The sequence below is a fragment of the Schistocerca piceifrons genome, chromosome 1, assembly GCF_021461385.2.
Source record: "Schistocerca piceifrons isolate TAMUIC-IGC-003096 chromosome 1, iqSchPice1.1, whole genome shotgun sequence".
Classification (NCBI taxonomy): Eukaryota; Metazoa; Arthropoda; class Insecta; order Orthoptera; family Acrididae; genus Schistocerca; species Schistocerca piceifrons.
In genome coordinates this window covers 530,334,364-530,622,721 of record NC_060138.1, presented here as the reverse complement: position 1 = coordinate 530,622,721, position 288,358 = coordinate 530,334,364, and the positions used below count along the sequence as shown (strand labels likewise).

Sequence of the window (288,358 nt, the reverse complement as noted above, 5' to 3'; positions counted from 1 at the left end):
AAGGCCTCTTCAACTACCTGGTACAATGGGCGGCAGAGGACATAGACTTCCCTGGTGTATCATGCTGATGAAATCTTCTCAGGTTTCAACCCGAGTGGCTACGATGAAATTCCGCAGATGGAAGTCCGAGAAGATTTCGTCAATGGGCAGACGTGAATGTAGACTTCCCAGTGTATCATGCTGACGAAATCTCCTCTGACATCTTTCCGGGTGGCCACTTTGAAATTCCGCGGACATTACAAAGGATTCCGTCAGTGGGCGGCAGTGAATGTAGACTTTTCTGGTGTATTTTACTGACGAAATCTTCTTGGGCTACCCCCTCCCCCCTGGTGGCTAAGATGAAAATCTGTGTCCGAGAAGGTTTCGTGAATGGGCAGCACATTGGCGAATTGAATTCGGTGCTGCAAAATATCAAGTGGTACTACTATCGAAGAGACGACCATCGGGCTTAAGGAACACCAGCCTTTTCTGTGCACCTATACAATGGACGCAGCCAGTAAAATACGTAGGAGTTACCCATGATCGCCAACTGGCCTGAAGCCAAGACATTGAAAAGGTCTGCAAGAAAACCTCTTGCTCCTGGGGGCATTATACCCACTGATTAACGAAAACTTTATCTCCGTACCGCAGGTACAATCACAATCTAGTGGTACCTGTTGAGAGGCCAGACAAAAGTGTGTTTCATGAAAAGGGACAGCAGCCTTTTCAATAGTTTCAGGGGCAAGAGTCTGAATGAGTGACTGATCTGGCCTTGTAAGATGAACCAAAACGGCTTTGTTGTGCTGGTCCTGTAAACGGCTGAAAGCATGGGGAAACTACAGTTGTAACTTTTCACGAGCACTTGTAGCTCTACCGTACGGTTAAATGATGATGCTGTCCTCTTGGGTAAAATATTTCGGAGTAAAATAGTTTCCCATTCCGATCTCCAGACGGGGACTACTCAGCAGAATGTCGTAATCAGGAGAAACAAAACTGGCATTCTGCGGATCGGTGCGTCGAATAACGATACCTTAATCGGACAGGTAGGTCAGAAAATTTATAAAGAAAAATAGAGGGCTGAAGTCAGATATAGTGGGAATTAGTGAAGTTCGTTGGCAGGAGGAACAGGACTTCTGGTCAGATGAATACAGCGTTATAAATACAAAGTCAAATAGGGGAAATGCAGGAGTGCGTTTAAGAATGAATAAGAAAATAGGAAGCTACTATGAACAGAATAGGGAAACCATTATCGTAGTCAAGATAGACATGAAGCCCACACCTACCACAGAATTACAAATTTACATACAAACTAGCTCTGCTGTTGATGAAGAGATTGAAGAAGTACGTATGTGATGCAAAAGAAGTTATTCACATAGTTAAAGGTGACAGAAATTTAGTTGTGATGGGAGACTGTAATTCGATAGTAGGAAAAGGAAGATAAGGAAGAATAATAGATGAATATGGACTGGGGGAAATGAATGAAAGAGGAAGCCGTCTGGTAGAGTTTTGCACAGAACATAATTTAATCATCACTCACACTTGGTTTGAATACAATAAAAGAAGGTTGTACACGTGGAAGAGACCTGGAGATTTAGAAACCTGATTTTAAATTTTAAGACATTTCTAGGGGCGAATGTGGACATTGACCACAATTTATTGGCTATGAAATGTAGATTAAAACTGAAGAAATTGGAAAAAGGTAGGAAATTAAATAGATGGGACCTGGATAAGTTGAAATAATAACCAGAGGTCGCTGAGAGCGTCAGAGGGAGCATCGGGCAACGGTTGATTGGAACAGGTGAAAGGAATACAGTAGGAGACGAATTGGTAGCTTTAAGAGATGAAATAGTGAAGGCCGCAGAGGATCATATAGGTAAAAAGATAAGGCCTAGTTTAAATGGTTCAAATGACTCTGAGCACTATGGGACTTAACATCTCAGGTCATCAGTCCCTTAGAACTTAGAACTACTTAAACCTAACTAACCTAAGGACATCACACACATCCATGCCCGAGGCAGGATTCGAACCTGCGACCGTTCCAGACTGAAGCGCCTAGAACCGCTAGGCCACCAGCGGCCGGCTAAGGCCTAGTTTAAATCATTGGATAACACAAGAGGTATTTAGTTTAATTGATGAAATGAGAAAAGTTATAAAGACAGCTAATGAAGAAGGTGAAAGGGATACAAACGTCTAAAAAATGAAACTGACAGATTGCAAAATTGCTAAGCAAGAATGGTTAGAAAACAAATGTTACGATTTAGAAGCATATTTCACTAGGAGAAGATACATGCTGCCTACAGGAAAATTATAGAAGCTTTTGGAGAAAAGAGATGCAGCTGTATGGAAATGAAGAACTCAGATGATAAACCGGTCCTAAGAATAGATGGGAAAGCTGAAAGGTGGAAGGAGCTTAAAGAAGGTCTGGACAAGGGAGATGAATTTGAAAGCTATGTTATAGAAAGGGAGATGGACATATATAGAGATGAGACGAGAATGATACTGCGAGAAGAAATTGATAAAGCTGTGAAAGATATGAGTCGAAACAAGGGCCCGGGAGTAGACAACATTCAGTCAGAATAACTGATACCTGGAGAGAGCCAGCCATGACAATACTCTTCCATCCGGTGTGCAAGGTGTATGAGATACACGAAATACCCTCAAACTTCAAGAATAATATAATAACTCCAATTCCAAAGAAAACGGTTGCTGACAGTTCTAAAAATTACCTATCAGTTTAATAAATCGTGGTTGCAAGATAATAACGCGAATTCTTTAGAAAATAATGGAAAACCTGGTAGAAGCAAACCTCGGAGAAGATCAATTTCGATTACAGAGAAATGTGGGAATACTGACTATACGACTTATCTTAGAATATAGGTTAAGGAAAGCAAACCTACATTAGTAGCATTTTTAGACAGAGAGAAAGCTTTTTACAATGTTGACTAGAATACTCTCTTTCGAATTCTGAAAGTAGCAGTGGTAAAATACAGGGAGCAAAAGGCTATTTACAACTTGTGCAGAAACGAAAAGGCAGTAATGAGAGTCGTGGGGCATCAAAGGGAAGCAGTGGTTGAGAAAGTAGTGAGACAGGGTTGTAAGGTTTCCCCTATGTTGTTCAGTCTGAACACTGAACAAGCAGTAAAAGAAACCAAAGAAAAATTTGTAGTCGGAATTAAAGTTCAGGGAGAAGATACAAAAACAATGTTTGCTGACGACATTGTAATTCTGTCAAAGTCAGCGAAGGACTTGGAAGAGCAGTTGAACGGAATGGACAGTGTTTTGAAAAGAGGATATAAGATGAACTTCAACAGAAGCAAAACAAGAATAATGGGAAGTAGTCGAATTAAATCAGCGGATGCTAAGGGAATCAGATTAGGAAACGAGACTCTTAAGGTATTAGATGAGTTTTGCTGTCTGGGCAGCAAAAAAACTGATGATGGGCGAAGTAGGAAGAATACAAACGCAGGATGGAAATAACAAGAAAAGTATTTCTGGAGAAGAGAAATCTGTTAACATCGAATATAGATTTAAGTGTCAGGATGTCTTTTCTGAAAGAATTTGTATGGAGCGTAGCCATGTATGGACGTGAAACATTGACGCTAAACAGTTTGGACAAAAAAGAGTACAGAAGCACTCGAACTGTCTTGGTACGTAAAAATGATGAAAATTAGATGGACCAATCATGTAACTAATGAGGAAGTACTGAAGGAATTGGGGAAACTAGAAATTTGTTTCACAACTTGACCAAACGAAGGGATCGGTTGATAGGACATATTCTGAGATATCAAGGAATCACCAATTTATTATTTGCAGGAAGTGTGGGTCGTATTAATCGTAGATGGAGACCAGGAGATGAATACAGTAAGCAGATTCAGAAAAAAGTAGGTTGCAGTAGTTATTCAGAGATGATGTGGCTCACACAGGATAGAGTAGCATGGAGAGATGCATCAAATCAGTCTTCGAACTGAAGACCACAGCAACAACAATCTTTAGAAAAAGCTCTTCAAGTACAAAGGAAATACATCAGGCCCATCATAGGTTATGCCACCCTTTTTGAAATACAGCAATCAAATCACACCTGCAGAAGCTACAGCGCCAGTAAAATAAAGCTCGCAGGACGATACTCCATGTCCTGCTCGTCCGTCGTGATTTTAAGAGACTTCCTGCCTCGGTGGGATGTAGGCCTGTATTGCTGTTCCCACTGCTGCCCATGGTCTTCATTTCTTCTCGCTGCGGATTTTCTTCTGTGTGTCAGTGTTTTGGACTTCGTCTCTTCTTTTGCTGTTGGCGCGTGGTCGCTATTCGCGCACCGGGTCCGGCCAGGGTCTGGTCGGTTGCCAGTGCATCTGGTTTCCCAGGCCACAGACGAGTTGATTTTCGGACTGCTGCGTTGTCGCGTAGAATCGCGTTGCTGTGTGCCGGATGCGCTGTTTTAGAGGAGATATTTCGGCTAGTTGGTGAAGTTCCTTCGTGGAGATCCTCATCCTGCAGTTTTTTTTTTTTTTTTTAAATGGACTTGTAGTCCGGGGTGATAAGTTACAATACAGCATCACCGGTCTATTGCGGTCTAACTGTGTCGGTGAGGCAGTAAATTTCCACAGGGCAGTGACTGCGTCACTGCAATTCACTTTGGAGGTGTGGCGGTGGGACTTGTAGTCCCGTACCACCCTCTGACGGTGATAGTACTACATGAGTCAGGCAGAAAAATTTTGCCTAACATGGGCAGGTGAAGGTGTGGCAGTGGGACTTGTAGTCCCGTACCGGGGATGATGACGCGGTGAGACTCATCCTGCAGAACTTCCCTGCCCATTATTACTTGCACGACGCAGCGGAGTAACAGCGAGAGCTATGCAGGTTCCAGGAGCACGTGATGAATCTATGCGACAAGGCGAGAATCTCTGGCAGTATACTAATACATCACCTTGGACGAAGAAACAGAAATACTGACCGCCTTAACCAATCCTTGGCGCTGTTGGTTCGCCAATAGCCCCACCACAATATGACAACAAAGCCAAATGCCACATGACAATAGCAGGACACGTAAATACTGTAAGCTAAATAAATAAAAAATTTAACACCAGAACACTAGACAATATCGTAAGCTAAAATCTTTCACTACTCAGCAACTGGCCTAGTAGGCTAGAGAGAAGTAGTAAACGGAGGGACAGGGTTGGAGCAGCTAGTTGTGTTCTGATTAGCATTGCTGAGTCTCGATCATGGGGCTCCGGAATCAGTTCCCGGCTGGCTGGGGATTTCTTCCGCTCGAGACTGGTTGCGTGTACCGTCTTCATCTTCATCGACGCACAAGTCGCCGAAGTCGCGGCAAGAGTTGCACCAGGCGGCTGACCTTCCCAAAAAGCGACTCGCGGCGTTATATGCCGTAAGCACATTTCATTTCAGTCTTGCCTGTCGACAGTAATCGATATTTGATTTTTACACACTGTAACTGCAGACTTCTGCTTTGAATTTCAATGTAAACTAATTTTGCCAACCGTTGCCGCCCTATTTTTTTACTGTGTGTTCTCGAGTGAATAGCGTAATTTCGTTTACTCCCCTTGTGGGTGTAGTCTAGTGCTTTATAACTGTGCCTTTACTGATTTCCATAGGGGATCTGCCCGTGAAAAACGACCAAAACTTTGAAAAAAATTCTTCTCTGTAGTAAAGAGCATTTCATGCCGATTATAAAACCATATTGTGTGGGCATTTTCATTCTTTGTTTGTTCATAAAATTATTTTGAATGTAATAGTGCACAGATGCTACGCCACTCAGTCATTTTAATGTGTGTCATTACATGTGATGTGTTCTTCTGCTTACTTTTTTCAGGTTTTAGGTATGGATTGTAGACACAGATATATTGTTGAAGGCTCTGACTGCCGGAACTTATGAACAGGCGGATACAGAAGTCTGTGGTTTAGCACCAACCAGAGCTTATGGTGTATTTGTGTACTTCTCGTATTTGGAATTTGAAACATGTGCCATGTAGTTACCGATTTGTTGTTCTATTTCAGTGCAAGTGTTTTCTGTGTTAGAAACGCCGAGACTAAAGAAATTTAGCACGAAACAGAGGTTTTGAGGCAACAAGTTCAAAGCACCATCGAATAATACTCATCATTTTGTTCGACAGCTACCTACAGAAATTGGATATAGTGACATACAATACACTCACAAGCATTCGTTGCATTTATGGAGACAGTTAATCTTTAATAAAGAGATCTGACAAATAAAAATCTTTTTAGTAGATATTCCATGGTCTCTCTGAGTCCCAATGAGACCTTCAACAGCTGCCTAGGGGAACGAATACCAGAAACTGTATTTATCGAGCTTACAGTGTTGAACATTGGTATAATTTTTATTTTCGATGATGATGCAATTTCTAGGATTTATGTTTTGAAAAACTGGATATCCAGACTGGAAGCAATATGGTTTAATTCCTGTTACTGATTTGCCTTGAGTAACCGAAGAAGAGAGAGCTGTAGAAGCTGTTAACAACGAGGCCAGGATAAATAAAAGACTGAAGAGAAAGAGTATGGAGGACAAAGACATACGAGAGCAACAGTAATACGGAGCTTGAAGGTTCTGAAACTGTATAGTGATAAACTAATAAATTCGCAAATCTTCTTTTTCACTTTACCGGAAACCTGAATTTTTATCATTCAGGTATACTTTTCTTCTGAACGATTGAAGTTAAATTCACCAAAATTTGCACATATCTTTATAATTATAATGATCTTCTCTACTTTCCCTGCCTAATATTTTATGCAAATTATAAAATATAATGATTTGTGTGATTATTGATCTAATTTTTTTATTATATTTCTTGTAGTAAAATAAAATTTGTGTATTTTTCGCAGATTAGCATCAGAAGAGGATGTTGGAGGCATAACATACTTCCCTGAATGCTGTCTGTAGCCTGACTGTTTTTCTCAGCTGTGCAGTGGTACCAAAGTTAAACAGTGATCAACTTTTGAGTCTTTTATAAATATTGTTATCAACATCATAAATAATAAACACCTACCTCATTTTCTCATAAAGGATTTGACTAATGACCCTGATTGTTTGTACAAATTTTGAGCTTCTTTTGCATTATAAATCACTAAGATGTGAGGGGAAAGAGAATGTTGAAAACGCAATCCGTTCAAGGACGGGTCCTCTTAATTCGGCCTGGGTCGATATAACACTTCGCTGTTGGTGGGATTTGGAAAGGCCTCTCAGTTGTGCCACACTTACACAGATTGAGGACTAAATAACATTGCCACATACTGTGTAATAATAGCTAATCTTCAATTTTTTTACCAGTATGTTTACTTTCCGGAAAATCCTTCCAGATTACTTCGAGTTTGAAGTGCACGTGCGCGCCAACGGTGCGACACTACGATAAACACATCCATAAAAGTCTTTACTCCAGCCCTAGTGTCAAGTGCTTAGATAAGGCAAGGATATTAGGCCCGATTTGATCTCATTGTTACCAGGAGGTTAAGTCTCAGGTACATAAGGTTCGGATCGTTCCTAGCATAGCTTGGTCGTTGAATAAACTTCATCATCGCCAAGGATTAAATCTTTCGTTATCTGTCTCGCCCTCAAAAGTTTTTATCTACTCATCTCATCCTCGGCCACCCAACGGTTCTGCTTTCGGGTTTCCATTATTTTCTTGTTAAATTCTCGGAATTCTAGTTCATTCTTGTCATATATTCCCTCGATTTCTTTCCGTATCCTATTATTTCTTCCCTAAAGTTAAATATTTCTAGATCCGTTTTGATGTCTTCACGTCTCTTCCTATTCATGAAGGTATAGCTCGCCACGCTTGTAAGATGATTTATATTTCTTAATATATTTACTAAACTATTCAACCAAAGAGCGAAACAAGCCATCTGAAATCCGATGTGTCTGATGTCTGGAGTTGCTAACAGTCAATAAACACTACATCATGCGTTTTACAAAGTACCAATTGTAAAATATGTGTTTTAACACACTCCTTTCTAAGCATTTTCCTATACGTCACAATGTAGTAGTTTTACAGTTCACAATAAATGTTCGAATATTCCACCGTCAACTTCATTGCATTTGTGCACTCTTGGGGGAATATGTTGTGTTAGTTGTCTGGGTGCCTCTGCACTTTCCCTTTGAGGGCAGCAGTCGTCCATGATACGACCAAGCAGTTCATCTCGCCTATTCACCTTTCGTTTATACACCTCAGATTCCATCCAGCCCCATGAACAAAAATCTAATGGCATACAGTCAAGTGATATTGGTGGTTAGTTAACTGTACCACCACGACCAATCCATCGATTAGGGATGACACATACGTGCGCACCGCTAGCACAAAAACAAATCAACATTAAATGTGTTCTATCTCTAAAGCTATTCGAAACAGAGCATATGTCCATACAAAGCTGTTTTTTTTTTTCTTCATATGAGCATTGCTGTCGTTTCCCTAACTATTGACCATTCTTTCTGGGACACGTTGTAGACAGCATACTTGACGCTGTCTTCAACCTGCATAATTTTAGAAATTTCACCCGTCTTCCATTCAGAAAGTTGCTATTGACAATGCCATGCAGAAAGCGAAATTTTGAACTTTTAAAGCGCAGTCATTAACCGATCTGCTTATAATATAGCAGCCCAGACCCAAAATCTTGTTGACCTGTTCTGTTGTTTACTTGTTAGTTACTATTTTGAACTTAATTGGCTCTATAGCACTATCTTTGTTGTGACCGTTGTGGAATTAGAAGCATAACGTCCGCGAAACAAGACTGCACCACATTGATAACAGCAAGAGAATACCAAAGTCATGAAAACCAAAATCTTGGAATTAATAAAATAGAATCAAGTTCTCCTACTTCGTCTAATACCTTGAATTTGTTAAATACCCGTTACCTTCGTGTAAACGGCTCATCAAACGCAGAAGACGTTGTTGGACAGTGGAAACGATTGGTGACATAAGACTATAATAATATTTTGTTCCAGTGCAACGAAACGATTCGCATGATAATAACGGTGATAGCCAAACTTCGTAAGTATTATTAGATTGCAGGCTCGACTACTAGTAATGGAAATGTATAAACAACTGCGCGTTCATGATGCGCGATTTTTGTGTCAGGACACCAGCCGCTTCCAACGAATTAGACAGATGAAACATTAGCACAAGTTTTAACATTATTAGTAAAAAGGACCAGTAACATCACTAGAGAATGAAAATATAGTTAAGTTCATGTCTCTTATTATACGAGTAAGATTACAGAATATATAAGAAACCTGATCTTACAATATGGCGATCGGAACAACATGCATCAGCAAGAAATATCGTATTTCGCGTTCTCTAAAAAAAGGGGGGGGGGTGGTCGTAAGGTTCAAATGGTTCTGAGCACTATGGGACTTAACATCTATGGTCAGCAGTCCCCTAGAACTTAGAACTACTTAAACTTAGCTAACCTAAGGACAGCACACAACACCCAGCCATCACGAGGCAGAGAAAATCCCTGACCCCGCCGGGAATCGAACCCGGGAACCCGGGCGTAGGAAGCGAGAACGCTACCGCACGACCACTAGATGCGGGCTCAGTCGTAAGGCGGTAAGAGATATTAATTCATTATATGGGGATAAATTCTGTTTCAAGCATAATGTTTCCATCTCAGACTTAGTGAAGTATAATGATTCGTGCACCATGCGGGCACACTGGCCCTGACAGTAAACAGGCGTAGGGCTACCGCTTTGAACGGTGATTACGTCGAAAAATAGGATTTTGTAGCCATAAGAGTGGGGTATAATATGGTGTAGTGGAATTCTGAATAATACCAACGTGCTTTATAAAAAAGAGCTGCATTTACTTTTTGAATGCCCCTCGTGTGTTGTGTGTGTGTGTGCGTGTGTGTGTGTGTGTGTGTGTGTGAGAGAGAGAGAGAGAGAGAGAGAGAGAGAGAGAGAGAGAGAGAAAGAGTTCCACATCTCTTCCTAGACCACACGAGCGAAAAAGCGATTTCAACCAAACTTAGTACACGTATCCTTTACTGTCAGAGAACAATCGTTGTAGAGGTAAGGTGCAAATGGCTCTGAGCACTATGGGACTTTAACATCTGAGGTCATCAGTCCCCTGGACTTAGAACTACTTAAACCTAACTAACCTAAGGACATCACATACATCCAGGCCCGAGGCAGGATTCGAACCTGCAACCGTCGCAGCAGCGCGGTTCCGGAATCCGGACTGAAGCGCCAAGAGCCTCTCCACAGCGGCCGGCGTGGAGGTAAGAACCACCTACCTGACACAGTTCAGGAGATATGACATCATAAACAATGAGATGCGTGAAAAACTGCCTGATTGTAAATGACATTTAAATTTATTACTTCTTTTCTACTAACTCTATTCACTGTCAACACATTTTGCAGACAGTATTCGCGTATGCCGCTGAATGAATCTACATAGTTTTGTCACTGTATGATACTTGTATCAGGAGTTATGACGTCATAAACACTGAGATGTGAGGAAAATTGCGAAGCAGCTGGACCATTAGTACAGATACTTTTCGACGTCATATCTCTTAATTTGGATACTGTATTTCTACATTTATACATTATAAATATTTCTTTTTACGACTTTCTCCGAGATCGTGTGGGCTCAGGTCTTAGTAGCTCAGGGCCTTTGTTATCAGATCGAAAAAATAAGCTCAGATCATCTGACTTTTTGTATTTTGCTGATACATGCCTGCAGCCTTGGTACACTCTGAAATCCCCGTGCCACACTGCCGTAGCACGCCGCTACAAGAACCACATCAAAACTACTGGACAAGATCCTCCAATACGGCAGTCTCAGGTAGCACCTGCAGAAGGCAACGAGTTACGTGGCCGAAATATTGTGCCAGAGCGACACAAACATCCGGCAGTAGACCCGATTATTCCACATGTCAGATCTCGCCGAGAAATCCTGAAGAGTTACAATTTGTGCTCAGTTTTAAAAGAAAACTAGTTTTTCATGCATCTCAAAGTTTATGACGTCACACCTCCTAAACTATGTGTCGTATAATGATAGAATGTTTCAAGTACATTCAGTGATACGTTCTGCAAAATATGTTGCGGATAGATTAGTTGTAAGGAAGTAAGAAATAAAAACTCATGCCTGATGCTGAAGTTTTATAGCATGAACAGCGAAAAGGTAGTAAACGATAAACTTTTTTTCCCCTTTCGTTATTTTATGGGCGAGTCACCGAGAAAAAGTTTCGAAAAGGTTTGAAACTATGTGAAAAGTATGTTGGAGGTACCAAAGTGCTAATATTCTCAAAAACTAAATGGATACAATCTGGGTAATTTGTGCACGGCGAGTTAAGCTGCCTCAAGATGTACTGGTTGTCTCTCCAAGGAGTCGTCAGGCGCTTTTTCTCTGGTGTTTTGGTAGATGTTTGCAATTTAGTTTGTGTAGACGGAGACTGCTCATGACGTCTCTCATGCGACTCCCAGTGTCGACAGAAACTGCCGGTTTGTTGCCCATTACGAACAAAATGATTTTTAAAGCGGTACTTTACGTGCCAATTCGATAGACTGGTCCCAGATTAGTGTAACGTATTGTTCGTGTTATCGATGTATATTAACGGGGACAGTAAAACACGAGGAATAATAAGTACCCCAGCAGCGACAGCGCCGCCATGGCTCACACTGACTGCTATCACAATACAGCAGCGCTGCTCAGTGGCTGCTGGAGTACTGGTTTATTCCCCTTGTTTTACTGTCCCTGTTAACACGTATCGATAACACGAATATCGCACTAGACTAATTTGGGTCCGCGCTATCGAATGGGCATGTAAAATTCCGAATTAAAAATAATTTTGTTTGTAGTGGGGAACAACCTGACATTTTTCGCCCACTCTGGATGTCGCCTGGAAGACATGATGAGCACTATTTGTTTTTGTTGACTCCAGCTACGCCCTGTAAAACGAAAATGCAAATATCTGCTGACACACCAGAGAAAATGCGCTTGACAACTTTTAGGCGAGACAGCCTGTAGGTTTCTAACTGTAATACTTGCCTTACTGGCTCAGATGGCTCTGAGTACTATGGGACTTAACTTCTGAGGTCATCAGTCCCTTAGAACTTAGAACTACTTAAACCTAACTAACCTAAGGACATCATACACATCCTTGCCCAAGGCAGGATTCGAACCTGTGACCGTAGTTTAATGGCTCTGAGCACTATGCGACTCAACTTCTGAGGTCATCAGTCGCCTAGAACTTAGAACTAATTAAACCTAACTAACCCAAGGACATCACACACGTCCATGCCCGAGGCAGGATTCGAACCTGCGACCGCAGCGAACGCTCGGCTCGGCCGGTTGCGACCGTAATGATCGCGCGGTTCCAGACCGTAGCGCCTAGAACCTCTCGGCCATTACCATACTGTCTTGAATCTTTAACATGAGATTGTACTTAATAAGTAGGTTATGACGGCATTTTAACCCTTAAATTTAGTCATTAATTATATGAAATACAATAAAGATAAATTTTATTGCCCTGGAAGCCGTTTAATAACCTGAACATGGACTCTGCAGCGAGTTATTCGCTTAGTAATATCGACTGAAACCTCCCCTTAGAAAAATTTATGAATGATTGTGCTGATAAACCCCTTACGTTATTTGATTTTCAAACAGCTGAGCAAAACTGAACGTACTTAGACATTTCTCTCTTTACTTATTCTGATCATCATTAATCTGACACAAAATATTTTTAGCGTAACGCAATCTGACTTTCAATAATCCCTACAAAAGAATGACCCTGACTAACAATAACCTATACCTTTCATTAATCACTTACCTCACAAAAATCTTCGTTACTCGAACTACTGCAATACAGCGAGCGCCAATACTGCCAGCTAAATAAAAGATTGGCCGGCCGAGGTGGCCGAGCGGTTCTAGGCGTTACAGTCTGGAACCGCGCGACCGCTACGGTCGCAGGTTCGAATCCTGCCTCGGGCATGGATGTGTGTGATGTCCTTAGGTTAGTTAGGTTTAAGTAGTTCTTAGTTCTAGGGGACTGATGACCTTAGAAGTTAAGTCCCATAGTGCTCAGAGCCATTTGAACCATTTTTAAATAAAAGATTCTAACTACTGAAGGCACTAACTACTGATAGGCATAGTTACCAAATGAAAAATTTCGATAGAGAACAAACAATGTATTTAGCTTAATAGTGTTCAAAAGTCATAATATATATATCAGTTCATGACATCCAGCCTTACAAATTTACTGTCTCTGATGGACACACGTCCACATCATCCGCTCTCAAAACTCCGCCATTTCTCTCCCCACATCCACCACTGCTGGCGGCTCACCTCCAACTGCGCAACGCTACGCGCTGTTAACAGCCAACTGCCCAACACTACAATAGCGAATATTTCAACAATGCCAACCAGCCACAGACTGCACACAGCACAGCCAGTGGTTTTCATACAGAGCCCTACGTGGCGTTACCAACATAAAAACCTTAACAGCCTACTTACAAATGGCTCTGAGCACTATGCGACTTAACTTCTGAGGTCATCAGTCGCCTAGAACTTAGAACTAATTAAACCTAACTAACCTAAGGACATCACACACATCCATGCCCGAGGCAGGATTCGAACCTGCGCCCGTAGCGGCCTACTTACAAGATATATATGAACTTTGGGTACTATGCAGTGATCAGGCAATTTATAATCCATCGAGTGGTTCACCCAAGCAGGAGACGGATGATCTACTTCAAAGTGTTCCTCTGATCCTGTGTAGCGAGTCCAGTCGGTCTCAACACATCCTGTGAACTACGGCGCAGAAAAATTGTTTTCGTGGTTTTGCCAAATTTTTGGAGGCAAGATTCCAAAAACATGCAATAATTATTAAAAATTATACTACTATTAAATAAAAGCGTAGAGCGTTATTTATTGATCGAGCTTTGGTTTTGGGTTCAGCTGGTTCTGTTGTTACGTTGCTAACTCCAAGATGACCTGTTGGGAAATATGCAATACTCGGTATTCCATGAAACCCACCCTGCCTTAGCAGGGGCTGAGAACGAAGATTATGTTTGTGACTTGTGCAAACAGACGAGTGTAAAACATTTCAGCGTTACTACATAAACAAATAATTGTTTCAGAATTTTGTTTTCAAGTTAATAAACTTAACATATTTGCTATGGAATAAAATTTCTTGTTTTATCTTAGTGAAAGGTAATTCTTTCAAGAGCGTAAATCAAGAGCAATCTCAGAACTGTATTTTTTAGATATAAAATATATTTAGTTGCAAATTTATATGATTATCTACATTTTTAAAACCACGTTCCATATTTCTAAACTATTCGATACTGGCCTGCAAGTGTAACTTATTTTTAAAAATTTTTTGGGGTGTAAGTTTTCTTAAAATATGTAAAGAGAAATACAAATATTTATTGCCAAATAGTTGAAGTTTGTGATAAAGTGTATTTCAGGGCAAAGAATGAGTTCAATCTCGAGGTACACCCACAACAGGAAATGGTATTCTATAATATCCGAATTTCATCTAACATTTCCTCGAGGCTCCTCATACGGTGCAAGCTCAGAGTACACTGCAGGCATCACCCAGATATATCGTGCACGTGTGTTTCTATTGTGATTGTTTCTGTACCGACTGGAAAGTCACCCCTGACGTTGTTTATAAACATACACAGCTTTACAGTGGGTCCTACTTACAGGTAGAATGCCGCGCTCGAATGGATTGCAGCATTTCAGTTGAAAGTAAAGCACAAGTGGGGACACATTACAGACGTCTGTGGAACAGTCGGGTGAACATCCATCATGCCATGAAGAATAATCGCGACCGCATATTGGGTCCTCATCTTGACGCTCAAACGGCTTGTCAACCAGGGAAGTTGCTTAACGTGTGCGCCGGAGTCAAAGTGATGCGGTGCGGCCATGGGATCGTTTCCAATTGACAGGCAGTGTTGAGGATTTACAACGTACACACCGTCCAAGTTGGAGAGTGCACAAGATGATCGGTATCTACACGACTTTTGAGTCAAAGGAACCATGGCCTGAGTGCTCCGGAATGAATTGACCGACCGAAGAGGGTACGGAACGTCATGTACAGCATCAAACTGTCAGCAGACAATTGCAGCCGGCCGCTGTGGCCGAGCGGTTCTAGGCGCTTCAGTCCGAAACTGCGCTGCTGCAGCAGTTGCAGGTTCGAATCCTGCCTCGGGCATGGATGTGTGTGATGTCCTTAGGCTAGTTAGGTTTAAGTAGTTCTAAGTCTAGGGGCCTGTGACCTCAGATGTTAAGTCCCATAGTGCTTAGAGCCATTTGAACCATTTTTTAGACGATTGCATGATGCAAATTTCCATTCCCAACGACTACGGCGAGCACCACGTCATACCCCACAACACCACGGACTCCGCTGCAGATGCAAAGTGGACGCACCAGGTTTGGCGTGGGGTGTCGTTTACACATCAAATTCGGATCTGCCTGTACGCTGATAATCGCAGACATCGTGTTTGGGGACAATCCGATAATATGAACCATCTCCATCACTGTGTCCCACATCAACAACAAGGTGGTGGTAGAGTGATATTCTGAGGTGGTATTATATGTGACCACCGATCGCCTCTCATGATTGTTGAGAGCAATCCCACTGCTCTACGGTACAGGGACAAGATTTTGTAACCATTAATGGAAGCTTATCGCCAACGTTTCCGTGACAATCTTTTCTTGATGAGTGATAATTATGGAGCTCATTGTGCCTTCAGTATGCTAGATTTACGAGGATGGAATGGCCTGCATTTTCCTTGGACATTTACCTAATAGAACAGATGTGGGATCGACTGTAACCAGCTGATTTTGGACACCGACAACGACCACGTACTCTGCCCAGCTTACGCAGAATCGCCATTGAAGAGTGTGACAATTCTCAGATGATGTTTCTCCACTTCCCCTGTATCCATACATACATGCACACACTCATAATAAGAGTGTGTTTATGTTCAGAAAGGAAACATCCCAATCTCTCCCCCATACAGGCAATCAAAGAACTCACTGGCGAAAAATGAAAATTTGTACGAAGGCCAGGATTCGAAGCCAGGTGTCCTGCTTACTAGGCAGACGTACCAACCACCTACACAACATTGGCACAGTGGTTATATGACACTGCACGGGCTACCCAAGCACGTTTCGCCCTCACTCCAGATTCCCATTTGCTGCGCACAACCGTAGCGTCGCCTAGTCCTGATTCCTCTTTGCATGACGCGAAGCCGCGCAAGGGTTTGGACCAAGAGGGCTCTGCACTAAATGATCACATTAACCTTAACGGAGCATATATATCCATATGAGTAGTCCATAGTAGGCTATAATGTGATTTTTATTTAATCGTTCGATTAGCTAATACCGATTACTTATCATTGTCAAGCACCTGTAAAACCAGCATGAAAAAGCACTACTTGTCTGCATATATCGCCGTGTATAAATAACACTTTACACACCTCACATTAAGATAAAACAGTTCTGCAGAAATTTCTTACAACCACATGGTAACTGGCAGCATCAGGTAATTTGGACACTAGTAAGTTGTTTTCCAAATTACCAGCTGCTGTCAGTTACCATGTGGTTGTAAGTCAGACTATATTCATCCTGTGCATTTAGAATGACAGCACATAGTGACTTGCAATAAACTGCACACACAATTTCAAAACTTAATGATGCTTTTTCTCGCCCACTCTCCCAACAAAATGGCAAAAGCAAAAAAAAATGTTTATTGCTTAGCACCTTTTTGCAGTCCATACACTAAAGCCCCATATCAGTCATGAGCTTTTAATTTGTTACATATTTACTAAAACTCCAGTTGCAACACATTTTGCAGACAGTGGTCACAGATACCTGCAGAATATACCTTTGAACCACGCATAGTTCAAAATATGTGACGTTATAGACATTGTGAAAACGAAAGTGCAGAGGGAAAATACGTGGAGCTATGGGGGAAATATGTCTACAAATATGTGCGGAACATGTTAAATATATGTGACACGTGAGTGTGCAGGCAAAGCGAGGGTAAAAAGCTCGTTCAAAGCCCCTGCATCGATTTCAGCTAAACTTGGAATACATACTACTTACTGTCTGGAAAAAAGTATTTTGAGGGGAGGAAGCAGCATTCTTCTACTGCGGTGGGGGTGATGGAAAGACAAGGGTGGGGAAGGAGGAGATGGAGAGACAGACAGGAGGAAGGATGAGATGTACCTTGATGGGGAGGGGGAGCAAATGGACAAAGAAAGAGAGAGGTAGGCAGAAGTGAACAGAAAAAGGGAAGAGGAGGAGATGGATAATCAGAGGGGGAGGAGGAGCAGGACTCAGAAAGGGGGGGGGGGGAGCAGATGGACAATCAGGAATGAGGAAACGGAAACAGTAAGGAAAGAGGAGACGAGCTAAGAGATGGGGAGGACGGAAAGGGCAGAGAAGGAAAGTGGAGGAGATGATCATAGGGAGGGGGAAGCAGGAGATGGACAGAGGGAAAAGGAGTAGATGTGGCCGGGGGAGGGGGGAGCGAATGCGCAGAGAGAAGGAGAAGGAGAAGATGGACAGACAGAAGGAGGGGCGGGAAGCGATGGGTAGAGGGTGAGGGGTAGAGGAGGTGGACAGAGAGAGGGGCAGAACGAGGTGGACAGAGGTGGGGGACGAGGAGATGGACAGAGAGACGGGAAGGGGAAGATCGACTAATAGAACTGGAATAAATACATACCTGGGCATGCCATGATACTCAGCTAGTGTGTTATAAATCTTGGATATGGTGCTTTTGGAAACATCAAAAACTTCGGCTGCCTTGGTTACGGAAGCACCCACCATACGAGCGCCGACAACTTGCCCAGCTGCATACAACACATTTCTGGCCACAACTGAGACCTGCAACGTACTAAAGACGTTGCACAGATGCCTTTCGTAATCAGATACAAGAGGCCATCTGCATGTTTGGCTAGTACCCGCATTTATGTTCAAGCACGCATTTCTCACCGTGTTTCCATATTTTTTTCCACCTCTGTAAATATGACTCTTTGTACGAAGCGTTAACAAACAGCGCTGCTTTGAAGTCACTTAAGAGTCTCGGTTTGCTGTCGAAAATATGAGGAATACACTATCATAATCCGAGAGACATTTCTCTTTCAGACCCCCACCAACCGGCCCTTCTGCTTTATATCTCCTCACTTGTCACGTCACTGTTGAGGTCCTGGAGGCAGCTCTACGTCTGAGCTCCTGGATGCAGCTCATAGACAACCTCCATCCCTAGAGTTTCTGTCGATGTGTCGTCTTTCGAATCCCACCGCGATGTTATACTTTATCCAGTCACTTTGAAGATGTGTAGACAATTGAAGATTTTTGTCACATGGAGATTCTAGCCGCCCCGCTTTTGGAAATCAATCACCTTAATCGTTACCGCGTATGACGAAGCCTGACTCGAAGATTAGTTGTTACTAATGTTATCCCCACCACAACCAGATTCTTCTAATAAGTGGGTGTGTTGCAATAGCCCCACTGGCCTCTCCCACCGTAACCCGAAAAACAATAACTCCGAATTCAAATATCTAAGTTTAGCTTGCTTTTCGCCTACAATTGTTATATTAATCGTTATCGTATTGTAGTCAGGTATTTTTTTCACTATTTGGTTTAGTAAAACCTCATTAGTTATCCCATCCACCCAACTAATTTCCAGTGTTCTTTTGAGCAATATGTTTCAAAAGCTTCTATTCCCTTCTTCTATGAACGGACTTCTGCCACTTAAAGTTATATTCAACATTTACAAATTTCTCTTTTCCAGAAATACTTTCTTGCCATTGCCCGTCTGCATTTAATATTCCAGTTCTTTTGCTTCCCAAATAGCACAAACCATGTATATTAGTTTTAGTATGTCATTTCCCATTCTAATTCCCGCAGCATCACCTGAATAAATTATATTACTCTCTATTAGTCCTCTATTACGCTTTTTGACGTTCTTCCTATAGTCTCTTTTTAAGGCAACTCATCCGTCGAGTGCTTTGCCACCTCTGACAGAAACCTCAACATTTTAATCCCTTCTTTTTGAACTTCAATTCCTTTGGATTTATTTACTGCTTGCTCACTGAACAGATTGAAAAACACTGGGGGTACACCATAAACCTGTCTCACTCCCTTTTCAGCTGCTGTCTCCCATTCCACATTAACACATCTCTGCATATAAATCTAATTTGGTGCATTATGTGAAAACCTTACTGTGCATGCTACTCCAATAGCGAACAAAAGTTTTATTAATTCAGTCATATTTCGGAAACACGTTTAGCTGCGCTCACTCAAACGAAAATTTCTGAACCAGTTTCATATACAACCCTGGAAACGGAAAGGAAGGAATGAAAAGTATTTTTAGTTCATCAGTGTAATTCGTCTGTGGTATTCTGCATTTTTGTTGGTTATGAATCCTCTTAATTTGTTGTGTTCTCCAATTTAGTTATTTATCGTAGTCCATACTTATTTCTCTTCTGCGATGTGAAACTACCACATTTATCTTTGTTTACAGCAGCGTATTGTACATTTAGTTTGATATCTGGGAAAGTTAATGGGTTTTCTTGTGTCCTATTGGTTTCGTGTCATTTTATCAGCCGCAAAGAAGAGGAGAGTAGGGGGATAAAAAGAAACTGCGGAGAAAGATTGTCGTTTGACTTGAGCTTCTTTCAAAAAGAGAGCAGATCTTGACATCGGCAGATAGGATATTGGAGATGTCCGCGGCGCAAATCGCTGCTGACCTTTGACCTATGTGTGTGGTGAGCTCCGTCAGCCTCAGAGGAACGTCTTCCACGTATCGGCTTATTGTGTGTTAGTTCCAGGAATTCTCCGGGAGCTCTGTGACGTCTGTCGACGAAGGTACTGAAGCAATGATACCGGTAGTGTTTAAGTATCCAAGAACTTGGATTCCGCAAAAAATGGTTGTAAATAGCCGCGAACAGAGAATGCTTGCTGTATTGCATGTAGCTATGTATCTGATTAATTTTAACTTGAATTTACGCAGTGCAGTGGATACTGAAATATCAGCAGTGGCAGATTAATTTCAATTTGTTGATTTATTTGAATGCTTGGTGTCTGTTCCTTCGAAAGAACAGGCACCACGCAGATCCCGCAGCTGTAAAACTCTATACGTAAAGTGAAGGGGGATCGTTGCTGTCAGCTGCAGCGGGACACTAAGCGGAATCAACGGCGACAAGCGAAAGTGCGTACCGGACCGGGGTTCAAACTCGGGACCTCCTGCTTATTAGGCAGGTACGGTAAACACTGCGCCTTCAGGGACACAGCGTCATCCCAACAGCTAGGACTATCTCCGTACGCTTCACGGCCGATCCACACTTCCACTGAGCCCCACCTATCCGCCGTCCCTGTCCATTATACTCCCGTTCGATACTTAGAGATTCCCATCGTGAGGCGTACTGAGATAGTCCGTGCAGAAGAGATAGCGCTGTGTCCCAGCTGGCGTACCTGTTTGGTAAGCAGGACATCCCTGGGTTCGAATCCCGGTCCGGTAAACATTTTAGCTCGTCGCCGCCGATTCTGCTTAAGGTCCCCCTGCAGCTAATAGCAGTGATCCCCCTTCAGTTTACACAAAGTGTTTCACAGTTGCGGGATCTGCGTGGTGTCTGTTCTTTCGAAGGAACAGACACCAAGGTGTCTGTTCTTTCGCAGGAACAGACACCAAGCATTCAAATAATTGAAAAGCCTGGCTGGACAATGGATACAATTTCATCAGTGCGAGTGTACAAGTATGTGCGACCTCCTGTGGGAATCTCTAAGTAGCAAACGGCCGTGAGGCGCGTCACCAAAGTCCGTGCAGTTGCAATAACGCTGTGTCCGAGATGGCGTGGGGAGTGAGTCGTGTTTGGGTAGTTCAGTCGGTAGAGCACTTGCCCGCGAAAGGCAAAGGTTCCGAGTTCGAGTATCTGTCTAGAACACAGTTTCAATGTGCCAGGAAGTTTCATAAAAAGTATAGGTAAGGAAACACCAGCTAACTGAAGTTATTAGCAGGCACGGTAGCTCAGCGTGTTCGGTCAGAGGGTTAGCTACCCTCCGTAAGAAAAGACTGAGTGAAGGGATCAGCGAAGAACCTGAACGGATGTCATCGGACGTCCGCCTCGAACAAATTCAACAAACGATGTAGAACAAAAGGAGATATAAAAAAAGCGTGCTCGGTCAGAGAGCTGGATGCTCTCTGTAATAAAAAAACTGAGTAAAGGGATCAACACTGAACTTCAACGGATGTCATGTGACGTCCACTACTGCCAAATAAAACGAAAAAAAAGGATGGCGCAGTGGTTACCGTACCTGCCTAGTAAGGAGGAGATACCAGCTCAAATAACTTACGGGTTTGCTGCAGGGTGACGTCGTCGACCACCACCGATATTTCGACAGGAGCACACCCTGCCATTCTCAAGGCACAACTGCAAGGAGGAAGCAATGTGCAAGGGAATTTAATACCTCGGTTCACAGAGGAGAAACAAGGAAGATACTACACACAGAACAAGTAACCGCAGAGTCAACACATAACCAAAGATATCGATAGTGACAAGCCAGAATCTCCGTGTTGTTGTATTCCATAGGATGACGGGTGTCAAGGCAATGTTCTGCAATAGCGGATTTGCTCGGCTGTAGTAAGCGTGTGTGCGCTTATGTTCAATACACCGGTCTTCCACAGTCCTGACTGTCTGACCAATAAATGACATGCCACAACTGCAAGGAATACGAAAGACACCAGCCTTACGCAAACCAAGATCATCTTTTGCGGACGCCAACAGGGCCTTGATCTTAGAAGGTGGTCGAAAAACACATTTCACATCATATTTCCGCAAAATGCGGCCAATCCTGTTGCAGATGCTTCCTGCGCAAGGCAAAAAGGCTGTAGACTTACGTGCCACTTCGTTGATATCGTCACTCACCCGTTTCACAGAAGGCTGATGGCGCAAAAATGGTTCAAATGGCTCTGAGCACTATGGGACTCAACTGCTGAGGTCATTAGTCCCCTAGAACTTAGAACTAGTTAAACCTAACTAACCTAAGGACATCACAAACATCCATGCCCGAGGCAGGATTCGAACCTGCGACCGTAGCGGTCTTGCGGTTCCAGACTGCAGCGCCTTTAACCGCACGGCCACTTCGGCCGGCTCTGATGGCGCAACTCACGTTTGGTCTGCCTCGCACTATAACCATTCTGACGAAAGGTGACTTCGAGATGTGACAGCTCAGCTGCCAAATTTTCAGGGTCTGAGATAACGTGGGCCCTGTGAACCAAGGTACGAAGTACTCCTTCACGCTGAGCTGGATGGTGACAACTATCAGCTCTCAGGTACAAGTCAGTGTGAGTAGGCTTCCTATAAACAGAATGTCCCCACGTACCATCAGTCTTCCTTCTGACCAACTCATCAAGGAAGGGAGGCATCCATTCTTTTCCACCTCCATAGTGATCTGAATATTCGGGTGGATTGAATTCAGGTGTTCAAAAAACCGCTTTAAATTCTCACTACCATGAGGCCAAACAGCAAAAGTATCGTTTACATATCTGAAAAACACGCAGGTTTCAAGGTCGCTGACTCAAATGCGCGTTCCTCAAAGTCCTCCATGCAGTTGTACCTTGAGAATGGCAGGGTGTGCTCCTGTAGAAATATCAGCGGTGGTCGACGACGTCACCCGGCAGCAAACCCATAAGTTATTTGAACATTCAATTCGCCGGGAAAAGTTAAGGCCTTACAGGAGATACCAGGTTCGAATCCCGGTCCGGTACACATTTTTGCTCGCCGCCGCTGATCCCGCTTAATGTCCCGCTGCAGCTGATAGCAGCGATCTCCCTTCAGTTTACATATAGCAATTTCAATTTAATTCAAAATGTGGGTTTTGGAAAGTGACAGGCTTGTAGTAGTCATACTCTCAAACTAATTTACCCAACAATAAAGTGACCTTGAGCGCTAATGCAGTCTTCCTCAATTTCTCTCAACTCAGTATGAGGGTGTCAGTGTATTTACTAAAACGTACAGGGTAAGTCAGGAGGAGAGGTACATGTTTTGAGGGGTGATAATATTAGTGATGCTGAACAGAAAACGTCATATGCACGTATGTCATGTTCTTAACAGTTTCCGAGCAAACTGATGAAACCAATGGAGAACAGGACAAACGCAAGTGATGGTAAATGAAACATTATGATCTAATGTTTTGTTTATTCGGTACATTTTCTTATAAAAAGTTTTCAAAGAGTCCACCGGCAAATGGAATGCATTTTGCTCCTCATGCAGACGGCTGCTATGTTGCTGATCTGAGCGCATTCGTACGGCCCTTTACTGGAGCACACGCGTGTAACTATAATATTACTAGTTTTTAAAAAATATAGTATAATATTATATTTATCACTTTTGCTGGTGGCAGGCTTCTAAAATGGTAAAATTGTGCATAGAAAATTTTTACTTGTGGGTAATGAAATTATACATTCCGCCAACCAGCATCAGTTTACCGTCAGAGCAACGAGAACGTTTACCAACGGCATTGTTTGTAGGCCAGTGAGCGATCTAAAAGTTACGCAGTTTGCGTAATTACATTTCCCGAATACTGATAGAAAAGACAGGTAAAAGAGATCTCAAGGACGCTGAAATAAAAGTTTGATAAAGTAATAGCCGATTGAACACTAGCAGCATTCGGCTGTGGCCACCAAACAATTCGTCGGCAACTCTCCTTCGCTGCAGCCTGAAAAAGTTCTAAAATGCAGGAGAATAGTTTGATATGTGGAATTAATGAATAGGAAATTAGATTGTTAATTAAAACACGGATTTGGTAATTAAATTAGCATAATTATTTGGCCAAAAGTTACAGATACGAAAGCGACGCTTACACTTTGTGAAACAGCCATCGAAAACAAACGAGAGAGAGCGAGAGCTCATAGCTCCTTCTTTTATACGATCCAAAAACAAATTACGGCTACTGCCTTCAACCAGTAAAAAAATACATTCCTTACATTAAATTGTGACCTTTTCTCCTTACTTTATAGATTTATTTACCGAGAGAAATTTAATTCTTAATGTATTTTAGCCTTAATCAAACGACTGGAGCATGTTCTATTAATTATTCAAAAAAGCCACATTTCACTGCTCCCTTGAACACTTGTTTCTCATTTTGTCTCTAGAAATACAAAACCAGGTTCAAGGATCCTTTATTGTATGATTATATGATAGCGGAACAAACACTGGTAGCAGTTACTTCTGTAAAATATCTGGGAGTATGCGTGCGGAACGATTTGAAGTGGAATGATCATATAAAATTAATTGTTGGTAAGGCGGGTACCAGGTTGAGATTCATTGGGAGAGTGCTTATAAAATGTAGTCCATCAACAAAGGAGGTGGCTTACAAAACACTCGTTCGACCTATACTTGAGTATTGCTCATCAGTGTGGGATCCGTACCAGATCGGTCTGACGGAGGAGATAGAGAAGATCCAAAGAAGAGCGGCGCGTTTCGTCACAGGGTTATTTGGTAACCGTGATAGCGTTACGGAGATGTTTAATAAACTCAAGTGGCAGACTCTGCAAGAGAGGCGCTCTGCATCGCGGTGTAGCTTGCTCGCCAGGTTTCGAGAGGGTGCGTTTCTGGATGAGGTATCGAATATATTGCTTCCCCCTACTTATACCTCCCGAGGAGATCACGAATGTAAAATTAGAGAGATTAGAGCGCGCACGGAGGCTTTCAGACAGTCGTTCTTCCCGCGAACCATACGCGACTGGAACAGGAAAGGGAGGTAATGACAGTGGCACGTAAAGTGCCCTCCGCCACACACCGTTGGGTGGCTTGCGGAGTATCAATGTAGATGTAGATGTAGATGAACTGTGGTAAGATTAGTATGTATTGTGTTACTGAGGAGTAAATAAATATCATATTCCAACAGAATCATTAACAAAATACACTGTCCAGTTGGCAATTCTCTTAGAGAAAATTTTTGGTTGTACGTACACGTTAAATTTTGCTGTCCATGTGTACCTGTTTTTTAAAAGTTTGTTCAAATACATTTGTCTTTAAGAAAATGTTCATAAACTTTTAGTAAATATACATAAATACAGTACTACAGACACAAGTTAGGTCTGAGTTTGTTACCTCTTTTTCTTTTCAGGGATTTTTTCTTTTTTTTTTAATAAAAATGTTTACGCCTTTTGTCTGTAACTATGAAAGGCGCGCGGAGCGTCCGATTGACACTTCACACATTCTCGATTTGGCACGCTGTGTTGAGGAGGCGGGACCGTCGGCTCGTGTTGGGACCTCTGGCTATGATTTCAGGTAACCCGTTGCCCGTCTAGATGCCCATCGTAGCTGGAACGCCTGCGAACGGCTCTGGCGGCTGGCCACGCCCCCACTCCCACTTGCTCCATACACATGACGACCGGTTGCGGGCATTGATACATGAAAATCAAAGCAAAACAGTATCAGCTCTACTAAAATTAGTTCAATATCGCAGGCTGCCCCAGGGAAAAATTTGATTAGTACAATATTTTTCACTTTCATTATATTCTTCTTTGTGTATTTTTCTTGCGATCCAGGTCTATCTTTAGGGAACTTTAATTCTCACTAGTTTGTACTTGGCACCATTGTCTACAGATCATGGAGTATTTTCAAACAAAGTGAGTCGAGTTCTTCACCGTTGAGTTTGTAAACAAACTACTCATTTCTGCTTTTTAGTGTTCACCACAGCCATTTCATGAACGTCTCTGCAGAGTCACTGCTTAGAATTGTTACATATAAAAAATTTCACTCAGTGTATAATTGCAAAGTTTGTGTGCGGCGATAATTAGGCACGCTTTGACATGGTGCTTGTTTTTTACTTGTCCATTACCTTGCCAATGCTATAATATCTTTTACAAGTTCACTGAGTCACTTTTGTGTGCAACATGTGTGTACACATCGAAGACAAGTCATGCGCATCGGACTTCTCACTGCACTGGCTGGCTTGCAGTTCACAACTGTGAGTTTGAGATATGAACTGTTCACTTTATGTAACACTTGCTTACTTTATGTATTTTGGATTCCCAGAGTCACTTGATTGAGTGTCCTATTGCGACCATTGTCCATCAATTCACGTCACAATCTTCATTTATAAAAACACTCACAAATAAATGTTGTAGGGTGTCAATGGTCAAACCCGGGACTCCAGATGGCTGAGCTGAAGCCGGGAATGGCTCTGAGCACTATGGGACTCAACTTCTGAGGTCATTAGTCACCTAGAACTTAGAACTACTTAAACCTAACTAACCTAAGGACATCACACACATCCATGCCCGGGGCAAGATTCGAACCTGCGACCGTAGCGGTCTCACGGTTCCAGACTGCAGCGCCTAGAATCACACGGCCACTTCGGCCGGCTGAAGCCGGGACCCACAGCGCCATATTTCGCCAGGAGGCCGGGCAAGTTCAATAGTGTCAAGGGGTAGTGCAGAGTGATACGTCGGTATTTGGTAGCATTGCTTTATTCACATAATTTACGGTACTTCGATGGGTGCAGCATAGTGTAGGCGTGCCACCCACAGCGCTGTTCCTCGAGTCCATCTGGCTCAGCAGTTCCTGGTATGCCGACTCCACTGCTCCATCATCAAGGCCGCTCAGCTGGGAGTCGGCCACCCGCCGAGGTGTCACGTCTTGCGTCGCGTAGCTGCCCGTGATTCCGGAGACTGTCTCAGTCCCTGATCCCCGCCGCCCTCCGCCTCATATTGCATTTTGCTTGCTCTGTCTGACCATGGGACGAAGGTGGATGTGCTGGTTACCCGTGGCCCTCGGGCCGCCGCTGCTCCCAGGACAGGACTGGACTCGAACCTGCGCCCTCCTGGATGCTGTGCCGCAACTTGCCGCTAGTGGTGTTTGCCAGAAGGCAGCACCCGCCGCCGTCTCTGGCGCCGCTGCAGTGCTGTCGCGCCCCCCCGCAGTGTATGCCTCGCGCGGACCCCAGTACGTCAGGTGGGAAGCAAACGTGGCCCGTCCTGGACCCGCTGCAAACTGCTGTCACTGCCCTCCTTTAGACAGAGCCTACAGTCACCAAGTACCCGGCTGCCATTCCGTCCCACCCCCAGACTTCATTGCCGAACCGCGCCTTTGCCGAATTTTTAAGAAAATTCCCCGTTCCTGCGATTATGAGTAATACTAGCACAGCATAAATGAGACATTTTTTCTTATCCATACCAGTCTGTTCGTTTCCTGGATCGCATTTACTTCTTGTACAAATTAACTGACATAGTTTTTACATTTATCTATCTTACAAGTGGCGTACTTTAAATGAATGATGTGTCACTCGTGTTTTTTTATGTTAGCCATGTTTCTTAGAATGCATTGCTCATGGTCTGATGTTCACAAAATTCTTTCTTCCCTCTTTTTATATTTCATAGATTGAGTATCATTACCAAGGTTATCGTCATGTTACCATATACTGATGAAATAATCCCGTTATAGATACAGATCACCAACGAGCAAATCACAAACAAAATCCAAACAACACAGACCGCGATCACGAAATTAACACATGCCTCCGAAATTGCATGTGGCGAAAATCTAAACTCCTGCTGCACATAAACTCACATAACTCATGGTCTCACATCATTTAACATATAATGGATCACGCTGATGAAATAATGACAGTACACCTTTGCATAGCAATTTTCTAATTCAAAATAAAATTTGTATCAAGTCACATGAAATAGATAAGCAAGAGATTATCATACAGAAAATATTCACTTTCAAAACAAAACATCAGTCCGATAGCACCTTGTACTAGCTTCTGCTTGCCTTATATACTAGAAATGCTATCTTTCATGATGCTTACATAATAATATTTACAGTATGAGTGTAGTTATTACATGGCCTGGACATCTTTTTTTCAAAAATAATCAGCTCAGTTTAGTGTCACCCTATATAGCACAAGTGTAACCAGATAACGCACTCTGTTTACATATAGTTCACTATCAGGTTTAACTAATTGTCTTTACTTGGTAGTATTCAATATATAAGTTACCTCATATTTATTTTACATAAATTAATCTTAAGAAATGATTGCCACAAGATAACTAGTTACACTGAATATTACTGTCTCTTGCTCTATATACACTTAACTGCAGGTAACAGTTCATCTACTTATGGTTGCACTAGCCAACAAATTATGAAAACGTAACTTAAGTTCTCATGTGGCTGTTTTTATCGCTTTCCCTTATCCTATACTTTAAATGGCCTATACGGGAACATCTTCCATAATTAACTTGTCAAATATAATAGACAAAATACTTTGGCATCTCTCGGAATTCGGAAAGCTTCGGGGAAGATATCGAGAAATAATGCAAAGAATACTCAAGTTCCAGAAAAGTAAACCTTATCTTATACGGAGAAAAAGATTTCTGAAAATTAAACATATGTAAAGAAGAACTTAGCGTTCAAAACATGGGACAGAATGAGGACAAGTCCCAATTGGGAACGCTGTTGGGTGGTGAATATTAGAACAGCAACTTCACGCCGGTGCCAGTCTCTGCCGTAGCTCGTAGTTTTGAAGGGCAGTGTATTGCGTCATCGTGTGATGGGAACCGCCATCTGCCGGCGGACATTAATAATGGCCGCGGCCCAGACGTGTCGATATGGGTCAGGCTTGGCGGCGCTGGTTGAGATATTCTGAGCCCTAACGAGGCGCCACTTCATCAACCTCATCTTGTCCCTCGCTCTCTCCTGTGGTGCACTGCGTGACAACAGCACACGATTGCTGTCATTGTCACTTTCCAGGATTCGGCTTTCTCTAAACTTTTGTAAACCCGTGCTTCTAGCCCTGTCTGCCTTCTCGTTCGCCTCCTTCAATGTCCTAGTACTCGGTATCACACTTACATCAACGTCGTCACAGAGGAACTATTGCTGGGGACAGCAGCAAGATTAGGAGAACGTGGTAACGGAACGCGTCAGCTTTGACGAAACGTAAGCTATCTCGATACGATAAAAAATACAATTGAATTGCGCAGTGGATTACATTGTGCAAGGATTCCTTGGTAAATGTAGGGAAGAGATAAGCTATCCAGTATTAGAATCAGGATTCAGAAGAGTTTTGGAAGACTGAAAATCAAATAAGGCAGAAGGCATAGATTACGCTCCATCGTTGTTTCTAAAGTCATTGGTGTGGGGGGGGGGGGGGGGGGGGGAGCGGTAACAAAATGATTATTAACATTGGTGTGTAGAATGTATGAGACTGGCGATATACGATCAGACTTCCGGAAAAACATCATCTACACAGTTCCCACGGCTCCAAGAGCCAACAAATTCGAGAATTACCGCACAACCATCTTAACAGCTCATGCATTCGAGTTGCTGACAATAATATACAGAAGAATGGAAGAGAAAATTGAGGATGTGATAGATGACCATGAGTTTGGCTTTAGGAGAGGTGAAGGCGTCAGAGAAGCAATTCTGACGTTGTGGGTGATAATGGAAGCAAGACTAACGAAAAATCAAGACACGTTCATAGTATCTGTCGATGGAGAACGCCTTTGACAATGTAAAATAGTGTAAGATGTTCAAAATCCTAAGAAAAATAGTGATAAGCTGTAGGGGAACACAGGTAATATACAGCACGTACAAGAATCAAGGAGGAACAATGAGTGTGTAAGACCAAAAACGAAGTGCACGGATTAAAAAGGTGTAACACAGAGATGATGTCTTTCATCCCATCTGTTTAATGTGTGCGCCGAAGAAGCAATGATGTAAGTAAAAGTCAAGTTGAAAGGATTTCAGTGATAAAGATTCGCTGATGATATTGCTATCCTCAGTGAAAGCGAAAGAATTACAGGCTCTTTTGAATGGAATGGAGAGTCTGATCAGTACAGAATGTGGACTGAGAATGAATGAAAGAAGACGAAAGTAATGAGACGTAGAAGATATGAGAACAGCTACAAAGTTAACATCATATTTGGTGATCACAAACAGACGAAGTTACGGAATTCTGCTACTTAGGCAGCAAAATAATCTGACAGATGGTGCAAGGAGGACAAAAAAAGCAGAATCGCACTGGCAAAATGGGCATTCCTGGCCAAAAGAAGTCTGTTATATCAAACATATGTCTTAATTTGAGGAAGAAATTTCGGAGAATGTACGTTTGGAGCACAGAAGTGAATGGTAGTGGGAACTGTATGGCTGTGTGAAAACCGGAACAGAAGGGAACAGAAACGTCTGAATTGTGGTGCTAGACAAAGAATGTCGAAAATTCGGTGGACTGATAAATTAAGGAATGAGGAGGTTCTCCGCAGAATCAGTGAGGAAAGGAATACATAGAAAACACTGACAAGGAGAAGGGATGACAGGACATCTGTTAGGACATTAGGGAATAACTTTCCTAGTACCAGAGTAAGCAGCAGAGGGTAAAAACTGTGGAGGGAGTCAGAGACTGGGATGCATCCAACAAATAAATGAGTGCTGTTCTGATATGAAAAGGTTGGCACAGCACAGGAATTCATGGCGGGGCGCATCAAACCAGTCAGAAAACTGATGACTCAAAAATAAAAAAAAATGTGTCCATCATTCACTGCTCACCTACAGATATTACATTTGTGTATAGAAATATTTACATCGACGTAACAACGAAAAGTAGCAGGAAGAATGGGAGATTACAGGACTTAACGATCCGTCGACGACGAAGCCTTTAGAGTCGGAGCGCAAGATCGTATTGTGGAAGGAGAGAGAAGGAAATCGGCTGTACTTTATCCCAAGCGAGGGTTCCGGTATTTACCTTAAGTTATTCGGACTAATTTAAATCTGGATAACAGGACAGCGACTTCAACTGGTTTCATCTAGCATTGGAGTCCAGTGTCTTATCATTGCACCACTTCGCTCGGTCTGACAGCTAGGAGAGATAGGGAAACAATCTGCATCTACATTTATACTCTGTAAGCCTACCGTATGGTTCTTCGGGGAGGGAACTTGCACCAGTATTAGTTATTCCCTTTCCTGTTCCCGTTGCAAATGAGGCGATAGGAAAAGACTGCCTGTGCCCCTCCGTCCGAGCCCTGATATCCTTTATCCCGTCTTTGCGACCCTTACGCGAAATGTATGTTGGTCACAACAGAATCGTTCTGCTGTCACCCGCAAATTCCGGTTCTATGAATTTTCTCAGTAGTATTTTGCGAGAAAAGGTCGTCTTCCCTCAGGCATTCCTACCTGCGTTCACGAAGCGTCTCTGTAGTACTCTACTGTGGATCGAACCTACCGGTAATAAATCTAGCAGTACGCCTCTGAACTACTTCAATGTCTTCCTCTAAACCGAATGTGTGGGGTTCCCAAACACTCTACAAATACTCAAGAATGGGTTGCAGAAGTGTTCTATACACGGACTTGTTTCCTAGAATTCCCCCAATAAACCGGACTCTACCATTCGATTTCTTTATAATCGACCTCACGTGCTCGTAGCATTTCATGTTGCTTTGCAACGTCACGTCAAGATATTTAAGCCTAATCGACGTGATTGTCCAGCAGCTCATCACTAACACGTTCAGGGGATTGTTTTTCCTGCTAATCTGCACTGGCATACATTTTACTGCATTTAGAGCAAGCTGCCTTCGTCGCACCAAACAGAAATTCTTTCCAAGTCATCCTGCTTCCTCTTAAAGTCAGTCGACGACGACGCTTACCCGTACACCACAGCGTCGTCAGCTAGTCTGCAAGTAAATTTACCGGACCGTATGTTAGCATATGCAATTCGTATTGACAACCATTGTTTGCATGGAAATCGTTTCGTGTCCTGAGAGGGAGTGTGAAGGACACGTAGTTACGGTAACAGGCGTCTTACCTCAGTAGACTAGTTGCTGACTGGAAGATAGCGTGGGCTGCCTGTAGAACTCCAACTATACTGCTCGCCTGCGAGCTGTAAGTGGTACTGAGTGCGGAACTCCCTGAGGATGATCAAGGAATCAGAGTAGAAGTCTCTAGAAATCCCCTGTGCTGCACAACTTCAAAAGACTCTTCTGGCACTAACTCTCATCCCAACTACTCATTAACGGCCCATCGACAGCTCTAGGAAGACATCTCGGCAGCGACGCCTGGCGCTGAGGCTATTGGAAAATACGTAAGTCCGGTTTTTGGCACCATGGACATGGAGACGGTGTCTTCGGGTGTCTGTGGTGCCCTCCTCTACCATGGGTGCAGACGAGCTCCTTTTTATATCGCTCGAGTGCCTGCTACCCGAACTTCCCGAGCCACTGGTCACGTACACAGTACTCTTCCACCATCGTATGTGGTTATGTCTTGCAGATCCGTCCTGCTGTCGGCTCTAGTCTTCGGTCAGTCACGTAGTCAAGAGGGTACTCTCCCTGTTTGTCGCCAGGCACCGCGAGGGGGTCTTGGGTTGGTATCTTGTTCAAACGCTGTGGCAACATTTCCAGACCCCTTGGCTGGTCACAATGGGATAGTTCCTAACTTTTACACCAAAGCAAATGGCCCGTGAAAATTAGGTTTGCAACAATCAGGAAATAGAATAATTTGTAGACGATCTTACTACATTTATAATCAGATTTTACCGAACCAACGCGAAGAAAACCGTTTATTTTCTGGAACAAAAGGAGTCTGATTTGTGACTAACATTGCCTGAGCAAAGAAGTGAAGCACCTGGAAGGGAGGAGAGGTCGAAATGGAACTTCATGCGTTGGGAGGGTATGTGATATCATTCCACTGACGAAAATAACATCAAGTCAAATTTGCAAAGAACTTGGCATTATGAGCCCACTTATCAATATGACGTTGCACCCTCTCTGACATTACGCATACACTGAGTCAGTTGGCCAGTGCATCAGAAACCCGTTGTGTCCTCTCCTGAGGCAAGCTGGCGCACAGATGATGTAACTCGTCCTCGATAGCTTGGAAACTGGTACATAAAGGGGGTGGGCGTCCGAATTAGTCCCGTACATGTTATGTCAGGGACAGATTTAGAGATACGGCTGGCCACGAGACAGTTTCATGAAGACACGTCCCAAGGATGGATGATCATTACCCTGTTGAAAAATGATACTATGATATTGTCACATAAGTGGCAACGTGCAAGAACGCAGACCGTCCTTCACGTACCGATGTATCGACAAGAGTTTCCCTTATCACTATTAGGCTTGACTTGAAGTCATACCCCATGGCTTTTTAGACCATGGCGCCAGGAAGAACACCACTGTGCCTCTCCAAAACATGGACAAATGGGTTCTATCCCAAGGTTGCGGCCATACTGTCACTCTTTGTTGAACACAGTGAGACACCATTCATCAGCCGCCCAAGCTTCGTGGTTATGGCATCGCTCCAAACGCAGCCATTTGTGTTGCAGCGTTAATGGCAGTCTACGCATGGGACTTTGTGTACTGTCTGCCATCGGGTTCCCCTAAATGGCAGGCAGCACCGCATAACAGCCACGCGATGAGGGAAACAAACCAACAGCCAAACAGGCGAAGAAATCAGGTAAACACGCCGAAGATTCCAGTCGATTAATAGGAACCTTTCCTTGCAGAGGTCGCCACGACATATCCGGCCACGGAGTCCTACGCCGGGTTTCTATTGGCTCCAGCTCACTATATAGGCCCGGCCGGTCGAAGGCAGACCAGTCTTCGTCCGCTGCTAATGGCAACCGCTATAGCAGAGTCTCCGAGAAGATATCACCGAAGCCACTGTACTGCACCACCGATCGAAGTACCAGCCGACCGAGAGGAACCACATCTCCGGCTAGATCGACGGACGTCTACATCTATTGTACACCCAGCTATTGAATTGTAGCAGAAGTTACGTTCAATAAACTGTTGGAGAATACAACAGTGGCGACGAGGATGGGATTCGACAACCCAAAGAAGATGGAACCACAACAACAACAAGCACAACCACAACTGCAACAGCAGAATCTCAGTGCAGCAGGTACTGAATCAACTTTTTCAACAGTTCGCGATACTGCAGCAGCAACTGATTGCCGAAATTCAAAGTCTTCACCGTCCACCGACACCGCCAGCGTTCCTGGCATTTGATGAAGACGCTGAAGATTGGGAAACATACGAAAAGAGGATTCGTGAACATTTCCGGATTCATCAGGTATCCCAGGAAAATGATCAAAGAGCCTATTTTCGTTCTTGGAATGTCTCCCGTATGTACGTGCTCCTGACGAAACTCCAGCCACGTGTTGCTGACAGTCTTACCTTCACCGCAATATGTGAGTGTCTCACCTCCTACTATCGCCGCAGATATCACGTCATGGCAGCAAGAGTGGAATTTCACCAGAGTCGTAAGAAACCCAATCAGACGTACCGACAATGGGCTGCTGAACTACAAAGTCTCGCTCGGAAGTGCAACTTTGTCACCTGCAATTCCCGGGAATCTTACGCAGATGGTCCGGGATCACCTGATCCAAGCAGCCCCAGACGCGGCTTTTCGCCACGACGCCTTAAAGTTGGAGGACCCGTCGGTAGATCAAATCATAGAACTTGCATTCAAGTTTGAAGTTTTCACTGCAGCTGACCGCAGATTGGAAACGTGGGCCGACGTCGCAGCCATCCAAGAAAAGACTTCCGATGTCCAGCCGGACGTCGCGGCCATATACGCACCTTCACGCCGCATTCCCCAGCACAACACCCTGGCATCTTCTCGGCGTACAGAGAAGAAAAAAAGACGGTCGTTCCAGGAAGACAACCAGCAGCCGCCGCCGGGCCAGCAACGCCGCCGCAGGGAACCCCTGCGCCTTCTATCTTGTCTGGGATGCTACTCCCAGCATGAACGCGAGGATTGTCCTGACCGCTGTCGCCATTGCGGTCGGGACAGGCACCTTGCATCTGTCTGTCGCTCTGCCACGGCACCGATCTCCAGGCGCTCTGACACTGAGGCGTCCATGGACATCAACCAAGTTGTGTCTTCGGCGTCCCCCAAACTGTATATTGATGTCACCATATTTGGTAAGCCAGTTCGAATGCAGGTCGATAGAGGGGCTGCGGTATCCCTGCTCAATTACACTACCTACACCGTTTTAGGAGCAGCCTTCAACCGGCTCCTCGATGCCTCCTTATGTACAACAGAGAGGAAATCGCTTTGTTGGGGCAGTTCACGACGGTGGTTTCTTACAAATCTGTCTGTCGTACAATTTCTTTTCTGGTAGTCAACAGTTCCGATGCTGCCGATCTGTTTGGGTTGGATGCTTTCCAAATCGGATTCACAATCGACGATCATGTACATCCGGTTTCTCCACAGGTGCCGTTTCCCAAAGTTGACTCTCTCTGCACCGAATTCCAGGATCTCTTCTCCCCCGGCATCGGGTGCGCCAAGGGGTTTGCAGCAACCCTCCACCTCCGGCCGTCAGTCCGCCCTCGATACTTCTGGGCGAGGCAGGTCCCCGTCGCTCTCCAGCAGCTGCTGCATGAGGAATTGGACCGTCTGCAGCAGGAAGGGGTGCTACGGCCTGTTCAGTTCAGCCCCTGGGCCACGCCTCTTGTTATCGTTGTTATCGTCCAGAAGCCAGGCGGCGTCTCCGTCTCTGTGGGGACTTTTCGGCGACGATCAACCCCCAGCTCCAAGAGGACGACTTTCCGCTCCCTCGGCCTGATGATCTCTTCCGTAAATTGGCTGGTGGTCGTTACTTTACCAAAATTGATCTCGCTGAGGTGTACCTCCAGGTTCCTTTGGATGAAGGTTCTCAAGCCCTAACCATTCTGAATACGCCTGGCTACCTATTCCAAGTCATGCGCCTCATGTTTGGCCTGGCTAGCACCCCGGCCATTTTCCAACACTTCTTGGAACAACTTCTGTAGGACATTCCTGGTTGCACTCATTATCTCGACGAGATTGTCGTTACGGGCCCTACTGCTGCAGCCCATCTTACCAACTTGCGTCAGCTGTTTCTTCGCCTCCGCCAGGCTGGGCTAAAATGCAATAAGGAGAAGTGTTCCTTCTTTCAACCTTCTATTTCCTATTTACGACATGTTAGTTCACATAAAGGCATTTCTCCGTCATTCTCCTATGTGGACGCCATACACCACCTGCCTCCCCGATGGGACATCCATCAACTGAAATCCTTCCTTGGAAAAATATTGTATTACCGGAAGTTCCTTCCGTTGGCCGCTCAGGTGGTGGCCCCCTTATATTACTTATGCCACAAAAATGTCCCCTTCACTTGGTCCCCGGCCTGTCAGATGGCCTTTTCCACCCTCAAACGCCAGTTGCAACCAGCCTCCTGCCTGATGGCGTATGATCCGTCTCTGCCATTGCTCCTGGCCACAGACGCCTCTGATTACGGGGTCGGGGCTGTCCTCTCCCACAAGATTCCAGATGGGACAGAACATCCAGTGGCTTTTCTATCCAAGGCCCTAACTGCCACCCAGCTGAAGTACTCTCAGATCGAAAAGGATGTATTGGCTATCGTATTCGCCTGTTCCAAACTCATGCCTTTTTTGTATGGACAGGCCTTTCATATCGTCACTGACCACAAGCCCCTCCTCTCCCTGTTTTCCCTGGAGGCCCAGCTTCCTATGAAGACATATCAGAGGTTTCAATGATGGGCCCTGTTCCTCTCGCAATTCCGTTACACCTTGCATTTTAAGTCTACCTCCCAGTACGCCAACGCAGATGCTCTTTCCCGCCTTCCTCTTGGTCCCGACCCTGCGTTTGACTCTTCGGACGTCCTCGTGTTCCAAGTTCATGAAGCGATCCACGACACCCTGTGCGGATTTCCCATCATGGCCTCCACGGTGGCAATTGCTACCACACGTGACCCATTATTGCACTGTGTCCGCTCCTATGTTCAGCACGGGTGGCCCAGCTGTGCCCCCACCTGCGACCAGTAACACCTTCGGTTCTTTTTTTTCTATCTGCCATCAGCTGTCGGCGGTGGATGGTGTCCTATTGAGGGTAGAACCCACATCCACTCCACGTGTGGTTGTTCCCTAGCATCTACAGACCGAAGTCTTGCGTCTCTTACATCAAGGCCTTTGGGGAATTGCTCGCACCAAGGTGTTGGCCCGGGGTCACGTCTTTTGGTTCGGGCTTACCAGGGATGACACTCACATGGTTCAGAATTGCTCCACGTGTGCCCAACAGCTGTCCCGGCCCCCTCAAACCTTCGTCTCTTGGCCTAAGCCGGCGGGTCCCTGGGATCGCATTCATTTGGACTTCGCCGGCCCCTTCCTCAGCTACCATTGGCTTCTCATCACTGATGCCTTTTCACATTTTCCGTTCGTTATCCATTCTACCAGCACCACTTCGGAAGCGACCCTCGCTGCTCTCCAGAAAGTTCTTTCCTTGGAAGGGTTGCCGCTAACAATTGCTACCGATAATGGCCCTCAATTCCAGAGCCAGGAATTCGCGACGTTTTGTTCTGCCAATGGCATCCAACACATCCTCACTTCACCCTTTCACCCGCAATCGAACGGCGAGGCCGAGCACCTCATACGGACATTGGCTCCCATAGTCCAGCGGATCTTTTGCATGGCCAGCAACCTCGTACCCTCTTGCACCTCCTCCGGCCCAGACCCAAAAAACGGGTTCTGACTGCACAGGCTCCCTTTGTTCCGGGATCCCTCAACTGGGCGCGAGGTTTCAGCCTGAAAGCCGGATGGATTCAGGGGGTGATCGTCTGGCTGCGAGGCCATCAGCTCTTAGACATCCACATCACTGACAAAGTGGCCCTCTGGCACCGCAACCAACTCCGGCCCCGGTATCAGGGTTTCCTGACCGCCTCTTCTTTCCGGCAAGTCGCTCTGCCGCCTTCTTCCGGCTGGTCGGATGTGCTCCCTTCCACCCATGATCGGCGTGCAGGGGCGCCAGACCCCGTCCAGCAGCAACAGCCATCGTCTCCACACAGGCTGCAATCTCCACCGGCTCATCCGCTGGCCCGAATGGCTGCGCCATCCGCCATCGTTGACGATGCTCCCATACCCTTGGCACCACCGCCGCCGATGTCGCAGCCTAGCCAGCGACGCCCACACGGTCCACTTTCCGGGCAGCATCTCGCGGACGTCGATGAACCTATGCCCCTGGCGCCATCGCGGCCGGCTTCCCCGCCTCTTCCGCGACGCAGCTGCGCCCGTCTGGCTCCCCACACTGCGCCCTACTCTGCGGGGGCGAGTTTTCACCGCCTCCTCCACGAAGCCGCCAAGGCCGAGCAGGACGACGTCGCCCTCCTTTTCACCCCCAGGAAGGGAGGTGTGTACTGTCTGCCATCGGGTTCCTCTAAATGGCAGGCGGCACCGCATAACAGCCACACTATGAGGGAAACAAACCTACAGGCGAAGACATCAGGTAAACACGCCGAAGATTCCAGTCGATTAATAGGAACCTTTCCTTGCAGCGGTCGCCGCGACGCCACGGATTTCTACGCCGGGTTTCTATTGGCTCCAGCTCACTATATAGGCCCGGCCAGTCGAAGGCAGACCAGTCTTCGTCCGCTGCTAATAGCAACCGCTATAGCAGAGTCTCCGAGAAGACTGCACCGTCGATTGAAGTACCAGCCGACCGAGAGAAACCACATATCTGGCTAGATCGACGGACGTCTACATCTACTGTACAGCCAGCTATTGTATTGTAGAAGAAGTTACGTTCAATAAACTGTTGGAGAATACAACACTTTGATTCCCTAGTACGGCTGCTGCTAGACTCATACCAACGGTGGGGGATGAAGCAGCATGTTGCAGGGAGATCGTTAATTGTTCTCCGATGGCAAGCACAGATGTGAAGGAGCAACAATGCTCTAGGTGCACAATATGGCAATCCGATCCCGCTTATGGTGATCAAATGTAGACCGTAACCTTGACAACGAGATACCAATCCTCACGTTGCTATGCAGCCCAACATTGGGCCAGCGTTACATCTGAATGCTCCAAAAATCTAGGTATTGCTCGATTCGACCAGCTGTGCAAATGCATACTCACAAATGAGGCCCTTTTCTAAATCTTCCAGGTGCTGATAACGCTGTATCAGACAAGTGAGCGGAATCTCCGCGTACTTCTCAGTAATCTCTCAACATCTGACCTGCTGGCGCCCCTATCAGCTCTGGTAACAGCACTAAAAACGAACAACACTGACGCACTCTGGTGGCCATCTACCTGCCACAGAGAACTGCAACTCTAATCATTGTACAGACCTGGCGCTGGTGTGCGAAAGTGCGCTGCTACAGTCACATCCAATCATGTCTTATGGGTACTTCACATTTTTTGTTAGGCGGTGGGTATCAGTATGAATGAATGCATATTTGCACATAGAAGTTTCTCACGGAATAATTTTCTGTGATCCAAGTGTCCGTATATGCATATATATTTTCTCAGCTTTATATACAGGGTGTTCATTTTAAGGGGACTTTGTATATGAAATTCACTAAAATTTGAAATTTTCTGTTTTCTACTCCATAATGTACTTTGGACTTTTCTGAACATTTTGGTATATAATACATTAAAATCAGACAATTGTGAGACCTTCAAATAATATTTTGAACGTTGATGTGTGACTGTCAAATTTCGCAGCTACACGTATACTGCCACAGTTGAGCAGTCATATTTTCGGAACTGCACAGTCTAGAAGGCTGTGATGCCTACTGCTACGTCCCAAAAGCTGGCATTACGAATAAACAAATCGGTCCTTTGTTTCCGATACTAGTTTTCGTTGAAAGTAGTGTGGTTATCGGCTATTTTTGTAGTAAGCTAACTTCTATTGCTTTTTATACGTAATTAAAATGATTAAGCGTAAAAGTAACTTCAAGAAACGCAAATTTGCTGTTAACAGATACGTGAGACTGAATTTTCTTCTGAAGTACTTGAAAACACGTGTGCTAGTAGTGAAGGAAACCACAGTAAAGTTTCTGAAGTGACCACGCCCCCCCCCCCCCCCCCCCTGGTGCATCGAAAAGGAAAGTAACATATTTACTCATAAACGTCCTTTTCCTTTGGCGGTAATGGAGGCAATCAAACCTATTTAAAGAGATTTGGAAAATCCTGAGCTACTAAAGAAGTGTTTACATGGGAAGACTCAGACTGTGAATGAGTCCTTCAATAATGTTGTGTGGCGCTGTGTGCCTAAAAATGGATTTGTTGGCCTTATGACTCTAAAGTTAGCAGTGTCTGATGCTGTAATTATTTTTGATGGTGATAACTATGAAAGACTAAGTTCTGGAGAAGTTAGGGGTAAGATTTGGGCAGAACACAGTTAAAGGACTGTGGGAACTGGATGAGCTTCGTGCACGTGAAGCAGAGTTAGCTGCTCAACAAATGACAAAAGAAGCAAGAAAGAAAAGGAGGAGGCAAGCACTGGGCTGCTGCGACACTGAAGAGGACACAGACTACGGGTCAGGGCAATTCTAGTGCATAAAAGATGCAGAAATGTAACTCTGTATAAGAATTTATAATAAAAAAATTTTTAAACGTCAATATCTCTGAACTACATTTTTTGCAATAAATGACCCGTTTTCTAAAAACGTAATCGCGGTAGAGGCATGAAATTTTCACAGCATGCTGTGATATTCAACACATATGGAACTCGAATAATTAAAATATCCTGAGTTGTTTTGTTTTTATGTTCATTTATTCACAAAATTCTGTCAAACAATTGAAAGATAACATGCCCCACAATACTATTTTAGTAATAATTGTAATTCAGTGTATCTAGAAAGGTGCATTCAAAAATTACGGAAAACTGTAAGTAGGTGTCTTAAAAAGTTTTGAAGATAATGGGTCACAAAATTCTATAATTTAACATTGGCGGCATAGGACATACAATGTCCCTTTAACTGAACACCCCCGTCCCCCCGTGCGAGTGTGGAAGGGGCAACTTTGAAATCTTCAAACCTGCGAGGTTTGCAGAGATCAGTATTTCATAACTTCTAATTCGAAACCCCATTCGCAACATTGTATTCCTCTGACATATCGACCCGGGGGTACTCGATGCGCCACTGTGGCCGTGGCTCGAGGCGAAGACTAATCCATTTTTCAATTACAGTAAGTGTTCAGTCGTAGTACTGCCAACTTCAATACACTTAGCGACCCGCTTTTCAAATGATCGTACAGAGGACAGAGGCATAAATACGGGAATGTAAGCACAGGCGTTTCTGATGCGTTCGACCATGTACTCACGACCTGTTGACCCTTGCTGGTACACCTTATGTTTTACGTATCCTCACAGAAAGAAATACGGTGACGTCAAATCCGGCGACCTGGCGGGCCAATTAATAGGGCTCCTTTGCCGATCCACCGACCAATGTAAACGTAGTCTAATGCCTCCTGTGCTTCAATTGTTTATAAAGTGCTGCGTAACCGTCATGCTGAAGCCACATACGTTGTCAAACGTCCAGGACAACATTCTGCAGTAGTATAAAATGCATACCAATAAGTTTTTTCCCCCCTGATTCCACACCATACGCTAACCGACCAAAGACGCTGATGGTCAACACCCCAGTAATGCATGTTACGCTGATTAACGCTACCATGATTTGTGAATGTAGACTCATTGGAAAGTAGTACCGTGGCAAAGAACGTGGGGGTCGTAGGCCTTTGTTGATGTGCTCATTCACAAAACACTATCGGACTATGGAAGTGGGTTCCATGAAGTTCTTGATGCAGTGACACGTGGTATGGATGATATTTATGACGATGGAGTATTGTGACAATGCGACCTACTATAAAATTAATAAAATAAAATATTAATTATTTTATCTGTATGATTGTCTCTCCTATGAGTCGTCAGGTTTTAATTATTCGGTATCAGACGCTTGACAATGGCTTTTTCGTAAAGGCAATGTTACTCGTAGTTGACCGTGAAATAAAACTGAAATAATCGGACTTCGTAATTAAATCGTTTCCAAAGACTGCTGCGGTAGGTGCGGACTCATAATCTAAATCTCAATATTACAATAATTTGCCAGCCATGCCAAAACGTTGTACAGAGGTGATTGTCTACTAAACAAAAAAATTACACAGTTAGTTAAATCAGATATATTCAATGAATAAGCCTACAGTTCATAATCCTACTTACTTTTATAAATATAAATTCTTTACAGAATCGAGTGCCTAGTGTGGTTGCAACTCGCAGTAATTTTCTATAACATGAAATATGGCGGTGTGCCAGACAATAAACTAAAATACGTGCTTCTCGCACCACTTCAACCAGAGCTCTCTTTTCTTAATCAAACATACGAGTAACGTAATTGTGCTTTTGTTTTATCAGTGACACAGCGCTGCAGTTGTGTGCCATAGGCTTTATTTATTTGTCACTGATTATTTATTTAATTAATATCTCGCGTTTCCGAGGAAACTCACGCTCGGCATGCAAATGTGCCTTTATATTGCCCCCTGAATTGCGAGGCGAAAGGACACACCTGCAGGCGAGCAATTCACCTAAAGGCACAAGAAAATCTAAGTTATCTACAACTATTTACATGACCTACATTATACACATTATATACAAACTTTGAATGACGCTGGTGCGCCGTAAAAGTTCTTATGTTGGCAGATAGAGTGCGCGCATGCGCAGAAGCGTCTGTGTGACTGCCGTTATGTCGTACAGTTAGATCACGCGGCACAGTATTGCAGTTCATATTGTTCGTGTGCGCGCGTTTCTCAGTCGTTGCACAAAGAAAATATTCAACCAAGATTACATATGAAGACTACATTCTATGACAGGTAACTTAGTTTTAAATTTACAATATTCGTTATAACACAATACAACTTAGATTGTTGAATGTTCTTAGTTACATAGTATTGTTTTGAAATACTTCAAAGAAAAATGTCCGTATGTTTCAGGTGCGTTGACCTATACACATCGTGTCGTTATCGCAGTTCATATTCATCTGCTGCACAATAATTTTTTACAGGTTAGTATCGTCGTGGTAAAGTTTTTTGATCAGAGTAACATCGTTGTATAACAACGTGATTAATACATAAGCGTGTCCATTTCCTATTTCCATTATAGTCGTTGTGATGCAGTTCGTTGTGAGTCAAAGCATTGCTTATTACAGATCAGACGTGACCCGTCGAGTAATTGGTCCACGTGCAGTTCGTTTTTTACATTCCGTGGAAGCTTGGTTGCAGAACCTCGGACGGCACATCGCTGGCGTCGATCCTTGGACAGTCCAGGTAAGAGTGTCCGTCACATTTCGAGAACATTTCATTCCCTGAAGTTCCAACCAAAATTCTTCCACCCGTCGTGTTGTTTTCTGGACAGGCACTTTGTGTCCATTTAATCCAGTTAACATCTTGAAGTTGGGTACTGTAGTAATGTCACTAGACGATGCACGAATTATTCACTTCACATTTTCAGTTTTTTTTTTTTTTTGCTGAATATAGCTCACCTAAATGTTCGTAGTTATTAATCAATGAAATCGTTCATCGCGTTTACATAGGTACGATGCATAATGAATGGCATTAACCGTTTCCTTCACATAGGTTTCTGCGTAGTTGCAGAGTTAGTAATGTTCGTTAATGTCCGTGAACAGAGGTTCACTATGCAATGTCTTTTTGGCACTCGTTTTGTTCAAATTTTTACATGATACATCAGTTAAAAAAAATAAGTAATTATACATACACACGTCACATATTTTCTTAGCATAAACATAACACAGTTGCACATAAACATGTTTACATCATCATTACATAGCTATAGGTTATTACATTGTGTCACATTTGATTACATGAATTGCAGATATTTACGTCCTCTTTATCGGTTTTGTGATGTCATCTGAAATTAAGATAGGTTAGACACAACATTCATTACATCAGTAGGCAAGACCAGGCGTTTTCGCTACTCAATAAATATTCAAAATAGTAAGAGAGAGAAAATGTTCGATTCCTCGCGTTTTTTGCGTGTGTGTAGAGTGTCTGTGTGGCCTTGACTACTGATAGATGCTTTTCGTGTTGAGAGATGTGCGTCTAATCTATTTCTCAAAGTAAAAGATCGCTTCACAGATGACGTCTGTCAGTTCGTCAGGTGTCATACCAAGTCAGTGGTACCTACAATAACAAATGTTCCGTGAAAAATTAATATATCATTCACTGCTACGTAATCATAAATTTTATTTTGATATTCCGTCTTCGAGATGGAGGCGCGCGCTGAAAGAAAAGTTCTTCTGTCTTCAACTGCGACTCTGGAACGCTGAAATGAAAATTTCTATACTACTTATTATCTGTGTTGTAGCAACAGAGTTTTTCGAGTTGCTTAGCAATATTTTGATGGGTATGACTTTGACATTATTCAGCATGAAATGCTCTAAGATCTCGGTGTGCGTATAGCCCAATAATTTTGTTAGTTCTACGATGTTGTAACAGATACGCACCAGGGTGCGGTATGTTAACAATTATATAAGGTCCTTCATATAGCAGACGCCACTTAGCGTTGCGTCGTTTGAGTGCAACAGATTTATGATGAGTACGAAGTAGTACAAGCATTCCTACCTCGAATTTTTGTTTTCTTTTTATTATGTTTCTGTGATGTTTGTTTCGTATTTGTGCGTGATGTGTCAATGTAGTCAATACTTCTTTTATTTTCTGTTCAGGTGTGATTTCCTTGTCTGACAACTTAGGTAATGGTTCTATCCACTGATCGTTCTGTTTGCAATTGAACATGATCTCGTTAGGTGTGTAATTTGTATCGTAAATATTTAAGTTATTGTGTACGTCTTCGAAAAGACTTAGGTAGGACACCCAATTAGTATGTTTTGATGAAATATAGGTCCTCATGAAACGGTTTAATTCTCGGAAAAGTCTCTCGGTCGCGTTACATTGTGGACTAAACCTCTAAATAAATATACTTTTAATGTTATTGTCCTTCAAGAAATTTCTCCATTTGTACCCAGAATAGTATGCTGCATTATCTGATAGAATTGCTTTAGGTTTTCCCACGTGCGTCAGGTAATCACTTGAGAATCTTCGTATTATAGCACTTGCAGTGGCGGATTTTAAAGCATAAAGTTTAACATGTTTAGAAAATATATCGTAAAAAGCTAAGATATATTTGACGCCTCCAGAGCTTGCTGGATGCGGTCCACTGATGTCAGTACACAGAATTTCCAGGGGTTTATTAGGTAAAATAGAATGTAAATCTGTTTTTGTGGACAAATTCTGAGGTTTTGATTTTTGACATATGACACATGTTTTCAGTTCCCTGTAAATTTTTCTTCTCATATTGCTAAAATAACAGTATGTACTGAGCTTCGCTAAACACTTTTTTGTCCCATAATGACCCCATACTAAGTGTGTGTGCCAAATTAAATTACGTTCAGACTCTTTGGGAATGCATACACACCAGTTAGTAGCATTTGGATGTCGGCGGTAAAATAGCACATCATTGTGTAACTTGTAATACTTAGTCAAAGGATGATTGTGTTTTTCTACCAGTAATGTTATTATTTTATACCAGTGAGGATCAGATTTTTGTAATTCAGCCATGTTTCTGCACATATCAATATAATATTGGTGATACTGCTTGTCTTGCATTAAGAGAATCCTGTAGTCATTTATATTTTCTAAGTCACTGTTGGTATCATTCATACCTTGTGGAAGTCTAGACAAAGTGTCTGCAATGGTGTTGTCCTTACCTCTTATGTACTTAATTTCAAAAGAGTAGTTCTGAAGTGTAACTGCCCATCGTGATAGTCTAGGATGTACAAGTTTACAAGTTAACAAAAATGTCAGGGCCTTGTGATCGGTGTAAATTACTGTATGTTTTCCAAATAAATAATAATTGAATTTCTTGAATGCCCATACTATGGAAAGTGTTTCTAACTCAGTAGTGGAGTATGTACGCTCACATTCAGTTAGAGTGCGACTCGCAAACCCAATAATTCTTATCTGTTCCTCCTCTTTATTCTTTACAACTTGAAATAAGCAACAGCCCAAGCCAGTACGTGAAGCGTCACAAGTCATACAAAAATCTAAATTGAAATCTGGATGGCTCAATATGTTAGCATTAACTAAAGCATGTTTAATTGTATTAAAGTCATTCTGGCACTGTTCCGGCCAGATCCAAACTTGATTCTTTCTGAGTAGATTTAGCAGATGTTTACTGTTCAAAAGTGGTTGTGGCAAAAAACGTCTGAAAAATGAACATAGCCCAAGGAATGATTTTAACTGCTTTTTAGTTCGAGGGCTAGGAAAGTTTCTGATAGCATCTAATTTACTGGGATCCGGACGTATGCCCTGTGAATTAATGATATGTCCTAAATACTTTATCTCACTGCAACCAAACTTTGATTTTCTAAGATTGGCTGTGACTCCAGCTTGTGCAAATTTTTCTAAAATTCTTTGAAGTGTGTCAACGTGTTCATTCCAGGATTGTGTAGCTATCAGTATATCATCTACATAGTGTGTGACTGTCTCAACTAAATCGTCGCCAAGCACGGTATCCAGGGCTGTAATGAATACCCCAGAGCTGACATTCAGTCTGAAGGGTAGAACACAAAACTGATAGGTTCGCCCCCCGAACATAAATGCAGTATATTTCCGAGAATCAGGAGTGATACCCACCTGCCAAAACGAATTAGCGAGATCTATTGTGGAAAAATATTTTGCATCTAGAAATTTCTGTAATTGCTCTTCTAAATTTTCAGGTTTTGTGTGAACCGGTAAAATTATTTCATTAATAGCTCGTGCGTCTAAGACTAACCTAATGCTTCCATTTGATTTTTTGACAACAAGTAGAGGACTACAGTAAGGTGAGGTGGATGGTTCAATGACCTTCCAGTCTAACATTTGTTTTAATTCTTGCCACACAGCAGGTCGTTGAGATAACGGTACGTTATATGTCTTATGGTAGAAGATCTTGTGAGGCTTAACTTCAATCTTGTACACATACGTGTTGATAACACCTAATCGTTTGGTAAAAACTTGTAAATATTTGGATAACACTTCCTGTAGTTTTATACGTTCATGTACACTGAGAGCTGTAGCTTCACTTATCTTATGATCAAGCAATGTTTTCAAGTCCATTAGCTCTGTGTCAGATGAGTGTGTTTGCATGTCTTGAATGTCTTTGTCAAGTACTAACTGAACCTTGTACCCTGTACAGTATTTGTCATGCTTTAGAGTTCTCCTGTCCAAATCAATAATAATTACCCTGCTTTTATCATTTAAAATACATTTACCTTTGGAGAAGTCTATAATGCAGTCCTTCTCGCTCATAATATCTATTCCTAATATGCAATTAGTCACAAGGTTTTGTACAACCAGGAATGGCCATTGTACGGTTCCATTACCTATTTTAACGTTTACAAAAACTTGCTTCGTAACCCTACATGACTTATTACCTAGTGCAGTAGTTATTTTACAGTTTTGGGCAGGAAACTCAGGCACAGGTTCCAATTCACACATCTTTTTATAGAAATTAAAAGATAAAACGCTCACAGCTGCACCTGTATCTAGGATAATAGTAGTTGGAATCCCACCTACTACACCAGTAGTGGATGCTAAAACAATTTCATTTGTGTTTAAACGACATTGTGTACTGTCTTGTAAAAGTTCATCTGATATATTGTTATTGTGGTTGTATCTTATAAATAAAACAGGTAGTTTTTGTTTAGAATTACTCAGCATATCATTATTCTGTTGTTCAAGTGTGGTGTCAAATAACTGATTAACATTGAAGCCGCCCCCCAAGGATTCTTCAGCCACGACCTGGGGCAAAGTAGTGACTGTTTCTAGTTTGTTGGATTAGCATTTGTACTAGGTACTGACACAGATTGAGGTTGTGCATCAGGTGTCATTTCTATTATATTCACATTCGGATATTGCCCATCACGATCTCCAAACTTTTGCGGTTGTTGTTGCTGTTGCGCATTATAACTTACCTGTCGGTCGTAAGGTATGCTCCGATTTTGACCTGGTGGCTGCTGTGGTAAAGCAGAGTTTGAATGAAAGTACTGATCGTTACGAGTCCAACCTTGATGCTGTCTTGGCTCGTAGTTATTATTATTTCTATTTCTGTTTGTGTTTTTGTTATTACCTTTGTGTCCGTTGTTACCGTTGTAGTTATTACCGCGGTGCCTTTTGTATGGATTGCCGCATGAAATGTTATTACTGTTGTAACTATTGTTTGTATTGGAATACGCGTGTTGATTTTGATTTCCGTACTGAGACGGCATGTGAGTTTGCTGTTTTTGTTGTACCGCGTATCCAACTGTGGGCGCGCCAGAATTGTGTTGGCAAGCCTGCATGTTTTGCATACCACTAGTGTAAACATTGTGGCTGCTGTTTTGCCGCGCGAAGCGCTGATCTTCAAGTAACATGTCAACCGAATCTAAAGCTGTTAAAAAATAATCTGAATCGTCATCCGGGATATGTAGGAGTTTTTCTTTAATGTTGAAAGGCAATTTGGCCTTCAACGCACGGAGTATATCTCGCGTTGCGACTGGTTCATCTAAAAAGTGTCCCATGTTCAAGTATTTTTCAAAATATCTGCGTAAGTTACCATTTTTACTGTTAAAAGTTTCAGGTTCTAAAATTTGTCTTCTGAGTCGCTCCTGAACGGATTGCGACCAGAATTTGTTCAGAAAAGCACGCTCAAACTCACTGTACGTGGTACATACGTCAGCTTGACTGTATGCCCAGACAGCTGCATCGCCTTGGATGTAACCAACAATATATTAAATCTTTTTCCGGTCACTCCAAGTGCGTGGAAATGCGTTACTAAAAGATTTGAGAAAAATCACCGGATGAATGGTTCGTTTTTCTGGGATAAAAATCTGAAATTGCCTGTGTTTCATTAAGCTTTCGTCTTCCTTTGCATTATGATATGGATTTGTCCCACTGTAATTACTGCTATGTCCAGCTGGCGAGTAATTACGATAATGTTGCTGTGGTTTACCATGATAATAGCTTGTGTTTGTGTTTGCACATCGTGGTATGTGTTGTAGTCGTGGTGTGTTTTGTTCTTGTGTGTTTGTCGTGTGCGGTATGTGTGTGTCATACTCGAATGTATATTGGTTCCTGAACTGTGCATTTTGACTGATATTTTCGTTACATTCAGACTGTGGTCGATCGGTGAATTGTCTCATGGGTGCAGTGACGGATTGTACTGCGTCACTGATCAGCTGTTTGTTATTAGTAATGTATTGCGCTGCGGAGTCGTGCACAATTTTTGGTAAATTTTCACGTAAGCATCTATCAAAATGTTTGTCTTTGTTGACTACCCAATCATGAAATTCTTTATTAATATTTTGAAAATGAGCTGTGGCATCAGATTGTAAGATGTCAGTCAGGTGTTGTTCAACATTGTCAAATTTATTCTGTACGTCAGTAATTCGTTTTTCAAGGTTGTCATGTACTGAAGGATATGTTTGAATTTGTTCAGTAAGAACTTCACACGTGACATTAAGGTTTTTTACTTGTGTCTGTAAAAGTGCTACGTCAGTTGTAGTCTTTTCTTGTCTCGTATTAAGCTGGGAAAATTTAGTACTGAGTTCAGTCATCTGTTTGGTCAGTGTGGCGTCTATAAGTTCCACACGCTTACATAAAGTGTCATTACCTGTCTTGAGTGCTATGAGATCAGATTTGATTTCGTCATTTTGTGTCTTTAACTGTTCATTTTGCGTCTGTAAGGTTGCCATGTTTTCGGCGTTTTGTTTCATTAGCATTTGTAACATGTCGGCAATGTTTACCGTTTGCAAGGTCTCTGTCCCCACCGCGTCATTAGACGTGACGTCATGCATTAACATGGGCTCTGATTGAGACTTTGAAATTTTTGTGGTGGAAGGCCTATTGTCAAAATTTTCGTCAACACTTGCGTCAATGTTTGATGAATCGTCACTACCGGTTGCTGTCGTAAAGTCATTTTCTAACATTTGTCTCTCGTCCGAGTCGGATTGCGTCTGAATAGTACGTCTTTGCTGTTCCATTTTTGCGTATTGTTTTCTAGTTATTACCATGCCACACGTGATATATGTTTCAAGAAAATATTTGACACAGATTTTAAAATAAAATGCAGTTGAGCATGAATCGCTCGTAGCAACAATGGCTGTCTGTTAATTTAAAAATATAAACTGAATTTGAGATTATTGGTAATGGCTGCTGGCCATGTTACATGATCTCATACAGAAGTCGGCCATATTGTACACTCGTGTATTGGTATTGTTGCATACGTTATTGTTTAAGGAAAAGTACTGAGAATGAAATTTATCACTGAAACTGTTATGCGGAAAAGAAACACTACAGAATTTTACTGAAAAGCTAATACACTGAATTATACGTCTGGTCAAGCCTGCTAATGCAAAGATGCTGCGTCTTACCTTATTTTGCTAGAAACTTCTTTGCGTCTTCCCGCAAAATTTTATAATTGGCAAATATCTTCTGATTTTTGTTATTTCTCATATAGTCAAGTCCAGGTCCAGAAAGTTGATTTTTCACATGAAACAAAGAGAACAATGTAACAAATGACAAAATAACAAGTCCGACACGCAGTCGCCAATATAAAATTAATAAAATAAAATATTAATTATTTTATCTGTATGATTGTCTCTCCTATGAGTCGTCAGGTTTTAATTATTCGGTATCAGACGCTTGACAATGGCTTTTTCGTAAAGGCAATGTTACTCGTAGTTGACCGTGAAATAAAACTGAAATAATCGGACTTCGTAATTAAATCGTTTCCAAAGACTGCTGCGGTAGGTGCGGACTCATAATCTAAATCTCAATATTACAATAATTTGCCAGCCATGCCAAAACGTCGTACAGAGGTGATTGTCTACTAAACAAAAAAATTACACAGTTAGTTAAATCAGATATATTCAATGAATAAGCCTACAGTTCATAATCCTACTTACTTTTATAAATATAAATTCTTTACAGAATCGAGTGCCTAGTGTGGTTGCAACTCGCAGTAATTTTCTATAACATGAAATATGGCGGTGTGCCAGACAATAAACTAAAATACGTGCTTCTCGCACCACTTCAACCAGAGCTCTCTTTTCTTAATCAAACATACGAGTAACGTAATTGTGCTTTTGTTTTATCAGTGACACAGCGCTGCAGTTGTGTGCCATAGGCTTTATTTATTTGTCACTGATTATTTATTTAATTAATATCTCGCGTTTCCGAGGAAACTCACGCTCGGCATGCAAATGTGCCTTTATACTACGCACATACCGGAATCGCAGCGTAATTGCCGGGCGCATATCCGTAACACGTTTGCTTTGTTTCCTTTTGTCGGTCTGTACGCTGCCATCAGACAAAAAGGTGTTCACAACTTTGTAAAAGAACGAATGAGTGTGGGCTTTCTCTGGAAAACGGTCGGTATACAGGGCAACAGGATCCAGATCATTTCAGTTTTTCCACTTGCATGTCTGTTCTCTGATAGGTAGGTTTTCAGGCAATAAACACTGAGCAAGCATTGTAATGTTTAGAGCCGGTATCTGTTCTGCGTCTGCACGATACGTGAGCTCAGGTCGCATTGTACTGCCTGTTATGATACGTCATAGTTCACTAAACGGCCACGGTGACACGGTATTTCTGAGGAATACAATGTTGCGAATGGAGCTTCCAATTAGAAGTTATGAAATACTGGCCTGTCCTACCCGCGCAGCATGGAGGGGTTCTACGTGTCATTGGATATTCAAGGGCCATTCAGTAGCACGTCGTAAATTACGATCGTGTACTCATTTCTATTTCCATGATTACAGCGCGATCTGTGGCGAAACGAAGACCCCGAGAAAAACAAATTGGAGGTATAACCTTTTTTGATCCAATGTGCAGTTTTCGAGACATTTCAATGTCTTCAGCTAAAATGAAAACTCTGTATATTAAGATATTAGTGTTAAAGATTCCCTTAGATGAGTTGGTGAATGAAGGAATCTCAAAATAAACTCTCATTAAGAAATAAAGTTCGGCCATGAAGGCATAACGTAGCATTTCGCTTATTCCATGGTTAAACCAGATGTAATAAATAATAAAGATTAATTACAAGGTGCCGGGGAAGGGGTGTCCTGAAATTGGCACCCAGTAAAATTCGCACCCAGTGAAATTCGCACCTAGGAAAGATCGAAGAAAGGTTCTCTAATCTCTCCATCCGTTCTCCGCCTGGCAGGTAGAACCGCCGCTCGGCAGGTAGGAGAGCCGAAGGCGTTATTTTACGGCACTGTGTGTCCGCAATCTTGTTGCCAGCAATATTACTGCAGCGCGTCAACGCCCAGGCCATTTCCGTCTCACGTCTTGTCTGTATGTGTTTGCCTTTCACTCTCAGCCTCAATTCTTCTTCCTCATGAGACAGTGATGCTGTGTAAAATCACGTGAAACATCATTTTTTCGTTCTTGGAGATTAGATTCGTCTCATGAATTACACGAACCACTGCCCAAGAATACAGAAGCAGCTACAGGTATGTAATATTGGGCACGCGTTTTAGAGGATATGCAGTAGTGAACAGAATTTGTATTCTACATCGGTTATTAAGACGCCTGAACGTTTTTCAAGCTTCATCACGAGTTTTAAATGTGAATCAATTTGCCAGCTGTTATTATGTTATTGCGATGGTTGTATACATTTCTTTCCACGCCCTATAACTCTGGTCTACTACTTTAATAAATTTCATTGAGCCCTTCCACCAAAGCGTAGCAAATGCCATGTACCAAGAATCAAATCGATGAGAAATGAACTTTAAAGATATAAAATTTTTCAGTGCGTCGCATCTGGCATATCAAAAATGTGGAAGAAAAGACATTTTTAAACATATGCAACTATGTTGCCAATTAATTATTTAGTGTTGGTTGACTAGTTTCGGACTTCGCCCATTTTCAAAGCCACTTCTTGCACAGAACAAAATCTGTTATGAGTGGCTGCGTTGATGGTAGATAGTAAAAGTATCATAAATAACAGACACAGTCCCTTTGACTCTTCAGAGATGTCACTAAACCCACCCAAAAATGTAAACAACCATGCATGAGTAGCGCCTATTAGACGGAAGGGGTCCGATTGCCGATCAGATTCAGTCATTCCACCAGGAAAGAGGTACACGGCTTGTGTTGTCTATAGTTTAACCATGCCAAGACGGTCAATACCGCGGTTCGATCGCATGCGCATTGTTACTTTGTTGCCAGGAAGGGCTCCCAACAAGGGAAGTGTCCAGGCGTCTCGGAGTGAACCAAAGCGACGTTGTTCGGACATAGAGGAGATACAGAGAGACAGGAACTGTCGATGACATGCCTCGCTCAGGCCGCCCAAGGGCTACTACTGCAATGGATGACCGCTACCTATGGATTATGGCGCGAAGGAACCCTGACAGCAATGCCACCATGTTGAATAATGGTTTTAGTGTAGCCACAGGACGTCGTCTTACGACTCAAAATGTGCGCAATCTACATCTACATCTATATGGATACTCTGCAAATCACATTTAAGTGTCTGGCAGAGGGTTCATCGAAACACCTTCACAATTTTCTATTATTCCAATCTCGTATAGCGAGCGGAAAGAATGAACACCTATATCTTTCCGTACGAGCTCTGATTTCCCTTATTTTATCGTGGTGATCGTTTCGCCCTATGTAGGTCGGTGTCAGCAAAATATTTTCGCATTCGGAGGAGAACGTTGGTGATTGGAATTTCGTGAGAAGATTCCGTCGCAACTAGAAACGCCTTTCTTCTAATGATTTCCATCCCAAATCCCATATCATTTCTGTGACACTCTCTCTCATATTTCGCGATAATATAAAACGTGCTGCATGATGCGCAACTTCACTCCTGACGTCCATGGCCAGATCCATGTTTGCAGCCACGACACCATGCAGGGCGGTACAGATTAACCCAACAACATGCCGAATGGACCGCTCAGGATTGGCATCACGTTAACTTCACCGATGTGTGCCGCATATGCCTTCAACCGGACAATCGTCGAGACGTGTTTGGAGGCAACCCAGTCAGACTGAACGCCTTAGACACGCTGTCCAGAGAGTGCAGCTAGGTGGAGGTTCCCTGCTGTTTTGGGGTGGCGTTATGTGGGGCCGACGTACGCCGCTGTTGGTTATGGAGGGCGCCGTAACGGCTGTACGATAGGTGAATGCCGTCCTCCGACCGTTAGCATAACCCTATCGGCAGCATATTGGCGAGGCATTCGTCTTCATAGACGACATTTCGCGTCCTCATCGTGCACATCTTGTGAATGACTTTCTACAGGATAACGACATCACTCGGCTAGAGTGGACAGCATATTCTTCAGACATGAACCCTATCGGCCATGCATGGGATAAATTGAAAACGCTGTTTATGGACGACGTGAGCCTCCAACCACTCTGAGGGATCTACCCCGAATCGCCGTTGAGGAGTGGGACAATCTGGACTATCAGTGTCTTGATGAACTTGTGGATAGTATGCCACGACGAATACAGGCATGCATCAGTGCAAGAGGACGTGATCCTGGGTATTAGAGGTACCGGTGTCTACAGCAATCTGGACCACCACCTCTAAAGGTCTCGCTGTATGGTGGTACAACATGCAATGTGTGGTTTTCATGAGCAATAAAAAGGGCGGAAATGATGTTAATGTTGATCTCTATTCTGTACAGGTTCCGGAACTCTCTGAACCGAGGTGATGAAAAACGTTTTTTGATGTGTGTGTATATACTTGTGGTACCTTCATTACACAGCGTGAGGTGATCCACGTGACAACGATGTTTTATATACAGTGGAGAATTTGTTCTCATTGGGTTACGCTGGCTTATTTATTGCAGGCATTATCTCAATTTTTACTGAAACAGATTCGACACCAACATCATTTAAAAAGTGGACAAAACATGGCGATACAACTATTCTGACAGTTAAAGAAACGAATGTAATAAAGCCTACGTTGGACAGACGGACGTTTAGACGGACCTGGACGTGAAATGACCGAAATTTTCGAAAACATGTTTTTGTCACTATTTGAAAGGCAAATTTCTCCAGTTTCAAAAAATGTATTTTTTATCTATTTTTCAATTGTTGATTTGATCTTAAACGCTCTTTGAACAAATGTCTGCGAGCAAGCCACGCTCATGCGACAGGCAAGGAATATCACCATAAACATTCCTTGCCTGCTGCAGTCATGGAAACAATAAAGCCAATATACAGGGAACCTTGCAGATACAAAATTACTTAGCAGATGTTTACTTGGCCCTAATGAGAGTTTCAACGGCTGCGTTTGGCAAAGAGTACCAAAAGCAGTGTTCATTCGATTGACGGTACTCAGGTGTCATCGTTGCCGTCATCTGTTTCAGTGATGGTGTAATTAGCAATGGAAAAATTTGGCATGCAATCAAGAAATAATGTCAGCTGTACTGAATGCCAAATATTGTCAACAAGTAGTTGAAGAAGCTGAAAGGGTTGTGAAAGTCAGCACTAACGGCCCAGAGTAGGGAAAAGATTCCTGAAAAAGTCTACTGAGGGTGAAGAAGCAGCTGGTCAGCAAGAATAATGCTGCTGGAATTTTCTGAAAGAGGCATAAACTGAGAGAAAAACACTGAGAACAATCTTTTCTCATTTTCTCGAAACTACATTTTCAGGACTTTACGTAAATATATCTCTTAAATTATATCAGATAATTAAATAGCCTTCCTTGTACAACTTTAGTTAATGTCATTCAGTGTTGGTACAAAACTGCAACTTCCTTCGCATTGTAGGTCAAGAATAACATGCGATGAAAGCGAGGCGTAGATATGCTGCCCATTGAACTACAGATCCCTTTAAAACGAGATATACAGGATACATAAACAGAAGCGAAAATAACCTTTCAATTTTCAGCACTCACTGTAGGGAAGCAGCCTACTCACGCCATAGTAAATTCACATCAGTCTTTCCATTGTGTGCCAGCCAGTCCGCTGTGACTAGCTCTGACGTCATAAATGTTGCGCAATACTTTAAAAATCAAGTAAATAACCTAAAATGTTTCTAGCATGTCAGGAGTAATACTAAATTAATATGTGTTGAATATCAGTTCGATAACTTTAACCATTTTCGAAATTTGGATGCTTTTCTGTAAAAATCATTGGCGCAACAGAAAAGAGCTAGAGACTTAAAAATTTATATTTAGATTCCTCTTTCATAATAATTTAATAAAAACAGTACTTTGGATTTCACAAATTAAAATTTTAGTGGAAATTCATGATTTTCTGGTTTTTGTCTTAAAAATTAAGGAAGCAAGATAGATTAAGTAGGCTAATAAATAAGGCTAGGATATTTATATTTAAGTAGAATGGAGATCCGCTATAACCACGAAGATGTGAGAAGTCTCATTTGAATAACTATAAAACTAGAGCGATAGCGTATCTCCAAAGGGCAAGTTCAGAGCTCGCCTACTGCGTGTAGTGTAATTAAATTAATTCTCTCGCCCAAAATATTTAACTTAGCCACGTCAAACTTTCATTATGATTACTTATCTGTGTGCTGAATGTACATTTAAATTAAGAGCTTCATCGGCCATCAGCAAAAGAAGCTATGATTTATTCGGTAACTTAATGTGGTGCATTACTAGCCCAGCGGCTAGTCGGGAGAGCCGATTTGATCATGCGTTCCCTTAGCCGTCCGCACCGCGGTTTTATATATATGAACGCTGCGCGAGGAAGCAAGGCCCCAGTTCTCTCCAGATGCTGAATAGCACGCCATCTGTGTCGGGAGTCGCGTTGCGTCGGTATCATTGCTATAAACAGCCTCGGATGCCGTATAAGTTACTCGGGATACGCGTAACCATGAAATCATTTTCGAGTGAAGTGTTAATTCTGGGATGACTTTAATGACCTATCTTCAGTTTGCGTATGTCGTATTTTCACGTGCCGCCGCGGGACAGACATTCTACCATTATTTAGCGTGGTGTTTGATGTACATTATCATCAAATTATGGCGAGCATTCATTTAAACATTTAATTTGGACAGTTATAGTTGCATCAGCGCATTAGACTCTGAACTGCTCTGTTAGTCAGGTTGTGTGGATTCTTTTTTTTTTTTTTTTTTTCGTCTGTGACTTTCAGAATACAGAGAACATATTATTTCACGATCGTTTTTGAGTATGAATCCCAGACAATCTCCTAATTCCTCAGAGCTATAAGCTGTAGCCATAAGTGTATTTCTCAGGTGAAGTGGGCACTAGGAATTCTAATTACAGGCTTCACATTTTGCTAATCACTTTCTGGTTGCCAAAATTGTAGTTAGAGAGCCAGTGTTGAGAACGGCAAAACGACAGCATATACAACAGTAAATTTTCTAACCGCCACCCCACATATGGTTAAACGGCCGGGAAGTGTTTAAACATGCAAACATTTATATAACAATTAATTTTCTACCCACCGCACCACATATGGTGAAACGGCCGGGAAGAAAAAACAAACTGAGTAAAGTGAAAGTGATTTTTAAATAGTCGGATTCGGGAGTGAAATGCGACGCACAACTGAGTAATAGAACAGTGAAAGTGTTACGTGTGCATGTGGACGACGCAAGTGGATTAACAACGCATCTGGATTGACGGAGCTGGCATTGAGTCAAGCGGCGCTGCCAGCATCGCGAGAAGCCAGTTTCGCCGCACCGCAGTCATTCGCCGGAGCAGCCGGAGCCGCACCTGCAGTTGCAGGCCACGCAAACACACAACAGCCGTCGGAGTGCCGTCTGCAATTCAGCGCGCTGCGTCGCATCAGTAATCCTGGTATGCCGCGCCGGCAACGCCATACGTCGTGCAGAAGGAACTAAGTTAAGGTGAAAAGCTGTTAAAAATTTTACTAACCTGCACTAAAAGACTGTCGGCGATGGAACCGCCAAAAGAAACTGAGGTTAAACTTAAATCAGAACCTATGTCTGTTGAGGGAACTGTAAATCCAGACAACGGTTCAAGTGTAAATATGCATGAAAGTAGTAATGTTAAAGTGAAATATGAAGTATTGTCTCCTGGCAGTAGTGTAAAAAGGGGTAATGATTCAATAATAGAGACCCCTGTAGTAAAGCAGAAATTAGAAATTGTTAATTTAATGGATGACAGTTCATCTGATGAGTTAAAAACGAAACAATCATTAGAGGTAGCAGAGTTTAAAAAGGATAAGTTAGATATGACTGATCAATCAGAAGTTTCATTTAGTTTTGATGATTCTGGTATTGGAGCCAGTTTTTCGTCACCTGAGTGTGATAAAAAGCCAGCTAGTGAGCAACCCAGAGATACTAAGGCTATGGATTTAAATGTAATATTACAAGCAATAGCTGCCAGTAATGCAAAAATGACAGCTGAATTAAAGTCTGAGATTGTGGCCAGCCAAACAAATTTTAATAAACGGTTTGAGGCAATGGACAATAAATTAGAATCCAATAATGCTGAATTAAAGTATGAGATTGTGGCCAACCAAACTAATTTTAATAAACGTTTGGAGGTAATGGACGATACCTTGAAGGCTGGTTGCAATAAGTTGAAAGAGGATCTGGACAGTTTGAATTATAAAATTAGTTACAATCATGAGGATATTAAGAAAAAGGTTGCTCCACAATTTTCTGAAATGTATAAAACAGTAAAATCCGAAGTTGCTGAGGTTCGCAAAGACTTCCAAATGGAAGATGCGAAGCTGGAGCACAAGTTAACAGAAAAGATCGAGGCGGAGTCTGAACTGTGCTCAGATAGGTTTAAAGATGTTAATATAAAAGTAAACATATGTCAAGCAGAAGTAGACGCAATCAAAACTGATACTGCTCATATTGTGCAAAGAGTAGATAATGTTGAAATGAGAGTAGAAAATATCAGTACTAACATTGCCAACATTGAGAATAAAGTAGCTTCAGTAACTTCTGGTAATGGTAGTATACAACAAGTTGTAGCTGCAAACGCCGCTTTTATCGGGTGTCGGCAGTTCTTGCGGTTCGATCCAGATAAAAATATCCACCCGCTAGATTTCTGGAACGATTTTGAAGATGTGATTCCACCAACTTGGTCTGAACGAGAGAAAATCTCATTTATTAGAAGCCATTTAGCAGGTGACGCCATGCGTTGGTCAGCTGATGTTATGTTGAAGTGTAAAACATTAGCGGAATTTAAAACAGCTTTCATTAATGAGTATTGGTCTAGCAATAAGCAAAATGAAGTGTTGAGAGAATTTTGGAGTGGAAAACGCTTCAATGCAGGCAAGGAATCTATTAAAGAGTTTGCTAGTTCATGGATTTCACGTTTGTCACATTTGGCCGAAAAGCTAAAACCTGAAATAATAATATTAGGTCTTGAAGCCAAACTGCCATGGTATTGGCAAACTAGAATTATATCTGTCCCTAGAGACAATCTGGATCGTTTCATTGAGTATCTGGAACGTGTAGAACGTGTTGCTGCCAATGAGAAGCAAGCACGTAATAACAGAAATGCTAATAACACTAGTAGTAATTTTAAGAACGAGCAGAATGGCAATGTAAACATCAGAACAGTAGGTGTTCGCCATCCTAAGAGAGGTAGGAATTGGAGAAATAATTATCAGAACCAGCAAGGGCATCCAAATGATAGTAATTTTGTTCCGAACAGAATTATGCAGGTAAACAACAGTGCGAAAAGCAATGCTGTGCCAGTTAACTATAATGGAAATAAAGGAAACAGCAGTAGGCCGAGGCAGGAAAACTAGTACCCGTCTATGAGGACACTGGCGCTCACCAGGCGGTTACTATTCCTAAGCCAGTAATTACAATAATTGGTAAGACAGATCAGAATACTCAAACTGAACATGTGGATGAAGTGTCGGTAGCATCTAAGGATACAACAGAAATATTAGATCACTCACAGTATTTGATAGATACCGTGTTAGAGACGCTTTATAAGTGGGAAGAGAAAGAGAAGGCGCAGCAGTGTAACGATAGGGAGGAGCTACAAAATACTGAATTGTCAGGTGAAGAAGCAGAAGAAATTCATGCTTATATTTACGATGAGGATGATGTGCTCGTATCTAAAGTGCCTGTGCAGGATGTTGATACTGTACTAATAGATTTAGGAAAGGAGGTAAGTGAGAATGTAGAGGGTAGCCTGTTGGGGGTCGATGAACCCAGTTACTGTGACCAGTTGTCACTGGAGAAGGAACCCGACAATAATAGTAAAAGTGGTTTAGCTGTAACTAGTGTTATGCCCGGTCTGGGGGCGCAGAATCGCTCAGACTACAGTAATTTGGGTCATGTTCAGCAAACTAAATGTAATGAAGTCGTGCGGTGTTTCGATTTGAAATTAATAGACCGACTGGAAAAGGCAGCTGAAAATGTAATTCAGGAAACCCCTACACACTGTGATCTAAATGTAATGAAGACAGATGTCGATCACTTTACTTGGAGACAAATCCAAAAGGTACTATTAGATGAATTTGAGGAACCACCTGTACAACCTAGAATAAGCCACCCTATGATAATAGCGAATACGTTGTCTCTTAGACAGTGGAAGTGAGGTGAGTGCGATATCTCAGTCCTTCTTTGATGCATTACCTGGTAAAGACAAGCTTACAGTAATGAGGGTATCACGACTAAGAATAATTGGTGCTACTGGCAAGGTGTCAAAAACGGTAAAGCAAGAAGCCTTGCTTCCCTTTAACATTAATGGTAATTTAATTGATCATCCATGTTTAATTGTAAACAATCTCAGTATTGAGGTTTTAATTGGCATAGATTTCTTATCAAAATATCAGTGTGTTGTTGACTTTGAAAGAAGCCAGTTAAAAATGGCCTTGCCAATAACCAGAGTAATTACAGTACCTTTTAGTGATAACCATGTAGTAACTAATGATGAAACTTGGGAGCTGCCTATACAAGTTCTGAAAAATAGGAGACATTGGGACGAAGGTGTTAATCTTAGTACAAGTAAGCTAAACACAGAAGAAGAAGAAGCAATTATTTTGGATAAAATAGAAACTAAATTGCAGGAAATCGATAAAATTTCAGCCAATCAGAAGGACGAACTGAGACAGGTTCTAAAAAGGCATCATAAGGTATTTTCAGATCGACGTGGCGTGGTCAAAGGTTATGAATGAATTCTGTAGGGAGGAGGTTGTTCTATAACCTCTACACAGTGTGGCAGCTGTGCAGTCCCAGCTGTGTGAGATCTTCTTTCCTTTTCAGGTCTCACTCATTCTTCCTCTTTCCTGTCCACAAAAATTTCGACCCCTTCTTTCCAATATGAAAATTTTCTGAAACCAATGAATTCTGTCGGGAGGAGGTTGTTCAGTAATCTCTACACAGTGTGGCAGCTGTGCAGTCCCAGCTGTGTGAGATCTTCTTTCCCATTTCATATCTCACTCATTCTTCATCTTTCCTATCCACCTAAAATTTTCGACCCCTTCTTTCCAATACGAAAAGTTTCTGAAACCAATGAATGCTGTAGGGAAGAGGTTGTTCTGTAACCTCTACACAGTGTGGCAGCTGTGCAGTCCCAGCTGTGTGAGATCTTCTTTCCTTTTCAGGTCTCATTCATTCTTCATCTTTCCTATCCACAAAAATTTCGACTCTTCTTTCCAATACAAAAGATTTTCCATCATGACTATCATGCCATGAGTTCTGTAACCATTCAATCTACCGATTAGTGGAAAAATACCTAATGTGACAAACCTAACAGTGACGTAAACAGCAGAGAAGTATGACATAATTAATATGCAAAGGTATTTGAGTAACAAGTATGTATAGAACCCTGGTAATATTGTAAGTATAAAGTGTTGTTTTATTGGAAATGGTCCACCAACAGTAATTTAAAAAGATATACAAATTCGTGTACGAGCAGGATCTGAAGTGGCAGTGAAACCTATTGTATGCTGTAGAGCTAAGAGATTGCTTAGTGTTATGAAAAAATATGCAGATAAGTTGTAAGAATGAACTCACCTTGTGCAGCAAGGAATGGCAGTGTAATAGAATTGAGCAGTGTTTGTGGTTGACACGTGAAGGACACGTCCCTGAAGTATTTATAAGGTTGGAGCTGGCCATTATTTTGGTGTAGTGTGTGACAGGACACACCTACACGTATTGGGGTTATGAGTTGGAGGCGTGAATGCGACTATAGGTACCCTTATGTTAGATGAGACAGAGCAGCTCATGGTGTCCTATAGGTTTAAAGAATTTAGCATTACGCTCGTCCAAAATTCCTTGATGCACTTTAGTGGTAGGTCGAGAGGGACTACCTGTGGTTTCAGCGTCCGATCGAGTGGAAATGGATTGCCACGTGAGCAAACTAATCAGCTGCAATACACTATAGATATGAAATAAATGTGCTGTCCTATGTTTTAAATGTTAATACAGTGAATGTTAAATAAGTACATACACTAGCAACATATTTGAGTAACATAATGGCAGATGTGAAACATTATTTATAGCTCAGCATAAATACACTTCGATGAAGTAAGTACATAATTGCAACTGGCACAGCAGCACAGGACCAATAAATGGATTTAGTAGTCAACTAAACGTAGTGTGTTTTGAACACTCAGAATTGTACTGTTACCAAAAGTTACTCTCATGTACAAAGAAGCTGAGAAAACAACCACTAATCAAATATACTCATACTATCTCTAAGAATAAGGTAATCAAAGATGAGTCAGCTAAGTGAATAAAATACAGATTTGTCAGGAATGTACCGAGCATTGGTTCAGTGTTCCGGCCCAGAAATAATAGATTGAGATTAAATAAGATTTATGATTGTATGCCTTGAGCATAGATTTTCTCTAGTACGTGACTAACGGCGTTTTGAGCCATTTGTTTACCGATTTTATGACAGTCAAGTAACTGTGAGAGTAAAATTAAAAAGATTCTGTTAACTTTGTTCCAGTAACATATTGAAAGATAAAATGTATATATCCCCATTTCATTGTGACCCACCCTTAGATGTTAAGTGAACAGAGTCTGAGGCACTCTTTTTGTTTGTTCTACAGGACAAACCAGATAATGGCAGCCTGGTAGCTGCGTGAAAACGTGGAGTGACTTGGACACAACTCACAGTGACCCCTCCCCTTTCCCCATATAATTTAGAGTGAAGGACACACACCATAGCAACTTCCCCTCCTCTACCCTTGTGAATGGAAGTGTAGAACGCCAGCCAAAGTGGCTACAACCACGTGTGTAAAAATTATTTGTGAAATTTTCTTTCAGGTTTAGAAAAGACTGCTAAGATATAACCATCTGTTTATGTATCTTGAATAACTGTTATTTTCTTTGAATTTGTGTATGTAAAAATGTATTTAATGGATTTAAGATTCTCATAATTTTACATATTTTTATGTGTTTGTTTGTCTAAGGCAATATGTATGCCAAAGTGTTTAATTGATTTTGTTTAAATTTTAAGCGATAAAATTGTTTAAGAGGCAGTGAACATGCCAGTAATTTAAATAATTAAAGTAGGTAATCATATTTATATATGTTTAAAATTCAATTTTAATTTTTCATAGGGAGTTAAGCTGTGCTCTTGCTTCCCTTTTCGTAATTAAATTTTTTTTCGTTCATTAACATTCAAAAACAAAATATTTAAGTAGAGGGTGATGTAGGGAAGCAGCCTACTCACGCCATAGTAAATTCACATCAGTCTTTCCATTGTGTGCCAGCCAGTCCGCTGTAACTAGCTCTGACGTCATAAATGTTGTGCAATACTTTAAAAATCAAGTAACTAACCTAAAATGTTTCTAGCATGTCAGGAGTAATACTAAATTAATATGTGTTGAATATCAGTTCGATAACTTTAACCATTTTCGAAATTTGGATGTTTTTCTGTAAAAATCATTGGCACAACAGAAAAGAGCTAGAGACTTAAAAATTTATATTTAGATTCCACTTTCATAATAATTTAATAAAAACAGTACTTTGGATTTCACAAATTAAAATTTTAGTGGAAATTCATGATTTTCTGGTTTTTGTCTTAAAAATTAAGGAAGCAAGATAGATTAAGTAGGCTAATAAATAAGGCTAGGATGTTTCTATTTAAGTAGAATGGAGATCCGCCATAACCACAAAGATGTGAGAAGTTTCATCTGAATAACTATAAAACTAGAGCGATAGCGTATCTCCAAAGGGCAAGTTCAGAGCTCGCCTACTGCATGTAGTGTAATTAAATTAATTCTCCCGCCCAAAATATTTAACTTAGCCACGTCAAACTTTTATTATGATTACTTACCTGTGTGCTGAATGTACATTTAAATTAAGAGCTTCATCAGCCATCAGCAAAAGAAGCTATGATTTATTCGGTAACTTAATGTGGTGCATTACTAGCCCAGCGGCTAGTCGGGAGAGCCGATTTGATCAGGCGTTCCCTTAGCCGTCCGCACCGCGGTTTTATATATATGAACGCTGCGTGAGGAAGCAAGGCCCCAGTTCTCTCCAGACGCTGAATAGCACGCCATCTGTGTCGGGAGTCGCGTTGCGTCGGTATCATTGCTATAAACAGCCTCGGATGCTGTATTAAGTTACTCTGGATACGCGTAACCATGAAATCATTTTCGAGTGAAGTGTTAATTCTGGGATGACTTTAATGACCTATCTTCAGTTTGCGTATGTCGTATTTTCACGTGCCGCCGCGGGACAGACATTCTACCATTATTTAGCGTGGTGTTTGATGTACATTATCATCAAATTATGGCGAGCATTCATTTAAACATTTAATTTGGACAGTTATAGTTGCATCAGCGCACTAGACTCTGAACTGCTCTGTTAGTCAGGTTGTGTGGATTCTTTTTTTTTTTTCATCTGTGACTTTCAGAATACAGAGAACATATTATTTCACGATCGTTTTTGATTATGAATCCCAGACAATCTCCTAATTCCTCAGACCTATAAGCTGTAGCCATAAGTGTATTTCTTAGGTGAAGTGGGCACTAGGAATTCTAATTACATGCTTCACGTTTTGCTAATCACTTTCTGGTTGCCAAAATTGTAGTTAGAGAGTCAGTGTTGAGAACGGTAAAACAACAGCGTATACAACAGTAAATTTTCTAACCGCCGCCCCACATATGGTTAAACGGCCGGGAAGTGTTTAAACATTCAAACATTTATATAACAATTAATTTTCTACCCGCCGTCCCACAGCACACACTCCATTGACAATATCGAGAGAAATTTCACTACTTTACAGATGTCTTCAAAAGTCAATTGATGGACATGCTAGAAGAAATATCTGTACAAATCTACATTCATAAGACTAAGCTCCCAGAACAAATGGTAAACCAACAAATAGAATCGTGCAGCAGAAAATCACAGAAAATTTCCATAGAACCTTAATCAGCACATGAAAGGCACTCCACCATGCATTAATCATCAAATACGTGACTACAAACGATTTGTAGAAACTTTCATTAATCGCAATCTATACAATGAGAATTATAACTGCAGAATACTATTGTATGTAGATTTCACTGAAATACAAATTAAACAATATGTTTGCTTTTAAATAGAACTGAAAGGAAATGAAATATTTATTGTAAGACTGTGATGAGATAGAACATTGTTTTACATTGGATATAGTCATTGATCTTAATACAATCGTGAAGTAAATTGAACACATCAAAGATTATATAAGACATAATAAAATTCGTTGCATCAACATCTGTCAAAATTGTGATAGTATTTACGATAAATAAGCCAATGTGACATACAGTGTAATTCATTGAGGAACTTCACCACCGTATATAAAATATCGTTGTCACGTGAATCACATCATGCTGGGTAGTGAATTAAGGAAAATATGTATTATGCATATATGTTGACATAATACAGGAAGGTGTAACTACAATTCTGACATATTTTAACGCAGTTCTGAGATAAATGTAAGTGTTAGAACATAAATAGAACTGTCCACAGCAAACACATCCTAAATATAAAATACGTAAGTAGTTACCATATTAACCATACTATTACTGGTAAGCTACATTTCTTATCTAAATTCGACGCATCGACTCGTTAAAAATTTTATTCTCTGCAACAGGTGGCATCTGAAAATAGGCAAAGCTCGAAACCTGTCAGCCAAAACTAAATAACTAGCAGCTGTGGTGTAAACTTCTAAAAACGTAATTTTTTCATCTCTTGAAAGAGGAATATCAAAGAAAATTGAACGGTTGCAGATCGTATGTAGTAGCTAATAGGGGTATTGGTTTTATCATTTCTTGGACGAATTACTTTTAAACGATATATTCGAAATCGGATTTCAGCATTCTGGAAAAGGTATATTCCCAGTATTACTTAATAAGCTAAAGTTTCGGAAGCAGTTCGCCTGCTTTAAAAAAGAACGCATCCAGGATGCCTTATTTCTTTTTTTCTTGCTAATTTTTTTCCTTGTAGAATGCAAATCTAGGAGAGCTCCACTCACATCCATTATCTTTCTTTTGTTCATCACGAGGCCATAGCGTTGCTCATGTAAACACATTTGGTCCGGAAATGTTTTGCCGCAAACATTGCTGGGAAACAGTGGCCAGCAGTGTTGCCGTACATTTGGCTGTAATTCATGTGGCCATGATATTGCCAGACAACATTGCTGGCCTATATTGTCAGCAAACGCTAATTTTTATATTCCATGTAAACCTACTTTTACATGGTGTACAGGTGAAGGGGACTAGTGATGATCGAATAAGATTCGTAATGCTACATTACTAATTATGAGATGATCATTTTTTCTGTTACGTAATTTTTACTTAGCACATATCTTCCGATACTGCAATTGAAAACAGAAAAACCAATTTATAAACACGGAATTTAAAGATATAACCACTTCCACTTCATAAGGCATACTTTAAAACAAATATAAAGCAAAATATTGTCCATGGCTGTGGATGAGCATATGGTACATACATTAATACATACATTAACACATTAATCCTTGTTCCATGGATCATGAATACGACATTTTGTAATGATGTGGAATGTGTCACTTTAACATAAGTTTTCTTTACACAAAATAATTAATTATTCTTTTTACAGTTACTACTTCATATCTAAGAATTCCTCTATTGATTAGAAGGAGTTATCATTCAGTTATTCTTTTAATTTGCTTTTACATGTTGGTTGACTATCTGTCAGACTTGTAATACTATTTGGCAAATGACCAAATATTTTTGTGGTAGCATAATTCAGTCCTTTCTGTGACAAAGTGAGGTTTAATCCAGAATAGTGAATATAATCCTTTCTTCTATTGTTGTAGCTATGCACTTCGGTGTTATTTTTGAATTGGGATGGGTTATTAATTACAAATTTCATAAGTGAATCTATGTATTGCGACAGTACTGTGAATATCCCGAGTTCCTTAATTTTCTGCAAGGTGATCTGGGGTGGGCTCCAGCTACTATTCTTATTACATGCTTTTGTTCAATGAATACTTTCTCTCATAATGACGAATTGGACCAAAATATGATGCAATAGGAAAGCAGTGAATGAAAACAGGCATAACAGGCTAATTTAGTGATATGGTTATTATCAAAATTTGCAATCATCCTAATAGCATAAGTAGCTGAACCTAACCGTTTCAGCAAGTCATCGATGTGTTTCTTTCAATTCAATTTCTCATGAATGCTCACACCCAGAAATTATGAGTAGTCTGCCTTAGCAACAGACTTCCATTCATGGTCTATATTTATCAATGGTTTTATGCCATTTACTGCACAGAATTGTATAAACTGTGTTTTCTCAAAATTTAGTGAGAGTCCATTTGCGGAGAACCACTTAATAATTTTATGAAAGACATTATTTGCAATTTCCTCTGCTGATTCTTGCTTCTTGGGTGTAATTACTATACTTGTATCATCAGAAAAAAGGACTAGCTTCGAATCTTCATGAATATAGAATGGCAAGTCGTTAATACATATTAAGAACAATAAGTGACCCAAGATTGAACCCTGTGGAATACCATTCTTGATACCTCCCCAGTTAAAGGACTCTGCTGGTTTTTGCAGACTGTACTGCTAATTTCAACCCTCTGCATTCTTCCAGCTAAGTATGAATTAAACCATTTGTGCAGTGTCCCAGTCGTACCACAATACTTAAGCTTATCTAGAAGAATTTCATGAGGCATATAATCAAAAGCCATTGAGAGATCAGAAAATATCCCAATGGGTGATGTTTGATTATTCAGTGCATTTAATATTCGATCATTGAAAGCATGTATAGCATTTTCTGTTGAAAAGCCTTTCTGAAAAACAAATTGACATTTTGTTAGTACTTCATTTTTACAAATATGTGATGTTATTCTTGAATACATTACTTTTTCAAGGATTTGGGATAAATCTGTCAGAAGTGTGATTGGGCGGTAGTTGTTACCATCAGATCTATCCCCTTTTCTATGCAATGGTTTAACAATAGCGTATTTCAGTCTATCTGGAAAAATGCCCTGTTTCAATGAGCTACTACAAATGTGGCTGAGAATCCTACATATTCTACATCTACATCTACATTGATACTCCACAAGCCACCCAACGGTGTGTGGCGGAGGGTACTTTACGTGCCACTGTCATTACCTCCCTTTCCTGTTCCAGTCGCGTATGGTTCGCGGGAAGAACAACTGTCTGAAAGCCTCCGTGCGCGCTCTAATCTCTCTAATTTTACATTCGTGATCTCCTCGGGAGGTATAAGTAGGGGGAAGCAATATATTCGATACCTCATCCAGAAACGCACCCTCTCGAAACCTGGCGAGCAAGCTACACCGCGATGCAGAGCGCCTCTCTTGCAGAGTCTGCCACTTGAGTTTATTAAACATCTCCGTAACGCTATCACAGTTACCAAATAACCCTGTGACGAAATGCGCCGCTCTTCTTTGGATCTTCTCTATCTCCTCCGTCAGACCGATCTGGTACGGATCCCACACTGATGAGCAATACTCAAGTATAGGTCGAACGAGTGTTTTGTAAGCCACCTCCTTTGTTGATGGACTACATTTTCTAAGCACTCTCCCAATGAATCTCAACCTGGTACCCGCCTTACCAACAATTAATTTTATATGATCATTCCACTTCAAATCGTTCCGCACGCATACTCCCAGATATTTTACAGAAGTAACTGCTGCCAGTGTTTGTTCCGCTATCATATAATCATACAATAAAGGATCCTTCTTTCTATGTATTCGCAATACATTACATTTGTCTATGTTAAGGGTCAGTTGCCACTCCCTGCACCAAGTGCCTATCCGCTGCAGATCTTCCTGCATTTCGCTACAATTTTCTAATGCTGCAACTTCTCTGTATACTACAGCATCATCCGCGAAAAGCCGCATGGAACTTCCGACACTATCTACTAAGTCATTTATATATATTGTGAAAAGCAATGGTCCCATAACACTCCCCTGTGGCACGCCAGAGGTTACTTTAACGTCTGTAGACGTCTCTCCATTGATAACAACATGCTGTGTTCTGTTTGCTAAAAACTCTTCAATCCAGCCACACAGCTGGTCTGATATTCTGTAGGCTCTTACTTTGTTTATCAGGCGACAGTGCGGAACTGTATCGAACGCCTTCCGGAAGTCAAGAAAAGTAGCATCTACCTGGGAGCCTGTATCTAATATTTTCTGGGTCTCATGAACAAATAAGGCGAGTTGGGTCTCACACGATCGCTGTTTCCGGAATCCATGTTGATTCCTACATAGTAGATTCTGGGTTTCCAGAAATGACATGATACGCGAGCAAAAAACATGTTCTAAAATTCTACAACAGATCGACGTCAGAGATATAGGTCTATAGTTTTGCGCATCTGCTCGACGACCCTTCTTGAAGACTGGGACTATCTGTGCTCTTTTCCAATCATTTGGAACCCTCCGTTCCTCTAGAGACTTGCGGTACACGGCTGTTAGAAGGGGGGCAAGTTCTTTCGCGTACTCTGTGTAGAATCGAATTGGTATCCCGTCAGGTCCAGTGGACTTTCCCCTATTGAGTGATTCCAGTTGCTTTTCTATTCCTTGGGCACTTATTTCGATGTCAGCCATTTTTTCGTTTGTGCGAGGATTTAGAGAAGGAACTGCAGTGCGGTCTTGGGAACAAGCTTTTAGCACTCTGTCGGAAATGCCATCAATTCCATGTGAGCTTTTACTTTTGAGTGAATTTATTATTTTCCTAATTTCAGTAGGAGGGGTGGATTGAATTTCAATTTTATGAAATTGCATAGGTACTGCCTCTTCCATATATTGCCTTACATTTTCTAATGAATAGTTGGCTCCTATTTTCTCTAAAAACTTAAAAAATGATTATTAAATTTTTTTCTAATTCTAACTTCTTGTTAATAAACTTTTCATTGTGTTCAATAGAAATACAGTCTTCCTATGTTCTCATTTGCCCTGTTTCCATTTTCACAATATTCCAAATTGTTTTGATTCGATCATCAGATATGCTAATCTCAGACATAATGCACATACTTCTGAACTTTTTAATTTTTCTTAATACAGTGCAGTAGTTTTTATAATGTTTCACTGTTTCAGGATCATTACTCCTCCTAGCTATAAGATACATTTCCCTTTTCTGTTTACAAGATATTTTTATTCCTTTAGTAAGCCTGGGGTTTTTACATGGTTTATTACAACTATATTTCACTGTTTTCTTAGGGAAACTGTTTTCAAATATACTCACAAAGGTATCATGAAATAGGTTAAATTTTAAATTAGGTTCATGTTCCCTGTACACCTCATCCCAGTCTAACTGTTGCAAGCTTTCCCTAAAATTTTGAATTGTTAAATCGTTAATGCAATGCAGTATTTTGGAGGGCTGTTTTGCAATACTATATGGAGATATATCATATAACGCAACTAGCTGTGCATCATGATCAGACAGACCATTCTTAACAGGAAAAGTTTTTATTTGATTAAATTTATCTTGGTCTATGAAAACGTTATCTATTACTGTGCTGCTTTCCTGTACCACTCGAGTAGGAAACTCAATAACTGATGTCAAATTGGAAGAACCAAGTAATACTGCAAGGTGAAGCTTTCTATTGGGCTCTTTCAGAAAATTTACGTTGAAATCCCCACAAACAGTAATTTGCTTTTCTTTGTCTGACAGGCAGCACAACAAAGAATCCAAGGTTTTGAAAAATAGTTGAAAATTTCCCAATGCAGACCTATACAATTATAAAAGACCTACAATTATAAAAGTGGCATTATTTAGTTTAATCTCACATGCACATGCTTCTATATGTTGCACTACACAAAATTTTTAGTTTCCAAATTTTTCACACTATGACTGATTTTAACAACCAGGTGCGACAATAAAGTAATGAGACTGATGTGAAAAAATGTTGTTTACCGTTTTAGTCAAGTTTGCTGTTGCCTCCTTCAAAATAGATCCCTTCTGACTGCACATAATTTTTCCAGCGCTTCTGCCATTGATGGTAACATTTCTGGAACTCATCATCTGTAATATCCTCCAAGACCCTCGTCACAGATTTCTGGACATCTTGTGTTGTTTGAAAATGGTGTCCCTTCACCGCCATTTTGACTCTTGAAAATAGAAAAAAGTCGTACAGAGCGATGTCTGGTGAATAAGGTGGCTGTGGTAGTACTGAAATTTGTTTTGAGGTTAAAAATTGCTGTACTGAGAGAGCAGTATGGGATGGCCCATTATCGTGATGCAGAATCCAATTATCAGCAATGTTGGCACGGACATGAAGAACTCTTTTACAAAGTCTTTCTACAATTTCTTTGTAGTAATATTGATTAACTGTTTGTCCAGGAGGCACCCACTCTTTATGAACAATTCCTTTGGAATCAAAGAAGCACACAAGCATGCATTTCACTTTTGACTTTGACATGCGAGGTTTATTTTGGTTTGGGTGATCCCTTTGAGCACCATTGCGAACGCTGGCGTTCTGTCTCAGGATCGTACTGAAAAAAACCAACTTTCATCACCAATGATAACACAGCTCAACAATTCTGGATTGGTTTCCGTTTGCTCTAACAGATCGGCTGCCACATTTTTCCGTGTTTCTCGCTGTTGTGGTGTGAGAGTTTTGGGGACTATTTTTGCACAAATCTTTTTCATACCAAGATCTTCAGTAATTATTAGACGAACCGTTTCTCGATTCATGTACAGTTCTTCTGCAATCATTTTCACGGATAATCTTTGATCAGATCGTACTAGTTCACGCACCCTGGCCAAGTTGACACCAATCCGTGAGGTTGATTATCGTCCACTGCAGTCTTGATCTTCAACATTCGTTCTGCCTTCACTAAACATTTTATGCCAACGATAAACTTGAGCTCTTGACATAACCTCCTCTCTAAAAGCATTCTGAAGCTTACCGTAAGTTGTTGTCACATTTTCACCCAATTTAACGCAAAAAGAAATAGCATACCATTGCGCAGTATTATGCTGTTCCATTTCTGTGACGAGAGACACAAACACATGTTAACTTATTACACACAACTCACGACTGAGCAGTTGCATCAATGTGCTGCTTGGACTACAAGCAGCTTATAGACCACGGTCAAAGATATTGTGCCTACGCAAGCCTACAGGGTTGCCACATCTTGCAAAGAAAATCAGTCTCATTACTTTATTGTCGCACCTCGTATATGGCAACTCGTCATCTCTCCGTAGTGTCTCTACTTACATGTGCTGAAAGTTTGTATCCATCTACATTTACCATTTCCATACACATAATGTATCTAAGTTGTGTTGTTATACTAACTAAAAGTCCAGGGCTAGGCATGAATATAGGTGAAATTAGTTGTACACGGATTCTCGAGTCATACCTAGCACTACATATGCACACCCCTTGTACAGGGTGCTTTCATCTTCGCATATTATGGTATGTTATATGCTTTACATTATATATACATGATATAGCCATCCAAAGTTATGAAACATAATTTATTTTGTGTTTATTTTAAAGTATGCTTTTGACAAGTAGAAGAGATACGATTTTTAAATTATATGTTTGTAATTTTATATATATATATATATATATATATATATATATATATATATATATATATATATATATATATGTTTTACATTGTTTGTGGACATGGACGACGTTGGCCGATACAGGCCATATTGAAAATTTTGTGATTGCGTCAGAGAGAAAATAAAAAAAATATAAAACAGTCAATTGTGGTACTCCATACATGAAACATCATTTCTTATAGGAAGTGATAATGTTGTGTCAATGAGTTTTTCGTTATAAACAGACTCCCATCACGCTTTATGCAGGCTTTGGACTGGCTAAATGGCAAGAGAAAACTGTCATCTGGGCGTGTTTAAAATCATTTTTTATTTTTTATATTTCTTTATTTTTTGTATTTAATTTTTTAAGTTTTATATACTTAATTTTTAAATTTCTAAGTTACTATGAGTATTTACACGTTGTACATTCTTTTCATGTGTATCGTCCAACACTAACATTTGGCTTAATTCTAATTTTTGGACATAAGAGATTGCTTTCAAACAGGCCCTAATGTCACCATTCATCACGTTTCGTATAAGTTGTTTTCTTTCGTTTGCCTTCCATAATTAATTCCGACCTCGTTAACGCACATGCCGAGTTCTCTGCTTCGTCTTCATAGACTCGATCGCATCTTTAGTTTTAGGATTCAGTTTTCCGATAAGTTATTAATTTTGTCGTTCCAACCTTCTACATTGTTGGTGGTACGACGGTGCCGTGTGTAGCAGTTTCAAAGACTGATCAGGTTTTCGTTATTTTCCAACCATCTATCCATAAAACAGTCGGCAAAATGAGAAAGCTTGGCGATATCGGATTCTTGTGAATGTATCACGAGCCAGCCATCGCAAACATCTTCAGGTCGAAAGAATGCCAGAGCAGCAGGCTTGCGAATTTGCAGCCTTACTTCTTCGTTTTCTCTGTATTCACAAGTAAGTCCCAAGCCTTGCACTTTCCTCGAAAGAGATTTCTTCATATGGAAATAGCAGCCATGCACTTGAACCGACGGGATCACGACTTTTAGCGTAGAAATCGCAGCTGATTCGGAATCAACGGTGACATTATTAGGTTTCCATTCTAGTACATTATCTACATCATTGCGGAAAAAACTGATCTTTTCTTTTTTTTTGGTAAGAATACAAAAGCCACTGGATAGATGTTTGTTTCGTACTTTGAACTTCCGAAGTCTGCATGAATAGTATATATTTGTGAAAATTGCTTGCTGCAGCATTTGAAGGTCCCATCCATAAAAAGGTCTTGTTTAGTCTTTAAAGCCTCTCTTCCCGCTTTTCCGCTAAAATCTATGCTCCTGTATCCAAAGCTGTCATCGGTTAAAAGAAAACTGCTGCCGTCATTCATCGTTAGCAACTCTGCTTGAAGACCAACTTCTTGTCGTGTTTCTGGCTCTTTCTGATTGTAGTGTGATTTGGCTCGGTGTATTTATAACGTCCTCTTCGTTGCTTGCTGTTCTGTCATTATTTCGGAAGCAAAATCATGCCCTCGATTTTGCAAGTCGCCTACCTCTTCGGTATATATTTTAGAAATCGAAGTCTCCTCCTCTCGTGATCTCTTCTTCACCTGATACAACGTCTTTTTTACTTCTAAGCGAGTGTCATCCAGTGCCCCACATTGATGCTCGTCTGACGTAAGCACGATACAGCCTTTTGTCCTAAGCATTTCTCGACAATATGTTGTTCTACGTTTTGAACAGCGCCATATCACAGTCCCATCTGCTTTGGTTCCCTTTACGATGTACGAGTAACCACCATAGTGGGCACATGGTTTACCGTGGGTGGTTGTTGACAGTTCCATATCGAACGTATAAGCACACAGAGACACCAGGCGAACGAGCTGAACACTCCCAAATTTAGACTCACACAGACAGTGACTAACCAAGCGGTCAGCCACTTGAGTGAACGAGGACTTCCCGAGTGCAAGTAGGCCGTGCCGCACAGGGATCGTTTCCAGTGGATGACAACTCCGGGGGCGCAGGTGGGCTCTGCCTTGAGCAGGTAGCTTCCACCAAAACTGGGTGCGAATTTCACAATTGCTGGCTGGCTGCGATTTTCACTGGAGCGGTTTTCACATTTCAGGGGAATGTGTACACACGGGATGAGAATGAAGCAGTCAGCTTGCCTCACACTATCGTTCTGCAGTGAGAGTTAAGAAGCCACCCGAATAAATATTCCTTAAGTCAGAAATGCTTCTGAGGTTTCGTAAATGGCCACTTAGAACATCCGCTCCAGAAAAACATTGAGTAACTCCTTATTTTATTTAGTGGTAGCATAATTGCGAGGCCATTACGTCTCTGGTAGCAAACAGCCTTATTGGTGCTTGTTCGAGATCGACATCAACACGTCCAGTACTCAGCAACTGACACCAATATACACCTGATGTGCCTCTAGGCAAACGTACACTGGCCACTCAGTCGTATTCACCACTACAGCCCCAGTCACATCGCTGCATTGCCAAACAACTTCATTCAGGGACGAAACCCGGACTGCTTACCAATCACATACCAGCTGCCTCGCAGATCGGAACATTATTCCCCTACGTGGATATGCCCCCATCCCCCAACTCGTCCACGGTGATCGGATGGAGGAAAAAATCGAAAAGCATCGTCTACCACGTAAGGACAGACCTAACAAACGAGGATGTATCGATATTAATCACCACGAGGCAAGGATTATTGCCACACGCCAAAAATCAGACGTCGTCCTCCTAAATGGGAAGGTGGCTGACACAGCAGACACCTTTCAAGCAGTTTGTGAAATTTGTCCAGGTAAATGGAATTCATTATTTCTGTACCACAGGCTTACGATTATCTGAGGGCATCGTGGAGTATTCAACGGGAATTCTGTACTTCACGATCAGGGTTTGAAAGTTTGGCCCTTGTCTGAGAGCTGCGAAACTTGACTGGAAATTCGCTTGTACTTTTCAGTCGTTTCCGGATGGGGTACCTCACATCAGATTGATACATTTAGCCTTCGTCATCATCAATGACAGTTTGTAACACCATCATGAAATCACGTTTGTCAAGATACACACTTACATTACAGAATTAAACCAGAAACAACAACAACAATAGAAAATCACGAAGTAATATGATCATAAAGACTTCATTAAATCTCCATTATTACATAAAATGTTAGAAACGTCCAGCGCCTACTGTAATGCACGTTTTCAGGACTCCTGAACAGAATAAAGGGATTCCTTCGATATAATTGCTCATGTTGTAACAAAGAGATATTTTAAATCTTATTGGATCATAGGAACTTGTACACAGTCTTCATATTTAATTCATGCCAGGGAAAGAAGTCCACTGATGTGGAATCTGACGATGGTGTAAGCCAACTGATAACACCTTCACGTCCGATCCAGATACCAGGGAAGAGGGGGTGAGCGCTTTCCTAGCCATAAACGAGTAGTGAACCGGACGTCTGTCGTGCTAGGACGAAGTACATCTGCGTCTTCCACGTGTACTCCTAGGAGAGCCAGAATAACTTCGATAAGACAATTTATTTATCTGTTACCCATTAAGATTTCTTCAGTGGAGTAAGGATGTTGAACGTGTCTCAGCTAGTGCGTATTCCTAGCCGCCCAATTCAGCGAGTTTCTTACATTCAGTATTCCAGGATTTCCATGATTTGTAATCGGTGAAAAGAATTCCTCGAAGTAGGAACATACATTGACGTAAAAAAGTCACAACACCAAAAAATAATTAATACAAAGTAATGAAATTTCGGGAATACTTTTGTCTTGGTAACATATTTAAGTGATTGATGTTGCAAAATCACAGGTTAACGTAAGCGCGAGGTAAGCCACTGCAACTGTGGAATGCTGGTACATTAATAACCGGTGTAGCCGTCATAACATTGAATGTAAGCATGCAAATGTGCATACATTGCGTTTTTGAGGTACCAGGATGTCAGGTTGTAGTACGGAGTTCCATGGCTGTTGCACCTGGTCGGTCGATACGGGGATGGTTAATACTGTTTTGGATGACCCTGGATCTAGCGTCTGATGATGTGTCATATGTGCTCTGTTGGAGACAGATCTGGTGATCGAGCAGGTCGAGGAAACGTGACGACACTCTGTAGAGCATGTTGGGGTACAACAGTGGTATGTGGGCGGACGTTGTCCTGTTCGAAAACACCCTCTGGATTACTGTTTAGGAATGGCAGCACAACAGAACGAATGACTGGACTGACGTACAGACTTGTAGTCAGGGTGCGTGGGGTAACCACGAGAGTACTCCTGCTGCCATACCAAATCGCACTCCAGACCATAACTCCAGGTCTATGTCCAGTGTGTGTAGCACGCAGACAGGTTGCTTGCAGTTCCTCAACTAGCCTTCTTCTAACCAACATACGGTTACTACTGGCAGCGGGGCGGAATCAGCTGTCATCAGAAAACAGAGCAGAATTCCATTCTGTCCTCCAACGAGCTCTCGCTTGACACCACTGGAGTCGCAAATGGCCGTGGTTTAGGGTAAGTGGAGTGTACGCTACAGGACGTCTGTGGCTCGGAGCTGTCCTTGAAGTAATCGATTTCTAACAGTCCGTTGTTTCACTGTGGAGCCAGGTGCTGCTCAGACTGCTACTGCAAACGCAGTACGATGCACCAGAGCCATACGTCGAACACGATGGTATTCGCTCTTGATGTCCACAGCTCGTGCTCGAGCGACTAGCATTGCTTCCTCTGGATCACCGGTTCCCGGGTTCGATTCCCGGCCGGGTCGAAGATTTTCTCCGCCCGGGGGGTATTTGTGCTGACCTCATCGTTTGGGAAAATTGGCGTGACTGTACTGTGGAAATGTTGGCAATTTGTACGGTTGCTGATAACCGCACAGTTTCTAGTGCCACATGGCCGTCTGGAGCCCGGTTCTCGTACGACCGTACATTACCGTGACCACCGCTGCCAGTAATCATTTACAGAGGACACATTCCTGCCAGGTTATTGTGCAGTATCACAGAAGGAACATCCACCTTCTTGTTTCCTCATTACACGATCTCGTTCAAACACAATGAGGCGTTGTTAATGGCGTCTTTGTCCCCTTAAGCTTAAAGGCTTCCTTGACTAACGTCAACTCACCACATCCCATCTCAAAGGTAACTAACCTTCAGGACCGTTACAGCGTGTATTTAAAGCAAACCTCATTTGAATTTTTGCTGCTAGCGCCGCTTTTATGCCACTAGGGCGAAATTTGAATAGACATCATCTTTCAGAAGTAGAAACACGCTTACCAACTTTCGTGTATGTCGCACAACTCCTTCTTGGTGTTGTGATTTTTTTTTTCTGTCAGCGTATTATCATGAAGTCGAATGAGAAGCAAGTAACACAATTACATGCGGGGCACTTGCATGGCAGATTCCATGCGTTACTCGTGGTACGGATGGAATTTGCACGCAAAATGTGAATTACGCTCTGCCGACTTATTCCAGAGGTATTCGCTGTGTCTTTGAAGCTAATAAGTGGGTTCGGCAGAACATCCATTTCGTTCGCCCCTTTCATTGCAGGCTTGCTCACTGCGCTCTGCGTAGTATTCCCATGTCCTTCCAATAACAATTTTTTTGCACATTTGTTGCATTGTCAGTCTTCTCATTCGGGGTACCTTTTCGCGTACAACTCATATATTCCCTTCGAGTTGCCTCTGCTTTATTCGTAAAGAACTAGCACATCTAGTTTCTCCCGGTTTGTGAAGGACATTTCCTTTTTCAAATCAACCATCACCCGACATACGTGAACGACACAGACAGAATGAGAGCTGCATTTCCTGCGTGCTATTTCACGCCGGTATCGTGGCGCTGTAACGTGGTTCCCCCCCCCTCTTATCCGAACTGACCTTCCGTACAAGACAAAAATCGGTTTCATGTTCAATCAATAAATCCTAAGCTCTAAATATTGTAATTACGACGAAGCTAGTAATCGTATTTTAATGAGTGAATCGTCGTTGCAATCGCCTCTTTCAAAATTACTGCACTAGCTGCAAAAATTCCTATACCTCCATTTGAAAAAGCTAAGTTGGTACCGAAACCTATGTAATTAACATAGTTATGAAAAGGAACTGTACTTCATTTAGTGAGAAGTTTCTTATAGTAGAGTCAAAACAGAATCACGATAATCATTCTAAACCCTTTCGGAAGTGGGGAGAGCCGGCCACGACAAGTCTCTTCCAGCTGGTGTGCATGGTGTGTGAGACAGGCGAAATACTCTCAGACTTCAAGAATAATGCCATAATTTCAATTCCAAAGTAAGCAGGTGCTGACAGGTGTGGATATTACCGAACTATCACTATAATAAGTCGTGGAAGAATGGGAAAACTGGTAGAAATCGATGGCGAGGAAGATCTGTTTGGATTCGGGAGAAACGTAGAAACACGCAGAGGCCATACTGGCCCTACGACTTATCTTAGAAGATAGGTTAAGGGAAGGAAAAGCCTACGTTTGTAGCCTTTGTAGACTTAGGGAAAGAATACTGACTGGAATACTCCCTTTGAAATTCTGAAGGAGTATAACTAAAATACTGAGGCCAGAGGCTATTTATAGCTTGTACAGAAACCAGATGACAGTTATAAGAGTCGAGTGGTATGAAAATGGAAGTTAGTCTGTCCCCGATGTTGTTCAATCTGTACAGTGAACAAGCAGTGAAGAAAGCCAAAGAAAAATTTGAAGATGGAATTAAAGTTGAGGGAGATGGAATAAACACTTTGAGCTTTGATGATGACGTAATTGTATCAGGCACAGCAAATGGCTTGGAAGAGCAGCTAAACGGATCGGACGTTGTTCTTGAAAGGAAAATATAAAATGAACATCAATAAAAGCAAAACAAAGATAATGGAATGTAGTCGAATTAAATGAGGAGATAGTGCGGGAATTAGGTTAGGAAACGAGACACTTAAAACAGTAAACGAGTGTTGCTGATTTGGCAACAAAATAACTGACGATAACAGAAATAGAGTGAATATATATTGTAGACTGACAATGGCAAGGAAAGCCTTTCTGAAGAAGAGAAGTTTGTTATCAACGAATACAGATTTAAGTGTTAGAAAGTCTTTTCTTAAAGGAGTTGTTGGAGTGTAGCCATGCATAGAAGTAAAACACGGCCGATAAAAAGTATAGCCAAGAGGAGAATAGAAGCTTTGAAATGTGATCCTACAGCAGAATGCTAAAGATTAGGTCGGTATATCACGTAACTAATGAGGAAGTACTGAATAGAATTGGGGAGAAAAGAAATTTGTTGCGCAATCTGACTTGAAGAAGGGACTAGTTGATAGGACACATTCTGAAACGTCAAGGAATCACCAGTTTAGTACTGGAAAGAAGTGTAAGTGGTAAAAACAGTAGAGGGAGACAAAGAGCAGAATACAGTAAGAATATTCAGAAGGATGTAATATAAGTTGCAGTATTTATTCGGAGATGAGGAGGCTTGCACAGGATAGAGCAGCATGGAGAGCTGCATCAAACCAGTCCTCCGACTGAGGATCACAACAACAACAAAACAACAATAGCTTAGCTGGATCATGCTACATTTTGTTCAAAAATGTTCAAATGTGTGCGAATTCCTAAGGGACCAAACTGCTGAGGTCATCTGTGCCTAGAATTACAGAGTACTTAAACTAACTTGTGCTAAGAACAATAGACACCCCCATGCCAGAGGGAGGACTTGAACCTCCGGTGGGCGGGCCGCGCAATCCGTGACATGGCGCCTCTAACCGCGCGGCCACTCCACGCGGCTATATTTTGTCCGACTATCTCTATAAGAACCGGTATTCTATGAATAACTCCCATCACTATTCGAGTACATTCATTTACAATCAGCTCCGGGGATTCAGCTCGAATAAAAGTAATTAAAATGACAATTTCCTGTAAAGTCTTGTCATTTCTCTGTCATAATTGTTGCGTGTCGTGTGAAGGACGTCATTTGTTGCTGTTCGGACATGTTGAATTCGGATCGCAAGGATGGCGGCGCAGAATCATAGCTGAGACCTTGTAAGCAGCCATTTTACGGGTGCGAGATTGCCGTTTCGCGTGCGCTGATCCCTGGCGATTGCGAGTTCGTGCGCCGACCGCGGTATGGATCCTGTCGCTATCGCGCTGAGAACGAGGCGCCCAGAATCTGCGCGCAGTTCATCACCAGCAACGGCCATTCCGCGGAAGTGGCTCACTACATACAGCTACTGGCAGTTATTAAGCTGCTGCCGCGCTCAAAAATATGTACTGTATCTATCACGTAATCTTTTCTTGTAAGAAAGTTCATATTCCTTGCTCTCAGTAGCGTCTTTCGTACGGGAAATGAAACCGAAGGGAAAAAGCGAACAGTTTGTATCTAGTGTACAGTTTGCTAGAGTGACTCTTCACAAACACGATGTGCCATTTCAAGGACGTAGCAAAGATTGTGTCAAATGGGGGTCCACTCTTCGCAAACACAATGTACCATTACAAGGACGTAGCCACGATTTAGTCAAAAATGGTGTGGATCCGAGCTGTGAAAGAGGACCTTAACAAAACTCATATTTTTCAGTTAGTCTGAAAATTTCCATAAAGAAATGTAAGGAAGATCAGTTTCTGCAATAAAGAATGTCCCGACAGACAAATGGGAGCGACTAAACGAGAAGAATTTGGATTATTATTTATTTAACATAACTGATCTCAGATTTTTACGAAGCGGAGATACGATCTCCTTACTTAGGAGCGCTGTATTTTGGTAAACCACAAAGAAACATTCGTGCTCCAGTCTCCTTTCACCGTCCCAGGTCATTTTACGCACGTCTTCTTTCGTTCGTGCGCAAATTTTTTGCGGCATGGTGATTGTTACCGACAGCGCTTCTGGAATAAAGGCATCTCTGTGCGACAGAGAAGCTAGAACAATTTTTTGTGGCGAAACTACAAAGGACGTGGAATTATTCAAACTTACACTTTCGCAAATATCGTCATTTAAGTATGAATCTGCCGTTTCTTACAATGTAAGAAAGATCAGTTTCCGCGATAAAGAATGTACCGACAGACAAATGGGAGAGATTAAACGAGGAGAATTTGGATTCTTATTTATTTAACATGCGTATTTTAGAGCAGGGCGTCTCCGATAATATGTTCTCGGCTCGACTTACAATTCAGCTGTTTTCATTTAACCGAAGGAGCTGCATCTTTAAGAGAATTTGGAATCTGTCTGAAAAGAAAGGTATTCGGAAGGAACTGGTTGTGGACCATAGTAAGGGACCAACTCCGGAATTTGTCTAAACTGAAAAAAAGAAAACACAGATGACCATTTCCAAACCACTTCGCCTCCCGCATCCAAGCATTGCTAGCTCAACGGTTCAACACGCAGAGCGGCCCCATGTCAGTGGAAAAAACTGGCTGTTAAGCATTGTTTTAAAATAAAATAAAATGCACCACAACAAAAGACTGACCTTTCACCAGCTGTGACATAGTTACAAAAATGACTGTCTGGACGATGTGGCCTATCTACACCTTATCTTAGATCTATGTGACGATGCTGTGCTGTGTACATTTATATGTTTTGACGATGCCATTACGACCTTATCACTTTAGGACATGGTGTAGCAAAGATCTGAGGATGGTCATTACTGACTGAAATCGGTCATCGTCATATTGCGGTCAAAGACTGGAATAAAAAGCATTTGAAAAAAGGCTGAATTCTGACAGTGCACAGTTTTCCTCTAACTGTGCATCTTTAGTCATTTGACAGAGCATGAATGCTTGTATATTTTAAGCTTTAATTGTGCATAGGATTACTGGCTTCAGTTATTATACTATTACAATAGCGTAAATAGATTTTGGACGAAAGGGAGAGAAAGGGATGCAGGACGCAGTCATCTCGAACGAATTATACAGCCTCCTGAGAAAATCTTTTAGAAACGAACGAACTATAGAATGCACTGTCATCACATACTTCTTTCGTTGTCCACAAGCCCTCCTCATCGTTCCTTATTGTAACTGATTTTCGTAACTGAGCCTGGATGACCAGTTTGGGCGATATTTTATCATTTGGGCTACTAATGATCGAGTATTGAGCAAATATTTTGAAGCAACGCAACCATCGCCATTTGGACGATATTTTTGTTGAACAACTGATTTTTGGGTGACAAAGACACAGTATATTCACGTATACTTTCAATTTCATGTTATTTTCAGTTGTATTTCCCGCTCAACTGCCTTGTGAAATACTGAGATGTTGCAACCTCAGAGATGTGCCAGCCTCCAAATAACGACTCCAGTGCTATAGATACACGGACACATCGATAGATAGGTAGATAGAAAGTTAATTGAGGTCCTAAAATTTAACTGATTATAGCGCTAGCGGCCGAATCAGAACCGGTTTTCCTCTCCTTTTTTGTTACAAACCTATCCATAATTAAAAACTATCACAATAGTACAGAATACAAAAACAGTAAACAATAACACTTACAATAAATTCGACTGCATGTAAGAACTGAACTGATTAACAAAATAATAACTGAACTCAAGCAAGGTCAACAACTGACTTGACTAAAATAGGGATGGGCAATAGCCGATAGTACTATGAATTTATAGACAGTTTTAATCTATCGTTGACCTTGTTGACTATCGATACTGCGTATCCCTTTTTCGTCTTATGATTGAAAATTTGAGATTCTTCCAGTTTCACTGCACGGCAACTAGTACATGTGTAACTTTATTTCCTTTGGCTACGCCCTTAGCCATCGGTTTGTTGTATATGATTTTCTTCACACGACAACCAGTGACTTGTTAAATGTTTCTAGACTTTCCGCTTCTATAACGCAGAGTTAGTTCGTAAGCGTATTGACTTTCATTCTTCTGTTTCTCATGCACAGAGCGATATGTAACAGCTGTCACTCAGATCGTCTTTGTAAGTAAGAAAGTAGTCCTTCTGAGAAACATTGGTGTTATTTCCATTGTTACTGTCCACTGAAAGTAACGAACTTCATGCGTCTCCTCTATCATAATAGAAACCAAGTTCTATATCTTAGTTTGCGCCATCTTCAGAGTCTTCTCAGTTATATGACCTCATTCTAAAAAATCTTCTGACGTGAGGTTTATGGAACGTTTGCAACAACGTCACAAGACTGCCTTGGGACTTCTTTTAGGTGAGACGGACCATACTAGAGGGAGCATGAAGAACAGTATGTGTGTACCCCACTGAGCACCAAAGAGTCATACTCTCAATTTGTTGGAGGAGCTACAAATTTACAAGAACAAAAAGCTAGAAAAGAAAAGCAAGAGCCTGGAGAAGTGCGCAATGAAAATTACGATTTTGCAGCCAAAGCTTAATTTTGATTGTTGTTACTTAACACGTCTTTATCCCGTCCTTGGTCGTTTACGCAACTAACGCACATTACGTAACGCTAGACTCTGTTATGCTACACTCCTGGAAATGGAAAAACGAACACATTGACACCGGTGTGTCAGACCCACCATACTTGCTCCGGACACTGCGAGAGGGCTGTACAAGCAATGATCACACGCACGGCACAGCGGACACACCAGGAACCGCGGTGTTGGCCGTCGAATGGCGCTAGCTGCGCAGCATTTGTGCACCGCCGCCGTCAGTGTCAGCCAGTTTGCCGTGGCATACGGAGCTCCATCGCAGTCTTTAACACTGGTAGCATGCCGCGACAGCGTGGACGTGAACCGTATGTGCAGTTGACGGACTTTGAGCGAGGGCGTATAGTGGGCATGCGGGAGGCCGGGTGGACGTACCGCCGAATTGCTCAACACGTGGGGCGTGAGGTCTCCACAGTAAATCGATGTTGTCGCCAGTGGTCGGCGGAAGGTGCACGTGCCAGTCGACCTGGGACCAGACCGCAGCGACGCACGGATGCACGCCAAGACCGTAGGATCCTACGCAGTGCCGTAGGGGACCGCACCGCCACTTCCCAGCAAATTAGGGACACTGTTGCTCCTGGGGTATCGGCGAGGACCATTCGCAACCGTCTCCATGAAGCTGGGCTACGGTCCCGCACACCGTTAGGCCGTCTTCCGCTCACGCCCCAACATCGTGCAGCCCGCCTCCAGTGGTGTCGCGACAGGCGTGAATGGAGGGACGAATGGAGACGTGTCGTCTTCAGCGATGAGAGTCGCTTCTGCCTTGGTGCCAATGATGGTCGTATGCGTGTTTGGCGCCGTGCAGGTGAGCGCCACAATCAGGACTGCATACGACCGAGGCACACAGGGCCAACACCCGGCATCATGGTGTGGGGAGCGATCTCCTACACTGGCCGTACACCACTTGTGATCGTCGAGGGGACACTGAATAGTGCACGGTACATCCAAACCGTCATCGAACCCATCGTTCTACCATTCCTAGACCGGCAAGGGAACTTGCTGTTCCAACAGGACAATGCACGTCCGCATGTATCCCGTGCCACCCAACGTGCTCTAGAAGGTGTAAGTCAACTACCCTGGCCAGCAAGATCTCCTGATCTGTCCCCCATTGAGCATGTTTGGGACTGGATGAAGCGTCGTCTCACGCGGTCTGCACGTCCAGCACGAACGCTGGTCCAACTGAGGCGCCAGGTGGAAATTGCATGGCAAGCCGTTCCACAGGACTACATCCAGCATCTCTACGATCGTCTCCATGGGAGAATAGCAGCCTGCATTGCTGCGAAAGGTGGATATACACTGTACTAGTGCCAACATTGTGCATGCTCTGTTGCCTGTGTCTTTGTGCCTGTGGTTCTGTCAGTGTGATCATGTGATGTATCTGACCCCAGGAATGTGTCAATAAAGTTTCCCCTTCCTGGGACAATGAATTCACGGTGTTCTTATTTCAATTTCCAGGAGTGTATTTGTGTCTCCGTCCTTTTTCGATTGTCTCTTCCTTGTTTTGCAAGGTATTTCATTGGCGGTCTGATCTTACTAGCTGAAGGGCACAATGTTTTGTAATCCTCTTCCTGACGTGATGTAAGGCGAAGTACAAGGAACCCTCTGGCGTCTGTGTTCCTCCGGCTTTTTTTCTTTTTTTTTGTTATTTCATCCCCATCGACCCACGTGGGCGGGGATTGGGCTGGCAGATACAAAGACCAAAAACAATAAATTAAAAGGCCAGACATTTATAAGCGTTTTTAAAATTTGTGAAGATGAATTTATAGAAGGTTTTATACAGAAGACGCTTGATTTTCTCTGCATTAAATTTAAAACAAGAACGTGAAATGCAAGCAGTAAAGACACATTTAAAACACAACACTGTGATCTTAAAAATGAAGCACAGCACTGTCAGTAAAAGTTGAAGGACTTGCCCTGGGAAGAATCATCCGTTGTTGGAGGGGAAAATTTTAGGCCTTTAGTTGGATAGGAGGCTGTGGATATAAGGATGAAGGGGTGATGTGTAGTATCTATGGAGAAGGAGTGGGTGTTGGGGGGAGGAGTAGCTCAGGGTACCGGTAACACCATAACATGAAGCGGGAAAGAGAGTAGGGAAAGAAGAGGCGAAAGCGGCAGGAAAAGATGGGAAGGGAAGGAAAAGACAGCCCTAATTAGGATGAATGGGAGGGGTGAATTTATAGTTGGCGGGATAGGTACATAAGTTTGCGGAGTTCACAGTCTGGGAGTGGGAGGCGGTTGAAATTTCTTTAGGAGAGACTGTGAAGAGTGTGGATGTGTAGGGCTGGTGGAATGCGTCGGTATAGGCGCGGCAGCGTAATAGGAAATTACAAGAAAGAGAACAGGGCTATAGGAACCGAGTTTGCGGATGGTGTAGGATATACGAAGGTGTTAAATGTGAATGAGGAGATGTGAGAACATGATGAGATGGTAAAGGACCCCTCTGGTGGAAGGCAGACTGATATCAAAAGAAAGACGAAGTACACGACATTAGCAGATTTGGAGGGACGGATATAACTTAAGTCGAGTGGATACTCAAGTAACACTTGCATAGGAGAGAATGGTTCGTATCAAGGTTTTGTACATGTGGCAAATAATGGAAGGGTGTACTCCACAAGTACCCGCTAGTTAGTAGTTTTAATCTATTTTGGGCTTTCTGTTGGATGGTTAGTAGCTGAAGTTTCCATGTTAGTTGCCAGTTGAGGGCTAGTCCAAGGAATTTTAGTGTATTAGTTAGTTCTGTAGGTCAATTGTAAATGGCGATGGGAAGTCGTGGGGGCAAAAGCTGCGGGTTGTTCTTCGTGTAATTCTTGTTGGAAGGGGTGATTTTGAGGAGTCGTTGGTTGTATCAGGAGGTAATCTGATTGCATGGGTTTGGAGGTTTTTTTCGATTTTCTGGAGTGCAGGGTAGCAAACGAAAAAAAATGGTGTCTTCGACATATTGAAGGAGGTGGTCTGGTGGAGATGGTTTAGGCGTATCGGCATTGTAGAGGTGATTAAGGAGAGGAAAGTGTACGGAGCCTTGCGGCACACCTGCAGTGGGATTCCTCCGGTCAGTAGCTGCTTATACAGCACTCCGATGGCTGCGACAACAGATATCATTGATAACTTATTCAGATCTTAAATTTTGTTCGTTTGACTTGTTTGTATTATATATTTTTGTCATTTTTATGTGATTTTGTTAGATACTTAAAATTGTTACTTAGGTATCACATCACTGTTAATTGAAGTTACCCTCATAGTTTTACAGGATCATTTATTGCCACCCAGCCATTTACTTTTAGTAATTAAGAAATAATTAAGAAATAATAATCAGTCTTCATCGCAATTTTTTTTACTAGAAATTAAAAATCACATTTCAGTGTTAACCGGTTGCGATCATATTTAGCTCATCATCAGTCCACGTCTCATTAGATGATGAGCAGAGATGACGAGCGGAGCACTGTCAAGTGTCGGACGACACAGAAGTTGCCGAAGAAGTCTTTCAACACTTGTCACTTGTCATTTCAGACTTTCCAATCATACCGCTACTTTTTCCAATAATGTTTTCAAAGAATCTGTCAGGAAGTTTCAATGTTTTCAAAAATTACTAAATTATCACTTACATGTATTTCATACATATCTTTTATTGTTCCAACAGTTATAATAAATTCTAGTTCCAAAGTAGTTCTTTACCCAACAGTACGTTTTTTTCGTTACTGTACGTACAAATTTGGAAGATAAGTACACAGCAATAACACCTGAAAAGCTTACATCAAAAACATGTATTTTGTGTCGCAACTATACTCCAGTTTGCTATGAGCAGTAGCGTCATTCACATTGTGATTCTGCAGGCACTGTGGCATGGCCTGCGCTGTATTATTATACTTACTCCACGATGTCTAGCTAACGTTGTTTATATCTTATGACGATCCCAATTTGGCTACTCATACTAGGATAATATGAGGCACCTATTCAGGTATGTTTCATCACTTTTGAAGTTCATGTTTTATATGTAAACGAAATAAGTAACTTTTCAATATTTTGTAAACTTACCGGTTACAAGATATGTTTTGTTTAGCATCTGTACTCGTTTTCCCTTTCCTGACATCCCAGTATTGTCGTTAGGGGCCGAAATCGATGAACTGTTGACACAGTGTCTCTGATAGTTGGCTGGAGTTAACGAAAGAAATTCTTTACTTCTTGGGTCACTGTCCCTGTCCACAACTATAATCACAGCTTACTAGGGCATTCAATAAGAACATTAGAGAACACAAGTTCTGCTGCTCCTCCATCAGCCCCCTCTGTCTTGCCGTGTGCCACATTATCTCGTGGTATACATAAGTTTGCATTGTGTGTGTTTTGCTACGTTCTTCACTCAGAAGTACTTCAACAATTATTTCACTTGAGATCGAACTCAGTTGCGCCTTAAAGGGAACAGGTTAGTTATTCACATGACTGCATCTGATGATGGAAGCTAGATTTGCGAAACCAGTTGTAGAATTGAATACAATGAACTGCAGTGGCAGAGGTCAGTATATATTTTTTCTCTACGTTCTCATTGATATGCGTAATTATTTATTTATTGTGGTTCATTACATTGTCGTTTCGTCGTTGTCTCGAGTGCTAGCGAATACATTTGAAATGATAATTTTTATGGATGTCCATCTTATTGCATGGACGAGGGACTTCAGCTAATGATACATATGAGAAAAAGTACCACACCCGCTGTATCTTGAGAATCTCTTTATTCTATCAAACGACTAGTTTCAGCGGCGCATTACCGCCATCTTCAGGTCCCACCACTGCCAAAAGACTACTTGATTTCCTTGGCGCATTTATTGTGGGATCCTTGTTACTGACACACGTAGGCTAGCTTTCATCAGGAGTCTACTCGACGCCGTGTTGTCTACAATGTCACTCATGAAAAATTTTTACTTCTCTTGGTGATATCATTACATTTTACAACGTATAATGTAGCTTCTAAGAAAAGATACTAACAGTTTGTTTTCTCTTTTCTTGATACTACTATCCACATTCATTATGAGAAAAATGATTTTGTCTCTGGTGACTTTGTATGCGACGTGAGAGACACCACCATATACCACAAGTCTGAATCATCTTTCCAGGAGTTGCCAGGAGATCGAATTGCTATATAAAACGTAACGAGTGCAAGTGCAGATATTTCTGTTGGTGGCTGAGGATGGTGCACTGCACAACATTACACCAATATTTACGTCATTTGCAAACTAATAATTATAGCTATTACAAGTTGCATGTTTTTGGGTTGGTTGGTTCAAATGGCTCTGAGCACTATGGACTTAACTTCTGAGGTCATCAGTCCCATAGAACTTAGAACTACTTAAACTTAACTAACCTAAGGACATCACACACATCCATGCCCGAGGCAGGATTCGAACCTGCGACCGTAGCGATCGCGCGGTTCCAGACTGTAGCGCCTAGAACCGCTTGGTCACTCCGGCCTGCGTGAAATGGCAACCGCAATAAAAATCAGAAATGTTTTAATTGCAACAATTAGCTACACTGATCAGCAGAGTCACCTGGCGAGGAATGACTGCTAGTTAGACACGTGCCCAGTGCACTTAGTACCAGTGACCGTGCCTTCCTTGTTTAGAACAGGGAAGGCGCTCGATCTATCCGAATTTGACCGAGTACAGAATGTGATGGTCCACAGGCTCGGCACGAGCATTCCGGAACTGCATGACTTGTGTGTTCGAGGTGTGCTGTGGTGGGTGAGTGTCTTCAACATGTGGTGAAACCAAGGCGATACCAAGGCGAAACCACGTCCAGACGTCGTGCGATTGGGTGGTCACCTCCCATTACAAATGTCGGACGTCGTAGGCTGGGCAGACTGGTGAAACAGGATAGGAAGCGAACTGTGGTGAAACAACCATCAGACTTTAAAACTTGGCAGACTACAAGTGTGTTTGAACACATAGTGCACTCAACACTCCTAACGACTCACCTCCGCAGCCGGTGACCCACGCACATAAGTGTCAACGCCACGACATCATCAAATAAGACTAAAATGGGCACATGGCCATCTCTCATTTTTATGTTTTAATTTCAGTCAACTTGGAGAAGCTCTGCTCACACAAATATATAGTTAAAAAGGTAATAACACTGTACCTGCCATTTATTATTATTTTTTTGATTTACACGTCAAGTTCTGTAGGACCAAGTGAAGGAGCAAATCTCCAAGGTCATGGAACGTGTCAACACGTGATATTACAACATAAAAGTAATAACAGATAAAATAAAATATTTATGAACCCAAAAAAATCAAGCCATTAGTTTAAGTACACGCAATCAACAATATGACATAACAATCAGCTTAATTTTTCAAGGAACTCCTCTACAGAACAGAAGGAGTGACCCATGAGGAAACTCTTCAGTTTCGATTTGAAAGCACGTGGATTACTGCTAAGATTTTTGAATTCTTGTGGTAGCTTATTGAAAATGGATGTAGCAGTATACTACACATCTTTCTGCACAAGAGTTAAGAAGTCCGATCCAAATGCAGGCTGAATTTCAGCCTTGTATTAACTTAGTGAAAGCTGCTTATTCTTGGGAATAAGCTGATACTGTTAACAAGAAACGACAGTAAAGATTATATATATTGAGAGACCAATGTCAAAATACCCTGACTAGCGAACAAGGGTCGACAAGAGAGTCGCGAACTTACCCCACGTATTGCCCGAACCGCCCATTTCCTGAGCCAAAACTATCCTTTTAGAATGGGTAGAGTTACCCCAAAATATAATACCATACGACATAAGCGAATGAAAATAAACAAGGTAGACCAATTTTCGAGTCGAACAATCACTCACTTCAGATACCGTTCAAATAGTAAAAATGACAGTATTAAGTCTTTGAACAAGATACTGAACGTGAGATTTCCACGACAGTTTACTATCTATCTGAACACCTAGAAATTTGAACTGCTCAGTTCACTAATCATATGCCCATTCTGCGAAATTAAAACATCGGGTTTCGTTGAATTGTGTGTTAGAAGTTGTAAAAACTGAATCATTCTATGATTTAGCGTTAGTTTATTTTCTACAAGCCATGAACCTAGGTCATGCACTGCACTATTTGAAACCGAGCCAATGATGCACTCAACATCCTTTACTACCAAGCTAGTGTCATCAGCAAACAGAAGTAGTTTAGAGTTACCAATAATATTACAGGGCATATCATTGATATAAATAAGGAACAGGAGTGGCTCTAACACTGATCTCTGGAGCACCCCTCATCTGACTGTACCCCACTCAGATCCCACATCACAGCCCTTCTCAACAATGTGAATAATGACCTTTTGCTGTCTATTGTTAAAGTAAGAGGTGAACCAATTGTGAGCTACTCCACGTATTCCGTAATGGTCCAACTTCTGGAGCAATATTTTGTCATCAACACAAACGCCTTGGTTACATCAAAAACTATGCCTAGCATTCGAAACCTTTTGTTTAACCAATCCAGTACCTAACAGTGAACAGAAAATATAGCGTTTTCAGTTATTAAACGACTTTTAAAGCCGATCTGTACATTTGACAGCAAATTATGTGATATAAAATGATCAATTATCCTTACATACACAGCCTTTTCAATAACGTTCATAAACACTGATGGCATAGAAACAGGTCTAAAATTGTCTACGTTATACCGATCTCCTTTTTTATAAAGCGGGTTCACTACTGACTAGTTTAATCGTTCAGGAAACTGACTATTTGTAAAAGAAAAATTACAAGTATAGAGCTAACAGGTGCAGCACAGTACTTTATTATTCTACACTCCTGGAAATTGAAATAAGAACACCGTGAATTCATTGTCCCAGGAAGGGGAAACTTTATTGACACATTCCTGGGGTCAGATACATCACATGATCACACTGACAGAACCACAGGCACATAGACACAGGCAACAGAGCATGCACAATGTCGGCACTAGTACAGTGTATATCCACCTTTCGCAGCAATGCAGGCTGCTATTCTCCCATGGAGACGATCGTAGAGATGCTGGATGTAGTCCTGTGGAACGGTTTGCCATGCCATTTCCACCTGGCGCCTCAGTTGGACCAGCGTTCGTGCTGGACGTGCAGACCGCGTGAGACGACGCTTCATCCAGTCCCAAACATGCTCAATGGGGGACAGATCCGGAGATCTTGCTGGCCAGGGTAGTTGACTTACACCTTCTAGAGCACGTTGGGTGGCACGGGATACATGTGGACGTGCATTGTCCTGTTGGAACAGCAAGTTCCCTTGCCGGTCTAGGAATGGTAGAACGATGGGTTCGATGACGGTTTGGATGTACCGTGCACTATTCAGTGTCCCCTCGACGATCACCAGTGGTGTACGGCCAGTGTAGGAGATCGCTCCCCACACCATGATGCCGGGTGTTGGCCCTGTGTGCCTCGGTCGTGTGCAGTCCTGATTGTGGCGCTCACCTGGACGGCGCCAAACACGCATACGACCATCATCGGCACCAAGGCAGAAGCGACTCTTATCGCTGAAGACGCCACGTCTCCATTCGTCCCTCCATTCACGCCTGTCGCGACACCACTGGAGGCGGGCTGCACGATGTTGGGGCGTGAGCGGAAGACGGCCTAACGGTGTGCGGGACCGTAGCCCAGCTTCATGGAGACGGTTGCGAATGGTCCTCGCCGATACCCCAGGAGCAACAGTGTCCCTAATTTGCTGGGAAGTGGCGGTGCGGTCCCCTACGGCACTGCGTAGGATCCTACGGTCTTGGCGTGCATCCGTGCGTTGCTGCGGTCCGGTCCCAGGTCGACGGGCACGTGCACCTTCCGCCGACCACTGGCGACAACATCGATGTACTGTGGAGACCTCACGCCCCACGTGTTGAGCAATTCGGCGGTACGTCCACCCGGCCTCCCGCATGCCCACTATACGCCCTCGCTCAAAGTCCGTCAACTGCACATACGGTTCACGTCCACGCTGTCGCGGCATGCTACCAGTGTTAAAGACTGCGATGGAGCTCCGTATGCCACGGCAAACTGGCTGACACTGACGGCGGCGGTGCACAAATGCTGCGCAGCTAGCGCCATTCGACGGCCAACACCGCGGTTCCTGGTGTGTCCGCTGTGCCGTGCGTGTGATCATTGCTTGTACAGCCCTCTCGCAGTGTCCGGAGCAAGTATGGTGGGTCTGACACACCGGTGTCATGTGTTCTTTTTTCCATTTCCAGGAGTGTATTAGGCACCCCATCATATCCATGAGAGTCCTTAGTCTTCAGTGATTTAGTTATTGACTCAATCTCCCTCTTGTCTGAAGCAAATAGCAACATATTTACTTATACAGGGTGGTCCATTGATCGTGACTGGGCCAAATAACTCACGAAAAAAGCGTCAAACGAAGAAACTACAAAGAACGAAACTCGTCTGGCTTGAAGGGGGAAACTAGATGGCGCTATGGTTGGCCCGCTAGATTTCGCTGCCATAGGTCAAACGGATATCAACTGTGTTTTTTAAATAGGAACCCGAATTTTTTGTTACATATTCGTGTAGTACGTAAGGAAATATGAATGTTTTAGTTGGCCCACTTTTTTCGCTTTGTGATAGATGGCAGTGTAATAGTCACAAACATATGGCTCACAAGTTCAGACGAACAGTTGGTAACAGGTAGGTTTTTTAATTAAAATACAGAACGTAGATATGTTTGAACATTTTATTTCGGTTGTTCCAATGTGATACATGTACATTTGTGAACTTATCATTTCTGAGAACGCATGCTGTTACAGCATGATTACCGGTAAATACCACATTAATGCAATAAATGCTCAAAATGATGTCTGCCAACCTCAATGCATTTGGCAATACGTGTAACAATATTCATCTCAACAGCGAGTAGTTCGCCTTCCGTAATGTTCGCGCATGCATTGACAATGCGCTCACGCATGTTGTCAGGCGTTGTCGGTGGATCACGACAGCAAATATGTTTTAACTTTCCCCACAGAAAGAAATAAGGGGGCGTCAGATCCGGTGAACGTGTGGGCCATGGTATGGTTCTTCGACGACCAATCCACCTGTCATGAAATATGCTATTCAATACCGCTTCAACCGCACGCGAGCTATGTGCCGGACATCCATCATGTAGGAAGTACATAGCCATTCTGTCATGCAGTGAAACATCTTGTAGTAACATCGGTAGAACGTTACGTAGGAAATCAGCATACAATGCACCATTTAGATTGCCATCGATAAAATGGGGGCCAGTTATCCTTCCTCCCATAATGCCGCACCATACATTAACCTGCCAAGGTCGCTGATGTTCCACTTGTCGGAGCCATCGTGGATTTTCCGTTGCCCAATAGTGCATATTATGCCTGTTTACGCTACCGCTGTTGGTGAATGACGCTCCGTCGCTAAATAGAACGCGTGCATAAAATCTGTCATCGTCCCATAATTTCTCTTGTGCCCAGTATCAGAACTGTACACGACGTTCAAAGTCGTCGCCATGCAATTCCTGGTGCATAGAAATATGGTACAGGTGCAATCGATGTTGCTGTAGCACTCTCAACACCGACGTTTTTGAGATTCCCGATTCTCGCGCAATTTGTCTGCTACTGATGTGCGGATTAGCCGCGACAGCAGCTAAAACACCTACTTGGCCATCATCATTTGTTGCAGGTCGTGATTGACGTTTTACATGTGGCTGAACACTTCCTGTTTGCTTAAATAACGTAACTATCCTGCGAACGGTCCGGACACTTGGATGATGTCGTCCAGGATAGCGAGCAGCATACATAGCACACGCCCGTTGGGCATTTTGATCACAGTAGCCACACATCAACACGATATCGACCATTTCCGCAATTGGTAAACGGTCCATTTTAACACGGGTAATGTATCACGAAGCAAATACCGTCCGCACTGGCGGAATGTTACGTGATACCACGTACTAAAACGTCTGTGACTATTACAGCACCATCTGTCACAAAGCGAAAAAAGTGGTCCAACTAAAACATTCATATTTCTTTACGTAGTACACGAATATGTAATAAAAGTTGGGGGTTCCTATTAAAAAAAAAAAAACGCAGTTGATATCCGTTTGACCTACGACAGTGCCATCTAGCGGACCAACCATAGCGCCATCTGGTTTCCCCCTTCAAGCTAGACGAGTTTCGTTCTTTGTAGTTTTTTCGTTTGATGCTTATTTCGTGAGATATTTGGCCCGGTCACTATCAATGGACCAACCTGTATGCAACCAAAATTTATCCAAAGGCATAGCAAAACATTTTGACTTCAGTGTCCGGTCTGCTTTCAGATCTTCCAGTTCAGCTTGTAACTCTGAATCCAAATTATTCGGAATATGTTTTTCGGTTCCACGAATGTATCACAACCCAGTCAAAATCTTCAATACTTTCCCCAAAATGTGTTTTTGCAATTCTGCTGCAAGAGTACTAAATGTTCTTCATTTAGGTTCATGAACACTTTGTTACCGTCAGTAATGGATCATACAGTTGGGATCATCTCACACGATCCATTTTCAATTGTCTGTATCCACAAATTTAACTTATTAGTAAGTCCTTGAAATCATCCATTCTATATAACGATAATATTATATATTTTCGTTTCTACCTTGCACTTAAGTGCACTAAAATATCGGACATATATGCCGGCTTATATATCCATTAATCATCAACAGACTCATGCACCTCTGTGCTCAAAGATACAAGTACCTCATCTCTAAGTTCAAACATTAGCCTTAACATTTTACCCCGAGATAACCATCGTACTTCTGTAGGCATCGGAAGTGAAGTGTGTTGTGGATCCATGTATTGACACAAAACGTTGAAAAGCAGCATATTGAGTGACCAAAATTAGATGAGGTCCACGGCCTTTACTAATTAGTCCTTGACAATTTTCAGAGGAGACAGCGAAGATTTAGCAACAATGGCTTCGCGGTGAATGAGACAATAGTAGGTTCGTAAGTTGGGATTTACTTCATGTGCTTTAAGAACGAATCCTTTCACTGGGTCTGTCATAGAAGCGGCTCAGTCTGTAAAAACAATATCCCTTATTAATTCATTACGGATCAAATATTCATTAGTCACACGAAATATTTCTTCACCGGTTGCTCATTCAGGAAGTTCTTTGCCAAAACTAGAAATTACTTGCAATTACCTGTGTAGGACAGACGTTGTGTTCGACCGCTAGTATCGGTGGACTTGTCGATTTGAGGTGAGAAGTTACAACTGTTCTTTATTTCTGAGAATCACATACCACACACTAGGAGATGGAGGATGCTTTTTCACCACATCAAAAAATTCAATAAACTAAACAATTATCATCATATTGCCTCTGAACAACTTTCCCAAAGGGTTCAAATGGCTCTGAGCACTATGGGACTTAACTTCTGAAATCATCAGTCCGCTAGAACTTAGAACTACTTAAACTTAACTAACCTAAGGACATCACACACATTCATGCCCGAGGCAGGATTCGAACCTGCGACCGTAGCGGTCACGCGGTTCCAGACTAGCGCCTAGAATCGCTCGGCCACTCCGGCCGGTACAACCTCCCCTTCTTCACTATTTGCACTCGATTACAAACAACGAACTTATCCATATTGAAAAGAAAATTATTAACATTGAAATAGCAAATACTGGTGTAGCATTCAGAATATTCGCGCAATTGCAGAGCTCAGTTGCTATAATACTGAACTGAAATACTCAAGCAATGGAAAGCCCAGCATAGGACAACTACATTGACTGTGTTTTTGACTGACAATGTGTGGATCCTTTGGCAGCGAACGACAAGGGAAGTAAAGTTTAAGGACCAGATAGAAATGGAAAAAATATCAAAATAAGGTAATAAAAATATTAAGAGATGAACATTTTTGTTAATCCACGGAATTTTAGGAAAAAGCACACAGAGCAAGCCGTACACAAAAGATCTGGTGTTAAAAGGTACTCTCACCATAGCGGAACGGCCAATGCAGTGGTACAGGCGAGAAATTAATTAACGGAAGGAAATCAAATCTGCCTTGGTAGCTCCCCGCTCAATGGGAGGGGTTGCTAAGCGACGTAGCTTGGGTTCGATTCCGGGTGTCTCGGAGATTTTTGGTGGTCGGGGACTGAGTGTCGTGTTATTCTCAGGTTGATATAGTCATAATTGCAATTTCACTCTTGAGATTGCTAAATGAGCACATTCCAAATGAAAAGAAAGCATAACAACAATGTCGAGTGAATAAATTACATTTAATTTCTACGAAAATGTTAGATATCAGCAGGCTCTAAATAACTAAAGAGTAAAGAAACACCGGCTTACTTAAAATATAAGGAAGTAAATTACATTAAATTTATTTAAAAACATAAAAAATCACATTATGTCTAAAATCGAAATCCTTTAATTTCGTACTTTATGTTGACATCGCGACATTCAGCATGTGGCGGCACACCATTTGGGTAACTAAATGAGGCTGTAACTTCAACTTTTGCCCCGCTAAATAATGCACTGCTTACCGGCCGCGTGACAGCTATAACTATCACGGCGGAGATTCATGCACTTTTTCGGTGTTTTTTTTTCTTGATTCATATATAATTTGTGGCAAACTAATAGAGATATGGTTGTAGGCCATTGAGTATTATCTGTTCTTGGATCATCTAAGTTCTAAGACAAAGGTCGCGATGCGTCAAGTACACTCAATGAAAAAAGCGAACATATTCTCGGAAGTGTTCGCGAACGAGCAACTTTTGTAGGTTTCTGTTCGTCTTCGAATACTAACACAGTTGGCTGTTATTTAGCTTCCGGCTTATACGAACATATCCAAGTTTCGTCTCCTGTTACGAAGCTCTATACGCATTTTGCACTCGGACGAATTCTTTTAACATTTTGTACACCAATTGACAGGAGCCAGTTTTTGAACTTCGGTTAAATTATGAAGAAGCCACAGGGAACTGATCATCTTCATAGCTTTTTCATCTTGGTTCAGAATCGAATATACGGCAGTCTTTGATATAATTATCGTCTTGGCTCGAAATCGAATGTACTGCAGTCTTTGAAATGCCTAAAGGTGCGATTCCAATGCGTCAAAGGTTTCGTCGCCATTTAGATGAAGTTTAAGACCCAATAACTTCAGACAAAGTGGTGGTATAGTGGCTAGCATCGCAGCATTTACTTTTGCGTCTCATGTTCGAAATCCAATTATTGTTTTTATTTATTTTATTTTTTCACTGACCTATTAATGTCTGTGGAAGGTTGCTATACGAATATTCCTTAACACGTTGTGGGATACAAGATGGTTTTATTAATTGTAAAATTACAGCTGGGTTTCTCAATAAGTGTCATACATTTATTATATAACGTACTTGTAAACGTATTTTCAGGCGTTACAATTTTTTTTAATTTTAATATTCTTGTATTTCGTTCTATATCAGTTCTTAATTCCTATATTTTATCCTAATGTTTATTCATCAGGAAAATATGGTGCTTTCCGTGGATGATACCGATCGTAGAAACATTCGAAATATAGAAATTCCAAGCACCACGATCATCCCACGAAAGCAGATTTGTCACAGAGACATTTCTTGGTATGACTCTCACTCGGGAAACAAACATCCATAACACTGGTGAAGACCTTACGTGTTGGCAATAATTTCGTGGCAAATCCCGCTTAACGGAACAGTTTCAACTGATTATACGCTACAGGAAATTTACCGAAACCAATTCCAAATAACTTTTTCACTCATTTACTGTTATTTTTTAATTCAGTCACCAGATATACAGTTTTGAGACGAATACAGACAATGATATTTCAACATATATTGGAAAACGTAAGTGTAGTAATCTTCTACGGACATGGGTAGATAATTGAAAAACAAAAACATAAAAATAATGGGGTTTCGAACACGGGGCGTAGAACTAAGAAGCTCTGATGCAAGCCACTCTACTACCACTTCTAAAACTACAACTAAATTCCGCCCGAACAGGCCATGAAGGCCCAACGGTACCGACCGGCCGCCGTGTCATTCTCAGCCCACAGGTGTCACTGGATGCGGATATGGAAGGGCATGTGGTCAACACACCGCTCTCCCGGCCGTATATCAGTTAACGAGCCCGACCTACAGGCTGCTTCTCTATCAAATAGCTCCTCAGTTTGCCTCACAAGTGCACCCCGATTGCCAACAGCGCTCGGCTGACCGGATGGTCACCCATCCAAGTACTAGCCCAGCCCAACATCGGTGTTCTGACGGGAATCGGTGTTAACACTGCGGCTAGGCCGTTGGCCTGTAAACTGAAAGCCGGCCGTTGTGGCCGAGCGGTTCTAGGCGCTTCAGTCCGGATCCGCGCTGCTGCTGCGGTCGCAGGTTCGAATCCTGCCTCGGGCATGGATGTGTGTGATGTCCTTAGGTTAGTTAGATTGAAGTTGTTTCTAAGTCTAGTGGACTAATGACCTAAGATGTTAAGTCCCATAGTACTCAGAGCCATTTGAACCATTTGTACCTCTAAACTGATATGGATCTGCATTAAAGGATGATAGAAAGTAGGTAGAGTAATTGACTGAGAGGGGGGGGGGGGGGTTGTAACTAGGCAAGATTTAATGGTAGATGGATGTATTCTAGAGAGTGGGAGATGTGGCAGGTCATTTATCGTAGAGTACATTCTTTCCATTGTTGTGTCTGGCTGTATGGATTGTGTGGTATACCATGCGTTTGTACAATTACATGTTCTGGCTGTGGTGCCATGTAGCTGCAATCGTAAACAGCAAACCTCCCCATACCACAGTCAGCAGAGGACTTCCAATGCGTTTGTTATTAATTATGTCCACCAAATCAACGGAAAAACTATTTCAGGGCATTCCTCTAGCCGAACAAAGATGTATGCAAAGTACTCCATTTCTCTGTCACATCGTGGACATAAATCGTGTCTTTAGTTTCATAACTGCAGTGATTCTAAGCCACTGACAGAGCTTTGTGATGTACTGCAATCCCTGTGTATTCATTTGCTTGGCAGTTGTTGTGCGTGGAAGAGACTGTGTTCTCTTCACGGAGTTAGTGCTGCATGGCATGTAATTTCACGTGTCAAAAACAGTTACTATGCATTTGTCTATTTCCTCATGAGATGTCTTTGTTCTCCTCGTTAGCCACAGTCTAGGGGACTGTTTCCACAACGAACTTCAACTCTGCAGCGAAGTGTGCGCTGAAACTTTCTAGCAGATTAATACTGTGCACCAGACCGCGACTCGAATCTCGGACTTCTGTCTGTGGCGGGCAAGTGCTCTACATACTAAATTTTACTGAAAACAGCTTTGCTTACATATTAACTGATGAAAGAAAAATAAATTGGTAACACATCTTACAACAAACGCTGAATATAAATGATGATTTTTGTTACAGTTAGAGCGAAGTTCTTTCCACGTTACTCAGTTTCAATACACTTTAAGAATCCGCCTGCATAGTCTAACTGTGTACATAGAAAAGAGACATAGTCTCTTTCTCTAATATATTCGTGGGCAGAAACGTTCTACTGGGATGTCACTCTGCCAGCAGGGTGGCTGCCCATTCCCCTCCCCTTCCCTTCCTTTCCCCCCACCCTCTCCACCACAATGCTCACTTCTGTTGTAAGGTGTCAGGCAAATCCAACACCTTCCACGAAAACCCTGACATGATAAGCAAATCCAGTAGTATGTCACATAGCTTCGAATAAATCGTGACATTAAATTAACCAAAGTAATACGAGTAACGAGTGAGCAAATGGAATACCATAGACTAACACAAGAATGCCTAAATGCATGTCATACCCTCCCACTGTCAGACAGACGCAGTTCCGAGGGGAGAAACGAGAACAGAAGAAGAGAGCAGAACCGTGTTAAGCTAGAAGGCCCTACGATAAGGGACGGACTGGACACCCACGTTGCCAGCTAACCACTAGGACCACCCCAGCCGCAAGTTTTAGCCTGAGACTTTTTCGCGTCTCTGTTACGTCAGGACACCCCCCCCCCCCCCCCTCCCGCCCATGTTAAAAGCTAGAGCCCTCCAGAAGAACAGTATAGATCTTACGATAACACAAAAAGGGCCACCACACCACCTGCAAGTTTTAGCGTGAGACTTTTCCGCGTCTCTGTTACGTCAGGACCACCCCCCAGCCCATGTTAAAAGATAGAGCCCTCCAGAAGAACAGTATAGATCTTACGATAACGCTAAAAGGACCACACCAGCTGCAAGTTTTAGCGTGAGACTTTTTCGCGTATCTGTTACGTTGCAAACTTTAAAAACATTGCCCCACCACAAAAAGTATAACGTTTCTCATTGGACAGACAGAATTTTTGTAGGCGGAGCTTAAGGTTAACATTGAGACCCTGATTGGTCAGATGAAAACACAGACAGATAGATTTTTTAAACCAACTTCGGTAAATTGTAGTAAGGAGAAGTTACACTTATGGAAATTGAAATAAGAACACCGTGAATTCATTGTCCCAGGAAGGGGAAACTTTATTGACACATTCCTGGGGTCAGATACATCACATGATCACACTGACAGAACCACAGGCACATAGACACAGGCAACAAAGCATGCACAATGTCGGCACTAGTACAGTGTATATCCACCTTTCGCAGCAATGCAGGCTGCTAGTCTCCCATGGAGACGATCGTAGAGATGCTGGATGTAGTCCTGTGGAACGACTTGCCATGCCATTTCCACCTGGCGCCTCAGTTGGACCAGCGTTCGTGCTGGACGTGCAGACCGCGTGAGACGACGCTTCATCCAGTCCCAAACATGCTCAATGGGGGACAGATCCGGAGATCTTGCTGGCCAGGGTAGTTGATTTACACCTTCTAGAGCACGTTGGGTGGCACGGGATACATGTGGACGTGCATTGTCCTGTTGGAACAGCAAGTTCCCTTGCCGGTCTAGGAATGGTAGAACGATGGGTTCGATGACGGTTTGGATGTACCGTGCACTATTCAGTGTCCCCTCGACGATCACCAGTGGTGTACGGCCAGTGTAGGAGATCGCTCCCCACACAATGATGCCGGGTGTTGGCCCTGTGTGCCTCGGTCGTGTGCAGTCCTGATTGTGGCGCTCACCTGCACGGCGCCAAACACGCATACGACCATCATTGGCACCAAGGCAGAAGCGACTCTCATCGCTGAAGACGACACGTCTCCATTCGTCCCTCCATTCACGCCTGTCGCGACACCACTGGAGGCGGGCTGCACGATGTTGGGGCGTGAGCGGAAGACGGCCTAACGGTGTGCGGGACCGTAGCCCAGCTTCATGGAGACGGTTGCGAATGGTCCTCGCCGATACCCCAGGAGCAACAGTGTCCCTAATTTGCTGGGAAGTGGCGGTGCGGTCCCCTACGGCACTGCGTAGGATCCTACGGTCTTGGCGTGCATCCGTGCGTTGCTGCGGTCCGGTCCCAGGTCGACGGGCACGTGCACCTTCCGCCGACCACTGGCGACAACATCGATGTACTGTGGAGACCTCACGCCCCACGTGTTGAGCAATTCGGCGGTACGTCCACCCGGCCTCCCGCATGCCCACTGTACGCCCTCGCTCAAAGTCCGTCAACTGCACATACGGTTCACGTCCACGCTGTCGCGGCATGCTACCAGTGTTAAAGACTGCGATGGAGCTCCGTATGCCACGGCAAACTGGCTGACACTGACGGCGGCGGTGCACAAATGCTGCGCAGCTAGCGAAATTCGACGGCCAACACCGCGGTTCCTGGTGTGTCCGCTGTGCCGTGCGTGTGATCATTGCTTGTACAGCCCTCTCGCAGTGTCCAGAGCAAGTATGGTGGGTCTGACACACCGGTGTCAATGTGTTCTTTTTTCCATTTCCAGGAGTGTAGAAGGGAGTTGCTTCCGAGAGGGCGAGGTGAGCGGAGTTGTGCTGCCCGCCGCCCCTGACGAACACCAACAAGGTAATGAACGCACGCGATGCCGCATAACAGCGCATAAAACTTCACTCAGAACTGCAGAAGTCTCATCTGTTACACCCCCTTTTTTGCGTAATACTAGTGTCGATCGTCAATTAAAGCTCATGGTGTTCACATTTGCCACTTGAAGTAAAAATCTGAAATGCGATGATTTTTCTGTTATATAGTTATTGAGAAGCCACATCAGCCACTGTAATTTACGACAAGTTAGATAAGATCATCATCATCATCATCATTTAAGACATTATGCCTTTCAGTGTTCAGTCTGGAGCATAGTCCCCTTTATAAAATTCCTCCACGATCCCCTATTCCGTGCTAACATTGGTGCCTCTTATGATGTTAAGCCTATTACTTCAAAATCATTCCTAACCGAATCCAGGTACCTTCTCCTTGGTCTGCCCCGACTCCTCCTACCCTCTACTGCTGAACCCATGAGTCTGTTGGGTAACCTTGCTTCTTCCATGCGTGTAACATGACCCCACCATCTAAGCCTGTTCGCCCTGACTGCTACATCTATAGAGTTCACTCCCAGTTTTTCTTTGATTTCCTCATTGTTGACATCCTCCTACCATTGTTCCCATCTACTAGTACCTGCAATCATCCTAGCTACTTTCATATCCGTAATCTCAACCTTGTTGATGAGGTAACCTGAATCCACCCAACTTTCGCTCCCATACAACAAAGTTGGTCGAAACGGTGCACAGATAACTTAGTCTTGGTATTGACTTCCTTCTTGCAGAAGAGAGTAGATCGTAGCTGAGCGTTCACTGCATTAGCTTTGCTACACCTCGCTTCCAGTTCTTTCACTATGTTGCCATCCTGTGAGAATATGCATACTAAGTACTTGAAACTGTCCACCTGTTCTAACTTTGTTCCTCCTGTTTGGCACTCAATCCGTTTATATCTCTTTCCCACTGACATTACTTTCGTTTTGGAGATGCTAATCTTCATACCATAGTCGTTACATTTCTGATCTAGCTCTGAAATATTACTTTGCAAACTTTCAATCGAATCTGCCATCACAACTAAGTCATCAGCATATGCAAGACTGCTTATTTTGTGTTCACACATCTTAATCTCACCCAGCCAGTCTATTGTTTTCAACATATGATCCATATATAATATGAACAACAGTGGAGACAGGTTGCAGCCTTGTCTTACCCCTGAAACTACTCTGAACCATGAACTCAATTTACCGTCAACTCTAACTGCTGCCTGACTATCCATGTAAAGACCTTTAATTGCTTGCAAAAGTTTGTCTCCTATTCCATAATCTCGTAGAACAGACAATAACTTCCTCCTAGGAACCCGGTCATATGCCTTTTCTAGATGTATAAAGCATAGATACAATTCCCTGTTCCATTCATAACACTTCTCCATTATTTGCCGTAAGCTAAAGATCTGGTCCTGACAACCTCTAAGAGGCCTAAACCCACACTGATTTTCATCCAATTGGTCCTCAACTAATACTCGCACTTTCCTTTGATCAATGCCTGAGAAGATTTTACCCACAACGCTGATTAAAGAGATACCTCTGTAGTTGTTACAATCTTTTCTGTTTCCATGTTTAAAGATTGGTGTGATTACTGCTTTTGTCCAGTCTGATGGAACCTGTCCCGACTCCCAGGCCATTTCAATTATCCTGTGTAGCCATTTAAGACCTGACATTCCACTGTATTTGATGAGTTCCGACTTAATTTCATCCACCCCAGCTGCTTTATTGCACTGCAATCTATTGACCATTTTCACCACTTCCTCAAATGTGATCCTATTTCCATCCTCATTCCTATCCCATTGTACATCGAAATCTGAAACATTACTGATCGTATTTTCACCTACATTGAGCAACTCTTCAAAATATTCCCTCCATCTGCCCAAGGAATCCACAGGATTCACAAGCAGTTTTCCCGACCTGTCCAAAATACTTGTTATTTCCTTCTTACCTCCCTTTCGAAGACTGCTAATTACACTCCAGAATGGTTTTCCAGCAGCTTGACCCAAAGTCTCCAACCTGTTTCCAAAGTCTTCCCAAGATTTCTTCTTGGATGCTGCAATTATCTGTTTGGCTTTGTTTCTTTCTTCAACGTAACTTTATCTGCCTACCTGAGTTCTAGTATGTAGCCATTTTTGATACGCCTTCTTTTTCCTTTTACAGGCTGCCTTGACTGTGTCGTTCCACCAAGCTGTTTGTTTCATCCTACCTTTACACACTACTGTTCAAAAACATTCATTTGCCACTTCTAGTACTGTGTCCCTGTACCTTGACCATTCCTTTTCCAATGACTGTAATTGACTACATTCAACTAACTGGTACCTTTCTGAGATCATTGTTATGTACTTGTGCCTGATTTCCTTATCCTGAAGTTTCTCCACTCTTATCCTCCTACATATGGACCTGACATCCTGCACTTTCGGTCTCACAATACCAATTTCGCTGCAGATTAAATAATGATCAGTGTCATCAAAGAATCCCCTTAATACACGTGTGTCCCTCACAGCCTTCCTGAATTCCTGATCTGTTATTATATAGTCAATGACAGATCTGGTTCCCCTGCCTGCCCAAGTATACCGGTGAATGTTCTTATGTTTAAAAAAGGAGTTTGTGATTACTAAGCCCATACTGGCACAGAAATCCAAGAGTTGTTTCCCGTTCCTGTTGGCCTCCATATCCTCTCCAAATTTACCCATAACCTTTTCATACCCTTCTGTTCGATTTCCAATCCTGGCATTAAAATCACCCATGAGCAGAACACTGTCCTTGTCCTTTACTCTAACAACTACATCACTGAGTGGATCATAAAAACTATCCATCTTATCTTGATCTGTCCCTTCACAATGCGAATATACTGACACAATCCTGATTTTCTTGCTAGACACTGTCAAATCTATCCACATCAGTCGTTCGTTTACATACCTTATTGCAACTACGCTGGGTTCCATTTCTTTCCAGATGTAAAGCCCTACACCCCATTGTGCTATTCCTGCTTTGACTCCTGACAGGTAGACCTTGTATTCTCCCACTTCCTCTTCTTTCTCACACCTTACCCGAATGTCACTAACAGCCAAAACATCCAGCCCCATCTTACTTGCAGCCTCTGCCAGCTCTACCTTCTTCCCAGAGTAGCCCCCATTGATATTAATAGCTCCCCATCTCATTACCATTTGTTTGCCGAGTCGTATTTTAGGAGTCCCTGGTTTGTCAGTTAGAGGTGGGACTCCGTCACCTCCAAAGGTCCGAGGCATTTTGCTCTGATTGTTGCCAGCATCATATTTAAAGTACCGGGGAAGCAGGTTGCTAGCCTTACTTGCCCCGAGTCCCATTGAGTTTTACCCCTAACGGTTGAGGGACTAACCGGTGGATTTGGTAGTCTTTGCCGTATGAGCACAAAGGTGACCACAACTCAGAATATGTCCGAGATGCTCAGCCTTATTCCAAAGTAACTGGTATCCCGACTGTCGGGACCACTTACTTGGCCACTCATACGTTGCCCGTGGTTCATGAACTAGGACATGACTACAGGAACCCACACCATGAACCAGATAAGAAATTAAAGATAATTGAGGGTCACTGTAGACCATTTTGATAGTTTTCTCTCTTGTGAAACTTAATTTAAACCTAGATTATAGATGTGATATGGCATAGGTCATCTTTCGATCCATTGTAGAACTTGGAAACCCACTCAGGGAATATTCGTTCACATTTTTGTTGAACGCAGTTGGTTTTTACCATCCTGTATTAAAACATTTCCTTTTATCAATAGTGCAATTTATAAGCAATGTTTTGTGAGTAGAATAAAATTTCCAATGGTAAACTTAACTGCTTTTTCGACGTTATTTTACCAGCTAACTAAAAATAAGAAAGCCTTGAACCCCTTCCACTAAATTTAGTTAGTATTAAGATTCTTTTACAGTTAGTGTAGTGGAGCTGACGCTGAAATCATTAAGTATTTGGTTATATCATCGCTAGTCTCACTGAACTCTTCTGAACTCTACATGTCATGTGTGGTCTGACGTCTCCTTACCAGCAACAGGTCCCAGGTTCAAACTAGTCAATTCCCTAAAAAACACGCTCAGAGCGTCGTTGCGCGAAAGTGGTAGGGAGACACGATATAGAACAAACAGACACCACGCAAAATGCTAGACTGTCACTGTTTTCTTGTCTCTTACATCACAAATTTTATGTTTTCATACGGCAATCGGCCTTAGCTCTATCTTAAGGAGCTGTTACGATTTCAGTATTGTTAATTATATTTCGATGTACTGGCTGATTTGATGACGTGGTTTTGGCTTTCGACTCCTCTGTAGAACTGTTACAGACCGTCCTCCACTGTGTGCCAGCTACAAACACGAATCTGACTTCTTGAGGTGAGTTCTCAGGATACTCGTGACGGTGGCTGCAGCTTGGCTCCAGTGGATTTTCCGACCGTGGACTTGCAGGCCCGTGACGTCTACGTGGTGTTTCCGACTGCAAATACGAGAGTTGGAACTTAAATAGTGGCAACTATTTATTCACAACCGATACAAAAGAGTTACATGTTTGCACCTGTCACTGTCCTTCAGTGTGGTCATCAGTGTTGTGTAGAAGCCGTTGCCAGCGATGTGAAAGGCGTAGTACACCGTTAGCAGCAGAGCCTGTTCTGTTGATGCTGCGATTGGAGCGGTCTGCTGCCTGTCGAATCTCTGGAACAGTTCTGAAGCGAATGCCACGCAGTGGTTCCTTCATCTTCGGAATCAAATCAAAGTCACAAGGACTTAAGTCCGGGGAGTATTGTGGATGGTACAGTACTTCCCAGTCCTCTCGACTGAACGGAGCAGCCTCACAGCTTGCACTGTACGCGCCTGCGCATTGTCGTGCAGAATGATGGGTAGGTTGCGCAGAAAGAGTCGCCGCATCTTTCGCAAAGCTGGTCGCAGGTGATGCTCCAAAAACGAACAGTAATACTGTGCATTGACGGTCTGCCGTGGAGAAAATTAATGCGTTAGTATAACACCATCACATACGTAGACGAGAATCACCATAACTTTTGAAACGTCCCCTTTGGAAAATTAGTGAATTACTGTGCTGATAAACCTCTACGTTATTTGATTTTCAAACAGCTGAGCAAAACTGAACGTACGCAGACAATACTCTCTTTACTTATTCTGATCAACACTAAACTGGCACACAATATTTTTAGCTCAACGCAATCTGACTTTCAAAATCCCTACAAAAGAATGGCCCTGACTAACAATAACCTATACCTATCATGAATCATTTACCTCACAAAAATCTTCGTTACTCGAACTACTGCAGTACATCAAGCGCCACTACTGCCAGCTAAATAAAAGATTCTAACTACTGAAAGACACAGTTAGCAAATGAAAGATTTTGATGGAGAACAAACAATGTATTTACCTTAATAGTGTTCAAAAGTCATAATATATATATCAGTTCGTGACATCCAGTATTACAAATTTACTGTCTCTGATGGACACACGTCCAGATAAAAAAAAAAAAAGGTTCAAATGGCTCTGAGCACTATGGGACTTAACATCTGTGGTCATCAGTCCCCTAGAACTTAGAACTACTTAAACCTAACTAACCTAAGGACATCACACACATCCATGCCCGAGGCAGGATTCGAACCTGCGACCGTAGCACGTCCAGATCATCCGCTCTCAAAACTCCGCCATCTCTCTCGCCACATCCACCATTGCTGGTGGCTCACCTCCAACTGCGCAGCGCTACGCGCTGTTCACATCCAACTGCCCAACACTACAATGGCAAATATTCCAACAATGCAAACCAGCCACAGACTGCACACAGCACAGTCAGTGATTTCCATACAGAGAGCTACGTGACGTTACCAACATAAAAACCTAAACAGCCTACTTACACTTTAGACCGCTCCATTCGCACCATCAACAGAGCAGGCTCTGCTAACTGTATACTACGCCTTCTACATCGTTGCAGCGGGTTCTACACAACGCTGGTGACTACTTTGCAGGACAGTAACAGGTGCAAACATGTAACTCTTTTGTAGCGGTTGTGAATAAATAGTTGCCAGCATTTAAGTTCCAACCCTCGTATTTTCGCTATAGGTTTTTCCTACCGTTTTAGTAGTAACATCATCCCCTATCGTTTTATACAGACCAAGGACTGGTTAAGCACATAGTTAACATAGGCGTGTTTAAATGTCGCTTTTAATTTTATTTATTTTCCCTATTTTTTCTTACCACAACGTTACTGCAGCAAGTGATTAAACATGTTATCTCCTTTTCGAATTTTGATTTCTCATTCAATTTTTTTGTAAGAAAGCCAGAAATGTTAAACATCATCTTAAATCAACTGTGTCGTTACATATTTTTATAAAATCTTGTAACCTTCTGTCAAGATTTACGTATCTCTCTCTCTTTCTTTTTTAAATGGCAGGCCCACTGAACCTTTTGGGGTACCGTGCCTCATTCTGTTAATGCGGAACCGTTCTAGCATTTCATTGTCGTGCGTCTGTCCGTCTATCTGTCCGTCCGACTGTTATTAACTGTTTTTCTGAGGAATGAGTCGTCATATCAAGTTCAAATTTATGTCACATACTTAAGTCTATGGTCTGTTGACTGTGTTCAAATTTTAAGCTTCTAAGTTAATGCAATCAAACGATACCGCCATTCATGTCACATATTTTGATACTCGAACACTCACTCTGCAGGGCCCTGTAGATCACTTCCCGTTGACCAAGAATCACGAAATTTCGCAAGAATCAAGGTTTCACAGCACAAGTAAAGGGAAAAATCCGAAATTGTTAATTTATAATTACATCACACCAAAAAAATTCTTTTGTCATTTGTTATCCGACTTCGAACTTGAAATTAAACTATAGTTTTAGAATCCAAGGGGCCGATATCTTATCAGTATCAATATCGATAACAGGCAAAAATTGTCAATATACTCGTTCCCCGTAATGGATGAACTGTCTACGCACATAATTAAATTTGTATGGAACCCTCAGTGCGCGATTCCTACTCGCACTTGGTCAGTTTTTTTATTTCAAAAATAGCGTTTACTGCTTGCTCCTTCAGTTTGCCACAAAGTATACGATCGGAAGTTTTTGATTTACTAAGGAGTTTAGTTTCCGGTGCCGCTAGTTAAAAAACTTCCCACATTTCTATCCATTCATTGACCATATAGTCTACGAACTTTGTGACCTTTCCTCCTCCGGGCTCTTACTCAACTATTGCTATCCACTCTTCATCAACACTGTTAGTAGATTATGTGCAACCGCACACCACATGCGGAAAGAGACTCGGACTTCCTCTCTCTCCTTGTATTTCTCCATTAATATCAATTCTGTTGTTTCCTTCCACAGACATTGGTTGAGTAGAAAACAGCAGCAGAAAATGGATATTTTGGGGAACACTGGTTTCATAGTGTTAATTGTAACCATTTCAAATTCGAACCTGCAGCTTTGAGTGTCCGCCAACATATATTATTATTCAGTCCAGAATGAGAGCTAACATCCCAAAAATGTTCGAGCTCATATGCGGTTTCTCTTCGTCGAAATGTCTTGGCTCAAACTCGTCCAGGGATTGAACCGCACATGTCGCATTACACGCCCTAAATTAGACACTTGTGACCCTTTGGCTAAATTGTGTGGCTGATGGCAAGTTTGCGAAATACAATGTTAATATAACAGATAATAACAGTAATAATAATATCGGGAGCCAAATTAACGACCCATACATGGTGTAGGCCACACAGTCGCGATTTGGTTAGTACAATGTTTATTCAAAAAGCAAACTAATAGCGAAAGTGGTCGTATTTACAGTTACTGTTACACTCGAGCGCATATCCATTTTACACATTTCGATTATTCAGAATCTCATCGCGAATTAAAAGTAAAATACTCCACTTCGTTAACCACGCGAAACCTTAGAGTTCACAAGAGACGCGCGGCTGGTCACCGCTCAGAGACTCAGTCCCGCGATACCACACAACGCGAAATTTTCCAAGTCGTCTCACTTCCTAGCTACCTAAAGACCGACCGCCCGCTTTCGCCTCTCAATCCGAACTGTACCCTTTGGTGTCTCCAGCCAAACTGTCCGCTTTCGCGTCTGCACCAGCACTGCCCCTCTGCCCGTCCCCGGCCGCGCTTCCCGCGTGCCGAACGTATTCGCTCAACTGACTATTACAGTTCCCTTTCCTGTTCCCGTCCACCTTATTGGATACAGCTTATTCTACATTACTTTACATTTTAACATATTTAAATAATCAAAGCTTGACCAGTTTCACGTTGTAAATAAAGTAACAATAATATCCATTACATAATAAACGTTAAATTATTTTACTTAAAATCAATATGATTTCCTTCTTAGCTTTGAATACCACGGCCAGTAGCCTTGCAGCAATATGCTTTCTGATAAATAAATAAAGAACAAAAGTAGCTATTATGCACTAAACTTTACAACAAATATTCTATTATCTAATGATTCAATAAGGTGTAATGCTGTCATCGTTCAATGTGTGGAGGAAATGATGATCTGATGCTTAACTGAAAATACTGGTAATTTAAATTTACTATATCTTTTAAACAAATGAAGTTACATAGTTGAAATTTACAACATTTGTCACTTTAATGATGCACTTTATGAAATGTCGATCGTTAACATCGAACAAAGTGTTCAGATTTTAGCATTCACGTCTTTGTTACAAAACTTGTTAATTTCACTTTAACAGTAAATCCTAAACTATTATAGATATGATCAATATTCAAGTTTTATTGGGATCACCATGAAATTTTATGGAAGATGGTAGATTAAAGTTACTGAGGCTTCATTCCCTGCGTTACTACAGAATTAAATAGTTTTCATAAACGTTTCCCTTTATGGCTGAGCTTTGGTCCGCCATATTTAACACTGCTACGTCTCCTCGCCCACAAAAGCCTTCTACTGGGTTTCCCTATGACGCAGGTTCTCGTCTGTCTCACTCGCACACTACAGTGCTTAGGTCTCAATAGACAATAGACGCCGGCGACTTTCCCCATCTCGTGGTGGATCGGCGCCCTTGTGGCACACGGTCATGGACGACAGGGTTCGTTTCATAATGCCTGAAGGCTGACTCTTTCGGCCATATACTTAAATGAGAGCGAAATTCTCGTTAACTCACAAGAAGAAAGCCATTCATAAGTATTTAGAACGTTATCTGGGACAAATCCAGTAAAACAGGAAACACTTCCGTCTTCTCTTCTGTGCTTGCGATGTTAACGTGTACTGTGTACAGTTGATTGAACTGTTTCGAATCACTGTCAAATATCCTGTCTATAAGAACAGTTCCATTTTCACTCAGGATTTTCTTCCCTTCTTCGCTTCTTCACAACATAACATCAGGATTCTATTGTTAGGAACTGACCTAATGTTAATTTTCAAAGAAAACTGTTACCTTTAGTTAATTTCAAAATGTCTTCCCCCTCCTGCATCTCCAACTAAAACCAGGAGTTCTGGATCATTCCAGTATATCCTCTTCTTGCTGTACACAATCCAGTCTTGGAGTTCTCATAATTCTACATATACGTCTACCTGGATACTCTGCAAATAACATTTAAGTGCCTGCAGAGGCTTCATCGACGATTCTCTATTATTGTAATCTCGTACAGTTCCTGGTTCGCAGGAGAGCTTCTGTAAAGTTTGGAAGGTAGGAGACGAGGTACTGGCAGAAGTAAAGCTGTGAGGACGGGGCGTGAGTCGTGCTTGGGTAGCTCAGTCGGTAGAGCACTTGCCCGCGAAAGGCAGAGGTCCCGAGTTCGAGTCTCGGTCCGGCACACAGTTTTAATCTGCCAGGAAGTTTCATATCAGCGCATACTCCACTGCAGAGTGAAAATCTCATTCTGGAGCCTCAATTTGTTGATGCTCTGAGACAACTTACATTCATACCACGTACTCAATGACACAGAAAGTCCACCAAGTACAATGTTTAACGCCATACAATCTGGCGGCTGCTGTGTTGTGCTTGCGACGTAAAACGCTTTCGTATCGTATCGGCCACGTTCCTCTCCACGACGCAAAAATCTGACATGTCAGATTCTTTATTTCAGACTCCGCTGCGTAGCAGAATGTGGAATTCCACGCTGTGACGTCACCGGCGTCCACCAGGGATAATGAAACTACGTGGCGGTGGCTATAGACTCTATCTTACTGCAGAATGGTACCGTGTTTGAGGCGATGAAGCAATAGGAAAAGGCAATTTTCATGCCGCTGACTACGTCTCATACCTCGAATAAACGCGGGAGATAAAGAGGATTAATAACACGAGTCAACACAGCCTGCTACATGTTGTTCGGCACATATGGCTTACTCTAAACAATGTTACATTGTTAGGACCGCCGTTGAATGCGAAGTGCTGATATGATTACGCTAATTTCTATTAGAGGAGAGGCAGAGAAAGCAAGTAGTTGGCGTCCTTTTGTCAATTTTAATCGTACATTGTCCCACTGACGGCTTTCGAAGTGTCTCAGACATCAGAGACAAACTGCGCAGCGGATGCTGCATGCTTTTTTAGCGATATGTGGATGCTAATAATCTCTATCTCTCTCTCTCTCTCTCTCTCTCTGTGTGTGTGTGTGTGTGTGTGTGTGTTACAATACAGTCCGAGAAGTATTTTTTTCTTAAAACAACTCAATATGTCGTCCGTAACGGAACAAAATCGACAGATGTAAAGGCCATTTTCGGAGTACCCCAACAAAGAGTGATAGGACAGTTAAGCGTTTACAATGTATATAAACGATCTTATAGAAAGCGTCGGAAGCTCTTGACCACTGTTCACAGATAGGAAAGTAGCGACGCCAGAGGACAGTACCGATTTGCAGAATGACCTGCAGGATTGATGATTGGAGCACAGGCTCTAGGAGTTGGTCCTGAACGTAAATAAATGTAACATATCGAACGCACATAGGAAAAGAGAGCCACTACTGTACAACTACACTATTAATGAAAAACTGCTGGAGACAGAATGTCAGAACATACCGTAAAATATCTTGGAATAACTATTCACAGCGACCTTAAGTAGAATGACCAGATAAAACGTTTAGTAGGAAAAGTAGATGCGAGATTGAGATGCATAGGAAGAATCTTAAGAAACTGTAATTCATTCACGAAGGAAACGGCTTATAAGGCGCTTGTTCGACCGAGTTTTCAGTACTGCTCATAAATATAGTATTTTTGGTTCAAATGGCTCTGAGCAGTATGGGACTTAACTTCTAAGGTCATCAGTCCCCCTAGAACTTAGAACTACTTAAACCTAACTAACCTAAGGACATCACACACATCCATGCCCCAGGCAGGATTCGAACCTGCGACCGTAGCGGGCGCGCAGTTCCAGACTGTAGCGCCTGGAACCGCTCGCCCACTCCGGCCGGCTATTTTTACCAGACAGGACTGATAGAAGAGACAGAGATGGTCCAACGAAGAGCGGTACGTTTCATTACGGGTCCGTTAAGCCGACGAGAGAGCGTTACAGAAATTCTCAACAAACTCCAGTGGCAGACGTTACAAGAGAACCCTTGCGCATCTCGGAGACGTTTACTTTCGAGATTTAGAGAGAACGCTTTCCGAGAACAGTGGTACAACATATTACTTCCTTTCACATATATATCGCGAAAAGAGTACAACGAGAAAATTCGAGAAACTAGAGCTAATACAGTGGCTTACCGACAATAGTTCTTGCCACGCGACATTCGCGACTGCAATAGGACAGTTAGGGTGGGATCAGTTAGTGGTACTAGAAGTACCCTCGGCCACACACCGTCAGGTGGATTGCAGAGTATGATGTAGATGTAGGTGTACTATATGCGCCGTCTGAGCAGGAAGGCTGGAGACACTGAAAGTACACTTCGATTCGACTCTTTGCAAATGTGAACAGAGACTGAAAGCAACAACTAAATAAGGTCGTCAGTGCGGCGGTTCTCGTATTTATGGCACACTGGACTCGCATTCGGAAGGACTACGGTTCAATCCCGCGTCCGGCCATCCTGATTTAGGTTTTCCGTGATTTCCCTATATCACTTCAGGCAAATGCCGGGATGGTTCCTTTGAAAGGGCACGGCCGATTTCCTTCCCCATCCTTCCCTAACCCGAGCTTGTGCTCCGTCTCTAATGACCTCGTTGTCGATGGGACGTTAAACACTAATCTCCTCCTCCTCCTCGTATTTATGCTGAAAGACTGGGTTTATCACGTTCGGTGCCCACGCCTCGCTAGGCATGGTAGCCCGGGAAACGGCAGGTGGCCGATGCAACGCCTAGCGTGTAATGACTATCGGCGCCGTCTAGTCTTGTTTTGTTTACCCTCCGGATCGGATTTGCCTCAGTCCGTGTCCAGCACTGTGCATTGGACGTCGGTTGCGATTTAGCTGTTGGTTTCTCTCTCTACCATTCTGTGGTGAAGCTTGTGCAGATAGTGCATTTTTTTCAATTTATCTCTCTTTATGTATAAAATAATTATCTTCATCGTAACTACACAGAAATTTGGTTTTTATAGGCAGTCTCAAAACAAATTTTAATTTAGACTTATTTCAAATTTACCTTCAACAGAAAATAATTTCCACTTACGTTCAGTCCTGTCTATAAAAATGAAATTTGTGTGTAATTGCGATGAAAATAATTATTTTATATGTAAAGAACGATAAATCGAAAACAAATGCACTTATCTGCAAAAGTTTCACCACGGAATGGTGGAAAGATAAACTGACAGCCAAATCGCAACCGATGTTCACTGCACAATGTCCGGCACGGACTGGGGCGAATCCGACCAGCACAGTAAGCAAAACATAGACTAGACGGCGTCGATAGTCAGAACACACTATGCGTGGTGTAAGCCACCTGCCTTTGCCCAAGCTACCACGCCTGGTGGGGCGTGGGTACCGAACGTGTTAACTGCTATACATCCAACCTTCACACTAGACTCGGATTCGGGAGGACTACGGTTCAAACCTGCGTTCGGCCTTCCTGATTTAGGTTTTCCTTCATTTCCCTAAATCGTTTCAGCCAAATGTCGGAGTGGCACCTTTGAAAGAGCACGGCCGACTTCCTTCCCCATCCTTCCGTAATCCGATGGGACCGATGACCTCGCTGTTTGGTCGCCTCCCCCCAATCAACCAGCCAACCTTCAGATCCCGAACGCTAGTCTCTTAATATCAGCTTTTCTAAGTTCGCTTGTGTGAACCGACCGTAAAAGGGGCTTAACATAAAAATCCCCGTTTATCGAAACTTATTCAGTGCATAAAGTTCTACTGGCGCCCTAAAATTGAAATCCGATTGCCTTTCCTAGCCATCTTTCATACGACAGTAAACGTTACGCCGTTCCGTGCGCGAAACAGTTACAAAGAGCAGTCCCCTTTTATCCAAGGAATAAACAGTTCTGCCTGCAAGGCAAGTAGCGGACATTAAATAAAAATAAAATTTACACTGCACTGTATCTGATGCAAAATAATAATCTCGCAGTCACTCAGATCTCGCAGCCAAATGAAAGTCGTATCTCTGGACTCATTGCGTTGCTTATATTCTTCACGAAAAGCTAAAAATAATAGTGCAATAACTGCGCTTTTGTCCGCCCCCGGTAGCTGAGTGGTCAGAGCGACAGAATGTCAATCCTAAGAGCACGGGTTCGATTCCCGGCTGGGTCGGAGATTTTCTCCGCTCAGGGACTGGGTGTTGTCTTAATCATCAGCACTTCATCCCCATCGACGCGCAAGTCGCCGAAGTGGCGTCAAATCGAAAGACTTGCGCCCGGCGGTGACGAAGTTCATTCGATATGAATATCAACTCAAAATATTACTTCCGCCCGGCCTATTGTTCTGTCACCATACACCGCTCACACATCCTCCGTCCAACTACTACTGTCCCTGTTCGGTACCTCCTAGTCGTCGACAATATGTAACAAATATCTCAAAAACAATTAATAACAGGATTTCCTGTGACTTGCAATCCTTATACCATCACTCAGCAAACAGTTTTAGTGCACCATTTTAGTACCACGTTTAAAACTAATACTTAGCTGAGGGGTAAAACAGCGCATGTGCGGCGATTAATGTAGCGTTACAATAGCAGCAGGCGATTTTGGGATGAACTTATATGGTAGGTGTCCCGGCACTCCGGTTTGTCCCACATACACTACCTGAAAAAATAAAGGAAGAAAAACGGGACACACTCTATATGATGGGGAATTGACCACTAGGTCAGTGTAAAAGCTCGCGGGAGTGTTGTGTTGCCACTAGACAAGCAGTAACTGTACATTGGGTGGGTCACTGACTTCGAACGTGGACTAGTCATTGCTTGTCAGCTGACTAAGAAATCCACCGGGGACACTTCAATCCTTCTAAAGGTGCCCAAGACGTCTTTTGATGATATGACTGTGGAGTGAGAACTTTTAGGAACAACCACAGCTACACTAAGACCAGACAGACTGCTGACGGGCAGGGACCGTCCAGTAATTCGGAGGGTGGTTGTAGAAAGTTGCGTGAAATCAGAGGATGGTGTCCCCCGTGAGCTCCAAAGTTCTACCAGCAGTTCAACTAGCACACTGGCTGTGCGTGGCGAGTTAAAAGAAATGGGGCGCAGCTCCTCATAAGCCACGCGTTTCTGTAGCCAATGCTAAGCGACGCTTCAGGTGGTGTAAAGCGCGAAGCCACTGGCCAATAGGTGAGTGGAAACGAATGAATTAGATTGATGAATCACGTTGTACCCTACGGCAATGCGATGGAAGGGTTTGGCTTTGGCGAATGCCTGAAGACCGAACCTGCGAAAATGCGTTGTGTCAACAGTGAAGTACAGAAGAGTTACCGTATGGGCGTGGTTTTCGTAGTTAGGGTGCGGTCCCCTTATTGGGCGTAAGAAGACTCTAAATGTCAAACGATATTTTTAAGCATTGTGTGCTGTATGTAGTAGCGCAACAGTTCGAAGGCGTCGTCCATTGCATCAGCGTGGCAATGCTCCCTGGTATAAAGCAGCATTTGTGAGACAATTTGTGGACAATATTATTATTGAAATGCACTGGCTTTCCCACAGTTCCGACATGAACCCAATGGAACATCATACTGTAGTTTAAGACCCAACTACGAGGGCGGTTCAGAAAGTAACCTCCGATTGGTCACAGTGCGGGTTGTGGGGGGAGTAGCGACGCCATCTGTGCGTTCACGCACTCAACAGGTCAGTCGGCATCAAGCCGTGGTCGAGTGAACGTCGTACCTGCGCTAGTTTAGTTTTTGTGGCAGTTTGAAATGTGTGCTGCAATAGAAAACCCCGTCAAATGTGAGGTGCGTGCTGTCATAAGGTTTTTTACAGCCAAAGGATATTCTGCAGCAGCTATTCATCGTGAGCTTTGTGCCGTGTACGGACCAAGAGTTATTAGTGAAGGAGTTGTCCGTGAATGGGTACGTTTATTTAAAAGTGGACGAGAAAACGTTCATGATGAAGAGAGGAGTGGTAGACCATCATTGGTGACTGACGAACTCGTTCAGACAGTTGATGCAAAAGTTCGTGAAAATCGACGTTTCTCAATGTCGGAGTTGTCTACTGGTTTTCCACAGATTTCTAAGACTCTCTTGTACGAGATAGTGACAGCAAGATTGGGTTACCGTAAGTTCTGTGCACGATGGGTGCCCAAAATTCTTACCGACCACCACAAAACTCAAAGAATGGCCTCTGCATTAGACTTTCTGTCACGTTATGAGGACGAAGGAGAACCATTGTTAAACAGAATCGTGACCGGTGACAAAACCTGGATTAAGTACGTGAACCCTGAGACAAAAGAACAATCAAAGATGTGGGCATATTCAAATTCGCCTACCAAACCAAGAAAAGCCTCGCAAGATTTTTCTGCCAGAAAACTGATGGCAACGGTGTTTTGGGATGCCAAAGGGGTGTTGTTGGTTGAATTCGTGGAACGTGGTACGACCATTAATCAAGACGTGTACTGTGAAACAATAAAAAAGTTACGACGGGCTATACAGAACAAACGCCGTGGTATGCTGACTTCCGGTATCGTTTTTTTGCACGATAACGCCCATCCTCACTCTGCTCGCAGAACAACGGCCCTTCTTGAGTCCTTCAAGTGGGACGTTATCAATCATCCACCTTACAACCCAGACCTGGCGCCAAGTGATTATCACCTCTTCATGCATTTGAAGAAATGGCTCGGGTCACAGCGGTTTGATGACGACGAAGAGCTCAAAGATGCGGTCACAGGCTGGCTCCAGGCACAAGCGGGTGATTTTTATGCAGAAGGAATTTCAAAGCTTGTGAAGAGATATGATAAGTGCCTCAATCGCTATGGAGACTATGTAGAAAAATAGTGCAAAGATGTAGTTGTAAGATGTATATATTAAAATATTTTTATTTAACTTGGTGTATTTTTTTAAATCAACCAGAGGTTACTTTCTGAACGGCCCTCGTATTTAAATAGTAGTCCCACTGAACTTGTTACAATATGCTGGAATATTAATACGAACCTGTCACCATAATGCTAACATATTACCTATAGGACCTTTTAACAGTGTTGTTAAATTTCTTATGAACCCAGAATCTGTCAGTTATTTCTCTTACTTTCCTACTAAAAGTGAGTGCATTTATAGTTAATTTTAAGAGTTCAAAATGATTACAGTTTATGTATGCTTCAGGTACCAACAAGACCACATCAGTATTATATTTTCAATTAATATAATACTTAAAATAGTATGATTTTTTACGAGTGTGTATAACACCTGCCTTTCTACATAATACACTACAGTGTACTACTTTGTACCTACATTCATACTCATAAATTAAGGATAATGCTGATACATGGTGAAACAACGCTCTGTTGGGCAGTTTGCAGGTTCAAATCACCTCGGGGTATGACCATGCGGTGCATTTGACCTGCGGTCGTCGCACGATGACGCTGGCAGCAGTCCACATGCAGAGGTGTGTTGGTGCATGTCAGAGTACGGTGCAGCGAGTAAGTGTGCAGACGTTTTCAGACGTGCTAATGCTGACTGTGTGTTGACAAAAGCTTAAAGAACACATATTGATGACGTTATGAGTGGTAGAATACCAGGGCAACTGGAGGCTGGTCAAACACAACAGGTTGTAGCACGTGCCCTCTGCGTACCACAAAGCGTGATCTCAAGATTATGGCAACGATTCCAGCAGACAGGAAACGTTTCCAGGAGCTACAGTACGGGACGACCACAGTGTACAACACCAAAAGAAGACCGATATCTCACCATCAGTACCCGCAGGCAGCCATGGAGTACTGCAGGTAGCCTTGCTCGGGACCTTACCGCAGCCACTGGAACAGTTGTCTCCAGACACACAGTCTACAGACGACTGAACAGACGGTTTACTCGCTTATTCAGCCGGAGACCTGCAACGTGCATTCCACTGACCCCTGGTCACAGGAGAGCCCGTAAAGCCTGGTGTCAAGAACACAGTACATGGTCATTGGAACAGTAGTCCCAGGTTATATCCACGGACGAGTCCAGGTATAGTCTGAACAGTGATTCTCGCCGGGTTTTCATCTGGCGTAAACCAGGAACCAGATACCAACCCCTTAATGTCCTTGAAAGGGACCTGTATGGGAGGTCGTGGTTTGATGGCGTGGGGTGGGATTATGATTGGTGCACGTACACCCCTGCAAGTCTTTGACAGAGGAACTGTAACAGGTCAGGCGTATCGGAACGTCATTTTGCGCCAGTATGACCGCCTTTTCAGAGGTGCAGTGGGCTCACCTTCCTCCTGATGGATGATAACGCACGACCCTACCGAGATGCCATCGTGTAGGTGTACCATGAAACAGAAGATATCAGGCGAATGGAGTGGCCTGCCTGTTCTCCAGACCTAAACCGCATCGAGCACGTCTGGGATGCTCTCGGTCGACGTATCGCTGCACGTCTTCAAACCCCTAGGACACTTCAGGAGCTCCGACAGGCACTGGTGCAAGAATGGAAGGCTATACTCCAGCAGCTGCTCGACCACCTGATCCAGAGTATGTCAACCGGTTGTGCGGCCTGTGTACGTGTGCATGGTGATCATATCCCATTTGATGTCGGGGTACATGCGCAGGAAACAGTGGCGTTTTGTAACATATGTGTTTCGGGACGGTTTTCTCAACTTATCACCAATACCGTGGACTCACAGATCTGTGTCGTGTGTGTTCCCTATGTGCCTGTGCTATTAGCGCCAGTTTTGTGTAGTGCCACGTTGTGTGCTTGCCTCCCCCCTTCCCCCCAATCTAAAGTTAGCATCAATCTACCAGTCCCATAATTCATGGGGTGTTTTAATATTTTTATTAATTTTTAATTAATCCACCAATATTTTAATGCCTTTCTTATTCACCTTTTTTTAAAAATAAAGAATGTTGTTCCTGCGTATCGACAAGCGTCAGCACGAAGACGAAGATCGTAAGAGCAAAGAAGGCTAAGAGCAAAGAAGGCTGTGAGACGACGTCACCCAATATCCCGCTGACAAGGACCGCACCACGACAGGAGCGCCCTCTAGCAGAAGAGAATATAAGCGCCGCTCCTGCCAGCGACGGCCGCACAGTGTGAGCACAGTATTCACGCAGTACTAGGAGAGCACTACGATAGCAGTGAGGTGTGATCCATACCGCTTGCTTACATGGACTTTGCATGTCGCCCGTCGCTTGCAGTACCATTGTAAATTCCAAGTCAAGTACTATCTCCTTTATTGTAATAAAAACTATTAATGTGATATGTTTGAATTGTTGTACAGCATTCCGAGAACGCAGCATCCTTTAGCTACCCTATAAGCGACGAGTGGGCAGGACCCTACAATGTATTCACATGTAATTCCAAGAACAAACTGTATATGCCTCAGATTTCCATACATCAGCATTATTAAGACATCATCAGCGTAACGTTGGATAATAATGGTTATTTCCAGTATTTTGTATGTAATACTAAAATTCCTGATTGTGTGCACAGTGTAGTTCACCAACGTGTCACCTTGTTTACGGAACAAATTGTGCATACTTCAGATGTCCTCTTGATTAAAGTATCAAGATCAAATCAATATGAAAGTGAATGACTGATATGTAATATTGTAAGGTATGCTCAAGTAGATAGGCGGTATACCCGTGCACTATTACCCTCCGCACATTAATCCTTCCCACTCCCAAAACCCCAATGTTCTTTCTTAGGCAGCTGTATCATACAGCATGTTCATTTTAACTAAGGACATTGAAGTATCTCGAAAACTACACACCGGATCAATAGAAGTTATAATTCCAATCTGTTTGTCTCACAGGAGGACATCCAACGGTACCAAACACTGCCTGCTACAACACCCTATGCATGAGTGGCGGGAGGCAACTTTGGAATCCTCATTGGGAACCCCTGTTTCGTACTGCAGACTGCGATTGTATGGAAAAATCTACATACTTCTTTTCTGAAGAATTTTCTTCGTTCGCCACAGATAGCGTTGTAATCGGAGGAATAGAAATGGTATACATTCGTAATTTATGACACGCTGCTCAACGGCCATTGAATATCCAATGGCACTTGGGACCCCACATCCATGCTGCGAGGGTAGGGCAGGCCACAATTTCGTAACTCCTAATTGGAAACCCCATTCGCAACATTGGATTCCTCTGACATACTCGACGCGCCACCGTGGCCATGTAGCGAACTACGACGTATCATAACAGGCAGTACACTGCAAGTGGAATTCACGTATCGTAGAGACATAGAACAGATACCGGCTCTAAGCATTACAATTGTAACCTCCCCACAAAAATATATAATTAAATATTGTTTGGTTAATGATTCTAATTTTAGTGTAACCTCAGAACAAAACTGGTTCCCATTTAATGTACCCACAAAATTCTTTTCTCATTTAATATAAGCTCGAAACAGAAAAATTCCTAAACCTCGTAATAAAAAATAAATTCAGTAACCTGGTAAAATTTGGACGAGAGCAGTGCTGCGTCATGGCCCTGTAAGATCATTCTGAATAAAAAGCAAAAATTATCACCTCGATAAAGTCGGCAACTATCTGGTCTTACAATAGCTCGTTTCCGGCACAGCTCTGTGCAATGCTGGCCTATACATTTGTTATTTATGAAAGGAAGTAAATGATTTTTCTTTTGCAACAATCGGAATAATCATGCATTGAAAAAAAATTAAATTCTTTAAATTGAAATGAATGCTTGTTATTATTAGGACATTTTTAAAAGATATACATGGGAGTTTACATAATATTACTAGATATGCGCGAGGCTGTTTTTTTTTTACCTTATACAATAATACTCAGGCTCCGTCATCGCTGCACCGCAACCGGCCCAGCCAACATGATACACCAGACCAGACCAGAGCAGACACACGCACTGGCAACAACTTACTGCTACTGCTACACAGTTCGTACAGTCAACACTGCTCTTTGGTCAGCGATTCTCTTATACCTTGCATATCGCAGGCAGCGCATGAGCAATACATGGAAATTACATCTGCTCGGACCTCTTACATAAAATTACATCTGTATTACATCTGCTCGGACCTCTTACATAACCCTCCACTGGGGGGGGGGGGGGGGGGGCAAAAATTTGGCAGCGATGGTGAGCCAATTGGACTTGCAATGAGCAACAAATTTTTCTTAATTAACTAAGTTTACAGTCACAGAGTATATATATATATATATATATATATATATATATATATATATATATATATATATATATAAGTGCAGAACATGAAATGAAACAGAGTGCACATGCACTGACAAGGGGAGGCCGCCAATTGTGAAATTCAGATTCGATTCATGTTGCGCATAATAAAAGCTCATGGCCAGAGGTGTAATGTGGCAAAGCACCAAGATGCACTTCTCAGCCGTTGTCGAGAAAATCGACAGTTAAAAGAAATCGTTGCGGTGAAATACTTTCGACGATTAATACTTTTCTACAGCGTCGTGGCGCAGCGGTAAGCGCTCGGGTTCGTAACCCGAAGGTCGCCGGATCGAATTTCGCGCCATGCAATTTTTTTTTATTATTAGTTTTTTGTAATTCATATATATATATATATAAAGTATTAATGAATTGCTTATGCATGTTGGTGAAGGCGGATCGCTCTCCAACTGTACCGCCTCCATTTTTCCGTTTTTTTTAACAGGGTGTACCAAAGCTCTCCCGTCCGCACTGATTTTCGACAATGTTATAAGTTGCGCTAGGGACCGCATCTACCTTCTTTCGAAGTTAGCAGGCAACTACGCTGTTATGCGGCGGCTCGTTTCGGCCCATTCAACATCTGTCATTCAAGTGTAACGAACGAGTAACGGAGTTTATATTTCATACCTGCCACAGCAAATTTGTGTTCGTGGGGTCTCTATTCTAATTCGAACGTCTGACTTACGCTATACGTATTCGTTTCGGAATATCGTTTCTACGTCTTCCGTTAACTATACGTGGTTAACATTATGAAGACAATTAATAACATTTGTGAAATACAACTTTGTTTGCGGAAAACGTAATGATGTCGCCAGTTTTTCCACGACAAACGACTTTCAACAAATTATTATATGCATAATTGTTGCAACTGATTGCCGGGAATTATATATATATATATATATATATATTTGAATTATAAAAAACAAATACTAAAAAAAAAAGGTTGCATAGCGTGAGATTCGATCCGGCGACCTTCAGATTACGAACCCGACCGCTTACCGCTGCGCCACGACGCTGTAGAGAATTGTTAATCGTAGAGAGTATTTCACCGCAACGGTGTCTTTTAACTGTCGATTTTCTCGACAACGGCTGAGAAGTGCATCTTGGTGCTTTGCCACATTACACCTCTGGCCATGAGCTTTTATTATGCGCAATATGAATCGAATCTGAATTTCACAATTGGCGGCCTCCCCTTGTGAGTACAGAAGATATCAAGAAATCACAAAATGTATACGCAATGAGTACAGATCATATTAACAAATGACATAAAGTGCATACGCACTGTAGTACAGAACATACCTAGCAATGACAAAATGTATACGCAATGAGTACAAAACATATTAACAAATGACAGAAAGTGCATACGAACTGTAGTATAGAACATACCTAGCAATAACAAAATGTATACGCAATGAGTACAAAACATATTAACAAATGACATATAGTGCATACGCACTGTAGTATTTTTTTACCATTTTACAAGAACTAGGATAGGAAAGGGAAGGATTGCATCATGGTTGTAGCACAGTAGGTTGCACGTAGCTGCACTGAAAGTCCATATCTTTCTACAGAAGCACAACACCAAGTGAGACAATCTGAAAAAATGGTTCAAATGGTTCTGAGCACTATGGGACTTAACATCTGTGGTCATCAGTCCCCTAGAACTTAGAACTACTTAAACCTAACTAACCTAAGGACATCACACGCATCCATGCCCGAGGCAGGATTCGAACCTGCGACCGTAGCAGTCGCGCGGTTCCGGACTGAAGCGCCTAGAACCACGAGACCACCGTGGCCGGCGACAATCTGAAGTTCTCTTCCCTGAAGTATTAATCAGTGTAGCCAAGACACTGAAATGTCGTATGAATATTCAATGTTATCATTTTGGTAGTACATTAGGTACACCAAACAGTGGAACCATAATAACATCTCCATTGTTCAAGGTAGTGGACGCCATGATGTGTCAACACCACACTCTTTCACCAACGTAGAATTAGTGCAGAAACCAAATATAGTGCTCCATGATCATAAGGATAGACAGGACAAACGTACATTGCAGTAATTTCTGGTAATTAGGTCAGAAGATGAAGGACATTAAGTCTTATGCTAGTCATCATTGAGAATTACACTAGTCTATCAACCGATTTGAGTAATTGGTGGCACTCATTGCCTAGTTACTAAATATTTCTGTACTAAGTATGGAGTATTACAGAATATAATTCATAAGTCATCTGATGACAGTAAATATTGGCACTCATTGGCCAGTTACAAACCATTTAAAAGTGATCATTCAAAGCAAGAGTTAATTAATGGCATACCATTTACATAATTCATCTAATTATAGTAATCATTGGCAGTCTTTGGCCAGTTACGAACCACCAGAAGTCATCCTTCAAAACAGGAGCTAATGAGTGTAGCATCAAGCTACTGGTATTAATATGTAATAACATGTAGGTGACATGATACAAAATTAAAATAAGAAACAGTGGCATTCATTGGCCAGTTACTATACATATAGCAAGTATTGAATAGTACAAAACATTTTTCATCAGTCAAGTGACATACGACATATTTAAAATAATTATTGGCACTCATTGGCCAGTTACAAAGTATTCTTATATTTTTATAAAACCTTATTCAGTATTATTCAGAAGTTATCATTCAAAATGAGAGTTGATAATTGGCATAGCACTTATAGAGTATAACAAAAATATTATTTACAGAAATTATTGGCATAGTATTTATGCATTATTACAAAACATCATTCAGTATTACTTAGAACTCATCATTCAAGTGACATAGGAAATATTGAAAATGTAACACACTGTAACTATTACTCAAGGTCTGTGATTAGAAAACATCATTCAGTATTACTCAGAACTGATCATTCCAGTGACATAAGACATATTTAAAATGTAACACACTGTAACAATTATTCAAGGTCTATTTTTTTGTGCTAGCAATGCATTGCGTTGGGATCGATAATTAATTGTTGGCGCATGAAAATATTTGCTTTTGACTTATTGCTGCAAATGAGGATAGGTAACGTCATTCGTCATGAGTCAGCTGTAGCAAGGTTATGAAACAAGTAGAGTATATGTGGTCACATTCATGAATGACACACACAAATGGGTAAAAAAATGAAAGTACTAGAACAGGTTTAATGACTAACTGCTTATAGCACATTAATTTCATGAATAGCTTCTCCAAGAAAAAATACAAAATCGATAACTAAGCTGAAAGAAAAAACGCATATTATGCTGAAAAGTAGTGAACTTCGAATTAACAGGTAATGAAATGTGTACTCAATATGTATGTACTCTAGCTGTCCTTTCCAAAACCTTCAGTCATTATACCATGCAACATAAGGCGTACTGTCAAAACGAACTGCAACAAATACTTAAATAACTACATAGCATTTCTTAACTAACAGTAAATATATAAACTTCATCATAATCCTAAACTGCAAAGAAAAACTTAAAAGTGGTGTGTTTAGTGGCCATATAAAATTTATCACTATCATCACCTGTAAACAAAAACTTCATTATTCATATCACCATAACTTCATTATTATCATCACCTGCAAAGAAAAACTTCATTATTCATATTACCATATTCTTCATGACTATTCATCATCATTCATTATCATCTGCAAAAAGACACTTCATTATTCATTATTCATATTACCATTTACTTCATACAACTATTCATAGTATAGAGTTCCTTATTTCTAGCATATTTCATCACTAAAACTAAGATGTGTAGTTCTGTTTGACAGCCTGCATCAATCGCCTCGTATTCTGAAAGAAAAATAATTAGTTAAGACTGCTATCATACGATGTGTATAGTATATTCATGTTAATGTTTGATAATTCTGATCCATTTACCCTTCGTGACGAGGTATTGCGTCTTCTTTCGTTCATTCCGAAGGTGAAATTCCTATTTCATAGTAATCCAATGTGGTTTGTTTCATTTATTTCATTTACACGTTATTGCTTTCTCAAAATGATGAACAATGATTAATGTCTTGCATTTAAATCATATACCCATTAAATAAAAACTGGTTTCTAGTGAATTAATTAAGCATACAGCATAGCATGACGGAAAACGTAATATGTCAAAAACATAGACAGTGTGCAGGTGCAAAGATGTACAAAGAGTATCATAATGTAGTAGCAAAAAAAATGTAAAATAGTCACGACGTTGAGATATCATAAGGCAAAAATGTCAAAGTCAACTGGTGTTTGTTATATCTTAAAGATTTCATAGTGCATACAGACAAACAGGAAAACAATCATACATACATGAAAAATGGAAAATGTGCACGGTCTGATATATAACGACAAGAAATAACTTTCTTTGTGTTCAGCTTGTATGTTGTGTAGTTGATAGAGGCGAGAGTTGAAGACTTTAATGGAGAAAGACTTTGATAAAATTAATATGTCACTAGATAGAATTGCATAATTGTTCATAAAATGTATAAGTTTATCTGGAAAAATGTGCACGGTCTGATGTGTAACGACAAGAAGAGCGACCTGCTAACCTTACCTTGCTGGGCACTTGCCAAGAAAAAAATATAATAATCATCAGTAAGTGTTCATATATATAATTGCATTATTGGTCATATAAAAATCAGGAAAAGGCATTACAGTGTGATAAATCATAAAGTATGTTCATTCAATGAAGGGTTTAATATTGGAGACATGGTGATTGCCTTTACTTTTTCTGGTTCTCAGAGTTTCGACGTGTACTACATTGGGGTGACGAATGCTGCGAATTCTGTATGGACCTGCATATAGAAGCTCAAATTTACTACATCTATTCTTTCCTCTGTTGGATAAATAGTGTGTACGTACTAATATCTTCTGCCCAATGTGAAAGTCACGGCGTGTACAAACCTGTTTTTGCTGTCTTCTCCGGCGCTCTGCGGCACGTTTGATGTTGTTCAGCGCAATGTCAATTATTTCATGGTGTCGTAGTCGACGAGATGTAGGAAAGGATACTAATTCTTTAATTTTGTTAGGTGGTTCAACATTTTTCAGTATAACAGTCGGAGATAGCATAGTAGATTCATTTGGTATGGAATTAATTACATCCTGGAATGAGAGTATTTGTGTGTCCCAATCAATATGTCTTTTATGGCAGTATATTCTACACAGTTTACCAATTTCTTTCATTAATCGTTCACAAGGGTTCGAAGAAGCATGATACTTGGATGTACAGATCGGAGAAATGTTTCTTGTTCGTAACATACGTGTCCATATAGCAGATCGAAATTGTGGTCCATTGTCGGAAATTACTTTCAATACATGCCCTACATGAAATAAAAAATGTTTTACAAATGCTTTCGAAACAGATTTAGCAGTAGCTTTGCGTAACGGAGTGAAGGTAACAAGTTTTGAAGTGAGTTCAACAGTGACAAAGATGTAGCAAAAACCTCTATTAGTTCTTGGAATCGGACCAAAAATGTCTACAGCGGCCATGTGTCTCAATTTAACAGGTATAATGGGATGTAACGGAGGAGTATGTGAAGCCGTGTCTGACTTAGCTTTCTGGCAGATTTTACATGACACTAAAACTCGTCGAATACGTTTCTCCATGTTGGTAAAATAACAGTTCTGTCTTAGTATTAGAAAACATTTTCTGGCTCCATAATGTGCGTAACTTAAATGAGTATACCAAATTAATTTGTTAACAAGCTCGTCAGGAATGCATAGTAACCAGTTGTTGCTGTCAGGGTGAGAGCGGCGAAATAGAATATTAGTGCATACAGTGTAATGGTTTCTAATGGTAACATTATTCCTACCTTGCCAAAGGTGTTTCATTTCTTTCCATACGTTGTCTTTACTCTGCTGTTGTGCTATGTCTCGTAATGACGACGAAATGAAATTTTCAAATGGAACTTGTTGAATATACATGACGCTGAAATTTGCTTTGCAGAAGTTGGTTGCGATGTCTTGCTGATTGTTGCTAAGGGAACGGGATACTGCGTCTGCCACAATATTTTGTGTACCGGGAATGTGAAAAATTGTAAAATTAAATTCTTGTAAATAAAGTTTCCATCTGCTTAACCTGTCGTGTGTAAATTTTGCTGAAAGTAAAAACTGTATCGCTCTATGATCTGTGTAAACGGTAGTGTGTCTTCCATAAAGAAAATGCCTAAATCTCGTAAATGCCCATACAACACATAATGTTTCAAGTTCTGTCACAGAATAATTGCGTTCAGCAGGTGACAGAATGCGACTCGCAAAGGCGATGTTTTTAATTACCGTAGTACCATCTTCTTCAATTTCCTGAAAAATGTGTACGCCTAAAGCGGTGTTAGAACTGTCGGTGGCAATGGAAAAATTTCTGGTAAGATCTGGATGTGACAAAAGTGGTGCGTTCAACAAAGCTTCTTTCAAGTTCACAAATTCAGAATGTGCTTGGCTATACCAGGACCAAATAGTGTTTTTACCCGTCAATTGACATAATCTAGGGGTGTCTAAAGCAGAGTAATGAATAAATTTACGAAAAAAATTAATTAAACCCAAAAAGCTGCGTAGTTGTTTCTTCGTCGTAGGAACAGTAATGTCACGTAAAGCTTGAAGTTTTTCCGGGTCAGGCGCAATGCCTTCTGCTGAAATTACATGTCCAAGAAATTTTATAGAAGTTTTCCCAAAGTGCGATTTGCTGAGATTAACTGTGAGTCCTTGTGCACGAAAAGTTCGTAACAGTTGTTCAAGAATCAGATTGTGTTCAGACCAGTTAGCTTCTGCAATAAGAATGTCGTCTACATACGTGGTGATTCTGTCTTTAAGTTCTGTCGGAAGTATACTATTCAAACCGCGAATAAATGCTGCTGAAGAAATAGTTAAACCGAACGGTAATTTACAAAATTGATAACAGTCACCAAAACAGAGAAAAGCCGTGTACTTTCTGCAGTTCGGATGGAGCTGAATTTGCCAAAATCCCGATTTCAAATCTAATGTGGAATAAATAGCAGTACCATGAAATTTCTGTGCAAGTTCTTCTAGTGTCTGTGGGCGATCTGTTTCATTAATAATAATGTCGTTGATGTGACGCGAATCAAGTACGAGGCGAAGTGAACCATCCTTTTTCTTAACAATATGGAATGGGTTTATGTACGGATTAACTGCCGGTTCAATAATTCCTTGGTCAAGCATAGCTTGCAATTCTTTCTTAACTTGTTCTCTGTGAATATACGGAATGGGATAATGTTTGGCTTTAAATGAGTCGTGCTGTTTAACTTGAAATTCATACATAAAACCGGACATAGTACCAGGGACGTTGTCAAAAACTGGAGCTTGCTGTAAAAGAATTTTGCGCAGTTGCGTGCGTTCGTCGTCTGTATTTGCACTGCTCTGTTTAACTTTATCAGAAATCATTTGCATAACCTCATAGTCGGCTTCGTCTGGAGTATTATAGTTGTGTACGTACGTATCTGTGAACAATGTGGAATGACAGTCTATGTTACGTGATGCGGAAATGACCTCTTGCATGGGGGCTTAATTATTTAATTTTGAAAATAATTTTTTATTTTTTTGTAGCTGTAGGTCCGATTACGCTGTTTCGTAATCGGTTGGCCCTGACTAGTATTATTACGCTATCTGACTGCATAGAACAACAACAAAGAATGAAATGAAAATTTTCGTTAACACAGTTAATTAATTAAGTCCCCAGCATCTATAAAACCTACTAAACCAAAGCACAAGTGTAATTGTTCTGTGTGTGGGAGTGTGACTCAATGTACAAATCTGGCGCGGTTCTTCTTCAACAAGACAAGAATTTTTAAATACCAATTATACTGACGTGATAAAAGTAAATTAGAAATACCATAATTGCGTAAGGAAAGCAGAATTACACTCTAATACAACAACACAAGCCAGATGCTTTGTTGACTGAACCTGTAAAGACGCATTATTCAGGACATTGAAATAATGAAAAAAAAAGAAAAGTAGTTTGTTACCTTAATTTATATTGATGAAAAGCACTCTAAACATTACAATCTCTCCACACCGACTCGCTACTACCACGTCTCAACCAGAACTCTCCAATATCACATCTCAGCAAGCACTGCCTACTAGCACATCTCAACAAACACTCTACTACGAACTCTCCCCAAGAACTGACTACCACGAGTCTTCGACAGGCACTCACTACTACGAGCTCTCCCCAAGCACTGTGGAGGCGGCTGAATAATACTCTTTGGCGCAATCTCTGGCGCGGTGGCTCAGTGTAGCCACCTTTCATATGCCCCTCCTCCACAGGCCAGAATTTGATGGTATTTTTGCCAGCATTGGTGGTGAAAATACCACCAAATTCGTCCACAAAAATACAGACAAAAATAAAAGATAATATTAATACCTAAATATCACATAATTAGTTAAAATTTTGGCTTTGCACTGACATTTCATTAACCTAATATATAAAATACAGTAGGCAATACAAATTCTTTCATGCATGTGACTTTACACAATAGTTTACACAATACACAAAAAATCAGTTTATACAAATGTTCACATAACATGCTTTCCATAGTTCAAGAAACAAGTAGTTGACAGTTCCAGTAGTAGTACCCAGCAATGGTCAACAGGTGCAAATACCAACAAGTGACATCATTTTAGTAGAAGCAGTCCATCAGTGGCACCCAGCAATGTTGAACAGGTGCAGACAGCAAGAAGCAACATCATTTCAGTAGAAGCAGTCCATCAGTGGCACCCAGTAATGTTGAACCGGTGCAGACACCAACAAGTGACTTCATTTCAGTAGAAGCAGTCCATCAGTGGCACCCATCAATGTTGAGCAGGTGCAGACAGCAACAAGTGACATTAATTCAGTAGAAGCAGTTCATCAATGGCACCCAGCAATGTTGAACAGGTGGAGAAACCAACAAGTGACATTATTTCAGTACAAGCAGTCCATCAGTGGTACCCAGCAATGTTGAGTAGGTGCAGACACCAACAAGTGACATTATTTCAGTAGAAGCAGTTCCATCTGTGGCACCCAGCAATGTTGAGCAGGTGCAGACACCAACAAGTGCGTATTTGCTTTTAGGAACCTTTAATTGTCGGGTGCTATTAATAGTGTTCCATAGATTTCGTGTTTGTTTTGAATACAGTCAGAGAGAGTCCCTTTAGTCAGCCATAGTGCCAGTAGTGCTAGTGTTTGTTTTCAATTCAGTCCAGAGACAGGTAGTGCTATTTTCATTGTTTTCTACAAGAAATGCCTAGCAACCACAGTTTAGTTAATAAACAGCCGCCTTTAGTGAATTAGCAGTCTAGTTAAAGGTTGATTAACTCTCTTCAGTAAATTGATTCTTTAGGATGTGTGACTGCTGTGTACGGACGCAGGAGGAGCTGGCCAAGCTGGCCACTGTTCGCGAACAGCTGAGCGTGTTGATGGCCGCGGTCAGCCGTCTTCAAGCTGCTGCCTCGGAATGTAGCGGCAGTGGGGAGTCTGGTGCGTCGCAAGGTACACCGCAGGTGTTACATGCTTCACCCACTGTCCCTGCTGTCGAGACATCTTCGCGTGTACTGGGCGCGGTTGGGCCACCCTCTCCCCAAGGGGAGTGGCGGGTTCAGCGGCGTTCGCGGCGCACGAGGCGGAGGGTAAATGTGGAGGCTGGCCGTGTGGCATCGCCCGCTCTGCCTGTGAGTGGACATGTGGTCGCTCCTTCAGCAAGGTCCGAGCAGGCACACGAGGGGAGGGGTTTATTAGTTATTGGGAGCTCCAACGTTAGGCGGGTGATGGAGCCCCTTAGGGAAATAGCGGGAAGGTCGGGGAAGAAGGCCAGTGTTCATTCTGTCTGCTTGCCAGGGGGTCTCATCCGAGATGTGGAGGAGGCTCTGCCGGCGGCGATAGAGAGCACTGGGTGCACCCGACTGCAAATTGTTGCTCATGTCGGCACCAATGACTCCTGCCGTCTGGGTTCAGAGGTCATCCTCAGTTCGTACAGGCGGTTGGCGGAATTGGTGAAGGCGGAAAGCCTCGCTCGCAGGGTGAAATCAGAGCTAACTATTTGTAGTATCGTTCCCAGAACCGATCGTGGTCCTCTGGTTTGGAGCCGAGTGGAAGGCTTAAACCAGAGGCTCAGACGATTCTGCGGAGATCTGGGGTGCAAATTTCTCGACCTCCGCTATCGGGTGGAGAAATGTAGGGTCCCCCTGAATAGGTCAGGCGTGCACTACACGCCGGAAGCGGCTACAAGGGTAGCGGAGTACGTGTGGAGTGCACATGGGGGATTTTTAGGTTAGAGAATCCCCTCCCTAGGCCCGACAAGACGCCTCCTGAGACGCAGCAAGGTAGGAGTAGGCAAAATGCAACAGGGAATAACAATATTAATGTGCTAATAGTAAACTGCAGGAGCGTCTACAGAAAGGTCCCAGAACTGCTCTCATTAATAAACGGTCACAACGCCCATATAGTACTAGGGACAGAAAGTTGGCTGAAACCAGATGTAAATAGTAATGAAATCCTAAACTCAGATTGGAATGTATACCGCAGAGACAGGCTGGACAGTGAAGGGGGAGGCGTCTTTATAGCGATAAGAAGTGCAATAGTATCGAAGGAAATTGACGGAGATCCGAAATGAGAAATGATTTGGGTGAATGTCACGGTTAAAGCAGGCTCAGACATGGTAATTGGATGTCTCTATAGGCCCCCTGGCTCAGCAGCTGTTGTGGCTGAGCACCTGAAGGATAATTTGGAAAATATTTCGAGTAGATTTCCCCACCATGTTATAGTTCTGGGTGGAGATTTTAATTTGCCAGATATAGACTGGGAGACTCAGACGTTCATAACGGGTGGCAGGGACAAAGAGTCCAGGGAAATTTTTTTAAGTGCTTTATCTGAAAACTACCTTGAGCAGTTAAACAGAGAACCGACTCGTGGCGATAACATATTAGACCTTCTGGTGACAAACAGACCCGAACTATTTGAAAAAGTTAACGCAGAACAGGGAATCAGCGATCATAAAGCGGTTACGGCATCGATGATTTCAGCCGTAAATAGGAATATTAAAAAGGGTAGGAAGATTTTTCTGTTTAGAAAAAGTGACAAGAAGCAGATTTCAGAGTACCTGTTGGCTCAACACAAAAGTTTTGTCTCAAGTACAGATAGTGTTGAGGATCAGTGGACAAAGTTCAAAACAGTCGTACATAATGCGTTAGATGAGTATGTGCCAAGCAAGATCGTAAGAGATGGAAAAGAGCCACTGTGGTACAACAACCGAGTTAGAACACTGCTGCGGAAGCAAAGGAAACTTCACAGCAAACATAAACATAGCCAAAGCCTTGCAGACAAACAAAAATTACGCGAAGCGAAATGTAGTGTGAGGAGGGCTATGCGAGAGGCGTTCAATGAATTCGAAAGTAAAGTTCTATGTACTGACTTGGCAGAAAATCCTAAGAAATTTTGGTCTTATGTCAAAGCGGTAGGTGGATCAAAACAAAATGTCCAGACACTCTGTGACCAAAATGGTACTGTTACAGAGGATGACAGACTAAAGGCCGAAATACTAAATGTCTTTCCAATGTTGTTTCACAGAGGAAGATTGCACTGTAGTTCCTTCTCTAGATTGTCGCACAGATGAAAAAATGGTAGATATCGAAATAGACGACAGAGGGATAGAGAAACAATTAAAATCGCTCAAAAGAGGAAAGGCCTCTGGACCTGATGGGATACCAGTTCAATTTTACACAGAGTACGCGAAGGAACTTGCCCCCCTTCTTGCAGCGGTGTACCGTAGGTCTCTAGAAGAGCGTAGCGTTCCAAAGGATTGGAAAAGGGCACAGGTCATCCCCGTTTCAAGAAGGGACGTCGAGCAGATGTGCAGAACTATAGACCTATATCTCTAACGTCGATCAGTTGTAGAATTTTGGAACACGTATTGTGTTCGAGTATAATGACTTTTCTGGAGACTAGAAATCTACTCTGTAGGAATCAGCATGGGTTTCGAAAAAGATGGTCATGTGAAACCCAGCTCGCGCTATTCGTCCACGAGACTCAGAGGGCCATAGATACGGGTTCACAGGTAGATGCCGTGTTTCTTGACTTCCGCAAGGCGTTCGATACAGTTCCCCACAGTCGTTTAATGAACAAAGTAAGAGCATATGGACTATCAGACCAATTGTGTGATTGGATTGAGGAGTACCTAGATAACAGGACGCAGCATGTCATTCTCAATGGAGAGAAGTCTTCCGAAGTAAGAGTGATTTCAGGTGTGCCGCAGGGGAGTGTCATAGGACCGTTGCTATTCACAATATACATAAATGACCTTGTGGATGACATCGGAAGTTCACTGAGGCTTTTTGCGGATGATGCTGTGGTGTATCGAGAGGTTGTAACAATGGAAAATTGTACTGAAATGCAGGAGGATCTGCAGCGAATTAACGCATGGTGCAGGGAATGGCAATTGAATCTCAATGTAGACAAGTGTAATGTGCTGCGAATACACAGAAAGATAGATCCTTTATCATTTAGCTACAAAATAGCAGGTCAGCAACTGGAAGCAGTTAATACCATAAATTATCTGGGAGTACGTATTAGTAGTGATTTAAAATGGAATGATCATATAAAGTTGATCGTCGGTAAAGCAGATGCCAGACTGAGATTCATTGGAAGAATCGTAAGGAAATGCAATCCGAAAACAAAGGAAGTAGGCTACAGTACGCTTGTTCGCCCACTGCTTGAATACTGCTCAGCAGTGTGGGATCCGTACCAGATAGGGTTGATAGAAGATATAGAGAAGATCCAACGGAGAGCAGCGCGCTTCGTTACAGGATCATTTAGTAATCGCGAAAGCGTTATGGAGATGATAGATAAACTCCAGTGGAAGACTCTGCAGGAGAGACGCTCAGTAGCTCGGTACGGGCTTTTGTCAAAGTTTCGACAACATACCTTCACCGAAGAGTCAAGCAGTATATTGCTCCCTCCTACGTTTATCTCGCGAAGAGACCATGAGGATAAAATCAGAGAGATTAGAGCCCACACAGACGCATACCGACAATCCTTCTTTCCACGAACAATACGAGAATGGAATAGAAGGGAGAACCGATAGAGGTACTCAAGGTACCCTCCGCCACACACCGTCAGGTGGCTTGCGGAGTATGGATGTAGATGTAGATGTAAATTATCTCAGTAGAAGCAGTTCCATTAGTGGCACCCAGTAATGTTGAACAGGTGCAGACACCAACAAATGACTTCATTTCAATAGAAGCAGTTCATCAGTTGCACCCAGCAATGTTGAACAGGTGCAGACACCAACAAGTGACATTATTTCAGTAGAAGCAGTTCATCAGTGGCACCCAGTAATGTTGACAGGTGCAGACACCAACAAGTGACATTATTTCAGTAGAAGCAGTCCATCAGTGGCACCCAGCAATGTTGAGTAGGTGCAGACACCAACAAGTGAGTTTATTTCAGTAGAAGCAGTCCATCAGTTGTACCTAGCAATGATGAGCAGGTGTAGAGAGCAGTCCATGATATTTACTATCACTGATCACACTGTTCATCAGAGTTTACAAGCAGAAATTAAACATGTCCTAGTGGCACCAATCATGTAGAAAAAGTGCAAGTAACAGTCCATAATATTCACTATCCTAATCACACAGTTCATCAGCAGAAATTAAACATTTCTAAGTGGCACCCATTATGTTGAAAAAGTGCAGGTAACAGTCCATAATATTCACTATCACTGATCACACAGTTCAGGCATGAACAATAGTTTGAATCCACATACAAATGCTTTTACACTAAACATACAAATCATAACAAACACACAAATGATGTCAGATAATTGTCATATTAACTATTACAAATACACAAATATCAGTAAACCTATAATATTTATGGGTGTCAGTGCAAGCCACTACAAACAAATAAAATAATATTTAGGAGATAGGTGGGTAGGATTAGGAAAGGAAAACACACAAAACACACTCACTCATCTTTCATTCACATTAAGTACTACTGTGTAATTGAATAGTGTTAACTGTGTAAACGCAATTCTGTCAAAATTTCATGTTCATCATGTGTATCAAGTAGTAGTGGCAGCATTGTATAACAGTCAATAATGGTTAAGTCAACGTCATAGTCATCATGTCAAGACCAATGTTTGCCAAGCCAGATCAAATGTACTGTTGCTGAACAACTGTCAGTGAGCCAAGATATGCAATTACTTCCTCTCTCCAAAAAAAAAAAAAAAAAAAGTATATACTGCTTAGTGATTTAACAAAGTGTGTGTAGACAATCTTCCTTCTACTTTAGTGTTCTAGTCTGCTATCTTCATCCTCCCTGTTCCATATAGACCAACAAAAAAAATATGCTCCTCACTTACTTTACCTCTTATACACCAAAACTCCAATAATCATCAGCATCACATAATCTCAATACTTCAATAGTACCTCTTACGTCGATACATATAAAGCTTATCATCAATATCATTTACCTTACCTCTTGTCCACAAAAACTCCAATAATCATCAACTTCATATAATCTCAATACCTCAATAATACCTCTTCAATACGTCAACACATATAAACCTTATCGCCAATATCATTTCACTTCCATAACAACTCTTTCCTCTAGTCAGTCTCCTCGAACAAGTACAGATAAAATCCTAATGCAAACCTCATCATCCCATACAATCCGAAGACACACTGTCAACACACAACCTCTGTGTAATCCATCTGACCCAAATCTTCTACTCATTATGAATTATAAACAAAAGAAATGCATACATGACCTCTAACAGTCTTTAGTTCGAATAACTCTCAGTAATTAAGTACAATTACGGAATGTGAATGATCATAATATTTCACAGTGTGTACACCACTTCAAGAATTATGGCAAACAGAAGCAAACATGTGGAGTATTTCTTGTGTCAAGTGTCACTTCCTATTTCAATTGCTCACGAAAAATGCAGTGTAATCTGTCAATGGTCTAAACCTAGTTTCGGTATGTCATGTCGTTAGCTTCCTTCCTATTAGCATAAATTTATACAGCTTTCATAAAACCTCAGCTCATGTGACTTCTATGAAGTTTCTTGTACTAATGTCGTTCGTCGAATTATAGCAGTTCATTTTCTTATATTAAAAATATAAGGCGCTGAGCGTAAGCAAAACATGCAATAGCGAGTGAATATACCTGTAGAGAACAGAATGTCAACAAGTGGATGCAGCACAATTCTTACAACGAGGCTCTGCCAAGCGAACAATCTATAATTAATACAATAATGTGACCTAAACTCTATGTTCATACACAGTATATCAGCATTTCTATATACCAAATTAAAGAGTAGTTATGACAACAAAACAGAAATGTGTAAATATGCAATCCATAAGCAAGGCAGTAAACATATATCTTACGTAATAAACAGGTCATTAGCATCATATCAGCATAAGCAAATAAATGTTCATATGTCATCTTAATAAGTAAACATGAAGGCGCAAGCAGATAAATTACAAAGTATAACTTACATACCTAACCACATCAGCACAATAAATCAGGTGACAATTATAATTTAAATAAATAAGCACAGCAGGCACATAATTAAAAAATATGACATCAGTGAAAAAGCAGTGCAGCCAAGCGATGCATAATATACACAAGTTACAACCCAGTTCATTAATAATCATTGTCAAAATCAGTTAACGTACGCAAGCACGTCGCTTCACAAGTAATTTCATAGAACATGAAATTTAGCACAAAGTATGAATCACGTAATCGCGAGCAGCAAATTACGTCTAAAGTACGTACCTAAGTGGAAATATGTTACCTGAAAAATAAACTCAGTTTCTAGTTACCTTTTTAGTTTATTAGTTTCTTCTTGGAAATTACATTCTTTCTGAAATTTTCTCGATAGCAAGTCCTCTTAACGTCGGAGACACACAGAATTTACCTGAAGTTCTTAAATATTTTATAGAACCGTATCCTTAATTTATATTGATGAAAAGCACTCTAAACATTACAATCTCTCCACACCGACTCGCTACTACCACATCTCAACCAGAACTCTCCAATATCACATCTCAGCAAGCACTGCCTACTAGCACATCTCAACAAACACTCTACTACGAACTCTCCCCAAGAACTGACTACCACGAGTCCTCGACAGGCACTCACTACTACGAGCTCTCCCCAAGCACTGTGGAGGCGGCTGAATAATACTCTTTGGCGCAATCTCTGGCGCGGTGGCTCAGTGTAGCCACCTTTCACTCTGTACGATCAATTGTTTGTTCTTCTGCAGATAAAGAGTGCTGAAATTCTAGTGCCAGTTGTACATTTTCATCCTTTAACATTAAATAGGAATTTTGAAAGTCAATAATTGCGTCGTGTTGTACCAGAAAATTCGTACCTAAAATAACGTCAGTTGTCAATAAGGGAACAATCCAAAAATTTGAGTGAAATGTGTGACCTGCAATACCAAATGATAAATGTGTCTGTAATTTTACACCTACTCCTTTACCAGATACTGCTCCTTTTACTTTAGTTTTGCCTGATGGTAATATAGGATAGTTATTCTCTTTGTTACATTCGTTGAAAGTTTCCTCATTTATAACTGACATAGGTGATCCAGAATCGATTACTGCGGAAAATTTGGATGAGCCAATCTTTACTTCAGTGACAGGGTGTGAAATGGGTTTTTGAATAACTGGTCTTTCCTGCAAAAGAGTGTCTCGGATGTCGTCAAAAGTAATAACATTTTCGTGAACAAGATTCTGCGTGTCAAAAGTATTGCCTGCGTTGCTGGAAGATGCAACCTGTACTGCATCTAGTCAAATTCTATCTGACGTGCTATCAGTTGCGGGAGGATGCTGTGGCATTTCCACTATTTGTACTGTTCTGTTATTTCTTCCTGACGTATTACGTTCGGGATGATATCTACTGTCTGGTTCATTCATGATAATATGTTGTTGCGGATGATTTTGCTGCTGATAAGACCGACTGTTATTAAACGTATGTTGAAAATTGTGGCCATTATTTTTACGACTGTCATGATAGTCATTGCTATATGGCGCATTGCGATAGGAATTGAAATGATGTGTTTTCTGTACGTACTGGTTTCCTTGTTGCGGTGCGTTACTATTTGGTGGAGCCGATGCTATACGTGCACGCGGCGAAACATTAAAGCTTGGTTGACCTTGCAGACTGCATTGTTGGTTAGGTATGTTAACTGGCTGATTTTGTTGCTGTTATTGGGAAAAACCTCTATTGTTACTAAAATGTGTCTGCGATTGCTGAAAATTTTGTACATACTGATGATTAAAATTTTTTCACTTATTAAAATTATGCTGGTATTTCTTTTTATTTCGCGAGTGTCTAATGAAAACTGTCACTTTCGGTAAAACTTGTCATATCGGGTTTTCTTTACACGTTTCTAATCCTAGACAGGTCGATAGTTGAAGAGTTGTTCTGATAGATATAAAGGATAGTAAAAGAGAAGGCAGCAGTGCAGAAAACTAAAGATGAAACAGTACTACTATGGCTCGGGGCCCTGTGCCCGCTTCGGCACATATTCATCGAAGTGTAATGAATCCCCTGAGGTCAATTACGCGCTGCAAATAAATTTTAGTTTTTGTGTTACAGGCAATGGCGGTGAAAATTCAAAAGCAAATTGATGTATCCAGTCCAATTTTAGTTTCTGCATTACAGGCCAAGCTGGAGAAAATACAAAAGCAAATTGTCGTATCCAGTCCAAAGGATGTATTTGTGTTCTGTCATTTTTAAATACCTTAGATTTTTTTAGTGTGAGGACGTCATTTCTGAAAGTATTTGTTTGGAGTGTAGCCATGTATGGAAGTGAAACATGGACGATAAATAGTTTGGACATGAAGAGAATAGAAGCTTTCGAAATGTGGTGCTACAGAAGAATGCTGAAGATTAGATGGGTAGATCACATAACTAATGAGAAAGTATTGAACAGGATTGGGGAGAAGAGAAGTTTGTGGCACAACTTGACCAGAAGAAGGGATCGGTTGGTAGGACATGTTTTGAGGCATCAAGGGATCACCAATTTAGTATTGGAGGGCAGCGTGGAGGGTAAAAATCGTAGAGGGAGACCAAGAGATGAATACACTAAGCAGATTCAGAAGGATGTACGTTGCAGTAGGTACTGGGAGATGAAGAAGCTTGCACAGGATAGAGTAGCATAGAGAGCTACATCAAACCAGTCTCAGGACTGAAGACCACAACAACAACAGATTTTTTTACGGATAGAAAGTGCTTATAATCAACGTTATCGTCTCTGAATGTGTCAAGAGGTTCAGGATTGTATGAGAATCTATTTGTCTGTGACTGTTCTGAATCTAACTCACGTACTCTTTGTAAATTACCTAAATTATACTGGCTGTGTAAGTCTGACAAATGTTCGCAAAGTGGCGTATGCTGTGATGTGTTAAAGGCTGAAATATTTTTCATCTCCGTCACTTCGTGCTGTAAAGACGACAATTTTCTACGTAATGTATTATTGGACGAACTTATCTCACTGATCGTCTGCTGTAAATTTTGGAATTCGGGTGTTTGATTAAACGAAACTGGTGACGTATCGTCTGATTTGGTGTCATTACTACTTTCGATAACATCAATACGACTGGCCAATTCATCATATTTTTCATTCAGTATTTTTACCTGATCATCGTTTTTAGTATCGCAAGCATTAATTTGTTCTTGTATTTTACGCGTGGTTTTGCTTAATTTCTTAACGTCTGCTTTGATGGCATCGGGATCCTGTATTAGTTCTAATTGTTCAAGTCTGTCGGTCACTGTCTGAAAGTCTACTGTGTGTATGTCTGTTTTTGTTTTAAGGTCAGAGATTTCATCATGTAATTCAGTGTTCAACTGTTTGATAGCATTAATTTCGTCTGATACTGTAGCAATATTGTTGTCTACGTATGTTTTTGCTTTCGTAAACAATTTACGTTTATCTTCCTGTCTCTGTGCAGTAATTGTTTCCATGACTTGTCGCTTTACTTTATTCTGTTCCTGCATAAATTTACGGTAACGCGTTTCACTGTTTTGTAGGTGGTGATCAAAACCTTCGTCAATTTGGCTGTTCTGTTGGTCAAATTTCGCGTCTACTTTCGCATCCAGTGTACGTGAAAGTTCTTCTGACATTAATTTAAAGTCGTCGCGTAACTGTGTTGCGTTTTCAGAGCATTGTTTAGCGACTGCACTAATTTCGTCTCTAAGTAATTTAGTTGTGGCTGCATGTGTTTTACTCAATTCTTGAGCCACAGATCTAATTTCTTCACTACTGCTCCTAGCACAAGCCTTAATTTCCTCACATAATTGTTCTTTAGTATCATGACATTGCGCGGCAACGGCTGTAATCTGTTCACTAAGTTGTTTGTTCTGTTCATTAAGTTGTTTGAAATTGTTATCTTGCTTATCATTCGACTGTTTGGAATTGTTGTCTAGTTTTTCATTAAGTTGTTGTTTGAGATTTTCATTATTTTCATTAAGTTGTTGTCTGAGATTTTCATTGTTTTCATTAAGTTGTTGTTTGAGACTTTCATTAAGTTGTTCTTTGAAATTTTCATTAAGTTGTAGCAATAATGCCATAACTTGATCCATGCCAATATTACCTACTCTATTCTCTGTGCTGTTTGATAGCGTACCTGCAATTGTCACGTTTTGTGTAACCATTTGTCATTCTGTGATTCTCGAAAAGGTTTGCCAATCGGGTGTGCACTGTGGGTCACTACCTCGGAATCAAATAAATCTGACGTACTTTGAGTACATTGTTCACCTTTGTTAGAAACAATTATTTGTTCACAATTCAAATTTTGCAAACCGGGTGTGTCAAACTGAGCAGCGTTCATTGCATCGGAACGTGCCACGTCATCAATTGTTACATTTACTCTGGACATAATTAAATTTGTTTGCTCATCATTAGAATTAAAATCATTACTAGTGATCGGTACGCACTGACTGTCTGTAAATGGAGGACTATCATTAAGACACTGAGTGTTGCAAGTATTATCGGTCAAATTATTTGAGTCGGCTATTTCACTCATTGCACATCGCGATGTACTGTTAAGAGTTTATCGCGGCATTTTTCACAAATCAAAATTACGCACAAAAATGAAACAAAGGCAAAGCAAAAATGGAACAAATACAATTACAACAAAGAGCAATAAATCGCCGATGATCTGTGAAACAAAGAGTGACCCATTAGTAAATGCGTTGCGCCAGATGCAAACTACATTTAAGTAAATAAGAGCAGATATATGACTACTTCTCAGAGATACACAAAGAAATACGATCCTGGCCGGTTGTCGCCAAGTGTAACCTCCCCACAAAAATATATAATTAAATATTGTTTGGTTAATGATTCTAATTTTAGTGTAACCTCAGAACAAAACTGGTTCCCATTTAATGTACCCACAAAATTCTTTTCTTATTTAATATAAGCTCGAAACAGAAAAATTCCTGAACCTCGTAATAAAAAATAAATTCAGTAACCTGGTAAAATTTGGACGACAGCAGTGCTGCGTCATGGCCTTGTAAGATCATTCTGAATAAAAAGCAAAAATTATCACCTCGATAAAGTCGGCAACTATCTGGTCTTACAATAGCTCGTTTCCGGCACAGCTCTGTGCAATGCTGGCCTATACATTTGTTATTTATGAAAGGAAGCAAATGATTTTTCTTTCGCAACAATCGGAATGATCATGCATTGAAAAAAATATTAAATTCTTTAAATTGAAATGAATGCTTGTTATTATTAGGACATTTTTAAAAGATATACATGGGAGTTTACATAATATTACTAGATATGTGCGAGGCTGTTTTTTTTTTTACCTTATACAATAATACTCAGGCTCCGTCATCGCTGCACCGCGACCGGCCCAGCCAACATGATACACCAGACCAGACCAGAGCAGACACACACACTGGCAACAACTTACTGCTACTGCTACACAGTTCGTACAGTCAACACTGCTCTCTGGTCAGCGATTCTCTTATACCTTGCATATCGCAGGCAGCGCATGAGCAATACATGGAAATTACATCTGCTCGGACCTCTTACGTAAAATTACATCTGTATTACATCTGCTCGGACCTCTTACAATCCTTGTGCAGTGTTTATTGCCTGCGCGCCTACCTATCATTTGAGAGCCAGGAGTGCAAATAGACCATGAATGTTGCGACCACAGAAGAAAAAATTGAAATGATCCTGATTTACGGAGAATGTAGAAAAAATGTTGAGGTTGCTGTTGCCTTGTATGCCCAGCGTTTTCCAGAGAAAGCTCACTCTTGTTTGTTCTTTTACAAGGTTGTGAACGCCTTTGTCTGATGGCAGCGTGCAGACCTGCAGAAGGAAACGAGGCAAACGTGTTACAGGAAAAGCTAATGAAATACCTTTACCAGCAGCAGCACACCACAACCCACGGAAATTACACCGCGATGCCGGAATTCCCGTAGGTAGCATTGTCACAATATTGCATCGTTGTAAGTAGCGTCCATACCACGTGCCATTGTATGAAGAACTTCTAGGTGCCTATTTCCAAAACTGGTTAGTGTTTTGGAAAGGGCACATCAACAAACGCAGACGACTCCCATATTTTTTGCCGATTACTGTTTCCAGTGAGTCTACATTCACAAATCATGGTAGCGTTAACCGGCATAACATGCGTTACTTGAATGTAGACAGTTCCTACTAGTTACGGCAATTTTACCATCAGCATCCTTGGTCGATTAACGTACAGTGTGGCATCATGGGGAACAAACTCATTGGCCTGTATTATATCGGCGAGGAAGTTGAATGGACGTAAATATTAAACGTTCCTGGAACAGGAACTACCGGTACTACTGCAGGATGTTGCCCTGGACGCTCAGCAACGTATGTGGTTTCAGCATGACAGTTGCGCAGCACGTTACACAACTGTAGCACGAGAGGTATTAGACCGTGTTTACAATGGTCGGTGGGTCGACAGAGGTGGCCCTATTAATTGGTCTGGTAGGTCGCCGGGTTTGACGTCGCTGCTTTCTTTCTGTGGAGATATGTAAAAGATAGGTTTTACCCTAAAATAAGTTTTAACAGTAAGTGACAACAGTCCGTGAAGACCAGGTCGAGCGCAAGAAGAACGCCTGTGCTGGCATGCCCTCAAATATGCTTCTGTCCTGTGTACAGTCATTTGAAAAGCAGATCACTGATTGTATTGTAGTTGGCGGTACTACGTTTAAACACTTACTCTAATTGTAAAAACAGAGTAGTATTCGAGCCACGGCCTCAATGGCGTGTCGAGTAGTCCCCTGTTCGATGTGTTGGAGGAATACAATGTTGCGACTGGGGTTTACCATTAGAAGTTATGAAATACTGGTCTGTCCTATCCTCACAGCATGGAGTTGGGGTCCCACATGTTATTGGATATTCAAAGGCCAAAGAGTTGCATGTCTTAAATTACGATTGTGTACCCATTATCATTCCTCTAATTACAACGCCATCTGCAGGGAAACGAAGTAAATGTTTCAGAAGAAACTATGTTGATTTTGCAGTAGAATCGTAATCTTCAATGAAAACGGGGTTTCCCAATGAAGATTTCAAAGTTGCGCCATGCCACCCACTCACAGGGTGGTGTGGTGGATCAAGTGTGGTATCTGTGGATATCCGCCTCCGAGACAAACAAATTGGAATCATAACTTTTTTTTTGATCCGATGTGTAGTTTTCGAGACATTACAATGTATTCAGTTAAAATGAACAACATGAATACACCACTTACTTTGTAATTTCAGGGTCATATTGCCTGATGCTGACACCACAGAACTGTAATTGTATTTTAGCCGAGCCATATAGCTTATGTTAGACTTAATGTGCTACTTCTATCATGCACCTCTCATATGACCTTTCGTAATAGATCATAATTTTAGAATTTTAATAACTCCTAATAATTTCTGATGCATCCCATAATTCCTTATCTATAAAAGGAATATGTAGGTATGTCACCTTGAACAATCGTATAGAACCCATTATGTTTGGTTCAGATTTTGACATACGTTAAGTAGTAAGAATACATTAATATGTAATTAATAATTTTCATGTTATATTGCAGTGTATGGTTTAGCTACATAACATAGTGTACTAATGCAACGCCTTGGAAGTGTATAAAGAACATATTATGGTTGGTTCAGGTCTTCATATGTTATAACTAGTGGGAGTACATCAATATGAATTTAATGGACTTTTATATAATACTGAAGTACAGGGTGTCCCACTCAAAACTCCCTGATGTCAAGGACCCAGGAGAGAAAAACCACAGTAGATACAATGAAAAATGCACCACATTGTAGAACATCTCAAAGAATTTATATTCCCGCATTATAAGTGCCAAGTATCGTCGCCAGAGTGCAGTGTGGTAGCATGAAGTGAAAATGGCGACTCCACAGCAGCGAACGCAAGCAGTAGTGTGGTTTGCAGAAACAAAATCTCAGATTACTGGGCAAAGAAATTATCGTAGTGTGTATGAATGTGATCCACCTGATGTTAAAAAGGAAGTTTCTTGCAACAGGAAGGGTTCTGAAACATTCTGGTGGTGCATGTTACGAAGTTTCAGAAGAGACAGTGAAGGACATCAGACAAACGTTCCTCAGAAGCCCATGTAAGTCAGTTCGTCAAGCATCTAGGCAACTTGACGTACCTCGATCAACATTGCATCGTGTGGTTCACCAGCGTCTTCGTATGTGTGCTTACAAAGTGTAAATTCTGCAACATCCGACGCCGAACGGCAAACCAGGCGTGCAAAAATTTGCTGCTGATATGCTGCAGCGTATTGATATGGAGGCCAGCTTCCTGGAAAGATGTTTATTCTCAGATGATGCAACCTTTCATCTATCAAGAAGGGTTAATAGGCATAACATTCGGATTTGGGATTCGCAGAATCCGCACATTCTCATTGAAGATGTTCATGATAGCCCTAAACTAAACATCTTGTGCGGGCTAATGCACGACAGGATTGTTTGACTGTTATTCTTTGCAAAACAGACAGTGAATGGGTCAGTGTATCTGGACATGTTGGAGCAGTTTGTGTAGCTTCAGATTCAAGACTTGCAACCCAACATCGTTTTTCAACAAGATGGAGCTCCACCACATTGGTCAATGGCTTTTCGCAAGTTCCTGGATACGAAATTTCCCAATCGTTGGATCGGACACAGAGGACCCATTGATTGGCCACCACGATCAACCGACATAACGCTGCTTGATTTCTTCATGTGAAGATTCGTGAAGGATCGCATGTATGCGACCAAAGTGAACGATATTCATACGTCGCAACATCGTACCACTAATGTAATTGCAACAATAACAGAGGAAATGATATGACGAACTTGGCAAGAAATTGAATATAGACTCGATATTTTTCGTACTACAAATGGTTCACATGTAGAGGTGTATTGATGATAAATAAATAAATTCTTTGAGGTGCTTTACAGTGTGGTGCAGTTTTCATTGCCATATCTACTGTGGTTCCTTTCTTGGGCCTTTGAAATCAGGGAGGTTTGAGTGGTACACCCTATATATGGTCAGGTATAGAATGTAACTCACATATGTACCATACTGTGACTATCCCTACTACCTAGCCCCATGCACGTCCTCAAGTCTGTTCCATCCGTTAGCCACCTCAAAACCTCTCCCCCCCCCCCCATCCAACCCCCACAACACTCACACTCTGTCACTTGCCACTCACTCCTGCCCCCCCCCCCCCTCCACCTTTTGTGCTCCCTCTACTGAACAGCTGTGGGGACTATCATATTTTAGGAATATGTAGACAATATGATTGAGCGGTTCTGGCTCAAGAACTTTCAGTTTCTGAGTCTTGTGACTGTCCCGCCATTTCACATGGGTCGTGCAAGTTGTTGCACAGGGCTGACATCTTTTATGTAAGTGCCCATGAATTTTTTTTCTTTATTGTGATTTCATTCCCCTGCCACATATTGGTAGGGGAGGGTTGACAGCAGCACAATCTGCCACTCTTCAGTCAAGTGGCATTACAGTTAAAAAAGAGGCAACTATACATACAGAAGGCGATAAAAACGGGCCATAAGAACATAATAGGTGGAGAAATTGGAGGTTAAAAGATACACTGACATGGATACATTCATTGCAGGACAGTTAAAAGAAATCGACATAAATTTGAAAATCACAGCTGGCGATTCGTGGAGCACATATAATACACTGAAGCCACACACACAAGACAAAAGTTGGCCACAGTATTATAACACTCCAGAATGAAGACACTTTAAAACAACTGTAAAAGATGGAGCACACATGACAAAGAATAAAAGCTGCCAGGAGGGACTTGCTGAGGGAGAGGAGGCCTGAGAGGAGGGAAAAAGATGAGAGAGGAAGGTGCAGTGGAGGAGGGGGGCTAGAGAGGGTGGAACGAAAAGTAAAGGGGGGTCAGAGGGAGGGGACCAAGGAGCAGGAGACGGTGGGGTGGGAGGTGGAGAGGAAATGCAAGTCAGCAGAGAGTGTAGAGACACAGAAGGGGTGCACTGGAAAGAGAGGGCGTGTAGAAGGGAGGAAAAAACCGCTCAGCCAAAGGAAAGAGGAGGGGAGAGGGAGCCCTGAGGATTGTAAGGCGGGATGGTAGGGTTAGTATTGGTAGGAGGGGTAGATATCAGGGCAAAGCTCATTATTTGGGAGGGGTAGGTGTTGGCAGTTGTGTTGGGAAAGGCAGTGGAGAGTGTGGAGATTGAGAGAGGGCGGAATGGAATGGTCAAGGCGCGGCAGTAGGCTGGATGTAGAGAGGATAGGGGACACTAGGACTAGGAGGTAGGGGGATCGAGCCTGCAGGCAATGTACAGGGTGCAGATGTGGTTGAGGAAAAGGAGATGTAGGAATAGGTTGAGTTCTTAGAGTATCTGTGTGGGGGATGGGAGGTGGATATGGAAGGCGAGGCAGAGTGCATGGTGTTGACAGACTTTGAGGGCTTTATAGAATCTGGGAGGAGCGGAAATCCAGGGAACGCTAGCATAAAAAAGGATGGGGTGGATCAAGGATTTGTAGGTGTGAAGGATGGTGCAAGTATGCAGTCCCCATGTCCAGCTGGACAGGAGTTTCAGGAGGGAGAGTCTATTGTGGGCTTTGTGTTGGATTGTAAGGAGATGGGGAGTCCAGGTGGGGTGACAGTCGATGATGAGGTCAAGGTATTTCAGGGTAGGAGTGAGGTGAATAGGACGACCATAAATGGTGAGGTAAAAATCGATTATGATGATTGCCTGGTGCCTGTGAATCAGTAAATTATGAACTTATAATATCGCAGTTACACGATCGTTGTGAGTTCAGAATTTTATTGTGCATTAAAACAATTATATTTACACTCCGAGTATGGAATATTACAATTTATTGCTGTAACGAACATGTACTATAAGGACAGTTTCAGGCACTATAAGGACAGGTTAAGCATTCAGCTGAATAAAATTCCATCTTCCCTTTCCTGGTAATACCTATGGTGAAGCAAAGGTCATGTGGCTCACGCCATGGTGCCGCTTTGTTACGATCTCTGGCGCTGTTTTGAAATTATGTTAATGTCAGTTTGTAACCTGCCCCTCACTTATCGACCTTAATGACAGTGAAAAATTAAACTGCGTGCACCTAATGGAAATTTGGGAAAAGCAATCGTCACCGAAGATAATTTGTCGGTAAAGAGGGAGGAAAGGGTTACACCTTAATGAAAGTAAAAATGCAAATGAAATTGGTGGAAATTAATTTTGAGAAAAGGGTGAAATTAATAAAGAAAGTAAATGTGCGGTCGTCACGTTAACACTTAATTGGCGTTAATTAGGTATTTGAGATTTGGGGAAAATTACGGGCCCCAGTCCTATGGACAGCTACTATAATAACTGAAAATGAAAATTTATTGCACATATAATTAGCACTAAAAGCGTGGCAACTGAAGGTTGACACGTGTTGTGTGAAAACTGAAAGTTTGTCAGAAGTAATAAATTTCGCTACACTCTGACCTAATTTAGCAAAAGAATTAATAAAACCGGAAAATTGAAAGTTAGTTTAGTGACTGAAATTAATAGTGAGCTAAAATTCTGAAGCACTACGAAATTCAATAAAATAAGGTTAATCTTGGGCTACCTCAACAATCATTTCAAAAGCTACTTGAATCTACGCAATTTAGAAATAAGAGATTTAACTTTGAACTTGAATTTAATGATTCTGAACAATTAACAATAGTAAAATTTAGCACGTACCAAGCTGAGTTGTAGTCACAGGTAAGCTAAAATATGGTAACAAAACTCGCACTCATAATTTGTGCTTGTGTAATCTAAATATTGTAGCCAGCTATGAATACTTTAACTGAACTTTGAAATTAAAGCAGTGAAATGGAATAATATTACTTTAATGCTGGCGTTTGAATTTCAACGACACTCGGGTTCATTCCGGAAAAGGAAGGGACCCTGCTTGGTAATGCAATTGGGACAATGAGCAACAAATGTTCATGCCAAGTTGCTGTAACTATAGTTACGAGACTGGAACAGTTCGAAAAGCTGAGGTCTACCATACAGTTCTAAAACTTTACGTGCTTCCAGTCTTCCTTGTTGGTTGATTGAAGGTTTGAAGCCGTCGATCGAGGAGGTGGCGACAGTCACTCATTGTCGGCCGTCGCTGTTGCAGAAGCTGGATGTTGGCGCGCCTTTTTCTCGACACGGTCACCAGTCGAAACGGGCTCTTGATGTGCCCAGCTAATGTTTCCCGTTCGCGACACCGTGTCAGAAACTATCATAGCGAGTCGAGCGCAATTACATGCTGCCAAACCCCGAAAGCGCGGCAACTCGCGGGAGCGTCACACAACACACCTGCTCCACTGCACTACTCCAGCCAGACTCCACTCTGCCCGCGCTCCACACGTAGATCCTAAACACTTTGGTTCTCCACATGACCTATCGATGTATTAGTTCGATAGCATAGTTTCCCTAGGCAAGACCCAGCGTAAAAATACAAATAAAATTTACAAAACAAACCAATTATACATCGACATAAATGCATAAATATGTATATACAAATAGTAAAACAATTACTATATATAAAGACACAGAAATGTCATATCTTTATGTAACAAAATAAGGAAAAATCTATAGTACAATAGATGGAAATAGAAGGATATGCATTTGCGGCGTTACACGTGCCGCACATTGTCTGAGGATGTTCGTGTAATGTAAACAGACTCAGAAAATGTCCCAAAAAGGAAAAAAAACAGCGGAAATGCATATGCTCAAAACATCAAGAAAATTTAGCATTAGGCTAATTAACCATAAACCAATTTTAGACCATATAATTGAGTGGAGACACTCCTAATCTTATTCCACTCTGTCATCTTGCACAAAATAAAACAGGTTGACAACATATTAAAATTCATAGAAAACATAGAAAATGGTTTAGCTATTCTAAAATCATCAAAATTCCTAACAGTATCAAGAAATGGAATTCTATTTACAAAATTAACCAGAGTACATGGTCATAAAAAACGGGTATATCAAAATACGTAAATTAATAATTAATTGCATAGAATACACATTTTATATAACCTTTTCATAATTAATACTCTCGTCATGAGAGTCCACTTAACGCTAAACAAGAAAATAATATACAGCAGATCGACAAAAACATAAATATTGACAACAGAATTCTTTCACATAGGCTGTCCGGGAAGAAAAACAACTCCGCCTTCCGTACCCGCAAGTACAAAGAATGCCGACAGCGGCACAAGAGCCGACCGCGGCACAAGAGCCGACAGCGGCTCCGCCTCGCCAGTATTGTTGCGCCCGCCTGTGCGGCACGCTTGATCTCACTCACCCTTGTAACGGCATTTCCAGAACGTCTGTCACTGAATTCTTCCGAAAAACTCACTTCCGAGTAATCTCAAGGAGTCCATTAACACTATCACAGTGGATAACTCGGCACTGTCCATCATCACACGCATGTACTAGCCTGAAACTTAAAACAGCGTCTAAGTACATCGGCAATGACTAGTAAATCACATGTTTATGAATCTACTGTGACTCAGCTGAAAACTTAAACTACCAGCTTGGATTTTCCAATTGGTTACTAATCAGTTACTCTTAAATCATTTAATCAAAATTAATTACTTATTAATGACAACTTCTTTAACGACCTCTAGGTCAGGCAAAAGCATCGCAACATGGCACATCCTTAAATCTTACACTCTATATTTACATACTGTACAAATTACCCTTTCTGTGGTATTAATCAATCCATGGTTGGTACAATTTCAGGTCTACAATGTTCCTTATACCTAATAGCTTTCCAGAGTTTGGATACTCTAAGCAATAAGCATTTGTGTGAGGTGTACCAATGGCTTTATATGGTCCATTATAAACAAACTTAAATTTAGAGATTTCATTGTCTATCTCGCTCGATTTCTCATGAGCTTTTACAGGTACTAAGTCTTCGATTGCAAACTTAGCAAAACGCGTTTTAGCGTCATGACAACGTATGCGAGCATCGGCTTTTAGCTTCATTATTTCTCGCAAACGATCTTTTTTGACACCCATACTAATGTCAATCCGTGGAGGGAATTTGATTATCTCTTCCACAAGTCCCGGTTTGTCTGAAAACACACTCTTATTCCTCATTATTACTTCATACAGGCCTCGTCTTTGTTCGTGTGTTACGTTTGACACACCGTCTACAATACTTCCCAATTCACTTTCTACACTATTGTCAATGCCGAGATTCCTCACGTTACAGTAGTTCAAATTCATACCTACGTCAATGGCACCCGGCCAGTTAACAATGTGAATAGGCTGGTATTGCCTATGCACACCATCTCCTGCCTCGTCAAAACTAACTACTATTGTTTTATCTTGTGACGTACATGTCAAAGTTTTGCTTTCGCAATTAATCACTGCACGGTACTTTAATAGCCAATCTAACCCGATAATTACTTCCGTAATTAAGTCTGGCATGACGACAAACTCTTGTTCAAATCGTGCCCCACATATCTCGAAGTTGACAAAAATCTGTTTTATGACCGGTTTACTGGCCTTCCCAGTAGCACCGATAATTTTCACTCCTGTTACTGGCATAACTACGATACCAGGTCTGCGTTTCAGTAACTCAAATATTTTCCCAGATACAGTACTCAATTCTGCACCGGTGTCAATCAACACGTTTAGTTGTAGGCCGTGCATATTAACAGACACTACTATCTGTCTACACTTGTCCTCGACTGTTTCTTTATTTTCCCACAGTAAATCCTCGTCCATATCCAGGTCATTCCAAAAACAACCATCTGGCTTTGATCCAAAATCCGGCTTATCTGGCGGCTTTTTCAGCCTCTGTTCACATACAGTTTTAATTTCAACACGTTTGTCCTGAGGCTTAGTCTGTAGCTTCGCCTCCAATACCGAAACCTTTTCCTGTAACTCATCAACTAGTGACTGTTGCTTTGCTATCAATTCATTAATTGTCACCTTCGTTGATTCCTCTTTGGCCAGTTTGATCTCATCTGCCAATCTACCTGGAGGAATGTGCCCAGTAGTATCTGAAATTACTTCCTCTGGATCTGCGCAACCCACACTGCTACCGTCTGACCGTATAACGTCAGCTCTAACTTCATACACGCTGTAATCTACGTGCTTTTCTACCAATCGTGTCCGGCTATCAGTAAAATTTTCGTAATCCTTCTCCTTAATACTCTCGCAATGTTCCAACTGGAGGTTTGCGTCGGATGGGTCGGCTACTTCTATCACTACGACTTTCGGTAAGGTCTGCCGGTTAGGGCCAGAACTTTCCGTTACTACTTCAACATCTAACTCCTGCGGGGCGAAACACGACGAATCTTGCTCGTGCTCCGCATTAACATCAACTATTTCTGGTAAAGTCTGCTGGTTAGGGCCAGAACTTTCTATCACTTCACAAACACTATCTTCCTGCGGGACGAGACGCGGCAAATCCTGCCCACGCTCCCTATAAACACTTCTTCCGGACAGGCCCCCATAATCTCTTAGTTCGTCGTATAAGCGACCGAACTGCCTTAACCAGATCTCATCCCTCTCTGCATCCCCTCGCTCGATGACGGACGTGTTATCCGACATCTGATCTTCTCTCAACAATTGCGAATCATTCTTAAACTCAATCTCCCGTTCCGCTGTGGGTGTTACAGCTGCCACTTTATAATCGTTTTCCGGAACACTACTTAAATTGTTCTCACTGACAGTGAATGTATTTTCTACTGCCGTGTCTACAGCTGATCTACTACTCGTGGGCGCACTCCTTTCTCCTAACCCTGGCACACTCACCCGCCGTTGATTATTCCACATGGAATGTTCATAACGACGACACCTGGGTTTTCTCCTGTTATTGGGCCGCCAAAATTTCTCCACGCCCGGTCGGCCCCTCACCGGCGCGGCTAATGGTTTCCCTGTCTCGTCCCAGCAGATCCGCTCCCCGGATGCTGCTGAGGCGGCTGATCACACCCTCTGGCGTTATTACTATTTTGCGAAGCCCTTATCACGTTAGTATGATAATGGTTTCCATCATTCCTGTTATTATTTGCATTGTACCGATTGTTATTACGGTCCGAACCATTATTGCTATTGCTGCCATGGTTGCGGTATGCGTTATTCCCATGGTTCTCATTGTTGTGGTTGCTGTGGTACCCGTTGTTGTTACCACGGCCTCTACCACTGTCGCGACTATTGCGCCAATTGTCCTCGTCCTCAACTGTTTCCAGGAAATCATTGATTGTACTGTAATTGCTTCCTACGTAGCGTTTTGTATCATCTGGAAGCTTCTTGTCGAGTTCCCAGACTATTTCGGATTCCGTGCGGCGATCACGCAAATATTCCAACTTGCGGATCCAGCCCTCACAAAACTCCCTCATCGAGCCACGCGAATGCGCATCGAAAGGCCTCGATACGACAAATTCGCGCCAGACACTTTGTTGTTTTTACTCTGACCAATATTCAGCCAGAAACAAATTTTTAAACTCGTCAAAAGTCAGGTTCGTAATGTTGAGGTTTAAGCCCCAACGCTTGGCATCACCAGCCAACACGTCAATAACCGCATTAATTTTTCTCTCATTAGTCCATGATCTGGATAAAACTCTTTCACAATTTTTAATGAAATCCATCGCGTGTATACCGCCTTTTTTCAAGGAGTCGAACCGCTCCTCTTTCGTCAACAATTCCGAACTGTGTGCACAGATTGGCACATAGCTCTGTTTTTCGTCAAGTTTCTTTTCTAATTCCGAAACTCTCGTAATTACTTGGAAAATGGTTGTCGCAATCTTTTCCACTTCCCTCTTTTTCTCTTCGCAGGTATTTGCCTGCTTCCTCACTTTGGTATCTACTTCGGATACTAAAGCCTTTAAAGTTTCCACCTTCTTTTGATACTCTTTTTTCACTAATTGAATTTGTTCCGTCACCTTATTCTCGATGATCGGAGCAACTACTTCTCCTACACTTTTCTCGATTCTGCTAATTTCGGAATAAAAACGAGTATTTATGCTCGCAATTTCCGCCTGAACGCCTATCATTTCCTGTTTAAGATTACCGATTTCGGTATTAATCACAACAATATCTTGTTTGATTTTATCAACTTTTGTGTTAACAACTCCAACATTGTTGTTAACAACATTAATAGCTTTGTTCTGATTGTCTAGCTTCCGTTCAATTTTTTCAGACTGAGCTTCTTGCTTGGCAGACTGAGCTTCTTGCTTGGCAGCCTGAGCTTTAATTTCTGCCGATTGACTCTTGATTTCGTTAATCAAAACATTCAATAAATCAGTTAAAATCGCGGAAACTACCGGTTTTACTCGTACTTCCGTAGCGGCTTCCTCTTTAATTGTCCCCCCGTATTCGTCATCAAGGGGTTCAGATTTGATTTTCACTTCCGATTCCGAAACATTTTCTAAAGTTTGGAATTACATTTCTGCTCTTTGTTGCGTTTCGGCGGTCGCGTCTTTCATGCTAGCCGCCTGCCCCTGAACAATGGGCACCGCGGTGCGCGTTTCCCACTGTTCGACCGATTGTTCCGTATCCAAGTCTACCAAATTTTGGTAATTGTTGCCTTCACTCATTTTAATAATTTTCAATATAAATGCCAAATCTCAAATATAATTAGGATTACTCCCACTACGTACTCTCGCTGACGTAACGGCCTGTTCGTAACCAGTACTTTGTTACGAGATTTGCACAATGCAAAATTCGTGTCCAGAACAACCTCAAATCCGAAGATTGTCCCGTCACCAGGTCGCCACGTGTAACCTCCCCCTCACTTATCGACCTAAATGACTGTGAAAAATTAAACTGCGTGCACCTAATGGAAATTTGGGAAAGGCAATCGTCACGGAAGTTAATTTGTCGGTAAAGAGGGACGAAAGGGTTACATCTTAATGAAAGGAAAAATGCAAATGAAATTGGTGGAAATTAATTTTGAGAAAAGGGTAAAATTAACAAAGAAAGTAAATGTGCGGTCGTCACGTTAACAATTAATTGGCGTTAATTAGATATTTGAGATTTGGGAAAAATTACGGTCGCCAGACCTATGGACAACTACTATAATAACTGAAAAAGAAAGATTATTGCACATATAATTAGCACTAAAAGCGTGGCAGCTGAAGGTTGACACGTGTTGTGTGAAAACTGAAAGTTTGTCAGAAGTAATAAATTTCGCTACACTCTGACCTAATTTAGCAAAAGAATTAATAAAACCGGAAAATTGAAAGTTAATTTAGTGACTGAAATTAATAGTGAGCGAAAATTCTGAAGCACTACGAAATTCAATAAAATAAGGTTAATCTTGGGCTACCTCAACAATCATTTCAAAAGCTACTTGAATCTACGCAATTTAGAAATAAGAGATTTAACTTTGAACTTGAATTTAATGATTCTGAACAATTAACAATAGTAAAATTTAGCACGTACCAAGCTGAGTTGTAGTCACAGGTAAGCTAAAATATGGTAACAAAACTCGCACTCATAATTTGTGCTTGTGTAATCTAAATATTGTAGCCAGCTATGAATACTTTAACTGAACTTTGAAATTAAAGCAGTGAAATGGAATAATATTACTCTAATGCTGGCGTTTGAATTTCAACGACACTCGGGTTCATTCTGGAAAAGGAAGGGACCCTGCTTGGTAATGCAATTGGGACAATGAGCAACAAATGTTCACGCTAAGTTGCTGTAACTATAGTTACGAGAATGGAACAGTTCGAAAAGCTGCGGTCTACCATACAATTCTAAGACTTTACGTGCTTCCAGTCTTCCTTGTTGGTTGATTGAAGGTTTGAAGCCGTCGATCGAGGAGGTGGCGACAGTCACTCATTGTCGGCCGTCGCTGTTGCAGAAGCTGGACGTTGGCGCGCCTTCTTCTCGGCACGGTCGCCAGGCGAAACGGGCTCTTGATGTGCGCCAGCTAAAGCTTCCCGTCCGCGACACCGTGTCAGAAACTATCATAGCAAGTCGAGCGCAGTTACATGCTGTCCAACCCCGAAAGCGCGGCAACTCGCGGGAGCGTCACACAACACCTGCTCCACTGCCCTACCCCAGCCAGACTCCCTCTGCTCTGCCCGCGCTCCACGCGGCAGAGCTAACACTACCACAGATCCTAAACAGTTTGGTTCTCCACACGTCCTATCGATGTATTCTTCGATAGCATATTTTCCCTAGGCAAGACCTAGCGTAAAAATACAAATGTTGTTGTTGTGGTCTTCAGTCCTGAGACTGGTTTGATGCAGCTCTCCATGCTACCCTATCCTGTGCAAGCTTCTTCATCTCCCAATACTTACTGCAACCCACATCCTTCTGAATCTGCTTGGTGTATTCATCTCTTGGTCTCCCTCTACGATTTTTACCCTCCACGCTGCCCTCCAATGCTAAATTTGTGATCTCTTGATGCCTCAGAACATGTCCTCCTAATCGGTCCCTTCTTTTTGTCAAGTTGTGTCACATACTCCTCTTCTCCCCAGTTCTATTCAATACTTCATCATTAGTTATGTGATCTACCCAAGCATTCTTCTGTAGCTCCACATTTCGAAAGCTTCTATTTTCTTCTTGTCCAAACTATTTATCGTCCACGTTTCACTTCCATACATGGCTACACTCCATACAAATACTTTCAGAAACGACATCCTGACACTCAAATCTATACTCGATGTTAACAAATTTCTCTTCTTCAGAAACGCTTTCCTTGCCATTGCTAGTCTACATTTAATATCTTATCTGCTTCGACCATCACGAGTTATTTTGCTCCCCAAATAGCAAAACTCCTTTACTAATTTAAGTGTCTCATTTCCTAATCTAATTCCCTCAGCATCACCCGACTTAATTCGACTACATTCCACTTTCCTCGTTTTGCTTTTGTTGATGTTCATCTTATATCCTCCTTTCAAGACACTGTCCATTCCTTTCAACTGCTCTTCCAAGTCCTTTGCTGTCTCTGACAGAATTACAATGTCATCGGCGAACCTCAAAGTTTTTATTTCTTCTCCATGGATTTTAATACCTACTCCGAAATTTTCTTTTGTTTCCTTTACTGCTTGCTCAATATACAGATTGAATAACATCGGGGAGCGGCTACAACCCTGTCTTACTCCCTTTCCAACCACTGCTTCCCTTTCATGCCCCTCGACTCTTATAACTGCCATCTGGTTTCTGTACAAATTGTAAATAGCCTTGCGCTCCCTGTATTTTACCCCTGCCACCATTAGAATTTGAAAGAGATTATTCCAGTCAACATTGTCAAAAGCTTTCTCTAATTCTACAAATGCTAGAAACGTAGGTTTGCCTTTCCTTAATCTTTCTTCTAAGATAAGTCGTAAGGTCAGTATTGCCTCACGTGTTCCAATATTTCTACGGAATCCAAACTGATCTTCCCCGAGGTCGGCTTCTACCATTTTTTCCATTCGTCTCTAAAGAATTCGCGTTAGTATTTTGCAGCTGTGACTTATTAAACTGATAGTTCGGTAATTTTCACATTTGTCAACACCTGCTTTCTTTGGAATTGGAGCCGGCCGAAGTGGCCGTGCGGTTAAAGGCGTTGCAGTCTGGAACCGCAAGACCGCTACGGTCGCAGGTTCGAATCCTGCCTCGGGCATGGATGTTTGTGATGTCTTTAGGTTAGTTAGGTTTAACTACACTCCTGGAAATTGAAATAAGAACACCGTGAATTCATTGTCCCAGGAAGGGGAAACTTTATTGACACATTCCTGGGGTCAGATACATCACATGATCACACTGACAGAACCACAGGCACATAGACACAGGCAACAGAGCATGCACAATGTCGGCACTAGTACAGTGTATATCCACCTTTTGCAGCAATGCAGGCTGCTATTCTCCCATGGAGACGATCGTAGAGATGCTGGATGTAGTCCTGTGGAACGGCTTGTCATGCCATTTCCACCTGGCGCCTCAGTTGGACCAGCGATCGTGCTGGACGTGCAGATCGCGTGAGACGACGCTTCATCCACTCCCAAACATGCTCAATGGGGAACAGATCCGGAGATCTTGCTGGCCAGGGTAGTTGACTTACACCTTCTAGAGCACGTTGGGTGGCACGGGATACATGCGGACGTGCATTGTCCTGTTAGAACAGCAAGTTCCCTTGCCGGTCTAGGAATGGTAGAACGATGGGTTCGATGACGGTTTGGATGTACCGTGCACTATTCAGTGTCTCCTCGACGATCACCAGTGGTGTACGGGCAGTGTAGGAGATCGCTCCCCACACAATGATGCCGGGTGTTGGCCCTGTGTGCCTCGGTCGTATGCAGTCCTGATTGTGGCGCTCACCTGCACGGCGCCAAACACGCATACGACCATCATTGGCACCAAGGCAGAAACGACTCTCATCGCTGAAGACGAGACGTCTCCATTCGTCCCTCCATTCACGCCTGTCGCGACACCACTGGAGGCGGGCTGCACGATGTTGGGGCGTGAGCGGAAGACGGCCTAACGGTGTGCGGGACCGTAGCCCAGCTTCATGGAGACGGTTGCGAATGGTCCTCGCCGATACCCCAGGAGCAACAGTGTCCCTAATTTGCTGGGAAGTGGCGGTGCGGTCCCCTACGGCACTGCGTAGGATCCTACGGTCTTGGCGTGCATCCGTGCGTCGCTGCGGTCCGGTCCCAGGTCGACGGGCACGTGCACCTTCCGCCGACCACTGGCGACAACATCGATGTACTGTGGAGACCTCACGCCCCACGTGTTGAGCAATTCGGCGGTACGTCCACCCGGCCTCCCGCATGCCCACTATACGCCCTCGCTCAAAGTCCGTCAACTGCACATACGGTTCACGTCCACGCTGTCGCGGCATGCTACCAGTGTTAAAGACTGCGATGGAGCTCCGTATGCCACGGCAAACTGGCTGACACTGACGGCGGCGGTGCACAAATGCTGCGCAGCTAGCGCCATTCGACGGCCAACACCGCGGTTCCTGGTGTGTCCGCTGTGCCGTGAGTGTGATCATTGCTTGTACAGCCCTCTCGCAGTGTCCGGAGCAAGTATGGTGGGTCTGACACACCGGTGTCAATGTGTTCTTTTTTCCATTTCCAGGAGTGTAGTTCTAAGTTCTAGGGGACTAATGACCTCAGCAGTTGAGTCCCATAGTGCTCAAAGCCATTTTTGGAATTGGAATTATTATATGCTTCTTGAAGTCTGAGGGTATTTCGCCTGTCTCATACATCTTGCTCACCAGATGGTAGACTTTTGTCAGGACTGGCTCTTCCAAGGCCATCAGTAGTTCTAATGGAATGTTGTCTATTCCCGGGGCCTTGTTTCGACTCAGGTCTTTCAGAGCTCTGTCAAACTCTTCACGCAGTATCGTATTCCCATTTCATCTTCATCTACATCCTCTTCCATTTCCATAATATTGTCCTCAAGTACATCGCCCTTGTATAGACCCTCTATATACTCCTTCCACCTTTCTGCTTTCCCTTCTTTGCTTAGAACTGGGTTTCCATCTGAGCTCTTGATATTCATACAAGTCGTTCTCTGTTCTCCAAAGGTCTCTTTACTTTTCCTGCAGGCAATATCTGTCTTACCCCTAGTGAGATAAGCCTCTACATCCTTACATTTGCCCTCTAGCCATTCCTGCTTAGCCATTTTGCACTTCCTGTCGATCTTATTTTTGAGACGTCTGTACTCCTTTTTGCCTGCTTCATTTACTACATTTTTATTTTTTCTCATTTCATCAATTAAGTTCAATATTTCTTCTGTTACCCAAGGAGTTTTACTAGCCCTCGTCTTTTTACCTACTTTTGTTCCTCTGCTGCCATCACTACTTCACCCCTCAGAGCTACCCATTCTTCTTCTACTGTACTTCTTTCCCCCATTCCTGTCAATTGTTCCCTTATTCTTTCCCTGAAACTCTGTACAACCTCTGGTTTAGTCAGTTTATCCAGGTCCCATCTCCTTAAATTCCCACCTATTTGCAGTTTCTTCAGTTTTATTCTACAGTGCATAACCAATAGATTGTGGTCAGAGTCCACATCTGCCCCTGGAAATGTCTTACAATTTAAAACCTGGTTCCTAAATCTCTGTCTTATCATTATATAATCTATCTGAAACCTTTTAGTATCTCCAGGGTTCTTCCACGTAAACCTTCTTTCATGATTCTTGAACCAAGTGTTAGCTATGGTTAAGTTATGCTCTGTGCAAAATTCTACCAGGCGGCTTCCTCTTTCATTTCTCTCCCCCAATCCATATTCACCCACTATGTTTCCTTCTCTCCCTTTTCCTACTATCGAATTCCAGTCACCCATGACTATTAAATTTTCGTCTCCCTTCACTACCTGAATAATTTCTTTTATCTCATCATACATTTCTTCAATTTCTTCATCATCTGCAGAGCTAGTTGGCATATAAACTTGTACTACTGTAGTAGGCGTGTGCTTCGTCTCTATCTTGGCTACAATAATGCGTTCACTATGCTGTTTGTAGTAGCTTACCCGCACTCCTATTTTTTTATTCATTATTAAACCTACTCCTGCATTACCCCTATTTGATTTTGTGTTTATAACCCTGTATTCACCTGACCAAAAGTCTTGTTCCTCCTGCCACCGAACTTCCCTAATTCCCACTACATCTAACTTTAACCTATCTGTTATATCCTAGCCAGTAATGCCACCCGAGCCTGCTGCCAAAAGGTTGGCAGCATCAAAGTCCGGACGCCGTCCGCATAAGCAGCGCCAGCGAGACAGCAAATCGCCGCAAGTCTGCGCGCGCCACCGCTGGCTTCTGGGTTCTTAAGCGCTGGAGTCGCGAGCGCTAGGACAGTTCTGTATTCGCCGCTCAGTTGTATACTCGCCACCGAATTGTGTACTTGCTAGTCAGTTGTGTGTTCATCGCAGCAGAGTTGTTGTTTGTCGTCAGCCGACGCTGACCTAGCCGCTCCGACTCGAACTAGACAGATTTCTGTAGACACGGAGTTCACTATTGTGTTTCTGTATCTTCATCAATAAAGATAAGTACCGACTTTTATTTAATCAGAGTGTTTGGGTTTTCATCTTTCTGTTCACTGTTCCAGCGGACCGGTCGGCCCGCTATTAAAAGTGTGGCGGTGACTTCGTAAGCCGTTTCTACAGCGAATTGTTTGTCGCTACGAACACCGCCACAAAACTATCCATTTCCCTTTTTAAATTTTCTAACCTACCTACCCGGTTAAGGGATCTGACATTCCACGCTCCAATCCGTAGAACGCCAGTTTTCTTTCTCCTGATAACGACGTCCTCCTGAGTAGTCCCCGCCCGGAGATCCAAATAGGGGACTATTTTACCTCCGGAACATTTTACCCAAGAGGACGCCGTCATCATTTATCCATACAGTAAAGCTGCATGTCCTCGGGAAAAATTACGGCCGTAGTTTCCCCTTGCTTTCAGCCGTTCGCAGTACCAGCACAGCAAGGCCGTTTTGGTTAATGCTGCAAGGCCAGGTCAGTCAATCATCCAGACTGTTGCCCCTGCAACTACTGAAAAGGCTGCTGCCCCTCTTCAGGAACCACACGTTTGTCTGGCCTCTCAACAGATACCCCTCCGTTGTGGTTGCACCTACGATACGGCCATCTGTATCGCTGAGGCACGCAAGCCTCCCCACCAACGGCAAGGTCCATGGTTCATATTTACAAAACAAACCAATTATACATCGACATAAATGCATAAATAAATAAATAAATAAATATATATATATATATATATATATATATATATATATATATATATATATATATATATACAAACAGTAAAACAATTACTATATATAAAGATACAGAAATGTCATATCTTCAGGTAACAAAATAAGGAAAAATCTATAGTACATTAGATGGAAATAGAAGGAGATGCATTTCCGGCGTTACAAGTTGATGGACAGAAGTGACTAATGCAAGTGACATCAATGTAATGGCTGTTAAATACACCATACTGCGTGTTAATGGTTTTTCACTGTGCACAACGTCCGCGTTATTATGTATCTTCGATATGTATTCATATGCTACAATACAACAAAGGCTACAGTACAGTACAACAAAGGCCAGAAATATGCTTTTATGACGATGACATATAATGGACAAGTCAGACATTTTAATTGTTAGCATGCAGTCTTAGTAATAGTTCCAGGTACGTAATAACGAGTTGTTCCTATGCTCTGCACTGTATGATAAGTATGCTTTATTACTTTTCAGTTCAACGTTCACTTGAGAAAGGCTATAAAGCCGAAATCATGACAGTGTAAAATATATGAACAATTAACAATCAACTAGCGGAAATTCCTTGAGAAATAACTAAAGGAACACCTTTGGTATTAGTTACAACGCCGATTTCGCTCCAGACTCGAGAGCCCAACAACACTATCTTGTATGGTTTCGGCTCCTGAGAAAGGGGCTGCCATTTCTACATCTACAACTACATCTACATTTATACTCCGCAAGCCGCCCAACGGTGTGTGGCGGAGGGCACTTTACGTGCCACGGTCATTACCTCCCTTTTCTGTTCCAGTCGCGTATGGTTCGCGGGAAGAACGACTGTCTGAAAGCCTCCGTAAGCGCTCGAATCTCTCTAATTTTACATTCATGATCACCTCGGGAGGTATAAGTAGGGGGAAGCAATATATTCGATACCTCATCCAGAAACGCACCCTCTCGAAACCTGGCGAGCAAGCTACACCGCGATGCAGAGCGTCTCTCTTGCAGAGTCTGCCACTTGAGTTAGCTAAACATCTCCGTAACGCTATCACGGTTACCAAATAACCCTGTGACGAAACGCGCCGCTCTTCTTTGGATCTTCTCTATCTCCTCCGTCATCCCGATCTGGTACGGATCCCACACTGATGATCAATACTTAAGTATAGGTCGAACGAGTGTTTTGTAAGCCACCTCCTTTGTTGATGGACTACATTTTCTAAGGACTCTCCCAATGAATCTCAACCTGGCACCCGCCTTACCAACAATTAATTTTATATGATCATTCCACTTCAAATCGTTCCGCACGCATACTCCCAGATATTTTACAGAAGTAACTGCTACCAGTGTTTGTTCCGCTATCATATAATCATACAATAAAGGATCCTTCTTTCTATGTATTCGCAATACATTACATTTGTCTATGTTAAGGGTCAGTTGCCACTCCCTGCACCAAGTGCCTATCCGCTGCAGATCTTCCTGCATTTCGCAACAATTTTCTAATGCGGCAACTTCTCTGTATACTACAGCATCATCCGCGAAAAGCCGCATGGAACTTCCGACACTATCTACTAGGTCATTTATATATATTGTGAAAAGCAATGGTCCCATAACACTCCCCTGTGGCACGCCAGAAGTTACTTTAACGTCTGTAGACGTCTCCCCATTGATAACAACATGCTGTGTTCTGTTTGCTAAAAACTCTTCAATCCAGCCACACAGCTGGTCTGATATTCCGTAGGCTCTTACTTTGTTTATCAGGCGACAGTGCGGAACTGTATCGAACGCCTTCCGGAAGTCAAGGAAAATAGCATCTACCTGGGAGCCTGTATCTAATATTTTCTGGGTCTCATGAACAAATAAAGCGAGTTGGGTCTCACACGATCACTGTTTCCGGAATCCATGTTGATTCCTACAGAGTAGATTCTGGGTTTCCAAAAACAACATGATACTCGAGCAAAAAACATGTTCTAAAATTCTACAACAGATCGACGTCAGAGATATAGGTCTATAGTTTTGCGCATCTGCTCGACGACCCTTCTTGAAGACTGGGACTACCTGTGCTCTTTTCCAATCATTTGGAACCTTCTGTTCCTCTAGAGACTTGCGGTACACGGCTGTTAGAAGGGGGGCAAGTTCTTTCGCGTACTCTGTGTAGAATCGAATTGGTATCTCGTCAGGTCCAGTGGACTTTCCTCTGTTGAGTGATTCCAGTTGCTTTTCTATTCCTTATTTCGATGTCACCCATTTTTTCGTTTGTGTGAGGATTTAGAGAAGGAACTGCAGTGCCGTCTTCCTCTGTGAAACAGCTTTGGAAAAAGGTGTTTAGTATTTCAGCTTTACGTGTGTCATCCTCTGTTTCAATGCCATCATCGTCCCGGAGTGTCTGAATATGCTGTTTCGAGCCACTTACTGATTTAACGTAAGACCAGAACTTCCTATGATTTTCTGTCAAGTCGGTACATAGAATTTTACTTTCGAATTCACTGAACGCTTCACGCATAGCCCTCCTTACGCTAACTTTGACATCGTTTAGCTTCTGTTTGTCTGAGAGGATTTGGCTGCGTTTACACTTGAAGTGAAGCTCTCTTTGCTTTCACAGTAGTTTCCTAACTTTGTTGTTGAACCACGGTGTGTTTTTCCCGTCCCTCACAGTTTTACTCGGCACGTACCTGTCTAAAACGCATTTTACGATTGCCTTGAACTTTTTCCATAAACACTCAACATTGTCAGTGTCGGAACAGAAATTTTCGTTTTGATCTGTTAGGTAGTCTGAAATCTGCCTTCTATTACTCTTGCTAAACAGATAGACCTTCCTCCCTTTTTTTATATTCCTATTAACTTCCATATTCAGGGATGCTGCAACGGCCTTGTGATCACTGATTCCCTGTTCTGCACTTACAGAGCCGAAAAGTTCGGGTTTGTTTGTTATCAGTTGTTCCAAGATGTTATCTCCACGAGTCAGTTCTCTGTTTAATTGCTCGAGGTAATTTTCGGATAGTGCACTCAGTACAATGTCACTCGATGCTCTGTCCCCACCACCCGTCCTAAGCATTTGAGGTAAATTGAAATCTCCACCTAAGACTATAACATGCTGAGAAAATTTATGTGAAATGTATTCCAAATTTTCTCTCAGTTGTTCTGCCACTAATGCTGCTGAGTTGGGAGGTCGGTAATAGGAGCCAACTATTAACCTAGCTCGGTTGTTGAGTGTAACCTCCACCCATAAGACAGTCTGCACAGACAGTCAGACACGACGTTAAAAGTGTTCCCAGGAGAGTTCAAACCTTTATAAAGGTGATGGCGAATGTCCATTAATAAGTGTCTGGATACTTCTGATCAAAGAGTGTAGTGTTGTGTATAGGCATCCATTTAAATGTTAAGCTATAGTAGGTACAGCAAGAATAAATAAGGAAAATGATTATGATAGATCCTAAACCTCTTTCAGTAATTGGAACACAAAAAGGAAGGAAAAAAAATACAGCTACTTCTAAATCATTCTACGCAAGGTGGAGTGCGGCGGAGGGTACTTTTTGTACCACTATCTGGTCCCTCCAACCCTGTACCACTCGCGATTAGTGCGTGGAAAGAATGATTGTCGGTAAGCCTCTGTATTGCCTCTCATTTCTCAAATTTTCTCCTCGTGGTAAATACACGAGATGTATGTGGGGGGAAGTAATATGTTTCCCGACTCTTCCTCAGAAGTGCTGTCCCGATATTTCATAGTAAATCTCTCCGTGATGCACAGTGCCTCTCTTGTAACGTATGACAGTAGAGTTTCGTTAGAATCTCCGTAACGCTCTCTAGCCAGCTAAAGTTCCCGTGACGAAACGCGCCGCTCTTCGTTGGACCTTCTCTATCTCCTCTATCAGTCCTAGCTGATAGGGATCCCAGATAGATTAACAATACTCAAGAACCGGGCGAACAAGCGCCTTATAACCACTTCTTTCGTGGATGAGTTACATTTTCTTAAGATTCTTCCGATTAATCTGAGTCTGCTGTCTGCTTTTACCACTATATGTTTTATGTGGTCATCCCACTTAAGGTCGCTCTGGATGGTTACGCCTAGATACTTTACGGCAGACGTTGTCTCCAGCTGTTTGTCATCAATAGTGTAGCTGTACAGTAGTGGATTTCTTTTCCTATGTAAGCGCAATATGTTACATTTATTTATGTTCAGGGTCAACTGCCAGAGCCTGCACCATTCATCAGTTCTCTGCAGGTCTTCTGGCGTCGCTACTTTGGTATAGACAACTGCATCGTCTGCGAATAGCCTTAAAGAGCATCCGACGCTTTGTACTAGATCATTTGCATATATTGTAAACAGCTACGGTCCTATCACACTACCCTGTGGTACTCCGGATATTACCTTTACATCTGACGATTTAGTTCCGTTAAGAGCGACGGGTTGAGTTCTATTTGCAAGAAATCTTGAATACAATCGCAAGACTGCTCCGATACTCGGTAAGCTCGTATATTTTTTCATTAAACGAAAATGCGGGACGGTGTCAAATGGCTTACTGAAATCAAGGAACACGGCATCAGCCTGAGCGACGTTGCCTACTGCGCTGTAGCCCTCATGGAGGAACAGAGCAAGCTGAGTTTCGGAGGGTCCTTGTTTGCGGTATCCATGTTGATTTTTATAGAGGAGCTGTTCATTTTCCAAAAACGTCGTAATTCTTGGGCATAAAACATGTTCCATAATTCTACAACAGAATGACGTCAACGATATGGGTCTATAATTGTGTGGATCTGTCTCACGGCCTTTCTTAAAACCGGGAATGACCTGCTCTTTTTTCCATTCGTTGCTCAAGCGATCTACGATAAATTACTGTTAAAAAGGAGCAAGTTCTTTCATGTAATCTTTATAGAATCTTGTAGGTATCTCATCTGGTCGTGGCGCCTTTCCACTACTAAGCGATTGTAGCTGCTTTTCAATTCCGCGAACGGTTATCTCAGTATCTGTCATTTAGACGTTCGTACGACGATTGAAAGGAGGGACAGTGTTTCGATCTTCCGCTGTGAAACAACTTCGGGAGTCCAAATTCAGTATTTCTGCCTTCTCTCTGTTACCTTCCGTTTCTGTGCCGGTGTGGTCGCTGAGAGAATGAACAGATGATTTTGACCCACTTATTGATTTTACAGACGACCAAATTATCTTAGGTCGTTTGACAAAGTCTTATTTTCAAAATCATTGCTCTCCTTATGCTTATTTTCGCTTTGTTGAGCTTTAGTTTGTCAGCTAGGCTTTTACTTCTCTTGAAACTGGAATGACGTGCTCTTTGTTTACGTAGCGCTTTTCTCAAAAAATGGTTCAAATGACTCTGAGCACTATGGGACTTAACATCTATGGTCATCAGTCCCCTAGAACTTAGAACTACTTAAACCTAACTAACCTAAGGACAGCACACAACCCCCATTCATCACGAGGCAGAGAAAAGCCCTGACCCCGCCGGGAATCGAACCCGGAAACCCGGGCGTGGGAAGCGAGAACGCTACCGCACGACCACGAGCTGCGGACAGCGCTTTTCTAACACGGTTATTAAACCATGGTGGATCTTTCCCACTCCATAAAACCTTACTCGGAACATACTTGTCTAGAGCATGTTGAAAGATGCCTTTGATTTTTTTCCATTTGTTCTCCACATCTTTGTCCTCATCGTAGGCCGGTCGGAGTGGCCGTGCGGTTCTAGGCGCTACAGTCTGGAACCGAGCGACCGCTACGGTCGCAGATTCGAATCCTGCCTCGGGTATGGATGTGTGTGATGTCCTTAGGTTAGTTAGGTTTAATTAGTTCTAAGTTCTAGGCGACTGATGACCTCAGAAGTTAAGTCGCATAGTGCTCAGAGCCATCCTCATCACAGAATATTTGATGCCGGCTGCTGCGATATTCTGAAATTTGTATCCTATCACTCTTTCTGAGCAAATATACCATCCTACCTTTCTTAACATTCCTTGTATGACCCGTCGTCGCAGATGCTGTCACAGTCTTATGATCACTGATACCTTCCTCTACGTTAAATGATGCCACAAGTTCAGGTCTGCCTGTTGCCAGGAGGTGTAAGACGTTACCCTCACCAGTTGGTGCTCTAATTGTCTGCTCAAGGTAATTTTCGGACAAGACGTACAGAACAATGCCACGCGAATCCCTGTCTCTGGCACCAATTTCGAGGGCATAGCACTCCCGATCTGTACCTGGCAAGTTGAAGTCATTCCCTATTACAACGGCATTATCAGGAAAATTACTAATGATATTCTGCAAGTTCTGTCTGAAGTGCTCTACAACTACAGATCCTGACCCAGGTGGTGTATAAAAGCATCCGAACACCATTTTTGACCGTTCTTTTATACTCAGTTTCAACCAGATTAATTCACATTCGGAATCCGTGATCACCTCGCGGTGGTGTATAAAAGCATCCGAACACCATTTTTGACCGTTCTTTTATACTCAGTTTCAACCAGATTAATTCACATTCGGAATCCGTGATCAACTCGCTGGATTTTATCGAATATTTTACTGAAATAAACACGGCTCCACCATTGGCGACTAACTTAGGATTTCGTTGTCACTGACGTCTGGTTTCCACCAGCTTTCTGTTCCCAATATTATTTGTGCATTATAACCTTCAGTAAGCGATACTAATTCAGGGATCTTTGCTTGGATGCTCCTGCAGTTTACTAAAATCATATTAATATTTTCTATATCTGATGTTGGAGGACCAAGATTCTCTGAGGTCACTGTGGCTGATTTAACAGGCAAATCGTGTTTGATCCTAGGGGTGGGGTTCTCTAACCTAAAAAAAGCCCCATGTGCAGTCCACATGTACCCCGCTACGCTATTAGCCTCTTACTGCTTGTAGTGCACACCTGACCTATTAAGGGGAACCCTACAATTCTGCGCCCGACAGCGGAAGTCGAGAAATTCGCATCCGATACCGTCGCATAGTCGTCTGAGCCTCTGGTTTAGACCTTCCACTCTGCTCCGAACCAGAGGATCGCTATCCACTCAGGGTACGATGCTACAAATAGACAGCTTAACTTGCACCCCCGCGTGCGTTGCTATTTGCCTTCACTAAATCAGCCAGCCGCCGAAAGGAGCAGAGAATGGCCTCAGAACCCAAGCGGCAGTCGTCATTCGTGCCGACATGTGCCACTACATGCAGCCGATTGTACCCAGTGCGCTCGATAGCCACCGGTAGTGCCTCCTCCACGTCACGGATGAGACCTCCCGGCAAACATATCGAATGCATACTGGAATTCTCTCTCGCCTTGCCTGCTATCTCCCTGAGGCGCCCCATCACCCGCCACATTGGAGCTCCCAATGACAAGCATACCCACCTTCAGTACTTATCCTGACTGGGTAGGAAATTCGACCGCTCGCCGAACAGGAGAGGCATCCCGTGCTGGCTCACAGTTATCATCAACGCTGAGTAGCAGCTCGTACCTGTTGCTAAGACGGTGGGAGCCAGCCGCACGGCCTTCCGCCCAGTGACACGCGAACCCACCACTGTCTGCCACGGACATTGTCACAATGATTTGATTGAATGTAATTCGATATGTAGCCGTCCAGTATCGTTATTTAGATGGTGGTATAGAATTAATGAATTAATAAATAATTAGAGTCCCAGTCAGTCTGGTGCAGGTTTCGTAATTCATGATTTATTAATTGGATAAGTTTCTGAATCAATATGAGATTAAGTCATGTATTTGCGATTAGATTAGTGAAAATTACCACATGTTTGCTAGTTTTTTACGGTGGTTCTCTCGTCGTGTAGCACTTCTTTTCCCTTTTTTGTCCGGAAGTTATTATTTGGGGTCATCAGTCTTCCGACTGGTTTGATGCGGCCCGCCACGAATTCCTCTTCTGCGCCAACCGTTTTATCTCAGGGTAGCACTTGCAAACGACGTCCTCAATTATTTGCTGGGTGTATTATATGGGTCTGAGCACTATGGGACTTAACATCTGAGGTCATCAGTCCCCTAGAGCTTAGAACTACTTAAACCTAACTAACCTAAGGACATCACACAACACTCAGTCATCACGAGGCAGAGAAAATCCCTGACCCCGCCGGGAATCGAACCCGGGAACCCGGGCGCGGGAAGCGAGAACGCTACCGCACGACCACGAGCTGCGGACCCATGGAAGTCATTCACTCAGGTGTTAACACATGTCCTATCATCCTACTTCTCCTTATCAGTGTTTTCCACATATTCCTTTCCTCACCGATTCTGCACAGAATCTCTTCGTTCCTTCTCTTACTGTCCACCTTATTTTCAACATTCGTCTGTAGCACCACATCTCAAATGCATCGATTCTCTTCTGTTCGGGAATTTTCACAGTCCATGTTTCACTACCATAGACTGATGTACTCCACACGTATATTCTCAGAAATTTCTTCCTCAAATTAAGGCCTATGTTTGATACTAATAGACTTCTCTTGGCCAGGTATGCCATTTTTGCCATAGGTAGTCTGCTTTTGATGTCCTCCTTATTCTGTCCGTCATTGGTTATTTTTCTACCTAGATGGCAGAATTCCTTAACTTCGTCTGCTTCGTGGCCATCAATCCTGATGTTAGGTTTCTCGCTGTCCTCATTTGTTCTGCTTCTCATTACATTTCTTCGATTTACTCTCAGTCCATTTTCTGTACTCATTAGATTGTTCATTCCATTCAGCAGATCATGTAATTCTTCTTCAGTTTCACTCAGGATAGCAATGTCATCAGCGAATCATTGATATCCTTTCACCTTGAATTTTAATTCCACTCCTAAACCTTTCTTTTATTTTCATCACCGTTTCTTCGATTGAACAGTAGGGGCGAAAGACTACATCCCCTTTTAATGCGAGCATTTCGTTCTTAGTTGCTCTCGCTTGTTGTTGTACATATTGTATATTACCCGTCTCTCCCTATAGCTTACACCTGTTTTTCTCAGAATTTCGAAAATCTTGCACCAGTTTACGTTGTCGAATGCTTTTTCCAGGTCGACAAAGCCTATGAAAGTGTCTTGATTTTTCTTTACCGTTGCTTTCATAATCAACCGCAATGTCAGAATTGCCTCTCTCGTGCCTTTACCCCTCCTAAAACCAAACTGGTCGTCATCTAGCACATCCTCAATTTTCTTTTTCAGTCTTCAGTATATTATTCTTATCAGCAACTTGGATGCATGAGATGTTTAGTTGATTGTGCTATAATTCTCGCACTTGTCAGCTCTTGCAGTCTTCGGAATTGTGTGGATGATATTTTTCCGAAAGTAGATGGTATATCGCCAGACTCATACATTCTACACATTAACGTCAACAGTTGTTTTGTTGCCACTTCCCCAATGATTCTAGACATTCTGGTGGAATACTATCGATCCTTTCTGCCTTATTTGCCTTTATGTCCTCCAAAACTCTTTTAAATTCTGATTCTAATACTGGATCCCCTAGCTCTCCTAAATCTACTCCTCTTCCTTCTTCTATCGCATCAGACGGATCTTCCCCCTCACACAGTCTTTCAATGTAAGCGGAAGAACTCGTTGGGTAACCGCGACATTGCCCAGCCTTTTGCTGCGAGCGGAGTGATGTGCGGCACACCACGGAGGGACGTAGAGCAAGGGGCGTGTCGTGACAGCGAAGGCCGCGGGTCACACGACGCCGAGGGGGCGTGGCCGCGATCGATGGCCGCCACGCGGACGCCAACCGTCTGGCCTCGCAGCCCAACACGGCAGGCAGCTGGAGGTCGTCTTCTGTGGCGCAGCTCGCAGCTACCGACGCCACCCCCCCTGCATCCTTGCATCCGTGTTCCCTACCTGCCTCTGCAATTCTTATGACAACTGTCAGTAGGGCACCACACTACGTCGAATCGGAGATCAAATATCTCGCACCTCATCGTAATCGATTCCCAAAGTCTCACTTAACTAGTGTCTCAACTGTTCGTGTTATATCTCAATTCTCCAGAAATGGGTGCGTTAATAATATTAAGTTATTTACTGCTGGTATGACCACTCGAAGTTCATATGTAGGCTCATTCATGTTGTTTTAGTCTAACAGCCCACATGTCTTACTTGCCTTAGTAAAAACACCGTTTGCCGAATAATCCTCTTATTATTTTTCTATATCGTGACGTTTTGTAAACACTTCACATAATACTTGTTTTTCACAAAACAATTCCTACTCATCACAAAAAAAGTTGTGAGTCAACAAAGACATACTTTTTACGCCGACAAATGACAAGCAGTTTGCGCTTATGAGAGGTTACAGAAGAACTAAGACACAACTGGCAAAACGTCAGGACTCAGTTTGAATGGTTCTCAAAAACAATCTTTTAGAATGACAGATAAATTTATAAACAAAAAGAATTTATAGTAAATATACATATATTTAGAAGTGGAAATTTAAATGTTACAAAAAAAATAGCTTTATATTCTCAAATTAACTTTTCATGTAAAATGGAAGGTTCGAGATATTTCAGTGCCGTTTACTCTCCTATATTCAACTACATTTCACTACGGGGATTACTTTTATCGAAGTTTGCTCCGTAAATTCGATCAGAAAAAATGAATAAAAGGTAATGAAAAATAAATTATTATTTTTAATCTCTCGAACAGAATTTTGTTCGTGTCGACCAATATTAAATTTGACAATTTGTACTTAACAGAATGTATAAGAGAAAAACCAATGATGATTAACACAATTGATACGTACTTCCTTCTGTTACTGTTTATTCCAAAATAAGACAATAGCATGACGAATTTTAGCTACGAAATATTATGTTAACGTACGTTAAAAAGTCAGAACGGGAAAGATTACTCTCGTATTAAAGACAACATTGTTACCGCAGTTGTCCATATTTGTCTACTGATTCGTAAGTAAAAATGTATCGTGAACTGTAAAACTGAAACCATCAAATAGTGCCGGTCGAATATGGCATCAGTCTGCTCATATTGTTAAATTGCCATGTTTTCTCGTGTCTTACACCATCACTTCGTCAAGAATGATCGCCAACTTTTCTGTTGCTACTGCTCACCTATGCAACAAGCTAGCCTGCATTCCACGCAGAATTATATATCCCGTTTCATTTAAGAAAGGCGGTAGCGCTTCCTTCCACCAATATCATGAAAATTTCCCCAAAAATTAATGCATAGCATGTTTTCTCTCGACCGAAATGTAAAGCAAATGCTCCTATCTTCTCCCAATTAAGTTTCTTTATCCTCACGTTTCTGAGGCACATCATTTTTTTCGCCACCTACACTGTTCTTTTATTACGTACCTCTTTCTTTTCTTTTTCCACCCTCAAGCAACTTTACATCTCGTCCGCAGGTCATTTAGAGGGAGCATTAAGTTGTGCACCCAGAACTATGGGCACTCGTTTGAACACACCCTCGCATGTTAAGACCATTGCGCAACGAGTGGCTAATTGTGAGAAAGGAGTACTTGGTTCTGGTTTCCTGCAGACACATTTCTCTTGTGGTATAGATAACAGATGCTTCGCATGCTTCAGGTGAAACTGAGCGGCAACTGCCAGCGTACTCCAAAATTGAAGTACGAGGGACAGTACGATTCTTATGATCAAAACGACTAAATTGAATACAGAATCACCGTGAAATTCTGGCGCTATATGGACCAAATGCAATGTTGCGCCCAGCCATAGTGGAACAATCTGACAAAAACCGCACAGACATGGATAATGCTGATCGGTAAGGAAGGCTGTCGACATCGGCCGCAAACGACAATGTCGAGGTAATTGGGTAACTGATTCGCAGGCTTTCCAGTGATGAGGACGATCACCCATTAGTTTTCGAATGCATGGCCAAGCAGCAGATTTCTCTCGTAGAGAAACTTAATGATTGACAGAACGTTCCACATGCTTTCTAAATCTCACATCTAAAACTTTGAACATATCTAGCTTGCTAGCTTAAATTGATAGAAAGTTGATTTAAATTGTTTGACTGCAGGTTTTCGTTGAAATCGTTAGTGAAGGTAAAATATACTGAATTATTAGACCTAGTCATGTTACTCTTCAGTTTTTTCTCATACAATCGACGCTTTGACCTCTCTGTTGGGAACTTCTTCAGGATGTTCATGTGTTTTTGATTAACTGAACACTATCAAAGACCAGCGTCACGGTCACTTATTAAAGGGAGTTTCTTGCACTTGTTCACAAGAAGTTGGACTATGGGGTGACAGCCGGCTGCTGGTGGCCGAGCGGTTCTGGCGCTTCAGTGTGGAACCGCGCGACCGCTACGGTCGCAGGTTCGAATCCTGCCTCGGGCATGGATGTGTGTGTTGTCCTTAGGTTAGTTAGGTTTAAGTAGTTCTAAGTTCTAGGGGACTTATGACCTCAGCAGTTGACTCCCATAGTGCTCAGAGCCATTTGAACCATTTATGGGGTGACATTTTGCCGGCTGCTATTGGTGGACCATCGTTATTGGACAAGTAGCGGAACAGGGTCTATAAGAGAGGGGGAATGTTTGTCAAAAGATACCACCTCTCCCCACAGCTCAGCCCAGAGGCAAGCAGTGCTCAACATTTTGTTGTTGCGAGCCTTACGTGTTAATGAAAATAAAAGCCTGGAACCGCTACTGAACTCTTTTTAAAGGAAATACGAAAGGATAAGGTTTACCTACTCAAGGGCTTCTTGGTCGGGAATCGTAAGATCGAATCCCAGTCAGACAATGGAAATGTTTCAGTCTGCCTTTACGGTAACCTACACCTCTCATTGATGTGAAGTTACGCCAGGAACGACACTGGACGCTTTACACTTTAAACAGTAGGTCCCCTTTCCCGAGTAGGATTACTGCGATAGGTAAATGGCCCGCTAGTCTTCGAAGTAACGTCCAACAGAAAGAACTTGCGAACAGGCGACTTATTATCCCTCTTCAGGGACTCCCAGTCAGTCATGTTATACGAATTTACTTTTTAGCTACCCAATGAAGATAGTTCGTCATTAGCAGCCGGATGATTTTTACCCAATAACAGCATTTCTTCAGAACAAGCTCGGTAAAAGCACCATTTTATAAGTGAGCGTGACACAGGTCTTTGGTAGCTTTCAGCTAATTGTGAACACCAAAATTTCCTGAAGAAGTTACCGGCAGAGTAATCGAGAGGTCTACTGTATAGGAAGGAACTGAAGAGGTACGTGTGGCGACCTAGTTACGTAGACTAGAACATTTTAACTCAGTTGTTGAAACTGATTTATACATTGTTGATTTAAGTACAACAGCTCCATGGTAGAAAAAATTATCTATTTAAAAATTGACGCTCTGATAATAACTAAATGAACTATGTTCATAAATCTGAAGAAAGAGCAACATGTCTTACGTTTACCTGTTTAAATAAATACTCCGTTCACCTGTTACTCTGAAAGTTACGGAGAAGAACACCTTATCTGGAACACCCTGTGTATACATTTACACATAACCATACACATAAATAGGCAATGGCCTTGCCGCAGTGGATACACCGGTTTCCGTCAGATCACCGAAGTTAAGCCCTGTCGGGCGTGGCCGGCACTTGGATGGGTGACCATCCAGGCCGCCATGAGCTGTTGCCATTTTTCGGGGTGCACTCAGCTTCGTGATGGCAACTGAGGAGCTACGCGACCGAATAGTAGCGGCTAAGGTCAAAGAAAACCATCCTAACGACCGGGGGAGTGGTGTGCTGACCACACGCCCCTCCTATCCGTATCCTCAGCTGAGGATGATACGGCGGTCGGATGGTCCCAATGGGCCACTTGTGGCCTGAAGATGGAGTCCTATGCACCTAAGCATACACGTGTATACACATACGTCCATTCGTTTGTTCATTGCCCAACGTGTGTCGAGTTGACATGCTGGTAACGCAGCAACGAAAATCATTTTGCGGTCTCTGTTTGAGGAGATGCAATTCAGTTACAAAATCCACACATATATCCACATACATTTATATGGCGACATGCTAGCCATTTAAAGGTTTCTAATTGACTGTTTACGTTGTAGTAGAATTTCTATCTGATGCAGAATGAAATGCTTCCTACTATATTCCTCTCTCTCTCTCTCTCTCTCTCTCTCTCTCTCTCTCAAACACACACATTATATATATACCATGTGATCAAAAGCATCCGGACACCCCCAAAAATATACGTTTCTCATATTAGGTACATTGTGCTGCCACATACTACCAGGTACCCCATATCAGCAACCTGAGTAGTCATTAGGTATCGTGAGAGACCAGAATGGGACGCTCCGCGGAACTCACAGACTTCGAACATGGTCTGGTGATTGACTGTCACTTGTGTCATACGCCTGTACGCGAGATTTCTACACTCCTAAACATCCCTAGGTCCACTGTTTCCCATGTGATAGTGAAGTGGAAACGTGAAGGGACATGTACAGCACGAAAGCGTACAGGCCGACCTCATCTGTTGACTGACAGAGAACGTCGATAGTTGAAGAGGGTCGCAATGCGTAATAGGCTGACATCTATCCACACCATCACACAAGAATTCCGAACTGCATCAGGATCCACTGCGAGCACTATGACTGTTAGGTGGGAGGTGAGGAAACTGGGATTTCACAATCGAGCGGCTGCTCACAAGCCACACATCAGGCCGGTAAATGCCACACGACGCCTCGCTTGGTGTAAGGAGCGTAAACATTGGACGATTGAACAGTGGAAAAACATTTTGTTGAGTGACGAATCACGGTACACAATGTGGCGATCCAATGGCAGGGTGTGGATATGGCGAATGCCCGGTGAACGTCATCTGACACCGTGTGTAGTGCCAACAGTAAATTTCGGAGGCGGTAGTGCTAAGGTATGGTAGTGTTTTTCATGGAAGGGGTTAGCAGCCTTGTTTTATTGTGTGGCACTATCACAGCACAGGCCTACATTGATGTTTTAAGCACCTTCTTGCTTCCTACTGTTGAAGAGAAATTTGGGGATGGCGATTGCATCTTGCAACACGGTCGAGCACCAGTTCATAATTTACAGCCTGTGATGGAGTGTTTACACGACAATAACATACCTGTAATGGACTGGCCTGCACAGAGTCCTGACCTGAATCCTGTAGAACACCTTTGGAATGTTTTGGAACGCCGACTTTGAGCCAGGCCTCATCGACCGACATCGCTACTTCTCGTCAGTGCAGCACTGCGTGAAGAATGGGCTGCCATTCCCGAAGAAAGCTTCCCGCACCTGATTGAACGTATGCCTGCGAGAGTGGAAGCTGTCACAAGTCTAAGGGTGAGCCAGCACCATATTGAATTCCAGCATTACCGATGGAGGGCGTCACGAACTTGTAAGTCATTTTCAGCCAGGAGTCCGGATGGCCCTATGAGGATGCAGATTAGGTTTGCTTTAAATACGCGCTGTAACAGTTTTGTGCGTTACTTATCTTTGACATTGGGCGTAGTGAGTTAATGTTAGTCAAGAATGTCTTTAACCCTAGGATGCATGGTGCCAAAAACACACGTGAATGCATATGCAGGGCCTCCAAGGCCCTGCCCTAATTTAAAATTTTCCTCTTTTCATATAATCATTCTTTGGCGTTAAATTTATTTCTGTCAAATTTATTGTCATATTGAAAGATACCTAAGATACAGTAACAGGATCTGGTGGGCCTGATTAACATTTTATTAATAGTGAACTTTGATTCTGATTATAGTTACGAAAATGGAACAGTTTGAAAAGCTGAGGTCTGCCATACAGTTCTAAAACTTAACGTGATTCCAGTCTTCCTTGTTGGTTGATTGAAGGTTTGAAGCCGTCGATCGAGGAGGTGGCGACAGTCACTCATTGTCGGCCGTCGCTGTTGCAGAAGCTGGATGTTGGCGCGCCTTCTTCTCGACACGGTCGCCAGGCGAAGCGGGCTCTTGATGTGCGCCAGCTAATGCTTCCCGTCCGCGACACCGTGTCAGAAACTATCATAGCAAGTCGAGCGCAATTACATGCTGCCCAACCCCGAAAGCGCGGCAACTCGCGGGAGCGCCACACAACACACCTGCTCCACTCCACCACCCCAGCCAGACTCCCTCTGCTCTGCCCGCGCTCCACGCGGCAGAGCTAACACTACCAAAGATGCTAAACACGACCTATCGATGTATTCGTTCGATAGCATAGTTTTCCCTAGGCAAGACCCAGCGTAAAAATACAAATAATATTTACAAAACAAACCAATTATACATCACCATAAATGCATATACATATATACACTCCTGGAAATGGAAAAAAGAACACATTGACACCGGTGTGTCAGACCCACCATACTTGCTCCGGTCACTGCGAGAGGGCTGTACAAGCAATGATCACACGCACGGCACAGCGGACACACCAGGAACCGCGGTGTTGGCCGTCGAATGGCGCTAGCTGCGCAGCATTTGTGCACCGCCGCCGTCAGTGTCAGCCAGTTTGCCGTGGCATACGGAGCTCCATCGCAGTCTTTAACACTGGTAGCATGCCGCGACAGCGTGGACGTGAACCGTATGTGCAGTTGACGGACTTTGAGCGAGGGCGTATAGTGGGCATGCGGGAGGCCGGGTGGACGTACCGCCGAATTGATCAACACGTGGGGCGTGAGGTCTCCACAGTACATCGATGTTGTCGCCAGTGCTCGGCGGAAGGTGCACGTGCCCGTCGACCTGGGACCGGACCGCAGCGACGCACGGATGCACGCCAAGACCGTAGGATCCTACGCAGTGCCGTAGGGGACTGCACCGCCACTTCCCAGCAAATTAGGGACACTGTTGCTCCTGGGGTATCGGCGAGGACCATTCGCAACCGTCTCCATGAAGCTGGGCTACGGTCCCGCACACCGTTAGGCCGTCTTCCGCTCACGCCCCAACATCGTGCAGCCCGCCTCCAGTGGTGTCGCGACAGGCGTGAATGGAGGGACGAATGGAGACGTGTCGTCTTCAGCGATGAGAATCGCTTCTGCCTTGGTGCCAATGATGGTCGTATGCGTGTTTGGCGCCGTGCAGGTGAGCGCCACAATCAGGACTGCATACGACCGAGGCACACAGGGCCAACACCCGGCATCATGGTGTGGGGAGCGATCTCCTACACTGGCCGTACACCACTGGTGATCGTCGAGGGGACACTGAATAGTGCACGGTACATCCAAACCGACATAGAACCCATCGTTCTACCATTCCTAGACCGGCAAGGGAACTTGCTGTTCCAACAGGACAATGCACGTCCGCATGTATCCCGTGCCACCCAACGTGCTCTAGAAGGTGTAAGTCAACTACCCTGGCCAGCAAGATCTCCGGATCTGTCCCCCATTGAGCATGTTTGGGACTGGATGAAGCGTCGCTCACGCGGTCTGCACGTCCAGCACGAACGCTGGTCCAACTGAGGCGCCAGGTGGAAATGGCATGGCAAGCCGTTCCACAGGACTACATCCAGCATCTCTACGACCGTCTCCATGGGAGAATAGCAGCCTGCATTGCTGCGAAAGGTGGATATACACTGTACTAGTGCCGACATTGTGCATGCTCTGTTGCCTGTGTCTATGTGCCTGTGGTTCTGTCAGTGTGATCATGTGATGTATCTGACCCCAGGAATGTGTCAATAAAGTTTCCCCTTCCTGGGACAATGAATTCACGGTGTTCTTATTTCAATTTCCAGGAGTGTATATATATATATATATATATATATATATATATATATATATATATATATATATATACCAATAGTAAAACAATTACAATATATAAAGATACAGAAATGTCATAACTTGAGGTAACAAAACAAGGAAAAAAATTATAGTACAATAGATGGAAATAGGAGGACGTGCATTTCCGGCGTTACAAAATGTCGATAAGCTTGCTTAGGCAAGACGTTAACGATCAAATCGAAAGCAGTAACGAAAGAGTTACTGCTCAAATGATAAATGATTTACCACGTGGCAGACTGAGCTAGGTCCTTGAGAGATAGTGGAGGGTAAGATAATAGGTGACAAGATATTGAATAAAGTGGAATATCCTCCTAAGGGTTTTGAGGAGGTGGAAATAAGGGATTTAATAAATAAAAATTTGGCAGTACAAGCAGCTAAGCGAGCTAAACGCTTTCAGGTTAATCGGAAAGGACCAGAATGGAAACTTGAGGATTTACGAGGGTCACTCCAAAAGAAATGCACACTATTTTTTTTTTAAATCCATCTTTTATTCTACATGTTCGAAAGTTTTACAGTGTGTAGATACATCCTTTAGAGACAATATTTTGATTTCTCCACATAATTTCCATTCCTCTCAACTGTCTTATGCCATCTTGGAACCAGCGCATGTATACCCGCATGGTAAAATGGACCAACCTGTTGGAGCCACTGTCTGGCAGCGTGCACAAGGGAGTCATCATCTTCAAACCTTGTTCCACGAAAAGAGTCTTTCAGTTTCCTAAAGAGATGACAGTCACATGGAGCCAGGTCAGGACTGTAAGGCGGGGGTTTCAGTGTTGTCCATCTGAGTTTTGTGATCGCTTCCATGGTTTTTTGACTGACATGTGGCCGTGCATTGTCGTGCAGCAACAAAACATCCTGTTTTGCAGATGTGGTCGAAGACGACTCAGTCGAGCTTCAAGTTCCTTCAGTGTCGTCACATATGCATCAGAATTTATGGTGGTTCAATTGGCATGATGTCCACAAGCAAGAGTTCTTCAGAATCGAAAAACACCGTAGCCTTAACTTTTCCAGCAGAAGGTGTGGTTTTGAATTTTTTTTTTCCTTGGGTGAATTTGCATGATGCCACTCCATTGATTGCCTCTTCGTCTCTGGTGAAAAATGATGGAGCCATGTTTCATCATCTGTCGCAATTCTTCCAAGAAATTCATCTCCACCATTCTCGTACTATTCCAAAAGTTCGCTGCACACCGTTTCTCTTGTTTCTTTGTGAGCCACTGTCAACATCCTGGGAAACCACCTGGCACCAATCTTTTTTAACGCAACACTTTCAGTATTCTGCAAACACTTCCTTCCCCTATCCCAACGTAGTGTGACAATTCGTTCACTGTGATGCGTTTGTCAGCAGTCACCAATTCGTTAACTCTCTGTACATTGTCTGGAGTGTGTGCAGTACGAGGCGTACCACTGCAAGGACAATCCTCAATATTGCCGTGCCCACTTTCATCACGTAATCTGTTTGGCCACCGACTAACTGTACTGCGATCGACAGCAGCATCTCCATACATCTTTTTCAACATCTTGTGGATGTTTCCCACTGTCCTGTTTTCACAGCACAGGAATTCTATGATAGCACGTTGCTTCTGACGAACGTCAAGTGTAACAGCCATCTTGAAGACATGCGGTGACGGCGCCACTCACGGGAAGAGGTTGAACTAAGTTTGAGAACAAGCAGGAAGGATGTATCTACACACTGTAAAACTTTCACACATGCAGTATGAAAACTGTATTTTTACAAAAATAGAGTGCATTTCTTTTGGAGTGACCCTTGTATTTTTAGCCAGATATAATTTAAAAAGGAACAAAAGTTATAGACTTATCAAAAAATTCTTTTATTTATATGACGGTCCGTATGTGGTACATGAGGTTCCACACCATTCTACCGTAATTCTTGGAGATGCCGATACGAACAAAATATCAGGAAAATACCATGTTAGTGACTCAGACTACTGTTGGTAGTTTAAATTTAAAGGTGAACAAGATGATAAAGGAGAATTAGACAACCCTGGAGTATGTTTTTCTGTTGTAAGAAAGAATGATGTAACAAATGGTGCTAAGAAAATCCACGACAGTACACTGGAGAGATCGGGAAGCATATTAACTAATATTAGTCGATAATGAACTAGAATACAATAGAATAAGAGCGGCATTATCTTTAAGTGAGTTCTATGAAAAAAATTGTCGACGATGGCTAAAGGAAAGACTAAGAAAGAATAGATGGTACAGGAGTATTTGGAGTCTAAGGAGGAGGCAGCGCATGTTCATAATGAATCGACCAAAAAGGACGTAGAGCAAATGAATTTCAAACTGAAGGAAGAAGACCTCGAGCTTATCAGAAGAAGATGTCTGAGAATGGGTTGATAAATGCTATACTTGTATCGATGCCACAGGACACCCACTAATGAATTTTGGGCCTAGCTTATTATGTTATATGTTAAGAACATTTCGCTTCAGAATTCTAGTAGTTAGAATTGGTAGCTGTCTGTGGGAATACTGGTGATAGTTATATACTGAAAACATTGATTTGTAAGGTTAGAGAATGGCACTTGAGTAAGTTTGTGTAGATGGTTGAACCATCAAATATTTTATCCGATAATCTAAGAGGTGGGTAGTATCATTGCTGAAGTAATGGTCTAGTACTACGACGTTAGGGATGAACTCCATTTGGTACAATGTTTATAAATAGGTTAGCCTATCAATGCCTTCCGTAATGTATTAAATATCTGGACTAAGCTATTAAATATTAAGAACTATAAATAGAAAAATGATGAATAACTGAAAAGTATAGACGTCCCACGAGAGATATATAATAGAATTTCTTTAAGTATCTGTTCAAATAATGTTTATGTTAATCCTGAAGCTATTTTAATTGCTGGATAATAAGTTCACACTAGGAAGAGGGAAGACCATGGTGATCGGCGTAAGGATCTGATGCATCATTCTGAATACGCAGCAGCAATTTGAGCAACAGTTACAAATCGCTTGCTTCAAGGACAGCTCCCAGCCAGACGCCCTGTAGCGCACATTCCACTCACCTCAAACCGCCACCATTTGCAGCTTCAGTAGCGTCAAGCGAGAGCTCATTGGATGGCAGGATGGAAGTCCCGTGTGTTTTCTGATGAAAGCTGTTTCTGTCTCGGTGCCAGTGACTGCCGTGTGTTGGTAAGAAGGAGGCCAGTTGAGGGCCTGCAGCCAACCTGTCTGCATTGCAGACAAACTGGACCTACATCAAGAGGTATGGTCTGGGTGCGATTTCGTTTATATCAGGAGCATTCTAGTTGGCTGCAAATTTTTACGTCTGGTGATGAGACCTGTTATGCTGCCATTCTCGAACAGCATTCCAGGGGATGTTTCCCAACAGGATTATGCTCGCCCATGTATCCTGTTGCAGCCCAACAATCTCTGTAGTGTGTCGACATGCTGCCTTGGCTTGCTCGACTACCAGATCTGTCTCCAATCGAACACATATGGGACGTGATCGGATGACAACTCCTGCATCATCCACAATTAGAATTAACCGTCCCTGTATTGACCAGTCAAGTTCAACAGGCATGGGAGTCATCCCACAACTAACACGCTGCACCTGTGTGATACAATGCATGCTCGTTTACATGCCTGCATTCAACACTTTGGCGGCTATACCGGTTATTAATATATCAGCGTTTCACATTGGCATTGCCTTTTCTCGCGCTTACATTAATCTGTAAACGTTCAAAGTTAATCACTTAAATATGTTACCGAGACAATTGTATTGTCGAAATTTTATTACTCTACATAAGTTACTTTTTGTTGTTGGCTTTTTTTTTTCATTTGACTTCATATACAGGGTGTTTGGGTAGGAAAGGTCAATATTTTACACAGTGATAATATAAGTAACTCTGAACAAAAAATGCTATATTACGTACCACGTCTTTTACAAACATCTTTAACACTTGTCATTCAGATCTTGTATAGTTCACAGAACAAGTTCGAATATCCCACCATGAACGTCAATGCACTTTTGCACTCTAGCGATAGCATGTTGTGTTGCTTGTTCAATTCCCTGTGATTGGTTCCTAATCAACTCAGAAGCGTCCATGATGCGACGAAGCAGTACATCTCGTGTATTTACCTTCACTTTGTGCACCTCTGATTTCATCCAACGCCGGCCGTGCGGTTCTAGGCGCTTCAGTCTGGAACCGCGTGACCGCTGCGGTCGCAGGTTCGAATCCTGCCTCGGGCATGGATGTGTGTGATGTCTTTAGGTCGGTTAGATTTAAGTAGTTCTAAGTTCTAGGGGACTGATGACCACAGATGTTAAGTCCCATAGTGCTCAGAGCCATTTGAACCATTTTTTGATAGTAAATGGATCTATCAAAAGTTTGCAACGGCCTTATCGCAGTGGATACACCGGTTCCCGACAGAACAGCGAAGTTAGGCGCTGTCGGGTATGGCCGACACTTGAATGGGTGACCATCCGGTCGGCATGCGTTGTTGCCACTTTTAGGGGTGTACTGAGCCTCGTGATGCCAATTAAGGAGCTACTCGACCGAACAGTAGCGGCTTCGGTCAAAGAAAACGATCATAACAACCGGGAGAGCGGTGTGTGCTAACTACACGCCCCTCCTATCCGCGTCCTCATCTTAGGATGACACGGCAGTCGGGTGGTCCCGATGGGCCACTTGTGGCCTGAAGACGGAATGCTGTGCTTTGTCAAAAGGCTACCGATCATATCGCACCAAACATTTATGGCTACACGAACTTGGAAATTGCTATCCACTGAAGCGTGTGTATTCCCAACGATAATTATTGCGTGTGTTGTTTATTCTATGTCGTGAAAACTGGGCTTCGTCAGTGAATAGTATGCATGGAAGCAAATGGCTATTCTCAATTACCCAGTGACAGAATTGAAGTCGTTGGGCATTGTTGGCAACATGGAGATTTTTGACACGCCGTATGTGAAATGGATACAGGTGTTCCGCATGTAATGTTTCCCATACACGCGTCTGTGGGACGTTCATACGCAGGGACATTCTTCGTATGCTCGTACTGGGACTTCGCTCAACACTTGCGATGATTTCTTCGTGTTCTTGCAAAGTTTATTGACGTGCACGCTCGGACGAAAAACATCTACTTGGAAGAGAGCCTGTTGCACGCAAAGTGATAAAACGTTTGGCAAACCTGCGATCAGGTAATCGTCGAGTCGGAAAGCGCTTGTGGTATTCTTCTCTTGCGGCGGTAGAACTACCGTCGCAGAAGCCATAAACATACTCCACATCTTCGTATTCCTCATTACTGTAGATGGGTCGCATTGTTAGCAGTGCTTGTACGAAAACAGTTAACACCATACACTACACAGCTAACCGATCCGTCGCCGGTACACTACATGGCACATCTGCGCAAACAACGGGCGATTGCACTACGTACGTCAAATGACCATAATACGTGGTAGGTTGCATAAGGTAAACATGGCATGTACACGTACATTGTTTGCAAGAAAATCACGTTACGGTCCAGTTGTATTGCGTGTACGTTGTGCACATCAATTTTGTAGAATTAAAGTTCCTTTCAATACCATACCTCCCCAACGAAGCATTTGTGGACCCATGTTTATATAACATTTTTTGTTCAGACTTACCTATACTATCACTATTTAAAATGTTGTCCTTTCCTCCCCAAACACCCTGTATACAGACTTCATATGTACATATGCCCTATTCCAAACGGTTCTGAGATAGAACACATTTAATGTGCATTGAGGTGACATGGGATAGCGATATGCTCATATACAAATGGCGGGAGTATCATATACACAAGGTATAAAGGGGCAGTGCATTGGCGAAGCTATCATTTGTAAGGAGGTGATTCATGTGAAAATGTTGCCGACGTGATTATGGCTGTACGACGGGGATTAACAGATTTTGAACGCGGAATGATTATTGGAGCTAGACCCATGAGACACTGTGTTTCGGAAATCATTAGGGAATTCTATGTCCCCAGCTCCACAGCGTCAAGAGTGTACCTAGAATACCAAGTTTCAGGCATTACCTCTAACCAAGGACAACGCAGAGGCTGACGACCTTCACTTGAGTGAGAGCAGCGGCCTTTCCGTACAGTGTTCAAAAAATGTTCAAATGTGTGTGAGATCTTATGGGACTTAACTGCTAAGGTCATCAGTCCCTAAGCTTACACACAACATAACCTAAATTATCCTAAGGACAAACACCCACACCCATGCCCGAGGGAGGACTCGAACCTCCGCCAGGACCAGCTGTACAGTCCATGACTGCAGCGCCTGAGACCGCTCGGCTAGTCCCGCGCGGCTCCGTACAGTGCTAACAAACATACAACACTGCGTGGAATAATCGCAGAATCGATGTGGAACGTACGGTGAACGCATTCGTTAGGACAGTGCGACGAAATTTGGCGTTAATAGTGAGATGAGTTCCGATTTTAGTTGGTAAGAGTTGATGGTAGGGTTGGAGTGTGGCTCAGACCACCCGAAGCCATGGATACAAGTTATCAACAACGCACTCTGCAAACTGGTTGCGGCTCCTAAATGGTGAGAGCTGTGTCTACTTGGAATGGACAGGGTCCTCCTATCCAACTGAACCGTTCACTAACGGGAAATCGTTATGTTTGGCTATTTGGAGACCATTTGCTGCCAATTGTGAAAACATTTTTATGGGTGACGATGCGCCATGTCATCATGCCACAATTGTTTACGATTGGTTTGAAGATCATTCTGGACAATTTGAGCGAATGAGTTGGTCACCCACGTCGCCCGACACTAATCCCATTGAACATTTATGATACATAATCGAGAGGTCAATTGGTGCACGAGATCCTGCACCGGGAACACTTTCGCAGCTATGGACGGTTGTACAAACAACATAGCTCAGCTTAATGTAAAATTTGAAATTTTCCCGGCGAATCAACTGTTCAGCCGGTCGTCGTAAACTTCATTGCACGATGTTTCGGCTGGACAACTGCCAGCCATCTTCAGGTCAGCCGAACGAGGACTGTTGAAGACTTTTTTTTTCTTTATTGTGATTTCATTCCCCTGCCCCATATGGGCAGGGGAGGGCTGTCAGCGGCATTATCCGCCACTCTTCAGCCGAGTGACATGACAACTAATACAAGAATAAAATGTTACATATAAGACGATAAAAAAGGGGGACATAAAACAGAGTAAGGGGAGATAATGGAGGTAAAAATACACTGACATGGAGACGTTCATGGGGGGACAATTTAAAAAAGTCGACATAAAGTCAATAAACCCAGTTGGCGATTCGTAGAACACAAAAGGCGAAGACGTTCTCCGCTCCGTCTTATGTAGTGCGCTGATAGTAGCCTACTGCCGCGCATGCGTTGCAGTCACGGAGACAGAAGGGTCACACCGCCCAGCGACAGCGCCCTCGCTGGTGGAACTTCAATACTCAGCTACCGTCAGTATTGTCGCTGGCCACAGCTATCGAAGTCTTCCGGCGTCTTCGTCTCGATGAAATTTCGGAAATGACGGGATTCCATGCTTTATTCAATTGGTAACCACTGCCACGGGTCATTAGATTTCCCGCAATGCGTATTTCAACGGATTCTTTGATAATGGAGTCCCAAAAAGTTGTTGCTGTGGCCAAAATCGAAGTGTTTGTCGTACTCCATTGAATGTCCATTAGAAACTGCAGACTTACTGGGTTGTAGTAGGCGAGTGCAACGTTGATGTTCTGTACAACGTTCTTCCACTGTACGCGTTGTCTGTCCTATATAGGCCATACCACACTGACACGGTATTTTGTAAATTCCCGCCTTCCGCAGTAACAAATCATCCTTCACCGATCCCAGCAAATCCGAAATCTTAGAAGGCGGACGAAAAACCATTTTCACATGAAAATTATTAAGAATTCTCGCCATCTTGAAGAAGATATTTCCAACGAAGGGAAGAAAAGCTAGAGACTTGGCTAGCGCGTTCTCCTCTTTATCCACTTCCCGGTTCTTGGCTCTAGTCGAGAAGGCCCTGTTAATTTGCCGGGTCGAGTATCCATTGTCTCTGAACACCGTCCTTAAATGTGTAAGTTACTTAGGCAAATTCTCTGCATGCGACACCGTATGTGCCCTGTGCACAAGGGTTTTAAGTGTACTCATAGTCTGGGATGGGTGATGCCAACTTGAAGAATGCAGGTACAAATCAGTGTGAGTGGGCTTACGATTGACAGCATGTCTCACCGAGCCGTCACTCTTCCGTTTAACCATGAGAATATTCGATTTACTATGGAACTAGAGAAAGATGGCTGCCTTCCATTCCTGGGAGTTTTGGTTAAACTTACCATATCGGTCCACCTAATTTTCAACAATTGTCTGAAGCGCTACATCTCAAATGCTTCGATTCTCTTCTGTTCCAGTTTCCCACAGTCCACGTTTAACTGCCATACAATGCTGTGCTCCAAACATGCAGCCGTCCGGAGTGGCCGTGTGGTTCTAGGCGCTACAGTCTGGAGCCGAGCGACCGCTACCGTCGCCGGTTCGAATCCTGCCTCGGGCACGGATTTGTGTGATGTCCTTAGGTTAGTTAGGTTTAATTAGTTCTACGTTCTAGGCGGCTGATGACCTCAGAAGTAAAGTCGCATAGTGCTCAGAGCCATTTGAACCATTTTGAACCAAACGTGTACTCCCAGAAACTTCTTTCTCAAAATAAGGCCTGTCTCTTGCATACTGAGAGTGAAATGCATTTGGTCACCATTCTTCCTGTTGTGAAGCGATAAGTCCTGTGTTTGTTCCACCGGGAACATTGGGGGATGTCTCACATGAGGGCTTTGGCTCACCGTCATCGTATGTTGGCCGGGTAGCAGTGGTGGCGTCGAGCGAATGGTCTGTGGTTGCACAATGTGTGCCCCATACCAAGTAGCACCTCCACAGTCATTTTCGCCGTGGCCTACATTCCACATCCACCTCGATTTTGTGTTCCTGTTTTGGGGTCAATGTGGTTGCTCATTGTGGATGTCTGCTCCAGATACCTATTTGTGGTACACATGGCGTCCACCATGTCCGACGCCAGCCTCAGTGCCTTAGCCAATGTTCTGGCCATCGAAGGGTTGCCTCACACTTTGTTTTCAAATCATGCCACCAATTCATAGTGTCTGCCTTCAAAGAGTTCTGTCTGGCCAATGGCGCAAAACATATTATCAGACCTCCGTCCCATCCATGCTTGAATCGTGAAGCAGAACTTCTCATTCGGATCTTTAAGCAACAAGCGAAAGATGCTGTCGAATCCTCTGCCACTACCTCAGCTCTCGTCCTGTTTTTGCGCATGGCGAGCGCGCCACCGCCTCGCCAGGTGAATGTGCTGGCCAGTACTGTTCCACGCGGCTGGTATTTAGGCTGCCGCACAGCGCACAGCCAGTCGCACCCACCCGCTTGGGCAGCCGTAGCGTGCGCATCGCTGTGCGGAGCGCTCGCTGCAGCGAGAGGACGTGAAGTGCTATTGTCCGGTGTTGCTGTGCACGCCAGCAAATTGTCGCGTTGCTGTTTTAACGGCGAAGGCGAAGCGGAAAGAAAAAGGACGAAACGAGAGAGGCAGATGCCGCGAAAGTCGAGCATGCTGAACATTCCGCGCCTGCAAACCCGGGAAACACGGAAAAAGCCGACCGACGAGCGAATAGTATGCAACTCCGCGGACCGAAAGCCGGGCGGCCCCGACAGCCGGCGCCTGGCGATAGACACCTCGCGCATAAACGAAGAGGAGGCTCCGCAAGGCGTAACGGACGTTCCCGCCAATGCAGACGCCGGAAACAACGGGAACTGCTGCAAGGTCGACGCACCGACACACCCGATCTACATCCGCTACCAGGACAACGACGGCGCAGAGTTCTTTATAAAAGACGTCATATTTACTCCAGTGACTGTAACACTTTCTTTATTTCACGATTGCAATTTCAGCCTTAGGCCATTATCAAGTGAAGATGTTATGGCTATTAGGCCATGTCAACCTAAAATGAGCTGACACATTTATATGTCATTTTAGGTTGACGTGGCCTAATAGTCAGAGGAAGGCAATGGCAAACCACCTCCACTAGGACCTTGCCTAGTAAGGCGCCGCGGGTCTCCCGCGTCGCTCCCTACGCTCTGTAAAGGAGTATGGGACTCATCATCATCATCATCATCATCATCATCATCATGGTCTAATAGCCATAACAGCTTCACTTGATAATGGCCTAAGGCCGAAATTGCAATCGTGAAATAAAGAAAGTGTTACAGTCACTGGCGTAAATACACTCCTGGAAATGGAAAAAAGAACACATTGACACCGGTGTGTCAGACCCACCATACTTGCTCCAGACACTGCGAGAGGGCTGTACAAGCAATGATCACACGCACGGCACAGCGGACACACCAGGAACCGCGGTGTTGGCCGTCGAATGGCGCTAGCTACGCAGCATTTGTGCACCGCCGCCGTCAGTGTCAGCCAGTTTGCCGTGGCATACGGAGCTCCATCGCAGTCTTTAACACTGGTAGCATGCCGCGACAGCGTGGACGTGAACCGTATGTGCAGTTGACGGACTTTGAGCGAGGGCGTATAGTGGGCATGCGGGAGGCCGGGTGGACGTACCGCCGAATTGCTCAACACGTGGGGCGTGAGGTCTCCACAGTACATCGATGTTGTCGCCAGTGGTAGGCGGAAGGTGCACGTGCCCGTCGACCTGGGACCGGACCGCAGCGACGCACGGATGCACGCCAAAACCGTAGGATCCTACGCAGTGCCGTAGGGGACCGCACCGCCACTTCCCAGCAAATTAGGGACACTGTTGCTCCTGGGGTATCGGCGAGGACCATTCGCAACCGTCCCCATGAAGCTGGGCTACGGTCCCGCACACCGTTAGGCCGTCTTCCGCTCACGCCCCAACATCGTGCAGCCCGCCTCCAGTGGTGTCGCGACAGGCGTGAATGGAGGGACGAATGGAGACGTGTCGTCTTCAGCGATGAGAGTCGCTTCTGCCTTGGTGCCAATGATGGTCGTATGCGTGTTTGGCGCCGTGCAGGTGAGCGCCGCAATCAGGACTGCATACGACCGAGGCACACAGGGCCAACACCCGGCATCATGGTGTGGGGAGCGATCTCCTACACTGGCCGTACACCACTGGTGATCGTCGAGGGGACACTGAATAGTGCACGGTACATCCAAACCGTCATCGAACCTATCGTTCTACCATTCCTAGACAGGCAAGGGAACTTGCTGTTCCAACAGGACAATGCACGTCCGCATGTATCCCGTGCCAACCAACGTGCTCTAGAAGGTGTAAGTCAACTACCCTGGCCAGCAAGATCTCCGGATCTGTCCCCCATTGAGCATGTTTGGGACTGGATGAAGCGTCGTCTCACGCGGTCTGCACGTCCAGCACGAACGCTGGTCCAACTGAGGCGCCAGGTGGAAATGGCATGGCAAGCCGTTCCACAGGACTACATCCAGCATCTCTACGATCGTCTCCATGGGAGAATAGCAGCCTGCATTGCTGCGAAAGGTGGATATACACTGTACTAGTGCCGACATTGTGCATGCTCTGTTGCCTGTGTCTATGTGCCTGTGGTTCTGTCAGTGTGATCATGTGATGTATCTGACCCCAGGAATGTGTCAATAAAGTTTCCCCTTCCTGGGACAATGAATTCACGGTGTTCTTATTTCAATTTCCAGGAGTGTATGATGTCTTTTATAAAGTAGCGGCTGTAGAGGTGAACAGCCTGGACGGAAACTCGCTGCTTGCAATACTAGCAAGATGCGAGTGCGACGCTAAGAAACTCACGCCACACCTGGCGCCACACATCGTCGCCACACCGACGATCGACGATCGAGGTGAAGAAGAAGAAGAGGAAGGGCACAGTCAAGGCACTTGTGAGAGGACTGCCGTGGCTGTGCAACGAAGACACAGTCAAGAAAGGCCTACTGCTGCGGAGATACGAGAATGTGGCAGCGAAACTGCACAACCGGACCAACAAGCAGAGACCACTGACCTTCATCCTGGCTGTGGAATTGGCCAGAGGCGAGCAGAAGCGGCCTGCAGAAGAAATCTACTAGACGGAGAAGCTCATGGGCTTCCCAGTAACAGCGACGCCTCTCCCAGCGGAGCTAGACACGAAGCCCCAATGCTTCAGATGTGGGCAAATAGGACATGTGGCGAAATACTGTCACAATCAGGCCAAGTGCTTCAAGTACGGTGGCAACCACGACAGTCGCGGCTGCACACGCAAGAATGAAGACCGACCGACTTGTGCCCGCTGTAGCGGGACACACGTCGAGAGCTGGCGCGGCTGTAAAGTCTGTACAGGCCGCAACAACACCAAAGGGACGCAGGAACACACCAGCCGCAAGAAGAGATAAAGGAAGAGGCAGGAATACGGCAAGAAGACCGAGACTCCACCGCCAGCGACCAGTGGCACGTCGGTGGCAACCCACCCCCCTGCAGCCCGCACGCCCGCCCCTGCCGCCAGTGAGAGTGGTGGTGGAGAAGGGAGACCGCTGGGGCCAGGGCGACGGCACAACGCCTCCAATCGCCATAGAAAAGAAGTCGCCACAGTGGGAGTGGGCGACGTAAAGAGCATGGATATAGGGGCCTCCATTCAAGAAGCGGAATCCTGCTTCCGAATGGCGCTCCACGCGGAAATGGAGGCAGCCTGCCTGAGGTTGAGGGAGGCCCTATGTCCGCGACCACCATCGCAGACGCGGGCAACCCAAGAAACTGCTCGGATAGGAGTTGAAGCAGCCACCCAAACTCCCCCGACGCCGAGACGACTACCAAAGAAAAGAAAAGGCTGGTTGTCAACCGTGCAATACAGACATCAACATCTGTCCCGCCGCAATCAAGAATACACAACGACAACCGTACCACCACAAACGGTAAACCAACAAAAGAGAAAACGCCACTAAATACAGCAAAAATTCACCCCATTAACATAACCCAGTAACAAAATAATATACACTTTTAAACTGTAATAAAAAGAAGTTAACGAAATAAATATATGTACCCCTACGGCCGAATAGACCACAAAGACGCTCTCTAGCCGCCCGCCCTATCCCCACCAGGGAAGGGAGTGAAACGATTAAAAAAAAAAAAAAAAAAAAAGGCACAACTAGCCAGTTCGGTGCTCGCAGTTGTTACCTATGGATCGAACTTTGCTGTACTAGATCTGTTGGATAACTACCTTGTATATCACCCACTTACGCTGCATCTTGAATTTGTCTCTCTGCTGCTCCTGATCTTGTTGTCATCGTTGTGACGACTGCATTGCCTAGCGCCTCGTTTTTATAAAGTTATTTATCCTTGTGCTGTTCTGCTGTCTTGTCCGTAGTCTGTTGTCGCATTTTTTTTCTCTGTACCAATGGATACGATTAAACTCCCGCAACCGGCTTTCCCGCCTGACGGTACCTTCTATTTTGAAAGTCACAGATGTGCACGCGGATATTTAACTACTGCAGGTACACTGAAAGGTGGCTACACTGTGCCACTGCGCCAGAGAGTGCGCCAAAGAGTACTATTAAGCCGCCTCCACAGTGCGTGTTTAAAGTTTGTGGCAGTCAGTGGTTGTTGAGAGCCCGTAGAGGAGAGTGTGTGTTAAGAGTTCGTACCGAGATGTGCTAGTGGGCACTGCTTGTCGTGAAGTTGGAGTAAGATGTTGTAGTAAAGAGTGTTGTTCCATGTTTTATGCAGTTATTTGATGGGAGAGATAGCAGATGTTATTGTAATGAGTGCATTTCGTCAATATATATGAAGGTAAAATTTATAATGTTCCTTTATTAGTTGTGTATCTGAAATAATGTGTCACTACAGGTTCAGTCAACAAAGCATCTGGCTCGTGTTCTTGTATTAGAGTGAATTTTGGTTTTCTTGCGTAATTATAGTTTTTCTAAATTTCTTTTGTCACGTCAGTATAATTGGTATCAAAATTCTTGTCTTGTTGGAAAAGAACCGTGCCAGATGTGGACGTTGAGTCACACTCCCACATACAGAACAGTGACTCTTGTGCTTATTGGTCTTGTTGGTTTTCTTTTTTTTTAGTTGCTGGGGACTTAATTAATTAACTGTGTTTACGAAAATTTTCTTACATTGTTTGTTGCAGTCAGATAGCATAATAATTCTAGTCAGGGCCAACCGTTTACGAGACTTGCGTAATCGGACATACTAAAACACTAAAAACTATTTTCAATCAAATATAAATTTAATTAAGCCCCCATGCACGTGGCGACCGCTGCTTCGGATCGTCCCTTGGAATTTTTCTGATTGTGAAAATTGTAGACTGTAGTATTGTTGTAGTAATTTTGAGTTTAGTGATTGTAGTCTGTATTGAGTGTGTAGATTTGGTAATTGTCATTCTTCTAATGGTATTTTTCAAAATTTAATTTTTTTTATTGCCTTGTATACGCGTTTGACAATTTTGTGCAATTATTTCAATTGTTCGATTGATCGTGTTTGAGGGAGTCATTGCATTTGAATGGTATTGTTGAGATAAAGAGTCACCGTGTGTAATTTTCGTACAGTGACGAATCTTTTGTATGTTTTGCAAATGATTACGCGATCGATGAAAAAGGGAAAAATGATGAATAGTGAGAATGACGAAATTGTTGACATGGCGAACTCGCCAACAGAGGAAAACAGTATGATGAATAATGGAGTTGAAAATAATTTAATAAGTCGGGAAAATAGTCCGGAACCATTTCAAAATTTTTCTCAATCGGAAAATTCACAGAATCTGAGATTAACGACAGAAGATTCTGAAATAGTATCGAACACAGATAGCCTTACAGCTGTGACGAAGGAAGTTAGTTTTGCGGGAGATGTTAGGGGCGAAAAGAATTCTGAACAATTTAATATGGAGCAGTTGATGAGTGCAATATTAAATCTGGGATCACAAATGGGAACAATGGGAACAAAGTTAGACTCAGTGGGATCAAGAATAGGGACAATGGAAACACGAATGGAAACTTTGGGATCTGAAATAAAAACAGATAGGGGAATAATGGAGCAGTTTCGATCTGAATTTAAAACAGAGATGGGAACTTTGGAAACACGGATAGATTCACGAATAGGGACATGTTTCAAAAATATGAAAGATGAATTAAAGAAAGAAATCAGGGAAGAAGTACAACCGATTCTGAATTCTCACAATAATAGATTAATTGCAGTGGAAATCAGACAAAGGGAACAGGATAGAGAACAGGAAGAAAGAGATCGCGTGATAGTACAGAATTTTTCAGAGTTAAATTTACAACGTGCAAAGGATAAGGAAGAAATATTTGAAAGAATCGAGGAATCCGTACCAAATGACAGAATAAATAATCTAACACGACAATATGAACAGTTAACTACCAAATGTGTCAATACTGAAACCCGAGTCGCGACACTTACGGAAGATGTAAACAAACAGAAAGAAAAAATAGGTGACTTATCGGAAAGAGTTGAGGAAATTTCAGATAAATTGACAAATCTTAGTTTACATGGGGACAGAGATTCGGATGATACAGCCCCATTACCATTTGCAGAAACCGAAGAGTATCAGAACATAAATAAGCATGTTGAGAATCAGGGAAAATTTAATGAACGCGTGAAAAAGGAATTTGAGGCATTACGGAAGCAAGTCAAACAAATTGAAGGCGAAATAGTAGGAAAGGACAGTAGAAGGAACTTAGAATCACAGATAGCAGAGGGGTATGAAGAAAGTAATTTATTTCATTTACGAGAGGCAACAAGAGAGCGCCAGGCGCGTGAACTTGACAATAATCGACATTCGGACTGGGACAGACGTGGTAGGTCTTTGTCGCCACGAGGCGAAAACTTTGACTATAAACACTTTTTGACTGTCCGGAAATTTAAGATCTTCCGCAATTCTAAGAATGACATACATCCATGTGCATGGCTAGATCAATTTATGTACGCACTTCCACCAAATTGGCCACTAAGTCACAAACTAGAATTCATGTGTGGATATTTAGAAAACGAACCGGCGACGCGGATGCGCGCACTCATTAGAGATTGCAATAATTTAAATGAATTTTATCATGCATTTCTATCGGCATATTGGTCCGAAAACACGCAGGACAGAGTCAAACACAGTCTTATTATGCAGCGTAATTTCAAACAGTCTGAGTTCCGCACGCCGGCAGAGTACTTTGAAGACATGATTCGAAAGAATCAGTTCTTGTCCATCCCTTATAGCCCGACTGAATTAATTCGCATTTGTTTAACTAAGCTGCCACAATCCATAAGACAAATTGCTTTGGCCGGAAGATGTAAAGACGACATTGAGACTTTTAAGACTTTGTTGCAAGAACTTGAGTATGACAACGACGACGGGACCTCTTGTAACTTTTTCAGTAACAGTATTTACAATAGATTTCCAGAGAAAAGAGATAGTGATCGGAACGGGCGTTATGTGAGTAACTTTGAGAACGATAGACGTAACAGACAGGACAATAGATACCAGCCCTATGACAATAACAGACGTTCTAACAGAAATTACACAGACAATAGCGGTAATTCGTACCGGAATGATCAATCATACGGAAACAGTAATCGGTATTATCAAGACAGAAATTATTCAAACAGTAATAGAAATTCTTACTACAGAAATAATCAGGGTAGTAGATACAACAATAATTTCAGAAATGACAGTCGAAATTACACAAGAAGTAGTTATGCAGACAGACAGGAAAACAGAAATTTTAATAACAGACACAGCCAAGAATTTGCATCTAACAGACAGGAAGGACCTAATTGGCATCCTCCACGTGACAGAACTTCAGAAAGACAAGTGCAAATCGTAGAAATTGATCCGCGAAATGACGCGAATACTCAAAGACGTGACGCAAACAATCGACAATGACTCGCAGCTTCGGCTTCGGGCAGCAATATAGACGGTTCAGAAAGTAATGACACTACGACTTTACACTACGTACGCCTGGAAGACATGAGAGACATTTTGTTAGATGAAAAGGAAAATAATGTAGACGCATTTTTACATCCTGTTATTGAACTATGTGTGGGTAAGAATAAGTTTACTGCAGTTTTAGATTCTGGGAGCCCATTGAATGTCATTAGTGAATCAGTTTTTCGTATATGTGTAAGAACTATTGCCTGTCCTGTGTTACCTATTTCTAAAACTACAATTCGAGGTGCTATTTCTGGAAAAAGTGTGGAAGTCAAACAACAGACCAACTTAAATTTCATTTGTCAAGGATACGAATTTTCTGCTAATTTTATTATTGTTCCATTACTCAGTACACAAATTATATTAGGTATGGAATTTCTTAACGCACATAAGGCAATTTTGAACTTTAAAGAAGGAAGTGTAAATTTGACTGTTGCTGGAATGCCGAAGTGTTTAAACTTTTTCGAGTGTTTAACAAGATCTGAGTCAGATACAAAATGTTTAAGGTTTCTTACTTCTGATGTTTTCGTTGAGCATTATGACGACAATGTGTTTATTCATGATAATGACAATAGATACGGAGACGCGATGGATGACATAATTAATAGCGAAGAATTAATTAATGAAAAGGTTAAGAAAGCTGAAGTGCCAGATGACGTTGCAAGAGAAGAGCTGCACCACATTTTGACTTCACATGCTACAGTGTTCAGTCATCACACAGGAACTATACAAGGCTTACAATATTTATTTAAAGTGAAAGAACACACACCATTTCGCGGGAAAACGTACGCTATTCCTTTGGCTTACAGAGACAAGGTTAAGAATGAACTTCAGTACATGTTAGATCAGGGCATTATTGAGCCTGCAGTCAGTCCTTATACTAGCCCATTACACGTTGTTCTTAAAAAGGATGGGTCAATTCGTTTGGTTCTGGATTCCAGACAGATAAATAATATCATCATTCCTGAAACTGACCGCCCACAAAATTTAGATGAACTTCTTCAACATTTCCATGGAATCAAAGTTTTATCCACGATTGATATGCGCGCAAGTTTTTGGCAAATAGAACTCCACCCTGATTGTAGAAAATACACTGCTTTTTTAGCCTTTGGTAACTGTTACCAATTTCGGAAATTACCGTTTGGACTTACAGTATCTTCAGCAGCATTCATTCGTAGCTTAAATGAAATTTTACCTGTTTATCTTCGTGACAACATTACTTCTTATGTTGACGACATTCTTATTGCTAAACGTTCTTGGAGTGAGCACAACAAAATTTTGGATTCATTATTACGTATTTTTGCACGAGTTGGCATGACAATAAACTTGGAAAAATCTGAATTTGGTCGTTCTCAGGTGAAATTTCTCGGTCACATTATTTCTACAGAAGGTATTCTTCCTGATCCAGAGAAATTAGACGCTATTCGTAATTATGCTGTTCCTACTACAAAACGTGATGTTCGTAGTTTCCTTGGTGTCTGTAATTTTCTTAGACGCTTTGTTAAATTGGACGATTTGGCCACACCTCGTTTATGTGAACTATCCGGAAAGAAATCTAATTGGTGTTGGGATGAGGAAGCTCAGTCAGAATTTGAACAGCTTCGTGATGCTTTAGTTGCTGCTCCACTTCTTTCACATCCGGATTTATCTAAAGAATTTTGTTTGGCAACGGACTCATCATACAAAGGCCTAGGTGCACATTTATGTCAAGAGATAGAAGAAAACGGCGTTGTAGTCCAGAAAACTATTGCATTTGGAAGTCGTGTTCTCTCTAAATCAGAAAAGAATTATTCGATTACGGAACTTGAAGCTTTGGCTGTTGTTTGGGCTTTTACAAAATTTCGCACATTTTTGTTTGACAGACATACTAAGGTTTATACCGATCATCGAGCTCTGGAATTTCTTATGTCAACAAAATTAACTCACGGCAGATTGTCACGATGGGCGTTGTACCTACAGGAATTTGACTTTAGTATTGTTTACATACAGGGTTCTTCAAATATTGTTGCTGATGCTTTATCACGTGCACCTATGGGTTTGAAACAAAGTGCTGAAGAGGACTGCAAAGAAAACAATTATTGTTTGATGTATATTCAAGGTGTTGCGTTTGAGAACTTTATTTCGTCTTCGCTCCAGGACATCGCTAAGGAGCAAAATAAGGATCCAATCTGGAAGGACATTAAGGAGAAGTGGAGGAGAAAGGAAAGCGTGGCGATTAGACAGCATTATTTAGTCCGCAATGACATTCTTTTTAAACGAAGATCGGTCGACAACTCCGTTTGGTTAGTTTGTATTCCTGATGAGTGGGTCAATAAATTGATTTGGTATACGCATCTCAGTTATGCACACTTTGGTTCCAGAAAATGCTTTCATAAATTACGAGAAAATTGTTACTTCAGTAATATGGAAAAACGTATTCGATCTGTTCTTGCCAAATGCAAATTATGTCAAATGGCTAAGCCTCCAACGATTTCTCACAGAGCACCGTTGTTTCCTGTCATTCCAGCGAAATTAAAGGAGATGGCTGCAGTCGATTTGTTTGGTCCAGTGGTTCGTTCTACTAATGGTTTTGCGTACATTTTCGTAGCAGTGGAGTTGACGTCAAAGTATGTGTGTTTTACACCTTTACGCAAAGCAACAGCTCGTTCAGTATCTAACGCTTTTATCAAACATTTTCTTAAAGAAGTTGGTCATGTTGATAAGGTTATATCAGATAATGGATCACAGTTTCGTTCTAAAATTTGGCTTCGTACTCTTCAGCGTCGTAAAATTAAACCAATTTTCATTTCACTTTTTCACCCTCAATCTAACGCTTCAGAGAGATGGATGAAGGAAATCAATAAATTGTGCCGTCTTTATTGTCATCAGAATCACAGAACTTGGGATCAGTATCTTCATATTTTTCAAAACATTCTGAATGAACTCCCTAATGATTCAACTTCTTTACCGCCTCTATTGATATTAAAAAATAAAGTACCAACAAATCGCATTTCTGAAATCGTTCCTTTTCCGCCTTCACGGAAACTGCGGCACTCTGAAGTTGTTAACCTGGCTCTACGAAATATTGCGTCTGCGGCTGCTAGAAGAGAGAAATCAGCTAGACGTCCTGGTCGTTCAAAATTCTTGTCAGTTGGTCAAAAGGTGTTAGTTAAGTCTCACCGTTTGTCTCATAAAGGAAAAGGCTTGTGTCGCAAATTTTTTCTGCTTTATAACGGTCCATATAGAATTCGTAAAATTATACATGATAACACTGTTGAAGTAGAAACTCTTAAATCACGACGCTCTAAAGGAATACATCATATATCTAACGTAAAAATTTTTGTGGAATGACATACTTGTGAAAAACTAACAGCTAGATGTAAACACGCAGAGAGTACAAGGATACCGCGCTGTGTTTTGGCGGCGGCACATACTCAAAGCAACAGTGAAGTCTGCGCGCCGCACGAGGCAGTCGTTGACCGCAAACAATGACTTCCTACGTCAAGCGGCTACAGCTGATCGAGCGCTCAGTGCGAATGCACTGACAGACGTAAACAAATACACAGTCTAATTTCTCCGACTAAATTCTTTATAAAGCTATAAGGACTTGATGAATTATGTTATTAACATTCAGTATTTTGCAGGATACGGTTGTATAAAGTATTTAAGAACTTCAGGTAAATTCTGTGTGTCTCCGACGTTAAGAGGACTTGCTATCGAGAAAATTTCAGAAAGAATGTAATTTCCAAGAAGAAACTAATAAACTAAGAAGGTAACTATTAATTGAGTTCATTTTTCAGGTAACATATTTCCACTTAGGTACGTACTTTAGACGTAATTTGCTGCTCGCGATTACGTGATTCATACTTTGTGCTAAATTTTATGTTCTACGAATTTACTTGTGAAGCGACGTGCTTGTGTACATTTACTGATTTTGACAATTATTGATTAATGAACAGGGTTGTTATTTGTATATATTATGCATCGCTTGGCTGCTATGCTTTTTCACTGATGTCATATTTTTTTTAATTATGTGCCTGCTGTGCTTATTTATTTAAATTATAATTGTAACCTGATTTTTTGTGCGGATGTGTTTAGGTATGTAAGTTATACTTTGTCATTTATCTGCTTGCGGCTTCATGTTTACTCATTAAGATTACATATGAACATTTATTTGCTTATGCTGATATGATGCTAATGACTTGTTTATTACGTAAGATATATGTTTGCTGCTTTTCGTATGGATTACATATTTACACATTTCTGTTTTGTTGTCATAACTGCTCTTTAATTTGGTGTATAGAAATGCTGATATACTGTGTATGAACATAGAGTTTAGGTCACACTACTGTATTAATTATAGATTGTTCACTTGGCAGAGCCTCGTTGTAGGAATTGTGCTGCATCTACTTGTTGACATTTTGTTCTCTACTGGTATATTTACTCGCTATTGCAAGTTTTGCTTACGCTCAGTGCCTTATAGTTTTAAGATAAAAAAATTAACTGCTATAATTCGACGAACGACATTAGTACAAGAAAGTCATAGAAGTCACATGAGCTGAGGTTTTATGGAAAGCTGTATAAATTTATGCTAATAGGAAGGAAGCTAACGACATGACATACCAATACTAGGTTTAGACCATTGACAGTCATTACACTGCATTTTTCGTGAGCAATTGAAATAGGAAGTGACACTTGACACAAGAAATACTCCACGTGTTTGCTTCTGTTTGCCATGATTCTTGAAGTGGTGTACACACTGTGAAATATTATGATCATTCACACTCCGTAATCGTACTTAATTACTGAGAGTTATTCGAACTAAGTCTGTTAGAGGTCAGGTATGCATTTCTTTTATTTAATAATGGACAAGGAACCAAAATGTATCTTATAATTTATAATGAGTAGAAAATTTGGGTCAGATGGATTACACAGAGGTTGTGTGTTGGCAATGTGTCTTCGGATTGTATGGGATGCTGAATTGAAGTTGCATTAGGATTTTATCTGTACTTGTTCGAGGAGACTGACGAGAGGAAAGAGTTGTTATGGAAGTGAAATGATATTGGTGCTGAGGTTTATATTTATCGATGTATGATTATAGGTATTGAGAGTATATGAAGTTGTTTGTGGACAAGAGGTAAGGTGATATTGGTGCTGAGGTTTACATTTATCGACGTATTATTGAGGTATTATTGAGATTATGTGATGCTGATAATTATTGGAGTTTTGGTGGATAAGAGGTAAAGTAAGTGAGGAGCATATTTTTTTTGTTGGTCTTATGGAACAAGGAGGATGAAGAGAGCAGACTAAAACACTAAAATAGAAGGAAGATAGTCTATACACACACTTTGTTATATCACTAAGCAGTATATACTTTTTTTTGAAGAGAGGAAGTAATTGCATATCGTGGCTCACTGACAGTTGTTCAACAACAGTACATTTTGATCTGGCTTGGCAAACATTCGTCTTGACATGATGACTATGACGTTGACTAACTATTATTGACTGTTATACATTGCTGCCAGTACTACTTGATACACATGATGAACATCAGATTTTGACAGAATTACATTTACACAATTAACGCTATTCAATTACACAGTAGTACTTAATGTGGATGAAGGATGAGTGAGTGTGTTCTGTGTGCTTTCCTTTACTAATCCTACCCGCCTATCTCCTAAGTATTATTTTATTTGTTGGTAGTGGCTTGCACTGACACCCATAAATATTATAGGTTTACTGGTATTTGTGTATTGTAATAGTTAATATGAAAATTATCTGACATCATTTGTGTGTTTGTTATGATTTGTATGTTACTGTAAAAGCATTTGTATGTGCATTCAAACTATTGTTCATGCCTGAACTGTCTGATTAGTGAAGATAAATATTCTGAACTGTTACCTGCACTTTTCAACATGATGTGTGACATTTGGTCGTGTTTAATTTCTACTGATGAACTGTGTGATCAGTGCTTGTGAATTTTGTGGAACTGCTTCGGCTGAGAGATGTCACTTGTTGGTGTCTGGACCTGCTCAACATTGCTGGGTGCAACTGATGGACTACTCCTACTGAAATGGTGTCACTTGTTGGTGTCTGCACCTGCTCAACATTACTGGGTGCCACAGATGGAACTGCTTCTACTGAAATAATGTTACTTTTTGCTGTCTGCACCTACTCAACATTACTGGGTGCAACTGATGAACTGTTTCTACTGAAATGATGTTACTTCTTGCTGTCTGCACCTACTCAACATTGCTGATGCCACTAATGGACTGCTTCTACTGAAATGGTGTCACTTGTTGGTGTCTGCACCTGCTCTCAATATTGCTGGGTGCAACTGATGAACTGTTTTTACTGAAATGAAGTCACTTGTTGCTGTCTGCACCTGCTCAACATTGCGGGGTGCAACTGATGGACTGCTTCTACTGAAAAGATGTCCCCTGTTGCTGTCTGCACCTACTCAACATTGCTGATGCCACTAATGGACTGCTTCTACTGAAATGGTGTCACTTGTTGGTGTCTGCACCTGCTCTCAATATTGCTGGGTGCAACTGATGAACTGTTTCTACTGAAATGAAGTCACTTGTTGCTGTTTGCACCTGCTCAACATTGCTGGGTGCAACTGATGAACTGTTTTTACTGAAATGATGTCACTTGTTGGTGTCTGCACCTACTCAACATTACTGGGTGAAACTGATGGACTGCTTCTACTGAAATGATGTCACTTGTTGGTGTCTGCACCTGCTCTCAACTTTACTGGGTGCCACTGATGGTCTGCTTCTACTGAACTAATGTGACTTGTTGCTGTGTGTACCTCTTGAACTTTACTGGTGCCACAGATGGAACTGCTTCTACTGAATAATGTCACTTGTTGCTGTCTGCACCTACTCAACATTGCTGGGTGCCTCTGATGAACTGCTTCTACTGAATTAATGTGACTTGTTGCTGTGTGTACCTCTTGAACTTTACTGGGTGCCACTGATGGTCTGCTTCTACTGAACTAATGTGACTTGTTGCTGGGTGTACCTGCTAAACTTTACTGGGTGCAACTGATGGACTGCTTCTACTGAAAAGATGTTACCTGTTGGTGTTCTTTTTTGTATTAACTAATCGTTGAAAGCATTTTATGTGAACATTTGTATAAACTGATTTTTTTTGTATATTGTGTAAACTATTATGTAAAGCCACGTGTATGAAAAGAATTTGTATTGCCTACTGTACTTTATATATTAGGTTACTGTAAGGTCAGTGCAAAGCCAAAATTTTTAACTAATTATGTGATATTTAGGTATTAATATTATCTTTTATTTTTGTCTGTATTTTTGTGGACGAATTTGGTGGTATTTTCACCACCAATGCTGGCAAAAATACCATCAAATTCTGGCCTGTGGAGGAGGGGCATATGAAAGGTGGCTACACTGTGCCACTGCGCCAGAGAGTGCGCCAAAGAGTACTATTAAGCCGCCTCCACAGTGCGTGTTTAAAGTTTGTGGCAGTCAGTGGTTGTTGAGAGCCCGTAGAGGAGAGTGTGTGTTAAGAGTTCGTACCGAGATGTGCTAGTGGGCACTGCTTGTCGTGAAGTTGGAGTAAGATGTTGTAGTAAAGAGTGTTGTTCCATGTTTTATGCAGTTATTTGATGGGAGAGATAGCAGATGTTATTGTAATGAGTGCATTTCGTCAATATATATGAAGGTAAAATTTATAATGTTCCTTTATTAGTTGTGTATCTGAAATAATGTGTCACTACAGGTTCAGTCAACAAAGCATCTGGCTCGTGTTCTTGTATTAGAGTGAATTTTGGTTTTCTTGCGTAATTATAGTTTTTCTAAATTTCTTTTGTCACGTCAGTATAATTGGTATCAAAATTCTTGTCTTGTTGGAAAAGAACCGTGCCAGATGTGGACGTTGAGTCACACTCCCACATACAGAACAGTGACTCTTGTGCTTATTGGTCTTGTTGGTTTTCTTTTTTTTTAGTTGCTGGGGACTTAGTTAATTAACTGTGTTTACGAAAATTTTCTTACATTGTTTGTTGCAGTCAGATAGCGTAATAATTCTAGTCAGGGCCAACCGTTTACGAGACACTACGTAATCGGACAGACAGTTAGTAAAATTAAAAGTATTTTCAAAAAATATATTTAATTAAGCCCCCATGCAACACCAGAAGCAATTAAGGCATTTGAATCGAAGAATGATGTCAGAATACGTCTATTTCAATAACTAGTGTTATTTTTAAAGAATGTTTTCATTATTATTAATTAATTAAAACACAAATACAGCGATAACACTCGTAATACTTTGCCACTACAAAATCAAAATTCAGTTATGTAATTCTCTGATCAAGTGGAATCATTTGATATACTTTATAATAACATTTGTATCTTCATTTTAGCATTTTTCTAGTGATATTTATTATTTTGTGTTATTAGCCTTTTCACCCCCTTTCATCCTCATTCGGTTAATAGTTATAAACACGATTTATATACGAGCAGAACCGGCAGTTTCTGAGGGATTCCCACTGCCATTTGAATGCACTGAATTACCGGTATTACATGTGCATCAAATATCACTATCATTTCAAAAAATCATAGTTCTGGAATATAAGAGATAGAAAATAATGGTCTGTTTGAAAAAATTTCAGCAGCTCTCATTTTTTTCCTTTGTCCTTTGTTGCAGATTTGATTTAGAGTGTATTAAAATTGAGACAGAGGAAGAAATGACGCAGTGTGTCATCTGGTATGCAGAATACAAATCTGTGACCAAGGTACTGTGGAATTATCGACGACCGAGCGAGGTGGCGCAGTGGATAGCGCACTGGACTCGCATTCGGGAGGACGACGGTTCAATCCCGCGTCCGGCCATCCTGATTTAGGTTTTCCGTGATTTCCCTAAATCGCTCCAGCCAAATGCCGGGATGGTTCCTTTGAAAGGGCACGGCCGACTTCCTTCCCCGTCCTTCCCTAACCCGATGAGACCGATGACCTCGCTGTTTGGTCTCTTCCCGCAAACAATCCAAATACAGTCTTAATTATCGACGCCAGTACGGGAGGGTATCACTGGTAAAAACAAGCATAATGAAGAGGTTCGAAAACTTTAGGGAGACAGGCAGATACAAAGAGCTTCCTGGAAGTGGACGTGCCCCTGTGTCTTAACCACGTGTTGAAAGAGAGCAAGCTACATTTCAGTGCAGCCTCCAGAAGTCAGTTCGTCGTGCATTAAACAAATTGCACGAAGCAAGACCAACATCTATAAAGTGTTATATAGAGGATTACGCCGTTTTGTGTACAAAGTGTAAGTTGTCCAAGCATTGCGTCCAACGATCGTCCTTTACAGTATGCTTTCGCGTGTTCAATGCTGATCTCTATAGACACTGACAGTGACTACCTTAAAAAGTGCCAGTTTTCAGATGAAACATTTCTGGACATGTCAGTAGCTACAACATTAGGACTTGGGACCCCGAAAACCCAAACGACAAATGTGAACATATCAGTGATAGCCTGAAACTTAATGTTCGGTGGGGCCTAATGCACGATAAGGTGGTACTCCAATTTTTCTTTTCAGAGAAAACCGTAACAGGTAATGTTTACCTCTGTATGTTCGAAGGGTTCCTACTGTCACAGTTAGAAGAGCTGCAGCTGTTCATCGATTTCTAGCATAATGCTGTGCCCCCACACTAGAGTTTGAAGATGCAGGATATGCTGAATGACATTTCCTCATATTTGGATAGGTCACAGTGGCCCCATCGCATGCCTCCCCGATATACCAATTCACCACCATCAGACTGCATTTTGTGGAGTGATGTCAAGCGTATGGTCAATGACAATGCTACCTGTCATGCACTCCACAATGCTGCAGCGAACCAATCAGTAATGCTGATGCAGCAGTGCTGACCCATATATGTGCAAAGCAAAAATATCACTTTGATTTTCTACGAATGATGAGTGGGGCTCACATTGAAATTCTTGCATAATAGAGAAAAACAACCTTGAGAACTGTTAAGCGTTTTACAACAAACCATGATGCTCAGTCTCTAGCAGTTTCCAAATTATTACTTTTTGAAATGACAGTGGGACATTCTGAACACATGTAATTGGCTCTCAGCAAAACTTGAAATTCCATGAACTGTAATTTGATTCATTATACGCACTTTCTCTCAAGTAGCTACTTCCTGTTGTAACAGCTGCCCATTGACCAAGGTGACGTACCTACCTGCCCAAGAGATCCTGATGGCATTCCTTTGATCGAGAAATTCCAGACTCACTTCCGGTCTCTGTCTATCTCAAGTGGTTGCTCCCTGTTTGTGAGAACATATGCATGAACCAACGTGTCCAAACACGCAGACGAAGGTTTCTGTCCCTCCTCAGAATACTGTGTTCCTATTGGCTAAAGCTCGAGGCAAAGGATGAGCTGGCGGAATTGCGATATCAAGAACGACGGAATTAGTAAATTCGCAGTACCCTATCAAATTAACTGTTTAACGATTTAGAGGAGCCAACCAGATCACTTAAATCTCTCACCAGCAGATTATGATGATTCTTATTCGTAGTAAAATATATTTTCAATGTTTGAGTATCATAAGCAAATATTTAGCAATTCCAGTAATTAAATTTTGCCGCATATAATCCAAGGTCTTGTATGCACAAACTTTTGAGAACACAACCACCCTCCTGCGCCACTACGTTTCAGCTAAACATTTGTGGCGAAAATATCTTCTGATCGCGCACATCTGCGATCGCGAAGCACGCGCCATCCGTTAACTGCCGGGTAGCCGCGGCCGCACTGCTGGAGAGAGACCACGCAAGCAGTAGCACACACACCTCCACATGCCCCAGAGACTGGAGAGACTGTCACTATGACCGATGAGCAGTCAACCGAACAATATATACCGTGGGAATAATGGTCCATCCACAGCGAAAAAACACCTGAATGCCGCTCCAATTCATGAATCATATCCGTGGTACTCTCGCTCTCGCTTCCACCACCCAGTGGCATGTCATTGGTATCAAACTGATGGACTAATTAATTAAATTGATCGTGAGAGTCCCTTTGCATGGTGAGTAATTTTTTCCTGCAGTAGGATTACACTCGTCAGATAATCCTGACAGACACTTCAGTGATGTTTTTAAGGGATTTCCATAGGCTACTTAGTCACTTCATCCGATATCAAAATGGATGGTAACTGTCATCAAATAGCTGAAGATTTTCAACACTAAATATGTTCTGTCTGTCGGTTTCCTTGTCATTTTGGGGGGAATAAGTCACTTAGAATTCGACACACTGTCCCCAAACTAATCCTGCTAAGACCTACAGCCTATGGGGGCAGTAGGATGTTTCAATTTCTTCTCCAACCCCTGCCACCAGCCCACCATGCAAACAGCTCCCACCACCACCATAGCATAACGTGTTTGAGTCTGGAGACCTGGGTCTCCCTCAGAATATAGTTTTCCTATTTGTTTCCACCAAATTGGTGGGTGGATTCTTCGAGGACTTATATGGGAATCAATGAAAGAAATGCTACGTTTTCTTCGAGGAACACTATTTGAAGCTGACTGCCACCACCACTGCATAACGTTTATGAGTCTGCAGACCTGGGTCTCCCTCAGAATACAGTTTTCCTATTTGCTTCCACCAAATTAGTGGGTGGATGCTTCGAGGACTCAGATGGGAATCAATGAAGGAAATGCTATGGTTTTTATTTATTTATTTATTTTTTCTTTTATTTTTTTTGAGGAACACTATTTGAAGCTGACCGCATAAAGATTTTACTGTCGCCAACATCCATTTCGCATAAGGACCACGAAGATAAGGTAGGAGAAATTAGCATTCATGCAGAAGGCATATAGACAGTACTATTCTCCCTCATTCTGTTTGCGAGTGAATTGGAAAGGAAATGACTAATAGTGGTAGAGGGTACCCTCCACTATGCACCATATGATGGTATGCTATAGACGTAGCTGATAAATTAGTCTGTCATTTAAGATATCAGTTCATTCTTTTATAGGCACAAACAACTAACGGAAGAATGCTCTCTCTTATTTTTTGTCTCTCAATAAAAACCTTTGTACACTACTGGCCATTAAAATTGCTACACCACGAAGATGACGTGCTACAGACGCGAAATTTAACCGACAGGAAGAAGATGCTGTGATATGCAAATGATTACCTTTTCAGAGCATTCACACAAGGCTGGCGCCGGTGGCGACACTTACAACGTGCTGACGTGAGGAAAGTTTACAAACCCATTTCTCATACACAAACAGCAGTTGACCGGCGTTGCCTGGTGAAACGTTGTTGTGATGCCTCGCGTAAGGAGGAGAAATGCATACCATCACGTTTCCGATTCGGATTGTAGCCTATCGCGATTGCAGTTTAGCGTATCGCGACATTGCTGCTCGCATTGGTCGACATCCAATGACTGTTAGCAGAATATGGAATCGGTGGGTTCAGGAGGGTAATACGGAACGCCGTGCTGGATCCCAAAGTCCTTGTATCACTAACAGTCGAGATGACAGGCATTAATCCGCATCGCTTAACGGATCGTGCAGCCACCTCTCGATCCCTGAGTCAACCATCTGCACGAACAGTTCGACGACGTTTGCAACAGCATGGACTATCAGCTCGAAGACCATGGCTGCGGTTACCCTTGACGCTGCATCACAGATAGGAGCGCCTGCGATGGTGTACTCAACGACGAACCTGGGTGCACGAATGTCAAAACGTCATTTTTTCGGATGAAGCCAGGTTCTGTTTACAGCATCATGATGGTCGCATCCGTGTTTGGAGACATCGCGGTGAATGCACGTTGGAAGCGTGTATTCGTCATCGCCATACTGGCGTATCATCCAGCGTGATGGTATGTGGTGCCATTGGTTACACGTCTCGGTCACCTCTTGTTCGCATTGACGGCACTCTGAACAGTGGACGTTACATTTCAGATGTGTTACGACCCGTGGCTCTACCCTTCATTTGATCCCTGCGAAACCCTACATTGGTGTTCGACTGCTGCCCTGGCCAGCACATTCTCCAGATCTCTCACCAACTGAAAACGTCTGGTCATGGTGGCCGAGCAACTGGCTCGTCACAATACGCCAGTCACTACTCTTGATGAACTGTGGTATTGTGTTGAAGCTGCATGGGCAGCTGTACCTGTACACGCCATCTAAGCTCTGTGAGACCATTGTGAAACTTTGTAATATGTTTCTCAAAAATACTCAAGAAAAACGGTATAGTGCTCCCCTTTCATCAGAGTATCACTTACGTGCTTTATTCTCATAAATCCGCCAGTCTTCAATATGTAGCATTTGAATCCACCTGTTTGCAACTGGTAAGAAATGTCCCCCACAATGTCACAGACCCCTGCTAATTCTCTCAAAATCCCATCACATTCTGACAGCACTGTTCCATTAGATAGGAGTCTGTGTAGTGCTCCGCCCATTACTGATTAGGTAGAAAGCTATCCCAAGGAGAAAAGTAGCATACCAACATACAGGAGGATATACACAATCATGAAGAGTATACATGGACTACATAAAGAAATTCAGAAACGTAACACTTACAATTCATTGATATCATATGACTGTCTATATATGTGCCTCTTTACATGGCATTATCGCAGTTTCGTATTCGTATGATTACTTAGCTGGAAATATGACAGTGTAATGGACTCAAGAGTCTTCGTTGACAGCAAAGTCTCTCTCTCCCTTTCTCTCTCTCTCCTTGTCATTTTTATAGCATCGAATGGGGTAAAACTACAAACTATAAAATGATCGATAACGTCACCCGGTAGAGAACACTATAAGATTTTACCGTGTCTCTCTCTTCTGACATATCGAAAACAAATACCGTCTGATGTTGACATCGAACATATGTGGTGACACTATTAAATGTGTGTGTATTGGTCGATTGGAACAGACGCCAGTGATCAAACTCGTTTCCACAGACCTGTGGAAAGTTTTGTCGCCTATATAGGTGGAAGACCATACCCACTGACTATCAATCACAATGGAGGGGTTGTGTTGTTTTTTTTAAGCAGTTTGATACATTATATCTTTTTCTTTCCTTTTTCTGTAACACATCGAAAAAGTGTATGACTACAGCTTTGTATATCACCATACATTTTGTTTTTCTACCAGGACTTTGAGGTCTGTGTTAGATGCTAAGCCGTCATTGACAGGTCTCAGTCCACTGGCTCTCACAGAAAGCTGGACATTACATGGTATAAGCTAAGTTGCTCCGACAATGCACAGGATGATTGAAATATAAGACAGAGGTGGTGTTTCTTATTGATAAAAATGTGGAAGAAATCGAAACATATGGAAACTGGAATAATCTGTGGCATTGTGGAGCCTTTCCAAACAGGTGTCTGAAGGTGATGCTCTCTGCATTTAATCTCCTCCTCCATATTGATGAGGCAACAGGTGTCTCACTGTTCTGTTTTTGAAGAGACCAAGAGCAATGATTCCTCATACTATTGGTGCATATTGCACCCAGGTAGATAATCACTGTTTTGGTGGCCTAGGTGGTGGTCACCCTGACCTCCAAATCTTTGGACACTGTGCCTTTCATTTTTATGGCTGCCAATACGCAGCAGCATCTATAGAGCACAGATACTATGCACTATCAACTGTCAATACCATCAGTAGATGAAAGGAATGATTTTCATACATCCAGGTGAGCATGTAAGTACCCTCGTCCATTCACTTTTTGGGGACTTTCATTAATTTTAATTATTTTCCATCAATTTTCGTAATTTTCCGTAGTTTCAACGCATTTTACCAATTACTTGAGTTCCAAATCACCAGTCTCGACGAAATGCAAGGTCAACAAAACATACAGAACGTGTCACTGCGTCGATCTCTTGGTGCTACATCCAATGGCATTTCAACAGGGTTCTCAATTTCTGTATCATTACTAAACCACACCCTTCATTACTTTGCACTGCTATATAAATGTGGATATACCGCAGACCACGTTACACTGCCTACATCACATGCTACAAATACTGTGGTCGCTCCAATGTTGCTCACTTTTGGATGTAATGGAACACTTTCCTTACAAATTTTGGAAGCTCATATAGTCTTCGTGGTACTCAACCATGTGGTCTTAACGTCTTTATGAACTGCTGAGGTGAAGAGGAGAAATTTAATAGTGCAGATGTTTTCTATTGCACACATCCTGTAGGATCATAATCAATCCTCCTATAGGTAGAGTCACTTAGCAGACTACACGTCTTGTCATCAAACACTCTGCGAGGTAACAAAACGGTTGCATTACCTTTGTCAGCCTTCAGTACCACTAAATCAGTGGCCTCTCGAAAGTTTTGAAGTTTAGTCCTTTCTGCTGACGTTAAGTTAGTACGCTGAGAAGGAGCTTTCGAGAGAGCACAGCAAGTTTCCCCTTCTTATTTCTTCTGCAGCATCCAAAGAAAGACGTCATACGGTTTCTTCAACACCGTTCACAAAACTAATTAAAGGCGGCGCTGTAGGTGTAGGTGCAAAGTTGAGTCCGTTACGACTCTGTCGGAATCTTGCATCCTTTTGGATCCAACATTTTTATTAAGATGTCGACACCATGGCATAGTACCTATATTTGACAGAGTGACGCATTTTATTAAGATTTCCGCTGGAAGGAAGATTACTGAGAAGGCTAGTGATGCTATCGTCAAAGAGAGGATTTGCTATACGAGACGAAGATTGGATGCCGTTTCAGAAGAATTATATCAGTTACATCTAAAGGTTGCAGCACATCTCTCTCCTGTATGACGGTATTGTATTGATAAAGTGACTTCGGCCAAGTTCGATTGAATCCAGAAGGATGCAAGTTTTCGGCAGGTATCAAAATTCGATTGTGTGTTGCCTTTTGTTGTCACTTTCTCGAAGAAAAATTTGGACGATGAGATGCTGTCTGTATTAAGCAAAGGACTCAATTTTGCAACTGCATCTAGAGCGCCACCTTTAACAAGTTTTGTAAGTGATGTTGAAGAAGCCGTATGACGTCTTCCTTCGGATGCTGCAGAAGAAATAAGAAGAAAAACTTGCCGTGCTCTTTTAAAAGTTCTTTCTCAGCATAAAAACTTAACATCAGCAGAAAGGACTGCACTACGAAACCTACTAGAGGACACTTATATAGTGGTACTGAAGGCTGGAAAAGGTAATGCAACTGTTTTGTTATCTCGTAGTGTGTAGGATAACAAGATGTATGGGCTGCTAAATGACTCTACTTATAGGAGGCTGTTACGACCATCAGGACGTGTGCAATGGGAAACTTCTGCACTATTAAATTTCTCCTCCTTACCTTAGGAGACCATCAAGAGGTTAACACCACATGCTTGTGTACCCCCGAGACTGTATGGCCTTCCAAAATTCATAAGGAACGTGTTCCATTATGCCCAATAGTGAGCAACATTGGAGCGCCTACATATGATTTAGCGTTGCTGAGACCATTGCTGAGAAAATACCCGTATCTCATCCGTAACTCAGCTGACTTTATCAGTAGACGGGGGCGGGGGGGCTCTCCGCCTAAGCAGATCTGACTGTTTCATTAGCTTTGATGTAGTATCACTTTTTACAAAGGTCCTCCCACAATTTCTTTGGCACTAATTGGCAAAAAAGTTTAGGCGGACATCACTGATTCATTTTGCCACGCTCTATCCTCAACCTTTTTTATGTTCAACAAAAACTATTTTGAACAGACTGATGGTGGCGGCGTGGTCAGCCCCCCTATCTCCCTTGGTGGCCAACCATTTTCTGGACGATTTCGAGGAGAAAACGCTTGAATCAGCTGCCCTTAAATCAACGATGTTTTGGAGGTATGTGGACGATACTGTCTTAATATGGCCTCATGGAGACGATAAATTGACAGAGTTTCTTCAGCACCTCAACTCCATTCGTAACAACATCCGGTTCACCATGTCAATCGAGAAATGACGTTGTCCGTGTTTCTACGATGTCTTGGTTAGACGAAAGAATTAGACTGGGGCATTCAGTTTATCGTAAGCCCATTCTTAATGATTTGCATTAGCAAGCGTCAAGTTGTCATCACCCGACACAAATTATGAGCGTACTTAGAACACTCGTAGGCAGAGCTCACGCTGTCTCAGATTTAGATAGTTCACCTAAAGAGCTTGCCTATCTACAAACAGCGTTTAGATAGAATGGATATTCCACCTAGCAGATTACCAGGCCACTGTCAGTCAAATCAAGAATCAGGAAACGGTAAAGAGGAGAACAGATGGGCAAACTCTTTAGCTTTTCTTCCTTTTGTGGGCAAAATGTATAAAATAGCAAGAATCTTCTACATACTTCAAGTGAAATTGATTTTCCTGTTACCATCTAAGATTGAAGAGCTTTTGGGATCAGTCAGTGACGATCTGTTATTGTAGAAGGCCGGAATTTACAAAATACCGTGTCGATGTGACATGGCTTACATAGGACAGGCCACACGAACTGTGAAAGAACGCTGCACCGAACATGAACGTTGAATCCACCTTTTGCAACCAAGCGAGCTGGCTATTGCTGAGTACTGTATCACTTGATGTTCAATGGAGTATAACAGAACTTTGATTCTGACCATAGATTCCTTTTTTTTTTTTTTTTTTTTTTTTTTTTTTTTTTTTTTTTTTTTTTTTTTTGACTCCATTATTAAAGAATCAGTGGAAATATGACTGCTGGAAAATCTGATGAACCTCGTTAGCGGCTACCAGTTGGACAGTGGGCGGAACCCCATCACCTCCATGTTCTGTTCTAATTGAAGATAAGACAATGCGCTAACGGCTGCAACGAGTGGTCACTCAGAGGCTAGCTGTGTTCCATGGTTCCAGCTGGGCGCTGCCACTGTGAAGTGTGGTCCGTCTATACTCGCAGAGTGCTGTACAGGGCGGAATGGAGCAAGTCTTCGTCAGTCTTCGATGGCGTACCCGAAGATGACTGGCAAGTGATCAGTCGCAATATCGGGCAATGAATTTGACGACGAGTGGCTGCAAGCCCGAAATTTGCTTGAACATCTTGACACTATTCCTCTGTTTTTAACCAACCATCTCTGCAACATTGTCTCCAACTTAATTTGGAACTGATCAGAAGTAGGAGGGTAATATACCCGCAACATTCGGCATCTCGTAAAGGAACAGAACGTTCCGCGTAAACAATACACTTCAATATCATTACACTAATTCCAAACTTGCACAAACAACCGAAGCTAGTGATATAGATCGGTATTCTCATTCCAGTACCGTAACTATCGTTCTGTGAAGACTGTTCGGTACCAATATTACTCAGGTCATCGATCCAATTACACAAGACCTCTCTAGAGACTGGCATAGGTGAGGAGGTTAGCACTCCTTATTGACGTGTAGTATATATGAGCCTGATATATTTGAGAGTGTTGTGGTGTTATAAAAGTTGGTTAAGAACAAAAAGAAAAGTTTGGTTTATGCATGATGGATTTCCAGACAGAAGGAGTTTGAAACATTTTATATAAATGACTTTTAATATTGTTCTGTAGTTTTGTTGCAGTGTTTGGATTCCATTCCAAGAAGTTACTTCAAAAAAGAGAGAAATAATCATAGAACATAAACACACACTCCTAAGGCTACACGTGCTGCATTTAAATACGCTATAATGTTAAAGCAGTGTGGTTTCTGATATATTAGTCGCGTAGATGCAATGCTATCCATACTGCCATACAGAAAATATATTTCCAGCACCTGATATACATTCATTCTGCAAGTTGTCTGTAGCATTTACTATAGTGACAAACTTTAAGATGATAAAGCTATTACCTTCTACACCAGAGGGTAAAAACCATTGATTCTTTGAGGTAGATGCACCATATAAAAATGGTTCAAGTTGGACTTAACATCTGAGGTCATCAGTCCCCTAGACTTAGAACTACTTAAACCTACCTAACCTAAGGACATCACACACATCCATGCCTGAGGCAGGATTCGAACCTGCGACCGTAGCAGCAGCGTGGTTCCAGACTGAAGCGCCTAGAACCGCTCGTCCACAGCTTTTAGGAAGTGTATAGGGGCCACTGTTCACATCCAATTACGGTTCGAAAATTATGCCATGCTCGCGTTAGTCGTATAAAATGATCGTCAGTAATGGAAAAAGCGAGAAATAAGGATATTTTATGAGGAAATAGACAAATGCCTAGTAGCAGTGTTTGACATGTGAAATTGCATGCCATGTAGCACTAACTCTGTGAATAGAATACAGTCTCTTCCAAGCACAACAACTGTCAATGACACGAATACACAATGATTACAGTGCCTCACAAAACCCTGTCACTGACTTACAATCATGGCGGTTATGAAATAGAAGTCACGATTTATGTCCGCGATGTGACAGGGAAATGGAGTACTTCGCATACATCTTTGTTCATCTAGAGGAAGATGCTGAAATAGGTTTTCCGCACTTTGGTGGACATGATTCATCACACATGTGTTGGAAGTCCTCTGACGACTGTGATATGGAGAGTTTTTCCATTAAGGATTGCAGGTAGATAGCATCACAACCAGAACACGTAATTGTATAAACGCATGTTACATCACACAACTCACACAGCCTGACAGAACAATGGGGAAAAATGGTTAAATGTACGATAAATGACCTGCCATATCTCCCTCTCTCTAGAATGCATCATTAGTCTACCATTGAATCCTGCCTCATTACAACCCCCGTCAATCGATTACTCTATCTACTTTTAATCATTCTTTATTGCAGAGCCATGTCACTTTAGAAGCAGATGGTTCTCTTTTCTAGGAAAGCATTCAAGACAGCAGTCAACTTGCATGTATTCCTATTACCTCAGTAGACATACTGCAGAATGTTGTTAAAAACCATGCAGCAGCTTTGTGTAAGGTATTTGTTAGCTGACACCGCACGGTTGTTAACAGTAGAGAGTACAGAGAAGCACATGGTAGTTACTGTTTGTTAGTTTAAGACACTTAAACATATTTGCACAGGGTCAAACACGCAATCCATTTGGTAACTGTATGTTGTAGTCCCCAAGTTGGTAACACAATGCTCTTTAGCTAAGGGGGACATAAAGTTTATCACAACCCATCGCTGGACACTTTATAAAAATCTATAAGGTGCTTGCTGATGACTTATGGACCACACATGGGCTTGTGATCTGACATATATAAATTTATCAGTCTACATTTGCTGGTTATCCATGTTAAACAATCTATTCCAGACTTCTCATCGCTTTCTACGATTAGTTAGTTTCCCTGGTTCCCAGCTCTTCCATGTCGACTTTTTGTCGTATTCCTCTTGCTATAGATGGAGTAATCAGCTGAGAGAGGTTGTAACGGGGCAGGATTTAACGGTAGACTGATGATGCATTCTAGAGAGAGAGAAAGATGTTGTGGCAGGGCATTTATCACATATTTAACCTTTTTCCCATTGTTCTCTTAGGTCGTATCAGTTGCGTAGTATAACTTGCATACAACTGCGTGTTCTGGATGTGACTTAGAGGACTATCTGTCTCCAGATTTTAACTGCGAACCTCCCCACATCACAGTTCGCAGAGGACTTCCAATAGAAGTGTGGTGACTCATGTCCACCAAAGTGACGGACAACCTGTTTTGGCAACCTTCTCTAGACAAACGAAGATGAATGCAAAGTACTCCATTTCCCTGTCACGTCACGCACATAAATCGAGCCTTCAGTTTCATAAGTACAGTGATTCTAAGACAGTGACGGGGCTTATGAGGTACTGCAATAAACATTTGTTTGATAGTTGTGTGTAGAAGAGACTGTGTTTTGTTCATGGAGTTAGTGCTGCGTGAGACGCAATTTCACAGGCGAAACATCGCTGCTATACATTTTTTTATTCACTCATAAGATGCTGTTCTATCATGAATTTTCCATTACTGATGATCATTTTATAGGACTGATGCGAGCATAGCTTAATTTTCGATCCGTAACTGGATGTGAACAGTGGGCGCTATACCCCTCCGGAAAGGTTTATGGTGAATGTTTCACAGCGAATCTATGATTTTTTTTTCCTTTGGTGTAGAAGGTAGTATTTTATCATCGTACAATTTCTCACCATAGCGAGTGGGATTGAAAACTTGCAGGGCGGATGTATGTCAGGTATTGGAAATATATTTCCAGCATTTGAGTATTAATGAGTAATTAGTAATGAGTAATTAGTATATCAGAAACCAAACCGATTTAACACTATATCATGTTTAAGCCCAGAACTGTGTAGCCTAAGAATGTGTGTTTATATTCTATGATCATTTTCCTCTTTCCAGTACCTTCTTTATATATTATCGAAACACTACAGCAAAACCACAGAACTGATATCACAAGTGATTTATATTAAATGTTTCAAACTCCATTTGTCTGGAGCTCCATCACACATAATCCAAACGTTTCTTCTTGTTGTTAACTATCTGTTATATCACGAGGAAGAGGAGGAAATTAGTGTTTAACATCCCATCGACAATGAGGTCATTAGAGACCGAGCACGGGCTCAGATTAGGGAAGGATGAAGAAGGAAATTGCCAGTGTCCTTTCAAATGAACCATCCTGGCATTTGCCTGAAGCGATTTAAGGTAATCACAGAAAAATTAAATCAGGGTGGCTGGACCTGTGTTTGAACCATCATCCTCCCGAATGCGAGTATAGTATGCTAACCACCGTGCCACCTCACTCGGTCAGTTTCACCACCACAGCATTCTCAAATGTATCAGGCCCGTATCTACTATATACAAATAAGGAGTGCTAACCTCCTCAGGATGCATGCATATAGAGAGTGATCGTGTGTATAATTGTATGGGTGCTCTGAGTAAGATGGGTACGGAACAATCTTTACAGAACGATAATTACAGTAATGGAATGAGAGTACCGGTCTATATCACTGGCATCGGTTGGTTGTGCATATTTGGAACATGTGTTATGCTCTTCCTGAAAGCAAAATATTGAAGTGTACTGATTATGTGGAACTCAGCTGTTCTGTTCCATCACAGGTCGTCGAATCTAGCGGGTATAGTGCTCTCCTACTTCAGGTTAGTTCCAAATTAAATCAGAGGAATGGTTGGTTAAGGAAATAGGATCAGGTACAAGATGCATAGAGGGGCTATCTGGAGTTTTGCTCAGCATCTTTAGTGAATAGGTTCAATGCAGGGCAGCTTGTTCTTAAATAGAGGGTAGAGTGCTAAAATGGACATGATTCGTTTGTTGTGGTGGTAATCATCGACTTTATCCTATGAATGGGAGAATAATTTGTGACTCCCCTCCACAAAGGAAGGGACAGATGGCAAATCTTAATAAAATTTTTCCGAATTTATAAAGTATTTCGGCTAAGGAATGTAGTTTTTGCGCCTCCTCTCTGCTGATGGCTGTTTCCTGCTCTAAGATTCAGTAGTTGTTTCATGTGGTTTGATATATGTCCATATGTATATAGCACCTACAAAATAAAGGAGGGTGTGGTTATGCAATGATACATTAATTGAGAACCGTGCTTCAATGTCACTGACTGATAGTATCATGAGATTGAAGCTGTGACACGGTTTGTTGATGTGGCTTGGGACTTGAGTAATTGGTAAAAATGTACTGATATTATAGAAAACCTGATAAAATTACGAAAATTGATGTAAAATAAGTAAATGGGAGGAAAATACGACAAAAATGAATGAGAATACTTACATGCCAATCTTGATGTACGAAATTCATTCCATTCCTCCACTAGTGGGATCGACAACTGATGGTGCATACTATTCGTTCTCTATGAATTTAAGTCCTGTAGAAAGCGCCTTGATCTACATGCAGCTATGCTTTGTAATAAAAATGAAAGACACAGTATCCACAGATATGGAAGTCTGGATGACCACCACCTAGGCCACCAAAACAGTGATCATTTACCTGGGTGCAATATGCACCAATAGTATGAGGAATCAATGCTCTTGGTGTCTTCAAAAATAGAACAGTGAGACACCTGTTGCCTCATCAATATGGAGGAGGAGATTAAATGTAGAGGTCATCACCTTCGTACAGCTGTTTGGAAACACTCCACAATGCTGCAGATTACTCCAGTTTCCATATGTCACGATGTCTTCCGCATTTTGTCAATAAGAAACATCACCTCTGTCTTGTATTTCAATCATCCTGTATGTTGTGGGAGCAGCTTACCTTACACCATGCGATGTCCAGCTTTCTGTGAGAGCCAGTGGACTGAAACATGTTAATGTTAGTTTAGTGTGCTCCCTGCCGCTGTTGGATAAGCAGCTGAGCAGCAAGTCGTATACTCCTAGCTCACTCATTTGTTACATAGTTTAATTCCTAATTTCTTTGCGTGTTTTTGTTACTTGCATTGTTTAATTCATAAATTTCGGGCGTATTATAGTATTTGAGAGTTGTAGCATAGCGTTTTAGTACCTGAATAGTGTAAATTCGCGTAGTCGTTTGTCTTCTGTTTTTGTTTTGAACGGCCAGTGTCGGTTGGTCACAGTCAGTGTGCTCCCTGCCGCCGTTGGATAAGCAGCTGCAGCAGCAAGTCGTATACTCCTAGCTCACTCATTTGTTACATAGTTTAATTCCTAATTTCTTTGCGTGTTTTTGGTACTTGCATTGTTTAATTCATAAATTTCGGGCGTATTATAGTATTTGAGAGTTGTAGCATCGCGTTTTAGTACCTGAATAGTGTAAATTCGCGTAGTCTCCTTCCGCCGCCGAACAGTGTCAGCAGTGCGCAAGTAGCAGCATTACTGCATTTACTAGGCAATCTTGTAATTTAATAACCGTTTAAATTTTGTTGATTTGTTTGCGCTCTCTGTAGATTAGTTCAGACGTTCTTTGCAAAACAGTTTTTAGCATGGATAGGGACTGCAACTGCTGTGTTCGGATGCAGCCTGAGTTGGCATCCCTTCGCTCCCAGCTTCAGGCAGTGTTGGCTTCGGTCACACAGCTTGAGGCTGTTGCCAATGGGCATCACTGTGGGGGTCCGGATGGGGGTTTGTCGGGGACGGCCAGCTCGTCCCACACATCCCCTGATCGGACTACGACTGTGGTTGCCCGGGATACTGCCCGCATTGAGGCTGATCCCTCACCTGTGGTAGAGTGGGAGGTCGTCTCAAGGTGTGGCAGGGGGCGAAAGACATTCCGGAGGGCTGAACGGAAAGCCTCTCCAGTTTGTCTGACGAACCGGTTTCAGGCTCTGTCTCAGGCTGATACTGATCTTCGGCCTGACATGGCTGCTTGTCCTGTTCCAGAGGTTGCCCCTCAGTCTGCAAGATCCGGGCAGTCGCAGAGGGTGGGCTTACTGGTAGTTGGGAGCTCCAACGTCAGGCGCGTAATGGGGCCCCTTAGGGAAATGTCAGCAAGAGAGGGGAAGAAAACCAATGTGCACTCCGTGTGCATACCGTGGGGAGTCATTCCAGATGTGGAAAGGGTCCTTCCGGATGCCATGAAGGGTACAGGGTGCACCCATCTGCAGGTGGTCGCTCATGTCGGCACCAATGATGTGTGTCGCTATGGATCGGAGGAAATCCTCTCTGGCTTCCGGCGGCTATCTGATTTGGTGAAGACTGCCAGTCTCGCTAGCGGGATGAAAGGAGAGCTCACCATCTGCAGCATCGTCGACAGGACTGACTGCGGACCTTTGGTACAGAGCCGAGTGGAGGGTCTGAATCAGAGGCTGAGACGGTTCTGCGACCGTGTGGGCTGCAGATTCCTCGACTTGCGCCATAGGGTGGTGGGGTTTCGGGTTCCGCTGGATAGGTCAGGAGTCCACTACACGCAACAAGCGGCTACACGGGTAGCAGGGGTTGTGTGGCGTGGGCTGGGCGGTTTTTTAGGTTAGATGGCCTTGGGCAAGTACAGAAAGGGCAACAGCCTCAACGGGTGCGGGGCAAAGTCAGGACATGCGGGGACCAAGCAGCAATCGGTATTGTATATGTCAACTGTCGAAGCTGCGTTGGTAAAGTACCAGAACTTCAAGCGCTGATAGAAAGCACCGAAGCTGAAATCGTTATAGGTACAGAAAGCTGGCTTAAGCCAGAGATAAATTCTGCCGAAATTTTTACAAAGGTACAGACGGTGTTTAGAAAGGATAGATTGCATGCAACCGGTGGTGGAGTGTTCGTCGCTGTTAGTAGTAGTTTATCCTGTAGTGAAGTAGAAGTGGATAGTTCCTATGAATTATTATGGGTGGAGGATACACTCAACAACCGAACTAGGTTAATAATTGGCTCCTTTTACCGACCTCCCGACTCAGCAGCATTAGTGGCAGAACAACTGAGAGAAAATTTGGAATACATTTCACATAAATTTTCTCAGCATGTTATAGTCTTAGGTGGAGATTTCAATTTACCAGATATAGACTGGGACACTCAGATGTTTAGGACGGGTGGTAGGGACAGAGCATCGAGTGACATTATACTGAGTGCACTACCCGAAAATTACCTCGAGCAATTAAACAGAGGACCGACTCGTGGAGATAACATCTTGGACCTACTGATAACAAACAGACCCGAACTTTTCGACTCTGTATGTACAGAACAGGGAATCAGTGATCATAAGGCCGTTGCAGCATCCCTGAATATGGAAGTTAATAGGAATATAAAAAAATGGAGGAAGGTTTATCTGTTTAGCAAGAGTAATAGAAGGCAGATTTCAGACTACCTAACAGATCAAAACGAAAATTTCTGTTCCGACACTGACAATGTTGAGTGTTTATGGAAAAAGTTCAAGGCAATCGTAAAATGCGTTTAGACAGGTACGTGCCGAGTAAAACTGTGAGGGACGGGAAAAACCCACCGTGGTACAACAACAAAGTTAGGAAACTACTGCGAAAGCAAAGAGAGCTCCACTCCAAGTTTAAACGCAGCCAAAACCTCTCAGACAAACAGAAGCTAAACGATGTCAAAGTTAGCGTAAGGAGGGCTATGCGTGAAGCGTTCAGTGAATTCGAAAGTAAAATTCTATGTACCGACTTGACAGAAAATCCTAGGAAGTTCTGGTCTTACGTTAAATCAGTAAGTGGCTCGAAACAGCATATCCAGACACTACGGGATGATGATGGCATTGAAACAGAGGATGACACGCGTAAAGCTGAAATGCTAAACACCTTTTTCCAAAGCTGTTTCACAGAGGAAGACGGCACTGCAGTTCCTTCTCTGAATCCTCGCACAAACGAAAAAATGGCTGACATCGAAATAAGTGTCCAAGGAATAGAAAAGCAACTGGAATCACTCAATAGAGGAAAGTCCACTGGACCTGACGGGATACCAATTCGATTCTACACAGAGTACGCGAAAGAACTTGCCCCCCTTCTAACAGCAGTGTACCGCAAGTCTCTAGAGGAACGGAGGGTTTCAAATGATTGGAAAAGAGCACAGATAGTCCCAGTCTTCAAGAAGGGTCGTCGAGCAGATGCACAAAACTATAGACCTATATCTCTGACGTCGATCTGTTGTAGAATTTTAGAACATGTTTTTTGCTCGAGTATCATGTCGTTTTTGGAAACCCAGAATCTACTATGTAGGAATCAACATGGATTCCGGAAACAGCGATCGTGTGAGACCCAACTCGCTTTATTTGTTCATGAGACCGAGAAAATATTAGATACAGGCTCCCAGGTAGATGCTATTTTTCTTGACTTCCGGAAGGCGTTCGATACAGTTCCGCACTGTCGCCTGATAAACGAAGTAAGAGCCTACGGAATATCAGACCAGCTGTGTGGCTGGATTGAAGAGTTTTTAGCAAACAGAACACAGCATGTTGTTATCAATGGAGAGACGTCTACAGACGTTAAAGTAACCTCTGGCGTGCCACAGGGGAGTGTTATGGGACCATTGCTTTTCACAATATATATAAATGACCTAGTAGATAGTGTCGGAAGTTCCATGCGGCTTTTCGCGGATGATGCTGTAGTATCCAGAGAAGTTGCAGCATTAGAAAATTGTAGCGAAATGCAGGAAGATCTGCAGCGGATAGGCACTTGGTGCAGGGAGTGGCAACTGACCCTTAACATAGACAAATGTAATGTATTGCGAATACATAGAAAGAAGGATCCTTTATTGTATGATTATATGATATCGGAACAAACACTGGCAGCAGTTACTTCTGTAAAATATCTGGGAGTATGCGTGCGGAACGATTTGAAGTGGAATTATCATATAAAATTAATTGTTGGTAAGGCGGGTACCAGGTTGAGATTCATTGGGAGAGTGCTTAGAAAATACTTGAGTATTGCTCATCAGTGTGGGATCCGTACCAGATCGGTCTGACGGAGGAGATAGAGAAGATCCAAAGAAGAGCGGCGCGTTTCGTCACAGGGTTATTTGGTAACCGTGATAGCGTTACGGAGATGTTTAATAAACTCAAGTGGCAGACTCTGCAAGAGAGGCGCTCTGCATCGCGGTGTAGCTTGCTCGCCAGGTTTCGAGAGGGTGCGTTTCTGGATGAGGTATCGAATATATTGCTTCCCCCTACTTATACCTCCCGAGGAGATCACGAATGTAAAATTAGAGAGATTAGAGCGCGCACGGAGGCTTTCAGACAGTCGTTCTTCCCGCGAACCATACGCGACTGGAACAGGAAAGGGAGGTAATGACAGTGGCACGTAAAGTGCCCTCCGCCACACACCGTTGTGTGGCTTGCGGAGTATAAATGTAGATGTAGATGTAGATGTAGATCTGACACAGACCTCAATGTCATGGTGGTGTATAAAGCTGTAGTCATACACTGCTTCGATGTGTTACATAAAAAATACCCTTTACTATGATTGATAGTCTGTGGGATATGGTCTTTCTTTAAACAGGCAACATAGCTTTACACAGGTCTGTAGAAGCGAGTTCGATCACTGGCCACATACTCCAATGGACCAATGTGTGAAAGCTTATGGGACTTAACTGCTAAGGTCATCAGTCCCTAAGCTTACACACAGCATAACCTAAATTATCCTAAGGACAAACACCCACACCCATGCCTGAGGGAGGACTCGAACCTCCGCGGGGACCAGCCGCACAGTCCTTGACTGCAGCGTCCAATGGACCAATACATGTTTGTTTAATGGGACAACCATATAAACTCATGTCAAAATGCACACAGTGTTTGTTTTCGATATATCAGAAGAGATAGATGTGGTAAAATCTTATAGAGTTCTCTACCAGGTGACATTAGCTAAGTTTTTATAGTTTGTAGTTTTACTCTGTTGGATGTTACAAAAATAACGAGGGGGTGAGACACCGTTACACTGTCATATTTCTAATGTAGTAATCATAGGAATAGGAGAATTGAGATTAGAACATGTACTGGGTGATATTTATAGACAATCATGCGACATCAATGAATGGTAGGTATTATGTTTCTGAATTCCTTTGTGCTGTCCACATTTGCTCTGTATGGTTGTGAATTTCTTCCTGTAGGTTAGTGTGCTACAGTCAGTGACTGGTGGAGAACTAACTTATAACTGATGGAACAGTGCTTTCGGAATGTGATGGGATTTCGGGATAATTAGAAGGGGTCTGTGACTTGGCAGGGGACATTTCTTACTCGTCAAAATCAGGTGAATTCAAAACTTTTCTATAAATAAAACGCAATGTCCTGATTGACGGATTCATTATTACACAGCCCAGATTTGCCAAGGATAGAAACCCTAAGGGGTTGAAATAGGGGATGAGGCGTCTTTTTGAAAAATGTTGCTATTAAGGCGATTTTGAAGCTAGACCTACGAAAACTGGTGTTTGGTTTCTCGGTGAGAAATGAACAAACATGTATTTCAGCATTTGTGAAAATTGAAGCCTATTAGAGTAAAATATTGGGTGAAAGTTTTTTTGAAAATATACGTTTATTAACAGGCACTTAAATGTGATTTGCAGAGTATCCATGTAGAGGTAGATGTAGATGTAGAAAACTGCATCTATGAACATCGATATTTGACTTCTCAGTTACAAATGAAAAAAAAAATGTGTTTCAGTTTCTTTGGAAATTGAAACCTTAAGGGGGTGCAATGGATGATGAAAATTTTTTGGAAAATATTGCGTTACACTAAAAACAATTAGAAGCTAAATATATGAAAATTGATAGTTCACCTTTTGATTAGATATATAGTAATATCTGTGGGGGGATGAAAGTTGCTATGGAAGTATCTCCACAAGAACGCAAAAAGGCGCGATTAACAAAAACTTTGGACTTAAGCTACCAGAATCCCTCTTTGGCAAAAAGTGCATTTGGAAGATACCATGCCTATATGGCCATAATTAGTGTGAAAAGCTTAGAAGGTGTTGCAATTTATGAACAACTTAAAAATTCGATTAAATAAAAACAAAAAAATCTCTGCGGGCCATGCAATCAATGTGAGCGAAGCAGTAGATACTAAGCTAGTGCTACAATGAAGACTGGAGGATTCGTAAGAACATGGCAGGTAAGCGATACTCTGACGAAAGGGGAGTTGAGAGGTGAGCTCCATACCGTTTCTTCTAAGTATTGTGGACAAACATGTTACAGCCTTTCACAATCGTCTCGCGAAGTGACTGCGTTGGGACTAGGAGCTAAAAGAAACGTTTCTATAGAGAGACAATGAAAAACAGAAGTTCCATTTTTTGTTTTCTTGAAAAATAAGAGACAACATTCTTTCGTTAGCTTTTTGAGCCTATAAATGAACGAACTGACATCTTAATAGATACAGTAAGTATACATCTACATCTATAGCATAGTTTGCAAGACATCATATGGTGCGGCACAGAGGGTACCCTGTACCATCACTAGTCATTTCATTTCCTATCCCACTCACATACAGAGCGAGGGAGAAAAGGACTGTCTATATGCTTCTGTATGAAAGTTAATTTCTTCCATCTTATCTTTTTTGTCGTTAGGAGAAATCTATGTTGGCGGCAGGAGAATCCTCGTGCAATCAGCTTCAAATGTCGGTTCTCAGTAATGTTTCTCGAAAAGAATATCACATTACCTCCAGTGATTCCCATCTGAATTCTTGAAGCATCCATACACTATAGAACTAAGTGTCCAAGCTGCACCGGCAAGTTCCACAGTGTGCTGCAGCCAGTGGCAGGGGCTGTCACAGTTTTGGGCCACCAGAAGCTGCAGCTTTGCCTGTGATGACAGGTTAGTTCAAAAGAATGCTCCAACCTGTCTGCTGTTGTCCAGAGCTAAGGGGACATGTCCTGGTGGTGGCACCCTGTGTGTGGCTAAAGTAACCAGTATGCTACTTAAGTGACGACATAAGTGGAAATATGTTGTGAGAAGATTCAATATGGCGAGTGTTTGCAATGGACGATCATTCCCGCCATGTAAACTGATCAGTTGACTGCTTGGCGGTCATGGTGACAATCTCTTCAGCCTCCATGCATCTGGTGCAGCTTGAGATGTGTGCGCTACTGCCAATGTGGCCGATGCGTGTGTGGGCCTCTCTTGTGTCCTGTGCAGCCATGGCTATCCAGCAGTCGCCTGATGTGTACACTTTGCGATCATGAGTGTGCGTGATTGGAAGGGTTTTTCATCAGATGTAGTGGTGGAGGAGGGTGCTTGTGTTCTCAAACATGAGTGCATACAAGACCTCTGATATATTTGTGGCGAAAATTTAATTACTTGATTTGCTAAATGTTTTTGTATGATTCTCAGGCGTTGACAATATGTTTTATTTCAAAGAAGAATCATTGTAAGGCGGGGGTGAGTATTTTACGTGATCTATTTAGTTCCTGGAAAACTGTTAAATAATGAATTTGATATGGTACTGCAAAAGGACTATGTTCCGCCATTTTTGGTACTGTAGTTCCACAGCTCTCCCTTTCCCCCCAGCTTTAGGCAATAGGAACACAGTATTCTGAGGAGGGACGCAAACCTCTGTCTGCATGTTTGGACTCATTGGGTCATGCATGTGTTCTAACAAACAGGAAGTAACCATTTGAGAGTGACAGAGACAATTAGTGTGTCTGGAATTTATTGATCAAAGGTGGGGGAGGGGTAATTAGTTGATTAATTTAATTAATTAGTCAACTAATTTGATATCAAAGTGTGCTCATATTGGTGAGGGGAAGTGGTTGGAGATTTCCCAGTGGGATGAAGGAGGAAATGGCTTGGAGAGTTTCCCAGTAGGACAGATTATTCCCAGGGAGTCATAAATCAATCTCAGGGGGTCATAAATCAGTTAACAGAGCAATAAGTTAGGGGGATTATATCATTAGTTTAATACTTCGGTAAGCACATTTTTTCTAGCAACTCAGAGAAGATAATTATTTTGCTATCCTATTTGAAATGTTATCAACAGACTACATTTATTTTTTGGTAATTTTATTTTCTGATTTAGGACTGAAAGCTATAGTGGTACATATATCACCATGGCACCTTTGTGAGATATTATAACTATGGTGGTAAATGGATATCCCACTTCCATTTTGGGCAATTTTATGGTCGCCAATATATGTAAAAAATAATGAACAGTGGTTTTTGCTTTTATTTTATGTTTTTTTAATTTATTTAAAATATTAATTATTAATATTGCAGTTTACTTAACACAATGTGAAAACAATACTTGAAACTTTATGACGCATTAAAGGTATGAGCTGATACAGGTCACAATCATGTATATTGCAGAAATGAAGCAATGTGTTCTGACAACAGTAGTGATCGAACGACAAACAGAAACTGATTGTTGTAGCAATTTTCATACACCTGGCGCAATGTACTATCACAAGATGTCAGGCATAGACAGAGGTAGTAAAATGTATTCCCAAAAGCTTTCGGGTACCTCTAAGCTGATGGTCAGTACACTTCCCAAGCATCAAAAATGACACATTAATTTTGTTATAAGTATACTTCTCAAGTCCCTTCCAGAAATTACTTTGGTTCAAATGGCTCTGAGCACTATGGGACTTAACATCTATGGTCATCAGTCCCCTAGAACTTAGAACTACATAAACCTAACGAACCTAAGGACATCACACAACACCCAGTCATCACGAGGCAGAGAAAAAATTATTTTGGTGGTTACCATACTTCGCAGTAATCATTAAACATCTTTGTTTGGTGGGACACGTACTTCTCATAGCCCTGGTGGCTATATTTCACAACAGAAGAGACTACAGCCGGTGCAGCAGACTGCCACTAGATGCCAGGAGTGTATGGAAGTGGAAACACATATTCCTTTAAACGCTGTAAAGAAATATGTTTAGTGGGAAGTATATGCCCCACAGCCTGCGAAAAGGTTAATTATCTAGTATATCAATTTCATATAAAAATGCACCAGAACCACCTTTGTCCCAGTACTGTTGTAACTGTGATACAGTCTTTGCCTGTAGCTTTGGGAGCGACATTACAAACCACCTGACTAAAAGATGCAGCATCGGCTGAAGGTGGGCAGTTATGTCGGCGGTCTTGTAGGGTGTTGAGTTAGTGATATCAGAGATGCTGATTTTCAGTGTTATTAAATAATACATTGGCAACACAGAATATGTCGGGAGCAAGGTGTCTTTGTTCTGCACAAAACAATAATAAACACTAGCAAAAGTTTTTATTCATAATATATAAAGTCATGTGAAACAAAAAATTGATAATGGAGCTGCAATCCTGGACGAACAATGAACAAAAGTTAAGTATATCCACGACTGTTGTGTATTTGAGTCCCTGCCGATGGCGGCTCGCTTTTTGAACTAAACAATGTGATATACGAGGGCGTGCTGAAAAATAATGTCTGCGAATATTTTAATACTCTTAAAGGGTTTTAAATAGAAAACGCATTAACGTTCTACATCTTTTCTTCTTATCTATGTATTTATTTCTCAACATAGTCACTCTGGCGACGAACACATTCCTCCTAACAAGAGACCAGTTTTTTCATGCTATCACTGTCGAATGTCTGACCTTGATGACGGGGTCACAACCTTACCTCTGCCTGCACCGCTTCATGACTATCAAAGTGAAGTCCTCGAAGATGTTCTTTAAGTTTCTGTAACAGGTGAAAGTTGGATGGGGGCAAGTCGGACCGTATGCAGGATGATCGATGTCAGTGAACCGAAGGCGTCGAATTCTTGCAGATACCGCAGCGCTCGCGTGTAGTCTGGCATTGTCATGCTGAAAGAGAGGGTGGCCCTTGTGTGAACAAACCCTGCGAATTCGAAACTCGATTATATCACGCTATTTCTCAAGCACCGACATAGTAACGCTACGAACTGGCACGTTACACTCAACAATTCCGAGCCCTCTAGTGGCAGAGAAAATGGTTCAAATGGCTCTGAGCACTATGGGACTTAACTTCTGAGGTCATCAGTCCCCTAGAACTTAGAACTACTTAAACCTAACTAACCTAAGGACATCACACACATCCATGCCCGTGGCGGGATTCGAACCTGTGACTAGCGGCAGAGAGCTGTGGATATATACAGAGAGGAAGAATAAAGATGAACAATGTTGATAAGATTTATTTTATTTAAAAAGCTTGTAGAGTTTTCACATTAAAATTCGGGGGCATTACTTTTCAGCACGCCCTCATTGGTTGGCCTCATTATGCGTAAGTTTATATTTCCATTTACAGACAGCAGATACTCTTGTGAAATCAGATGAATAGTTTTGAAACAACTTGCATATTATTTTTATACACTAATTTTCCTTCAGGCATTATTTCTATGGACGTGGTCTGGTCTTACACACTACAGCTTTCCATGTACTGTACTTTGAGTTCAGCGACAGACTGTGTAGTAAGCCCCCCCCCCCCCACCTACCTTTACCAGTTACTTATGTTCCTGGAAAGTGATGAATGTACTTTATGACCTGAAAACTTAACAAAGAGGGGAAAGTTGCTTACAAGTAACACAGCAGAATATCGAACACGTACCTGAAACTGTTAACTACATCAAACACCACCTCAAAATGGTATAGATCGCATCTTATAAGTCCGATTCGTGCACGAATAACTGTCTTTGTCCTCTGTTACGTACTTTGCCTAATAAATATTTAGTCCGTGTGGTGAATGGGATGGTCGGCAATCAAGTCGTTTCAACGTCAACTTGCCTTGCTTGTCTAAAATTGTTTATAAGATAATCGAGTCCAAGCAACAGTGAGAAGCATACCATCCCATGAAAGTGCATGAAGATTCTGACGTGGAATCAGTTATACGTACGTGGCTCAAATTGGTACCTACACGAAAAACGTGTGAGTGAAACCCAAATGCAATGGATAAATAGTATAATTTAGCAGTAGATTAGTTATACAATCTAGCCACGGTGGTAATGAATAAACATCGAGTAAGAATAGCTAACGGTACTTTTGAATAACATCTCAGGTTCACAAAAGAAATAATATGATAGATGCCGTGAAAACTTGATCGTGAGCGGAAACAGCTACTTGAAAGTCACTTGAGTTGTCAGATGCCTAAAATGAGACGAATTCAGATCATTCTGAAACAATTAAGATGTGAATAAAGAGCTGATATTCTGCATGCGAAATATGTACAGAACAACACTCGAAATCGGTACGACGTTCCCTAACGTGACTTCTGTCATAGTCCGTAAACGTATGAAGGCAGCTACAATGCTTGCGGCTGGCTATGAACCCTTCAGAATACCGGTGTCTGCTTGTCGACTGCGATCCTGTTCACATTAGACAGCGCGCTGTCCAGGATGACGAATAAACAAAAAATGTTGCATCTTTGTCCCGCTAAGAGTGGCGGAATAAAACCGAATTCTAAAATGTCGAAGCCGTCAAAGATTTCGACTCACGGCGGAGAGGCTCATACTTTCTCATTCTGGGAAAGATATCTCGTTCTAGCAGAAAGAGGCGGCGGGTGACTGAACCTCTATGATGAGACAAGTGAGTTACAAAGAGAGTGGAGCAATTTTGCGATGCATGAAAGGCCCTCGTTCCAAACCAGTTGTCTTTCGGTGCAAAACAGAATATAGCGTATGGATCTTTGGTGCTGCAGTTTCGTGGAAATGTAAAAGTTAGCAGAAGATAGGGATACCTGGTGGGAAACATGAAAGCAATTGAAAGACTGATGATTTAAAAACAAAATAGCGACTGCCAAGAACTCTTTGTGCAGCTATAAGGATAGAAAGCTTGGTGGGCAAGCAAGGTGTAAGTGGCTCCTTCGTTTATAACGGCGGGGCGATTAAAAGCTCAGCGACCTGGAAACCTCGGCGTTATCGCCGGCTAGCACTGTGGAGCGTAATTGCAGCAAAGAGCCTGGGCTATTCCGCGGGCTGTCATCTAGAGATATCGAGACAGGCGGGCGCACGGCACGAAAGCAGCGGGCGCCATATCCCACGCCACATCTGGCCATCTGATACGCGGCGACGCTGACCCGGCCGTGACCCGCCGCGCCGTCTCCCGACCCCCAGCCCGAATACCGCCACTGTGACGCGGCGCTGGGAAGCACTTGTACGAGAACACTCACCGCTTAATACGAGGGCTGTCTGGAGAGTAGACTCATAGACTCCGTTACACTACGAATGCAGCAGTACAGGGCGAGGCAGTCAAACGAGAAACGAGAAGATGCAGGGACTGGCTGGCTGCCGTCGTGGAAGGGCTATGGGCGTATAGAAAGGTGGAAGTTTTAAGCTACATTTTCCTAGTTGCGGGAATTTCCCACAACAGGTTGCGTAAAACGCATACGAGGCCGCGCTTCCGATCTGCACAATGCAAACATATCAGGTCATTCTCCTAGGGTGCGCACAACACAGTGCCTTGGGGGATCAATCTGCGGGAAACGCTTGCGTGCGTCTGGGTGAGTAACAAGTTACTACTAGAAGTCGATAAAGGAAGCGCGAGAAAAAAAAATGGCTCTGAGCACTATGGGACTTAACATCTGAGGTCATCAGTCCCCTAGAACTTAGAACTACTTAAACCTAACTAACCTAAGGACATCACACACATCCATGCCCGAGGCAGGATTCGAACCTGTGACCGGAGCGGTCACGCGGTTCCACACTGAAGCGCCTAGAACCGCTCGGTCACACAGGCCGGTGGAAGCGCGAGGACAGACAGACTTTTTCGAAACTGTTTCATCCACAAGGTAGTGGGACCTAAAACTGAGCTCGAAACTGAATTGTTCTTCAAATGGCACCAACTTTAAGACCAATGCCAAAACACAAATTTTCAACATTGTGACGGACTTGGAAACCATAAACGGACATATCCAGGGTATGCCAATAACGCGACGTTTCGATACTAAAACTGCAGCAACACATTGTAGTATTGCCTTTCTGCTTATATCACAAGTGCTGACAGTCAGCAGAGCCCTACATATTACGATGATAATGTCACAGCTGGAGACCTCCCCACGTGCGATAAATGAAACATGCTATGTGTATTATGCCAGACAGTATTATTTTCTTTCTTTCTGCTGCAATATATTTCTTTCAAACTACAGAATCAATATTTTTGTCCCATTTCCTGTCTTCAGAAACAGTAAAAACTAAATGCACACATATATCAATTAGTGTGGAAGGAAAGCAATCCAGTACGATTCAATGAGGTCATCACTTTCATTGTACATAGCAGAAGATTGGCAAATCGACATTTAATCTAATGGAACAATAGCCCAGTAGCACCTATAACAATCGATAAGTCGTTTCGCCAAACAACCTACGTTAACGTTACTTACTAATGAGTAACTTACCTTAATGTACCTATCTGCGAGTTAAGCGGCGATATTTTCTACTGCTGTAATTGGTTTTGCGTCTCTGTTGCAGAAATCAGTACCCAATTTGTGTCCAACTGGTGAAAGAAGATAACGAAACTGGTTGGGTGTGAATCTGAAAAATGTCTTAAACTTTACTGCATCGTCAAGCAATTGTTTTGTTACTAAAATGTTACACACTCTTTTTCTTCTTCACGATGTGAGACAAAGAACTTTCATCTGGCTTCTTTCCGCTTCCTGACTACTCTTCCGAACACACTACCGGCCATTAAAATTGCTACATCAAGAAGAAACGCAGACGATAATCGGCTATTCTTTGGACAAATATACTATACTAGAAGTGACAAGTGATCACATTTTCACGGATATTGGGTACATCAGTACCTAGAACAACCACCTCTGGCCGTAATAACGGCCTTGATACACTTGGGCATTGAGTCAAACAGAGCTTGGATGGCGTGTACAGGTACAGCTGCGCATGCAGCTTCAACACAATACCACAGTTCATCAAGAGTAGTGACTGCCGTATTGTGACGAGCCAGTTGCTCGGCCACCATTGACCAGACGCTTTCAGTTGGTGAGATATCTTGAGAATGTGCTGCCCAGGACAGCAGTCGAACATTTTCTGTATCCAGAAAGGCACGTACAGGACCTGCAACATGCGGTCGTGCATTATCCTGCTGAAATGTAGGATTTCGCAGGGATCAAATGAAGGGTAGAACCACGGGTCGTAACACATCTGAAATGTAACGTCCACTGTTCAAAGTGCCATTAATGCGAACAAGAGGTGACCGAAACGTGTAACCAATGGCACCCCATACCATCACGGCGGGTGATACGCCAGTATGGCAATGACGAATACACCGTTCCAATGTGCTTTCACCGCGATGTCGCCAAATACGGATGCGACCATCATGATGCTGTAAACAGAACCTGGATTCATTCGAAAAAATGATGTTTTGCCATTCGTGCACCCAGGTTCGTCGTTGAGTACACCATCACAGGCGCTCCTGTCTCTGATGCAGCGTCAAGGGTAACCGCAGCCATGGTCTCCGAGCTGATAGTCCATGCTGGTGCAAACGTCGTCGAACTGTTCGTGCAGATGGTTTTTGTCTTGCAAACGTCCCCATCAGTTGACTCATGTATCGAGACGTGGCTGCACTATCCGTTACAGCCGTGCGGATAAGATGCCTGTCATCTCGACTGCTAGTGATACGAGGCCGTTGGGATCCAGCACAGCGTTCCGTATTACCGTCCAGAACCCACCGATTCCATATTCTGCCAGCAGTCATTGGATCTCGACCAACGCGAGCAGCAATGTCGCGATACGATAAACCGCAATCGCGATAGGCTGCAATCCGACCTTTATCAAAGTCGGAAACGTGATGGTACGCATTTCTCCTCCTTACACGAGACATCACCACAACGTTTCACCAGGCAACGCCGGTCAGCTGCTGCTTGTGTATGAGAAATCGGTTGGAAACTTTGCTCATGTCAGCACGTTGTACGAGGTGCATTCAAGTTCTAAGGCCTTCGATTTTTTTTCTAATTAACTACTCACCCGAAATCGATGAAACTGGCGTTACTTCTCGACGTAATCGCCCTGCAGACGTACACATTTTTCACAACGCTGACGCCATGATTCCATGGCATCGGCGAAGGCTTCTTTAGGAGTCTGTTTTGACCACTGGAAAATCGCTGAGGCAATAGCAGCACGGCTGGTGAATGTGCGGCCACGGAGAGTGTCTTTCATTGTTGGAAAAAGCCAAAAGTCACTAGGAGCCAGGTCAGGTGAGTAGGGAGTAGGAGGAATCACTTCAAAGTTGTTATCACGAAGAAACTGTTGCGTAACGTTAGCTCGATGTGCGAGTGCGTTGTCTTGGTGAAACAGCACACGCGCAGCCCTTCCCGGACGTTTTTGTTGCAGTGCAAGAAGGAATTTGTTCTTCAAAACATTTTCGTAGGATGCACCTGTTACCGTAGTGCCCTGTGGAACGCAATGGGTAAGGATTACGCCCTCGCTGTCCCAGAACATGGACACCATCATTTTTTCAGCACTGGCAGTTACCTGAAATTTTTTTGGTGGCGGTGAATCTATGTGCTTCCATTGAGCTGACTGGCGCTTTGTTTCTGGATTGAAAAATGGCATCCACATCTCATTCATTGTCACAACCGATGAAAAGAAAGTCCCATTCACGCTGTCGTTGTGCGTCAACATTGCTTGGCAACATGCCACACGGGCAGCCATGTGGTCGTCCGTCAGCATTCGTGGCACCCACCTGGATGACACTTTTCGCACAGAACCCACAGAAATGCCAACTCTGGAGGCGATTGTTCAACAGTCATTCGGCGATCTCCCAAAACAATTCTCTCCACTTTCTCGATCATGTCGTCAGACCAGCTTGTGCGAGCCCGAGGTTGTTTCGGTTTGTTGACACACGATGTTCTGTCTTCATTTAACTGTCGCACCCACAAACGCACTTTCGACACATCCATAACTCCATCACCACATGTCTCCTTCAACTGTCGATGAATTTCAATTGGTTTCACACCACGCAAATTCAGAAAACGAACGATTGCACGCTGTTCAAGTAAGGAAAACGTCGTCATTTTAAGTATTTAAAACAGTTCTCATTCTCGCTGCTGGCGGTAAAATTCCATCTGCCGTACGGTGCTGCCATCTCTGGGAAGTATTGACAATGAATGCGGCCTCATTTTAAAACAATGCGCATGTTTCTATCTCTTTCCAGTCCATAGAAAAAAAAATCGGAGGCCTTAGAACTGGAATGCACCTCGTAGGTGTCGCCACCGGCGCCAACCTTATGTGAATGCTCTGAAAAGCTAATCATTTGCCGGCCGGTGTGGCCAAGCGGTTAAAGGCGCTACAGTCTGGGACTGCGTGGCCGCTACGGTCGCAGGTTCGAATCCTGCCTCGGGCATGGATGTGTGTGATGTCCTTAGGTTAGTTAGGTTTAAGTTGTTCTAAGTTCTAGGGGACTGATGACCTTAGAAGTTAGGTCCCATAGTGCTCAGAGCCATTTTTGAAGCTAATCATTTGCATATCACAGCATCTTCTTCCTATCGGTTAAATTTCGCGTCTGTAGCATGTCATCTTCGTGGTGTAGCAATTTTAATGGCCAGTAGTGTATTATTTTCATTCTTTCTGCTGCAGTATATATCATTCTAACTACAGAATCAATATATTTGTCCCATTTCCTGTCCTCAGAAATAGTAAAACCTGCATCCATGCATATTTTAATTAGTGTGGAAGGAAAGCAATCCAGTACGATCGAATGACATTAACAACTTCGTTGTACATAGCAGATGTTCGGCAAATCGGCATTTAATATAATGGAACAATAGCCCAGCGGTACAAATAACAATCGATAAATCATTTGGCCAAACAACCTATGTTAACGTTACTTATTAATGAGTAACTTACTTTAATGTACCTAGCTGTGAGTTTAGCTAGAAGTTTTTATACTGCTGTAATTGGTTTTGCCTCTTGGTTGGAGGAATCACTACCCAATTTGTCTCCAACTAGTGAAAGAAGATAACAAAACTGCTTAGGTGTGAATCTGAAAAATGTCTTAGACTTTAATCCATCGTCAACCAAATGTTTTGTTACTAAAATGTTATACACTCCTCCTTTTCTTCACGACGTGAGACAAAGAACTGTCGTCTGGCTTCTTTCCGCTTCCTGACTACTCTTCGTGGTGTAGCAATTTTAATGGCCAGTAGTGTATTATTTTTATTCTTTCTGCTGCAATGTATTTCATTCTAACTACAGAATCAATATTTTTGTCCCATTTCCTGTCCTCAGAAACAGTAAAACCTACATCCACGCATATTTTAATCAGTGTGGAAGGCCTCATTTTAAAACAATGCGCATGTTTCTATCTCTTTCCAGTCCGTAGAAAAAAAAATCGGAGGCCTTAGAACTTACTCCTCTCCCCTCTCCTCTCTCCTCTTTCTCCTCTCCTCTTACTCCTCTCCCCTAATTTCCTTGCACTTTCTGAGCGCCAAAGTCAACAGTTTTTTAGATCGAGCGCCGTGCTGCGTAGCCTACGCCGACTCGGCTACTACTGTTGCGCCGCACTGTCCTGCGTCTAGTAAAATGTTCCTTGGAGCGCGCTGGAACTTGTGACGCGCCAATGGACCACACAATACTGTTCTCTTCTAGGAGAAACAGTTGGGCCCAGCCTATGAGAACGTTTCGCGCAGCGTACTATGGCCCGCATCAGATAGCCAAGACACAAGTGCAGCTACACCAAATCTCCGCACGTAGAAAATTTTTAATAGCCATGAAGTGGTCAAATGAGCAGCTTGTGTTTGCTGTAAAGGCGTCTTGTAATCCGTTCACATAGAGATTAGAGATGAGCGAATTCAGACAGGGGCAGGCTCGATGGCTCGGGGGGGGGGGGGGGGGGGGGGGGGGGGTAGAAGCAAGCTGCGCCACAGACTGCCAGCACATGGGCTGTCGCTGGTGATGGCCAGTGGAGGAGGAACAAACCGCACTTACGTGACACAGTCCTGGCATTACACTTGCACTTCCATACCACTGTATGCTCCAAGCTGCGTTAACACTGCCGCGTACTGGCCGCCGTACTGTAATTTTCAACGTTTGTTAACTTATGTATGCGTAAATCAGTGTCCAACAGGATAAATGACTGGAAGGTATGATGCGATTCCCTAGGACGATGTGGTTTCAAAAAGTGGAGACCACTCTTGGGGGCCTCTCCTTGTAAGTGAAACAGTACCAGAAGTTCTGACAATGAATAACGATGCTCTTACACACACGAACAAAAACACCACTTTATAGTAATTCAAACAAAGGAGAAGGTAGTTTCAAACCACTGTCGAACTGAAAAATTTGTGTTCAAATTTACTTCTTTTTGCAGGGAATTTCTGATGATTTCCCAGAATTATCTTTGCTTATTCTCACAGAGCTGATGCTTGCTTTTGTGAACATCACTATTTGTCTCATTGGCTGAGGGAGAGGGTGGGGCAACTCCTTAATATTTCCTTAATCGCTCTCAACATTCAACGAACTTACCCCTACCTCAAAACAATTGCAAAAGTTATTCATTAAAAATATTATCAAATTATGATAAGTTTGGTGACACAGTATGAATAAGGAAGTATTTATTATGATGTTCTTACCGTCATTTTAGTTCATCAAAGACATATTATAACGTATGTTATAATGGTTCTACGATTAAGCAAGAAACTTTCGGTTTTACTTGGCTTACACCACAAGTGGTGTTCATGAAAAATATGCAATAATATGGAATACATGCTGCAGTAAAGTATAAAAGTATGTTCCAAGTTTATTCTGTTCATGGAACTAAGCGTATGCTCACCTGAAACAATTTCACCTTACCATCCAAAAGAATACTTAACTGTAGGTTTTGCAGCTACTCTTCAACAATCAGTGTAGATTCACTGAACTGTTTGTTGTTGTCAGTAATCTTACCAACACAATGTGGCCTTCCAAGTAAAGATAAATAAAATGTTTCAAACATGGTTTGTTCGCTAAGGGGTTGGAGAGACCTCTGCTGTGCATTAGATGTGTAGAATTACAAAATAAGTACAGGAAAATCATGAATTTTACTTGCTCCAAATAATGCTTTTCCTAAAGAAAGACAAGTGTATTTACAAGGATTACACAGAATGGAAGCTACTGTGAACAATTGTCAAGAGAGTGTACTGATAAAATGAAAAGCCACCAGTTCTGAGAGACCCCCATCATGCTTCCTAAGGTTAATTGCTTGTCTAGCTCCACTTCGTAAAGTACCCCCCCCTCACTCTACTAAGGCGTGGGAAGAGTGCCTGGCGCTGCCCGTGATCGGCCACAAACCTTTGCGACACAACACAGCATGGAGCAACAGTCCCTTCGCAGTGGTTTCATACACAAGATTCTTTATTATTTCATAGAGACTGGCATCACCCAGACACAAAATATGAGCGGGCCGAAGTCGACCGGCTTCTGCCGATCCAGAACTGTTTGTGAAGAGACTACACAAAGACTTGGATAGTAATGTTGGAAATCAACGCGCTTTCCGCCGAAAGTTTAATTTACCCCTAAGGGCGCTAGTCCCAGCTTCCAACGCTTTGAACTTTTGTGTGGGAAATTTTAGAGAATACTGATTGTGTGTGTGAAATTTTACAGAGAAGCCCTCGAATAGCAATTACACTGCATAGCGCAGAGCTGCAATCGAACCAGTGAGAAGGATTTTGAAGAATGATATGCTCTACCATCCCTACATGATATAGATGGTTGGCTTTCAGTGGGGGTATGTGCGTGGGTTTTTGGAACCAGGAGTCAAATGGACATTGTAGATGAGGCATTTGTGGAAATAGTAGTCTTTAGCCTGGGATCAGGAAATTTCTACTTTGTGTTTGCAACCATATATGTAGACTCCATTCTGGAAGAGTTGATCTATGGTAGATGAGTCTCTGGAGAAGACCAGCGGACCAGAGTGGTGGTGCATTCGGATAGTTTTTCGATTTTGGGAATTGGGACTGGAATTCAGTTCCTGCTCGACTTCCCCCATTGTGATCCTGGGGTCAGCCCCATCGATCACTTCAGTGACAGTCAGGAGGTTGGCAGGGGCGTTGATATTGTCTGGGATGTGGTGGGCTAAGTGGTAGCAGAGAGGCATGTTGACCAAAAGTTATGGCAGGACTTCTGTGCAACATGTGTATGTGGAAATTAGTGTTAGAGGACTTGACGATTATGTAATCTTTCTGGGCTGATATATTGAGATTAAGAATGAACTTTTTTTAGGGAAAAGATTTTAGGAATGATAATGTCACATCCAGACATGATAGGATGAAGGAAAGTGTTTGACGATATGCTTGGTTTGAGATGGGGTGGATTCCATAGCTTCTAGTGTGTGGGGTTGCTATTGGGGGTTTTTGGGTTTCAGGGATGAGTGAGATGTCTTACTAGGTTATTTTTGAAGATCTTTGAGGGATGGATTGTTTGAGGATTTTGATTGAGGATTGAGATAAGATCTTTGAGGGATGGATTGTTTGAGGATTTTGATTGAGGATTGGGATGCTGAGGACTGGGGTGTGATTTGCATGGCTTCTTTCCTTACCTGGAAATGTTCGAGTTGAAGCTGATGCATATGTTCCTGTTGCAGTCACAGGTGTTGTATGTGAAGTTGATGAAAGTTTGATTCTGGCTGGAGTAAGTGTGGCTGGTGCTTCTGATTCTGGAACCAGATATACTGATGATTGTGGCGGCAATGGAGCAGCGGTAAGGGCCGGTGATGCTGCTGACTGACGCAGTTCTAAGAAGGATGGCGAGTGTGGCGGTGGCGGTGGCGGTGACGACAAAGTTGATGACAAGGTAACGGCGGCGAATTGAGAAAACTTTTCTATATCAAGATCATAACGATGATAGCAGCTAAGGCAGCTGTTTTTGAAGGTAAGAAGCGTTCCAACCACCAGATGATAAGTAGTCACGCGTCCACTGGTATAAACACACTTCAAAAATAGTAGCTGGAATGGGAACGCTGTCCAGTAAGAGGCAAATGTTGTAAAATAATTTGTTATAGCACTGGCAATCGTCTAATAAATACAATGCTGACCACGAAAACTGCAAAACCTTGAAGGAGGCACGCAACAAACATCAATTTGACATGAACTGTTCTGTATTCTTAGATATACAAACCCTCAGCATTTCAGCACAACCGCACGCAGGAGGTAGTAGTGACACCAACCTCATCCTGAGTGCAAGGAAAGATTGAACAGGAGGTTTCTCATTGAGAAATCGTATTTGAATGTAGGTTGTTTGTGAGAATAGCTTGTTATGCCTCATGTGCAAAGAAGAAACGTCTGCTAGCATGTGTCGGAATTTCGGCAGCCCAAGATCGTTCTACTATATTGTTGCTTGCAGCAGTCAGAATACCACAAGCTAATAAGGAAACCGTTGATTGAGGAAAGCCATACTCGACGACATACAAGATCGCGGCGATTCAGCTTCAGATGCCCACCCATTCTCACCCACACTGAACACTTCTGCATCTCCTGTGCCATGCGCAAACTAGATTCCAACAACCCTGTTGTCACGCCTCTGACCACAAACCCTAGTATGCTACCGCGCCTTCATAAACACATCCCTCCGTCCTTACACTAAACGCACTCAATATCCTATCTCAACGCAACGTCAACCAACTCCGTCTCACAGACAACGTTATCTCTCTACCAGTTGTAACTCTCCCTCATCTATCCCACTACTCATCAGGGGTACTCTCTCCTTTTATCTCTCCATCCACCCACACCTCTTGCCTCTTGCAAGTACTACATTGTCCACACACAAGACTACTCCCCTTCTCTGTTTTTCCCATTGCCTATATCTCCCACTATCTATATGAACTCCCACCTATCATTTCCACAGTTTTCCTAAGTAACAGACACCCTTTTACTCACTTCCCTCAACTCTCCACCCACAATACTTCTCATCCAGTGCACGCCCTTCAGATTTTAAATGTAAGTGCAGTGGTTCAGTGTTTTTTGTCAGAAGAATTTCATGATTCTGCAATACGTTTTTGAAACATCTATATTTTCGGATATTAGCTGTTCATCTTTGATTTTTAAGCCAAATTGGAAAACAACCCTAATGTGTGTTTCTCTTCGCATTCTATATGTTTAAATTCATATTGGAATATTGTACCGCTGAAAAAAACAGCTAAGCAAAATAAGAAGAAAACGATTTCTGGGGCTCCTCGGAGTGTCAAAACGGCGACCATTGTTGCGACTTTCCTTGATGTGGAAGAAGGGAGTGTTGCACCAAATGATAACAACGGACACAGAAGGGGCACTTCGTCACCTTTTCACAAGTTTCCCGGTTCTGCGATGGACGTATGCGTGTATGTCGGCTTCAGTTATGAGAAAGACGCTGCCAGATTCCATTCGTCATCGTCATACGGGCCCACCATCTGGCGTGATGATATGGGATGCCATCAAGCAAATAGCCGGTAATTTGGACAGCTTCCGATACATTTCTGAGGTACTAAGGCTGCCGGCTGTACCCCGTCTTCGAGATGTCTATTGCCTAATTTTTAAACAAACGCAAGACCACATGTACCCCGTGACGTCCTGACCAACCGTGATACAGAGGGTATTTGGCTGTTTTCCTGGGAAGCTCGTTCTACTGAACTCTCACTTACTGAAAAAGTCTGATAATGGGTTGCTGAGAGAATGGTATCCCATCGTTCGCCAGCCACTATGATTGTTGAACCCCTACATAGAGCAGAAGCAGCATGAAACGACCTGATCTGTTATCCAAGTCCAATAGGGCTCGATGCTCGGCTGGGATATAGTCACCACTGCTGGCAGCTCTGTGTGCTAAATTTCGCACTCTGTACACTCCTATATGACCCACAAATTTAATGATATAAGGAACGATCAAAAAGTTTCCTCCTATACTGCAGTGCCTTTGTTTTTACCATCTACTCAGCAATGTCCTTCGGACCCACATGAATGTCGAAGGAACAGGCACTTCTGCGGTCGACAGTTGTATGAAATAGAAGAAATTTATTCACAACTGAAAATATGATCAGATTGCAGCTGCACAATGTATTGGTGACAAAATGAAAATCTGTGCCAGACCGGTGCGCGAACCCGGGTTTCCCGCTTTATGTGAACGATCGCCTTAATTGTATTGACCATCCGAGCATGTCTGATCGTATTCTCAATTGCGAATACATTTCTTGTACTTCATACAGCTGTCGATTGCAGCAGTGTTTGTTACCTCAGACATGCATGCATATCTGTTGGACACTGCAGAGTACATTGTAAAAAAACAGTCACTACAATATAGTATTTTATGACACAAGGCCGTGCTAATAATCATAAGTCTCTCTCTCTGTGACGGAATCATAGCAAATGTGCGAGTAAGGACGTAGACAAGCGGAGACACATGGAAGCTTGGAACCATCCTGGAGCTCTGTCAGATGGCCAATGTGGTTAAGGCAATCGCTTGCATAAAGCGGGAAATGTGGGTTCAAGGCACACACTTTCATTGTCGCCAGACGTTATACAGCTGGAGTCTGATCACTGTCGCAAATGCGAGTACATTTCTCGCAAAATGTTTCCGTTTGAGTGCGTTGCTGCAGCGTGTATGCAACGAAGCATGCGGGTATATAGGAACTGACATATAGGCAAGGGATTAGTGTGCTATTCGTGTGTTTCCGGTGTGCTTAGGATGAATGCGGAAACGTGATTTGTGGCGGTCTTATTACCAAATGCGCCCAAACAGGCTCAACGTGATGTTATTCTGTTATTGGCTGCCAAAGGACAAACACTGATAGACTTTCATCAGAGAATTAAGAATGTGAATGGGGTAGCACGCCTGTTGAAAATTACCATTGTGGAATGGTGCGATAAATTTCGCCCTCGTCGTGCTTCGACTCAAGACACTGTTCGATCTGGGAGCCCAGATTCACTCAAGTAGGGGACATCAAGCCCCCGCGCTATATTATTGATCTCAGCCCTTGCGATTACTCGTATCACATATTCAGTTCCTTAAAAAAGGCCTTGAAGGGTCGGCGATTCCTGTTGGACGACGATCTGTAAAGGCAGTTACGGACCTCTTCACAAAACAGGACAGTATTTTATCAAACGGGTATCTTCAGCCTGGGGTATTGATGGGACGATTGCCTCAAAGCACATGACAAATTTTCCTGACTGGCATACCGATTCTGTACTTTACCGCCTTTGAATGGAAAAGTTTGATCCCCCCTTATATATTCTTCCTACCATGCTGTAAGTAGCAAGTAAAATTTCGTTATTTTCAGTCCTTCGTGGTGCTACAATTTCAATGGTCTGCAGAATAATGACAGTAGCAACTGAGAGCGCATTAGGCGTTGTTGTCGTTCGTGTCAACGCAAAGGCGGGAGGTGGCCACTGAAAGATCGTGTCATATCTCATTCGTATCGCAATGAACAGGGATGTTCATAGTAATTTCTTATTCATCAATGCATATTACTCTTAACACTTTACATATGGTATCGGTCAGTTCACTTTGTAAAAAGAAGTTCTGTCGAGAACCAAATAACAAGACGATGAGTATCGGACATTTCAGTTAAATTTTTATGCTATAGCTCGGATGGCAATCATCCATATGCCATCTCTAATACTGACATATATTCAATAACATAACAGCCGAATAATTTTCTTCCGATAGCGATGTTTGATTACAAGCCAAAATTATTACCATGATTGAATATACACAACAAAACAATAATAACGAATAGCGAGGCAAATTAAAGCACAATGATTCTCAACTTAGTCTGTTACTGACCATAACTCGTAAATAACCTTCAAAGCTACCATATAATGGACGCAAACTGAAATTCTTGGAACACATAATGTATTAAGTTTTTGTAGCATGAAGGGGATTTGTATTTTTAATAATCTATATCTCACTAGGAAGCCCAGATTGCGAAGAATCCGGGAAACATTCAACGTTTTGTCAAACTTGCTGGACTGAAAGTTTATTGAAATAGATAAGATGTAACCTGCGTCGTTATATTCGTCTTAAAAACACAACTGACTTTTACCAATGTTTTCACCAAAGTCGTATTTATATTTTTAAACCGTTGAATTAACTGAACAGAACTGTAAAAGTTAAATCCTTAAGAAAGTAACAAATTAACTGTACTATCAGCGATCATTACTGTAAAAAAAAAAATTCCGTAATTAATCGCTGCTGTAAGAATATATAAGATATTCGAAAGAATCATTCACATGTGTTCTAATTATAACGGTAATATTGTTTTCTACAAAACATCTGTGTAAGGAGGCCACATTGCTACTGGGAGTTTATCAAAGACCTGAGACGTTTCTGGGGCAGAACTTACTTCTGTTCTAAAGTAAAGACGTGTGTTACGTTTACTCTGTAACTGCCTTTATTGCGCAACGTAGTTTAAGTTTGTGCAATGTGAACGCTGGGTGGATGTTATCCTGTCATTGAATACACGGAGTTATACAACAAAAATGTAGGCCTATGTATCTATTAGGAAGACAAAGGACGAGATTACAATATATAACACACGAAACCTAGAACCTCGGAAAACACAACGCAACAAGAGACAAATACCAACATTTCAAATAGGCCCATTCGCCTAATCTTGCAGCAGTGAAGTTCGTAGTGCAATTCTCATTAAATGTTAGTGGAGCCCCAAGACCGAAACAAGAAAGCTGAATACCATTTTCGGTATACAAACACTTCATCAAGTGTCTAATGATACAAACATGCACGATAAGTAGTCATAAACAAGCTGGCATCGTAGTGGGAGGCATATTCATTCCACGTACTGTTTGAATTTTAATGTACCTTGGTGAAGGACATACATTTATTACAGTACAGAAATGTGCGGGATATTCTGCACCTTCCAATTTTAACTAACATTCACCAGCAAATGGAAAACCAGAGCTGATTTGTCAAATCAAAGTTTATTTGTGATACAGTCTGTCAGTTATGGGTAGTAGTTTCATCTGTAGTTTAGAGCCCTCCGCTTAACTGCATTACTAATTTGTGTATGGTGTCACATACATCTTGTGTTTCGTGTTTTCGTTCAGTTTTAAAGTAACGTTCAGAGTACTAGCAACAATGACTCGATCTGGGACCGACCAGCCTTGGCGCAGTTGGTCGCCTGAGACGCCAGAAAATAAAATCGATATTTATCATTTGTGCCAATCGTTAACCTAACCCACAACAGCTTCATAGTTCCAAAATGACGTCTCAAAAGTTTTTCTTCTTGGTAGAAATAGCGCTCCTCGAGGTCTATATTGTTCTCTGGGTTTGTGACCCTATATTTCACGTTAACCATTTCGTTATTTTTCTTTTGTTCTGAACATCATGGACAGATGTCGTAAGAGGAACAAGAGCAGCATAGATAAGAGAAAAGGAGCTCCAGCTTTTTACGACTGCTTCACGCCGCGCTTACAGTGAACGGTCGTTGCACAGGATGCAAGAAAGAGATCTGACTTTCTTAAATTATTAACAAGCCACATTTTCATTGTTGCAAAGCGACGCATTGTTGCGTAAGCGATTCCAGTTCAGAAGCAATCGAACTGTAGCCGTGTAAGCACCGTGTATATTCTGGAAACACTTTTTTTTTTTCGCTGCAAGTTATCGTCTATTTCTCCGACACTTCCGTACCGGTCGACGACGACATACACAATTTTGTTAGCTATGAAAAACATCAGACAAAAGTTTCAGCTCTAAAACGAAAACCAACAGGTCATGCATAGTCAGGACGTAAGAAAGCATTGGCGAGATGGATACGCTCAGTAGGCAAGTCTATAGCGGCCAGCTCGTAAACAAACTTGTGCTGTACAGGGGCTTTCAAGCTGACATAGGTACGTTTGAAATGTTGTGTAGGCGCACAGTAGAAAATGTGTTGGCAACACTGCCACTACTAAGCTTCACTAAGAGGACTATTCGGGAATTAAGGTCCGATGGACCGCAAAGTGGAAACCACGATGAAAATCCTATGAAGTTTTTCATGGCTGTGTTGGGCAGAGCCTCTAGTATGCCCGTCGATTGCGTCTCGTCACTCTTTTCAGTTCTGAGGGTAGAGTGAGTGTACAGTGAGGCCAGTATGGATGACTGCTGAGAGACTTCGCCTGATGTCATGCAGTCCACAGAGCATAACTGTCATACATTTCCTTCTTCATGTCAATTCTCGGCCGCACGCTGCAGGGGCAATGAGTACGGTCCTCCACAGTTTTCGATGGGAAGTGTTTGATCACGCACCATACAACCTGGACTTGGCTACCTCTGATTTTCATCTCTGCTCACATGAATCGCTGATTACGAAGACATTTTGGTACAGGCAACAAATTGCAGATCAGCCCACAGAATTGACACAAAGCACAGGAGGCCTCCTTGTATGACGAGGGCATCGGAAAGCTTGTACAAACCTACGACAAATATCTCAGTAGGAGTGGCGACTATGAAGGAACTAGCTAGAAGGTGTAGTTAACTGTTGCAAATAAAACATTTTTAATTTTTACCGTGGTTTCCATTTCGCGACCGACTCCACCTACTTTTCGAAGAGCCCCTGTATTTTCAAAGACTCACCCATAGTGACCAAACGCACCGCCTCGTTATTATTTTACCAGAAAAAATTATTATACCAGGAAAAAGAAATACACTATCCTTTACTCAACCTATCTTTGGCACAGAAATGTGTAAAATATGCTGCTATAAAAATTTTCGACAAATTACTAGATGAAATAAAATGTCTGACAGACAGAGGTAATAGCTTAAAAAATAAATTGAAATCATATCTCCTCGACAACTCCTTCTCTACCATGGATGAGTTCTTGAATAGGAATAAATTAATCTATAAATATAGTATATGCATTTTGTGCTATTTAAGGGAATGGGGTAAATAATAGAAATATTAATCTTTAACTCTGTATTGTAATATATATATATATATATATATATATATATATATATATATATATATATATATATATATATATATATATTAAAAAAATCTTGTTTCATATGTGCATTTCTTGTGCACTTGACACGTTCCACATCATAACGGCTATCGTACCATGCGATTGATCAATGGAACACGCAACTAACTAACTAACTAACTAACTAACTAACTAACTGCTGTCTGTTTCACAATTCCGTAAATAATTTCCAGTAAGATACTACATTTTAAACGTTATTTTTATTTACAGCATATCCTCACACTACTTCATTTATGTAAAAAGTTTCATTGTCTGTTTAATTCATTCTTTTGGGACCACATAAAAACTTAAGATTTTGCTCCCCCACAAGGTCTTGTCGCCCTGGACGGTGACACGGTTCGGTCTCACCTAATGCCGGACCTGCAGCTATACGAGGGGTATTCACAATGCGTTAATCAGCACCCCCAAAAAAGAAAGTCTAGCAGCGACCATGAAACTTGAAAATGGTTCTAATCCTCTACATATTCAGGCTTTTACGCAACACTTTTTTTTTTTAACGATGGATGATTTGGGCAAGGACCTTGGTTGTATAACTCTGCAAATTTGCCTGTTCAAGAAAGATTGATCTCGAAAATTATCTCGTCTTCGTCCTGGAAACGGTTGCCGAGCAATGTTTTTTTTTCTTTTTTTTCTTTTATTCCATCCGAGGAAGGAGGAAGAAATCACTGGGAGCTATGTAGGGAGAATACGGTGTGGGGAGGTCATATTAAAACTGCCTGGAAGTTTCAGATCAGCTCCCATTCCGTTGCAGAGTGAAAATCAGGTCTGGAAAAAATCCCTCAGGGTGTGACTAACCCAGTTTCCGCAGTATTTTTTCTTCCAGGAGTGGAAGGTATGGACGAGAAGCTGTGAGAGGTTTGGAATGTACTGGATAAAGCAAAGCCGTGAGGGCGGGGCGCGAGTCGTGCTCAGTCGGTTGCTTGCGTAGGGCGAAGGTCCCAGGTTAGAGTCCCGGTGGGGCACACAATTTTATTCTGCCACGAAGCTTCAAATTAGCACACATTCTGCTGCAGAGCGAAAATTCATCTATAATTAGTTTCTGTTTGTTTTCGCCTGTAACTCCTTTTTTATTGTGTTTATGAGGCAGGAACGAGGAACCAGCCTGAGAGTCGGTTGAAACTTGCTGGCTAGCTGACGCATCAGATTGGCAGTCAACAATTTGGTTCGCCGATATTATTCATGTCTGTCTCAGCTGCCTATTTCGTAAGCTGGCACTCGGAGCATTAATAGCAAGTAGATAATGCAGATGTGGATCATAAATTCGGATATATTAATCAACAATTACGATGCCTATTTGTCAGGAAGTGTGAGTTAAAAAGGATAAGGTTCTACAGGGTGAATGACGGGAAACATCGTTTTTTCAACTGTCAGTACTTTTTTATTTCTTTATAGAAAAACAGCTATAGTACTTGAAAAAAATCTTAATTACAGGTAATTTTTAAAGCGTATTACTATTTAAGATAATGCAAGACAGTTGATATCCTTTTTTCTTCAATGCAAGTTTCAAACATTTGCTGAAAATTCTTAGTAAAGATATCTCACGATAAGGTTTTGTCATTTCTCGCTTGACTGCCTTTTTAATTTCAACTAAGGTTGATTTTTGTGACTGTAAACATTTTATTTGAGGTATTCCCAAAGAGAGTGTAACTGCTCAAATTGGGGAATACTGAGGTCTGAGAGATATCGTCAAAATGTGAAAAAGACCGTTCTAGGTACATGCACTGAACCACTTCCGTTGACAATTGTGCAGTGTGTATAGTGTGTATCTTATTGGAAAATAACGCTTTAAATGCTGAGAAGACGTGAACGATTGAGTTATTCATGTAAAGTAACTGCCTGCAGTGGCCGTCACAGTAGCGCCATTTTCACCTTTCGGGCTAATACTGCGAAAATGCTAACACTTTCTCACGAACTTTGGACGGAGAAGTTTTTTTGTATGTTGCACAAGCAGAAACGTTGCTCATTGTCTTCCTCACTGAAAACGAAACGGATTTCGTGAGTGTGATGATTTCATGTTGTTCTGACAGCATTCATATTTGAATAACAATGCCCCCTCATTGTTTTTTAATTAAGCCTGTCTTAACAATACGTACCTCGTACGAATGACATTTTAAGTCTTAATAAGCGAAAGTGTCCGCATTGAGTCAAGTACTAATCTTAATTCACCTGTGTGCCTTCATACAGATCGCGTTGGCGCCGTATCAGCCCCAACGTTACTATCTCAATGTTTCTGTGCGCCGCATCTTGTTGTTCTCAAACTGTACCCAACGTTCGTATTTCGGTTAGGAGCGACTTCTCGGAGCCCAAACCTGAAATGAACGTGAAAAAGACACAAATATACACTCTCTGATTAAACTATCCGGACACACCCATTTAATGCGAAATTGATCCCTAGATCTCACACGAGGCGAGGAGTATTTGTAGAGAAACAGTAACAGGAGATTGCGTCGGTCAGAAGGAAGTAAGGAAAAGAAAATTAGCGTTTCACGTGCCGTCAGCATCGAGGTTGGAGACTTGACCACAAACTCAGAACATTTCAAGGACAGGGAAGGAAAGCGTTCGTGCACTTTCAAAGTAGCCACCTCGGCATTTGCCTGGGGCAGCTTAGAGAAATCACGGAAACTCTAAGTTGGATGGCCGGACGCATATTAGAACCGTAGTACTTCCTGATATGTTAGCAACATACTATCAACCGCACCACCGGTAGGTAGGAGATCTCAGTGAATTCGAAGTGGACCAGTGATTGGATGTGAACAGAATAAAATATCTATCAGGGATATTACAGCCCTTCTAAGGTTGTCGAAGCTGACTGTAAGTGATGTGATCGTGAAGATGAAACGAGAAGTTACAACCACAGCTAAATCAACGTCAGCCAACCAACATATCCTGATGTATAGGGACCGTCGTGCATTGCGGAGGGTGGTTTTAAAAAAAAATCGCGTGAAATCATCGGAAGGAATGACTCGTTAGTGCCAAGCTGCTACCTGCAGTCCAGGCAGCACAATGATTGTGCGTAGGAGGTTAAGAGGAGCGGTGTACAACGGCCGAGCAGCCCCTCTTTAAGCCGCACACGTCTGCAGTCAGCGCTATGCGGCGCTTGAGGTGGTGCATACAGCGACGCCACTGGACAGTGGATGACCACAAACGAGCGATCTGGAGTGGTGCATCACGCTACACCTTGTGGTAGTCCGATGGAACGGTCTGGGTCTGGCAAATGCCTGTACAAAGTTAGCTGCCACCATGTCTAGTGCCAAGAATGAAGTTCAGTACGGGTGTGCTTACCGCGTTAGGATGTGGCTCCCTCACTGCGCTTGAGAAAACGCTAAATGACGAAGGGTATAAACACCTTACGGCACAGTATACTGCGCACTTAGGAGAACAGTTTGGATACGATGATCCTATTTATTAGAATGGCAGTGCACCCTGTCATAAAGAATGGTCTGTGGACGTTAACATTCCTGAAACAGGCTGGCCTGCCCAGAGACGCGACATGAACTCAGTGAACAGCTTTAGTATGACTTAGAAGGTCGACTTCCCTTCAGACCCCAACGTCCAGCATCACTGCCTTCCCTGTTTTCGGCTTCTGAGGATAAATGGCTACCATTCCTCCACAGACAATCGCAGACGTCATTAAAAGAGTCCCCGTTAGACTTCAAGCCCATATAAACCGTAAGGGTAGACACACCCTGTGTCAATGTCCACTACTAGTGTCCGTTAACTCTTCATAAGATAGTGTACGTCGCTCCGCTGTCCACAGCGCCTTATATACTTACATGACATTACATAGCGAGGCCAATGACCACTGGTTCACCACCCTACCTGGCTAGGCACTGTATACTAGCTATTTTAGAAAGACCGATTCCCGTCACTGACTCCGTACATGTCAGTAACAGCGGGATATAACCAAGCACCGTTAGTATTTAAATCTGTAAGTCTAATCTAAATCAGCCGTTGACCCTGCAGTGTCGTTCAATACACTCACTAAGCATGATTTTTAAGCTTCTCGGCATAACAAAGCAAAGCACGCAGCGAATGAACTGAGGTCAGAGTTCCGGGAAAAGTAGTCTGTTTTTAGTATAGCGGGTAACAAAGCGTTTTTTGATGCCGTCTGGAGACTATGGAACGAATCGCGTTTTTCTGCCGAACAGTCACCTTTTCAGCGAGGTTCTTTTTGGAAGTTTTCTTTGATGTCCGATCGACTGACAGCGCTGCACCTTTCATCGACCTGTCATCGTCTACTCTGTAGAAATCCTAAGAAATTGCGTTGGCGGGAAATGAAAGTAAATAGAAGCGCCTGAGGGGGGGGGGGGGGGGACGATGTTTAATGCGTTTCGCCGGCCGGTGTGGCCGTGCGGTTCTAGTCGCTTCAGTTTGGAACCGCGTGACCGCTACGGTCGCAGGTTCGAATCCTGCTTCGGGCATGGATGTGTGTGATGTCCTTAGGTTAGTTAGGTTTAAGTAGTTCTAAGTTCTAGGGGACTAATGACCTCAGATGTTGAGTCCTACAGTGCTCACAGCCATTTGAACCATTTTAATGCGTTTCGCACTTTGTTAAAGAAAGTAATCCTTACAGTCGTAACATGCTGATTTACAAAATATCTCTGCGACATGCATTTTCAGCAATTTTTTCTGGATTGGTTAAGCTGCGCTAACAGAAGTTTCATTTTAAGGAAAACTTCTTAGCCGTACTGTCTGGAAGGTAAAACTTTATCCTTAAGGTTCTTTAGAGCTGAAATATGGTGATGAAGGTGCTGTTTATTGTAGCATTGTATCCAATCTCTCATTTAAAACGTTATTAATTCGCTTTAACACAATAAGAGCCGTAAAAATTGATATTTGTTGTAGAAGGCCATTTTCAGAATATTTTTTGACGAGTTGCATTGGTACAAGAACATCGTTCTTTTTTTTTACTGTCATTGCTGTAATTTTAGCACCTAGGCACAATTATGTTTTCGGGCTACACACATTTGCCCTCTTTTATTTGTTGCTATTGACAGTCAGGCATGGGTCCAGGCATGAGTTCTGGAGTGGGGGTTACAGATTGTTGCTGTCTACCCTCCAACCCCTCTCAAATATAACTCGCCGTCAGCCTCCCTTTTAATGTGCCACAGATGCCGAAGATCTAATAATAATCATAAAATATATAAAGTGTTTTTTTTTCATAGGATGAGTTTTTTATCCCGAGAGAAGGAAACGTATCAAAAATTACGCACCGGATTAATAAACGGAAACACATGTGTTCAGTATTTGTTTACCTCTCACTCCTCATCCACGCTCCCCTCGCAAACCCCGAGGGGTCGGGCTGGGGACAACTTTGAAATCTTAAATAGGAAGATTCCATTTTTATTGTAGATTCCGATTCTACGGAGAAAAATACGTAAATTTTGTATGTAATACATAGCTTGATACATAGCGCTGTAATCAACAAATAATACAATCGAGTTCCAAAACTGCGCTATCTCGAAAAAAGCAAAGATGAGTTGGATCAAGAACAAACACAGACAAGTATGACAAACGGCCCAGTGTTTTGCAATGTTGAACGTGCAGCAGTTTTGAAACATTCATTCATTATCTGACTCGATCTCACTGCGAACACGTCGTCCGTCATTTCTTAAATACGTCCCTTCGTAACCTGACTGCGTTGTTAATTGGAATGCAGGCTAATACAATAGAAGAGAAAATTAAATTTATGGAGAAAGTGGCAAGAATGTCGATAATGCCATAAACCTTTATGCTCAACGTTTTCCAAGCAGCGTGCGATCACGGACTTCTATTTGTCGAGTTATTCGGCAGTTCTCCACCGAGGGAACTGTATAGCCACGAAAAAGGAACCGTCGACAAACAGTTGCTGGAGAGAATAAAAAACTAGTGATATTATCTGCAGTGAATCATAGCCCTTGCATTAGCACTCGGCAATTAAATCGTGAATCCGGAATTAATCAGACTACTATTCTCCGAATTTTGAGACGTAGAAAACTTAGTCCGTTTCATATTTCCCTCCATCAGTAACATTATGGCTATGACTTCCAGAATCTAGCAGCGTTTTGACAGAGGTCGCTTCATCAAATACAGAGACCTCAATTTCTTTGCTCAAATATTCTTCTCTGACGAGTCGACTTCCACGAACCACCGTACGATTAATCGAAACAACATGCATTACTGGAATGTGGAAAACCCGCATTGGTTACACCAAACTGAACATTAGCGTCCGCAGGATGTAAATGTTTGGCATGAACTATTTTGTGACAAATTCATTGGTCCGTTCTTTATCGTTGGTGTCTTAAATGGTGATAAATATCTAACATTCTCGGAGGACGATCTTCCAGTATTGCTTGTAGACCTTCCCTTGGGCTTGCGATAAACAATGTGGCTTCAACACAGTGGTTGTCCAGTAGCAACACGGGAAGTATTAGATCGCATCTACACTCTTGTGTGGGTCGAAAGACGCGTCCTCTGTGTTGGCCTGCAAGGTCGCCAGATCTTACTTAGTCCGACTTTTGTTTTTGGTGTTGTTCAAAAATGGTTCAAATGGCTCTGAGCACTATGGGACTTAACAGCTGAGGTCATCAGTCCCCTAGAACTCAGAACTTCTTAAACCTAAGGACATCACACACATCCATGCCGGAGGCAGGATTCGAACCTGCGACCGTAGCAGTAGCTCGGTTCCAGACTGAAGCGCCTAGAACCGCTCGGCCACTCCGGCCGGCTGGTGTTATTCGAAAAATCAAATTAATAATGAAGTGCCAACAACGCGCGATAACATGATTCAGTGTATCACCAATGCATGTCAAAAGATTACCTCTGAAACACTTCTCAGTTGTGTCAGATCATTCCATGTACGATTAAATAAATGCATTGCAGTGGGCAGCGACACTTTTGAATAATTCTGTGAAACAATTCTTATAAACAAACACCCCTTTGGAGTGAGGTGAGAGGATGCACCTCAGATGAGCATACTGTTGATAAGAGATGAGAGTACACTCCTCAAACAAGCTTGATTCATAATACTGAACATGTCTGTCTTTTTGGGGCCTATGCACTTGGCTCACGATAATACCGTTTTTGAAATCAGTTTTGTTTTTTGTCACTTACAGTGCAATCTCTCACGCAAACGAAGAAAGTGTTACATACAAAAGTAATGTTGACACAACGGAATTAAAGACATTACCTGCCAGTGGACACTGATTTATATCAATGGCACAAGTTAAAAATTTGTACCAGACCAGCATTCTAACCCACGTTCCCTGTTTACGAGGTAGATACACTGATCATTACGCCCTCCAGGTATAAGGGTCATCACAACTGCATGGACTACCCTAGCACGCCTCCTGTCAGACCCACACTACCGATGGAGTCACCCTGGCTCATTAGCCAGGCCTCTCACGGCATCTCTTTGATTACCCTAAGAGTTCGAGCTCGGAGGGCTTCTTCACTGTAGGGATCACTCGCTGGAATCCTTCATTGTATGGTTGAGGCATCAATTCTTTAGGTCATGTTCAAAAGAACAGACTGATACTGCAGCCACTATGAACCAAAACACAGAGGAATTAAGGACATTAGCTGCCAGAGGGCATTGATTTGATTTTGAAAATTTGTGCCGGACCAGCATTCGAACCCAGGTCTCCCGCCTAACAGGCATATACGCTGACATCTACACCAACCACACAAAGTGGTCACAACAGCCGCATGAACTATCTTCTTGCATGCCTCCTGTCCAAAAATCCCTTCTGTGCAGATGCACAGCAGGCTCGAACTTTTAGGGTAATTGGCGAAATGGCACAGGTAACGAGACTAATGAGCAGGGGCACTACATCAGTAGTGAGTGGTATAAGTTGAGAATTAGGATCTGCTTAGTGTAGTTCGGCCAGTTATGGTGATCACTGTGTCCGGATGGCATAGTGGTAAGCGATCTACCTAGTAAGCACAAGACCTGGGGTCGAATCCTGGTCTGCCACAATTTTTGGACTTGCCCCATTGACATACGCAAATGCCCACTTGCAGCTAATGTCTTTAATTTTTTACATATTGATATGTAGCGGCTGCGGGATCAAAATGATGTCTCTTTTTTTTGGGTATGTCTGAAAGAACAGACACCACAAATATGAAAAATTATGTAGTTTTCCCCATAGAAGTCCAATCCACAGTAAAAATAGGATGTTCCTATGTAATGTTTCAAAGTTTCTCCCCCATGTCCCCCACTGGGGGTGAGATGGAGGGTGTCAACATTGGTATCGCTGAATAAAATTTTTAAATATATTGAACACGTACTTTTCCGTTTCTCAGTCCGATGCGTAGTTTTCGAGATATTTCGTTCTCTCTGGATAAAAAACTCATGTATTACGATAATTTATTTACATCAGTGCTCATTACATTGCTTTATCATAATTTAGAAAAAAACTGCAGTTCAGCAGATAGATCATTTGAAAGCATTCTTCCAAGAAGTTGAAAGAATATATACCATACAACTGATTTAAGAATTTTAAGCGGTACACGCCTTTATAAATTTGAGAATGTCATAATTTGCTCTATGTGTACACTCATAATTATTGCTTAGCACAACGATTGTGAGCTCAGGTCTGCAGACTACGGTAATGTGACATTGTAACAAGGAGAACGCTATTTACTTCAGCCTTTTGCGCCTACTTTCCGAAAATTTAGTGTTAACGGACTGCCTAGTCAGTTTCCTACGAATTTGTGACTCTACAGGTGGGCACACGGGCTGAGTCGGATTCCACATTGGTTCCAGGTGGTACACCTTCACCTGCCTTGAAAGTTTACGGCAGGCAGTCATCTATGTGTGAGAGCCCTAAAATAAGTAAATAAAACACTGTATTAAAGTAGCTTCTAATTTTCGAGTTTCCTTGTAGTTTTAGATTAATCTAAGGAAGAGCAAAGTAAAATCAACATACTTTCATAGCCTTTGTGGACTTAGGATAACCTTCAACAATGTACGAGTAACATATGATTAAATTCTTGAATGTTTGCCCGCAGGAGGGGTAAAGTATACAACCTGATGAGTGATTTCCATCATTCTCAAAAATCATGTGGGAATAATAAAAGTGGAATACTGGGAAGCTTATGTTTCTTATCAGCTACATGTCTGCAGTTCATTTCTAATTGCATGCTACTCCAATTGCGTGTTATACCAAACAATCGGCATGTTGCACTATTAAAGAAACGTTTGAGAGAACTAAGTATATCATCACTTAATTATCTGTTGTATCGCTGGTCTCCACACAAGTTCGTTGTAGGGAGATGATTTGCTGTGTCCATTGCAGTCCATCTTGATATTTGTATGCTGCAAGTGGAACTTGTGATTTTTTTATTTTTGTCAGATACATTATTTATTTTTCATTACAAAGCATTTCTTTTGATTGTAGATCTAAACGTGATAGCTGACTCAGATTAACTCCAGGCTTTATTGTACTGTTAGACAGAGACTCGCCAAATTTGCAGTTATCAGTAAAGAATAAATAAAATACAGAGATATGTGCGGCTGTTAGTCTCATTTCATTACCCCAGTAAGAAAAATTTTGTTCCGGGTACTCATTTTCTAGCAAATAGCATCTCCAAAGATACGAATGATAGTCGTTGACTGGTTTGCCAAGTATGGAGATCTTTGAATCGACTGGCGGTCAGAAATAGCAATATATTTGGCAGTTCTTTATGCGCCTGTGAGAAGATGCCGTTATGAGAAAGAAAAGCACATTTGGTTGGGAGTCCGTTGCAGTGAGGACGGAGGTGGAAGGACTGCGGGGCTGACGACCTTGCATGCGGTTTTCCTTCGGTCTATGCTTTCTGCGTGAAATGTTTTGCTGCAGTTAATTTTTGCTGTCATACGTAAGTGGGTTCTTTCCTTAGGAGGCTTCTCGCAAATCTCTCTTTACATATTATCTGATCTCAATTGCAGTTTAATGTGGAAAAGGGACTTGCAGATTCCGTGAGCGAGTTTACACTAGGCAGCCACTTGGGCGTGTGCACGTTTTCTCTATTTACCCATCCGCATCTACATCATGCCTAACCAAACTGTTTCAGATGGAGATGCGAAAAATAACTTTTGTTTGCAGACGGTATTTTATGTCAACAGCTTGTAGATTTTGCGGCAGGATGCTTAGTGATATTCTCTTGTTTAGTGTGGTCAGCGACCACGTGAAAGGTAAGTTTGTGTCTCCTTTTTATAGCACCCTCTGTATTAGCTTTGTATGTGTGGTAGGAGATTTGCAGCTGACGCGAGTTTCTTAATGTTTTCCTTGTCATTTCTCTCCAAGAGAATGTATTTTCATTTCATCCACTGAATTTTCGGCACCGGACTCATATGTTGTAAAATAATTATTGCAGTAGCTAGTTGATGAGAGCACCATCAGTGCTCTCGGGTTTAAATAACTGAGTAAATACACTGAAGTGCGAAAATTAATTTGTGCCTCACAAGTGAGTTCCGCAGGAATGTAGTAAGATTTCCTCTCTCACGGCTATACAAAATCATAAAGCTTTGGCCAGGGAACAGTAAAAAGGTCTGCACACGCAAGAAGCTAGATTATGATCTGTCTGGTTCCATTTATGGCCAATCTACCGAGTCACTCGAAATGTCTGCTATCATCTTCGCCATCTGAAAGTCCTCACTGGCGCTTTGACGTGGCAGTCACCTGGCTTCTCACTGCCTCTTTATGTTGTCTCGTCTAGTCCTCGTGAGACAGACCAATGAGCCAGCGACACACATTCACACATTCGACTATCCAACAAATATTTGTAATGGGCAATGCCACTTCACTTAGGCGCCAAAAGAATAATTAACGTGTCGTACTCAGGCCAGATGCGCTGAGAAATACCAGATCATTTTTTTACTTTCTTTGTTTAATCGAAGATAGAAATCAGATGTTTCAACTTGCGAGGTTCCGTTGCTAGCAGCTTTTTCTTCGTGTAATATATTCTCAAACCCATAAAATTTATCATTCTCGGTTTACCTTCTTTGGTCTGGCACCCAGTAATCATTAAAAGGGCTAATTGGGCAGGAGGATCACTACATAAATTGGATCACATCATAGGGCCTGCAAACAATCACTGTATAATTGATGCGTAATGTGACGCCTGAAAACAAAAGCACCACAGTATTGAAAGTATTGTAAAAGGTAGTCTAGTCATGGTCCGTGAAGATTCGATCATGCACAACGTATTACTGCTGAATCGATAGTCTGAAGAAGGGAACAAGCGCCAAAAAATCGATTTTTTTTTTTTACAGTGTGTATGTAGATGCGTGTTGTGAGCTGTAAAAAGTGAACGAAAACTACTCATGTATCGGCGTAATCGGAATTGGAAATTTTCATTACTTTGAAGAAGGGACCATACTCTAGTGTCAAGTTTGTGATACCACTTTTTCTAAATTAACTGGATAACCGACCGCTCCGCAGATGGAACGACGCGACGTAGTAAGAAAGTTAAGTAAACGTAATTTTTGACTCTTCAGATGTGAACTAATGTCTGTTGAAACGAATTATTCCAGTTTCTTTAGCGAGGGATCTTGTCTGCCTTACTCTCTTTTATTTTTACTTAGCTTTCGATATAGAGGCACACTTTGATAGGAAGCGTGATACTTTCAGTATCTGCATATTTTATGTTAGTATGTCAGTTAAACTCTGAAACGTTCTTATTTACAGTGAATCACTGTATCTACCCTGTCCTCAACAGCGTTTATGTGTTTCAGTGGAGATGATGCAATTAATTGGCCGTCGTAGTAGCAGCCAAATGCAAATTTCCGTGATGAATCATAGAACCTGGCTTCATTATCTTTCCTTGATTTACGAAGTCCGATTACAGTTTGTTGTACGCATTATTAAGCGCACTGGTATCGGATATTCAAACCTTTATTACCGAAACACTGTCTAGCATCACCCTTCTAATGACTGACCAACCACGCTAATTATAAAGTAAAACTTTTATTAATTTCTTTTTCTTTTTCAGAACGCCTCGTCTTCCCTTATAATATTCCTGATCTCATCAATTTCCATTAGTAAGTATTTTTAATGATTTATTCCGAACAGGAGCAAAAATGTTATAGCTTTGTCCATCCTCAACCCTGTTGTCTCTCTGACAGCTAGTGTTCTTATCTGCTCTTCAGTTATTAAAACCTCGTGTTTGCAGTTCGTCAAAGGATTGTTTTGTGTTTAATTCTGACGTCTGAGTTTAGATGTTCCTCATTAACGGAAAATAAATAATAGTTATTCATATAGTAACTACTGAAAAGCGTGTTAGTTTGCCAGCAACGACAGGAGCGAAATTCCTGGAAAACTCCGTATTTTCGATTTCCAAGTACAAGCAGTTAGCATGTTTCTTACCTAAATTTTATTTCACCACATCTGAGTTCTTTGGTGGTGTGGTGAAGAACACTTTCTTGCTGCAAAAGAATAACGCAGGAGTGACGCACATTCCAACAGCAATAGCGGACAATCCAAAAATTCCTGTAGAGGAAGAGGAAGGAAGTACGCAAGATAATTACATACATTCCATGTGAGTACAGAGTATTTTAATAGCAGGTGTCGGTGAGACCAACAACAGCTACTGCAGAGAATGGTAAAAGTAAAGGACAATAATGACTTTCAGAATACATTTCACAGATAATGGTTTCAAAACCTTTGAGTAGTACAGCCTTTATATGTTGTATTATGAATGTTTTGTGAAAATATAGTCATTTATAATGTTGCAATAACAATTTTAACCCCTAATTAGTGATCAGTCTCAAGGAGGGGAGAAATCATCGGTTTTTAATATTGTGATGTGTCCTTCGGGGCAACTTAGTTCATCTTTTCAAAGTATTGAGGTACGAGGTTAATGTAAATAATCTCATGTAAGTACCTGCTTAAGATAAAATTAAAAATAATAACAGAAGAAGACCTTTTGTATTTCCTCAAAGAAGGAGGTTTTGGATTCGTTCCCTTCTTCAAACTACAGATTCGAGCAGAAATGAACAAAACTCTGTTTACGTGTTATCATTGCTTCAGAATGGTCCTTTCTCAATTTTCACTTGTGTACAGTCTCAGTAGCTAAATTCTCGGTTGTGTAAAGGTGCTCTGAAAAGCAAACGAGAAAGAGCAGTCTGGGTTGTAATTTCGCTGTCCCGGGATGTACTGCGCTTGTAGACACTTGCGCCGTCCGTGACAGGAAACGTTGTGGATGCTACCTCTGCTTGTAATTGCCTGCGCTTTCGTGTCTGTTCCTGCAGCTTTACGACCCAGATAGCGGGTGCATAAACATCTAGGGGCTCTGTTTCTTATCTTCACTCCTTGTTCAGCTGCTTGAGCAAGATGTTGCTTCTACGTCTCACACTCACGTTTCTGTGCTTTCTCATCCCGCCTGACGTTCTGTATTTTTCGTTTATGGTCATTATTTCTTATCCTGTTCTCCTCGAAACAAGCAATACTATTTGGTTGGTGCATAAGTTCGTAGCTTGTCTCCATGAGTTTAATAAACACAACATATACACATAACGGAGACTGTAGTCATCAATAGTACGTTTCTCAAAAAGAATCATCCCATTTGGCACGTCTATATTTCTGAAGCTAATTAACATATACAATGAATTTTATTTTTTGATGGACTGGAAACTACAAAGTTTTTTTTTTTCATACATTTTCATAGGTGTTCAATATGCCCTACTTGTGATGCAATGCGGTATTCAAATTGTTCCCATACTGCAGAGAGCATGTCTTGAGTTACAGCTTCCACAGCTGCTGTCAGGCAATGTCTCAGTTCATTCATTGTTGTTGGTAACTAAGAGTCCTTTATACTCATAAATCCTCACAAGAAATAATCACATACAGTGAGGTCCGGTGACCTTGGAGGCCAGTAATGTAAGGCTGAATCATTTGGTCCAGTGCGACCGATACACCGATCAGTAATGCTTTGATTTAAAAATTCCCGCACTTCCAGATGCCAGTGTGGCGGTGCCCGGTCCTGTTGGTAAATGAAGTCGTTCTAATCAGTCTCCAACTGTGCGAAGAGAAAGTTCTCGAGCATATCAAGATACGTTCTTGGCAAAGAGAAATGGACCATACGCCTTTTCCCGTGAAACTGCACAAAACACATTAAATTTTGGGGAGAGTCCCTCTCATGTTGTACAACTTCATGTGGTTGTTCCATACCCCACATTCTCACGTTATGACGATTCACCTTTCCATTTAAGTGGAATGTTGTCTCGTCACTAAACACTAAGCGTGGAAGAAAACAGTCATCCTCCATCATGCCAAGAACGAAATTACAGAACTCAACACGTTGTTGTTTGTCTCCTCCCGAAGAGCTTGCAGTAGCTGAATTTTGTATGGTTTCATGTGTAAACAACGATCCAACACACGCCAGACAGGAATCGGGGGCATGTTGAGCTGTCGAGCTGCACGGCGAACGGATTTCTGCGGACTCCTTGGGAAACTTTGTCTGTGTCAGATACCCGGGGACGGCCCGGCGATTTACCTTTACACAAACAACCGTTTCGTCGGAATTGTTCATGCCGTCGCCTAATGCTCTGTGATGTAGGAGGATCCACACTATACTTAGTACTGTAAGAGGTCCGAGCAGCACAGTCCGCCGCTCGTGGTCCCGCGGTAGCGTTCTCGCTTCCCGAGCACGGGGGCCCGGGTTCGATTCCCGGCGGGGTCAGGGATTTTCACCTGCCTCGAGATGACTGAGTGTTTGTGTTGTCCTCATCATTTCATCATCATCCAGGAAAGTGGCGAAATTGGACTGAGCACAGGTTGGATAATTGTACGGGCGCTGATAACCACGCCGTTGAGCGCCCCACAAACCAAACATCATCATCATCACAGGTGCGAGCAGATGTAATTTCGATGTATTGCTCATGCGCTGCCTGCGATATGCAAGGTCTCTGACCAGAGAGCAGTGTTGACTGCAGTAGGAACTGTGTAGCTGTACCAGTAAGTTGTTGCTAGTCTGGAGTCTGCCCTGGTCTGGTCTGGTGTATCGTGTTGGCTGGCCCGGTCGCGGTGCAGCGATGCCGGAGCCTGAGTATTAATGTATAAGGTAAAAAGCAGCCTCGCGCATACGTAGTAATGTTATCTCAAGTCCCATGTAAATGTTTTTAAAAATCTCCTAATAATAATCTTCCTCATAAAAAGTAACTTTTAACAACCATTCATTTCAATTTAAAGAATTTACTAATTTCTGCCATTCATGATCATCCCGATTATTGCAATAGAAAAATCAGTTGCTTCCTTTCATATATGACAGATAGGTCGGCCAGCATTGCACAGAGCTGTGCCGCAAAAAATTTATTGTAAGAGCAGATATATCCGGAGTTTTTTTATTCGGAATGATCTTTCAGGGCCATGACGCAGCACTGCTGTCGTCCAAAATTTACGAGGTTACATTCACAGTGAATTATTGAAAAGTCATAAGTGAGCGACAATTTAATTGAGAGGTTAGTTACATTGTTTTATTACCAGGTTACTGAATTTATTTTTTTATTGGGATGTTATACTGAATGTGAACGGCATAATTATAATTTTTACTGTTGAGAGGTTTAGGAATTTTTCTGTTTTGAGGTTACGCTAAATGTGAATGAATTTTGAGCTTAGATTAAATGAGAAAGAATTTTGTAGGGAGGTTACAAATGAGAAAGAATTTTGTGGGGAGGTTAAATGTGAATGAATTTCTGTGGGGAGGTTACACTAAATTAGAATCATACTATTATTATTTATTTAAATTTTTGTGGGGAGGTTACAGTACGAATGTCACGATGAACAGTTATTACTGACCCACACTGTGCAAAACGTAGAACACAAAACGCTTTCTGTTGTCCCGACACCATTTTTACTAGAACTGAATTGGGCGCACACTGCTGCTAACAAGCGGGAACCATGTAAAACTCGATAGTTTGCTCTTTCCAAGAGTACGTTGTTCACGCACATATCTCAAATAATATAATAGTTGTAATTTTTTTAATCTCATGATTTTTGATACACCCTGTATACTCTCCTTCTCAATTGACAACAGTATGTTAACTCTGGGGCAATTTTTAGTTTTCATGACTGTAGAAATCATGTTGTTTTGAAGCGAAAAACTCGTCGAGTCGTGTACAACCCGCATTTTTATCGAGAAATGAAGTTCCTTGAAGGTTGTTCGATAGAGAGCGGAAAAGGTGAAAATGTGAGTGTGCAGGATTGAATTATATCGGACCCTTGATACGCCTAGATACGACTCTGACAGGTGACACGTACGTAAGCATCCTCTCTGATCACCTGCATCCACTCTTATCCATTGCGCATCTCGACGGACTTGGACAATTCCAACAGGACAATGCAATACCCCACACGTTCAGAATTCTTACAGAGTGGCTCCAGGAACACTCTTCTTAGTTAAAATACTTCCGCCCGTCACCAAACTCCCAAGACATGAACATTATCGAGCATATCTGGGATGCCTTGCAACGTGCTGTTCAGAAGACATCTCGACCCCATCGTACTCTTACGGATTTATGGACAGCCCTGCAGGATTTATGGTGTCAATTCCACCCAGCACTACTTCAGACATTTGTCGAGTCAATGCCACGGCGTGTCGCGGCACTTCTGCGTGCTCGCGGGGGCGCTACACGATAGTAGGTGGGTGTGCCAATGTCTTTGGCTCTTCATTGTATTATGAACTGGAAAAATATTCACAGGACCATCATTACAAAACCAGCCGCAAGGACGCTATGTCTCACTGGTGTTCTGATAAACGAGAGTGAATTCTGTCTGGATTTATGGTGGCCATTAAGGGGAAAACTCAGTTACGGGCAAGTAGAGGACAAAATCCTATATGGTCGACATTACTAATTATTTGATTTCATTTAATCTTTTAATGCAAGGAGAGAATAATCCGGTAATAGATGTGGCAGACAAGATTGATCCTATCAAACAAAATTTAATCCTTTCAGCCTTCTTTACCGATGAAGCAACTTTTTCCAGGGCTAGCATCATTAACCTGCATAATCGTCATCTTTCGGCTACAGACAATCCTCGGGGAATAGTTGAGGCGTCTCATCAGAATCGGTTCAGCATCAATGTAAGGGCAGTGGTTCTTGGCGATCACACACTTGGACCTGTTACTATTCCACAATGCCTCGAAGGAGGAAAGCACCTGGACTTCCTGCGGAATACTCTGCCTGGGCTGCTTGAGAATGTGTCTTTGGCAATACGATAGGTTATTTCCTTTCTGCATGATGGAGTACTACTCCACAGCCGCATTATAGTTCATCGACACCTCAGCAACATCTTCTCCAGTCATTGGATAGGACACAGAGGGCATGTAGCATGGCCTGCTAGATCACCGGACTTAAACCGCCTGTGTTTTTACCTCTTGGGAGATCTGCAAAGCATTGTGTATGCTGAATTGGTAACTGATGTGCAGACCATTCAGCAGCATGTTCACGACACCTGTGACGCTCCTCGGAGAGAGGCCGAAACGTGCAAAAGAGTGCACCAATCCATGATGCGACGTGTGAACGCGTGCATTCCGTCCCATGGAGGTTACTTTGAACAACTGTTGTGACGTGAATGCGATGCAGCTCTGTGCTGTGTTCTGGGCCGATTTGTTGTTGTTGTACGCACACCGTCCATTTACGAAGACATGTTCGTGGGAACTTCTTTTCTCCATTTCCAGTGATGAATCCGTCCTTGCAGTTTGGCGGTTTTATTAACGTTCACCCTGTATTTAGCCTATACTGATATCCACTTACTGTAACAGGGTGCAAAAATGAAACGGTTTCTCCATTTAAAGCTGTAATAGACTATCTGCCAGAACTTCAATAATTTCTAAGATTTACAGTAAGCCACATTTTTGTCCTTACTAGCTACAGGATGTTAAACGAAACCCTTCTAGGACGATATCCCGTAAGGAAGAATTCCATCTCAACATCATCAGTGAAAGTACCTAGTTCCCCCTGTTTCCAGTTCTCATTCCCTGCCTGCTTAGTTTTCATGTGTGCGCCTGCCACAGATATCTGAACGAGAGAGAAACGATTTGGTCCGCATTACTATTTGTTGTGGCTTACTATGGCACCCTTGTTTAACTGTTTGCTTGCACTGCAACAAGTTCCATTAAAAAGCTGATAAAGTTCAGTGACAGTGGAGGAACAGTTTACTAGCAAGCTACTGGTACGTTTCGGGACGGTAAACAAGGAGCTCAGATAGTTACGTGCTTGTTCCATGGATCGCAATTGCGTTCTCTCGGAATGGTATGGTGAGAGACATCTTACAGTCAGCTGAAAATAATAATACATTTGTCAGAAAATGTTTTATCCAGCATAACAATGTAGTTCATTTCAGTATATGCTCCTTGGGAATAGTGATCAATAAAACCGATCAATTTATTATGTATTTATAAGTCCACCATGAGTTATGGATTGGTTAATATTCATACCAATGAATCAACAGCACAAAAGATGTCATTTCCGTAGGAAATTAGCGATGTCAACTTCCGTTAGGGAACTATGCCCTCCAGAGGAAGGTACACAACCAACTTTACATCATGCAATTAAATTCGCATTTGGAACTAGTTCAGTATCGGAGTCAGCTCCACGACTTTCACGAAATTCTTCTTCAGGCACAGGCAAACAGTGTATCCCACGTGCTGCATATTACTAGTCGCCTCACCCACTGTTCCACTTGACACTGTGTTATCCAGTCTATCATCTGATACTACAGTAGTGTTTGAAACTGCAGAAATGGTAGCTTCATCATCTGCATCAGAGTCTCCTCCAAATTCTGAATCTTCTGCATGCTCTTTCGTAACCTCTTCCCAGCAGCACGATCGGCCAGAACTTCATCCGCCATGGGACTACTCTACCTCCACGAAATCATTTTTATATACCTAACATAAATATTCATGAGTGTCAATATGATCCATTAAACTATAAAAAAGCAACCAAAAGCGAGTAAACAATATTCAAGTGTGTGCATACTCTGTTTTCATCATAACGCATATTTTCAATAATCGTTCTGTATGTGCGCTGTCGATAGAAATAATTTATCTTATCTCAACGACCAACATTTTCGAGATAATTTATGCAACATTATTATCTGCAATGTTCATTCTTCATCATAAGAAGCATTTCATAGCATATAATCAGTAAAATTAGATGTAACTGGGAACCGAATTCATGATAATCTACTTGCTTCCACGTATGGTGTGAAAGAAAAATAGCTGTAAGTATCCTTACAAATGACTCCAGAATTGAACTTACCGAGGTTTACATCAGATGATATCAGAAGTGTAAGTCCTCAGGTGAACCCCAAATCAGCTTTGAAGACGAGCGCCTCAAAGGCCATCGGTAAGTACCAATGCCTGTTCGCTGATGTATCAAATCTACCGACTTGGGGACATAAAACTTCAATTCAGCTTATCAGGGAAACTACGGTGAACGCATGAATACCAATGCAATACATTTTTGGAATATATGTTTAAAGTGTCAGGAAGTCGTTTCTGAAAGTATTTTTATGGAGTGTAGCCATGTATGGAAGTGAAACGTGGACGATAAATACACTCCTGGAAATTGAAATAAGAACACCGTGAATTCATTGTCCCAGGAAGGGGAAACTTTATTGACACATTCCTGGGGTCAGATACATCACATGATCACACTGACAGAACCACAGGCACATAGACACAGGCAACAGAGCATGCACAATGTCGGCACTAGTACAGTGTATATCCACCTTTCGTAGCAATGCAGGCTGCTATTCTCCCATGGAGACGATCGTAGAGATGCTGGATGTAGTCCTGTGGAACGGCTTGCCATGCCATTTCCACCTGGCGCCTCAGTTGGACCAGCGTTCGTGCTGGACGTGCAGACCGCGTGAGACGACGCTTCATCCAGTCCCAAACATGCTCAATGGGGGACAGATCCGGAGATCTTGCTGGCCAGGGTAGTTGACTTACACCTTCTAGAGCACGTTGGGTGGCACGGGATACATGCGGACGTGCATTGTCCTGTTGGAACTGCAAGTTCCCTTGCCGGTCTAGGAATGGTAGAACGATGGGTTCGATGACGGTTTGGATGTACCGTGCACTATTCAGTGTCCCCTCGACGATCACAAGTGGTGTACAGCCAGTGTAGGAGGTCGCTCCCCACACCATGATGCCGGGTGTTGGCCCTGTGTGCCTCGGTCGTATGCAGTCCTGATTGCGGCGCTCACCTGCACGGCGCCAAACACGCATACGACCATCATTGGCACCAAGGCAGAAGCGACTCTTATCGCTGAAGACGACACGTCTCCATTCGTCCCTCCATTCACGCCTGTCGCGACACCACTGGAGGCGGGCTGCACGATGTTGGGGCGTGAGCGGAAGACGGCCTAACGGTGTGCGGGACCGTAGCCCAGCTTCATGGAGACGGTTGCGAACGGTCCTCGCCGATACCCCAGGAGCAACAGTGTCCCTAATTTGCTGGGAAGTGGCGGTGCGGTCCCCTACGGCACTGCGTAGGATCCTACGGTCTTGGCGTGCATCCGTGCGTCGCTGCGGTCCGGTCCCAGGTCGACGGGCACGTGCACCTTCCGCCGACCACTGGCGACAACATCGATGTACTGTGGAGACCTCACGCCCCACGTGTTGAGCAATTCGGCGGTACGTCCACCCGGCCTCCCGCATGCCCACAATACGCCCTCGCTCAAAGTCCGTCAGCTGCACATACGGTTCACGTCCACGCTGTCGCGGCATGCTACCAGTGTTAAAGACTGCGATGGAGCTCCGTATGCCACGGCAAACTGGCTGACACTGACGGCGGCGGTGCACAAATGCTGCGCAGCTAGCGCCATTCGACGGCCAACACCGCGGTTCCTGGTGTGTCCGCTGTGCCGTGCGTGTGATCATTGCTTGTACAGCCCTCTCGCAGTGTCCGGAGCAAGTATGGTGGGTCTGACACACCGGTGTCAATGTGTTCTTTTTTCCATTTCCAGGAGTGTAGTTTAGACAAAAAGAGAATAGAAGCTTTCGAAATGTGGAGCTACAGAAGAATGCTGGGTAGATAACATAACTAATGAGGAGGTATTGTATAGAATTGGAGAGAAGAGAAATTTGTGGCACAACATGACTAGAAGAAGGGATCGGTTGGTAGGACATATTCTGAGGCATCAAGCAGCGGTGTACCGTGGGTCTCTAGAAGAGCGTAGCGTTCCAAAGGATTGGAAAAGGGCACAGGTCATCCCCGTCTTCAAGAAGGGACGTCGAACAGATGTGCAGAACTATAGACCTGTATCTCTAACGTCGATCAGTTGTAGAATTTTGGAGCACGTATTATGTTCGAGTATAACGACTTTTCTGGAGAATAGAAATCTACTCTGTAGGAATCAGCATGGGTTTCGAAAAGGACGGTCGTGTGAAACCCAGCTCGCGCTATTCGTCCACGAGACTCAGAGGGCCATAGACACGGCTTCACAGGTAGATGCCATGTGTCTTGACTTCCGCAAGGCGTTCGATACAGTTCCCCGCAGTCGTTTAATGAACAAAGTAAGAACATATGGACTATCAGACCAATTGTGTGATTGGATTGAAGAGTTCCTAGATAACAGAACGCAGCATGTCATTCTCAATGGAGAGAAGTCTTCCGAAGTAAGAGTGATTTCAGGTGTGCCGCAGGGGAATGTCATAGGACCGTTGCTATTCACAATATACATATATGACCTTGTGGATGACATCGGAAGTTCACTGAGGCTTTTTGCAGATGATGCTGTGGTGTATCAAGAGGTTGTAACAATGGAAAATTGTACTGAAATGCAGGAGGATCTGCAGCGAATTGACGCATGGTGCAGGGAATGGCAATTGAATCTCAGTGTAGACAAGTGTACTGTGCTTCGAAAACATAGAGAGATAGATCCTTTATCATTTAGCTACAAAATAGCAGGTCAGCAACTGGAAGCAGTTAATTGCATAAATTATCTGGGAGTACGCATTAGGAGTGATTTAAAATGGAATGATCATATAAAGTTGTTCGCCCACTGCTTGAATGCTGCTCAGCGGTGTGGGATCCGTACCAGATAAGGTTGATAGAAGAGGTAGAGAAGATCCAACGGAGAGCAGCGCGCTTCGTTACAGGATCATTTAGTAATCGCGAAAGCGTTACGGAGATGACAGATAAACTCCAGTGGAAGACTCTGCAGGAGAGACGCTCAGTAGCTCGGTATGGGCTTTTGTTAAAGTTTCGAGAACATACCTTCACCGAAGAGTCAAGCAGTATATTGCTCCCTCCTACGTATATCTCGCGAAGAGACCATGAGGATAAAATCAGAGAGATTAGAGCCCACACAGAAGCATACCGACACTCCTTCTTTCCACGAACAATGCGAGACTGGAGTAGAAGGCAGAACCGATAGAGGTACTCAAGGTACCCTCCGCCACACACCGTCAGGTGGCTTGCGGAGTATGGATGTAGATGTAGATGTAGATGTAGATCAAGGGACCACCAATTTAGTATTGGAGGGTAGAGCGGAGGGTAAAAATCGTAGATGGAGACCAAGAGATGAATACACTAAACAGATTCAGAAGGATGTAGGTTGCAGTAGGTACTGGGATATGAAGAAGCTTGCACAGGGTAGAGTAGCATGGAGAGTTGCATCAAACAAGTCTCTGGACTGAAGACCTCAACAACAACAACTACACACTAAATATTTCGTTTATGGAGAAGAAGGAGTTGACACGAAAATACAATAACACTTTTACGGAAAATGACATACAGTAATATTTGAGAGGTGAAAGGAACAAATACAGGCGAGTGTTCCTGCTTTGAAGATGACAGAGATGATTTTGAGATATTTGAAAACTACAGCCGCTTACCGTATCACTGTCGTTTTTAGGATTCCGTTCCTCAGTAGGTAAAAACGGAAACCTTACAGGACCACTTCGGAGTCCGTCCGTCAGTCTGTCCGACTGTTAAGAGCCGTTTTCCTCAGGAACGGGTAGAATTTATGTCACATACTAAGGTCTACGGTTCCTTGACGATGTAAAACATTTAAGTTTCTACGTCAATGCAATCAAAATATACAGCCACATATTTTGATACTCGGAAAATCACTGATCATCAAAATCTATAGCGCACCTAAAATCATGAAGTTCGGCAAAAAGCAAGTGTTGACAGCACAATTAAAGGAAAAAATTCCAAAAATTGTTAATTTGTAATTGTATCATACAAAAAATATTTTTGTCATATTTTATCCTACTGTCAGCCAGTTCGTCGGTTAAGACCCATTTTTTTTGCAAGACCGGATGACATATGAAGTTGGTATTTGTGTAACATACGAAGTTTTCTGGTCCCTTGGCGCTGGAAAATTTAAGCTTCCAAATCAGTGCAGTCAAAAGATATTGCCGTTTATGTCATATATTTTTATACTCGTAAACTCACACATGATAGCCTATAGGGTATTTCCCGTTGACCTAGAATTATGAAATTCGGCAAAAAGCGAGTTTTCACAATAGAATTAGACGGAAAAAATCCGAAAATTCTTAATTTGTAACGATAGTACACGAGAAAAAGTACTTTTTGTCATATTATCCGACTGTCTATCTGTTAGTTTATTAAGATTGTTTTCATCACAGGGGCGGATACATGTATAAAATTGAAATGTATGTCACATACTAAAGTCTACAGTACCTTGGCGATATAAAAAATTTAAGCTTCTACGTCAATACAATAGAAAGATACGGCCATTTGCGTCACATTTTTTTGATATCTTGCCAGTATCGATACCAACAACAGGCAAAAATCCTCGAAATTCTCAGTTCTCGGGATGGATGAACTATCTATACACATAGGCCCTAATTAAGTTTGTACAGAACCCTCAACGTGCGAGCCCGAGTCATACTCACTCAGATTTTTTTCTTTTTTTTTTTTGGGCCACTCCATTTTCTGGTCGAGCACAAGGAAAGACCTGTAAGAATCATCTCGCCACTGCCAATTGGATGACTGATTTTGGTAAAAAATGTTACGACGTAAAGAAACGGTTTAAAGTAAAAAAAAAAAGTTGGTTACTAATGCGAAACGACCAATAGCTTCTTGGTAAGAAGAGCAGTCTCGATTCCTTTTTTCGACTATGCCCATACAATTTTTCACGCCCTTGGAAGTAATACTGTAAATACGTAACTGTACAAAACGAGTGTTCCCTCCCCGTTCCTTGTTAGTAGGTGAGTTACTCAGTTACATGTACCGTAGGTTGTTTGAACGATACTTTTATTAAAAGGACGCCAAACGAGTTAGGTTACAGGATACAACACATTGTTGTTGTTAATATTAATGAACAAATTAGTTTTTAGTCTACTTATGGAACTACACTTGGAAACAAATTTTTTCCTACAGGCTTCCAGTTTTTCAATAGAAATTCAACCAAGGAATAGATGGAGTTGCTTTGCTACCTGTCAAACATTTTATGTTATTGGGAAAATGATCAAATACATTTTTTGCTGCATGTCGAACTCCTACCTGAGCTGAAACTTCCTGGCAGATTAAAACTGTGTGCCCGACCGAGACTCGAGTTCGAGTCTCGGTCGGGCACACAGTTTTAATCTGCCAGGAAGTTTCATATCAGCGCACACTCCGCTGCAGAGTGAAAATCCCATTCCTACCTGAGCTATTTACAGCTTTAATAATGGATAATAAAGAATTTTTTTCCTTTAGTGTTGTAGATATGGACATCATTGTTCTTCTAAAATTGTGGTGGACTATTATGACGAATGTCATTAGTTGCCTAACTCCTTGAAGAGATACCTACATAAAAACAGTGAGTGAACACCACAAATTATTTTTGCTGCTAGATTTTGTGCAATTAGTGCTTTTTAAGTGATGACTTATCCCAGAAAATTATTCCATAAGACACTATTGAGTGGAAATGTGCAAAATATGTCAAGAGGTCGATCCGTTTGTTTCCAAGACTAGCAGCTATATGAAGCGCAGAAGTAGTTGAAATTAATTGTTTGAGAAGCTGAAGTTCAAGTTTGCATCAGTGTGTTTCTCTAACTCGAATATGAGTCGCTTCTATGAGGTCATTATTAGTGGCCGTTTCCGAAACACAAACATCACATAAAATGATCCTTGCACAGTGAAAAAGTCAACGGATCAGTTTTACATTCACACTTTTAAGCACACGTGGTGTTTTTCACTTTACGGTGTAAATTAGATGAAGATGACTGGATGGGTTGGATTATTTTCGTACTCCTCCGCTCGTTGCAAACAATTCATTACCATGTGTGTCTCAAAAGTGGAGTAAAGGCGCTAACAGCTGCTAAGTCAGCAAATTCAGTTGACGGCCTACCAGTTCTCTACCCCGTCGGGACACTGACCTGCAAGTACGTACAGCAAGTGAACATAACAATGGAAGCCACGTGCTCGTGACACGTTAACATTTTGCGAGGCATAACTGGTGTGTTATCTGCACTGTAACAGTCTTCTACCACGGCGATGTTATCGTCTCGCCATCCTCATCATCATCATCATCACCACCACCACCATTGTCTTCTAATCACAATCGCTATTTATCATTCAGTGCTGGATACAGGTCTCTTCAGTATATCTTCACACATTATGGTTATTAAGTTTTCCCATTTAAATCTGTCCTACTTGTTTCTTTATGTCGTCAATTCATATTCGGTTAAGCTGTGTTATCGGCCTTTTCTCATCACAAGGGACCAAACATAGAAACTCTTTTGCCCATCACCCGTTGTTTTGTCTCGCTGTATGTCCATTCCATCTAAATTTCTGTTTCGTAAGAGTCGCTATGACATCTTCAACTCCTGTCTCTTTTCTCATCTAATTGCAAGTGTTATGCCCCATGTTGGTATGCCCAAGATGCATCTTTTAATTGATCGTTTTATTTTAATGCTCAAATTTTGTACAGCTGGCTCATTCGACATCCAAATTTTATTACCGTAAGTTAGTACAGACAGTATATATTAGTTGATCAGAAGTATACGGACACCTGTCAGTGAACATTAATATAGGAAGGCCGGCCGCTGTGACTGAGCCGTTCTAGGCGCTTCAGCCCTGAACCGCGCTACTACTACGGCCGCAGGTTCGAATCCTGTCTCGGGCATGGATGTGTGTGACGTCCTTAGGTTAGTTAGGTTTAAGTAGTTCTGAAGGGTACTGATGACCTCAGATGTTAAGTCCCATAGTGCTCAGAACCATTTGAACCATTAATATAGGAAGTGTTCAGACTTCACTCTATGGCAGCTTGAACTCTGCTGGGGATGCTTTTAGCTAGGCGTCTCAAAGTTTGTAGAGGAATGGCAATCAATTTTCCCGTAAGAGCCGATACCAGATAATGTAGTGATGCCAGACAGTGGGGTCTGCAGAGAAGTCGATGTTATAATTCATCCCAGCAGTTCAGGTCGTGACCCAGCGCAGGCCAGTCCATTTGGGGAATGTTATTTCCACAAACCATCGCTTCACAGTTGGTGTTTCCTGACAGGATGTATTATCATGTTGATACAAACAATAATAGCCTTCGAATTATTTCTTTACTTTACAAAGCACAAAATACTGTGAAATGTGTTATGATGCTGCTTCTGCGTTTAGCGTTTTCTTAAGTGTGAGAAGGCACGTAAATTTCTTCACGCATTCGCCAAACCCAGACGCTCCCATCGGATTGCCACAGGGCATATCGTCTTTCAACACTCCAAATCACTTGTTTCCAGAAATGTACTGTCCGATGGCGTCACTCAAAAGTCGCTTAGCCATGACTGCAGAAATGTGTGGCTGATGAGGAGCATCTGGACGGTTGTACCCCATTCATTCTAACAGCACAGTCATTCTGCTGGTTGGACTGCTGGTAGCACATTGGAATTACCGAGTGATACCTTCCGACGATTTTATGAGGTCTTACAGAACCACACTCCTCCTCAGAGAGAGTGGATGATGGTGATGATGGTGATGTTTGGTTTGTTGGTCGCTCAACTGCCCTGTTGTCAGCGCCCGTACAAATTCCCAACTTTTGTTCAGTCCATTCTCGCCACTTTCATGAATGATGATGAAATAGAGAAAGTGGAGGTCGGAGGCTTATTTGCTACGTAAAGCAGGGTGGGATCGGCCTGTGGCAGATATGATGGCAGAGTGCACTGCTGGGGAAGCTGCAAAGTGTTTCGGAGCACACCTTTCAGCGCACATTTTTGAACATGAGGCGCAGCAGGTGACTCATACGTGTCCGCATGTTCACCCAACTAAATCGTCACCTGCGATTGCAGAGGACACCGTGTCATTGAGATTGGACCGTGGATCAATGGGGTCGCGTCACCTGGTCAGCCGAATCACGTTTCTTGTTGCATCGAGATACGGCGTCATCCAGGCGAAACGGCTGCTCGAAACATGTACCAACCAGGGACGGAAACAAGTCAATGTTAATCCGAATTCATACACAATCTTGAGACTTCTGTCTAAATAGCTACTCCCGTCAGTCACTGTTCCGAGAGTATTCTCAGAGTGAGCGAGTAATACTTGTTGTGTCAGATAAAGGGATACACAATGGTGCAAGACGGCACTGAAAAATGGAACCCACTGCTACAAATTAGGGATAAATTCTTGTGTCCGATTCCAATCGTCGGCTTCGAGCAATGATGTTATCACAGAGACAAGGATGCTACATATAGACAATCTTTGAACGCAGCAGATGATATTCGTAAACAAACGAATGTATCATACGATAAAATTACAATTACAATTCACGAAATTATTTATGTAGGAGCGAATTATATAGCAAAGAACTGAAGATAACGGAAATAAATAAGACTAATACAAAAGGGAATTATATGTATGTACGTGAAATAAATTACTGCCGCAATTTATGCGTGCAAGAAAAGCACAGAGAACCCTTAAATTCTGTTACAGTCTAGCGTGTGATGAAGTCGTAATATTATAAAATACCGTTAATTTATAATAATAATTACGTCATCTAACGGGATTACCGGGGACAGAGGGGGTTTTTGGCGGGGAAATGAAATAAATAATAATGCATATGACATGTGGAAAAATCTGCATTTCTAGAAAAGCCAGTATAAAAATAACGAATATTCACAAAAAATAACAAATATTGGAATAATTAACGAGACTTAAGCTACATAGTTCAGTTCTAGTTAATTTTTCGGGGTATTACAGAGAGAAATTACAAACGCAGAAATCCCATTACATTTCAGTGCACACACTTGCTGAAAAGTGGTGTAAATAATGAATCATGGAGTGGGTGGAATCAGTAACTAGAACTGACCATTTTGCTTAATTCTAGTTACCGATTCCAATATTTGTCACTTTTTGTGAATTTTCGTTACTTCTGCACTGGCTTTTCTTTTAAGATGTGTCGGTTTCTCCACATTTCATGCTACTGTTCTTTTTGTGTTTCATATGTGCTAACGGCCTTGCGACATTGGTAACATCGGTACCCGTCAGATCAAGTGCTATCAGCCTTGGCTAGCACTTGGATCGTAACAGTTCGGGTCTGCCGAGCTCTGTTGGCGAGCAGGGTGCACTCAGCGCTTGTGAGGCAAATTGAGGAGCTATTCGATTGATAAATAGCAGCTCCGATCACGAAAACTGACAATGGCCGGGAGAGCGGTGTACTGACCACAATATCTGCGATCAGTGAAGCATATGGGGTACAAAGAGGGAGCTCCTAGAAGATTGTAGATTGTGAGCCTAAAGACTGAAGACAGACACAATGGGGCGTACCCTGGAATCGGTGAAAGATTTCACCGGCTAATCCTTCTAACACCAGATCTAGTTAAAGTCCAAAACCAAATTAACATCAAGATGCAACGGCCTTTATCATGACCAACCCTTGTGACGATTTCGATAAATATTGAGGGATTCTCTAGTCATAAGAGTGTTTTATTAGCAGACATGTGCTATAAGCATAAATGCGACGTATTGCTGGTGCAGGAAACACACCGGGGAGCCACCAGCCACAGACCTAAAATAGCGGGAATGGATTTGGCCATTGAAAGACCTCACGACAAGTATGGGAGTGCGATTTTCATCAGACCCGGGCTCAACGTAACATCAACCGCAATGACAGAAGTAAATAACATTGAAGTACTTACCATTCGCGCCCAAAAGTTCTCTGTGACGCCTGTGTACAAACCACCAGATGTGGACTTTGTTTTCCATGAACCAAACAATTTTACATATGACAATATTAATTTTGTCATGGGCGATTTCAACTGCCATGGTGAAGCATGGGGATATAATGAGACTGATGAGAATGGTGTACAGCTTGAATCCTGGGCTGACACTAATGACCTACAACTCATTCATGACCCAAAACAGCCAGCATCGTTCAACAGAAGGGGATAAAATCCTGACAACATCTTTGTGAGTAGGAAGTTGGCAGCACAGTGCATGAAGCTTGTTGAAGAATCTATCCCAAGTACACAACACAGACCCGTCATTTGTATTGTGAATGCCATGGTTAAAACAGAGGAGGTCCCTTTCCGAAGACGGTTTAATTTCAAAAAGGGAGGCTGGCAGAAATTTAAAGAGCAATTGGATGAAGAGATTGAGAAAATCCCTCCTCAACCAGATGAGTATTGTAGACTTATCGATCTTGTGAAATAGTCCAGTGAAACTGTCAGAAAAAAGCTTGTACCTAGCAAAAGGTGGGGTAGAAGATTTTATTTTTTTAACTCGTTCATATTGTTGGAAAGGTTAGAAAACCAAGTTTTGCCAACAAAATTTATCTTGGGAAAACTTTCTGCAGACAAAAAACTTCGAAAATTTCGGACTTTTTTCAGTTTTTTCAAAATATCTCAGATTCATTTGCTCCTATCGCTTTGACGTCTATTTTCTATTTTAAAGAGCACAAAATTTTACTGCAAATTTGATTCTTACCATTTTTTCTACTCCCAATACCTAAGGCGCTACAGCGCGTCAAAAAATACTAATTTTTCAAATTTCGAGCAAAGTGGCAAATTACCCTTATTTTTGAACACTGTTATTTCAGTTTCTATTTGTGTAATATAAACATATTACTCATCATGTTATTCATTGGAATTTACCATCTCACTCTGCTGCAGGGCCAGGACAAACAGCATCATATTCAGTAACTACGAACACATTCATGTCAGATTGCGTGAAGTTTATTTGTGTTACAATATGTAATACGATTGCATGCAGGTGCCGTACATTTTCTACAGTTGATTGACGTTAATTATCAGTTATAAGAAAAATTGGCCACCTCTACTTACATGATATGATGAGACTCGAGGAAAAAATGGATTTATCAGAATATGAGAAGCTCACAGCGAAAGGACATTTTACAATCCGGCGATCAGAAAAGTATAGGTCAGGGGTTCATTCTGACATGACTATCGAACAAACATTGATGAGAACCATGAAGAGTTCTGGAGGACTTACTTCTGGCCGAGGAATTACGGATAGTGTATTAACCAGATGGACATTGGGTACGATTCACATGCAGAACATTTGTGAAGAAATTGAGTCGTATTGCGAAGTGAGCGCAGTAACATGAGAACAGCATGTAGATGCAAGAAGTTGTCGCATCGAACGAGATGGCATAGACTTGTGTAAGCTGCGTGATTGGTTTTCAGTGCACCCTCCCTTCCCTGAAAATGATTTTATAATGTCTATCAGCAGTGGTGTTGTCGGTACGGAGAATGTTAATTGTTATATGTGTCACGAAGAGGGGGAAAAAGGCATGAAAAGAATAGCTGGTGACAACTTCCATGATGTAAAGTTGCGTAGAAAAGATAAAGTTGCGACTCTCCTTTCTTCGTTCAATTCCGTAAAAGCTGGGAGCACTAAAATTACTCCTGTTGATCCTTTAACTCTATTCCAAAGGATTTGTTTAATGAAACAAAGTGAAGAAGAGTTAAAAGCCTTTCTGAAATATGAACTTGCTCCTTACCCAATGTCCCTATTCTCAGAAAAAGGCATACGAAAAGGAACAAAATCTTCATTCTACAATGCCTTCGTTCCAGTGGAAGATGTGAAGTCCGGTGGACCGAGTAAATTTTTTGTCATTGATGGAGGGTACCTTATCCACAGAGTGACTTGGACTCGAAATGTTTGCTTTAAGTCAATAGCCCAAAGCTATGTTTCTTACCTGCAACGTCATTTTGGATCTCAATTTGCTATTGTATTTGATGCGTATCCTTGTGAGGGAGGCAAATGTAGCACAAAGAGTGCTGAGAGGATTCGTAGGTCCAAAAAACATTCTTCGGTTGACGTTGTGGTTGAATCAGAGATGGTGAACCAAGTCCCTCAGGACAAGTTCTTGTACAACGAACGAAACAAGATGCGTTTGATCACACTTCTTAAAAAGGAATTTCTGGAGTGTAGCATTGAAGTGCACCTGGCACAAGAAGATGCTCACGTTATGATTGTAACATCTGCCATTTCAAGAACCAAAGATTTTGGAACTGTTGCCATTGTAGGAGAAGATGTTGACCTGCTTGTGCTCATGACTGGTTAGGGGCAAAGCATTGAAAACTTATTTTTCTTAAAGCCAGGAAGAGGAAATGCAGAAGACAAGTGGTCTTCCACTACCTCTTACAAGTTTGACAGTGAATATATTCTGTTCACTCACGCCTTTAGCGGATGCAATATTACATCCGCTTTTTTCGTCAAGGAAAAATTAAGTGCTGCAATATTGTTGCGAAAAATGAACACCTAACCTCAGCGCTTTGCACGTTCAATAAACCACATGATACCTGTGAAGAAATAATAACAGCAGGAGAACAGGTTACTATCGCATTGTATAGTGGAGGTGTCAGCAGTTCCCACACACTAGACCATTTGCGGTTCCAGCTATTCGCCAAATCTGCCACAAAAAGCAAACTGAATCTTGCACGGTTGCCACCTACGCAAGAAGCTGCACAACATCATTCGTTGTGTACTTACCAACAAGTCCAAAGTTGGATGGGAAACTAGAAACCTCCTGAGAAATGGGGCTGGAATCACAGTGACCACGGTCCAACACCCGTTATAATGAGCCAAGATCCAGCACCTGAAGCACTTCTTCACATTGTTTCATGCTCATGCAAGCTGAACTGTGGCGGAGCTTGCTCCTACAGAAAAGCGGGTTTGAAATGTTCTTCAATTTGCAAGAAATGTATTAGGGTCAACTGTGAAAACGTGCCAAAATGTTTATATGAAGGCAGTGAAGAAGATGTTATGGAGGATGTTGAGGAAACCGCTGACGAAATCAACGAACTTGCTGAGGCTGATTCGCTGTGTAAAGAAGAGGTCAATCTGGGATGAATTCTATGTACAGACCCTGAATCCGTAACTCAAGGTATTTCTGGTGACACTGAGGAACCTGGCCCATCAAAACGTTGGAAGTGATGCTCATATCTGTCTCAAGTGCGCTAAAGTGCGATATTACAAATATTACACACCCAGAACTGTCAACATTTTTAGTAACTGACAATGCATTTTAACTGTAATAAAACTACTTATTTTTAATGTCAACTGTGTGGCTTTTATATTCAAGAATAATTACCTACCTAATTAGGTTGCCTATTGCAGCTAATAATAGTTCAGTTTCCTGAGACAATTTATTTTGTGTGCGTGTGTATGTGTATATGTACTTGTGTGTGTGTGTGTGTGTGTGTGTGTGTGTGTGTGTTTTGTCTAAATGATGTATTTTTATATTTATAGTTTTACAAATACCAGGGCTGAGGTGGCCCATAGTGAACTTCAGGTAGTGACGTAAGAATCACAATAATTGGGTGCCCAGCAATCCTCATGTTGCATACAGAGAAATTGAATACCTGAAAGTGAGGTGGTAAATTCCAACATATAACATGAAGTATAATGTATTTATACTACACAAACAGAAACTGAAAAAATAGTGTTAAAAAATAAGGTACCTTGCCACTATGCTCAAAATTTTAAAAATTGGTATTTTTTGAGGCGCTGTAGCGCCTTAGATATTGGGAGTAGAAAAAAATGGCAAGAATCAAATTTGTAGAGAATTTTGTGCTCTTTAAAAAAGAAATTAGACGTTAAAGCGATAGGAGCAAAAAAACTGAGATATTTTGAAAAAACTGAAAAAAGGCCGAAATTGTCCAAGTTTTTTGACTGCAGGAAGTTTTCCCAAGCGAAATATTGTTGGCAAAACTCGGTTTTCTAATCTTTCCAACCATATGAACGAGTTGAAAAAATAAACTCTTCTACCCCACCTTTTGCAAGGTATATCTACTATTTGACTGGAGTAAAAGGGATCTCAAGGAAAAACATCCCAAGGGGTTGCCGCACCCAGTACATGCACGGTCTGACCGGCAGCAGCAAGGTCTTACTTGACAGGTACCAAAAGCTGTTCACTCAGGACCCCTTCAGCGAAGATACTATGGAGGCTGGGAAGGAGCTAATGCAGGCTACTGCTGAGGATAAGAGAACACGGTAGTGCAAACTAGTCGAGAATCTTGACATGAAACAAAACAGCAGACGTGCATGGAAATTACTGAAAAACTTAAGTGGGGACCCAACTGACCACCAGCAGAAGAACAAAGGGGTAACAGCAAATCAGATTGCTAGCCAACTTCTGAAGAATGGGAAAACCAAAGGGAAAAGAGAAAGGGAAAGAGTTATACCCCAAGAACAAAAAGATTATGTACTCCTCAATGCTTCATTCACAGCAACCGAACTGGAAGACGCCATTCAGAGTAGGAAACTGAATAAGGCCGCTGGAACTGATGATCTTAGAACGGAGCAGATAAAACAGTTTGGGCACAAAGCTCGAAACTAGTTACTACAAATGATGAAGACCAGTATTAAAGAGATGAATATTCCAAAACTATGGCGGCAGGCGAGAGTGGTGGCTTTACTAAAACCTGGCAAGGAGATAAGGGACCCCAAAAGTTACAGACCAGTGTCACTTCTATGCCATCTCTATAAGATACTGGAGCGGATGATTCTCAACCGGGTGGCAGAAACTATAGGTGGAAAGCTCATAAAAGAACAAGCCGGTTTCAGACCAGGAAGATCTTGTTGTGGGCAAATACTTAATCTGACGCAACATATAGAAGATGGGTTTGAAAAAAAAAATTAATAACTGGAGCAACTTTCATAGATCTTACTGCTGCATACGACACGGTAAACCACAGAAAGCTATTGCGCAAATTATATCGCCTCACAGGGGACTGTAGGTTGACAATGGTTATTGGTAGTCTTCTGCAGAATCGAAGATTTTATATCTCCCTATATGGTAATAACAGTAGATGGCGACTGCTGAAGAATGGCTTACCACAAGGAAGTGCACTTTCTCCCATCCTGTATAATGTGTACACTAATGACCAACCTATACCTCAAGATGCAAGACTGTTCGTATATGCTGATGACACAGCTGTGGTGGTCCAGGGGTCCTATTTTGATGCAACATCTGGAAATCTTGCTAGAGCGCTCTAAGAACTGGCTCAATACTACGACGCCAATCACCTCAAGCCAAACCCTGACAAAACCCAAGTATGTGCTTTCCATCTGCGCAATAGAGATGCTGGAGTTGAGCTCGACGTTACATGGCAAGGTAAGAAGCTAAAGCACTGTCCAACACCTAAATAGCTTGGGGTTGTACTTGACAGAACGCTTTCCTTCAAGCAGCATTGCCAAAACACCAACGCTAAAGTCTGCTCCAGGAATAACATCATCCGAAGGCTGACAAACTATGAATGGGGAGCTCAACCATCAGTACTGAGAACATCAGCACTTGCTCTGTGTGTTTCTGCAGCAGACTATGCAGCGCCAGTATGAGAAGCATCTGCACATGCTAAACAGGTTGATGTAAGTGTAAATGAGACAATGCGAGTTGTTACAGGCTGTCTCAGACCCACCCCAACGGGTAATTAGTACCTACTTGCAGGAATTGCCCAATCCAAGATCAGAAGACAGCTGGCAGCAGACGCTGAGAGAACAAAGAAAGGAACAGATTCCCGACACCCACTGAATGGGCACGTCACTCAGGCTCGGAGGCTTAAGTCTAGAAATAGCTTTATTGCAAGAACCAAGATCCTTGACGGTTCACAGGAAGATAATAGAGTCCGTAAATGGGAGAATGAACAATCCGCACTGCAGATAATACAAAAAGAGCAAATGGCACCTGGAAACAAACTTCCTTACACAGTGTGGAGAACACTAAATAGGCTGAGGGCTGGTGTAGCCAGATGCAAAACTAATCTGTGCAAGTAGGGACTGCTGACTAGCGATGACGACGTTCTTTGCGGATGCGGAGAGGTACAAGACGAGGCACATCTGCTCATGTGCCGACTACTGCCGGAGCCCTGCAGTTTTGGTGACCTGCTACAAGCCGACGACAAAGCCGTAGCGGTGGCTAACTATTGGAAAAATAAAATTTGATCTGGACACGGAAAAGTAAAGTAAAGTGAAGCATATCGGCTGAGGATGACACGGTGGTCGGTACCTTTGGGCTTCCCGAGGCCTTTTCTGAAGGAGTTAGTTATATGGCGTTATTTATTTCACTACCCCGTTTTTGTGTTGCATTTTAGTTTCTCCCCGCCCGAAACTCCAACTATTACACGGGAGTCCCGTTAGATTCGACAATGATGACTGATAATTAACGCTATATCACAGTATTACTTCACCGTGCCTTATGAAGGATTTAAAAGCTTTCTGTGATTTTCTTACTCCCATAAATTACAATAGTAATTCATTTCAGACACATATATTTTCTATTTTTCTCTTCTTATTTATTGTTATTACCTTCAGTTCTTTTTGATATAATTCGTGGTTAAGTAATTAATCACGTGAACTGAGATTGTAATGTTCCTGTATGCTACATTACCTTGCTTAAGAATATGGTCAGTTACTTTTTAAAGATTGCCTCTATGTAACGTCTTTGCCTTAGGTATGACGTCATTGCTCGAAGTCGACGGGTGGGCTCGGACACTAGAACTGACTCCAAATTACATATCATCGAAGTGTAACACAAGAATTAAACAATGGCGACTATAGTGTCAGGCCTGTTGAGCAGTGTATCATTTGACTGTCAAAGTTGGCAACGAGAGCAATCAACAAATTAAAAGCTCGAGTTCCAACGACCTCTACCGATCCGATTCACTTCTATGGAGACGACAAGGAAAGAAAATGTTGGCGCACTATGCTGAGACTGAGGATATGACCTGCAGTGAAACAAACACGAAAACTCACCCTCATTATTTAATTTTACGTATAAACAGAAAAAATTTCAGATTGCACTTAATATCGTCCATAAGACACCCACGATCTTTGCAAATTACTTTTCTGGCAAAAATACAACGTTATATTTGAAATTAGGCTAAAACCGTCAGAAATACTCACAAGAACATCTTTTTTCTTGTTATATGCACATGGAAAACATATGTTTCGAGACACCACGGTGACATACTCGACTTGTCGAACAATAACTATATGACAGAATATGTTGGCAACTAGGCACAGAAACTTCATAGGATAATGCATAATTTGTAATATTCGGGTTTTCTTCCTACAACTGCAAGATTTACAAAATTCATGCTTTTGTTGCAGATTCTCTCTCAGACAAACCTCGATAACAGTGTGGATGACTGTTTTACAAAATCAAATTACCCTGTCAAAGATCTTCATCTTCATTAAATATACGTGCCGGTGGGAATATATTTTGTGTGTCCGCAGAAAAATGCTATTCATTTGATGCTTATGTTTTGAGTGCCATGGATTGGCGAGTCTCAGATGGCTTACCTTCTGCTATTGTTGCTCCATGTTCTAACTGCACTTCACAGTTTTCTCAGGATTTTGCTGACTGTGAACGGCGTCATCCACGTTTCACGGAATTTGAATCGTCTCAAACTGATGCCAGGCAACGGCGTGGGTCGTTGCAGAGACCTCTGTATTGTTGAGAACTGCGTCACCATGTTATTTTATTTGTTTTTCTAAGAAGATATGCGGAAAATAACAACTGCGAAATTAAGGAAAGTATTCGGTGATAATAGCAGGGACGTAACTAGGACTGAACGACCAGGGCAATTGCCATGAGCATAAGGTGTTTCAGGAAGGAAAGAAAGGGAAAAAGACAGAGAATTAAAAGGGGAAGGAAAAGTAGAACATTTAGTAAAGTCGAACAGTCAAGAGAAACTTTTCGCTATGTTAAAATAATTGCAACACACTTTAGCTAAATTTTATTTCATTCGTAGTAGATCTCGTGAGCTCGGCATCCATTGATTACTGTTAATTGAACATATAAAATGGAAGGGCCTAGACGTGAGCAAATGTTTCTTCCAAGGCCATTGTAGGGCTTCGGTGATGAGCACCTTATACAATGGTGTCCAGAAAATAGTCAAGTTAGAATTTCAATGTAGTCCTTAAAGGCGCTGTAGAGGGTAAGAACCTAATCAAGAAACAGATTTGTATTTCGAAACGGCTGAGAGCAGCTAAAATAATTTTTGGCCACAGACAAAACGGTGGTAGGATTAAAAAACTTGTTCCGTGAATACTTTCAAGGCAACACCAAAGAGACCAAATGTGGTAGATAAGAAACCATCTATACTCTTAAAGAGAGAATCATTGACGTTCTTAAGGTTGTGACGAACATAATTCGTAAGTCTAAGGAAAGTAACGAACGAAGAGTAATAAGAGGCCTTAAAAACATAATATAATCCTTTTCAGATTCAACATAGACGACGTAAATGCTCATAAGGAATAATGATGTACATAATGCCAATACCAGAAGAAAAAATCACATTATCCCACATTACGGTTGTCTGTAGCACAAAAAGGGCAGCAACTAAAATTTTTGAACACCTACCGAGTGATATAAATTGTGTGACAGACAGCAAAGTAAAATTTGAAAACAATTGAAAAAGTTTTTCCTTGACAACTTCCTCTATTTCTGTTACTGTAGTGTGTAAAAGTTGGTGGATAGGATTACTAACACAAATCTGTATATTTTTGTACATAACAAAACAACGGAATATAAAAAAGGTTATAAATATTCAGCATATTGCCAAATTTATAAATTAATTTGAGATGTGAATGTAAAATGACTTGTTCCGCATCATTACGACTTATCGTGGAAAATGATCCATGGAACATGAAAGTGACTAACTAGCTAGCCTATGAATTTTTAGGAACGGCGCTGTCATAAATACAGATAGAAGATCTTGTCGACGACGTGGTTATTAGAGAAGGAACGCGAACTGGGACAGGGGAAAGATGGGCAACAGAAACGGCCGTATCTTTTCAGACGAGGGCATTTTCTCAAGAGGTATGGAAGGAAGTCCCGGAAAACCTCAATTTGAATGGGCGGACGGGGATTTGAACCTCTGTTATATCAAATGTCTTACCATTGCAACTTATCGCTCTGTTGCTGTCAGAAATAAGTTAGCATCAAAGGATCATGCGACAAACTACTTGGCGGAACTTTCAATACCTGTGGAAGATGGTCCAAAGAGTGTATTACGGACCAGGAGGGATTGAGCGTTTTCACAACGTAACATGCTAAGTCGACTTTCCAGGATGGTTGGCTGGGCAGCAGGTGTGAAGAACCACTTTCCCGGCTGTCGTGGAATCATTAATGCGGTGGTAAGTACAACACGTTTATTCAATGGAATTCATGCAACCAATGTAGCCGGTGTCCAGTGGCGTGCGGTGATTATGGGTGGCGGCTCTTGCTAGGTGAAGCACGCAGCAGTGTGAGGCGGCAACAAGGGTGCCAGGCCAGAAAGGCGGCCACAGCAGGGGAGTGACGCCACGACTGTGGCGCCAGTGTCTTGCGAGTTCGCAGCTACGTCAGGTCTGCAGATCTCAGGCGAGCTGTGGCATGATATATCCAAGACCTTCGCCTGTGACCACAGCGTCCGCAGCTCGTGGTCGTGTGGTAGCGTTCTCGCTTCCCGCGCCCGGGTTCCCGGGTTCGATTCCCGGCGGGGTTAGGGATTTTCTCTGCCTCGTGATGACTGGGTGTTGTGTGATGTCCTTAGGTTAGTTATGTTTAAGTAGTTCTAAGTTCTAGGGGACTGATGACCATATATGTTACGTCCCAT

At 42.3% G+C, this 288,358-nt stretch overlaps 1 pseudogene; it reads left to right on the top strand.

The window, feature by feature from the left end:
• The first annotated feature begins 177,180 nt into the window (after positions 1 to 177,180).
• LOC124722175 lies at positions 177,181 to 177,298 on the top strand (annotated as a pseudogene).
• The last annotated feature ends 111,060 nt before the right edge of the window (positions 177,299 to 288,358 follow it).